Here is a 263,384-nt window from a genome sequence, read left to right as displayed (position 1 = left end):
AACAATAATAGTTAATATACAGCATCATATGGTCAGCAGAAGAAAAGTATGTCATTTCAGTGTCTTTGACCCGGGGTCCTTGACCACTGAACAGCGTGATATCATGTTGATAACAGATCTAAGAATCAAAATCTTCATCATATGGACCATATTGATGTCAAAGTAATTATCTATCCTATCCTGTGTCGTTTTATGGATAAAAATGACTCAAAATGCTATTGATGAAATAGTTGCTATCAAACATCAGTTTTGCCTTTTCAACGGGAAAAATCCGATGCAAAATAAAGTTTTTAGGGCCTAGCTATAATATGGGCATAATTTATGCATGTAGGCCTATAGTATTGAACAATGTACCCATTTGACATGCACTTATAGATAAATAAATTGTCTTACTTTATTAATTTAATAACTTCTATGTTATAAATAAAATGACACATAACGTAAGTGAAGCTACTTTCTATCTTTTTTATTTGATTCATAAACTTACAGTCAAAACACACAAGAGTGAAGATTGCAGTGAGTAATCAGTCCTTTATAAATGTTCTTGCCACCATCTATCATATACAGGGTGTAACAATAAAATTTGTACAATTTTGAAAATAGAATGACACAGGTATGCCGCTTATTTTTTGGTTTGATATTTATATGTCTATCAAGATAAATTCCTTAGCCACCAGATAAGCTTTGTTCTAATAAAATAGATGGTATACAAGTGAAGATATTGCCAATTATGTAACCTAGTCTTAAAAACGCTTGGGCCACTTTTGTCTAAGTGTTACAAAAGCGACTGAATAGAGTTGAACCATGGACCAGTTGGATGGTGCTCTTATGATAGGTAGTTTTAAACAATGGGGTATTCGAAGTGGTAGCAATGATTACATAATAGAATATCTCCTTGAGTTTTTGAAAGTCACAACTAAGCACTGACATAACAGCCTCATTTACTAGAAATCATGGCTGCAGCTCAACAACTTCAACCCCCATTCACGTTGGAAGAGTGTATTTTTATGGTTGTGACATTCGGTAGCACTTGGAGTCAAGCAGAAACCATAAGATTATTTATAGCTCATTTTCCAAACTCACGTTTTCCATCAAGACATACAATTACATATAGCTATAAGAATTTTGTTAACAGAAATGCTGGCAATAGTGGTCGCCCCAGAACAGCTAGAAGCCCAGCTAAACTTAATTTCAAAATTGTATTATTTTGTACTTATGGATGGAAAAACTGTTCTCAGTTTTACCAATGATATCTCAGGGATATGAGAAATTACTTTATTTATAAGATAATTTGAAAGAAATTTCATGACTTCATTTATAGATTTTAAAGAAATATCATATTATAATTAAGTTCATGTTAATTATATGAAGAAACGCCACTTATAAATAATTCTTTTGTGTCAGTTAAGTTGATGTTTAATGCACGATAAGCATATCTACGCGGTTCAAACTTGATATGCGCAAACATGGCAAAAGTGGCCCAACACATTTTCTGGACGATTTAATTAACCGGACATAACTTTTGAAGCCAAGCTAGTAAAGAGACCAACTAAACGTCTTCTTTTAGCCAAGATATTACTGATTGTATTGCATATAACATTTGTGCCATAACTCTTTTAGTTTTTTCCTGAGAAGTCAAAATGCAATTGTATACATTTTATTGTTACACCCTGTAGTAAACTATTGCGAATTAATATCAAATTATTTTAAAATAAAAAATGTACATGTAAGGTGAGTTTATATTATGTTATATGGCGAATTAAAGGAGTATTTCGTGATCCTAGCATCCTCTTTTTATGACATTTTTCAGTAGATATCCACAAAAAAGCTTATTCTAAACAATTTCAGTTGATTCCGATTTTGCCTTTACGAGTTATGCATGGTTATGTGTAGACAATGTGTTGCAATTTTGTTCTGGTATACCAGAACGAAATTCAAATTTCACGATTACTTTGCTAAACGAATTAATCTGCAAGAAATATTTTGTACATAAACATTATGTAGCCAGAGGTTTCCAGTGATATAAAAATCTCAACTTTTTTGAGAAAAGTTGGGGATGATGCTGTGGATCACGAAATGCCCTTTTAACTCAAACCTAAAGTCAGTGCAGTGTAGTATTTGTGACGTGGTATTTCGAAAGCAGACACTTTTGGGCAGGATCGTAAATGGAGAAATAGCCAAAAATCTACCCGGGGTGATTTTTTCACGATTTGGGTTTATGATGTTATTAATATTTAAAATATTGTCTGATCGTTTCAGACCGGAATATAACTGGCATCTTGTATTTTTGAGACATTTTTCAAGGTAATTCCTACTCTCAACATTGTCAATAATATTTTTTAAAGGCAGCTTATCTATTATTAATATTAAAGGCCCATTCAGTGATTTGCTCATCCGGACGATCGTAAAAATCATAAAAATTTTGGTACCGTACCTTTGTTATTACATAGATGTGCTAAGTCTGCGAATGGTTCAGCCGAAAGCCGTGTAGGCCTATTTAAGACAAAATAAGACATTTTACACGAATCTGTATTTTTAGATACTGACAGTATCTAAAATTAGCTACAAGTATTTGAATGGCGGGGCTTGAACTTCGTCAGTACTGCTGTTTTCTTCATTTTTTGCCAAATTTGGCATTTCAAAAATACCAAATGACAATTTGAATGACTTAGGCCTATCCTTCTTTTAAGCAATTTATAAACAATTTTAATTTTTTTACTCTTGCGCTGGGATCACTGAATGGGTCTTTAAGAAATGTGGCGTATCATGTCAAAAACAGACATCTTTTGGACAGCTTATAAATTTGGAGGCTTTCACATAAAGAGCTATTTTGCTCCACAACGCCGTTTTCCCCAATAAAATCGGACATTCCTAAGCGAAGATATTGAGTTCGTAAGTTATGGTATTAAAAAATTGGAAATTGAAATATCGTGGGTAAAAAGCTGAAAAGACAAATAAAACCAGAACAGAACAATTTAGAGAACAATAATGAATTAATAATAATGAACAATAATGAATTAAAGAGTTGACAGGAGATTAGGAGTTAATGTTTTCTGCCGTTTCAGTGTACATCTTCTCACCGTTGATGGTTTGGTGGACTGTCATGTTACATGCATGTAGTAAGCCGTGATCCTAAAAATGCCTTTCACATTGACCAAAACTAATTACAAGACCTCTTCTACATTGAGGCTGGCTTTCCCTTTTAAAGGGAATTTTTATTTTACCTGCTTACGACTGCAAAATTAAGGTCACGTAATTTCTCAATTTTAAAATACTTGTCCGTCATCGTGTGCGTGAACATGCCATGGTGTAATTGAAGCACCAAAATGCTGTGGCATTTCTTCCAATTGCTGCATGTTTTATTTAGAGTTTTTGTTTTGACTGTTTGTTTGTTTATTAATTTTTTACTTTTTCAATGTGTGTTATCTCACATTGCATATAATTATTTCATGTAATTTATTATTCTAACGCATTTTATCTTATTTCATTTCATTTCATTTCATTTCATTTCATTTCATTTCAATTCAGTTCAATTCGTTTCGTTTCATTTCGTTTCATTTCATTTCATTTCATTTCTTTATTTCGTTTTATTTTATTTTATTTTATTTTATTTTATTTTATTTTATTTTATTTTATCATATCCTATCTCATACTATCTCATCTTATCTTATCTCATCTCATCAGATCTTATCGTATCGTATCCTATCCTATCCTAGGCCTATCCTTATCTTACCTCATCTCATCTCATCTCATCCTATCCTCATCTCATCCTATCCTATCATATCCTTAGCTTATCTCATCTCATCTCATATCCTCATCTCATTCTATCCTCATCTCATCCTATCCCATCTTATCTTATCTTATCTTATCTTATCTTATCTTATCTTATCTTATCCTTTCTTATCATCTCATCTCATCTCATCTTAACCTATCTTATCTTGTATTATTATCGTATCTTACCTTAATTACCTCCTCTCATCTCATCTCATTTCTTTGATCATGTTTTTTCCGTCGCTTTATCTTCATCTTATAGGATTATTTAATCTAATTTCCTATTCTACCTCATTTAGTAGTTTAGTTAGTTATTCGCTTCCCTTACAAGTGTGCTTGTGTCCGGTACGCGTTATTTCTTTCTGCAACCATAATGGGCCGCAATGCGATAACACATAGTACATACATGTAATTAATAGGCCTATGAGGCTAGATATAACACGAGTTTATTACCATTATTATTTCCTCTTACTTAATAAAATAAAAAGAAATCGATAGAATTAAAATTCTTTAACGGTTTACCTGGGGTTCGAACCCACAACCTTTGTATCCATAGTCTAATGCCTACACGACTGTGCTATGATTCGTTGTGCCAGAAAGGTGTTTGTTTATGATACTTATTGATTACGGAATAAACTGCATACACACAATATACTATTACTAGTATAATAAATACGAATATAATCCTAACCCTAACCCTAATCCCTAACCCTAACCCTTACCCTAACCCTAAACCCTAAACCCTAACCCTAACCCTAACCCTAACCCTAACCCCTAACCCTAACCCCTAACCCCTAACCCTAACCATAAGACCCTAACCCTAAGACCCTAACCCTGACAATAATGAACCTTGCCTCGGACTATGCGGTTAGTGATATATTGCGGCCCATTATGGTTGCAGAAAGAAATTACGCGTCCGGTACAGTACGGAAAGTTTATTGACACTTTGACAGAAGAAGATCATGTTCAATATACATTTCCCCGGGACATTTCCGTATGTCCAGTCGGGATATTCAGCTCCTGTCAATTTCGTGTTTTGCCTTGAACCTTTATTATTAATCTTTTAACAAAAGGACATTTAACTCGAGCCTACACAAATAAATGCTATATATGGCTTATTTGTGAATCATCGTTTAAAAATAAAATAAAATAAAACATCTTCGATACCACGAACTAGCCTATTGGCCCGGAACTAAAGCGTGAAAGTGAAAGTTTTGAACTTAAATGATTATATATAGGATATGATAAACTTACTCGAGTTCCGAAATCCGAAATATCGTACGATCACTAATCATCATGCACCATAATCACGAAATAAGTATACTCTATTTATTTATTAGGCCTTTAAAAACAGCAAACACTCTGTATGCACATAAATGAATTACGTTGCCAAAATCACGTCTTCTTGGATCTAAAATTGTTTGCAAACACCCGGGGCAAACACGCATTAGGCAAAAAAAACCGTTGATCTCACGGGAGGTTGGTAATGCAACAGAGTAATTAATGCAATGCGATATGCATTTTTTCCGGACTTTTTGATGATTTCGGGCTACCTAAACTAAGAACCTTTATTTTGTTGTAGATATTCATGTGTGTTTTCGTCCTTTTGTTTGTTCACATAATTGTTTATGACAATCCATGCCTAGTATTAATTGTATCTTCCCCTTAAAGATTTTGTCTGGCCCACACGTCTGACAATAGGCCTATCTACAAGTATTACCGAACTTTTTTCCAAAAACCCTGCGGAATTCGCAGCCACAATGAGTTGCCCATTCAGAAAAGTTTGGACATAATATTATCATTATTGATATCTTTTGAACTTTTGGATACATCAATATTATATCCACATGATCCAGGGTTACACGTCTAAATTTCGCCATCTCAAATAGATTTCTAAGAAAATAAAGTTTAATATTATGCACAGCAACAATTGCTAAATAATTACATGGCTATAAACTCGGAACCTTTATTTTGTTGTTGTTGTTGTTGTTCATGTCTGTTTTCGTCTTTTTGTTTGTGACAATCCAATCCATGTCAAGTACCAGGAAAAGTATAGGCCTATCAACATGGGGGTGGTCTCAACTTACATTTTCATAATGGTTTGCAGTAATAGACTCCGGGGGCACTCCAACTTTAGAGGTGACGCGTATGTATGCTGTTAAGACCCCCTTTTTCAGCATCGCTGTCACCCAAAGACCCTATATTTATTTACGGAAACATGCTCTGTCACCCGAAGATTTTGTTACTTATTTTGAAAAACAAAGAAATTTGAAGCCATTTAGAACTAGAAATTCGATTTTCGAGGTTTCTGTGGCGCTGTTTCCATTTAAAAAGGTCATGTTCTCATCCAATGACCTCATATTTTTACATTTTGCTCTCACCGAATGCCAAAAATCATGCTCTCACCCAATTACCCCATATTTCAAATTGAAGTGCCCCCCCCCCCCGAATAGACTAATATGCATTGATCATTGCATACTCATCATTGCATTGTCTATTTCCTAATTGGCAATGCTCTCAAATGAAAAATAATGGTATAGGCCCTACATTGGGCCCATGATCTGAACGATAAGGTGAATGCATTTCGTGCAGGGTTGCAAATAATGGCGGGGCAAATCTTCGAATGATGTTTTATTTTTCTTCAAACGAAATGTATGCTGTCATGGAAGAGCTCTATACCTTTTGACAGGTTATAATTTTCACTATAAATCCTGGTTCAAAGACAAAAACCTTTTTTATAGAGCTTTCTTATATCGGCAATGTTTTTATTTACGAAATAATATATACCATTTCATATTTCTCTTTTCTCCTCGGTGTTCTAGTTGACACTTCCGCAGACTGTCGGTTCCCGAGTGCTGATACTTGGACTTTGATCGGGTCATGTCTGGTTTGCATGTTCATAATTTCCGATTTCGCGATTTGTCTTTTATCTTGTGAACTATTTTGTGTGTAGAATCTTTACAGGTTGAGATTAGGCCCAGGGATTTAATTTTAAGTAAGTGTATCTCCTCTCGCCTCTACTGGTGTCAAAAGAAACGTTTATAGGCCTACTCCACTTTGATGGCTTTTGATTTCGACTTCTTTCTTTCTTAGTAATGTTAAATTGTGGCATTTTTAAAATATGCTTAGGCCTAAATACCAGAATCCCTGAATACATTATACTATCAAGGTGAGCCAGTTTGACATGCACAAACAGTATTATACAAACAGCCAAAGATAAGATGAAAATATTTAGCAGAAATATACGGTGGCTGATATGTGACATATTTAATTTTTTTTTTTTTATTAAAAAAATAAAATAATAATATTAACAAAGTAACGAATTTAATGTTTTATTCGCGAATTAAACTATTTTATTCGCGAATTTAATGTTTAATTCGCGAATTAAATGTTTTATTCGCGAATTAAACTATTTTATTCGCGAATTAAATGTTTTATTCGCGAATTAAATGTTTTATTCGCGAATTAAATGTTTTATTCGCGAATTAAACTATTTTATTCGCGAATTAAATGTTTTATTCGCGAATTAAACTATTTTATTCGCGAATTTAATGTTTTATTCGCGAATTAAATGTTTTATTCGCGAATTAAATGTTTTATTCGCGAATTTAACTATTTTATTCGCGAATTTAATGTTTTATTCGCGAATTAAACTATTTTATTCGCGAATTTAATGTTTAATTCGCGAATTAAATGTTTTATTCGCGAATTAAACTATTTTATTCGCGAATTAAATGTTTTATTCGCGAATTAAATGTTTTATTCGCGAATTAAATGTTTTATTCGCGAATTAAATGTTTTATTCGCGAATTAAACTATTTAATTCGCGAATTAAATTTTTTATTTCCGAATTAAACTATTTTATTCGCGAATTTAATGTTTTATTCGCGAATTAAATGTTTTATTCGCGAATTAAATGTTTTATTCGCGAATTTAACTATTTTATTCGCGAATTTAATGTTTTATTCGCGAATTAAACTATTTTATTCGCGAATTTAATGTTTAATTCGCGAATTAAATGTTTTATTCGCGAATTAAATGTTTTATTCGCGAATTAAATGTTTTATTCGCGAATTAAATTATTTTATTCGCGAATTAAATGTTTTATTCGCGAATTAAATGTTTTATTCGCGAATTAAATTATTTTATTCGCGAATTAAATGTTTTATTCGCGAATTAAACTATTTTATTCGCGAATTAAATGTTTTATTCGCGAATTAAATGTTTTATTCGCGAATTAAACTATTTTATTCGCGAATTAAATGTTTTATTTGCGAATTAAATGTTTTATTCGCGAATTAAACTATTTTATTCGCGAATTAAATGTTTTATTCGCGAATTAAATGTTTTATTCGCGAATTAAACTATTTTATTCGCGAATTTAATGTTTTATTCGCGAATTAAATGTTTTATTCGCGAATTAAATGTTTTATTCGCGAATTAAACTATTTTATTCGCGAATTAAATGTTTTATTCGCGAATTAAACTATTTAATTCGCGAATTAAATGTTTTATTCGCGAATTAAACTATTTTATTCGCGAATTAAATGTTTTATTCGCGAATTAAACTATTTAATTCGCGAATTAAATGTTTTATTCGCGAATTAAATGTTTTATTCGCGAATTAAATGTTTTATTCGCGAATTAAACTATTTTATTCGCGAATTAAATGCTTTATTCGCGAATTAAATGTTTTATTCGCGAATTAAACTATTTTATTCGCGAATTAAATGTTTTATTCGCGAATTAAATGTTTTATTCGCGAATTAAACTATTTTATTCGCGAATTTAATTTTTATTCGCGAATTAAATGTTTTATTCGCGAATTAAATGTTTTATTCGCGAATTAAACTATTTTATTCGCGAATTAAATGTTTTATTCGCGAATTAAATGTTTTATTCGCGAATTAAACTATTTTATTCGCGAATTTAATGTTTTATTCGCGAATTAAATGTTTTATTCGCGAATTAAATGTTTTATTCGCGAATTAAACTATTTTATTCGCGAATTAAATGTTTTATTCATGAATTAAACTATTTAATTCGCGAATTAAATGTTTTATTCGCGAATTAAATGTTTTATTCGCGAATTAAATGTTTTATTCGCGCATTAGACTATTTTATTTGCGAATTAAATGCTTTATTCGCGAATTAAATGTTTTATTCGCGAAATAAACTATTTTATTCGCGAATTAAATGTTTTATTCGCGAATTAAATGTTTTATTCGCGAATTAAACTATTTTATTCGCGAATTTAATTTTTATTCGCGAATTAAATGTTTTATATGCGAATTTAATGTTTTATTTGCGAATTAAAATATTTTATTTCCCAATTTAATGTTTTATTTGTGAATTAAACTATTTTATTCGCGAATTTAATGTTTTATTCGCGAATTAAATGTTTTATTCGCGAATTAAATGTTTTATTCGCGAATTAAACTATTTTATTCGCGAATTAAATGTTTTATTCGCGAATTAAACTATTTAATTCCCGAATTAAATGTTTTATTCGCGAATTAAACTATTTTATTCGCGAATTAAATGTTTTATTCGCGAATTAAACTATTTAATTCGCGAATTTAATGTTTTATTCGCGAATTAAATGTTTTATTCGCGAATTAAATGTTTTATTCGCGAATTAAATGTTTTATTCATGAATTAAATGTTTAATTTCGCGAATTAAATGTTTTATTCGCGAATTAAATGTTTTATTCGCGAATTAAACTATTTTATTCGCGAATTTAATGTTTTATTCGCGAATTAAATATTTTATTCGCGAATTAAATGTTTTATTCGCGAATTAAACTATTTTATTCGCGAATTAAATGTTTTATTCGCGAATTAAATTATTTTATTCGCGAATTAAATGTTTTATTCGCGAATTAAACTATTTTATTCGCGAATTAAATGTTTTATTCACGAATTAAATGTTTTATTTGCGAATTAAATGTTTTATTCGCGAATTAAACTATTTTATTCGCGAATTAAACATTTAATTCGTGAATTTAATATTTAATTCGCGAATTAAATAATTTAATTCGCGAATTTCATTTCCTTTCATTTCATTTCAATTCAGTTCAATTCGTTTCGTTTCATTTCGTTTCATTTCATTTCATTTCATTTCTTTATTTCGTTTTATTTTATTTTATTTTATTTTATTTTTTTTATTTTATTTTATTTTATCATATCCTATCTCATACTATCTCATCTTATCTTATCTCATCTCATCAGATCTTATCGTATCGTATCCTATCCTATCCTAGGCCTATCCTTATCTTACCTCATCTCATCTCATCTCATCCTATCCTCATCTCATCCTATCCTATCATATCCTTAGCTTATCTCATCTCATCTCATATCCTCATCTCATTCTATCCTCATCTCATCCTATCCCATCTTATCTTATCTTATCTTATCTTATCTTATCTTATCTTATCTTATCCTTTCTTATCATCTCATCTCATCTCATCTTAACCTATCTTATCTTGTATTATTATCGTATCTTACCTTAATTACCTCCTCTCATCTCATCTCATTTCTTTGATCAGGTTTTTTCCGTCGCTTTATCTTCATCTTATAGGATTATTTAATCTAATTTCCTATTCTACCTCATTTAGTAGTTTAGTTAGTTATTCGCTTCCCTTACAAGTGTGCTTGTGTCCGGTACGCGTTATTTCTTTCTGCAACCATAATGGGCCGCAATGCGATAACACATAGTACATACATGTAATTAATAGGCCTATGAGGCTAGATATAACACGAGTTTATTACCATTATTATTTCCTCTTACTTAATAAAATAAAAGAAATCGATAGAATTAAAATTCTTTAACGGTTTACCTGGGGTTCGAACCCACAACCTTTGTATCCATAGTCTAATGCCTACACGACTGTGCTATGATTCGTTGTGCCAGAAAGGTGTTTGTTTATGATACTTATTGATTACGGAATAAACTGCATACACACAATATACTATTACTAGTATAATAAATACGAATATAATCCTAACCCTAACCCTAATCCCTAACCCTAACCCTTACCCTAACCCTAAACCCTAAACCCTAACCCTAACCCTAACCCTAACCCTAACCCCTAACCCTAACCCTAACCCCTAACCCCTAACCCTAACCATAAGACCCTAACCCTAAGACCCTAACCCTGACAATAATGAACCTTGCCTCGGACTATGCGGTTAGTGATATATTGCGGCCCATTATGGTTGCAGAAAGAAATTACGCGTCCGGTACAGTACGGAAAGTTTATTGACACTTTGACAGAAGAAGATCATGTTCAATATACATTTCCCCGGGACATTTCCGTATGTCCAGTCGGGATATTCAGCTCCTGTCAATTTCGTGTTTTGCCTTGAACCTTTATTATTAATCTTTTAACAAAAGGACATTTAACTCGAGCCTACACAAATAAATGCTATATATGGCTTATTTGTGAATCATCGTTTAAAAATAAAATAAAATAAAACATCTTCGATACCACGAACTAGCCTATTGGCCCGGAACTAAAGCGTGAAAGTGAAAGTTTTGAACTTAAATGATTATATATAGGATATGATAAACTTACTCGAGTTCCGAAATCCGAAATATCGTACGATCACTAATCATCATGCACCATAATCACGAAATAAGTATACTCTATTTATTTATTAGGCCTTTAAAAACAGCAAACACTCTGTATGCACATAAATGAATTACGTTGCCAAAATCACGTCTTCTTGGATCTAAAATTGTTTGCAAACACCCGGGGCAAACACGCATTAGGCAAAAAACCGTTGATCTCACGGGAGGTTGGTAATGCAACAGAGTAATTAATGCAATGCGATATGCATTTTTTCCGGACTTTTTGATGATTTCGGGCTACCTAAACTAAGAACCTTTATTTTGTTGTAGATATTCATGTGTGTTTTCGTCCTTTTGTTTGTTCACATAATTGTTTATGACAATCCATGCCTAGTATTAATTGTATCTTCCCCTTAAAGATTTTGTCTGGCCCACACGTCTGACAATAGGCCTATCTACAAGTATTACCGAACTTTTTTCCAAAAACCCTGCGGAATTCGCAGCCACAATGAGTTGCCCATTCAGAAAAGTTTGGACATAATATTATCATTATTGATATCTTTTGAACTTTTGGATACATCAATATTATATCCACATGATCCAGGGTTACACGTCTAAATTTCGCCATCTCAAATAGATTTCTAAGAAAATAAAGTTTAATATTATGCACAGCAACAATTGCTAAATAATTACATGGCTATAAACTCGGAACCTTTATTTTGTTGTTGTTGTTGTTGTTCATGTCTGTTTTCGTCTTTTTGTTTGTGACAATCCAATCCATGTCAAGTACCAGGAAAAGTATAGGCCTATCAACATGGGGGTGGTCTCAACTTACATTTTCATAATGGTTTGCAGTAATAGACTCCGGGGGCACTCCAACTTTAGAGGTGACGCGTATGTATGCTGTTAAGACCCCCTTTTTCAGCATCGCTGTCACCCAAAGACCCTATATTTATTTACGGAAACATGCTCTGTCACCCGAAGATTTTGTTACTTATTTTGAAAAACAAAGAAATTTGAAGCCATTTAGAACTAGAAATTCGATTTTCGAGGTTTCTGTGGCGCTGTTTCCATTTAAAAAAGGTCATGTTCTCATCCAATGACCTCATATTTTTTACATTTTGCTCTCACCGAATGCCAAAAATCATGCTCTCACCCAATTACCCCATATTTCAAATTGAAGTGCCCCCCCCCCCCCGAATAGACTAATATGCATTGATCATTGCATACTCATCATTGCATTGTCTATTTCCTAATTGGCAATGCTCTCAAATGAAAAATAATGGTATAGGCCCTACATTGGGCCCATGATCTGAACGATAAGGTGAATGCATTTCGTGCAGGGTTGCAAATAATGGCGGGGCAAATCTTCGAATGATGTTTTATTTTTCTTCAAACGAAATGTATGCTGTCATGGAAGAGCTCTATACCTTTTGACAGGTTATAATTTTCACTATAAATCCTGGTTCAAAGACAAAACCTTTTTTTATAGAGCTTTCTTATATCGGCAATGTTTTTATTTACGAAATAATATATACCATTTAATATTTCTCTTTTCGCCTCGGTGTTCTAGTTGACACTTCCGCAGACTGTCGGTTCCCGAGTGCTGATACTTGGACTTTGATCGGGTCATGTCTGGTTTGCATGTTCATAATTTCCGATTTCGCGATTTGTCTTTTATCTTGTGAACTATTTTGTGTGTAGAATCTTTACAGGTTGAGATTAGGCCCAGGGATTTAATTTTAAGTAAGTGTATCTCCTCTCGCCTCTACTGGTGTCAAAAGAAACGTTTATAGGCCTACTCCACTTTGATGGCTTTTGATTTCGACTTCTTTCTTTCTTAGTAATGTTAAATTGTGGCATTTTTAAAATATGCTTAGGCCTAAATACCAGAATCCCCGAATACATTATACTATCAAGGTGAGCCAGTTTGACATGCACAAACAGTATTATACAAACAGCCAAAGATAAGATGAAAATATTTAGCAGAAATATACGGTGGCTGATATGTGACATATTTAATTTTTTTTAGATTCATCAAAAAAATAAAATAATAATATTAACAAAGTAACGAATTTAATGTTTTATTCGCGAATTAAACTATTTTATTCGCGAATTTAATGTTTAATTCGCGAATTCAATCTTTTTTTCGCGAATTAAACTATTTTATTCGCGAATTAAATGTTTTATTCGCGAATTAAATGTTTTATTCGCGAATTAAATGTTTTATTCGCGAATTAAATGTTTTATTCGCGAATTAAACTATTTAATTCGCGAATTAAATGTTTTATTCGCGAATTAAACTATTTTATTCGCGAATTTAATGTTTTATTCGCGAATTAAATGTTTTATTCGCGAATTAAATGTTTTATTCGCGAATTTAACTATTTTATTCGCGAATTTAATGTTTTATTCGCGAATTAAACTATTTTATTCGCGAATTTAATGTTTAATTCGCGAATTAAATGTTTTATTCGCGAATTAAACTATTTTATTCGCGAATTAAATGTTTTATTCGCGAATTAAATGTTTTATTCGCGAATTAAATGTTTTATTCGCGAATTAAATGTTTTATTCGCGAATTAAACTATTTAATTCGCGAATTAAATGTTTTATTCGCGAATTAAACTATTTTATTCGCGAATTTAATGTTTTATTCGCGAATTAAATGTTTTATTCGCGAATTAAATGTTTTATTCGCGAATTTAACTATTTTATTCGCGAATTTAATGTTTTATGCGCGAATTAAACTATTTTATTCGCGAATTTAATGTTTAATTCGCGAATTAAATGTTTTATTCATGAATTAAATGTTTTATTCGCGAATTAAATGTTTTATTCGCGAATTAAATTATTTTATTCGCGAATTAAATGTTTTATTCGCGAATTAAATGTTTTATTCGCGAATTAAATTATTTTATTCGCGAATTAAATGTTTTATTCGCGAATTAAACTATTTTATTCGCGAATTTAATGTTTTATTCGCGAATTAATTTTACTATTTTATTCGCGAATTAAATGTTTTATTTGCGAATTAAATGTTTTATTCGCGAATTAAACTATTTTATTCGCGAATTAAATGTTTTATTCGCGAATTAAATGTTTTATTCGCGAATTAAACTATTTTATTCGCGAATTTAATGTTTTATTCGCGAATTAAATGTTTTATTCGCGAATTAAATGTTTTATTCGCGAATTAAACTATTTTATTCGCGAATTAAATGTTTTATTCGCGAATTAAACTATTTAATTCGCGAATTAAATGTTTTATTCGCGAATTAAACTATTTTATTCGCGAATTAAATGTTTTATTCATTCTATTTAATTCGCGAATTAAATGTTTTATTCGCGAATTAAATGTTTTATTCGCGAATTAAATGTTTTATTCGCGAATTAAACTATTTTATTCGCGAATTAAATGCTTTATTCGCGAATTAAATGTTTTATTCGCGAATTAAACTATTTTATTCGCGAATTAAATGTTTTATTCGCGAATTAAATGTTTTATTCGCGAATTAAACTATTTTATTCGCGAATTTAATTTTTTATTCGCGAATTAAATGTTTTATTCGCGAATTAAATGTTTTATTCGCGAATTAAACTATTTTATTCGCGAATTAAATGTTTTATTCGCGAATTAAATGTTTTATTCGCGAATTAAACTATTTTATTCGCGAATTTAATGTTTTATTCGCGAATTAAATGTTTTATTCGCGAATTAAATGTTTTATTCGCGAATTAAACTATTTTATTCGCGAATTAAATGTTTTATTGTTTTATTCGCGAATTAAACTATTTTATTCGCGAATTAAATGCTTTATTCGCGAATTTAATGTTTTATTCGAGAATTAAACTATTTTATTTGCGAATTAAATGCTTTATTCGCGAATTAAATGTTTTATTCGCGAATTAAACTATTTTATTCGCGAATTAAATGTTTTATTCGCGAATTAAATGTTTTATTCGCGAATTAAACTATTTTATTCGCGAATTTAATTTTTTATTCGCGAATTAAATGTTTATTCGCGAATTAAATGTTTTATTCGCGAATTAAACTATTTTATTCGCGAATTAAATGTTTTATTCGCGAATTAAACTATTTTATTCGCGAATTTAATGTTTTATTCGCGAATTAAATGTTTTATTCGCGAATTAAATGTTTTATTCGCGAATTAAACTATTTTATTCGCGAATTAAATGTTTTATTCGCGAATTAAACTATTTAATTCCCGAATTAAATGTTTTATTCGCGAATTAAACTATTTTATTCGCGAATTAAATGTTTTATTCGCGAATTAAACTATTTAATTCGCGAATTTAATGTTTTATTCGCGAATTAAATGTTTTATTCGCGAATTAAATGTTTTATTCGCGAATTAAATGTTTTATTCGCGAATTAAATGTTTAATTCGCGAATTAAATGTTTTATTCAAGAATTAAATGTTTTATTCGCGAATTAAACTATTTTATTCGCGAATTTAATGTTTTATTCGCGAATTAAATTATTTTATTCGCGAATTAAATGTTTTATTCGCGAATTAAATGTTTTATTCGCGAATTAAATGTTTTATTCGCGAATTAAATTATTTTATTCGCGAATTAAATGTTTTATTCGCGAATTAAACTATTTTATTCGCGAATTAAATGTTTTATTCACGAATTAAATGTTTTATTCGCGAATTAAATGTTTTATTCGCGAATTAAATGTTTTATTCGCGAATTAAACTATTTTATTCGGGAGTATAATATTTAATTCGCGAATTAAATAATTTAATTCGCGAATTTAATATTTAATTCGCGAATTAAATAATTTAATTCGCGAATTAAATTATTTAATTCGCGAATTTAACATTAAATTCGCGAATTAAACATTTAATTCGTGAAATTAATATTTAATTCGTGAATTAAATAATTTAATTCGCGAATTTAATATTTAATTCGTGAATTAAATAATTTAATTCGCGAATTAAATGTTTTATTCGCGAATTAAATTATTTTATTCGCGAATTAAATGTTTTATTCGCGAATTAAACTATTTTATTCGCGAATTAAATGTTTTATTCACGAATTAAATGTTTTATTCGCGAATTAAATGTTTTATTCGCGAATTAAATGTTTTATTCGCGAATTAAACTATTTTATTCGCGAATTAAACATTTAATTCGTGAATTTAATATTTAATTCGCGAATTAAATAATTTAATTCGCGAATTAAATTATTTAATTCGCGAATTTAACATTAAATTCGCGAATTAAACATTTAATTCGTGAAATTAAAATTTAATTCGTGAATTAAATAATTTAATTCGCGAATTTAATATTTAATTCGTGAATTAAATAATTTAATTCGTGAATTAAATAATTTAATTCGCGAATTAAATGTTTTATTCGCGAATTAAATGTTTTATTCGCGAATTAAATGTTTTATTCATGAATTAAATGTTTTATTCGCGAATTAAACTATTTTATTCGCGAATTAAACATTTAATTCGTGAATTTAATATTTAATTCGCGAATTAAATAATTTAATTCATGAATTTAATATTTAATTCGCGAATTAAATAATTTAATTCGCGAATTAAATTATTTAATTCGCGAATTTAACATTAAATTCGCGAATTAAACATTTAATTCGTGAAATTAATATTTAATTCGTGAATTAAATAATTTAATTTATGAATTTAATATTTAATTCGTGAATTAAATAATTTAATTCGCGAATTAAATGTTTTATTCGCGAATTAAATGTTTGATTCGCGAATCAAACTGTTTTCTTCTCGAATTAACTGTTTTATGGGCGAATTAAATGTTTTATTCACGAATTAAATGTTTTATTCGCGAATTAAATGTTTTATTCGCGAATTAAATGTTTTATTCGCGAATTAAACTATTTTATTCGCGAATTAAACATTTAATGCGTGAATCTAATATTTAATGCGCGAATTAAATAATTTAATTCCCGAATTTAATATTTAATTCGCGAATTAAATTATTTAATTCGCGAATTTAACATTAAATTCGCGAATTAAACATTTAATTCGTGAAATTAAAATTTAATTCGTGAATTAAATAATTTAATTCGCGAATTTAATATTTAATTCGTGAATTAAATAATTTAATTCGCGAATTAAATGTTTTATTCGCGAATTAAATGTTTTATTCGCGAATTAAATGTTTTATTCGCGAATTAAATGTTTTATTCGCGAATTAAACTATTTTATTCGCGAATTAAACATTTAATTCGTGAATTTAATATTTAATTCGCGAATTAAATAATTTAATTCGCGAATTTAATATTTAATTCGCGCATTAAATAATTTAATTCGCGAATTAAATAATTTAATTCGCGAATTAAATGTTTTATTCATGAATTAAATGTTTTATTCGCGAATTAAATGTTTTATTCGCGAATTAAATTATTTAATTCGTGAATTTAATATTTAATTCGCGAATTTAATATTTAATTCGCGAATTAAACATTTAATTCGCGAATTAAACATTTAATTCGTCGTTTTGTTAACATAATATTTCTTTTTTCGTTTCAACGATAAAAAAAATAAATATCAGTCACAAAACGCGAATTAAATACGACGGGCTGCAATAATGCTGAGTTTAAACTCGATCGCTTTTGAAGAGAAGCAAATCGCGCGCATGCTCCGTGTTGAAAATTGAACCTTGTTTTGGCACAATGAACATACATGTAAGCGATTTGCTGAGTGAAAAGCGATTAAGTATAAAACATCAAAACGCGAATTAAATACGACGAGCTGTGACACAAAATGTGACATAATTTAAGGGCGCACATCACTAAATAACCGTCCCGTTGAAATACGTGTAAAAACGCCGCATTTCTTTGCTCATTTTGAGGCGTTTTCGCGATCGGCTCGTTTGAGGTTATTTTATGATAACCAGACTGGGGTTGTAAAGGGGTGGAAAGTCGAGAATTTTGGAAAGTTTCCCGGAAAGTTTCCGGGAATTTTGAAGGGCCGGGAATATTGTGAATTTTGGGAATTTTCAATTATTGGCTTTTATTATGTTTTTAACTTTAAAAAAAAATTTAATCATTCAGAAAGCAAATTGAAAGCAAATTTTATCTTTTCACAACATATATATGATGTTTACATATATATGATGTTTACAATCAGATAAGTGCTATCAATGAAGAATAGGCCTTGTTTATTATGTTCTTTTACTACATATTTTCAGTATTAAAAAATGACAAAGATTTTTTCATGTGGGATTTTCCAAGTCCAGCATCTTGCATATTTTCATCCTAAAATGTTGCATATTTTGTGAATTCCCAATTACCATTTTAATAGCTAATTGCTATTTCTTAACCAAAATGTATGCAGTTGGGATTTTTCAGTAGCTTTGAGTCACTATGACAAACGTCCCTCTTTATTTTGCCTTTAGAATATGGGAGTCATTTTGATTGACGATGTAACTTGCCATGTGATGTCATATAATTGACTTCCTCAATCGAGCTTCAAATTGCTATGAAAATGGAAATTTTCTTATCATTTTCAGAAATCATTTATTAAATACTTTAACAGCACAAGTGATGCTATACTTCTTGAATAATCAGGGTTGGCGATTTTTTTTTTTTTAATAAACGGGATTTATTTGATTTAAATCAGATTTTTTATTTAGATCTATTTTTTTTAAAATCAACTGCTAAACCTCATGATAAAGCCCAAAGAGTTCAGTGGAATGATAGACATATGTACAATCCTATCAGGTATTTACAAAAAATCAAAACGTGTTTTAACATAATTATGAAAATTTCAAACAAAAAATTTGGTAAAATCATGGGGAAAAACCTGTTGAATTCTGCACCTTCAAGTTGAATTTTTTTGCAATAAATATGCTGATATTATAGAAGTATTTAATTGCATCCAAAAGTTCAAGAAGCATTAGGAATGAAGTAAAACAGTCAATTTAAGAATGAAATTAACTTACATTTATCAAAAATTGTAAAATATGAAATACTTGATTTAAATCAGTGATTTAAAAACATCATTTAAGATTTAAATCGCGCCAACCCTGTTGAATATGAATGCTGTAAAATTTATGTTTTGGCATCGAAACATAATTGGTGATTATGAAAATAATTGGTGGTTATTTGTATTTTAATTTTCAAAAGTCCAACCAAACGCAAAAAGTGCGTATGTAGGCCTACATCATGGTGCATTTAACACATGCAAGATCTTTGCAGTGCACATCTTATGAGCTACCGTACATGTAGCACTGAATGAGAGTTTAAATTTTAATATTCAAGATCACTTAGCTGGTAGTTGGTAACAAATGTTGATAGTACTAACGTATTCTATTACTAAAATAATAGAAGTCTTTATGTAATAAGATTTAAGATAATGATTATCAGAGTTTGTGGTTATTGTTTCAAAACTCATGGTACTAGCTAGTGTAAGATCTGGTATGTTGTTTTCTTTGATAAAAATGGTTATTGATCATTCTTGAAGTTCTTTATTATGATTGAATGCTCTTATAAATTACTCCAATACCCTAATCTACACAGTGATTCCCCTGTTTAAACTTTGATTTTTAGATTTGAATGAAAATTCCTGAAAATTTCCAAAATACCCGAAAATTCCCATTAATTCCCGTTCATTCCCAAAATTTCCGGTGGAAACTTTCCACTCTGAAAATTCCCGGGAATTTCTAAAGCCCCTTTTTCAGCGTCGCTGTCACCCAAGGACCCCATATTTTTTTATGAACACATGTTCTATCACCCAAAGACCCCCTATTTTTTCATTTGATCTGTCACCCAAAGACCCTTACTTGTTCAATTTTAGCAGTAACTTTCATTTATCACTTATTTTGAAAAAACAAAGAAATTTGAAGCCATTTAGAACTAGAAATTCTGGAAAAAAAATGTGTTAAAAACATGGAATGGTTGAAGAAAGTAATGTGTTTTCTGAAATTTGGTTAATTAATTAAATGACAAAGAAAATGTAAGTTTTTTGTATGTTTGTATACAACAATTGTAGCACTAGGCAGTGCATCAATGACATGATCATATTTTACAAAAAATGGTGTAGGAATGAGAAACTATCATGTTTTGGTTGAAATCACATTAAACATATCACAAAATTAGGTATGTGATTGAAAATCCTAAACACTTCTTGGCTAAACACATTGTCCTAAACATACCATGTGTTGATTGTGTTCAGTTTGAACAGTCAACACCATGATTGTTTAGAAACTAAACACTATAATGTCCAGGTCAACTAAACATTATATTGTTTAGTTTCTAAACATGGTGTTGATTGGTGTAAAAACTAAATATGTCACAGTGTCTAATAAGTGTTACAGGTAATTAAACATGTCACATTGTTTAGTTTCTAAAAGCTTCTAAATGATGTGACATGTTTAGTTTCTACAGCAGTCAACACCATGTTTAGAAACTAAACACTATAGTGTTTAGTTGAGCTGGACACTATAGTGTTTAGTTTCTAAACACGGTGTTGACTTTTATAGAAACTAAACACTGTGACATGTTTAGAAAATAAATACTGTGACACGTTTCATAAGTGTTACAAAAAGGAATCTAAACACTTGAATTTTGCAGTGTGTACAGTGGGAAACGAGTGAGGAAGAATCTTGAGCTTGCTATGAAACAAATGAACTATGCAGTCACCAGGCATTGATAATGTACCGGTACCGGTATAGGGGAGTGCGGGGAGTGTTCGCCCTAGGGTAGGTTCGCCCACCGTGCGATTCTCAGCACTACGGCCATCGGGGGATTTGGCGATGGCAACATTAGGTGACATAGGTCATTATAAACTTCTCACTTAGCTACGCGACATATAGGGACGTGTTCATCGAACTGCAGCCAAAACAAAATAAATTATACCAAAACGTATTTTTTTCTTGCATTAATAATGTTGTATTATCATTGATACATAAATACAGATGGTTTTAATGGAAATCTGTATTGGGAACATATGGAATTTTGTCAAAGATTTAATGCAGTTATAAACTCCTTATTCGATTTGTAGTTTGCATACCCTGAAGAAAATACAAAAATGTGCACAAGGGCACGTTCGCCCTTTGAGGATGGGGCATGTTCGCCCTATATATCTTCCCGGGCGGACTTACCTAAACTGGAGGGCGAACCTGCCCCATCAGCGTATTATGCAAAATATTGATAATCATACCATTAAACAAGGTAAAACTACTGAAAAGCATGTAAGTTATGTGGTATATCGTATTACTCATACCACCGTTTATGTCCTAATCTATACCCCCCCGAAGTTGTAAACATGATACGTTTAAGCTCACTTTACCCTGATCCGACCCCTGCAACAGATTTAGTGACTCCCCAGAAGAGAATGAACGCCCTGTATACGAACTCTTGATAAATGTTTACATTGAATAGGCCTATGTTATTGTTATGCAATGTTTAAACCTTTTTTTTGTGATTAGGGTGAACTTACCCCACAATATGGGCGAACCTGCCCCAATATGGGGCAAGTTCGCCACTTTGTAAAACGTTTTTGTTAGCTCTATCCTGTTGCTAATTGTAAGGCATATAGTTCTGGGATTGTGGTCGTATATAACTAAGACATATAGGGCTTTCACATGGGTTAATCAGGTCATCCCTAACCTTAAAATTGACATCGCTAGGCTGGTCAGAAAAAATAGGGCGAACACTCCCCGCTCTCCCCTACTGGTTATGAGTTGTGAAAGGCAACTGGGAAAGAAGGGATATACCTAATGTGGCGTCTATGTTGTATGGCTCCGGAACCATGGGGCCTGGGGCCCGACCCCTTCAATAATTTTGGTGAGGGGGCCCAAGTACCCTAGCCCCCCCCCCCCCAATAATCTGAGGTAAAATTTATAATTTTAGGGTAAAATTCAAAAATTTAGGATACAATTCATAATTTTAAGGTAATACCCGGTAGGGCCTATAGTAAAATTCAAAATATAAGGTAGAATTCATGTAAAAATTTATCCATTTCAGAGGCTTCATGAAATACCCTTCCTGCACCCACCCCTTCGGCGTTTCGCGTTCCTCAGTAGGCCCAAAAATTTGCCCCCCCATATTAAAAATCTTCTGGAGCCTCTCTTGTATCATCAGGAAAAAGAATAAATGGCCGAGAGACTGGTGTAATGCAGTATTTATTCCACTGCAGAAGAAGGAAATTTGAAAGAGTGTGCCAATCACCGGACCATCAGCCTGATTTGTCATGCAAGTAAAGTGCTTCTAAAATCTGAAGATCATCATCAAGAGAATAAAGAACAAAATGGTGCAAGCAATATCTGATGAGCAGGCAGGATTTTATGAAGTATGGGGAACTAGGGACATTGTCAATATCAGGAATGTGATTGAGAAATGCAGAGATCAAAGATAGCTTTTATACATCTTCCTATTACTGAGGATAGCTTCATACGTACTTCATGCTATCTACTATAGCTGGTTTGAAATAATATTTATTAATGACTTGCTATCTACTGAAAATAGCTTCTGTGCGTCTTGTTATCTACTGATGATTGCTTCATGGATATGTCTTGCTCTATCCTGAAGACAGCTTCATGTGTGTCGTACATGCTATATATCATCGCAGATTGGTTTGGCAGCCCTGAGGATCTTCGAAAAAATTTTATACGGGGATGTGCCACTTTTGGATTTTTGGATGCTGACTTTCTCTTTATTTACTCTTTGCTGTTGTTGCTAACCATCAGTATACCAATATGTATAACAAAAAGCATCCAAAATTTACCCTAATCGGACGTTTTAAGACGGCAGGGCTCCACTGAAAACCCACCAATCCATAAACCAATGGCGCTCACAGTGAAAACTACCCCTTAAACGAGGCACATCCCCGTATGCCTTCAACCAATGAGACCCCCCGATCTGGAGCAGATATACGGTAGCCTATTTCTAGTTATACCTATTGAGGATAGATTAATGCTTCTCTTACTACCAACACTGAAGATAAGTCAGTGGACCATATTAGGGAGGTAAGGGAGGGGGGCGATCATGATGATGGGGGGGGTGCACTGGGTATGAGGTGGGCACAGGCCGTTTTTTGGAAATTTTCCTATGGAATTTTCTAAATTTTTCAATCTATGACGCTACGACACTGAGATAAGTTAAAATGTATGTCATTCTATTTGTTCAAAATGACTTTGTATATACTTCTTGCTATAGCCCCTACTATTTTAGTTTTTGAATTATCGTCTGGCTATCTGCCTTTTAGATACCCGGTATGTGTTGCTATATCTACTCGAAATAGCTTCTGTATGCATTGCTATCTCCTGATAATCTCTTCTTGGGTATGTCTTGCTATCTGCTGAAGATAGTTCTTGTCGTACCACCTGATAGCTGTAAGTGTACGTTAGATAGACATCTTTAAATTATTATATTTCTTTCTGTCTGCTGAAGATATAATTTTACATGTATGCCATTCTGTCTTTTGATGACAACTTTATATGTACTTCTTGCTTTTTAATAGATGGCTTTATGTAAATCCTTAGGAACATTATTAGATACCAACGAAGATTTAAAAAGGAGAAAATGTTTAGCAATAGCATCATAATCAACTCAAACAATTCCTGCAAAGCAAAAGAGCAAACATTACAACAAAAATGAAAATTTCTAATGCTTATGTAGGTATATATACAACAGTGAATTATGGACACTGACAACAAAACTAGAACACAAAATAGATGTTTTTCAAAGAACCGTTACTTAGAAGAACAATATCCATCATAAAATTGGACAAAATGACAAATGCTGATCTATATAAAAACACAAATACTGAACCATGGAGCAAAACCATCAAAAGAAGACGAGTAAACTCCCGGAGTAAACTGGGTATATGTCAACTTTAAAACTTAACGCCCTGTCGGTCGACCCAAACCAAAAATTGTTTTTGCCAAGCGGTTAAAACCGCGGTTTTTCCATCTGTGGCAAAAACCTGCGAACCATGTGTTGCTATCTATGAGAGTTACAGAAGATACGCGACTCAGCAGATAATATTATTAGTCCAAATGTATTTTATAGAAGAAATAAATAATAGACTGGCTTAGCCTTATAGGGATGCTGTACATTTAGCCTACGGGTAATACATGTATAACTTTCAATCTTGCATTTTCTGACCCCTACAAAAAGACAACGACGTCGACGAAAAAAGGACACGATTTGGGTTGGATTAGACTACGGTATCGGTATGCCATAGTCGATTTTTGATCAATAAAAATATATTATTTAATCATTATGAACTCGAAATTATACTGATATTATTTTATTACACATACTAGTAAATGGTTATGAAAAGGTTTAGGCCTATATAATTATATTAGGGACAGTAACAGTAAAGTATACATAGGCTTATTGAATGCAGCATATTATAATGGCACTTCAATACTGAACACTTCTGATTTTAGAATCTACCAGTTTAATAATCGCGAAAGCCCGAGTTAAAAACACTTGGGAAGCCAACAAACAGAGGGAGTATAGTGACTAAAAAGATCAGATGTGAAAATCCATCAATTGTGCACAAATTAATTAAATCAGAAATGCATATAAATGGGCAAGTGGACTACGGAGAAGTCTAGTGTTGGATATGATAGCTCATATCAACACCTTGATTTATTTCCAAAGTACATTTTGCGGAAGTAGGGACCGACAGTTATAATATTCTTTAAAGTGCTTTTGAAAAAAATGATTTGCCCCAAATGTCAAGTTCGAATAATTTAGGCCTATAGTTACTTTTTATTGCTGGTACGGTGGTGTCTTGTAACCCATACAAGTGCTAGAAGTTTCATTAAAATTCATCGGGAAAAGTGGTTTTCCGGAGTTAATAAGTCCCTAGGAATGAAAACATGGCCACTAAGGGTTAACATTTTGTCTTGCTACTTTTTGAAGAAATCTTTAAATTGATGTATTGCTATTTACTGAAGATATACAATTTATGTATAATAGTCATTATGTCTACTGATGACGATAGCTTTACGTGTACGTACTTCTTGCTATTTAGTGTAGTTAGTTTTAGATTAATGTCTTGCTATCTACTGACGATAGCCTTTTAGGCATGTGTTGCTTTATACTGAAAATAGTTTCTGTATGGTTTGACATCTATTGATGATTGCTTTCTACTGAAGACATACTGTTTGGTATTGTTTGTCTGCTATGTGCACAGTGATTTTCATCACTCCGTGTACTTTTGAACTGTTTTCCTGACACTTCTATAGGCTCTAGAATTGGCCATTTTTGGCCATAGAACTTTGCCTGTTTTTGAGCCTACATTGGTTGTTTGGTTCATTGTGTCTGTTTATGTGCAGTGATTTTCATCACTTGTTCTTTGCTGTTTTTGCCCCCCCCATCTGCTGCATTTTACATGCTCCTTCATGTCAAGTTGGTGTACCTTGCTCTTTTCTTTCCAGTGATATAGCCTTAACGATTTAAATAGACCTATATAGGGACGTGCTAATTAATTAATTAGGGACTCATCACAAAGTTAAGAAAAGTAAAAGTGAAAAGTAGTGTTAACTGTTAACCCTTTTTGATACTAAGAATCATTCTTGGATAAAGAAGCTTTTTTCTGTTCTACTTAAAACCCTTTGAGGGTTCTTTCTTAATGGTTCCTTAAATGTTCTTCAAGCTTAACGTTCTATAAAGAACCATTTTCTTGGCTAGAGAATGTTTTGGTTCTACAAAGAACCCCATGCATTGGTTTTCATTCCTAGGCATCTAACACTTTTCCAATGATTTAAAAAAAAATAAAACTCTACCATTTATGGGTTTACAAGACACATCATACCAGCAAAAATAAATAAATAAATAAAAATAAAAGTAAATTATTCGACCTTGACATTGGGGTAAATAATTGTTTTCAAAAGCCAACTGTCGGTCCCTACCCCAAATGTAGGCCTACTTTAGACAACAGACCGTTTTTGCTATGTGCACAGCGATTTCTGTTTGATTTTGTTTGTCTGCTATATGCACAGTGATTTTCATCACTCCGGTGTCATACGGTACTTTTGTACTGTTTTCCTGACACTTCATGGGCTCTGAAATTGGCCATTTTTGGCCATAGAACTTTGCCTGTTTTTGTGCCTGCATTGGTTGTTTGGTTCATCGTGTCTATTTATGTGCAGTGATTTTCATCACTTGTTCTAGTTTACATTTGTACTCCAATTGATGCTGGTTGTTTTGCAGCTTTTCATGGTTTTAGCACTTCTATCTGTCATCTCTCTGTGGGTCTTGGAACTGGTACATTTTGGCTATCGAACTTTACCTACTTTTAATGCCTGTACATTTGCTGTTCCCCCCCATCTGCATACTGTCTTGTCTGTATTCTGTGATAAGGTTCTATAAAGATGGGCCTAGGGACGTTCTAATTAATTCATTAGGGTGAGGCGCCGCAGTGTTAGCTTTGGATATTTAATGATTTTTGGTGAAAATAAAGATAATAATTAAATATCCAAAGCTAACGCTAAATAGCCTACGGGCGGCGCCTCCGCCTAATGAATTCAGGGACTCTTCAAAAGTTAAGAAAAGTGAAAAGTAGGCCTATAGTGTTAACCCTTTTTGGTACTAAAAAAAAAAATTTTTGTGACCAAGCGTGTCAAACCTTTGAGCTACGGGCACCTGAACAGCGCCCTCACGAATTTCAGCTGACAATAATCGCCTCCTTACCAGATCCGGCCTTGATATTATTCCGACAGCCTGTCACTAATTCACAATCGATTTGAAACATTTTTTGAACAGATTTTTAATGTTGAGGTCCAAGGGTGAAAATAAGAGAGCTTGAACCAGGAGCCACTTTGGCAAAAAAGTGGCCCCTGGTTCACCAAGATTTGGATTTCCAATTACCAAGGGGCCAATAAAAATAAAGATGTGCTGGCAGGGGTGTCTATTCTTCCAGAAAATTGAAATTATTCCCTCACCCTACCGTGCTGTGTCACATCCCCAGATTCTTCCCCAACTGAAACCCCAAAAAATGGACCAAAAAAGGGAACATTTTATAGTTTAGGTTGGTTGCTAGCTCGGGGGGGGGGGGGACACTCCCATATATTGACATACGTCATGAGCCCATGAAAAGACCTCATTATTTTTGGCAAATCCTACACCCAATGACCCTGTTTTTTCAGTAGCCTACACTGAATGACCCCCTTTCTTGAACAATTAGTCCTCAAAATTGAAATTTTGGCGCGCTTCACACACATTTTGAGCAAAATAAATAAGTTTTGTCTATGTTGTACCCCGGTGTTGTACAGTAAAATTGGGTAAAAATCTATTTTGATTGTCAATGATGTGAAATTTAAGGCATTCCTATACAAAATTCACTCCATTTTTGACATTGCCAACACCGAATGACCCCCTTTTTTCTGAAAATTTTCCACACCGATAGACCCCTAGTCTCATACGCTGGTGGGCACAGGTATGTCACTTTCATATTCGAGTGCCTTCCCCGGGTGCTATCTACATGTATGTACTTTTCCTTATTTTCTTGTTCCCTCCCTTCCCTGACTGAACATAGGTGTGTTGTGAATTGTTCTATTCTGTCTTCCCTAAAACCATCAAATTCTTTCTTCATAGATGGTACAGTCTGGACACTGAACCATTGCATCTAATAGGACTAATGGTTCAAAGGGAAGACAGGCTGGTAAACACCTCTAGGCTCTTTATTATTTTCAGAGCTAGCTGTGATTTATTATTTACAGGAGTGTGAGAGTTCAGCTTTTTTGTTTTGATTTTCAGCTTTTTTTTTTGTACCAGTACACTTGCTCTGTATAAAAGTATAGGATCTTCCCAAATTGCAGCTTTTTGCTAGGTGTTTTGAGCTTTTTGCTATCTGGTTTTTGCGTTTCAGCTCTTTTATATATATGTGGTGACTGGCATGCCCCTGGTTTATAAAGCCTTAGAATTAAAATTCTTCTGTTGCAGAGTTCTGAGAATGCCACTTAACTATTGCATCTAGGGAAGAATAATCAAGGATTTGGATCTGAAGCTGAGGTTTAAAAGGAAGATAAACTTGGACAATTTGATGGTTCTTCACTTCTTCCTTAGAATCCCAAATGCTTCCCTAGATAGGCAGATGTCCAAACTAAAAGAAAATGGACTTTGTATGAATGCAAAGCAGCGCTCCCTTAATTTTAGTGTGCAAACTGTGCATTATTACCTAGGCCCCTATAGTATGACCACTAGTCACTATTGCCCAGGCAGGGAAGAATTACTGACCCAACTTTTCCCTGTTTTATTTTTGGGATGGGAATGGGTAAAAGCCAAGGGACCACTACATGTATGCTGTTATGTACCCATTATAATTCTTCCCTAAATGACACTTGATGAATTCACCCACCCTGTAGAGCAGTCACTGCCAGCCAGTGACCATCTATTTCATTCCAAAAATACCATAAAACATAATAGGCCCTAATACATATTCCAGTTATACATTTTCCCCCAAATTAGTTAATTTTATTTTTAATCTTCCTTGAATCCTGTTGACTTTCTTCTGTTTTTCCCTCTTTTTTTTTTTTTTCAAAATGCAAAATTCTTCCCCAAGGGGTACAATTTTTCCCTCCCCTTTGGGGCAATTAACGGAAGAATAAACGCCCCTGTGTGCTGGATGAGTTAAATAAGCAATATTTGCTTGTAATTTGATATTTTAGGTTCACTATCCAGGGGCCAGTTTTGGGCCAGGTTTGGGACCCGTCGCACTCTTGTACAGTACATGGTTACAAATGCAGGAAAGTGTGAATAGAATACTCTCACTTCCCATATGCATGTTAACTCCACTCATGAATCCCACTGTGAGTCCTCTGATCATAAATTCATAATTAAAACAAATAGGTTTATATGTGGTTGGTGGGGAGTAAATGGAAAGCTAGTATCAAGTGCCCTTAAATTTATTTTAGCCTGGTCCAGGGCCCTGAAAAAGATAAATCCAGCTGGCTACACAAAATGAACATGATGAATGCTGCACATCTACAATGTAACAGCCTGTGCACACTGCCAGTCTGCCACCCATGACAATTGACATGTATGCTACATGTCTCATTGTATGCTACATGTCTCATTCACACAATGACTGATCAATATAGAAAAGACCCAGCAAACTGGGAAAACATTTCAAGATTTGTTCTTTTATGGTTAAGTATCATTATTTTAGCTTTTATTAATCATTTTGATATTCCCCATCCAAATACACTCCACTACTTGTATGCTGCACACATGTTGAATTAATGATGTGCTGAGAGGATTTTCTGCCAGCCACATGACATGAGCTCACAGTGTACTTCTTGTGCCAGGCTTGGGCTAGTGCTTCTGAGTCATATGAGTGGAGAGGTCCTTACCATACAGAAATTTGGAATTTTATAAGAGATTTAAAGGATTTTTAAAATATTAATAAAACATGAATATAATTATCCAGATGTGCATGATTAATGATAATAATTATATGATTAAGCTAATGGATAATCTGTTAGATGTGTATTGTGTATGTGCATGAATGTACTTGGAAAATTGACAATTAATTTAATTCCAATTGATATTTTAAGATAAATATTTTTTCCACATAATTTTGTCCATGAATTGATTGGACTGGAATTGGACTGGGGTAGACTTTGAGCCCGAGTTTTTTTGACCAAGCTGGGCTGAGCCTTTTAATGTTCAATTCCGAGTCCGAGTCCAGCAAAAAGTGGACTTGAGTCGAGTCCAGACTCAAAAGCTACATCACTGCTAAATATACTAAAGTATGTTGAAATTAGTATTGCACAGTCTGGGTGTCCATACATAGACATAGTTTTTTCACTTGCATCCCAAAATATGCCACCTTTAGCCTAGATTCACTATGACCACCAATATTTAATCTCTTTTTGTACTTGTTTAATTAATTTGTTTATACTCGTACCCATAACTGGACCCATACAAGTCCCAATTTCCATATCCGTACTCTCTAAATGTAAAAGAGTGAAAACTCACTCCCCAAAAGAATGATTCACTCAAAAATAGTGAAATCTGTTTTTAACTTTAAAACCACTCAAAATAGAGTGAAAACCACTCTAAAAGAGTGAATTTTAACTCGTTCAAGGAGTTAAATGAAGGACAACACATTTTTCGAGTTGTCATTCATTTAACTCCTTGAAAGAGTTAAAATTCACTCTTTAGAGTGAGTTTTCACCGGGGCACTCAACTTTGGAAGTGACGGTATGTGCCTGTCAATAGGCCCCTCTTTTGAAGTCGACTATACCCGATGACCCCCTTTTTTAAAAGCCATACCCGATGACCCCCTTTTTTAGTTGCGGCTACCCAATGACCCCTTTTTTTTGCTTGCGGCTACCCAATGACCCCTTTTTCTAGAATAGCATCATCAAAATGCAACAAAAAATGCGAAACTGTCAAATTTTGCTCCATTTTTTCAAAATTATGCGAAATTTTCAAAATTTTGCTCCATTTTTCAAAATTTTCTACCCGATGACCCTTTTTTAAATCTTATACTCGATGACCCCTTTTTTCAAAATATTGTACCCAATGACCCCCTTTTTTATTTTGTTTGTACCCAATGACCTCCTTTTTTAAAAATAACGCTTTGTACCTGATAGGCCCCTACTTTTCGCGCGACTCCGGTGGCACATACCAGTCACTTCCAAAGTTGAGTGCCCCCCGAAGTTTTCACTCTATTTTGAGTGGTTTTAAAGTTAAAAAAACACATTTCACTCTTTTTTGAGTGGTCTTATAGGTGAATCACTCTTTTGGGGAGTGAGTTTTCACTCTTTACATTTAGAGAGTAGGCCTACGTGCCATGGCCTGCATACCGGTACCGTACATTTCGAGTCCCAATTTCGGTACCCGTACCCGTACTTGTACCCGTGGCTTCGGACCCGCACCCGCCTACTCATGCCCTATTGAATTTGGACCCGTACCTGTACTCATGGGACCCGTACCCATGACCTGGGACTCGTACCCGTACCAATGGCTTGGGACCGGTACGGTACCCGTACCCGTACTCAAGGTCCGGGACCCGTACCCGTACACATGGCGGGTCCCAATACTACAAGTCTGTAATAAAATGAGTACCCTCGAGAGGCTGATACAGTTCGCTATTTTTAACCAGAACTATACAGGTTTAAGTGGTGTGCCCCCATAAAGAACTTGACGAACGTAACCCGGCAGCCAGAAGAAGAAGAACAGGGTTGCCAACAAACTTCAGCCCGAATAGCGGGTCAAATAATCGAAAGTCGCCCAATATTTCTCTTAACCATATTACCATTGGTTTGGGGCAGGAAACAATCATAAGTCATGGGAGCTAATGTTGAAAAATCGCAATTTGTTTTTCTTAAAACCATTGGTTTCTATATGGGACAGTAAATTGTCAAAAGTCGAGGGAATGGGAACTTAAATCTTCACTTGAAAAGTCGCCGAATTGGGCTAATAATCACGGAATCAGTAACTCTGATCCGCGAATTAAATTATGTCACATTTTATGTCACAGCTCGTCGTATTTAATTCGCGTTTTACTGTTTTACACTTAATCGCTTTTACTCTAAGCGAATCGCTGGCATGTTCTTTGCGCAAAAACAAAGCATCATTTTCAACAATAGGCATGCGCACGATTTGCTTCTCTTCAAAAGCGATCGAGTATGAACTCAGCTTAAATTGCAGCCCGTCGTATTTAATTCGCGTTTTGTGATTGATATTTATTTTTTTTATCGTTGAAACGAAAAAGCAATATTATATTAACAAAACGACGAATTAAATGTTTAATTCGCGAATTAAATGTTTAATTCGCGAATTAAATATTAAATTCGCGAATTAAATATTAAATTCACGATTTAAATAATTTAATTCGCGAATAAAACATTTAATTCGCGAATAAAACATTTAATTCGCGAATAAAATAGTTTAATTCGCGAATAAAACATTTAATTCGCGAATTAAATATTAAATTCGCGAATTAAATTATTTAATTCGCGAATTAAATATTAAATTCACGAATTAAATGTTTAATTCGCGAATAAAATAGTTTAATTCGCGAATAAAACATTTAATTCGCGAATAAAACATTTAATTCGCGAATAAAACATTTAATTCGCGAATTAAATTATTTAATGCGCGAATTAAATTATTTAATGCGCGAATTAAATATTAAATTCACGAATTAAAAATTCGCGAATTAAATGTTAAATTCGCGAATAAAATAATTTAATTCGCGAATAAAACATTTAATTCGCGAATAAAACATTAAATTCGCGAATAAAATAGTTTAATTCGCGAATAAAACATTTAATTCGCGAATAAAACATTTAATTCGCGAATAAAACATTAAATTCGCGAATAAAATAGTTTAATTCGCGAATAAAACATTTAATTCGCGAATAAAACATTAAATTCGCGAATAAAACATTTAATTCGCGAATAAAACATTTAATTAAAACATTTAATTCGCGAATAAAATAATTTAATTCGCGAATAAAACATTAAATTCGCGAATAAAATAATTTAATTCGCGAATAAAACATTTAATTCGCGAATAAAACATTTAATTCGCGAATAAAACATTTAATTCGCGAATAAAACATTTAATTCGCGAATAAAATAATTTAATTCGCGAATAAAACATTTAATTCGCGAATAAAACATTTAATTCGCGAATAAAATAGTTTAATTCGCGAATAAAACATTTAATTCGCGAAAAAACATTAAATTCGCGAATAAAATAGTTTAATTCGCGAATAAAACATTTAATTCGCGAATAAAACATTTAATTCGCGAATCAAACATTTAATTCGCGAATAAAATAGTTTAATTCGCGAATAAAACATTTAATTCGCGAATAAAACATTTAATTCGCGAATAAAATAGTTTAATTCGCGAATAAAACATTTAATTCGCGAATAAAATAGTTTAATTCGCGAATAAAACATTTAATTCGCGAAAAAACATTTAATTCGCGAATTAAACATTTAATTCGCGAATTAAACATTTAATTCGCGAATAAAATAATTTAATTCGCGAATAAAACATTAAATTCGCGAATAAAACATTTAAGTTTAATTCGCGAATAAAATAGTTTAATTCGCGAATAAAACATTTAATTCGCGAAAAAAACATTAAATTCGCGAATAAAATAGTTTAATTCGCGAATAAAACATTTAATTCGCGAATAAAACATTTAATTCGCGAATCAAACATTTAATTCGCGAATAAAATAGTTTAATTCGCGAATAAAACATTTAATTCGCGAATAAAACATTTAATTCGCGAATAAAATAGTTTAATTCGCGAATAAAACATTTAATTCGCGAATAAAATAGTTTAATTCGCGAATAAAACATTTAATTCGCGAAAAAAACATTTAATTCGCGAATTAAACATTTAATTCGCGAATTAAACATTTAATTCGCGAATTAAACATTTAATTCGCGAATAAAATAATTTAATTCGCGAATAAAACATTAAATTCGCGAAAAAATAGTTTAATTCGCGAATAAAACATTTAATTCGCGAATAAAATAGTTTAATTCGCGAATAAAACATTTAATTCGCGAATAAAACATTTAATTCGCGAATAAAATAGTTTAATTCGCGAATAAAACATTTAATTCGCGAATAAAACATTTAATTCGCGAATAAAACATTTAATTCGCGAATAAAACATTTAATTCGCGAATAAAATAGTTTAATTCGCGAATAAAATAGTTTAATTCGCGAATAAAACATTTAATTCGCGAATAAAACATTAAATTCGTGAATAAAATAGTTTAATTCGCGAATAAAACATTTAATTCGCGAATAAAACATTTAATTCGCGAATAAAACATTAAATTCGCGAATAAAATAGTTTAATTCGCGAATAAAACATTTAATTCGCGAATAAAACATTTAATTCATGAATAAAACATTTAATTCGCGAATAAAACATTTAATTCGCGAATAAAACATTTAATTCGCGAATAAAACATTTAATTCGCGAATAAAACATTTAATTCGCGAATAAAACATTAAATTCGCGAATAAAATAGTTTAATTCGCGAATAAAACATTTAATTCGCGAATAAAACATTTAATTCGCGAATAAAACATTTAATTCGCGAATAAAACATTAAATTCGCGAATAAAATAGTTTAATTCGCGAATAAAATATTAAATTCGCGAATAAAATAGTTTAATTCGCGAATAAAACATTTAATTCGCGAATAAAACATTTAATTCGCGAATAAAACATTAAATTCGCGAATAAAATAGTTTAATTCGCGAATAAAACATTTAATTCGCGAATAAAACATTTAATTCGCGAATAAAACATTTAATTCGCGAATAAAACATTTAATTCGCGAATAAAACATTAAATTCGCGAATAAAATAGTTTAATTCGCGAATAAAACATTTAATTCGCGAATAAAACATTAAATTCGCGAATAAAATAGTTTAATTCGCGAATAAAACATTTAATTCGCGAATAAAACATTTAATTCGCGAATAAAACATTAAATTCGCGAATAAAATAGTTTAATTCGCGAATAAAACATTTAATTCGCGAATAAAACATTTAATTCGCGAATAAAACATTTAATTCGCGAATAAAACATTAAATTCGCGAATAAAATAGTTTAATTCGCGAATAAAACATTTAATTCGCGAATAAAACATTTAATTCGCGAACAAAATAGTTTAATTCGCGAATAAAACATTAAATTCGTTACTTTGTTAATATTATTATTTTATTTTTTTGATGAATCTAAAAAAAATTAAATATGTCACATATCAGCCACCGTAGAAATAAGAAGATGATTCGTGGAAGTGCGTCGGAAATGAAACGCCTAAACTATACGGGAGCTAAAACGGGAATTTCCCTTACAACATATTAGGGAATGAACACACCCACAGACCCAAGAGGTTTATTATAGATTTATTTGCAGATGCAGGTGATGATCTGACTATGATAATGGCGACGACGTTTAAACATAGTATAGCAAAATATACTTAAGCTTCCGTTTTACACTTTTAATTAAACAAGAGCGAAGGCCTATATACATGCAGCAGATTGAAGTTTAATTTTTGTTGCAGCACTGGTTTGACCCACAACAATATCAATATATCAATATATATTTTATTAACATTCACCAAACAAACTGGTATAGTTAATATTTACAAATACAAATATTTACAATTGAAATTGCAATATTAAAGTTACAAGTACAAATATTTACAATTATAGAAGAAATATAAATTAGTCTTAATAATAATAGACAATATTAATAGTGGCGCTCAAGTCCACGTTACATTGAGCCTATAGAATGAAAATATGACAGGGGGTCGCTGCTCTAAGCCCAAATGGGAACTTTGTTATTATCTATAAGTCCATGTTCGTTCGTGAATCAAAAGCTGATTTGACGAATTTGGTTATTGGAGTAATACTGTCAAAATCACTTGCACTCATTATAAGTTTGAAAATGTCAGTGTCTACCATACACTGTTAAAAATGAACGTTAATTTACAGGGAAAAAATACAATTTTTACCGTTTTAAAACAATTTATATACAAAAATACGGTGAAAAATTAGGAATTTTACATTTTCCTGTATATGTAATGTTTTTATCAAATATCCCATTTTTTTACGATACAATATACAAAAGTAAAAAATAACTGTAATTTTAATGCAATTTACTGTTTATTTACAAATAAAAACATAATTTTGAACGTTTTCTTACAGTTTCTTTTAAAAGTACATTACCGACACTGTTAAAAATCGTCAGAATGTTAATTTGCAGGTAAAAATACGGTTTTTACCATATTTAAACAAAGTTTACACAACATTATGGTCAATAACCGTAAATTTACAATTTCCCGTACCACAATTGAAGTGACAGTTAATTTACATGCAAATTAACAGTTTGTCCCGTTTTTAAAACAATATATACAAAAAAAGACGTTAAAAAATCAGCAATTTTACGTTTTCCTGTAAATGTAATGTTTAGTTTATTTTTTAACGATAACAATATACAAAACTAAACAAATTACTGTAATTTTAATATAATTTTCTGTTTATTTACAAATAAAAACATACGTTTGAACATTTTCTTACAGTTTCTTATAAAAGTACATTACGACACTGTTAAAATCGTTAGAATGTTAATTCACAGGTAAAAAACGGTTTTTACCATATTTAAACAAAGTTTACACAACATATTATGGTCAATAACCGTATATTTACAATTTCCCGTATCACAAATAAGTGAAAGTTAATTTACATGAAAATTAAACAGTTTTTCCCGTTTTTAAAACAATTTACACAAAAAAGACGCTAAAAATCAGCAATTTTACGTTTTCCTGTAAATGTAATGCTTAGTTTATTTTTTAACGATAACAATATACAAAATTAAACAAATGACTGTATATTTAATGTAATTTACTGTTTATTTACAAATAAAAACATGCGTTTGAATGTTTTCTTACAGTTTCTTTTAAAATTTCATTACAGACACTGTTAAAATCGTTAGAATGTTAATTTACAGGTAAAAATACGGCTTATACCATATTTTAACCAATTTTACACAACATCATGGTCAACAACCGTAAATTTACAATTTCCCGTACCACAATTGAAGTTCAACGTTAATTTACATGAAAAATTAAAAGTTTTTCCCGTTTTCAAAACAATTTATATACAAAAAGACGCTAAAAATCAGTATAATTATACGTTTTCCTGTCAATGTAATGTTTCGGTTTTTTTACGATGTAATGTGCAAAATTAAACAAATGACTGTATATTTAATGTAATTTACTGTTTATTTAAATATAAAAACATGCGTTTGAACGTTTTCTTACAGTTTCTTTTAAAAGTGCATTACTAACACTGTTAAAAATTGTTAGAATGTTAATTTACAGGTAAAAATACGGCTTATACTATATTTGAACAAATTTTACACAACATTATGGTAAACAACCGTAAATTTACAATTTCCCGTACCACAATTGAAGTTCAACGTTAATTTACATGAAAAATTAACAGTTTTTACCGTTTTCAAGACGCTAAAGTCATCAATTTAACGTTTTCCTGTCAATCTAAAGTTTAGTTTGTTTTTTAACGATACAATCTGCAAATTTATAATTTAATTTTAATGTAATTTATTGTTTATTTACAAATAAAACATACGTTTAAACCGTTAAAATATTAGTATGAAGTTAATTTACAGGTAAAATATGACTTTCACCATTTTTTTTTTTTTAATTAACACCATCACTGTTAAAAATATCAAATTAAATCATAATATAAATGTGAATTGATCCTACCGCAGGTAAAAACACATAGGACCCTAATTGTTTTTCAACATTATACTTCACTTTTTAAGTGTTTTGAGATATATTTTCATAGTTTTATAGAAGCAAACTATTCCGTTATTTTACGGAACATTCCGGCAGCAGGGTTACGGAACATCCGTAAATTGTAATTTATTCATTCCGTAAAACTTATTCATTAAAAATACAGAATAAAACGAGGTTTCTTACGGAAAATATTCCTTAAAAATACAGAATATTCGTAATATTCCGTAGAGTTTTAACGGTAAATATTCCAAACAACTCGGAATCATTCCGTATTTTTACGGAATTAATGTTATTTTACAGAAAAATATGGATGTTCTGGTAAATCCGTAAATTTACAGAAACAAACAAATAAAAATGTATTTTCTTTTTGAAAACCCGTAAGTTCACAGGTCTCCTGTAATAATACTTTATAGACCGTTTTCCTGGGTAATTATGCATAATTGATTGAACTGAGGATGCGATGTTAGTATCAGAACACCACATTCAGAGGATCAGCCCCCGGGGCGTAGCCGTTGCGCGCTGTAATGAGACGTATATCGGCCGATAGGACTTGAAGAAGACGACCGTGGCGTCGAAGTGTTTTACTTTGATAAGTTTGCTAGATCGCTTCTTTGCTGGTCAACTTTAACAGAGACAGGCAAGTAAACGCTAGTTGTTTTAGTTCACATGGTTTAAGTGCATGGTACGATCTAAATGCCCATGTACCGGTACCATAGATCAATGCTTATCTTTCTGTGGGTCATTTGGGTCAGTTTCTCAAACTTCAATTTCGGGTCAGTTTTTCAGTTGCACAACTTGCAGGAGAATGTGGACCAGACAGTAGGCCTACTAGTGCTAGTAGGCCTAGTGGCAGTACAATAAACATGCCAATTGTTCGACCTACTTGTAGCATTTGTGGTAAACAGTCAAGCACTATTAAAAAGTATGTAAATCATTGTAGAAGTCACATCCATGACAGAAATTCAAGATTTCCTTGTTGTGTTCCCACATGTATATGGACATGTTATACTTACAAAGGGCTAACGTCCCACATTTTATCTTTCTTTACTTTAAATAGGAGATTCACCATTTGACACTAACAAGTTCTCACTGACAATAAATGGGAAGGTAGTCTAGTCATTGATCTCATCACCAACCAGCTGTCAGCATTGGCCCTGTGGTTCTCTACATTCTACGTCTTTAACTTCGAGTACCCTGAGAATATCGGAGCAACATTGGAATTTATTCAGAGGTAAGATTATATATAAGGATGTTTATTTCTCTGCTTCATTTGCTTTGAGGTGTTGTGTGATGTGTTTTTCATTATTAACATTTTGTACCGCCCAACACATTATGGATTGGATGAACTGAGGGTGCAAGAAGCTATTTCACAATTTATTTGAAACTTTTGCAATAATTTTGAAACTTTTATAATAGATTTGAGGAGTTTTATGTAAAATGATCATAGGAATTCAAATAATGTGTCATTCATTACTGGTTTCATTGTACATGTACTATTGTAGCCCTTGTAGCTTTTTAATTATAATAACAATGATGAAAACTAAATAATGTGCATATTTTGATTGCTTCCAATGTCTGATGATATTTTTTTTAATAGTATTTAGTAATGCTGGAAACAAGTTAAATTATTCATTTTATTATTGGCAAATCTGCTGTATAGATTTCAACAACAGTTCAAATGGACAAATTGCTGTACCTGAATCCAACCTTAACATTAAACAGAAACACCTGAATCATGTGATCATCAATCAGTGTCAGTTGATGTGTATGGGCCTGTAACTAGTGGGAAAATCATAATTTGTAGAGTGGTTAGTCCACAGTAGGTCAAAAATGTTAAAATTATACAGTCCTTCAAAATAAACTAATATGAAAAATCCACGTAGTGCATAAGTTTCAACTTAAATACCTTTCGTTGTAATAATTTAGTGCAAAACCCTTTTGATATATGAATGAACCATATTCTTAGATGTTTGTGACTTATGTTAACAGCATTCAATGTCTATGAAAATCTTTTACATAGAATATTATTCAATAATAAAACTACAAATTACAATGTATTGTCACTGATATTGAATGAACTGATATGAATGTATGAATTTGATTTCAGGTGCTTCCTTGGCATCAACCCTAGTCAAGGGTCCAAGGGAAGTAAAAAGAAAGGCAAGAAGACAGCCGTTCATCCACAAGTCCTCCAACTATGTAACAAACTGAAAGACTTTGAAAGTGATTGGCTATAGACTTTGAAATTGAACGGATAAAGGAAGCTATATCTTATCATCTAAATCATCAGATGTCGAATTGATGTTTACTGTTCTGAATTATGTATTCTGTTCAGAGTAGGTTGTTGCATATATCTATATCAACAATTGAGAAATGTGACTGGTTACTAGAGCTATGATTGGGTTCAAACTTCGGCAATCGTGAAACAAAAGTGCTGGTTCAATATTGCGCCACTGTTTATTGTGTAATACACGAACAATACGTGGTCGAACCAGTTGCAACACACCAGTTGCCCAAGTAGCCAATCATAGTGAGACTCACAAATAAGGGAGCTAAAAGTATTACAAATGAACTGATAGTTCACCAGTGAGAGACATGGGCTACTCTATGGCAAAACTCAAGACAGATTGATAATTCCACTCAAAACTAATTGAAAAGTGATCAATGCTTTTTGTCTAGCATTACTGTGATTAGTTCTACAGTACCGTACCATTAATCATGTTAATTGTACAGACTAGTGACCAGGAGATTCTGGGTTCAAATCATACCACCAGCACATTGCTTACTTATGGAGTGAGTTTGGGTTGGGACTTGGCCTCTGTCATCAAGTATTTATTCTAGTCTTTGTAATCTGTTTAAGTCATGGAGTATTATGAAGATACCAAGGAGTATTCAATGAACAAATTCCAAGAGAGGAATTCACAGTGCAGGCCTATACACGATTTTCTATGTTTGAGTTTATATTTTTGGCCTCACAAAAAGTTTGTGAAAGTTTTAAGGGGGAGCCGACCCTTCGTGCACCTAGCGGTACTACTCTAGGCTGTATTGTGAAGAATTGGGAAAGGCTAGAAAATGAAAGTTGCTATGAATATAGCTAAGGTTTTGCCATCCTTCCTATGTAGTTTGATTTTGTTTAGCTTTTATTGATTTTCGCATATAGTGTCAAATGTTCAAAACTTTTGTTTTTCGAACATTTTACACTCTCGAAGAAAATTTGTAAAAGCTAAACAAAATCAAACTTCATAGACATGATGATGGTAATCTTGGCTATAGTCATGGTAACATTGGTTTTTGTAGCACTTCCCAATTCTTCAGAATATAGTCAGGAATACTGTTAGTAATTAGGTGCATGAAAAAAAACCGCGAAGGGTCAGCTCCTCCTTAAGTTGATGAAAATATAAAAGATATCATTAAAAAGATACCAAGGAGTATTCAATGTACAAATTCCAAGAGGGGAATTCACAGTGCAGGCCTATACATGATTTTCTATGTTTGAGTTTATATTTTTGGCCTCACAAATTATATGAATTTAGTGTAAAGTTGATAAAAATATCAAAAATAGCATTAAGAAGATACCAAGAAGTATTCAATGAACAAATTCCAAGAGGGGAATTCACCGTGCAGGCTTATATACATGATTCTCTATGTTTGAGTTTATATTTTTGGCCTCACAAATTATGTGAAAGTGTAAAGTTGATAAAAATATCAAAAATAACATTAAGAAGATATCAAGAAGTATTCAATGAACAAATTCCAAGAAGGGAATTCACAGTGCAGGCCTAGGCCTATACATGATTTTCTATGTTTGAGTTTATATTTTTGGCCTCACAAATTATGTGAAAGTGTAAAGTTGATAAAAATATCAAAAATAACATTAAGAAGATATCAAGAAGTATTCAATGAACAAATTCCAAGAAGGGAATTCACAGTGCAGGCCTATACATGATTTTCTATGTTTGAGTTTATATTTTTGGCCTCAAATTATGTGAAAGTGAAGTTGTTGAAAATATAAAAATAGCACGTTATTTATATTGCTATTGCTATTTGTGTCAATTCATATCAAAACGATGGACTTGGTCTGAGAATAAGAAATCAGATACTCTTAGTTAATCATCAAGGCCTACTTTTACTTATATTTCACTTCCTAAAAATGCTACCAAATTTGTAATAATTAAATGCTTATTTACTTAGTTACACAGGAAATAAGTCAACTTAAGCTGCGTTCTCACATGTATTTAAATCCAGGTTTATCTTTATCACCTATAAATCCGCTGCAATTAAAATAAATCCGATAGAATCTCTGCACGTCCAGACAGTCAGGTTTAGTGCCTAAATCCAATAAGCTTAAACCCGGGTTTAGACTATGTGCTATTTGAGCATATTTCCTTAGAACTTTCGATTATACGAAATGTACAAGTGTGCACATGACAATTTTCGATGTTTTATCTTCAAGTTCAAAGCAATACTTTGGCACGAAAATACCCGTTGTTGAAATTCGAATGATATAGGCCTACAGCATGATGAAAATTTGCCCTTTCCTCTGCTGCCCCGAATAGCTAAAAACGTTGACCGTGACTTTTATATAGTAGGGGCCTAACGCGATCAAAATATGAAACATGAAATTCTAAAATTTATAACTCAACTCGTAATACCTGCTTCCATCATGAAATCGGCACCCTATAGGCATAATACATGTAATAGAGTTCGCTTCTATCTAAACTGCGTAGTTCAATGGGCATTATGTTAGTTTTTACCCTTAAACCCGACAGCTCTACGAACACCGTTCATACACAGCGGATTTAAGCTTAAACCCGCTACTAACCCTGGTCAAAAGCAGGGTTAAATTGGCGGATTTAGGGCTCGATAAATCTGCTAGACTTAAATCCGATGATCGTTCAGACAGCAATTTAAACCCGCCGCTAAATCCATCTGAATTTAAACCTGGGTTTAAATGTCTTAAACCTTACTGTGTGGACACGACTAATCTTTTTAATTTCATTTTCATACTCTGTATTATTGTACCAAAAGTCGTTTTGATATAGACTGACAGATTTACATGTATATTGATACATTGTATTTGTTGCATGTGTAAGTTTCGAGGGTTTAGTTCAACAAAGGGCTCTCTGCATTTTGAGGAAACCAATGTTTATAAGATTTTACTGATCTTGTTCATCTGTTTGTTGTTGTTTATCTCAGCTGTGCTGATTAATAAACAGATTGTGAAAACACCTTCGTGTGATTTGTTGTTTATTCCTTTTCAAATTAGTTTGCTGAGTACTCACAGCATGAATGTGTTACGAAGGCATGATTTATAACAATTAATGATCAGTCAACAACTTTAATTTTCAGATGTTTATTTACGTTACCTGTAGCAACGTCTGCAATTAAACGTAAATAAACTAGTTTGTATTGTAAATTTTGCAGTACAAACCTGTGTTTACGTTACTACCTGGAATATACAAATTGAATGCGAAATAACGGCCTCACGTGGAATATACAAATTGACTGAAATAACCGCCTTCAACGCTATTTTACAGTACAATAGTTTATTTACGTTACTCCCTGAAATAACGTCTTCAATGCTATTTTTTACAGAACAAAAGTTTATTTACGTTGCTACCTAGAATATACAAATTGACTGTGAAATAACGACCTGACGTGGAATATACAAAGTGACTGTAAAATAACCGCCTTCAACGCTATTTTACAGTACAATAGTTTGTTTACGTTACTCCCTGAAATATACAATTTTACTATGGAATAACATTCTGCCACGTTTATTTACAGTAGAACTGAAATTATACACGATCTCAGTAAAATAACATCTATCATGTATGTTCACGCCAACTGTTAAATAACATTAAAACATCGTTTGTTGACATTGTCAAGCGTCATTTTACCTAAAATGTTGTTAATTAAGAGATAGTATAGTGTTATATTACGGCTGAAGATGGCATTTATACTGCCCAGATACTCCAAATAACGGGTCATTTATGTAGAAAGTACCATAAAATAACACTGTTATCGTTAATTAACGTTGTTATTAGAATTTAAGGACCTCTTAAAAAACGTTAAAAGTCGTATTATTGCATTATTCCACTGTTAATTTACCAGTAACGGGCACGAAGGAAAAAACCCGGTTTTTAGGAGAAAACGTACAACCGTTAAAAAATCAAACGAATTGTTCAATTAACGGTCAATTCTTGTTTATGGTTGCTGTATTTTACCGGTAAAATACCGGCGTCCCAGCTGCCAGTATTTTACCGGTAAAATACAGCATCCGTTAAAAAATCAAACGAATTGTTCAATTAACGGTCAATTCTTGTTTACGGTTGCTGTATTTTACCGGTAAAATACTGGCAGCTGGGACGCCGGTATTTTACCGGTAAAATACAGGTTTTTTTCTAACAGTGTACCATCTATCATACATTTCATGTATTGTAGATAATAAATCTTGGCGAGGGTTGGTATAGAAAGGACATATCATTACAAAATGAAATTCATCCTCCACCTTATTTAAATTACAAAGTGTACAAATTCTATTCTCTGGATTAATTTTTGGAGAGAAGTGACGCCCCTTTTCGATCATGAGATTATGTGCGCTTATTCTTAATTTACAGAATACAGCCCTGGAAGATCTTTTAGCGATAATAACATAATTTTCTGTACTGAAAGAATTTTTGAATGTACAATATGTTCTGAGTTTAGGACTAAAATTATTAATATGATTAACCCAAAGATTGTTATAGACGATTTGAAGTTTAGATACAATAATTTCATTAAAATTGGAAGCGGTGATCGTATTTGGTTTATCCCAAATGTCAATCCTATTGATAAGGCTAAATATATTTTTTATACCTGTCGACCATGTGAAATTATTAGTACACACTAACTTTCTGTTATCTACAAGTGCTTGAATTACAAGAGAATCATTACCATTCATACATTTTTCGTTTAGCTTCCACCAGTATTTTACAGATAAAGAAAGCATAGTTGTGAGCAGTGGAAAACTACCTAATTCGCCTCTTACTGCATTGTTAGTGGATTTTTATGAACTCCGAGTATAATTTTGCAAACCTTAATGTGAATAGATTCACTTGGAAGTTTATCACATGTTGTAAGAAAGTTTGAGTCGTTCAGTTTGTTTAACAAATATGGTGCCCAAACCTCACATCCATAGCTAAGGATTGGTTGGATGAGGGTCTGAAATAATGATGATGACATGATGAACATGATGCTGACCAAAACGCGTGCGTTTATTTAACGCGCAATACGCAAACACGCGCGTATCACGCAGACACGATAATGGAACATTATCGCGCCAATCATCGACATCCGAGATCCGTATATTTTTTTCGTTCAAAATTGCACGTAAATTTAACAAAAATATGGTAAGAAACCTATAGAAAAACAGAATATTGCCTCTAAATCATCATGGCAATGGATAATGACGGACCGCGTTCATTTTGGGATGTGGATCAGTATCGGAGAGTTATCAAAAGGATAGAAAATGGATACAGGTAGGCCTACGTTTTTAAAACTTGGTGCCAAATTCGGAAGCCATAGCTTCGAAATACTGTAACGGGTTTGACTTCAAAAGAAGTCGAAGTCAAAACCGTTTCAGCACGACCGGGGGGGGGGGGCAAACTTGCTAAAAATTAACCAAACAAAACACGATTTATACATCTTACTTTGGTTCTGTTTTCTTCTAGTAAACTAAACCCCAATAGCTCCCAATTTGCCTAACTTTGGCATTCAAATTGCACATTTTGGGCGCGGCGCATTTGGTCATGGAAAAATAATTATGGGTGCGAGTTCGCGGGACGATAGCAACTTTCCCCCTTTGAAATATTGCCCGGTACGGCGCACCCATCAATGATTCATGCCGGCCCGTGACCAACAAGAAAAGAAAAAAGTAGACCTACCCAGCAAAATACTATAAACGTTTTGGACATCATTCGAAAAAGGTTATAGAAAAGGTTGGAAGAAAATGTCGGGTTTTATTAAAGGGTATATTAGGCCTAAGTGGCATAAAACGTCTTCATAACATTCCAAAACATGTTTTGAAAACGTACTGCAAAATATTCTAACATGTTATTTTTAGTGTAAGTTGACAAGATAGTTGGCAAAAAAATGTGTGCAAAAATTCTTTTACAATAACATTTTGACAACATTTTTAATTATATGTTGTTGCAGTGTGCATGGTGTGCGTTGATACATTTTGTTAAAGTTTTGCGTTTTGCGTAAAAAGTTTTGCGTTTTTAAAAAGTAATAATCAGGTTTTATAAAAGGTCATGAAAACGTTTTGCAAAACGTTTTCATGACCTTTTATAAGTAATAATCGGGTTTTTATAAGTAATAATCGGGTTTTATAAAAAGGTCATGAAAACGTTTTGCAAAACGTTTTCATGACCTTTTTATAAAACCCGATTATTACTTTTTAAAAAACGCAAAACTTTTTACGCAAAACGCAAAACTTTAACAAAAAGTTTTGCGTTTGCTGATGAAACGTTCCAAACTTTCTAACTATATGAAGTTATAAAGTGCATTGCATTGCCGTACGTTAGGCCTATTTCTAATCTTCAAGATCTATTTCATTGCAATATTTCAAACAATTACACTGCAAAAACATTGTTTAGAAATTAAACACTTTTCTAAACACAATTTTGCCTTTACTTTGTAAACACGTTTAGAAGCTAAACATCATGTGTCAAATTTCTGAACATTGGTCAGTGATGGTGTTCAATTTCTAAATTTCTGACATCCATATTTTAAACACAACGTTTCTAAACACATTCTTGCCTTCACTTTCTAAACACTGTTTTTGCAGTGTATAGTAAATGTTTAAATCCACCTTTTTCAACAGATCTTGTGATAATTTCTTGACTATGGTGCAAGAAAGAGCAGAAATTGAGGTGCGCTATGCAAAGAGTGTTCGAAAATGGACTGAAAAATGGTCCGGGATGCTTGAAAAAGGTACGTTTTATAGTTTACTATAGCGTGTAAAATCAATCAATCAATCAAAAAAAAAAAAAAAAAGAAATGAATTTAAGAAAAGCGCAGTGATTTATAGTGCGCTACGCACATGCACAACGCCTAGACGTTGATCCACAAGCCTCAGCACACTTTACAGGTTGTCGCTGACCACTATGGCCCCACGTCATTCCATAAACCATTAAACAACAATTCAGGGACTTTGCTGCTTCAAGAGCGCACACCCTAGACACACCACAAATAACCATCGCAACCAGGATCAGCTCGCCGAGTTTCGTACGGGTTACAACGAGACAAATTAGCAGTGAGTTCCTTGTCCAGGGGAATTTCAAGCTAATTTTTCCACGAGAGCATACTAGGCACCACCAGGGTTCGAACCCGCAAACTCTCGCACCATAGTAGAACGCCTTATCGATTGAGCTAACTTGACTGCGTTATCAATCAATCAATCAATCAATCAATCAATCAAAAATTAGTTAATTAAGAATCAATTAACTTGATCAATCGAACAATCAATACATTAAATTAAACGACCAATTAATAGATCAATCGATTGATCGATCAACCAATCAAACGATTTAATAGAGACGCCACTTGTTTTTTTTTTTGTTTTTTTTTTTTTGCCTGAATTCCTTTAATTCGAACGGAATTCAAAGTCTAAATTTTCCCACTTTTTACTCTAAATTTATTTCAAGTTTTTTTTACAAGTTTCAAGCTTTTTGAGTGGTATGTTGGCATCTCTGATTTCTTGGGCCATCAATCTCCAATCGAATATTTGGATTTTATCCATCTATGTTTTCGTTCAGGTTCCGAGTTCGGAAGCACATTGGAGGCCTGGCGCGCCTGTTTACAGGAAGGATCCATCGTGGCACAAGTACACGAAGATTGCAAAATGAAAATAATGGGTGAAGATGGACCCTTCTACAACATGTATAAGTGAGTATCCAGGAATATCTAGGCGTATATTCAAACAATTTTCCTCCATTTCACGGACTTGCGCCTCCTTGCTTCAAGAATGAGCGAGATGTATTTGTCTTTTCAATAATCACATGACACCAAGATTGTTCTAGTATTTGGTGTCTTGAAATCATTTTTAAATTTTTTTAAAGAGAATCTTTTACGTGATAATTGCGTAAAGGTGCATGCAAATGGAATGTTATTAAAACAAAATCTTCAAATAATATTTATCTTTCAGATGGAAGAAAGAGCATTACCACAAAGGAGCCTTCGGAAGCCTGCAAGAAGCGCGCGAGGCAAACGACGGATTTTCGGCTGCGCAAAAAGAATATGCACGACTTCTGACCAAGAGTGAGCGAGCAAAGAAGGTGAAATTTATCAATATAATGAAGAGAGATCACAAAATTAATGTCAACCAATATATCACCACCTCAATACAAGACAAATTATTGGACAGAGTACAGAATGAAGGAATGAACAAGTACCGTAATATCTCGAGTTTAAGCCGCTCGAGATATAAGTCATAATAATAACCTCGCAACATCATTACTCTGTTTCATTTGCATGTCGTAAGGTCTAACTCATATAAATGTTACGGTATAAACGATATGAGCAAGGGAGAGTCGTGATTAAAATAGAACCTAAAATGTCAGATAGTATTTTATAATAATTAGTGGGTTTTATCGGGTTCGCCGTCGGACAAGTTTAGAACTGTCAAGGTTTCGTCAGGAGTAGCTCTGACTTCTTCCCGGGACTTCTTCGGGACAATGTACCTATAAGAACGAGTCATGTAGGCCACCCCTTGCCTACTGCCGATGGCTCTGAAAAGAGCCGTTCACTGAAGACTGTCCCTTGTCAACAGAGAACAAGCAGATCTCGACTATCTGCTAATTTAAAGCTTTGGAAGCTCTGAAAAGAGCCGTTCACTAAAAACTGTCCCTTGTCTACAGAAAACGAGCAATTATTTTATAATGTTTTCAGACCTGTATTTTCAGGTTATAAACTCAGCTAAGGGTATATTGCTGGTCCCTTTGGCTCCGATTCGCAATGTGGAACTCGACCTATAAATCGATGTCTTTATTTTGTTGGTAGGCGTATCACTCTGCCTGTGTGTCGGCGCACAAGGCTCGTCTCTTTGCCGAGGAAGAAACCCACGAAGATTCGGTGAGACCGGAATTCAGGCGTAAACTACAACAACGAGCGGCAAAATTAGCCGCCCAACAAGAGAAGATTAAACAACTGTACCTGAAACGTGTCATGAAGTGCAATGGTCCTCCTAAAGATCGATATGTTCAGGTAAGGACAAAATAATTGTAAGAGGTTTGCTTGTAAATTTGTTTGATTGTTTGTTTGTCGGTCGGTCTCTCGCGGTCTGCATTTTTCTCCAGATTTTAAGATATGTCAAGACACACGCTCACGACGCCACAATGATCAGATCATAATGATCTACACGATTCGTTTATGATTAATTGATTGTCTGATTGATTGTCTGATTGATTGACCGATTGATCGCTATATATAGCTCGACATATCGATTGATTCCTTGATTTTATTGATTCATTAAATCCTTGATTGATCGATTCATTCATTCACCGTAGGCCTACTACATATGTTCGTTCCTCGGATTAGTCGTTCGTTCGTCCATTTATCCATTTATTCATTCATTCATTCATTCATTCATTTTTTTCCCATTCTCATTCAGGAAATGACGGGTGAAATCACCAAATGGCAATCTTTGGAGCGAGCAAGACTTGATATCATTCATGCGCAGTTGATACTTTTCGTTCGATCGCTTGATTGCGGTTCACCTTACAAGTAAGAAATACCATACCGCAAAATATATATTACGCCCAGTTAAAAATTTTCTCTACATTTAGCCTATACCTTCTAAAAGCTTTAACTCGATTAATTCTACGCTTCTAAAAGAAAACGATACAAAATCATCATCTCGTGAGACATTGTGGTCTTTGAGGTACTGTCATCTTGTTTAATGAGCTTCATTTATAAAATGCAAAATTACATTTCTTTTCATATAAAATAACATAACAATGTAGTTTTTTAACCAAACCATATTATACTTTATTCTTCAGAGGTTCAGGTTTTGAGCATCTTGAGGATCTGTACCGGCGATTGGAGGAGAGCATCAGTCACGCCGATTCTCTGAGAGACGTACAGGATTGGGATAGTCAATATGGGACGGGATGCGAGCAACATTGGCCATTCTTTCAAGAGATGGTATGGAAACGCATTGGCTCAGTGATGTGTTTTTCTATTGTTTGTTTGTCTCTCTGACTGTTTATTTGTTTGTTTGTACCTGAGAAAAACATGTAGAATGCATATATTATTCCCAGGTTAATCACGTTTGTATCAAAGAATCCTAAAGATGGAACTTTTGTTGAATGGCATAGCATGGTTCAATTTTTACAAGGGGCTACTTAGGCCTACTCCGTTTCACAAAACCAATAATGAATTGTTAATCACAAGAACACTGATGCAAGTTTTCTTATATATAATATCATTTTCTTTCTTTCTGTGTATTCAGGACATCGAAGAATTGGACGCCGCAGCATACGCAGATGTCGAGAGGAAGACCAGCTTCGGCAATGCCATAATGCAGCGTCGTCGACAGAGACCACATCATCGCAGATCTCAGCAAGCTATGTACTCAAGTGCCACGGACTTTGACGATGAGGATGAGTAAGTGAGAGCGTTTGCTTATAAATGCAAACGACATACGATAGCAATAACATTACTTTACTGAACACATTGGGGCTATCTACCATTGTCTACTGAAGATAGCATTATTTGCGGCTGATGTTATCTATGAAGATAGCATGTTACCGGTAATACTGTTTTACTGAATACGGCACATAGCTATCTACTGAAGATAGCATTATTTGCTGCTGACTGTTACCTTATGAAAATAGCTTTGCTGTTTTACTGAACAAGACACATAGCTATCTACTGAAGATAGCATTATTTGCTGCTGACTGTTACCTTATGAAAATAGCATTGCTGTTTTACTGAACAAGACACATTAGCTATCTACTGAAGATAGCATTATTTGCAGCTGCTATCTTATGAAGATAGCATTAATACTGTTTTACTGAACAATGCACTAGCTACCTATCTTCTGAAGATAGCATTATTTGCTGCTAACTGTTATCTTATGAAGATAGCATTAATGCTATTTTACTGAACAAGGAACATAGCTATCTACTGAAGATAGCATTATTATGTTATCTTATGAAGATAGCATATTAATACAGTTTTACTGAACAAGGCACATGGCTATCTACTGAAGATAACAATAGTTGCAGCTGATGTTACCTTACGAACATAGCAGATCTCAGCAATTGAGAACGTTTGCTTAGAAATGCAAACGACATACGATAGCAATAACATTACTTTACTGAACACATTGAGGCTATCTACTGAAGATAGCATTATTTGCAGCTGATGTTATCTATGAAGATAGCATATTAAGATTTACTGAGAACAAGGCACATAGCTATCGACTGAAGACAGCATTATTTTGCAGCCAACTGTTATCTACTATTGAAGATAGCATATTAATACTGTTTTACTGAACAAGGCACATATCTATCGACTGAAGATAGCATTTATTTGCAGCCAACTGTTATCTATGAAGATAGCATATTAATACTGTTTTACTGAACAAGGCACATAGCTATCTACTGAAGATAGCATTATTTGCCACTGACTGTTACCTTATGAAAATAGCATTACTGTTTTACTGAACAAGACACATTATAGCTATCTACTGGAGATAGTATTATTTGCTGCTGACTGTTACCTTATGAAAATAGCATTAATACTCTTTTACTGAATAAGGCACATGGCTATCTATACTAAAGATATCATTATATGTAACTGACTGATATCTTATGAAGATAGCATTAATACTGTTTTATTATGAACAAGGAATATAGCTATCTACTGAAGATAGCATTATTTGTAGCTAACTGATATCTTATGAAGATAGCATTAATACTCTTTAACGAACAAGGAACACAGCTATCTACTGAAGATATCATTATTTGCAGCTGATGTTATGTTATGAAGATAGCATTGTTTTACTGACCAAGGCACATAGCTATCTACTGAAGATAGCATTATTTGCAGCTAGCTGTTATCTACTGAAGATTACATTAATATTGCTTTATTTAACACAACATTACTGTTTTCCTTACAGCTTTTCAAGTGATAGCTTTGATTCGACATCAACAGAAGGCGAATCTGTGATACGCAACCAAGAACCTCTCCGTACTGACCACGCGTACGGTCAAGACACAACGCACAGACCTCAGCATCAAGTAGTACCTAGTCCCTATCCTAGTAGTCACCACCCGACGCAGTACCATCATCAACCGTCGCAGCCTTATGGCCATCACGTGACAGAGCTATCAAAGCAATATAGCACACAGAATCATCCGCAAAGTTACCCCGTAGAGCAAACAAGAAGTCGCCAAAGTAGACATCACATAAGCGAAGCAAACCAGTACTATACTGTTCAGAAGGAAAGATCGGACCATAAATCAGCTGGGCACCGCCGGCGATCGCGTCATTCTCAACCTCATCCACAACATGATCAGCAAAGTTTTGGAAACAAGCAACTCAATAATCCCAATCCAAGGTCAAAGGCACATAATACGACGGCAAAGGCATACAACACAACGCCAAAGGCATTTAATGCAACGGCAAAGGCATACAATACAACGGAATGGCATAGTTCCCAAGCGTGGCAACCTGTACCTTTCGAGCCCAACCGTGGGAGTACCACGCCCCAACCCGTGATGTTGAAATTCCCGCGCAGAATGTGTCCGCACAGACAAAGATACCGGCCGTAGGAAATTACTTACATAAGATCAGCGAGCACGTGTTATCCCCAAGTAACCATTCAGGAGTACCGGCACAAAGTTATCAGCAAGTGCACGTACCGCAGTCTACTCACCAAGTGCACGCTACTCAGCAAGTAAGCGTACCGCAGTCTAATCAGTATCTTGTGGCCCACCAAGAGCCGGGCTCTTATTATAGTACACAACCTGCACAGCAACTTTCTGGCGACAGATCTCAGCAAACAGTGACTCCACAAAGACAAGGTACGTTTATAGACGCGCGGCATACTGATCGAAGATCAGCCCTTTCCTGTTATTCGAGCTTAGTGCACAAATTCTCTCCACCAAAAATAGGGGTACACCACCCCGTCAGTCCGAAACACCGTCAGTCCGAACCACCGTCAGTCCGACTTTTTAGTTAACGTTAACCCTAACGCTAACCTTCAAAAGTCGGACTGACGGTGGATTGGACTGACGGTGTTTTCGACTGACGGGGAGATCACATGGTCCTTTTGTTTAGCAATTTGTTTGACATGGGTTAGGCCTAAGTTTTGGTCCTCTGTGTGTTCTGGTGTTCCTTTAGGATTGGGCCCCGGGGAAAATTACCAGGGACGAACCCAGAAAACTTAGACCCATGGTGCGCAGCGGCAAGAATAGCCCTAATATCAGAGCATAGGCCCCGGGGTACTCGCGCACTCTCTTACGCCCCTGATTACCTCGTTACCACCGCACCCTTTGTCGATAAGTCCATGCCGCTTTCGGCACTTTTCGGCACTTGACTCTCCACATCTGCGACATTGTTTTTAACAATTTCGTCATTTTTCGTCAACAGCGAACTACGTGCCAAGTTACCAACATGCAACCCCAGCAAGCCAACAGGTGACGCCTACGCAGCTATGGAGCCAAGTGCAGTCATCAAATTTCACGGGAGTCAACATCCCAAGTCAACAGTCCCCGTCAACAGCAGCGTGGCAACACCAAGCGACGGCTACACCACAGAGCTCAGGTTCAACGACGACAGCGTGGCAACGCCAAGCGACCGCTACACCACCGAGCGCAGGTTCGACACCGTCGACGACGTCGTCACAACGTCACGAGCGACATACGACTTTAAACCAGGCAAAACAGTTGCTGCATCTGGAAGACGGTGAATTCATGGTCCGAGCGCTGTACGACTTCAAAGCGAGCACACGAGATGAGATTCCACTGAAAAGGGGTAAGATAAGATGGTCAAAACAGAATTTAAAAAAAACGACGTTGCCTTTCTAACAGGGATGTCAGTTTTCAGGCAATTGCCTGATTTCAAGCCTTTTGCTACTCCAAATTTCCGCACTTTTATTTATTTTCAGCCCGTTTTGAGGCTTTATAGCCCAAATTTACGCGCTTTTTCAGGCTTTTCCTGCCAAGTCACTTCAGGACACTTTCATCCCTGTTTCTAAGTAGTCAATTGTCGATATTTTTAGGCCTTGATCATGAACCAAAACTCAGTATACATCTATGCAAAGGCGACTGTTGTGGAATACTGAGTACTGCCCGAAATCCTTACGGGTCCAACGGGCAGTTTGTGTCTCCGACGGTCTGTTACGTCGAAATGGCGGGTTGCCGAATTTTTTAACCTGACACACCTACGCCCGGGTGAGATTCGAAACTTTGATATAGTATGATAGCAGACTTAGAGCAGAGATCTGAACCGACGTTTTTATTACCACTTTCATTCTGTTTTCTTTATTTCTACTTTTTAGGTGAAGTATTGGTACAAAAAGGCAAACATTCCGAGAATGGTTGGGCGTTTGGTAGGAACCTGGAGAAGACCGGTATCTTTCCAGCCAGCTACGTCCAGGTAGTCCGCTGAACATGTTGAATAGTAACACTGTGTACTCAACATGGTCAACGTGTGGCCGACGGCGGATGACCTACACTTTGGCCGGACCTGGTGCTGAACAACATTCTGAAGGCCATTATGATGCACCTTCGACCGGCAAGTTCTTCCTCAAAGAAAGCGGCAAGTGGAATTGCCCGACGACGTATGGCGACTGGCATCATCACCCGATTCCATAGACTATGCATGCACTGATGGCACTCCTTATAATAATAGGCATGCCTCAGTACGAAATTGCGCCCAGAAGGCCAAGGCCTACAGGATACGCCATTTTTTTTGGCTGGTGGGAATATCAACAACGTAATGAAAAGATATATAATACATAATGGAAGGATGACCAAAAAAAGACTTTGGCCACCCTGAAGAGTAATAACAAAAATACAAAACAGTGCAGAGACAAAGACACCATTTATGTGTATAGACAAAGACATGACCTACAAGTGGGACAGACATTTGCTATATATGTTGGCAACAAAGGCAGATCTAAATAAACCACACTCCCAGACAGTTGAGCAAGTCTGGAAGTACGGACTACAGATAGATACTATTATTAAATAACTTGAATAACCATCAGTACATAAAATAATCACCACTTAATGATAATTCGACAGTATAATTAAGTCTGGCAAATGAAGGTGTCGAATGTTCAAGAAAATGTGAATTTGTACATTTTTGGCTGGTATGGTGGGATGGGGTATTTATTATCTCTCTTTTTTTTATGAGGGAAGGCAAAAAAAACCGGTCAATTAATTACATTATACCTTTCCTATCCCTTTCCCCTATTTCTTCCCTGGCACTGATCCAAACCGGGCTTTCTATGTCTAGAAATTGAAAGGGGCGTATTTAACTATCGTTGTTTACCTATTTGTTTATTAGAGAGATTTTTATATCTTGAAAAAGCCATTAAAAGGAGGGTAATTGAAAACAAAATTTCGAGCGTGGTGATTTTCTCCGCAGTGAGTCGCTTGTTTTACCGAAGCCGAAGCGTTTGCCGAAAAAATGACGCTGCCCAAAATCCTAGAAAATCGGTAATTTCAGCAGATTTGACATTGCTAGCATTTCGACCGCAAGCAGAGTAAAGTGTAGGCTATCTGTATTATTTGGTAAAAACTTGCTCTTCAGATATTCACGAGTTATTTCAATAATCCACTAACCATTGGTAACTAGCTGTTTTTTGACAGGTTCTCTTTCGTGTACTTCGGTAGAAACGAGACCACTAGCTATAAAAAACAAAAACAAGAAGATGACCGAAATGTCGCCCGAAAGCATCGCTTGCCATAGGCGTAGTTCCCGAACATAAATCCATCCAATAATAAAAACCCTTTAAAAAGGGATGTACCGGGACAGGAATGATTTCATGTGAAGATTATATAACAAAAAGTAGATCAGTGATTCCTTTACAATGTACCCATTGCCAATAACTCATCCAAGTTTGTGCCATCAATTCACCTACACCTTTTATAACATTCCAGAAATATTTGTTTTATTGTATTTTCTTTTTTAAATATAAATATACAGTAAAAATAATTTTAAGTGTAAAGATTGTGGTTGTTTGAACATTTTGAGCCAAGTTCCATTTGTTGCTATTCTTTCAACATCAGTCTTTACGTTGTTACATAAATTTGAAAAAAGATGGAATAGATTCCAAACATTTGGTACCAAATGTGATCCTTCTACATCCTCAAGAATTTCGGAAGCTAATTCATTGGCGATTTTGCCCAATAGTTTATGTTACACTCTGTTTTGTATTCTCTCTCACACTATACTTACGTCAAAACTGTCTATATATAGTATAATTGTGATTGCACAAATGAAATTTGTAAAAGCAAACAACATTCGCATCTTTTAGTATAGATTAATTCATAACAATCTGGTTTGAAAATTTAAACACGCAGAATGTTAAACACTATATCAAGAATAATTATTTTTGGAATATATAAACAACAAATATATTATAGGCCTACACATACTGAAACCCAATGCTATTGTATTAATTTTGTTTATAGCATGGTTAAAAACTAGTGATATAAACGTAGGAACATAATTCGTTACATCTGCACCAAAGCTACATTTTACTGATTTCTGATTTTTCTGTATATCATCATAATATTATAGACAAAAATATATGAAGTTAATCAACTTATCCAAAAGAAGGTAATTGTTTATCATGTGTGCAAATAGCTTTTGATACCAGACTTTTGATTAAGGGCATAACATACACCCTCTTCTATCCTAACATATTATTATTATCATGTGAAACTCCTAAATGTAGAACCAATTGTCCTGCCAATTATTCTCTATCTCCCACCAACTGCCAATTAATTTTCATGTGTATTAGTTTTCTGGAATAGATGTGTAATGACATCAAAACATTTTCATTAACCTATAGCAAGATCGCTGCTAGATAACCTTGACCCTGCTTGAAAAGCACTATGACATGATGACCACACACTGACACATTTACTGAGTATTTTATTGTCCCCTGCACTTTATACTCTAATAAGGTCAATGTGCATGGTAAGAGGACCAGCGAATTTGCCCAATTTTTAATTTAGAAAGAAAGTTCCTAAAATATATACTGATTTTACCTTAGTCATGCAAAATCAACACAAAACTTCTGCTTTCTTCACACATCAATTTTGGTATTTCTATTTGCTATGACAACTTGATCATTTTTTGACAATATTTTCTGTTTTATTCATAAACTATCAAATAGAAAGTTAGAAACAACAACAAACTTCAACCAATTAATAAGTACCGTGGCCAGCTTTGCTGGCCCCGGTACAAAAAGGGGGGATGGTCTCGTGGATGGTGCGGGTTTCTGACCAAAATAACCTCATATGTGGCCATTTTAGCCTAAAATTACTCCTCACGCACGCGAATTTGTTCAACTTTTGCACCTTAATTATTTCACCATTTTAGCTGCATCATGTCATATGGCAAAAAATTTTCACGAGCTTGCGTGGTATACGCCTACCATAAACTACCATAATTCAATAAATTGTTCAGCCCAACCCCATCCCCGTATCAAAAAGAAATCTACGCCACTCGACGCTTGCCCTTTCCCCTACCTGCCAATGTATCAAGCACGAATCACATGGTTTTATTTAAAACAAACTCATATTAACCATAAAAACGAATGAAAACAGCAATCTCTCAACACGCGATATTCAAAATTCCCGTGCCGAAATTTATAGAGCAATGACGTCATGGTTATTTGTGCTCATTTGTCTTCAGGCTTCTTTGAATTATTGGGACGTCATTGCTCTAGACCATTTTGGCGCGGGAATTTTGAATCATTTAAATAAAACCATGTGATTCGTGCTTGATAATTATTTTTCTAACATATAAGACCACAGACCTGTTGCCGGACACTTCCTTTAACATGGGCTGGGAACATAGGCCTTTTTTCGAAACACTTTCGTATATTTAAAAGGGCATTTCGTGATCCACAGCCTCATCCTCCCCACTTTTTCAAAAAACACGAGATTTTTATACTACTGCAAACCTCTGGCTAAGTGACTGATCGTTATTTACGGGGGTAATGGACGTTTTGGAAAAAATATCGACAAAAAAATTCGCGTTCCCCCCTCGCGTCCGCTCAAAATTTTCGGATTCCCCCCTTGTTGTCTCGAATTTCCCCATTTAAAATATAAAACTTAACACTCCCCTTTTGGTTCAACAAAAATTTCGCGTCCCCCCCTCAAGACCCCCAAATTTTTTGGGCCCCCCCCCCCCCCCACCAAATGCCCATTACCCCCCCCTTTCATAAATAACGATCGCTCCCTACAAATTTCTTGCGGATATTCGTTTAGCAAAAATATCGTTAAATTTGGATTTCGTAGTAGCCTATTCGCTACTTGCACGGTTCCGCCATTATGCACTATGTGCGGGAGAGCCTCGAACTGGCAGCATACATGAATGGGAATTGAACTAGTCATAACGTCCTGTGTAAGGTTACATAATTCTTCCTTTCATGTATGCTGCCAGTTCGAGGCTCTCCCGCACATAGTGCATAATGGCGGAACCGTGCAAAGCGAATGGAGCAGTGTAGGCTAATACACATAAGCCTAATCATGCATAACTCGCAAACGAGTTTTTGCAGTTACTGTCCGTTTTCCTATACACAATACACAGTGCTCTCACCATTGACGCGTGACCTCTACAAATGATGTATGTTGGAAGAATGGGCACTTGCCTAGTTAACATCACTGTGTGAAAAATAACCAGCCAATATTTAACTTATTCTCCAAACTTCTAAGTTCTAGCAAATATATTTCTCTAACATGACCTAAAATTACAGCTATAGGTTAGATGTTCAGAAATAGTCGCACTTTTGTAAAATATGATTGAGGGCAAGGCATAGCTAGCCAACTCCCCGTGTTAATTGAATGGAGATTTGACCGAAAATATTGGTATCGGACCGCTCACTTCTGAAGGATGCCACAAAAAAACGGTACAAGATACATTTAAACTATTCTCTGGCAATCATCATGATGAGTTTCTTATAGGCCTATAGTATGCCGAAATTGGGTACTGTAGGTGATTGACAAAGGGTCGCACCCGGGGATCACACTTTTGTGTTTTAGGAAGGATATGTAAACGACAGATAACACCAAAAATATGAAGAAATTTTTTCCAAACCGTGTTAAGTCAACAATCATTATGTTGCTCATTTTCAAGAATGCTGGTTAACAAAAAGCAGGCCATTGTCTCATTTCGTGAATAAAGGTCCACTATACCATTGTTTCCTTGCGTTTCCTTTGTAATCGGTTACCCAACTGAAGCTGTATTATAGCAGCTCATTGCTATCATGATCGCACATATAAAACAGACACATGTGCACAGCCAGAGAAGATCCGATTTAATCAGTTGAGCTGTTTCAATGAGTGTTATCTTGGTTTAATAGCTTTTAATGGGGTTTAAGTCCTGCAAAGGTCGAGGTGAATTCTACTGTAGACATGACTGCATCATGCATTCTTTTTCCAGTTCTTAACTTCTTCCCTCACCCTCACCGTAAAATATAAAATTCATAAAAGAAAAAAAAAGATACATGTAAAATGTACACCTAGCACCGCCTGGTTCCACAACTTGTAATAAACCCGCCCTCCCTTTTATATCTTGCGACAAAAATTTACAAAACATGAGGTTGACATCCGTCTCATTTACATGATTAAACCACGTTTATAAATGTCAACCTGATACTCCAAGGCGCTCCTAAAGAAAACAAAGCAGCAATTTGGAGGAGGATGGTGTGTGAATGTGTGCAGAATCAAGCAAATAAAGCAACGGTTTTCACGTTTATACGGTTAACTACTTGCCAGTGTACAGGTGTGTCTACAGATCATTGATAGATCTATTTTGATCTGACTGAGGTAAGTGGAATTAATAATGCCATCAACATGATCAATCTTGCCTGGTCTAGAAAACTACACTTACATACATGTATATCTGTTTCTGTATCTGTATCAGCTTGTATCTGTAGCAATACTGCTCAACGCTTCAGGTGAAGCCAGACGAACAGGAAATGGTTGTGCACATGCGGAATGCTATTTATTGTAGTTGCTTTAGGTGGTTGGTTGCTTGATTCTTGAATTCTTTTGAGTCTTGTTTGTATCGTGGTGATGTGGTAGGGTAGTTTGTTCCAGTCTTGTACTGTCCTTGGCCAGAACGAGTACTTGTAGCAGTCCTTATTTGCTGTTATAATTTGATATGAGTTCTGATGAGAGTGCCTAGAAGGACGTTGGACCGGCAGAAGGAGGTTGTCGACCGGTAGGGGCAGGAGACCCTCTCTAGCCTTGTGGAGGATGGTTAACCTATTGGCTGTTCTACGATCTTTAAGAGAACACCAATCCAGCTCCTTCAGCATGTTAGTGACACTACTAGTTCTTTTGTGGTCATTCATAACAAAGTAGTACTGGCTACCCGGGCTGGCTACTGGTACTAGAACATACCATGTATATCATTGGGAATTGTATGCCCGATTGTAGATGTGCATATGTGTATACTGATCATGCTGACAGGACTCTGATGCTGATCTTGTTTTTGCAATAGATATGTCCTTTATTGGGGCTGTGCAATGAGCCCTTGTTGGGAGGGTACGTAAAATTTCAGTTGGTGGGTGGCAAGAATTTTTTTTGGGGGGGCGGGGTGCCGAAAGGGGGAGGGGGCAAGCAATTTTTGGTAAGCCGAGGGAGGAGGGGGGCAAGCAATTTTTGGCACATATTCATGGGGCACCTTTTAAATAAAATCTAAATTAGTATCAATTTATACAAAATGCAATACAAATGAGATACTAAAACTATTATTATACTTCAGTATTACAAACTAATACTATAAATGTGGTGTGTGGGTTGTATGCCACTGAAATGCAAAGCGTGTAAAGATGTGGCACCCATTTACAGAAGAAGTCTATAGCATTAAAAGCAATATACAAGATTTATAAATAAGATTACATGATTATTAAAGTATACTTGATAAGAAAGACATGAATGATGTTTTCAATGAACAAAGGTATCGGGAAGTAAGGCTGCCGGCCGTATAACTAGTTTACTTTGGGGGGGGGGCAGAATTCGGGAACTAGCCTACCATGCTGTGTGTGTTTGTACATAATATTTTTATAATACTGAGAGTATGGTATGTAAAAGCATAGTGAATGGGCATTTACTGACACTTGAATTGAACCTCAGTTTTATAGCAATTTGCTAACTATCCGAAAGTGATGTGGTTTGCATTAAGGGGGTACTACACCCTGCCCAATTTATGCCTATTTTGCATTTTCTCAAAAATTATAGCGCATTGGGGACAAGTAAGATATGTATATTATAGGGGCAAGGACTACAACTACTGCACTGGAAATTTTATTTCAGCACAGACAACAGTTGTGGAGTTACAGTCAAAAATGAGGGAAAACCAATATTTGATCAATAAATCAATAACTACTTGCTTTGAGTTGCTGAATTTTCAGTACAGTACTTATAGTCCTTGCCCTATAATATACATATCTTACTTGTCACCAATGTGCTACAATTTTTTAAGAAAAATGCAAAAATAGGCGCAAAATTGGCCAGGGGTGTAGTACCCCCTTAAAGGAAAAAAACACCCCCTCCCGCTGCACTTTTCAAAACAAATTTTATTTTTATTTGGCCCAAAATGAAAATGTACAAGTTTGTATTCACCAGAAACGTGATGAGGGAATTTTCATTTTTGATTACATGCATGCTCTATCCCCATAATAAAACTACCACTAAACTCATCAGCAGGACATGTCTGACATTTTGAAAGTTTAAATTTTTGATTATTTTCATCTCAATTTCAGAAATTGGCTTTTTCATGAAAATTTATAAGAAAGTTTTGTCTGAAATGAAAAAGTGATGTGGGAGGGTGATGGGAAAACTTGTCAGCTTTCATTAGTCTAATAGGAAACAAACTTGTTTTTTAGCCTTATAGCAAGCTGCACTATTAGGTCCTAACATAGATCTTCAAGATGTTTGCAATACCGGTACCATGTTTCGATTTTTGATTGATTTTGTTTTATGTTCGTTTGGTTAAAGATCTGGCGGATGCATTGATTGCCCAGGATTGATTGATGCCTTGATGAGTTCACATAAAATGACAAGATGTGACCCACACTATCAAGTTGATGTTCTGTTTTGAGTGTTTGGAGTCCGGAATTTGGAGTGCTTCTGGATAAATTCAACAGCTTTAAATCACTGATGAGGTATGTGATAATTTGCAACAAGATCATAATGAAAAGCCATGATGCTTTTGAGATTTTTCAAAACATTATTACAGATATTACAGATGAGTAGTTCTGGGCTTCAATTTTTATATTGCTTCTGATTTTGGTAATATTTTGTATAAGTACCTTTTAGCAATAATGTGTGAACTGATTTGCATAAAGTATAGATTCTTATTTAAATATTTGTTTTCACTGATCACATTATCCCCTTTTAATTTCGAGCCAAACAAATGAGGTATAACAAAGAAAATTGCGATTCATTCCAACGCCTACAGTGCCTGTAGTACGCTCGCCGATCGTATTACATGTAACTGCACGGAGCATCGCGCTCGATGTGTGTACATACAAGCTGACATCCACGGTACATGTTAGCAAGTACTCGATCGTTGAACTCTGAATAAAACCGGGTCGACCCGGTTTTAATACAAAAAGTTAAATTTTACTGTTATTAAAGCACTTCTGGCTTAGTATTTCACGTGGTGTTTTAGTACACCACCGGGCATTATAATTATGCAAAAAGTAGAAATCCGAGTAAAATTGAGGGTGTCGCTGTGAAGCAAATCACACATTATGGCTTTATTGACAAATTTATTTATTATGATGTCTATAAATGAGGTTAAATGATTTTGTTGATGTGCAAATGACAAAAATCAATCCATTTGCCCTTAAATTTTTTCCCAATACAATGCACCCACAGTCCCACATTAATGTACTCCCCCTTCGGGGTTGCACATTGTGTAGCTGAAAAAATAAAAGGGTGCATGCTTTGATTTTTGTCATTTGTTTAACACCAAAATCATATTCATTTATTAATTACTTCTTAATTATTGACAAGTTTCTAAGGGTTAAAGTGCACCCCATGCAGATCAAGATTTTCATGATGAAACCTTCTCTGATTGATCGTATCCTCTATCTTTAAACCCCTGGACACTACTGGTCATCTAACAGTATTTATAATTGGTTGATAACTTGAAATGTATGCTCATGTCAATGGCCAATTATAACTAGACTTTAAACTATTTATGGTCAAACTTGTATTTGCTGATGATTTTATCAATACCCTCCTTGATTGGATCAAAGTTTTGGCCCAAACATGTCTGATTTTACATGATTTTAGCAAAATTAAAAAAAAAATCTCAAAAATGTAAATTCTGGGTCGGTTGAGCCTGTAGAACATTGCTTGATCAATTATTTTGATAACATTCAAAAAAGAAGAAATTTTCATGTCTCTCATGATCTCTGGCAACATTTTTTAAACTGTCAATCTTCTCATGTATATATTTCAGCTGGATCTCTAGACTAGTATTGTCTTTATAGTCCTAGTATAATCACATCATTACCTGGTTGTAAAGGTAATTGATATGGCAAACAAGACAAGACCAAAATGCATTTTCCATCTGTTTTCCATACAGGGTGTCAACAAATTTGTGTGTATATGAAGAGTTCAAGTGCAAAATGCGATACATGCCATGTGCTGCCTAATGTTGTTTTTTATTACCGTAATAGTGATATTATTAATACCATAGTTCTATTATATACTAAAAGAACACAAGGCAGCCATTCAATATATTGCCGCTTTTTGCATTTGAACTCTTCAGATCATATACTGTATTGTCAACAAATCATGAATTAGATTCATTTGGTAGGTTTGTAGAAATACATTGAGTAAAATTATACTTGACAAAAAACAAATTCTACTCGCATCTTAGCTTGTTTGCCTCCTTTGAGAAAAGCAGTGGAGCAGATCATTCTTGTGATCAAGCCTCCATTGAAGGAGGCAAAAGCTTAAGATGTGAGAAGAAAAATGGTTTTGTCAAGCATAGCCATAATATTGCTCAATTGTGAACTTTCAATTCAAACTTACAATTTCCTCATTACAACAAATAGTATAATTCTGTATCTGTGATATTATATTTTATTTTTTTACTTTTCATCTCAGAATTTTACTCATCACCACATGAAGGTTCAACATCGCTGTCAAATTTTTCATCAACTACCAGCTGGACATCTCATGATGAAGATCCTCCTTCCCTACATCCTTCTGTTGTCTGTTCCATGCTGCCACTCTGCTGATCCCACCAGTCAAGATAATACCTTGAACGCTACCAGTAAACCTGGTGGTTTCTCAACAAATTGCAAGCTTGAAGTCCAGATACCAGAGAGTGTGAGGTATGATTTTGTCACGGCTGAGACGCTTCATGTTCTCTACGCTCACTTGGACTTTGCCAACATAGATTTGAATCCTAAAACTGGATACTTGGGTAATAAAACACAGTATATCACCCCTTTAAGATGGGTCTTAGCTGCAAGACATCGAGGTACTCTACTGCTGCAATTTCCAGCCATATTTGGGCCGCTTTCCATCTGGTCGCTAACATTGGACGTGACATCACAGTCAGTGTCTGTCAAAACCGAGTCATGCCCAGATTTTGAGGAAGCATCTGATGAAGAGAAACAGGAAGCTGTTGCGAAGGCATTGATAGAAGAGATGAATTATGCTGTATCAGACGAGGACAAATCAGATTTAAAAGTTTGTCAAGAAGTGACTCATCTGCCGGACACGATGCTCGGTGACGGCACTTGGATAGCGCTTCTGCTGAATGTATACTTTGTTGTGTACAATACACAGTATGAGTGTTGGTCAGCAGCAGGAACAGGGGAAGATCTCAAGTTGACGATCTACTCTGCACCGCTCTGGCTTACTCTGCCTATTATTATCTTAGGTATTCTAGGTGCGGTGGTTTTACCACTTGTAGTTGTACAGTTTATACAGAGAAACAATTCCCCGTATGTTAAGGAAATTGTGGATCAGGACGGTGAGGGTAATGATGTTCCAACAGGTAAAGTTAACAAGTACTATCACAAAATAACAAGTATCCCTATCGGGGCGAAATATATTGTATTTTATCACACATCACCAATTATAGTCGTATTGCGTTTTATCTTAGGGCTCGGTTTAGTTTACGTCATGTTCTGCCCAGAGATCTTTTTCCGATTGGATGATTATTTCCAGTTGCGGTACAATGCGTATCAACGCAATAATTTTATAAAAATTCCACTTTATTGTTACAACATACTCCGCGCTGTAATCCTCCTTCTGCCTCTAGTCTGGTTCTTGCCTTCCATACCTAGCATCATACGCCATATATACAAAACACAACGGTTCAGTTGGTCCGATACCCCGAACACGTTTAGACCTTACCACTCCGAATCAAGTAAGGAGCGATCATGTTACGGATTATTCCCATTCCCAGATCCCAAGCAACATATCCCTCGCTATCCACGTGGGATATCCGGATTTAGCTGCTTGTATTACTACATGATGTATCGTATCCAGACGGCCTTGCGATTGCATCTGTTATACGCCATTTATGTCAAGAATCTTGCACGTATGTGGAACGGAATTGTAAAACTAATGTGGCCATCTCATTTCAAATCGGTATGGAACATCATGGCTGTTATTGCTTCAGTGCTAACAATACCAACATTTATGTTTATTATAGCTACTTTTAACCTGGTCATTCTCTTTTTTTCCACACTGGTCTATATACTTCCTAGTGCCTATATTCTCACATGTGTTACCAACACACACTCTCTCATTATATCTTTTACCTTATGGGCCTACAATGCCAGGATCTGGAAGTGGCTCATGAGGCAATGTGAAGATGAGGACGGAGGCGGTGATGAAGATGAAGATGATGAAGGTGGTCATGGCGATGATGGGATCCCTATGGTGAAAGTTGATCAACCAGATGATGTTGGTAGTAATGAGGATCAGCCTTGCACATCAAAGATGGCTGATGAAAACGATCCCAAGCAAACTGTGGTCCGGTTTAGAAAAGGGTCGACAAGCTCAGCAAATGCCTATGTTGAAGATGTGTACACTCCGACTAAAAGATCCAGTCAAAGATGGCTTCCGTTGCCTTATTTTTATGCAGATTTGTACAAATCCATTGTGCCGGTGGGAGAATCAGGAGGGCGTTGGGTATGTTTGAATATAGCGTATGTATTTGTCGCCGTTGTCTTATCGATACTTATTGCAAGTATTATCGTATTTGTGGTGCTGATTCTAGTGTGTTTGTGTAGTGTCATTATTATCTTGTTGTCGGCAGTATTTGTTCTTTATTTCTTACGGATTCTAGCCTTATGCACCTTGCTTAGCACGTTTATAGTCCTGTGCTTTACAGGGTTGGTGGTCAATGGCGAAAGGGTCATACCATTTTGTCTGTTAGGGCTCTCATTGATAGGCTTTATCATAGCTTCTTTTACCGGATTGTACACTACATACTCCAAATTGCTCAGAATGGTGATAAAAATTGCACAAGATTTACGTCCAAACCTGTGCTTTATCTTAATCGAGCGATTCAAAACGTACAAAATCGAAGAGGAAAATGGCGAGAAAACAGTCTCTAAAGTTAGAAAATCCATCAAAGTTGTTCCGGTGATCTCTCTGCGAACCATCGAGAAGGAGATGGAGTCGGAAGTGATGATAGAGGAAAGTCTTTTCTGGCATGTCGTTGAGAAAACTAATCCTCTAAGAATGACAGTCATGTCACAATTCGTACAGGTAATTGTAGTTATAGTCGCAGTGGTGGTAGCGATTATCATCCTCGTCGACATTGGCGAGTTGAAAGACGTTTCACCATTCATCGTTACATTGACCATATTGGTGATCACGCTAGTCTTCACACACGTGAAGTCGCTGATTGCGGTCAGCCAGGAAGAGGAGGAAGAAGATTTGGAAGGGGCAGTGAAAATGGCGATAGCGAATTTTGAAGATCCGGCAAATATGATGCCACATCCGGATATTTTGAAGCCGGAGAATAAATCTATGTTGTTAGATTGTGAGTATTAATTGTGATGTCAGGTGCAGAGTTAAACTTTTGGTGATTTACAGTATGCCTTTTGAGTTGAGCAAGATTCAGCTAGTATATAATATCTCAGATGGTGACCCAGGGTGTAACCCCTCCCCCCACACACACATATATCTTCAAAGGATAATACCAGGTTTCAGCTATGCTGTTACTCTGGGGCTGTTACCTCTTGATGTCATGCTGGAGATATTAAATAATTATTCCAGTCACTGGCACAGGTTTTGTGGATATGGATGCAGTGGAGCAAATATATAAAACAAAATCAACATGGCACTCATCTCATTACATTAGACTGACTACTTTACAAATGGGCTATTCCTGTTGAAATCCAATACACCCCTATGGAAGACATGACCTTAACCTCGCACACATGAAGCATGAGTTTCAAAATGGGGTTACATGAATATGTGGCTCGGTTTGAAAACTACACGCCCTGTGTGGAAGATTCAGATCATGTCTTCCATATGGGGTGTATAGATTTCAAATGGAATAGCCCAGTACCTCCTCAAAAATGATAGAGGTGGCTACATCATAGCTCAAACAGGTACTGGAGGTTGATACCATTGCTGTTGTGACCCCATGCCCCACTACCACTTTGGACTGTCTCCTATTGAATGTGACTGACTGGCTCTCATTTACACAATAGTAATGGAGGAGAGTAAGCGGCTAAGTCATAAAAGAAGTGCCTAGTCCACATCATTATGCTGCCTACCCCCCCCATCCAGGTGGGTGTTAAATTGCAACATCATCACCATGACCACACTGTCCTGCTGTTAAAATGTCTTGACTAGTACAAGCACAGTTTACACTAATTTGTCCATAATCAAAGATAATTTATGTCTTTAGAATAGAAAGTTTAGAATCAGGGAGAATTTGGACATACCATAAAATACTCACTCCAACATTTTAGTAAGTTTTTAACCGGGTGTTTCTAGCCGAAGGCAAATCACCGCATGGTCAGTACACCACTGGTCCTAATGTTCTTTCTTATCATTTTTCACAAATATGTTTTATAATGTTGTTTGTTATCATTGACGTAAAGTGTGTTGAGGCTTGTGCAGAGTACACTATAAATCACTGTTTTTGTTTATATTTTTAATTGAATGCATGTACTTGTCTTATGATTTAGTTGGTGCTTTTTATGAAAAGTATAGTAGATAGAGTACTTTATATGAGTTTTTACCAAAGATTTTGTTCAACCTTGTACACTTACTAGTGTATGCAAAACATGAAATATTATCCTTGTAGTGCTAGTAGCTTTAATGTATTTAACTTTGTTAACATAAAACTTTATAAAAGTTAACCATTATTTGATAATTCACCACCAAAGTGCTCTGATTTTAGGTGCCTAAAATTGTTGATTTGTTTATTGCATGTTTTCTGGTTTTGTAAGAAAGTACTTTTTAAGTTTTATGCCAAAGATTTGTACTTTTGTATAATGTGTTTGTATGATGTAAGAAAATGTACCATGTAGCTTGTGTTTTAAAGTTGTGCAATCTTGTGTAGTACTGGTAAAACATATCTTTAATTTGATTTTAGTGTTAATTAATATTAGTAAAAAAGCCACTTACACACATCCCACTGATTCCTACATTTTACCCCTCTTAATCCCTATACATGTACTCTGATCAGCTCGTTATAGGCGGGACTCATAACATTGTGGATTGATATAGAATGGCGTATGCACAGCTGGGCGCAGCACTTACGCGAACTGCGCATTGCGTGGACACGCACGCTTTTGTGAATTTACGCGGGCGTAAGGGACTTTATTGACTTGCGCAGTAACAAAAAACAAATAATTAAGAGCTGATCATAGTATATATATGCTCGTAGAGTCTTTAAATGATATATATAAGCCATTTTTAAAGCTCCATGAATCTCTAGTTTTGTCTTCAAATGAAAAAAATTCACAACTTCTTGAATTAGGGATGAAGAAAGTTAACTACAGTGGCAACTTGTTAACACAAACCCTCTTAACATGAAGTTCCTGAAAACAAGAAATATGTTTTACATTCCCAAGCATACATTTCACGTGTTATAAGAACTGGATAACACAAACTCCTGATAACAAGAAGTAAAATTTGAATTCTGCACAACTTTGTGTTAATGAGTGTTTAACAAAATTGCTAGCTCACCATTTGGGCTATTCCAGTTGAAATCCCTACACCCCCTATGGAAGACATGACCTTAATCTTCCACACACGGAGTGTGAATTTCAAATGGGGCTACCTGAATGGGTAGCTCCATTTGAAGTCTACACTTTCTACGTGGGAGATTAAGGTCATGTCTTCCATAGGGGGTGTGTGGATTTCAAATGGAATAGCCCATTCTTAATATTGTAATGAAAAATAACCAAAAACTCATGTGTTGTTCCTGGTGGTTTCGTCAACTAGATACTTATTATTTAAATATCAAGCATGCTTGAACAATGTATAATGTTTATCAGTACTTGTAGTCAGATGTATTTCCATCAAATTCCATGTACTAATTGAAATAACTGTTATTGATGGTCATTATATATCCCTGTTTATCTCATTTAAAATGATCATGTCAAGTCTAGGAAAGATGAGGAAAACATTTTAAAATAACTATTATCAAAAAATGTTAAAACATTGTTGTCTAAATGTTATTGTAGAGTATTTTTTGGTAAGGGATCTGGGATGAGCGTTTCGACAGTATTTTTTGTGGGAAATTATTTGATATCAGAAGGACATTCTTCATATTCAGAATGCAATTCGATATGTCTGATGTGCTCTAATGTCCCACAATAAATACTGTCCAAACATTCATACCCCATCCCTTAATAAAAAATGTTTTTGTCAACTTTCAAATAATTATTATGAACAACATTTTCTGAAACATTTTTGAAAACATTGTATAGATATGCAAACGTTTTATGAACTCTTTAAGTATTTTAACGTTTCCTGGTAACGTTTGTGAGCCTTTTAAAACATTATGTAGAAGAGTATTTTAGGATTTTTTTGTGTTTGCTGGGTACAATGTAATTCCTTAGCAATTTGCAAAATTGCTAAGGTCTGTTTCTGTCAAGTTCTTTGTTTCTTTCTTTCTTTCTTTCTTTCTTTCTGTCAATCTTATAATGAGCCACCGTAGCCATATGCTTTGAGCCATGTTGACCATAGTTGGTCATTAGGACCATTGGGTGGGGGGACAAATGAAACATGATCAAATTCAGGGCAAAGGTCATCCACTTCCGGTCAATGGGCAAAAACGTGATTTCACTCAAAATGCTACTTCTTCCACAAATTCTACAGCACGATGATGGCACTTGGGTACATGCATCAGCTATACCCAGTGTCTAAAAGTTATTGTCCAGAATTGGGGTCAAAGGTCATTAAGGGGATACTTCCGGTATATGACCAAATACCCTAAAATGCTGCTGCTGTCGCAAATATATATGGTACAACAATGTTACTTGGTCATCAGGACCAATAGCTGGTGGCACAAATGTCACGTGACCAACTCAAGGTCAAAGGTTATGGAAAGGTCATTATGGCCGAAAATGTTATTTCCTGTTATTTTTACTAAAACTGCTACTCCTTACACGAATTACACAGCAAGATGATGTCACTTGACACATGCATTAGCCTTGAGGTCAAAGGTCATACGAAGGTCATTATGGCTGATGTGATTTTCTGTTCTGTTACTAAAAATGCTAAGTCATTCCACAAATTATAATATAGCATGATAACATTACACATTGTATTCATCCATTGGGGTCAAAGGTCATTGGGGTCAAAGGTCATGCAGATATTACTTCCGGTATGTAGAAAAATACCTTAGGAAGTCGCACTCTAATAGCGCATGACCAAAGTTGCACAGAAATATTTACATGAATATTGAATAATTTTTGGTTAACAAAATGATTTCACAACTATGGAAAATAATTATGTAATATAATTAATAATTATAAGGCCAAATAAAAATTAAACATGTTTCACGTACCCTCCCGCTTCCTTTTTGAGGTTTCTTCAATTATATATTTATTCAGTTATAACTTTTCAAAAAATATATCTAGGAAGCAGAAATATTTCTATAGCCTTGCTAATATACAAGAAACACTTTTGGAAGGTTTTATGAAAATTAGAGGGGCGGCCTATATCCTCAGAACAAAAATAAAAAGAGGCCTCCTCCTTTTCCAGGCATTATTGTGTATGCTAAAACAGCTCAAATTATGGGTATTCACACCGATTTTGCCATGAAAATATAAAATAAAAAGCCCACTCTTCCTCCTTTTTTACAAAAACCCGGACTTGAAACATGTTTTTTATTTTACTTGGCCTAATTATATGATACTACAAACTTCTGTTCTATAGTTATACATGTATATTCCAATGAATTACACCAAACTGCTGGACCTTTTGAACTCACATATGCTATAGGTGAGCTAACAAATTAACCTTGCTCCCATTGTCCCTATGGTCAATTTCAAATTACAGTGCATTTCAAAAAAGACCTCTCAGTAAAATCAGCATATTATACTACTGCTGGCTGTTTATATGCCTTAATACATGCATGCATGCTAGATAGCTGGGCTAATTAGCCATAGGCCTAGTTAATTAGCTATTGCTAAGGTCGCGTATATGTGTATGCGCAATTAGCTCTAGTGTGTATACTTGTTTCTTCAAAATACCTGTGTATTTTTGTGAAAGGTTGTGTGATGCTCTGAGAATTTGCATTTGCACCTATGTACTAGATACATGTGCAATAAAATTGCCTTGACAATCATTATGATGATTCAGACTCCACATCATGGCACGATGCATTGCTTTTTGTAAAAGCATCACAGCATCACAAGATGAAATTAAAATGTACTGCAAAATAAATTGTGATATCACGGCCGCACCCGCAATGCGGAGCCTGCATCTCCTTTTATGGTCATTCTGCCAAATTTCCAGCAGGCAATCACAAGCGTGTACAGGTGCGATATCGCAGCATGGTGCAAGAAAGTTGAACAATTCCCATCGTCGACAAAATTTCCACCGCACTATGAGAATTTTCACCGCCCAACATGTAAAAACCTGGCTCAGATTTCATTGCAGCTGCGATGTGGAGTTTGAATCAGACTTCAGATCTGCAATTCATTTATTTGTGCAGGGGAGGTTTGTAACCAGTGGTGGTATCAGAATGGAGAGTGGGGGAGTAATGTTTGGGGTCCAAATAAGGCCTAAAATTTTGCATTTCTGAACAAAAAGTGGACATTTCCAAGATTTCTTATTTTGACGGGGAATGTGTGTGCGTGGGTAGGGAAAAGAGATTCCCCTCCTTATTCCCCTCCCTTTGGCACCACTAAGTTGCATGTAACCAGTATGAAACAAATTTTTATCATGTAACATATTATGGTACAGTAATTTTATTACATAAGTTACATATATAATGTCTCTAATTCAGATTTATCATTATCAGATATATCATTTTGTTCTGTGTTAATGTGTGTTTTGCTATTATTCACAATTGTACTTTATATTGAAAACGATGCACTTAGGCGACGAAAAAAAGAAACCCTGTTTCCTGGGGGCGGACGGACCGTTCAAGTAGGGTCGGCTGCTCAGTGATGTAGCCAGGACTTTTGCAGGAGGCGGGGGCAGCAAGGTACATTTCAAGGTGAGGGACAAACTTGCATGAAAATGATAAAAAATGAGCTAAAAGGTACAACAAATTTGTCCAAAATGGGCTAAAAAGTACTGTAGAAACAAATGCATAAAAATCTTAAATATCAGAGCGACCAGCATCCCACAGGGCAAGACATGATCTAATTGCAATTTCAAGCCATTGATTTATATGGAAAAGATACTAAATATTATACTTCTAAAGTTCTAAATGATCATCTCCTCTCATACCATTAATCACATTAAATAAAACATTTACATGTACACAAAATGTACAAAATTTACCAACCGCGAAAGACCCTGACCGCGAAAGACGGGTGACCGCTAGTTATTAGTGGTGATGAATTCCCAAAATGATCTGCCAAAAAAATCTATTTATGGTGTCCAAATCTACAGTACATAACTGAACACATACAATGTGCCAAATTTAGTTACAATGTGTGCTTTTGTTGTAAAGATATAAACCAAAAACAATGTAAGTCAACACATGTTGTTTCAGAGCCTTTTCCTTGCCACAATGTAACAAGCGATCATAAAATACATAAGTTGTTTTTGTGTAAAATTTTGTCATATTTTATTTTTACTTGTTAAAAGAACATTATGTATACATTGTTGCAATATTATTTAGATGGATGTATAATTTATTTTTGTTATATTTTTGGTTGTTGTCTGTGTTTTTTATTGCAAAAGACAAGTATCATTACACCTGCAACTCGTTTTATGATGTAACTATTATACATGTAATCTTCAATAATTTTGAATTTGGTAGAAATAGATATTTACCATGCATATATGATTTGGTTGCATTTTGGGCATACAGGGTATCCCTGAAAGAACTGTATTGTTGGGAACTCATTTTTTTTTGTATTTTAAGGTATAAACCAAACATAACTGGCCAATGTGGTTGAGAAATATATCAGCTATCACATAATTTTATAATTTTGACAATTGAACGCACTGTTTTAAAATAAACAAACTTTCGAAACTATTTCATTTTCAATCCATTCCAAGGAGTAAAATATCTATCAATTACAATTACAATAGACGCCTCATGCACAGTGATTAGCACTCCAAATACAGTATACAGGACATTGATTGATATTTGAATCCGTGGAAATGTTTGAAAATGCGGGAGTTTCTTAAAATTCTTATATTTCAAGAACAGTGTGGTCAATTGTCAAAATTCAAAAAGTATATGATAGCTGATTTTTCCTCAACCACACCAGTTATTTAGTTATGTTTAGTTGTATAGCGTTAAAATACCCAAACAATTAAGTTTCTGATGATACAGTTCTTTCTGGGACACCCTGTCCCTGTACATGTAGTCTTTATCACAATGGTGTTTGCTGCTGTTGATAGAGAGCTATAACAATGGACACATCACATATGCCAGATCATATTTAAACAGTATATTCACTCTTTTTTCCTGTAGAACAAAATACAGTATGTGAGAGATGATGAAGAAATTACTTGTATTTGTACAGAGTGCATTCTGATGTTCATTTGACAATTAAAATTAAGGTTATTTCTCGTTTCTCTTTAATATTAATAAGTAAACGATACATTGAAGTGTAATTTGTCTCTGGCACACATGTTTTTAGCACTGTTCTACACATTCATTGCACTCAAATATTTACATAAAATAAGCAATTGTCAAATGTTCACTCTATATTGCACTCAGATATTGCCAGTGGCATAGTCACATGGGGGTACAAAGGGGTGCGGCTGCCTGTGGGACATCTTGTCCCCATATCTTGCTTGCACCCCCCCCTCTTCAGCCTGGGTGCTGGCCACCATGATCTTTAAGATTTGTAGGCATAATTGTGCACATTACTGAAAATTTTGTAAAATCTTGCCCTTCCTCTTTCTTTAAAATCCTGGCTATGCCACTGGATATTGCATAATCAAGTTTTGCATTCAAAGATAGACTAAATATCAAAAATGTTGGTAACATACATCATGTACATGTATTTCCATTTTTAAACACATGAAAAAAAATATGCGTGTAAATGTAATGAATATTAACAAGTAAATATACCAAAATGAAATGAGTATTCTAGTTTTCTTGAGTGATTTCATTAATGAATTATTGCAAGATATAGTTAGCCCTTTTTTAATAATTAAGTTTCTATTGCTAATTCTTGTTTTTTTTACACAATAGATTATTGAAACTGATCAAATTCGTTCATGTAATGGTGTTAAAAGATACACATGTTTATAAGCCAAACGCTTATCTAAATACCTAAATCAAACAAAAGCACCTATTTACAAAGACCTTTCGCACTGATGAAGTAATGAGGTTGTAATCTACTACTGATATTAGTGTTGTTGAAGTAGCTATCTACTGTTGATATCAGTGTTGATGAAGTTTGACTACTGCTAATATCAAGTTTGATGAAATAGCTTTTTTACTGTTGATAGCAGTATTTAGAAAGGCAGTAAATAGCTACTTAACACTACCAGCAGTAGATAGATACTTCATAAACACTGATATCAGCAGTAGATAGCTACTTTCTCATTCCTATCAGCAGTGGATAGTTACTTCAACTACACTGTATCAGCAGTAAATAGCTATACATATAGCAGCTGTAGATAGCTAATACATCATAACTGTATCAGCAGTGGATATCTACTCAAACAACGTATTATTAGTAGATAGCTTCTTAATCAACACTATCATCAGTAGATAGCTACAATCAATGCTGATATCGGCAGCAGATATACGGCCTACCTACTTCATCAGTACTGTATCAGCAGTAGATAGCTATGTCAGAAACTACTTGATAATAACTACTTGATCAAAAATCAGAAGTAGATCATCAACACTCACATCAGTAGATAGATATACTTCAATCATCAACACTGATACCAGCGATAGGTAGCTACTTCACCAACACTAAATAACAGTTGATTGTTACTTAAGCAACACTTGTATCAGCAATAGATTGCTACTTCGCCAACACTGATATCAGTAGTTGATAGCTACTTCATCAACACTGATATCAGCAAAAGATGGCTACTTCATCAACACGGATATCAGCAGTAGATAGCTACTTCATCAACACTGATATCATCAGTAGATATAGTTGCATCATCAACACTGATATCAGCAGTAGATAGTTGCATCATCAACACTGATATCAGCATTAGATAGCTACTTCATCAACACTAATATCAGCAGTAGATAGCAACTTCTTCATCAACACTAATATCAGCAGTAGATAGCAACTTCTTCATCAACACTAATATCAGCAGTAGATAGCAACTTCTTCATCAACACTAATATCAGCAGTAGATAGCAACTTCTTCATCAACACTCATAAAGCAGTAGATAGCTACTTCATCAACACTGATATCAGCAGTAGATAGCAACTTCTTCATCAACACTAATATCAGCAGTAGATAGCAACTTCTTCATCAACACTAATATCAGCAGTAGATAGCAACTTCTTCATCAACACTAATATCAGCAGTATATAGCTACTTCATCAACACTCATAAAGCAGTAGATAGCTACTTCGTCAACACTCGTATCAGCAGTATATAGCTACTTCATCAACACTCATAAAGCAATAGATAGTTACTTCATCAACACTCATATCAGCAATAAATGGCTACCTCTCCATAAACACTGACATCAGCAGTAGATAACTACTTCACCAACACTAATATCAGCAGTAGATAGCAACTTCTTCATCAACACTAATATCAGCAGTAGATAGCAACTTCTTCATCAACACTAATATCAGCAGTAGATAGCAACTTCTTCATCAACACTAATATCAGCAGTAGATAGCAACTTCTTCATCAACACTAATATCAGCAGTAGATAGCAACTTCTTCATCAACACTAATATCAGCAGTAGATAGCAACTTCTTCATCAACACTAATATCAGCAGTAGATAGCAACTTCTTCATCAACACTAATATCAGCAGTAGATAGCAACTTCTTCATCAACACTAATATCAGCAGTAGATAGCAACTTACTCATCAACACTAATATCAGCAGTATATAGCTACTTCATCAACACTCATAAAGCAGTAGATAGCTACTTCGTCAACACTCATATCAGCAGTATATAGCTACTTCATCAGCACTCATAAAGCAATAGATAGCTACTTCATCAACACTCATATCAGCAATAAATGGCTACCTCTCCATAAACACTGACATCAGCAGTAGATAACTACTTCACCAACACTGATATCAGCAGTAGATAGCTATTTTATCAACACTGATATGGGCAGTAGACAGCTACTTCTTCATCAACACTAATATCAGCAGTAGATAGCAACTTCTTCATCAACACTATAATATCAGTAGTAGATAGCAACTTCTTCATCAACACTAATATCAGCAGTAGATAGCAACTTCTTCATCAACACTAATATCAGCAGTAGATAGCAACTTCTTCATCAACACTAATATCAGCAGTATATGGCTACTTCATCAACACTCATAAAGCAATAGATAGCTACTTCATCAACACTCATATCAGCAATAGATGGCTACCTCTCCATAAACACTGACATCAGCAGTAAATAACTACTTCACCAACACTGATATCAGCAGTAGATAGCTATTTTATCAACACTGATATGGGCAGTAGACAGCTACTTCATCAACACTGATATCAGCAGTAGATAGCTACTTCATCAACACTAATATCAGCAGTAGATAGCAACTTCTTCATCAACACTAATATCAGCAGTAAGCAACTTCTTCATCAACACTAATATCAGCAGTAGATAGCTACTTCGTCAACACTCATATCAGCAGTATATAGCTACTTCATCAACACTCATAAAGCAATAGATAGCTATTTCATCAACACTCATATCAGCAATAGATGTCTACCTCTCCATAAACACTGACATCAGCAGTAGATAACTACTTCACCAACACTGATATCAGCAGTAGATAGCTATTTTATCAACACTGATATTGGCAGTAGACAGCTACTTCATCAACACTGATATCAGCAGTAGATAGCTACTTCATCAACACTAATATCAGCAGTAGATAGCAACTTCTTCATCAACACTAATATCAGCAGTAGATAGCAACTTCTTCATCAACACTAATATCAGCAATCGCTACTTCATCAACACTGATATCAGCAGTAGATAGCTACTTCATCAACACTAATATCAGCAGTAGATAGCAACTTCTTCATCAACACTAATATCAGCAGTAGATAGCAACTTCTTCATCAACACTATAATATCAGTAGTAGATAGCAACTTCTTCATCAACACTAATATCAGCAGTAGATAGCAACTTCTTCATCAACACTAATATCAGCAGTATATGGCTACTTCATCAACACTCATAAAGCAATAGATAGCTACTTCATCAACACTCATATAAGCAATAGATGGCTACCTCTCCATAAACACTGACATCAGCAGTAGATAACTACTTCACCAACACTGATATCAGCAGTAGATAGCTATTTTATCAACACTGATATGGGCAGTAGACAGCTACTTCATCAACACTGATATCAGCAGTAGATAGCTACTTCATCAACACTAATATCAGCAGTAGATAGCAACTTCTTCATCAACACTAATATCAGCAGTAGATAGCAACTTACTCATCAACACTAATATCAGCAGTATATAGCTACTTCATCAACACTAATATCAGCAGTAGATAGCAACTTCATCAACACTAATATCAGCAGTAGATAGCAACTTCTTCATCAACACTAATATCAGCAATAGGTAGTTACTTCGTCAACACTCATATCAGCAGTGTAAGGCCTATAATAGCTACTTCATCAACACGCATAAAGCAATAGATAGCTACTTCATCAACACTCATATCAGCAATAGATGTCTACCTCTCCATAAACACTGACATCAGCAGTAGATAACTACTTCACCAACACTGATATCAGCAGTAGATAGCTATTTTATCAACACTGATATGGGCAGTAGACAGCTACTTCATCAACACTGATATCAGCAGTAGATAGTTACTTCATCAACACTAATATCAGCAGTAGATAGCAACTTCTTCATCAACACTAATATCAGCAATAGATAGCAACTTCTTCATCAACACTAATATCAGCAATAGGTAGTTACTTCGTCAACACTCATATCAGCAGTGTAAGGCCTATAATAGCTACTTCATCAACACTCATAAAGCAATAGATAGCTACTTCATCAACACTCATATCAGCAATAGATGTCTACCTCTCAGCCATAAACACTGACATCAGCAGTAGATAACTACTTCACCAACACTGATATCAGCAGTAGCTATTTTATCAACACTGATATTGGCAGTAGACAGCTACTTCATCAACACTGATATCAGCAGTAGATAGCTACTTCATCAACACTAATATCAGCAGTAGATGGCAACTTCTTCATCAACACTAATCAGCAATAAATAGCTACTTCATCAACACTCATAAAGCAGTAGATAGCTACTTAATTCATCAACACTCATATCAGCAATAGATGGCTACCTCTACATAAACACTGACATCAGCAGTAGATAACTACTTCACCAACACTGATCAGCAGTAGATAGCTCTTTTATCAACACTGATATGAGCAGTAGACAGCTACTTCATCAACAATGATATCAGCAGTAGATAGCTACGTACTTCATCAACACTAATATCAGCAGTAGATAGCAACTTCTTCATCAACACTAATATCAGCAGTAGATAGCACCTTCTTCATCAACACTAATATCAGCAGTATATAGCTACTTCATCAACACTCATAAAGCAATAGATAGCCTCTCCATAAACACTGACATCAGCAGTAGATAACTACTTCACCAGCACTCATATCCGTAGATAGCTACTTCATCGGCACTCATATCAGCAGTTGATAGCTACTTTATATCGGTAGATAGCTACTTCATCAGCACTCATAAGTCATATTCATACCAGCAGTAGATTACTTCATCAACACTCATGATCAGCAGTAGATATTTACTTCATCAACACTCATATCAGCAGTATAGATAGCTACTTCATCAGCACTGATATCAGCGAAAGATAGATGAACACAGAGCAACTAGTTTTCTGTGAGTTTAGCAACACCAATATCAGCTGTATACGCTAGTTCTTTATGTATAAAGGGTTTCACAAGGTCTAACTTAACTTTTTTGAATAACTCGCAGAGTCCTTTACAAACTTGAAAAGCATAAACTAAAGAAAAGTAATTGGTAGCTCATTTAGTTCAACCTAACAAGTGAAACGGTATTGGTAAATCAAGCCAAAACATAATATTATTTTTTAGGTAATTTCCATTTCATTTTCCTATCCAAATCGCGTAGTACCCTTTTAATTTCAATCCTGCATTATGTCCCTATGAGCGCGCCGTACGTAGCCAATCAATTATCTCCGTCAGCCAATTAGCGCGCCGTTCGTCCAATTAATTATCTCCGTATCCAATCAGAGCGCGTTTTGGCTGGGCTCTGTCAGTCTTCCACGCGGTAGCTTTCTTTTGCTCTGCGGATTCTTATTGATAGGCAAGTTTTGAGATTCGCTGTTAGAAATACTTTGATATTTCACATAAATCGCGGTTTGGATGAATTTAAGTGATATTAGACTGTCAGGAATGTGTTAGAGATCCTTCACATGAGTTATTTTGGTTGTGGTCTTGTTGTAAAATATGTAATTTGATGATATTCTTCGTTTAGATTTTTGCCAGAATTGCTTGTTGCAGTTCGCACATGGTTTCGATGTGTGAGTTCGTGATTTCTCAAAATTTCTAAAGATTTTGTCTTCCATTTTTCTCTTTAAAGTCATCCTGTGCACGTAGTATTATCAAACGTTGGGCTCATACGGATCAGCAAATATTCCTGATCAGTTTGATATCATTGTTGCATTTGGGGCGTTCAGACTGGCCAAGGGGAAGGCATTTTTAAATATTTTGGCGATATAAAATTATGAAAATAGTCGCATGTTTGAGTCAAAATCACTACGCGCTGAGTGCATGATTGCGCGTATGCATGTACCATCTAATTAACCTGGGGATGTTTATTTTATATTATTGGAGCGTGATGGTACAAATGTTTATGTTAACATTTTATTGCGGAGATTATTTTCTTCAGGTGGACTTTCCCTTTCGCCATCTTATTAATTGCAATGCGCTGTATTTATTTATGTCATGTCGCCTTGCTCAAGTTTTTTTCCAGATATTTATGTAGACTTTTTGAGATTATATATAGGCAGTTGAACATGTTCGAACGTCCTGCATCTTGGATCTTTTAAATAAATGCATGCATGTCATATGTAAACAAAGAATATTGACGTTCTCTAAAACATGTAAAAACAATATAAATTTAGGGTTATTTTTATCGGTCACACCCATATCAAATATTCTAATTGTCATGTCAGCCACTTTTATATTTATTTCTGCTTTGGAGAAAGATACTAAAAGGTCATATGATTTTATTTATGCATTGGTGAAAGTATACTAAATTGTGATTTGTTTATTTATATATTTTTTTTTATGCATTGTGTATAACTTGAATTGCTATGGTTCATTTACATTCGTGGTAAGTGCTCACGGAAAAATGTGGTAAGTGATGGGCAATATTTTTAGTGTGTTATTATTTATTTTATTGATTCCAACAGGGTTCTGTGCATGTATTTTTGGTTTCAGTAGTTATCATAGGCCTACAGGCCTATGTGGAATCTCAGATCCTGAGACACATCTGGGCAGATTATGGAGTAACTTAAAAGGCGTAACATCATCCTGAGGGAGGGTGTTATACCAAGATTATGGAGTAACTTAAAAGGCGTAACATCATCCTGAGGGAGGGTGTTATACCAAGATTGCGGAGTAACTTGAAAGGCGTAACATCATCCTGAGGGAGGGTGTTATACCAAGATTGCGGAGTAACTTAAAAGGCGTAACATCATCCTGAGGGAGGGTGTTATACCAAGATTGGTGGAGTAACTTAAAAGGCGTAACATCATCCTGAGGGGGGGGTGTTATACCAAGATTGCGGAGTAACTTAAAAGGCGTAACATCATCCTGAGGGAGGTGTTATACCAAGATTGCGGAGTAACTTAAAAGGCGTAACATCATCCTGAGGGGGGGTGTTATACCAAGATTGCGGAGTAACTTAAAAGGCGTAACATCATCCTGAGGGAGGGTGTTATACCAAGATTGTGGAGTAACTTAAAAGGCGTAACATCATCCTGAGGGGGGGTGTTATACCAAGATTGCGGAGTAACTTAAAAGGCGTAACATCATCCTGAGGAGGGTGTTATACCAAGATATGGAGTAACTTAAAAGGCGTAACATCATCCTGAGGGGGGGTGTTATACCAAGATTATGGAGTAACTTAAAAGGCGTAACATCATCCTGAGGGAGGTGTTATACCCAGATTGCGGAGTAACTTAAAAGGCGTAACATCATCCTGAGGGAGGGTGTTATACCAAGTTTGCGGAGTAACTTAAAAGGCGTAACATCATCCTGAGGGAGGGTGTTATACCACGCTTGCGGAGTAACTTGAAAGGCGTAACATCATCCTGAGGGAGGGTGTTATACCAAGATTGCGGAGTAACTTAAAAGGCGTAACATCATCCTGAGGGAGGGTGTTATACCAAGATTGCGGAGTAACTTAAAAGGCGTAACATCATCCTGAGGGGGGTGTTATACCAAGATTATGGAGTAACTTAAAAGGCGTAACATCATCCTGAGGGAGGGTGTTATACCAAGATTGTGGAGTAACTTAAAAGGCGTAACATCATCCTGAGGGGGGTGTTATACCAAGATTATGGAGTAACTTAAAGGCGTGACATCATCCTGAGGGGGGGTGTTATACTAAGATTATGGAGTAACTTAAAAGGGGTAACATCACCCTGAGGGGCGGTGTTATACCAAATAGAGACACATCAGAGGATTGAGGTCTGGGGGCCTATTTACTGAGTACAGTATATTTTGTAAGTCATAAGGTTTTTTTTTAGTGATTATGAGAGGATATTATTATTTGGGGAGTTCACTTTTTGAGTTAGGGAGGAGGCTATTTTGGTGAGTTCATTTTTATGAGTAAGGGAGGAGGCTATATTGGTGAGTTATTTTATGATGGAGGGAGGAGGCTATTTTGGTGCATGAGATATATATTCTTTTATGTTGAGGGAGGAGACAAATTAGTGAGTCAAATTAACTATAGTGGAGGAGACGAGTTTTATTTTATAGTAGAGGGAGGTGAGAATATTTTATATAGTAGAGTTGGATACACAAATTTACCCCCTTTTATTTTCTTAAATTATATTTTTGTACGGAGTTTATTTTTGTGAGTGCAGCAGATGAGATAATTTATTTTTACATGGTAAACATTTTATTATGTTAGGTGATAGGCACAGTCTGTTGGAATCATATTGGTTTATTATGTGCATTATGAAATGGTGATGATACATAGAGATGCATGCCTCTGGTGTGACATTTTTTATGTATTATCGAAAATCTGGTCAGCACCTAGAGGGGAGCTATGCTGACCAAATTTTCATTTCGCAAAAAGTAGTTGTTTTATAGGATTTTCGATAGATTTTATGATGATACTTTACTAATACATGCTTGCATGTGTTCGTAAGTGTCATCTCTATTAGCATGCGCTGAGCGGAGCCATGCTGCCCAAATTTTCATTTTGTGCTAAATTACTTAGGTCTTTTTCGTACGTCTAATATGTGTAATCATATATAACGCTTTTAACGTTCTTATAACTTCTTTCTTTTGCTCTGCGGATTCTTATTGATAGGTGATGGGAAGGTGTGATTCCCCTATGTGACAGAACCTGATTCAGACATGCTCATGCTTGCATAGCGAGCACATGGACAATATGGGCTGTTGTTATGAGGTCATTAATAATAAATAGAAATGAGGACATCAGTTAGTTGGTCAATTGGTTTATCATAGGAATTCAAGTTGAGAAGTTGTTCAGTTGAGGAATTATTTGTGTCAGTGCATGTGATTATTGAGGTGTTTGCTGCTTGTGCAAAAGGTGAGGGAGGGTGCTAACTGAGTAGCATTACAGAAGCCATTGTAGGAGTGGGGTGCATTGAACAGGGGTGTGACTGAATCCTGTATGTTGTAGTCTGGAGTTATATAAATAAAATATTGTTGAAGATAAAGAAGACAAATTGGAACGACCTTCGTGAAGAATTATTTAGATGCACTCCTGTTTGTGAAAATATCGAAGGTGGGGTTTTGCCCCCACGACTTGCCCACGCCTCACCACAAAACTTTTCGTGTTCCTATTAAGGAACTGGTGTCAACCCGGCCACCTGACATTTCATATACCAAGTTACAGTCTAACCAGGTTTTTTTTATTTCATAACCACATTGAGACGTTCGTGCTCTCGTCACGGCAATCGGCCGTCCCGCCACACAAGTCAAATTTACGATGTCGTACATGAGTTTGGTCACAATGGCTCATTATGTAAGAAAATATGCAGTTTGAAAGTTGCACAATAATTGTTATACATTTTTAATTTCGTACAAAAACTTCTCGGGTTATTTTTAATTTCGTACAAAAACTTCTCGGGTTATTTCGTACAAAAACTTCTTGGGTTATTTAAAGGGGCTTGATGAACTGAAATTAGGGCGAAATTATAGTCTGTGGAACTAAAAATTCCAAATTTGAGCTAAAGATCTGTACTAGTCAGAGTTTGAGGCTCAAAGAAATGGAGCAGATCCAATGGAGCAGATACACCACTGGTGTTATCATTATTGCCTATATTTATCTCAGAAATAAATAAACAGCAGTGAGCATAATTATTTTCGGCATTTGGGTTTTCCCCAGCGCTTGATTGTCGCGAATGACGATAAAGCGGCTGGTCTATAAATAACATTGCACCGGTTCACCGTTGGTGTTATCGTAAGCAAGGAGCTTATATAGAAAGGAGAAGAAATAGATTACGTAACGCATTGAAACCTTGTGCCGATTTGAAATCTGACAAGCTATTCATCGAAAGGTACCTTTTGTTTGGGACAAAGGACTTCCGCCATTAAATCGGTAAGCTGACCCGACAGTGTATTAACGCTTTACCTAGCAGGCTACTGTCAATAAGTGATCAAATGCAAGTCGCGTGAAAGCGCTTAATGGAACGAAAAGTACCTATTGTTATACATAAACCCAAGGGTGTGATTGAGTAGCCGTAAGCACAAAAGGCACACATTAGCCGCTAATGCATAGTTCGTTGTCACCCCACTGACATTAGGTGCTTCATTTAAATAAATTGAATGCTGCTGAATGATTACACATCAAGGCTGCCATAGTACAATAATGGTATTAAATAGCTACGTCCCGGGAGCTACGTATGCATGTAACATATAATAAGTATACCGGTATAGGCCTATATAAAAGTTGTTTTACAAATTGAGATTTTATTTTATTTTATTTTAAGAAGGAGAATGTCATAATCAGTGGCGTACTGAAGGGGGGCAGCTCTTCTGTGAGAGGTCTTGGGAGGGGATGAGGTTGGAGGAGGGGATATGAAGAATGAGAGGGGACTGGAGGAAGAGAGAAAGAGGAAGAAATAAAGAGAAATAAATAAATAGACGTAAATAAATAGAAAGGTAAGGAAAATGATAGGAATGAGAGGGGACAAAACGTAAGAGGGGATGGAGAAGGGAAGGGAGATAAGAAGAGGGAGTGATACTTTAGCAAGTACAGAGAAAGGAAAAGAAATGAATGACAAATAAATGTAGGCCTTATAATAATTATTATAGAAACTAAACACAGCCCCCCACACACACACATAGGCCTAACACTAATAGCAGAGAGTTGATATTCTTGAGAGGGCACTCTATTCACGTGGTTTCTTTTCCAACGCTAAAAGATCACGAATTTTGGTGGTTTGCAAATGAAAAGTGTCCGCACTATCGATTGATTACGTAACTGTTATGAATAATTTATTAGGTTTTTCAATGCAATCGCCTCGACCCATTAATACATATTATCTGTATCATCAAAGTACTTGGAATAGCAATCCGGTGAGTTCACTGAACTACGCCCTAATACTGATGGAGTTTTAATGGCGTTTAATGGCGCTAATCCTCTCCATACACAGATGAACAAATACAATAGATGAAGGTCAACACGTATGACCTCCTATGTGACATGTTATATGTGATGTACAAAAACCTGAATATCATAAAGATCAGTATTCGTTTGTGCATATGAACTGCACATTTACGTTGCTAGATATTACTCATTATATATAATGACAAATATTGGTATTATGACAATACGGTACATACATTGTATATAAAATGACTAATAGATCCTACTATCATGGCGTCAGGTCAATGTTCATCATACCCCGTATGTTTCTTAAAATTCATTCATATTTGAGACAAATTGCTGTGCCAATTTTATTGGTGCACAAGTACCAATTTTTTAATTTTCATTTCCTTTTAATGAAAGAATTAAGGTTTTCCACTGCACGGGGGCCACAAGGGTGATACTAATTTTAATGCTATATTTTCAAAACGAATACCGTAAAATGGGGTAACTTCGGTCAGCGGGGTAACTTCGGTCGGTCAAATATATTTTTTTAAATGGTCATATTTTCGTACAGCAATATTGTTTTTAGTCATATTTGGTGTCAATTTGTTAAGAAATATGTTTGAAAGAAATAATAATCGCTCATGTCCAATTTCCTCGAAATTTCTAAAAAAATCGGGATTTTTTGACCAAAAATGAGCATTTTTTTTTACATTTTTTTCAGAAAAAATAAAAATCGATATTTGTGAGCAAGGATGTGTACTTGATTAATTTTGTAGTGCCCAAATGTCACAAAAAACAACAACTTGTCCATATACAGCGAAGATCAATTTTTTGATTTTTTTCTTCTTCATGGAATGTAATACTCTGGCCAAAGTTGCCCCAAATGCGGGGTAACTTTGGTCAGGCTATTTTTAACCCCTAGGGCACCCTTACAAAATTATTTAAAAATCTTTTTCAACTTCAATGTGTAGAGGGGAACCCTAATGTCATAAAAAAGAGATAATTCGAAATACAATTGGTTTTGTTTGGAAGCAGTGGTTTAAAAACTCTGAAAAGTGCCCAAAGTTACCCCATTTTACGGTACGTGCTCCCGGTTGGCTCTATAGCGATTTCACAGAAAAGGTATTTCTAGTGCAATGCAGCGTCGGACTCTAGCTGAGAGCGTAGCCTAAGTCATTCCAGACTCCAAAAAGGGCTCTCCATACACAAATGAACAAACACAAAGGAGGGTAGTCTCCTCCGTGACCAGCTTGATTTCGATGGAGCGGAACCAAATTGGCTGCGGAGGAGACGGGTCATTTTTCCATGCAAATTTTTCAGTGTCAGCCGCCTGCTAATAGCACTATAGGCAGCCATTCGATGATGCCAATGCCTTTCATGCGTTACGTATTTAAAACGCCCAGTCAGATGTATTTTACACCTGCCAAGCACAAGTCACCCAATTTCGAAAATTGGACGTTGAATGTACACTCTCATGAATATTGATTGGCAACATTTTCCAACATGTCAGCGCTCAAATCGGACACAATAGAACAATATACCATTCAGTGCGTTGATCGTAAGTAAATAAACAACAGTAATCATATTTCGACATCGTGGGTTTTCCCCAGTTGTAAAGTTCAATTTACACTCAGTCGCGATAAGCGATTAATGATATTAATATAACGTGCGATCGCTGACATAACTGAAGGAATTCATGTGGATTTCTTACACCGAAATTGATTTGTCATAAGCTTTTTATTTATAGCTGACCACGATGATCGTACTTGGGTCCTGCTGGGACCGTCAGCAGTGGTTGTGCCAGAATTTTCGGGTGGGGGTGGACTGGGGGTTGCCATGGAAGAAACGAATTTCAGGGGAGGAGCGGGAATCAACATCATGATTTTCCACAAACTTGCAGCAAAAAGTGGAAATTGTCGTAATTTTGGGTTTTTACTTGGGGGCAATTTGAAGCCTGAGATCTGAATAGCTGAACGTGCCCCCCTCCGTGCCCCTATGACGCTACGCCACTACTGTTTATTTTGGTTGGTATATTATCACTTTGAACCAACAATCTTATAGGCCTACATCAAAATGAATAGTTTACGTTTTATTTTAACAAGTAGACTAGGCCTAACTATATTCAAATTCACACAGATCTCCGAATTCACAATTAGGGCCTACCCATTTCATTTAATGACACCCCCTCTGACATTTTGGTCATTTTTGATAAGACCCTATTCATTTTGTTAATGACAATACAATCTTATCAAATTTGATAAAGTGTCTTGTCATTTTGATGAGAATAGGCCTATCCGATTCAGTTTGAAGAGAAGTCTGTTCGATGCTCATTTTGAAGAGAAATCTGTTAACCCCATCCGAATAGTTTCCCTTTTCAAATTTGACAAGTTTCTTTTCAAAAATGAGTAGATCATTTGAGAGTGTAGGTCTAAATACATAAATGTCGATTTCGGTTTTAATATAAATAGGAGCAGGCCCTATGTTAGTTTCTTTCTTTATGACAGCGATCGCATGTCATAGTCACATGCACCTGCTATAAATACCTTTTATACGGGACTGACCGAATCGGGAAACGGGTGACTAGATATGAGATGAGAGGGAGCAGCAGGTCTGTTTTAGCGAATATCAACTCTCTGGTTTTAGCTGTGTGGGTCGTCTCTTAGACGGGCTCTTAGACTATAGCATTATATCTGAGTAATCTATCAAAATAATGGTGTAGTGTACTGTAGCATCATTTCCGAAGCACAATCCAGCTCCAATCCATCGTACATTTTAATGTACGACTTAAAAGTCGTAAATCCATGGAAACCGTGATGCCTGATGCAAACGGGTTGCTAGCATAGCGAGAATCAGCAGCAGAGCAGTATCAGTCATACTGTACATACGAAATACATGTACTTGTATGTACACCAGCAGTGAACGACACAAGACACCACATTAATCATGCGTGAGTATACACTAGTGACCTTTTTGTTTATATTCAGGGTTTATCAGGAAAATAAATCAGCCAATTTGTCTAAAACAATACCACTCAAAATTGTTTAAAGGAGTATTTCGTGATCCTAGCATCCTCTTTTTATGACATATCCACGAAAAAGCATAGGCCTATTCCCAAAATTTCAGTTGCATAGGGCCTGCACTTTGGCTCGTTTTTTGCAGGTTTACATGGTCCAATAATCACAAGATGACTGACATGTGGTAACAAAGGCAACAGTCACTGCTATTTGATTACTTCGCCTGTGATTGGCCATCACTGTGATACGATGGTCAAAAAACCAATAGATGACTGACATGTGGTAACAAAGGAACCAGTCACTGCAAGTTGATTAATTCCTGTATGACTGGCCATTCAATACATGCCTGTGATACACTATAGCCTTTTCAAAATGTAATACATGTTTGCTTGACTGCATTGACTATACCTGGGAACAATACACACAGTATATGCATTGGACCAGGGACTGTGTATGAAGGGACTCGAAACGGATTATAGATAGGCCTAGCTATTGTCAAGCTATTGTTATCAGGTTATCTTTTATGGCCTTCGATTACATGTGAGTTGCATCGAGGGCGTGATGTTTGTTTTCTTATTATTTACTCATGTTGCCCTATTCAAATATTTCTAAAGTTATGTCAAATAGAGTGCTTGCACGAATGGTCATTAGTTCAAATCATCCTCCAGACAAGCTCCATAAGATATGCTAATGCATGGAGTACAAAGATTTACTTTGATCTATACCAGTTTACAGGTGATTGGTATTGTACTCCATGCATTTGCATATGTCTTCTGGAGCGTATCTGGAGGATGATTTGAACTTATGATCTTCCGTGCAAGCACCCTATTCAGTACGACAGTAACTTAGCTCACTTCCGGTAATTTTTACCGGCGTGACCTCTGCTGTTACGTAACGCAATGTTGAAAATCAGGTGGCAAATACGGTTTTTCAGAAAACATAAAAAAAATGGAATACACGAGTCGTTTCTCCCTTCATTTCCATATTGAGCCCATAGATAAGATATGAAACATGAGTATAAGGCAAAGAATAACGTGTAAAAGTTGAATTATTGTGGAAAAAATGAATGCTTTTGGTGCGCGAAGTAGCCTAAAAAATGAGAGAAAATGCATGTCACAATAACAAAAATGGTTATATCTACAGCTTTGAGGAAACGCCGGTCTAATGCTTTTCTGTTATGATAAACATTAATTAACCACAGCTTGTATTAAAATTTCAGCGAAAATGAGCGGTGGAATAACCTAGTCGTAGGTTGAAAAGTTGCGTTCTTTGAGTCCTCGTGTCGTAAGCGCACGTTGCAAGTGTCACGATGCTTCACGAAATGGATCCCAGCCGGCGCTGTCTATTATACATGTTATATTGATTAATATAGCAATTAAAACGTCTATTGTTATATATTTTATAAATACAAAATACTCTATTGTGTAACAAAATATTGTAGTCGTCAAAGAAGGTAGTATCATCTCATTTAACTGAAGTACAAGCAGTTTTGAAAAGATTGTTGTTGAGTGAGATCCTTGAACATGTTGAACGAGAAATAAGATAGCAAAAAGAATACCCTTTGCCCGAACAAGTTGCGATGGCTTGTGGACAGAGCGAAGGTGTGCAGTGCGGAAGGTTGTGAGTTCGATTCCCGTGTTATTTTATCGATTATGTGGAATTTTTCAGTTCGTTTTTCTTTTTTTTTTTCCTTCCCTTTTGTCTTTAATAATATAGGCCTAATGAATGTCAGCTTGAAGGCCCACTTTTTTCATGATTTATTTCAGTTCAGTTCAGTTCAGTTTTATTTTCATCTCAACACACATACATATAAATAACATGATATAGAAAAAAACATTTTGTAATAAATTAGTAACAATGCAAAGCCAAATAATTTACAACTGAGATACCAATATTAATATTACAAAATAATATTTTAATAATGTGGTATGAGAGATGTGGATGCCACAGAAACGCATGTTTAAGCCTAATCCTACATTCGAGTTCATATCTTTTTTACAAAAAATGCATTTAAGTTCAGTAGCTTTCAATATGAAATAATCAAATAAAGCATGTCAAACTTAAGTAATTTTTAAAAGTTCAAGAATATATATAGGCCTATCAAATAAAGGAACGTCAACACAGATTTTCACGATTGTTTAATTGGACGAGCCCACTCCCCTATCGGCAACATATTTTATGAGCTTTTATGCATACATATTAAATCATGAGATGCACGAATTTCAAACCTAATATTTTGGCATATTTGTAATTTTTACACAATGTCCAACTTACACCTCGGATTACACCTAATTGGAATCAGCTAAGTTCGTTTTCTAGGTAGAGCAACTAACTTTGATGTGTTATTAAGACTAATCCCCCATAGAACACCACAGTTAAGCGGTCAAGATATTAAGTGTTTTCTTTTCATTTTTATCTCGCTACTTCTGCTTCAAATGTAACGTGAAAACCTTCCTGACAGTTATTTACTAATATTATAAATATTGTTATAATTTTTGGAATAACAAAACTTCAAATTTGCCCGAAATCGTATATTATGGCTTTAATAAAAATATGAAAACTAGGATTTAAAAATATGAGTTAAAATCAAATCGAAAATCAAAGAGAGGTGCTTGCGGGGTTCGAACCAAGATCCAACTTCCAAATACATGTATTTACCACTAAGCCATATCAGAGATATGATTAATTCGGTGACAATAGCAATGTTATTCCCACTCAGTGGCTCACTCGTGTATTCTATTTCTGGAATGAATTAACACTGTCCAAATAATGTAACACAAACCTTTATGCTGACTTTTAAAATTGTTTGAACGTTGGGAGTATTATTTTCAAGTTAAATAACCAACAATGGACAATTGACAATGAAAGTTTCTTTGCAGGAAAAACATCGCCCGTACAATATATGGCGTGACAGTAGTCACGCACAAAGATAAACATTTCAACATGTTCAATATGCGACTAGAAATATAGGCCTACCCCAACCTAAAGTGATGAAATTTTCAGGCAAGCTAACTTTAGTTATTCTATAACATGACACCCATTTTTGATTCCGGCGCTTTTTCTTGCTGGGTGATATGAACATTTTGTGTTCGTTACATGCAATTTTTCTCATTTTCCGAGCTACTTTGGACATGTTGAAGCTTCTTTTTTCCCATTTAATTCAACTTTTACACGTTATTTGTTGCTTTACACAAATGTTTGATATCTTATCTGTGGTCAGGGTACATAAATGGAGCAATATACGACCCGTGTCTTCCATTTCTGGAGCTATTTTGATCAAAAGCGTTTGCCGGCTAAAATTTCAACATTGTGTTACGTAACCCGTGTTCACCAACCCGTATAAATTTTCTGTCGAACAAAAGAGGTCACAAAGTTGCTGTCGTACTGTAGAAAGGTCTGACGCATAACAAACTATACATTTTTGGAATCCTCATGACCATACGAGTATTTTGATATATTACTTGGCATAGTTGGAGCACTCTCAAAATTTGACCCCATGTGACCTTGATTGACCCCTCCCCGGAATGCCCGGAAGTTTCAGGAGGTCAAGTAGAACCATGTGCTTCTTTTGTCCAATTTGCCATCAAGATTTCAAACGGAAACAGTTCAGACCCAGAGCACGATCATGTCAGAAATCATTTATATTTTGTTCTGGGCATTGACGTAGTCATAGGGGCATGGGGGGCACGTGCCCGCACCCCCAATCGATTGCAAAATTTTAAAAATCCCGTAGGAAAATTGCCAAAAATGGCTTGTGCCCCCAATCAGACCCGGTGCGCTCCCCCCCCCCCCAATCATGGTTGGTGCCCCCAATCAGATGACCCACGCTACGCCACTGGTTCTGGGACTGATTATTCGGACTACGATCAACGTATTATTCATGCTTGCTCAACTGAGGATAATTTGTAAACCAACAACCCGCATGGGACAATGGGTGGAAGCCGTTTTCAGTCCCTTCAACACAGTCCCTGGCATACGTATAGGCCTATAGTAAATTTGTCTGCTTTATCTGTTTTGTGCTGTTTAAGCAAATAGTTAAACATAATTTCCATAAAATGTAAGCTTTAACTGTCAGATATGTCCCCCTTTAATTTTTGAGCCGAACAAGTGAGGTAAAGCAAAGAAAATTGGAATTTACTACTAGCGCCAATGAATGTTATACGATTGTAAAACGGTACGATCCCTGGGTGTGTGTGTGTGGGGGGTGCGTATGTGTGTCCTGCACGCGTATTTTTTCTGCAACTATAACGGGACGCAATACGATACCGGTATGTTATAAGAATCAAACTTACAAGAAAGATGGCTCTTGTCAAATCCTACAATTCTGTCAGAGAAAATATGCATATTTGCATTAAATTTTAATTAATTGACATAATTGATTAATTAATAAATATTTTATTTAATGATTTACCATAATTCCAAACATGTCAAACAATATGTCAAATTAAAGCTAATGAAATGCTTTATATATTGGTCAGAGCACATTTTGCAGAATGCATTTAGTATTTTAATTACATGATTCCAAACATTCTATTCCAATTTTTTTTTTGCTATACACGCATAGAAGCTGTACTTTTAAAATCCGCACCTAATCAATAATTTCACTCCATTGTCAAAGTACTGTGCTCTCTGTAGCATTATGGAGTAACCAGGTCCTAGAGTGTGATGGTTTTGTAGCAGATGACAGTGCTCATTCAAGCCTATCAAGGTCAGTTAGTAGCCACTTGCTGAATGGATGGCCATTATCAGCTATCAAAGAGATGCCTTGTGCAGCTGCCAATCACAGTAGAGGTTTGATAACATTTTGTTAAAACCCAAATGTGATATAAGGACAAAGCTGTGCATGTTGGTACTTAATTGTTTGGATTCTTATGTTGAAATTCCCTTGTATTAGTATTTTTATGTGTAGTGTATATTGTTCATAAATTATATAGCTTTTAAATTTTGGGCATTTTTGCTCTGTTGCGCTGTACCATTATGGAATTAGAGCAAATCAATTACCGACACAAGCAGGTATACAGTGTATTATTTTATTTTTATTTCGTATCTCAGGAGCATCTAGCTCACTTGGAAAGGCATCAGAATTTGGTACACGAGCGCTTCGAACTTTATATCGGAAGGTGGTGAGTTCGAGCCTCATCACGGTCACATTAATTTTATCAACCAAATATTGTTCGAACTTTTCATATTTGTTTTTCTTTTATTGTTTCTTTTCTTTGACTTTTTTTTTTTTTTTTATTTAATTTTTTCTTTATTTTTCTTTTATTCATATTGCCAGGGTAAGGAGAGGAGGGTACTAATGGCCCATTCAGTGGTTTTTTCATCCGGACGATCGTAAAAATCATCAAAATTCAGATTTTGTACTAGACTGCGGAACTCAGTCTTCAATGATATAGTCAGTAATAATCTTTTGGTCATTATATGACTATCATCATTTGACGACTGAGTTCTTATGATACATCATCCGAAGAGCAGTTTCAGACAATTGCTTGGGATTGTTGGGGCAGAGGTTATCTTTTGAATTCTTTCATGACCACTGAAGCAGAGTCAAACCTGTCAAGGACACTCGGCGTGAATTGAACTGACCATGTCACTCGCAACAAAAAGAATTTCAAAGGTCATAAAACATCAATTTGGTATCTTCTGCTAGTGGTTCAGCCGAAAGCCGAGTAGGCCTATATTTAAGACAAAAATAATGCATTTACGTGAATCTGTAATTTATATACTGACAGTATATATAAATTAGCTACATGTATTTAAATGGGGCTTCAACTTCGTCGATACTGCCGTTTTCTTGGGTTTTTGCCAATTTTTTTCATTAAAAAAATTTATGAAAGTAACAATTTGATTTTTTTCCCACTTTCGCTGGGATCACTGAATGGGGCTTTGCAACGCGATATATTCAAAACTTGTATTCACCTACTGTTATAGCATTAATCCGATTATTACACAACTTCGCCAGCGTATTCAAGACACCCAATGCAAATAATCGCCTAGATTATGACGTATCATACTGTAAATATGGCGGAGTACTCAAATTCATTCAACAAAACCATGATTACAAGCTATTGCAATCTACCGCGACAGCTCGTCTCACACACATAACAAATGCACTATAGGCCTACGATCAAATAGGTTGACGACAACGTTTGATTGAATGCACTGCATTGCGCCATGATTACGGTGAAGGACACCGGTTCAAATCCTTTGTATGGAGCCAATCAATAATTTCACACACATCCTCTATTATTGCCCAATTATTGCCCGGGATGATTGCACACTGTAAAAGAGCTATTGTTATAATGTTTGATGAAATCGTGTTTAACTATTTGCTTAAGAACGGCACAATGCAGACAAAGCAGACAGATTTACTACATGTGGTACATGTATATACATATAGGGAATGTGTGCGAGAGTACCTAATTATAATAGGGGCGTATCCAAAAATGAATTCACGCCCCTTTCAAATGTCGAGCCAAAGTGCAGGCCCTATGATTCCGATTTTGCGTTTGCGAGTTATGCATGATTATGTCAGGGCACTTCCCTGATTATATTATGTGTATTACACTGCTCCATAGACAATACGTTGTAATTTCGTTCTGGTGCACCAGAACGAAATTCAAATTTTGCGATATCTTTGCTAAACGAATTCATCTGCAAGAAATATTTTGTACATATGTAGCCAGAGTATTCCAGTGATATAAAAATCTCAACTTTTTTTGAGAAAAGTGGGGGGATGAGGCTGTGGATCACGAAATGCCCTTTTAAAAAGGAATTTATAAATTTTACAAAATTAGTTACTAACTATTAAACTTGGGGTTGTGGCAGACAGTGCTAAGGATACATAGGTCTAATGCCCCCTCCCCATTATGCGCGCGAAAATTTGCATGAATAGGGCCTATATAATTAATTTTGAATTGGCCGTTTTAAATTGATCTTTCAAATGACTACATGTGCTGAAATGCGCTTGATGCAGAATTGATGCTGGATTGGTCAACTCAGTGCCCCCCAAAAAAGGTGGCGGCCAGGGCATGTGCCCCCCACCCCGTCACTACGCCTACGCCACTGAAATGCTATGAAGGTATAACCTCCAGTGCCCCCCCGGACAAAAAATGAAAGAGAAAAGTGCCCCTCTGACAGAAAATGAAAGAGAAAATCAGAAGGACAAAGGGAAAGAAAAGGGCCAAAGAGTCAGTGGGGGCAGAAATTACCAAATTTGCATCGATTCAGCACCCCTCCTAGCAATGAAAGTCACAATTTTTGCAATGTGTGCAACTCTGCATTTCACCACAAAATCATTTGAAAGATCAATTTAACCCTAACCGCCTAAGGGCTTTTTGGCGACGGGAAGGGAAAGAAGGAAGGAATAACTAGACTTAGCTGTGGTCTAAGACCACGAACACAGCCGTGTTGTAACCCCCAATGACCTTTTGACCCCAAAATACATGAAAACCCCATAGACATTGGCTAATGTCAATGCATGGGTGCGCGTGGCATCACTTTGCTATGTTATTTGTGGCAGAAGGGGCATTTTGAAGGTTTTTCGTCTCAGGCCGGAAGTAACCCCTTAATGACCTTTGACCCGAAATAAAAAAATAGCACATATGAATTGGGTAACCACAATTCATGTGTGAACATACCGTTACTGTCCTATGTTTTTCTTAGCAAATAAAAAATTTTGAAGGTTTTTCGTTTTATACCGGAAGTGACCCCTTAATGACCTTTGACCCCAAATCTGTGAGGACCCCATAGACACTGGATAATAACAATGCATATGTGCAAGTGGTGTCACTGTCCTACGTAATCTGTGAGAGAAGAAGCATTTTGAGTTGAAATCACGTTTTTGACCCCTATGACCCCTGCGTGACCTTTGACCCCACGAGTTTCATATGACATGTAGGGGCATGGTCAATAATGGTTGTGACCAAGTTAGGTCAAAATCGCTGTAAGCATGTAAGTGCTAGAGCAAATGTAGTGGTCGGCAGAAGAAGAAAGAAGAAAGAAAGAAAGAAGAAAGAACCTGGAAGAAAAAAGACACAGCCGTGACTAACGTCACGGCTGTGTAAAGAGAGAAAAGAAGGAAAGAAGTTGTTTGCTCTGGGTGGGATTCGAACCCGAGACCCCTCGCATGCCAGGCACTGGGTCGGCGACACTTTGCCATGGGTCTTGGGCTTCGCTGGCCAGCGAAACCGTGCCTATATATCACTTAGGGCGATTGCGTCATCATACCACGTGGGATGCATGCACGAACAGCGCATATATCAAGTAGTATTTTGTAGTATACCGTCCTGTTAGGGTTAAGGAAGCCTATATTGAGTTTCGATAGTGGTAACCTAACCCTGACCGCCTAAGGGCTTTTTGGCGACGGGAAGGGAAAGAAGGAAGGAATAAAGAGAGAAAAGAAGGAAAGAAGTTGTTTGCTCTGGGTGGGATTCGAACCCGAGACCCCTCGCATACCGTCCTGTTAGGGTTAAGGGATCTGATATTGACGTTTAGCAATGTTTTCACATATTTTTTATACGTGGGAGCTGAGAGTACACCAGACATATTGAATTGCATTCTGAATATGAGGAATGTCCTTTTTTTATTTTTTTGAAATTAGCGATATAGGCCTAATTAATACAAATTTTGTGACAAATTATTAAAATTTGATATTTTTTAACAGTCCTAGAAGTAAATTTTATAAATTTAATGATATGTATTTAAAGTGTATGTAACTGGGATGAAAAGCTGATGATCAATTGAAAATTTTGACCTCTCATATTGAAGATATATACATTGTTTTCCCCCAAAAGACCTGATTGTTTTGGTGTTTTGGAGAAACAAATCCCAGCTACATACACTTTTAAGTACATATCATTAGATTATCAAAATTATTTGGTATCAGAAGGACATTCTTGATATTCATGCAATTCGATGTGCTCTCATGTCCCACAAAAAAACTGTCCAAACGTTCATACCCCAGCCCTTAAATTGCAGCAAAAAGTGGAAATTTTTCATAATTTTGGGTTTTTACTGGGAGCAACGGGGGGGGGCAAGAGTTCTGACTGGGGAGCATTTTCCCCCATGCCCCCTGTGGCACCACCACTGACAACCACTAGCTATGCCTATGTTTCACCCAGGCTTGTAACCTTTCGGAGTTAGAGGCCCTTCTGGTGACATAGACAAGGTGAAGATAATAAGCACCTCGAAAATAAACTCCGCACTTCTGTAACCCATCCTACACCAAAACGTGATTTTGTTATGACAATGCTTGATTAGACTGTGTCTTGTTAGCTCCAATTTGATTCCAAATTTGCTACCAAACACTTTAAATTGACAAAGATTGATGAAAGTTGGTGCATTTTCAAAAGTTGCAAATCACAACAGTCAAAATTGCTGCATTTCAAATTAACAATTGAATAATTGGTATTCTCTGGTTGACTATGGTAATCCTTAGAATAGGGCCATGTTTCAAAAAAAGCACCCTAAAAGAGTATAATTTAGCCATCTTTTGAGTAAAAATTAGGCTCCACCCTTAGAAATGGGGTAGGGTTTTGAATATCGGGTAACACACCCCATCAAATAATAACTCAAGAAACCCCCGGCAATATGGTTCACTTTCATTGACGACAACATAATTAGCCAATTTCATTGACAACAACATAATTAGCCAATTTACACATTTGCAATGTATAGATTGTATTTTTACAGTGTATGCTCTAACCCATCTGGAAAATTGCTTTATTTCAATTAATTCATTCATTATTATTATTCAAAATTAATTAGTTATATACACTATTTTGTTTTGTTTTTAATGTTAGTAAACCATTTTAAATAATGTAAACACAAAAAAAGGATGAATTCAGCTGAATTGAAATTGCCAAAACTGACCTACAATATGTAAGGAATTTATAATACTGAAATGATGCAATTGTGTGCTAAAGTATTTCATTATGTGTATAAGAATGTAAGTTTTGAGCATTTCAAGTTTATTTTGACCGAGTTTGAGTCGGGAGGAGTGAAAGGAAAAGTGGACAAAACAAAACATATACCGCATTGGATTTGTAAAATCTTCGCTGGACATACTTATTTTTGATTGCGTTATATGTGACATAATAGGGAACTCTGCTAGCTGGTACCATGTATGCCAGAAGAAGATATCTTGAAGTAAGCTTCCCACAATGCAGTTCTTCCCTGTACTGATTTGCTATTCAGTGAACAGGATGCATCCAGATCTTGCAATTGAGGTAAAGCAAATCATTACAGGGAAGAAATGCATTGTGGGGAGTGTAATTATATCTTTTTTGATGTACAACACAGATCTGGAGATAACTAACTTGCAAGTTTCAGTATATAGATAGAAAAGTAACAAAGTCTCTCTCTGAACAAAGTTCAAGTCATACAAAACAAAACAACAAAAAACCCTTTATTGACTTTCGTTTTGTCTAATAATAAAGTTTACCCAATGATGAATTTGCAAATCAACTGATTGAATTTCAATTTAGTTCTGTTTCTTTTTTATTTGTTTCATTGTGATAATGTAAACTTATAATATTTTTTGCTTATTTCAGCTTACAGCTGATGGAAAGCATCAGCAATAATGAATTATGGATGGAGATTTACATGTTGAAACCAAGTCACTACTACTGGTAACCATTTCAGACATAGACATTATCTCCAAACTAACTAAGGGGTCCACTATCTACCGAAGGTTCTTGTAGAACCAATGTCAAAGGAAAATTAACCCTTTCCATGTGAGTGTTGACTGCATAGGACAAGTTTTAAATTTTCTTTAAAAAGTCAACTTTTTCAGAATTGTACATTTACATGACCATATTTGTTATCAGCATGAAAAATGCATTAAAATGAGTACAAACAAGCTTAGTATTGGTTCAGTGATTCAGAGAAAGTTCTATATTCTCATTTTTTCATTTTTTTTTTCATGGTTAATAGGCGTACTCACTAGCAAAAATGTCAAAGAGAAATAATGATCAAAACCTCCCTAGTTCTCTCAAGAGGACTAAAATATGTGAACAAGTTCAGCATGAGCCTGAACAAGTGCTTGAGCCAAGCTCTCCATGGCCAAGAACTTTGGAACCAGACTCTTCTGAACCAGGGTCGTTTATAAAACCATGCACTTCAGAACCAAATACTTCATCAGGACCAAGAACTTCATCGGAGCCAGGAACTTCACCAGAGCCGAGTACTTCATCAACACCTGGAAGGTCATTTCAGCCACCAGAGGAAAATGCTTCATTGGTGCCCAAGCCACTTCCAGGGGATATTTTGACTGAAAGTGTTCCAAATACAGTTTCAGAATTACTCTCTTCACAAGGTAATACAATTTTCATATAAGTTTTGTCTAATTGAGGGCTCAGGAGCATGGTGGCCGAGCGGAACAGGCTCTGACACATAATAGGAAGGTTGCGGGTTCGAGCCCCGGCGACAACATCGTGTTGTGCCCTTGAGTAAGGCACTTTATCTCGATTACTCCTCTCCACCTAGGTGTATAAATGGGTACCAGCATTCTTAAATGCTGGGAAGGTAACAGACTTGCTGTGGAGGAGGTGTAGCGATCCCCTTATAGCAACATTACATGGAGGAGTCTGGCCTAATCGCCATTGAAAGAGAGATGGTCACTCTGATCACTGTTTATACAGTTTGCACTGTCTGCACAGTATTTTTTCTGGGACATGAGAGCACATCAAACATATCAAAATTGCATTCTGAATACGAATGTTGTCCTTCTGATATCAAATAATTTTGATTTTTTTGAAATTTGCAATATTTGCATGTTAACCAAGAAGTACAAAATGACAGTGAAATAACTTAATGTAATCTTTTTGTATTCTCTATGTAGCTGACCAAACAGTTGTGCATGGCAAGCAAAAAATCATCCATGGAGATGTTTACAATGCTCAAACAATCATTTTTCAAAAAAGCAAATCAGATCCAGGACCTGAAACAGGCAATTCAAGGGTAGCAGAAGGTGAGTGATCAAGAAAACAGCTTATACTTTGATCAGCTCGTAATTGGCGGGCCTTATAACATTGCGGTTTATTTCGAGAATTGTCTTTTGACATCTCGCCAGAAGTATCACAAATTATTAATTTAAGTCCTATACTTCTGTCTACTTTATTTAAACATGCACAATATAGACCAGACAACTATATCACTCTAAATGTGGGTCTACTTTTCGGCGTAGTGGTAAAAGCCTAACAATTCCCGCCAAAAAACAAGCTGATCAAACTACAAGCATATGCCATGAGCATCTTTTTAAGGTGGATTATACTGTCACTTTCATAAGTATTATTGATCCCCCACAAAGAATTGGCAAAGGGGTCATAGAAATATAAGCATTTGTTTATTTATTTTCACTGACAAATGTGGACCCACCTATGACACTTCACTCATAAGTTGTGGACCCACATCAATCGTGGATGTCCATGGTCGTACGAGAGGGTGCTAGACACCGTAATAAATGTATATGGGGCAGGGCCTGCAGAAGGTTTTTGAAGGGGGGGGGCACAAAAATTGGCATCTAAGCACCAACAGGCCAACAGGATTTATTTTACATTCTTTTTGTCTCTTTAACAGATGCAATCATTGAGGATATCAGGAAAGATCTTAGAGCTTTCTACATCAAATGCCTCTGTAAGAAGCAGATGTACCCATGGAAACCTGGCACATATGTGGATCTTAATGATATTTTTGTGCCCTTAACCATAGACATCAAAATACCTGGAGCTAGACGACAACATGTCAAAAAACCGTTGATACCCTACACAAAATTTCTTGCTCAAGATCAAAAGGGTGTACGGTTTATTCTATCAGGAGATCCTGGGCAAGGAAAGTCAACGTTCTGTGCCAAATTAGCTCATGACTGGTCTGAAGCGGAAGAGTCTGCTGGTTTGAACCACATACGACTTTTGTTCATTTTGGAACTCGGTAAACTGGACCGCAGCAGTAATATCGAGGATGCAATATGTTCACAAATACTTTCACCCGACTACAACCTTAACCCTGCAATTTTACGAAATGTCCTTCGCAATCCCGAGTTAGGCAAATCAATCGCCGTCGTTTTTGATGGATTAGATGAAGCGCCCTCGGATTTGTTACACAAGCAAAAATCTAATACCGGCAATGTCGTGAAGATTTTGCAGTGTAAAGAAATGCGGCAATGGAAGGTTCTTGTCACTACGAGACCTTGGAGGGAAGCTGAAATTTTGAATAGTCACGCGACTGAATATGCTGGAGTATATGAACGGCTGGAATTACGGAAGATGACTAAATCGGATGGCTTGAAATTGGTAACCAAGTTCTTCAACCAAACCCCAAATGACACAATAGCTGTCGCACTAGGAAAGCGTTTGCAGAAACATATCAAACAGAACAAACATTTTGTAGAGATATCAACCCCATTAGCAGGACAACTTCTTTGCTGGTACTGGGCTGAAACCGATGGCAAGAAAGGAATTCCAGAGAGGCGTCATCAGTTGTACATGGCGATCTTCAATATCATGTTCAAAATGCAACAATATCCTTCTTCAAAACTTTTGGTAAGTATTTGCATGTATTTAAAATAAATATCAGGTCACCTATCATTACAGTGGCATAGCCAGGGGGCAAAGGGGGGGAGCTGCCCCCTGATAAAACTTTTACCTGCAACTTAGTTGCCAAGTGATCTTTAGCGAGGAAATTGAGATGTACATGCATATGCAGTTGAATAAATAATTCTAATTTGTAGGAAACCAGGGGCATATCCAGGGGGTGCAGAGGGGTGTAACACCGAGTCTGTCTTAAACATGCCAAATTGCTCTATTTGGGGCTATTCTTGCTGGTGCGCACCCTGGGTCTTTAAGGTTTCTGGATATGCCAGTGTTGTAGCAGGGGGGGCGGGGTAAATTTCTCCCACAGAAATTTTCTGGGTTGAAAATTGGGAGGGCAAAGAGTAAATTGTCATTTAAATCACTCAAATTGGGACAAAAAATTGACAAATGGGGACGAAAATATGGCTTTGCACCCTCACTAAATAGTGAGATAAGCCACGCTGCTGAGATGCACCCTTAAAACTTCTGGAGAAACCCGCTGACTAATAAATTTATTTTCTCATTCGTTGACAGGACCTGACTGACCATCTAGGAGAAGTAAGTCTTCAAGGCCTAAAACCAACTTCAACACAGATTCTGTTCACAGAGGAGGACATGCTGAAATGTTGTACAGTGAGTGAGATAGGTGATGCTAGGCAAATGGGCATCTTGAGCTACAGAGGACATGAAAGTGAAAAAAACTTACAATTTTTCCACAAGTCCGGACAAGAGTTTTGTTGCGGTAAATATCTTGCCAATGAAGACCGTCCAGAAAGGCTGACAAAATATCTAACGGAAATCCACACTGTCAAAGATGCCTTGAGTGTAGGTTTAGTCCTTATGTTTGCCGCTAGCTCAAAGAATGCTGCAAAGCTCATCATCAGAAAGTTGATGGAGATTTTCAACGACAAAGTTAAACCTTTTATGTCCCAATACTTAGATGAACAATTGCCATTTGATGACGGTGACGAAACCCCGTCAACTTTGTCGATTCAGCAGTTCATTGCATTAATTTTGGAGTGTAACTTTGAAGCTGACGCGAAGAACATGTTCAACGGTGTTTGGAAAGAAGTATTCCAAGATGGAAGAGTTTTGCTCTACGGTATCTCTTCAAAAGTCGCTGTCTCTCTCGCTTATTGCTTTACACACAGTGAGCCTGATACTGTTCGCAATTTAACGCTTCGTCCTATTGCGCACCCAAGTCATCCATTCATTTATTACGGACCAAACCTCAGAGAGTATGTAGATGCTTTACAAAATATGAAAGAATTTACAAATAGCCAACTCGAAGAACTTTTCCGAGCCTTCAAAGAAGACAATGGGCAAGAAGTTCTGCACCCGGAGTGGAGACACTATACTCCAGCGCAGTCTGTTGCAAATATGGCATGTATTGCTTCTGTTCAGAACAAAGGTCTGTCACCTGCGTCGGAAACAAACATCTCTTCACTTATTGAGTCATTCCAACATACAAACTTGGACATGCTTGACTTAAATGCATTCAGGCTTGATGAGATGTTCAAGTTCATTGTACGTGCAGTCGAGAAAGGTCACTTGAAATCCTTATCAACGTTGAAGCTCAGGGGAACTACTTTGATCGCGACACACATGACGAAACTCATGACATCCCTTCCAAAAATGCCAAAGTTATGCAGACTTGACATTTCATTGAACAAAGTAGAGGCTGGAAAAACCATTCCAACACTTGCAGCGAATCTGAACAAGTTATACGAGTCATCCTCATTGCGGTCCCGTTTGTACATGACACAAATGGATGCACCGGCTGAAGATATGGCATTGCTAGTGCAAAATGTGCCGACACATCTGAATAAGTTGACTATTGATGGCAACGGAATGAACGATAATGTTGCAGCACATTTAATGAATAACTTACATGACACTTTAGTGTACTTTGCTCTCAGTGTACATGACCTAAGTCAGGACACCCACACTGAGTTGTTGCGGACATTACGTGTTAAACTGCCCCATCTTGAAGAACTCCGGATCTATGGTAGCAACTATCCTGCTGACTTGCTTAAGGAAGTAGGCCATGCATTGGAAACCTGGAAAGCTCTAGAATGGCTGACGCTGCGCCCTCATGCTGATGATGCTACATGTACTGTTCCTGAAGATTGTGTGCAAGATTTTTTGACTGGAGTCAAATCTGCAAGGGCCATTAAAACATTACGCTTGTATGACATTGATCTTGGGAAGGATGATTTTGAAGAGTTGCTGGCAGTTTGTGAAGATGAAGGTGTCACAGATTTACGGTAAGTTTTATTGATTGCCTTCCTTTTTTTCTTTTCAATTTTAGGATGTAAGTTGTGCCAAGCAATTTACTACTGGCAAGTGATTTACTCTACTACTTATTCTGGTGAACCATCAATTGTTCTTTATCAGATACTGAAATATAAATCAAAATTAATGTTATACAAAGGTTTTTCTGTTTTGAAATTGGAACAAATATGCATAAGAAAATATTATAGTTGTGTTTAGTGTATAATTACTGCAAGCCAGCCACTCAACTGTAAAATTAATGGGGGTGTTCAGTGAGACATGGGGTCCATTTCACTAAACTTTACGAAGCTTCGTAAGTCTCAAAATCATTCGTAACTTACAACAAGTCATAAGTTCCATTTCACTAAACCCTTCAAGTAATGGGGATTTACTACAGGAACCTTTTGTAAAGTTATGTCTAGTATTGGGCATTACTTTACGAATGGTTACCTGAGTTACGAAGGGTTAAAAGTTTAGTTAAATGGACCCCAGCCTATAATAGTGCTAAAATAAAAAAAAATGAGCACCATTCGAGAAACAGTAACAACATTTTTGCCATTTTACTAATTTCAGAGAAAAAGGTGGTCATTAGGTGAGTAAATGTGAAATCTGTTCAGCACTATTAAAAAATACAGTGGTTTGTAACTGCAAACTCCTCTTAGCCTTTGTTTGTACACAAACCTTACCAATTCCACTATGTTTCAAGAAAATGCAATATGTACTTATTTTTAACTGCAGTTTGCCTTGAAATGACTTTCCAAAATCGATTTATATGAAAAAACATGGTCATTTTTACTGGAAGGGTGAAACTCGCTTAGGGGGCAACTTGTTGAAAACATATTGTCATATGTGTACAGTACACTATATCATACTTCAGTCATTCCAGGGTCCCTTTTGATTGCATTAACTTAAATACACATTAAGTTGGTAGAATCTTTTCTTTTTTCAATGTTTCAGATACAGTAAACAGAGACTACCTACAGGAGTGTCATCAGATGACTTGGATATGTGTGACTTCCTCATCCTGGAATGAGATATGAAAACCAGAGGACAAAGAGAAACTGTAAAGAAATTGAGCTAATTGAAGGCAGTTTGATATTCTGGTGGGTTTTTTGTTCCAAAGTTTTTAGTCCAGTGTCATTCACTGATACGATCCATGATAGAAAGTGGGTTTTTTTTTTCATCTTTTGTTAGGAGAATATTTCAGAACAAGACACAAGTACCACTTTAAAATCATTATTGTCAGCTAATTGTGGACCTGTATGTCTGTATGTTTACTGACCTTATATTACGTCAAAATTGGGCTATTCCAGTTGAAATCCATACACCTTCTGGAAGACATGATCTTAATCTCCCACAAAGGGAGGGTGATTTTCAAATGTGGTTACCTGAATGGGTGACTCCTTTTGAAATCTACACTCCCTGTCTTCCATAGGGGGTGTATGGAATTCAATTGGAATAGCCCAATGTGCTAAATCACTGTGCAATGAGTATGAGCATAGATTAAAGAGGTACAGATAGCGCAGCAACAGGCCAAGTCCTTGTGCTTTATATGAAAGAATTCTTGCATATTCATGAAGGAATGATTGACAGTGTCTAACAATAACACTTGTGTGGCATGCATAATCGATATCACATATTATAGGGTAGCAAAAGCAAGTTCAAGAGGGGTATCACATGATTAGGCAAAAAAAATTTGTTGTGTTGCCCTCAACCGCCCGACCCTAAATCCTGGAAAATCAGGGTCGCAATTTTTTTTTTTTTGAATGATGATTTTTACAGATTTGTTCAAAAAATCAATGTTTTTCACTTTGAATTAATATTTTATTGAAAGACTAGCCTTTAATTGATGTCTAACAGGTATCCAAAAGTCAAAATTGATGTCCCCTAATTAAAGCATTATTTAATATTTGAGGGGATTTTTAAAAAAATGAAGGTTAAAAAAAAGAAGAAAAAAAATCTGACCGTCCGACCCAACTTTCACATTTTCCCACTTGAGGGCAACACAACAACTTTTTCTTTAGCCTTATTTTGTTACTCCTTATAACCACATGATACCTTTCTTGATCCCGCTTTCATTATTTTATAATATATAATATTGATGTTCACCCCATCAACGGTAATAAGTTACCAATTACAGGAATGGTCTATAGTGTGGGAAAACTATCTATTCAACCAGATACCACCATAATATCTTAATCTTCATAATTTGGAGATCTCTTCACTTTATACAGTCGGAGGGCCATTCATCTTTGACGCGCTATTATTAAACTTAACGGTATGAATATGCACACAACGAAATTTCAAATTTGCTTTGTTTGGGTTGCAGTTTTAAAAGCTTCCAAATTTCTCTCTACAACTCCTAATAGCTATATGTTTTATAAATAACTACAAGAAAGGCTTTCAACATTCCATATTCACAAAAAATACCGTAACTTTGCAAGGAAAATGATATGGGCACATAAACACAAATTTTTGTCATGAATTGAGATAAAAGGGTAACAAAAACTACTATATTTTGAAACTGGTGAGAGTTCATAAATCAGGAATTTGCATATGATTAGAAATTTGCATATGATTAGAATTTGCATATGATTAGAAACATGGCTTATTATCAGGACCGCGACACTCCGGCACTTGTTGGAAGACATCTAGTACAGCAGACAGTACATGTACAATGTGATTCTCTCATTTATAATTAGGATTACGTCATTGCCAGAGCTTGTTTATTTGTTCATTAGAATGATTGACAGCGGTGGGCGGACTTATACTCTAAAAATGTGATTCTCGGATAAATTATAGGTCACTAGGTCAATTCGGACTGTCTCTTCCTCAGATCTCTATATGTAGGACTCTATGGTATCTTCTCATTACACGATCGTAGTAAGACTTGGCCGGCGACGACGCTTGCGAATTGCATGTCTTCAACTGCTGTATAGCATGGTATAGGCAGTTTGTAGAGAGTGTCCTATCTCTATTATTAAAGGATCTCTGTTATTATCTTCATATTAAAGATTTTTGGTTGGTTAACGTGGCTGTGTACTCTAAACATTGTTTCTTTCGCGAAATTGAGCTTTTTTGAAATGTATTTACTTTGTTATGTTTTTTATAAATACAAGGAAAGAAAATCCAGATTTGTTAACTCTAACTGCTCCATTTTATGGATTTAATTTCACTATTTCACTCGTTTTCGCAATCAAAAAAAGGATAGAAAATCTTTGTTGTACCATCGGGGTACACGTGCGCAACAACGCATCGCGTTTTGTAGTCGCGCAATTTGTCAACGCACAGATACACTACGCATACGCAACGCTTACCTGCATGCGCGGCGCATCTTATGGAAGCACCACGGAAGCACTAATTTCACAAAAACCTAGCGGTCAAATGGCTCCGTTTTAGCTAATAAATGTGAATTTTTTCAAGTTCTTTCCCCGATTTAAACATCAAGATATGAATAGATTTTGCCCAAACTTCTCAAGGGGCTGTGGATTTACCTGATGTTCATGTAATGTAAGGTAGAAAAACGAGAAATGCCGCATTCTCCTGTGAGCTTCGATCAAAGTGCAAAATGTGCCAACTTTAAACTTCAACGGCCATTATTTCAATGTTCATTTTCTCGGTAAAATGACGATTTAGGTACACAATAACTCAATAAATACAGCATCTATAGGTAGGTAAGCAATTATGCTCATCATAAAAAGCATGATCGACTTAAGGGGGTACTACACCCCTGGCCAATTTTGTGCCTATGTTTGCATTTTTCTCAAAAAAATTGTAGCGCATTAGTGACAAGTAAGATATGTATATTATAGGGCAAGGACTACAACTACTGCACTGAAAATTCAGCAACTCAAGGCAAGTAGTTATTGATTTATTGATCAAATATTGGTTTTCCTCATTTTTGACTGTAACTCCACAACTGTTGTCTGTGCTGAAATAAAATTCCGCAGCGGCAGGAAAGTCTGACGGGGCTATAATATCTTATTTGGTGCAAACTGCGATTAATGTTGATTGGGATATTGATGTTCAGTGTGTGAATTTTGTCTTTTGGTAAATCATGTTATGTATGAATTATTCTTAAAATTCAACGAACAAAGGATCAATGCTGTAGCTGTAGAGAAATTATTTATTTTGGTTTATCCATGTGTTAAGAAATTCTGCCAAATCTATTTTCAAATCATGTTCTGAGTCATTTGAGAGTATTTTTATATTGCATTTTATAACCAATATAAGCACACCACAAAAGTATTTATTCCTTTATTATGTGATAATAACTCAAAATGTACTAGCATTCAATTCTAAAACTAACTAGCTCAAAATATTTTGCCATGGTGACCCTTGAATGACATAAGATGCAGATTCAAAAGTTGAACTGAATACTATTCCAGCCAGTGTACTATTAAGTTCTCTATATAACCTGTTAGAGATGACCAGTGGTGACCATCCCCTGGGGACCAGCCACTCTAGCAACAAAAGTACCATTTTCAGTAAATGCAACTTTTCAATCTTTATCTTTTTCATTCAAAGGGACACCATGGCAAGAAAATTTGAGTTATTTTAATAACTCAAATTTTGTTAAAAGGGCTTGGATAGCGACATTTGCACATTATTTTTGTGGGACCTGAGAGCACATCAGACACACCAAATTGCATTCTGAATATGAGGAATATCCTTCTGATATCAAATAATTTTGATTTTTTTAAAATCAAGTTTTAAAAATATTAAACATTTTGTCCAATATTTTAAAACTCATAGCTCGACCAATAAATATGGGGTCAATCGATCCTATTTTATATCAAAATTGAGTCATAGCTGCAATGGTAGATGGTCACATACTGAGGTCAAAGGTCATTTGAGGTCAACTTTTGGTATGGTAATTGTGAAAGTAGATGACACATGTGCTTCGAGAACTGCTTGTTTTTACAGTTAAGTCGTTTTGGCTTAGTCACCACTCGCACTCAGCAAGTTATTTAAAGCATTTCATGTGTGAGATAGGGACGGATTAACGTAAACTGTTATTCGACATTCTATAATATATAGGTTATGCCAGTTGAAATCCACACACGACACCCCCTATGGAAGATATAACTTTAAATCTCCTACACAGGAGCTCATAGGGGGTGTAGACTTCAAATGGAGTCACCCAATCAGGTAACCCCATTTGAAATTCACATTCCCTCTGTGGCAGATTACATGTAAGTAAGGTCATGGAGTGTGTGGATTTCAATTGGAATAGACTAATCAATATGATTATTTTATTTAGTGACCATGAGTACTACTTAAAAGCCATATTATAACATTTGCTGAGGACACCCTCAATATTTTTCAAAATTCTGTTTTTACACGATTATGATGTACTTTATTAAACTAACATACCCTGCAAAATTTAAAACATAAGGTGTTGTAATTATGATAGAAATAATAGTCAATGACTAATATTTCCACTGTAATTATTAAATAGTGGTTCAAATGCATACATGATTTTCATAACACAGTATATGTACGTACTATGTCATACACACATCAAAGGACTGTGCCGTAGCACAACTGACAGAGTGACACGCATTTGAGACATTGGCGCTGGTAGTATATTCATTTTGTTTTTATGTTAGGCTCAAAATTAATAGGGACATATCTGACAGTAAAAGCTAAAGAAATACTAATCTATTTTTTATGGAAATGTTACAATGTGGCTTTAATTGCTTGAAAGACAGTACCACTGCAGTAGTAATCGTACAACAAAGAAATAAACGATTGAATGTTTTATTTGTGCAAATTAGGAAGAAATTTTTTTAAAAAAAAAAAAAATTGTGCTGTATTTTTCTGGAATCTGTAATAGTTACATGTTTTTCTCTGTGTCATGTGTGCATCATATATAAATGTAATAAACATTATAAATAAAATTATAGTGGTCTTGAGTGTTTTCATTAATGAATTATTAGATAGGTTTAAAATGTTGGTATAGAGGTGAACAATAACCAAACATTGGCTTGATTATATTTTAAGCCTACTTAATTGGGTTACCCTTGAAAGTTTGCCTGGTCAACTGGATTCCTCTTTAAGCCCCTTTTTTGACGGCCACCCTTTCAGAGAATTTAAATGTTTCAATCGCTAATGGATTCTTTCAATGTAATGGTGAAGAAGTAAAACACTACCTAAATACATAAATGAAACAAAATGATATAAGACGATTTTTTAACTGTAACCATGGACTGTAGAAATAACTGCTAAAATTTGATGGCTTACCGGGAGCCCTGTCACAGTATACAAATATTGACTGCTATGAGGGGCATGGTTAAAATTATAGGCCCAAGGTGATCTCAAAACCATGACTATGCCCCGAGGCGTAGCCGACGGGTATAGTCATGGTTTTGAGATCACCGCAGGCCTATAATTTTAACCATTCCCCGAATAAAAAACAGTCAATATTTGTCAACTAATATCATTTTACGCTGGGAACAACGCACACGCAGAACTATGCCCGGGGAATAGTTACTTTTGCGGGCATAGTCAAAACTATGCCCGCACTTTTAACCAATCAGATGACGGGAATCTTTAGATGAGGTATATAATACTAACTGCGTCCTCAGCTGGATGAGTTTTTGAAATTAGTTTTTGAAACATCAACAGACGCCAATTGAATTTATCCTACAAATATTTTTGATATCAACCTAACCTTAAAACATTATTTTAATAAGCTGTAAGAACCTGGATGTAATAGTTTTAAAGTAATTATTAGATTTTAGCAGGCTGTCATATTCTTTGGAAAGGGGTCTTGAATATGCTGGTAAGAGAATTTTTATACCAAAAATATGGGGTCATCTTTTTTTACACCAAGGTTATATAAAATAAGGGCTTTTTTGACTAATGTATAAAAATAAAAATGTTCAACCCAAGATGGGGATCATAATTTTTTTTTTCAATCCACGATACGGGGTTATAATAAATTGATTGATCACTGATATATTTCATGATTCCCCTTTCTGAAGAAAATGGCAGTAGGTAGCTACCAGTACTTCACCAATACTGATATTAGCAGTAGATAGCTACTTCATCAACACTGATATTAGCAGTAGATAGCTACTACATCAACACCGATATCAGCAGTAGATAGCTACTTCATCAATACTGATATCATCAGTAGTCTGAAGATTAATATTTCATCAACTCTGATATCAGCAGTAGATAGCTATACTTCAACAACACCGATAAAAACAGTAGATAGCTACTTCATCAACACCGATATGAGCAGTAGATAGCTACTTCATCAACACTGATAGCAGCATTAGATAGCTACTTCATCAATTTTTATATCATCAGCAGCTACTTCATCAATATTGATATCAGCAGTAGATAACTACTTCATCAACACTGATGTCAACAGTATAAACTACTTCATCAACACTGATGTCAACAGTATAAAACTACTTCATCAATACTGATATCGTCCGTAGTTGGCTACTTCATCAATATTGATATCAGCAGTAGATAGCTACTTCACCAGCACCCATAACAGCAGCTACTTCACCAATACTGAGATGCTTCATCAAGAGTAGATATCAACTTCATCAACACCGATATCAGAAGTAGATATCTATATAGTCAGTAGATAGCTACTTCATCAATACCAATATCAGCAGTAGATAATAACTTCATCAAAACCGATATCAGCAGTAGATATCTACCTCATTAATACAGTGATAGCTACTTCATCAACACTGATATCAGCAGCAGATAATTAATTCATCAGCACTGATATCAGCAGTATATATCTGCTTCATCAACACCGATATCAGCAGTAGATTGCGCACTTCACCAATACTGATATTATCAGTAGATAGCTACTTCATCAACACCAATATCAACAGTCGATTGCTACTTTATAAACAATGATAGATACACTCTCAGAACATTGGTTAAAAATTTTAACCAACTTGGTTAAAATTTTAACCAACCATGTATTTACAGGTGAACAGCCCAACAGTTGGTTATATTGTTAACCAACCTGGGTTGGTTAACAATATAACCACAGGTTGGTTAAAAACATTGACCAACTACTGGTTAACATTACGGTAACCAACCAGTTGGGCAAAGCATGTTGGGCAAAATGGGCAAAATATAACCAATAGTTGGTTAAACACTATGAATGGGAAGTTCATTTCATTGTTCATATTTTAACCAATTGGACGGACATTTGAAGGTAGGAAATTATATTATAAACATTTTATCGGGTATAACACTTAGTTTAAGTGTGTGCGAGGCCAGGACTACGAGCAAGACTTACGATGCTTTATCGACGACAGCTACCACCACAACCGGTAAGCTTAAGCTTAAGCTTACCCAGGGCTTCAACTGGCCCTATATTTCCTATATTTCCTATATTTTTGAACTTTTCCTATATTTCCCTATAAAGTTGTAAAATGCCCTATAATTCCTATATTTTTTTTTTTTTTCAAAATGTACGTATGTGTTTTTACGTGCACTGTTTATAATATTGTGTCTCAATGAAGACAACTGAGGGATGCTATAATGTGCTCTTTTGTATAAATTGGGCTTCAAAATAACAGCACTGATCGAATTGGTTTAAATTAACATTCATTATTATTTATGGAATATTTAATTAATATGAAGTTATGAAACACCACATAATAGGTGGAGAAATATTTTTACTGACATTTTGGTTTAAAAATCACTGATATTCACATCAAATTCTTATTCAGTTGCTGTGCCTTATCAAGCACACAATTTGATTTAAAGATTTGGAAAAAAAATAATGATATTTGGTATCTAGGTGGAGAAATATTTTTACTGACATTTTGGTTTAAAAATCACTGATATTCACATCAAATTCTTATTCAGTTGGTGTGCCTTATCAAGAATACACACAATTTGATTGGTTTCAGTTATACATTATGACACAATAGTGGATAGTCACAGTGCACACACTGCCACGCAATGGGGACACGCTTGTAGATCTTCAATGCAAGTCCGCAAACTAAGAGCATGTTTCAGCAGCTTAGATGTGGGCAGATTTGATGAGATAGATCATGTCCACATTGTCCGGATCTGGTGGTGTCAGGAAGCATGTTCCACTCTGGGGTGGTCCAAGGATATAGTAAATGCAAATAGCCATTTTTGTTGGCTCTGATGCAGGTAGATAAGATGATCTGAGGACTGCCTAGTATATGTAGTTTTCTGCGTTTTGGTTTGAATGAGATGTGATATGTTTATACTGGGTATGATGTCATTAGTCTCCTAGTAGATGGACATAGGCGGGGTTTGGTGAGTGTTGATTCCAGTTACTCCCAGTCAAGGTGTCTCAACATGCATATGTCAGAAACACTTGTCTTGGATAGTCATTATGGACAAACCACGCTGCACTGCACACCTCTGGATCTTAATTGTCAAGGGTGTCAATGTTGTTTCTCTGGTGAGGATCCCATATTGTCTGACAATATTCCAACAGTGGGCAGACAGGTGCTTTTTACGCTACCTCCTTTGTATAAAACTTGTCACAAGAGGATAAGTTGCTTCGAAGAAGTCCCAAAATTCTATTTAGTTTTATGGCGATCTGATTTGTGTGTCTGTTCCAGGTAAGGCTGGATGAGAGCTCTACTCCCAGGTAAGGGTAATGATCAACTTTGTCAAGCAGACTGTCTCCCATCGTATACCCAGGGATGTAATGTAAATCTTCAGAAATTTCCTGATATCAGGAAATTTTACTTGGATCTTCATTGTACAAAGTACAGGGAAAATTCTGGAAATGTGAAAGAAGTTTCAGGAAATTATGTCATTGCTTGTTTTCATCCTTGTATACCGGTTGATCCGGTTTACAATTGGCTTATTTTTATGAGTGACTCCCAGTTGGGTTTCCCAGTTGCAGATGGTCGATGGTTTATGTCATTTTGAAGAATTATGGAGTCTTCAGCAGATTTGATTTCTTGATACACAATGCAGTCATCGGCAAATAATTTCTCTCTTGAAGACAGGTTGTCAGGCAGATCATTGATGTAGATTAAAACAGCAAAGGCCACAATTAGTGTAAAAATACTATGTGATAAAACCAAAAGGTCCACCGCATGCACTTCCATTATACATTAAGGTATAGACTGTGCAGTGTGATATTATAACAAATGCATGTATCAATTTAACTGAAGTCATTTTTCTTCTACATTTATTGTCTGTTTTGTTTATACATATTACATGTACAAGTGTAAGATCATACTTACACTTCTAATAAAACAAAATTATTTGTATGTTTTGACAAATGCTATACTGACACTTTTGTGGGAAACAAAATCAATTTTGTCAAAATTTGAGCAACACATTTATCACCAATTAATTGAACATGATCATAGGCTTTCTTGAGTGTTAGATAGGAATCACTATAAGGGGAGATGGAGTAAGCCATTACCTCCTTATGCACACACTAGTAAGAAACTGTTAAATACTGTGAATATTGTACATTTTGTGTAAAATATGTCGATAAAAAATCCTCATTTGCCCTATATTTTAACTATATTTTCCCCAAAATATTCCTATATTATCCCTATATTTTTTCCCAAAATGGTCCTATATTATCCCTATATTTTTGCAAGAGTTGAGTTGAAGCCCTGCTTACCGGTTGTGGTGGTAGTTGTCGTTGATAAAGCATCGTAAGTCTTGCTCACAGTCTCGGCCTCGCACACACTTAAACTAAGTGTTATACCCGATGAAATGATATACTTTATAATATAATTTCCTACCTTCAAATGTCTCCAACAGATCTTGAAGACCCCGATCCACAGCTTTGCAGCAAGCCACTCATATCGGCCATCTTGTTTTCTGAAATGCATTTTGCCCAACACAATGACCAATCACAGTTCGCAAAGGAACACCATGTGACCATGGTTGGGCAAAACCATACTTTGCCCAACTTTATTGGTGGGAAAAGGATGTTTTTTACCAAGGTTGGTTAACTTTTAACCAACATTGTGTAAATACCATATTGACAGGTTTGACCAACCATGTATTAAACTGTATTTTGCCCAACTTCAAGAATCTTAACCATTGTTGGGCATTTTTTAACAAACTGTTTTCTGCCCATTCATTTTTTATCCAATGTTCTGAGAGTGTAGCTATTTCCATTGACACTGGTATCAGTAATGGATAGCTACTTCAGCAAACCTGTTCATCAATACTGATGTTAGCAATAGATAGCTATTATATTAACACTGATCATAGACGTAGATCCGGGGTGGGGGGGGGGCAGGATTTTGTTTTTTTCAGGGGGGAGATGGTCCATACAATCATCCCCCAATGTTGACGCCTGATAATGGGTTTCTGACCATATTAACCTCATACTTGCCCATTTTAGCCCCAAAAATGCAAATTTTTGCGCCCTTCACACGCATTTATTCTACTTTTTACACCATATTTCATCAGTTTAGCTTCAAAATATCAAAAATGTCAAAAAGAAATCTACGCCACTGACACTGATCTCAGCAGTAGATAGCTACTTCATCAACACTGATATATCAGCAGTGGATAGCTACTACATCAATACTGATATCATCAGTAGTTATATACTTCTTCAATACTGATATCAGCAGTAGAAAACTATTTCATTAAGACTGATATCAGCTGTAACTTAAATAATGCTGATATCAGCAGTAGATAGCTACTTCATCAACACTGATATATCAGCAGTAGATAGCTACTACATCAATACTGATATCATCAGTAGTTATATACTTCTTCAATACTGATATCAGCAGTAGATAACTATTTCATTAACACTGATATCAGCTGTAACTTTAACAACACTGATATCAGCAGTAGATAGCTACTTCATCAACACTGATATATCAGCAGTAGATAGCTACTACGTACATCAATACTGATATCATCAGTAGTTATATACTTCTTCAATACTGATATCAGCAGTAGATAACTATTTCATTAACACTGATATCAGCTGTAACTTTAACAAGGCTGATATCAGCAGTAGATAGCTACTTCATATTATGATGTCAGCAGTAGATAGCTACTCTATCAATACCGATATCAGCAGAGATGGTAACAAGTCATTTTTTAAAGTCAAATCCAAGTCACAAGTCCTTATTATATAGTCAGTAGTCAGTAGATGGCTACTTCATCAACACTAATATCAGCAGGTGGCAACAAGTCATATTTTTTTAAGTAAGTAATACACTATCATAATGAAGCTTACTTCCCATTCCAGAAAAATACAGAACTAATTTTTTTGGATTAAAAATATCCTGTTTTGCCAAATGAAACATAGCTAAATCCTAATCCTTTAGTTAGTCCTAACTGGCAATGAAAGTAAAATTTTAATATTTGGTCAATTTTTGGAAATAAGGGCCAAAAACATGCATTTTTAGGGCGTTTTTCGAACTTTTCGTATTCTGTGACAATCAAGCCCAAAGACTTGAACAAAGACTAATTTCAAGTTATGCATTCTAATTTTAGGAAAACACATTTTCCATTCTTCTTCATAACCAATTAGTAAAAATAACATATACTTTTAAAATTATGAGGTAACTCTTACCCTATACTCAATATTTTGAATGCTTAGACTTGTACCAAGTCTTACAATTTTGTGACTACAATTGTAAGAAAACATGCAAAATTCCATGTTTTTGAACCATTTTCTCTCAAATTGCAAAAATATTAAAATTTGACTTTCATTGCCAGTTAGAACTAACTAAAGGATTAGCTATGTTTCATTTGACAAAACAGGATAATATTTTTTTAATCCAAAAAATTTAGTGCTGTATTTTTCTGGAATGTGGAGTAGCTACTTTATCAACACTGATCAGCAGTAGCTCTAGATACTTCAACAACATCGATATCAGCAGAAGATAACTAGGCCTACTTCATCAACACCGGTATCAGCATCAGAAGATGAGCTACTACATCACCTCACTCTGGATCTCCGATCTCGATGTAGATCGATCAACCCAGTCAATGATTTACGATACATTTGATTGTCGGGTTGGTTCCCGGGGTTGGTATTGACTACAAAAAAATGATCTCATGTTAATCATTTTGATTTTGAAGTTATTGATTGATAAATATATTTATTTAGCCCTAGGCTTAAAATAATAACGAAACAGATAACGTGAATAAAGGTCACGCTGCTGGGCCTAGGCCTAATCATGAAAATATCATACTGAACAAACAAGCATTTTTTACACATAATATGCATGAACTTATAAGTAGGACGACTTCTACTGTAGTTTATGGTATGACACACATTGTGTGAATAATAAATCACACATAAAACATATCGTACGTGTTGCATCTTTGTTATCCTCTGACCTTGCGTGACAATTTGAAGTTCAGAGACATGGCATGCATGGGTCCGATGATCTGGGTCATTCACAAAATATTTACACTCAGAGCGATGCGGTTATTTTTTTGATCGATCAGGTAGACGGCTTTTTATGGGAATTGCAAAAGGCTTTTTCATTGGTCAAAATGTCAGTGGCTCGTCACTCAGCGAGTGAGTATGAATCGAACCTAAAACTATAGCGCCCACGCAGAAGCAAAATCATGCAACGACCTACCAGTTTCAGAGAGGAGCTCAGAGGACATGGGCTGCGGTTTTGTCAGCGTTTCGTCATATATATCACGATTCACGATCACGGCGTTGAACTTGAATTTATGATCTTACCGAATCTTTTAGATATAGGGCCTTTTGAATACCACATAGGTCTACTACTAGCCTACTATTATTGGGCAACCTGGGAAGCATCTATGCCGCTGAATAAATGTAATGCTATGTTGCTAACTGACGCGACGCATCTGTACTGCTACTGGTTTTGCACGACTGAGTCATTGGCATTGTTTCAACAGTACTCAATCTTTGGTTTCAACACGTGTGTGTACGTGGTCATGGTGTAGTACTCCGTGTTGCATGTGAGTACGAAGTAATACAATTGACATGATGACTGTTCTTTGTAACTTAAAACGGCATTTCGTGATCCACAGCATCATCCCCCACTTTTCTCAAAAAAGGTTGAGATTTTTATATCACTGGAAACCTCTGGCTACATAATGTTTATGTGCAAAACATTTCTTGCAGATTATTTCGTTACTTTATATCGTGAAATTTGAATTTCGTTCTGGTAGGCCTATACCAGAACGAAATTACAACACATTGTCTATGGAGCAGTGTAATACACATAAGGCTATTGAAACTTGATGTTGAGTTTAGCGTCCCATTTTTTTCAGCTCATAATGAGGCAACTATTTCATTATTCATTATTCATTATTTTCAAGGTTTCATTATCAGCGGCCTTTTACCAATGCTTATGCGCTTTTTTTTTCATTCTAATTGGGTATCACCAGTCGCAATATATTGTCACAAACACACCCCAACATTTATAAAAGTATAATTATCTTGCTTTTTGTTTTTCAAGTTTTAAAACTAAATGTATTCCGAAGTATACCATGCCAGTCATCTTCACTCCAATTTGTACTAACCTCTCCGTATACATTTGAGGATAGGGGGAAATGGGGGCGGGGGTTGACTCATTAAATACAAAAATAAGAATCATGCAGAACATTATGAAATAAATTTTTGGCACCAATTTGTCAAAACTAGGTCTTTCCTAGTTAAATTATTTACAACATCAACAATCTGGTAAAAACATTTTGGCTAGGTTGATTTCTCTAGTCTACCCTGGTATCCCAAAGGTATAATTGAAATAATTGGATAGAGCAAGGGTCAAAAACCTGTATATTTTTAATGCTAAAATATTTAGATGGATTCATCTAATAGTTCTCAAGGCTTTCTATAGTTTTTGAAGGGTTCAAATACAAAAAAAAGGGTTTAAAAATTTTGCAGAACAAATTTTCTTTCTGGGTTAGTAGCAATTTGCAAAATAATGAATTATTTTCAGATTTTACATCTCAAACGCGGCACAAAATTCATAACGCGGGCGGTGGACGCTAAACTCAGAATCAAGTTTCAAGTGCCTAAGGGTGGTGCAATAATTATGTGTACCCCGGGTGGTGAATTATAGGGGGGCAAAGATTTTTGGCAGGCCAAAAGGGGGGCAAGCATTTTGGCAGGTCAAATTTTGAGAATTCACCCCCAGTACACATAATTATTGCACCACCCCTAATCATGCATAACTCGCAAACGCAAAATCGGAATCAACTGAAATTTTTAGAATAAGCTTTTTTCGTTGATATCTACTGAAAAATGTCATAAAAAGAGGATGTTAGGATCACGAAATACTCCTTTAATATTGAAATTCACCAATAAATTGAATTGACTTGGGGACATTTTCAACATTTTAATTTATTTATAAACATCATATTTACCCAGTAGGCCTACGTTCTTTAAATTCATGCCACTTTTATGACACCCTGTTAAAAGCTGTTAAATACTGGATACTTTTTGGTGCAAGTTTTTGTAACCATGGTAACTCCATAGTTTATTGCATACAGTTGCTTAGGTCAATTTTAGAAATTTATCCACAAACTTGACCTGGCCCAATGTTGGTAGAACTTGTCTTGGAGCTTCTAGGCTAGAATCATGAGTTAAAGTGAAAGTTTAGCCCCATCATTCTTTATTAACATTTTAGGCCCTGGCCCTAAAAACAATGTTTGGCTGTCTTGGGCATTTCGTGATCCACAGCTTCATCCCCCCATTTTTCTCAAAAAAGTGGAGATTTTTATACCACTGGAAAGCTCTGGCTGCATAATGTTAAATGCATAACTTGCAAACGCAAAATCGGAATCAACTGAAATTTTGGGAATAAGCTTTTTTCGTGGATGTCTACTGAAAAATATCATTAAAGGGCATTTCGTGATCCACAGCATCACCCCCCCACTTTTCTCAAAAAAAGTTGAGATTTTTATATCACTGGAATACTCTGGCTACATAATGTTTATGTACATTTCTTGCAGATTCATTCGTTTAGCAAAGATATTCGTGAAATTTGAATTTGAAATTACAACACATTGTCTATGGAGCAGTGTAATGCACATAATCATGCACAACTCGCAAACGCAAAATCAAAATCAACTGGAATTTTGGGAGTAAGCGTTTTTCGTGGATATCTACAGAAAAATGTCATAAAAAGAGGATGCTAGGATCACGAAATACTCCTTTATAAGAAGATGCTAGGATCACAAAATCCTCCTTGTTCGCATCATGATGTAATCTTATCACGTGGGATACCCCCCCCCCAGGGTTAGCGGTGACCTGCTGAGTCCAGGGGTCCAAATTGACAAATAAAGGGGTCCAGCAGGGGCGTAGCCAGCTTTCTTGGTCAGAGGGGGCAAAATAAAATTTTGGGGGGCACAGACGAAAAAAATTGCAGTTGCATCATACAATACATAGAGACTGTATGTCTTGAGCTTCCCGAAAAGGGCCTTATTGGGATGATGTGCGCGCGTTGCGCGGAAAATTTTTGTATTTTACACTATTTTGGCCCTGAATTTTGCTAGAAAAGGGGCTCCTTGCCCTTTTTCTTTTCCTTTGCCCTCCTGATTTTCTCTTTCATTTTTTGTCAGAGGGGCACTTTTTCTTTCATTTTTTTGTTAGGGGGGGCACTCTGCCCCCCTGCCCCCCCCCCTGGCTACGCTACTGGGGTCCAGGCATCTAAATCTACACAGACGTACAAAATTAAGGTGTCCAAATCACAGGGACCTGACAAATCAAGGAGTCCTGGACCCCAAGACCTTGCTACCCCTGATACCCCCATGTGCAAGCCTTGAAATAAGCGGAGTATAACCAGGAGAAACTTGTTTTTGAACATTGCTCCTGGTTTATGTTAATTTTACAAGGACCAGGAGAAATTGGTGGCTTTACGGACGAGAGCAAATTTGCTCCTGGCGCCTGCTTATTTCAAGGCATGCCCACATGCAGATGCTATGTGAATAATGGTTTTTTGATGTTTCATCTACATAATTGTCATTCATTAATTTGTCATTTTATAAATTCATTAATTCATCATTAAAAATGTAATCTTACTTTTTATAGGGAAATGTTGTGTGTCAGTGTGTAGGGGGGCAAGTATGTATGTGTATATTATGTCCATTGAAAGGCTCCATCATTTTTATGTTACAAAAAAAGGATGCAAACAAAACGCGTACCATAACTAGCATGACAGTGCATCAGGGGCGGTAAGGGGGGGGGGCAAGTGAAAATAGAGAATCAGAAAATTTGCCTAAAAATGGGCGATTATGGCAAAAAAAATAAAAAATGGATTTTCAGTGAAATTTTTTCATGACTTGGAGGGCAAAAGTTTTCTGAAATAATGGTCTCTTGTCATCCCCTTGTGGTACCACCACTGACTGTCTCCCCTTAACTCATTCCCACCTGTTTGGCATAAAAATTGCTGATATTTTGGTATCAATGGAAAGCACATTGACCCTGTGAAAAATATAAGGTTCAAAGATGTTTTCTTTAGATTAGTGAAAATATAAAGATTATGATGTTGACTTTGTGGTTCAACATGTTCAAGTAAATATTTTTCAGTCTAGTCAACTTGAGACACTGTTCTGATATTCCATGGGTGTGAGGTTCAAGGTCACTACATTCAAGCGGCAATGTGGTTCACTTCCATTGACAAAAGTAGTTAAGAGCTTGTAAAGGTGATTAAAGGTGTACCTCCACCAGGCCCGTGACGCTTGAGGAGGGGGGGGGTCTCACCCCCCCAAAATGGCAAAAGTTTACAAAAAGTCTCAAAAATTGCAATTTGCGAGCGTAGCGATAAAAAAAATCAGGTTTTTACGCTATTTTGGTCAAAAAAAGGTCCAAATTTTGAGAAGAAAGTCCACTTTTCACAAAATCACCCCCCTTGAAAAAAAGTCCACTTTTTAAAAATCAGCACCCGCCCCCCAAAAAATCCTGCGTACGGGCCTGACCTCCACCAATGACATAATATAGAATAGAGCACCCTGCTTGGCAAAACGATGAAGTCCTTTGCTCCAGGTTGCTTGTTATCATTTGTTATTATTAAATCAAACCCTGCATTGCCTGCTATGACAAACAGCACCAAATATTAATAAATCAGCCTTTGAAAAACAAATTATGTACTTTAACATGGGTCATCATATTGGGGGGGGACCATGATTTGGGGGGCACTGGGTCTGATTGGGGACACAGGCCGTTTTTTGGCAATTTTCCTATGGGATTTTCTAAATTTTGCAATCGATTGGGGGTGGGGGGGGTTCAGACAGTTTATTCAAAATCTCAGATTTTGACAAAACTGCAGCACCTACCCACTCTCCAAATTTGTATCTATATGTCATTTACATCCACCATTGGATTCCTGAGTGAGGTAGTTTGAAGAGTTGGTTTGTAAGAGATATAGCATTTAGAAAAGAATGAATTCAGCTTGCATGCAAAAGAAACCCCATAGAAGTTGATACATATTTTACCTTTTGGAAAAAGTAAAACAATTTTGTAATCAATTCAGATTGAGGAGAAGCTGGAAATCGAACCCAGAATCTCTTAGTGGTGAAACGTATGGACCACTTGACTATCATTGTTTATCAACAAAGGCGAGGGACTGGTCTATCGATATGCTTGAACGAACTTCTAAACTGTTCAATGGCGACTTTCTTGTACTGTATGAAATGTGGTGGGCGATTTAAAATGCATGTGTCCAGAGCAAACTACGATGGGTACGCACACAGCAGGGCAAAGAACAATGGAAATTGCTGTAATTTGTGCGCATACTGCCGGGCAATGATGTCAAAAACAGATAAACCAAGAAGCTATGAACTGTGAAAATATAGATTTCGAACTTTTTTTCCAGCCAGATGCACAGTTTTATTTTCAATATTTATGTGCGCTGGCTGCTCTGGGTAAAGATTAAAATTTGTTCAAGCCATATTTTACTTTTATAATATTTACTTATTTAATTTATATTTAAAGGTCCGTAACCTGATCGACAGCATCATCCCCGATTTTTTTTCATTGTTGATGAGGTTTTGGTATCACATAATAGATACTATTTTTCTCATTACTATCCTGAAATTTGACGCTCCAAGTCGATGTATTTCCGGAGAAATCATGCAACACAGCGGTTTTTACAGGTTACCAGTTGTTCGCATTTTACACGACACGGGAGTTTTGGGTAGTCATAGAATGAAATCGGAATAGATTCGGAAGACTTCACCCCAGTACCAATTTGTCCGCAAAAATACAGCAAATAATCCCGCTAATGTCAAACTATAGATGGCGCTATAATGATATAAAACAAAAAACAAAAATAAAGAAATACATAAGAGGCGAAATAAATAAGGAAACATGACCTATATTGTCAAGCATGATACGAGGAATATGAAAAAAATTATGAGAGCACCTCCCCCATTAAAAAATTAGTTAAAAAATAAAACAAAGAAAAATCATAAATATGTGAAAATGTGCATCATATAGCTAAAAATAAAGAAATAATTAAGCGAAGTAAATACAGCATGGGCTATCTTGTCAAGAATGATAATGAGCGCAGTGATATGTAATGTTTTTAAGATTAATCAGTATGAATAGAGGGTATAAAAGTGTACAGGGCGAGCGGTTTTCAGTGCCAAGGCGAACACTTCCTGTTTCCACCGGGACATGTGCTCGGCCGTTGTTTCGGGATGCCTGACCAGAATGCAATTCACGCGTACCAGTGTATTGGCTTGCTAATATGCTAATTATTCACATTTATGCTGAAATTGTTCCCATTTTCTCACATAGATTGATAAAGGGGACAATATTTGACATTGTATGTAAGTTTGAAGAGAATCTATATCCTAAACCGATAGGGTTACCCCCCTTTAATTTGGTCTGCTTAGTAACCTACTATTTTTTGTCTGTTTCAGTTGAAAGCTGATGAAAGTCTAAACAGAAAAGAAGAATCTAGAAAATCACTAAAAATGTCAAAGAGAAATCATCAGTATCAAAAACCCCAGCCTCTCAAAAGGACTAAAATACATGAACAAGTTCAGCATGAGACAGAGCAAGTGCTTAGACTAAGTTCTCAAGAGACAAGCAATTCACCAGAACCTAACTCTTCAGAACCAAGAAGTTTTTCATCAGGGCAAAAAACATCATCAGGTCAAAACACCACAGACTTGAAACCAAATGCACCAGGACCAAGCAATGGTGAACCAAGTATTTCATCAGGACCAAGAACTTCACCAGGGTCAGATACCCATGTGCCATCTATTTCAGGGACAAATATTTTATTGGGACCAAATGCCTCAGGACCAAGAACTCTAGGGATAAACACTTCAGGTATAGCTTCTTCAGGACCAAGTACTGCATCAGGTTCAAATAATGTTTTATCAAAACTACAAAGAAGTTATTCAGAACCTAGTAGGCCTACTTCATCAATGCCAGTTACTTCACCAGGGCCAAATGCTCCAACATGGCTAAATACCAGTACTGCCGAATCAGCACAGCCAAGAATTTTACCAGGGCAGAATTCTTCTCCAGAGGTAGATACTTCATCATCATTAGAGCCAAGTGCTTCCTCAGGTGGGTCATCAGCATCTAGAGGTTCATTGCATCCAACTGATATTTTGACAGAAGGTGTACCAAAGATAGAGTCAGGATCACAGTCTTCACAAGGTAATGTTACTTTCTTTTCTAAATATTAAAGTACTATAAAGATTTAGCAGAGAGTGTGTTGTTTCCAAGAATTTATACATGCATACTTCTTGTATGTTGTACATGCTGTACAACAACATTTACAATTTGTAAAAAACATAAAAATACATGTCACATGTTTGCTGTTCTGATTTTAACTTCTCATAAAGGTAAATCCTTAACATTAACTGCAAGTGGGTTTTGGAAAGGAAATAAGGAACAAAAAAGCTTTAGAGAAGATGAACAAAGAAGTTGCTTGGTACCCCTAGGACCACTCACATGCCAAGCAGTGCTTCGCCGTCTGGTAGCCATGGTGTTTTTGCTGGCCAACAAAACTGCATCGAGTTGATTGGGGGGGGGGGGGATTGTGTCATGGCATCACATGGGATGCATACATGCGCAGTGGTTTTACTTTCTTAGATTTAGCATGGTTAGGGTTAAGCTACAAGTGAGCTCAATTTTTCCAATCAAATTAGTGGTCTACAAGCAAGTTCAAAATCAAATACATAATTATAAATGACCTATTTTAGTTACATTCAGGTAAGCAACATGTACCCTTTTTGAAAGTGTATCTTAAAAATATTTCTTTAAAAAATGAATGAATAAACGATGCCTAACCTAATATGCATTTTTGGTGGTGTGTCCAGATGGTGGGGGAAAAATAGACACATTAAAACTGCCAGCTGATTTTTGGGGCATCGGGGTTAGGGTGGGGAAGGGTTCTGACTGAGGAGAATCAATGATCAAACGTTAGCCCATTTGCATTTATTGGAGGTCACTTAGGTGCACAATTTTTTTTTCTGCAAACCCCCTGATTACCTCATTGTGTGTACTCCTGCATCCTTGCTAGTCCTTAATGTGATTCCCTTTTATTTTGTGTCCATGTCCTTGATTCCCTAGCTGTCATTATGTATCCTTTTGTATCCGTCCTTTATCGATGATTCGGATTGATTCCATATCAATCTATATCCTGCTCTGGTCACCAGCATTTGATCATTAACTTATTTAATACACGACAAAGAATTTCTGCAATTTCTGCTATTTTTATAACAAACAAAATACTAAAAATACCTTAAATAAGTATCAATCCTGCAAGTCACAAATGCACAGCATGTAGTATGCAAAACTGTACATGAGTGCACTTACTCATGTTACTTCCACATATTTTTCTAATGGCTTTTCTGATTGGCTATGTGGTTCTAAGAGTGTACATGAAATAATGACACTATCATATTTTGGTGATATGTCTATATATGTGACGCGATCAAGCAAAATCAGTCGGAACTCGGGAAATATTGATTTTGAGATATCAACCAAACAAAGGAAATATTTCCTTTTGTTTCCTGTTGTTTTGGAAACTCTTTAATTGCTCATATCTTTGGAACTGGTTGTTCAATTTCTACAGGGTTTTCTGCAAAAAACAGCTTTGTAAATGCTTTTTACTCTCCTATAAGAAATTGAAAATTTATTATTTCCGAGTTCCGACTTGATTTTGCTTGATCGCATCACATATATAGGTCCAAACACATGCCAAAATCAAGCATTCTCTTGGTCGGGCTGATGTCACAAAGGGGAAATAACCCCGGAAATAACCTTGTAAAACCAGTGTGCGCATGTGCAGTTCCCTTTCTCGAGCTGTTTGCTATGCGCGCGCTTGTGCAAAGGGGACGAAGGGGACAATGTTTCCGGATGTCCGACCGAGTGAATGCAAAGGTGAAGTGTGTGGAAACATATTATTCAAATACGGTAATGATAAGCATTTTACCATTTTTTTATTTTTTTATTTAGCCATGGTACAGATCGAACCAAGCCAATTTGATGATGTCATAAATCAGCTATTACCAGCTCAGCTAACGAAATTATTCCATCAGTTAGGCCTTAGGGACATAGACATTAAAAAGGCAAAATTAAGCTGTCGAGAGGACGATGTCGATTTACAAGCAAGAGAGGTTTTTATACTTTGGGTGGAAATCAATGGACCCGAGGCAACTTGTGAATCAGTTCTAGAAGCGTTGAAACGGTGTAGATTCATGGACGCCTACCGTAAAATAGAGAAGAAATGGAAATTAAAAAGAAGTAAGTATTTAATCATAACTAAATAGCAGAAAATTACTAACTGGTCTATAAAGGATCAGAAGTTCTAAGCTTCCTCCCTCAAGACTTTTTAAAAAAATTAAAAAGAAATTATGCCACTGTGAATACAAGTAGGCTACTACTACTTGGTGAGAATGTAATTTTATCATAATGTATATAACACATTAGGCTTCTCAGTCTGCCCACTAGGTGAGGATGTAATTATAATGAAAGACAAAGATCCGGGGGGGCACTTCCATGACAGATATGCATCATGTGCCTCAGGATAGACCCCTTTTTCAAACCGGCTTGTACCCAATGACCCCCTTTTTGTGTTATGGTCCTACCTATTAACCAATGACCCCCATTTACAAAAATTAATGTACTCAATGACACCCTTTTTCTATTTCCTGCTATACCCAATGACCCCCTTTTAATTCCCAAATTTAGGTGGTATTTGTGTTCTCCTCCAGAAATAATGAGATTTTTCACATTTCCAAGGTGGCCAAGTTGTTTTTACGCAGTTTGGCACTAAATATGTACTTAATGATACTCTTTTGGCAATCCTGTACTCAATGCCTCCCATTTTACTTTTTGTTAACCCAATGACCATCCTTTTTTCAAAGTTTCATACCGAATGACCCCATTTTTATTCAGGTTGTGTACTGAATGACCCATGTTTTTGTAATTGTACATTTGACTTGAATGCCCCCTACTTTTAACATGGCCAAGGCACATCCCTGCCATTTCAGATAGGGAGTGCCCCCCCCCCGGGACAAAGATAAAAAGACTAGTTTGCGTCTGACGTCATCTGTCAATCAAACTCCGAGCACGGTTTGTTTACAAGTGTCGTGATGATATGAGTTGCTGAACACGCCGGGTGAACACGGCGGTAAAACCGGGCAGCGGTTAAACCGGGCACCTTATTGTTAATTTTGCACCTGGCTCTGGTTTTTTTAACATGTATCAAAAGGCTAAATGACACTTTGGGAGACCCCAGCAGAAACACATGACCTATTTCCGGATAACTTTTTATATTTTTATGTAGTGTAGACCTAGGCTAATCTCCCATAGCTTAACAAAATTTGTCCCAGTTTTCTTTCTTTACTTGTGACAAGACCAAATGTCCAATTGTTAACGGAAATTTGTCAACCGAACAAAAGTGACTAATTTGTTTTGTTTACAAAATAAAACCAGATCAGCTCTGAGTATTCTGTTCAATATTTTATGAATACATGTTAGTACAAGATCCAAGAAATCCAAGATTTACCTAAATAATTTCTAACATGAAAAAATTTTGAGCACTTGAAAATTATATTTCGGACGTTACATTTTCTGTTAACAATCTTGCTCTATTTTTAACATGGTCTAAGTGATTGCTTTATCATGTAAAACATACACAAATACTTTAAATGTTTGCCTCAGGGCAATATAAATAATTGCAAGTGCAAATTTTGTATCGGTTGAATGTTTTCAAATTATGGTGAAGCAATACTTAAATGGGTCTCATTTTCCGTTAACAGTTTTGTAACATCCGAAAGAATACACATTGTCTTATAATTATGTGAAGAACAATACTAGCTTTGAATTTTCATTATTAAGTTGAAGTAGACATGACAACAAGTATCTAAATGAAAAATGATTTCACTTCCTCTTGACTTTATGTAAAATGTTGGCCACACAACATTTCCGTTAACAATGGTAACATCGAATCAAATGTAACATCCGAGACAGAAAGAGTGACATTTTGCTGAAGAAATTTAATTAGAGGGGAAATAAAAGGTCAAATGGATTGGAAATCATGGGAAGGCCATAGTAGAAATATTTTTACCATACCCAGGTTTGTTCTTTGAGTGTGCAAACCGTGCATGTCAAGTTTGTTTCGGATGTTACAAGGCAAAATGTTAACGGAAAGTGAGGCCAATAACAGGGCATTGTAAGAAGATTTTAGAATATACACTTAAATGAATGTGAATTTTAGTAAATATGGTGTACATCCTCATTTTCCTAATATTGCTGACTCCATTTCACCTTTGTAAACCTTGCTAGTGGAAAAAATACAAGTTGTTAGCTCTACAATATCTATTGTCTCTATGCATAACACATAAGATAAAAAGCAACATAATTAATTTGGTTCACTCCTTTCAAATTAATTTCATTACTGACATATACACATGTCCTAAGAAATTTATTTTAAATTTGAAAAGCAACTTACACTGAATATTTCTCCATTACACTAGCAAAATACTTTGATTTAAAATGTGTTTAGGATGTTACCCATTTTTGTTAACAAGTCCAAAATGAAGTTGTAATTTCAATAAACTTTATAATATTTAGCATTAGATGATATCTAAAACTTATTGAAAAAAATTAAGTAGCAATTTTGTCATAATCATTTATTTCAAAATTAAAAAAAGCTGCATTTTCATAAAAAAGTGATCATTTTAACATAAAATATATAAGTATGTACATGTGTTAGGCCTATATTGGAATTACTATGCACATATACCAGAAACGAAGCAGGAGAAATACTTACGATGCTTCATACAGCTTCATTATGTCCGATAAAACAATAAATTATCAATGGAAACAAATTAACCACTAAGAAAAATACTCTTACAACAGAACAAGTTTCATGGGAATTATTTGTTTTAACACAGACTTATAAGCTGTTTTAATAAGATCAGTTTTTGCATATTTTATATGTGTGCAAATGATAAATGATTGTGCCTTGCATTAAAAAAATTCTGAGTGTCCATCATGGCAACATACCTGTTGTGTATGCAATGATCTCATGTTTGTTAATTCAACTTCCAACCATCAAACTTTGTAAAAATGTTAACATCATGTAACATCCGAATCACTGCCTTTAATTATACACGTATTTGTACATATTTTGAATCATTTGAATAATTTCAACAGGTTTTCTGATTCAAAGTGATTGATATTATGCTAAAATAATGAAATGTCCCAAATGTTTCCCTCAATAAGTTAAATTAGATTGCAATTGCATGTTAACGTAATGTAACATCCAAAAGTTGGGAAGACGTAAAAGAAAGCCTGATTATGATTGTAAGAAAGGTGTAGCCCTTTGTATTATCAACTTAATGCTTCAGGGAGCTAATTATTAATTTGGTTTATTATGATGTCCAGTTCACATTTACAATAAGGATGTGGGTAACAATGTATATGAATAAATGCCATATCAGTACATGTATACATTTAAATTAAAAATATTCTTCAGTAAGATGAAAATATCATTTAATGATGATTAGATTTTCAAGTGATAGGTTTAATCATCTGACAGTGATTATCATTTACATTTTTGAACTAATATGTGCTTAGAAATAGGGCCAGATACCTGCAAATAATGCATGTTAACAAAATAATGTAACATCCGAAACCCACGAGTATCTAGAGTTACATTTTTACTATAAAGGCATTATCAAACTTATTTTGATATGTCAGTACTTGGTTATCATTACCTTGTTCACATATGGTTTAGCAATATATGTGGATGAAATTAATTACATTTAGAGCATATTTTTGACTACCAAACCTGCTATTTTGCCCATTTTTCAGTTTCATATGCCTGAAAAGTTACCTAAAAGTGATCGCAGAATGGCCATATTTGGTCAATAATAACTTGGACTCATTATTTTCCTATGACAACTAATTTGGTAACTAATGGGCATTGCAGTAAGCAATATCTAGCTTTGGCAACAAGTTGCTTTTTTATGAAAAAATCTCATTTGGCCAAAGGGTCTACAAAGTTTACAGACCAAATGAACAGAATTAAGCTCCAAGTTTTGTATTTTCATAAAATTCAAGTCATCTGCTTTGAGAAATGACATATTTTTAGTGTCTTCTGTCAATTTCATTTTACCCTCTCAGTTCACACTTTTGATACATGTTAAAAAAACCAGAGCCACCTTTAAACATACAAACCATCTCAAAAGTTAGGTCTTTATAGTAGGAAACTTTTTTAACCGAAGGCACCATGTCCATAATGCCTAGAAAAGCTGCTTTTTGCCTTGTAAGAGTACATAATTTTTCTAATTTTTCGCCATTCACTGCTATTCCTTTTCTCCGATCGGCACCAGTCAGATGAATCGACCTTCCTTATACGCGCTATTAGCCAATCAAGGATCGTAGAGAATTTGATTGACAGTGACGTCAGACGCAATCTATCAGCGTGTTTATACTGAGCGTACGGCTTTTTGACCCGCTATTTTCCGGGCACAAAATACCGATCATAATCCGGCCACCGTTACCCAGCTTGTTTCTACTGAGACCAGAAAGCCGTGTCTCGCACGATGCACAGCATTTTTTTCCTGTAAACCAGAAGTACGGAAAACAGATTTGACGGTTGTATCCTAAATTTAAATGTCCACGCATGGCAGCTCATGGCATATGACCTACAATCACAATTTAGTGTTTTCGTAAAATCCAAATTGCATTAATTTACCAGTGGATCTAGTAATTGGCTATTATGATAATTAATTTACAGCCAAAATATATTAACCAACTCATTAACTATAAAGAAGTAGGCCTAGACTAAGCAAAGTCATATCCATTTTACTTCATCAAGTTCATCCGAGTCACGCATGTGGCCAGTGTATATAATATCAGAAAGAACTACATTATAGGCCTAGGCCCCTACCATGCCTACTGTACAAGTAGAATATAAATCGCGTTATTTTTGCAACACGCATGACCTCGACCCGGCAACTGATCACACAGCTCGTTTCTACTGCGCGGATTACACGCTTTGACCCGGCATGATCCACCTCAAGAGGTGGATCACGAAAGGCGAGCACATGACCCGGCATGACACGGCAACCGATTACCCAGATCGTTTCTACTGGGCTTGTTACCCGCTATGACCCGGCACGGCACGGCATGGCATGGAATTTGGCCCTCAGTAGAAACACGCAGTTTGTCTATCATTATATCACAGTGTATGTAACACAGACTACTCAGTTGTCCACTCAGTGAGGATGCAATTATTGTTTCTTTCTTTATTTCTTTCAAATATTAATCTGTTTTTGTCCCAGGAGCTTACAGTGATAGAAACACAGCAGAAGAAACGGCAGAAGCAGGTAAGCTGAAATTCTCTCTGTGTCAGGTGGCGCTGTGTAGCGCTGCTGTGGTCTTCACAAGAGTTGAAAGCTGAAATTAATTAACAAATATTACCGTAAATGTTGAAAATCATTTCATGATAATACATCTAGATTCAAAGTTATTAAAAGCTCAATACAAAAATGTGACCCGGCAGCACAAATGAGCTGTAAATTCCCTAAATTGTATTCTGAGTTACGGTGTAAAATGTGTACGAAGGTCGTATTCATCGGTAACTTAAGCTGGCCCGACATCGATCTCATTTTGATAGTGAAACACTAATCAATTATCCTATTGTTTTTTGTTGAAGTGGATAATAAGCTTCTACCTTAGATGGCTATAGAACTTTTAATAGCTCTGGTCTTTGTTTGCTTTTGCTAAATCAGGTTCAAGTGGTGGGTTACCAGGCATTGTATTTTGTATAGGTATGCATAACCAACAATTAACAATGAGAGAACTTTCTTAAACCTTGTTGACTTGGGGATGATTTGAAATGACCGCCAATTATGACTGTTTGATATTTATTGCCAGCAATGTGGAAAAAGAGAGACATGTAGAAACGAAAAAAGCTATAATTTTGTTGAAGGGCCAAAGTTTAACAAACCATAACCCCGCTTCTGGATATCGTTTGAAGTCAAATGATATACCATTTTAAGTTTATGATGTTTATTTTTAAACACGAAATAAAACAAAATTGACCGGGGGAGGAATTTATGGCTCATTCGCCGTGAACGGTCACAAATATATGTTAGAAGTATGTGGTACAAGGGTATAATGCAATAACCCCGGGGGACCACTCATATATGAAAGTTGTAAGCATCCACATGAAAGAAAGCGCGGATTAAGGGTGGTTTTGAAAAGCAAAATGAGGATCCGCACGGATCCGCGATTAGGGTCTCAAAACACTCATTTTAGTAAAAGAAAGGGTGTTTTTTTAAAAGGATGATCCTCACTTCGGGTAATTTTTTTTAATTACCCAATTAACGGACATTAGTGGTGACATATTTATCAAATTATTTGGCACAAAAGAGTGGTTTCTGAGCAATTTTACCAACCAGTTTTTAAAAAAATCGGAGCCGACTTCAGTGCCAATTTTAAGCTTACCGATATCACTGTACTGACACATAATGTCTATCCTTGTTTAGGGCAAATTTGAATCAATTCCTCGCTTAGGGTGTTTTTATAATGTCTATTGTTTTAGGGGTAAATTTCAAAAACAATTCCTTGCTAAGGGTGTTTTTATTTCAGTACAATCCTTGTTTAGGGTTAGTTTGACAAATTTTCGACATCCTAGCTTAGGGTCATTTTTGAAAGTCAATTCACGCGGATGCTTACAACTTTTATACATGAGTGATCCCCCCGGGGCAATAACCGATCAACTTCAAACTTGGTATGGTGATAGTATGGTGGCCTAATGTGCTGTATAGTTTTGTGTTATAGTATTTGCATATTTATGAATATTAATGAGCTTATTTGCATCTTATTCTGTATTTACAAACCTTTGTTATTTACACACCTTTGTGTGGGGCCACCTTAATTACGAACAGCGTAATAAGTACCAAGATTTGGCAGAGAGTATGTTGTTTCCAAGAATATAAACATACATGTACTTGTATGTTGTATAGGCTGTAAAAAAAAAAAAATTAAATATATATATGTTATATGTTTGCTGTTCTGAATTTTTTACGGATGTCTGTTTTAGGGTAGTGAGCATGGTGATCGAGTGATACCCTCATAGCCTATTCCCTGATCCCTAGCGTTCGCTAAAAAAAAGCTCTGATCAAGCATTCGGCTTACTCGCTTTGCTTGCACCGTTTCAGGTTTTTTTTCAACAGCTACTTACATCCCTGAAAGAAGGAACAAAAAAGGAGAAAAGATGAATAGTTGATTGGTACCCCCAGGTTCAACCCAAGGACCCCTTGCATGCCAAGCAGTGATTCGCCGACCAGTAGCCATAGGTGTTTTGCTGGCCCGACCCAATGAAACTGTGCACATATATAGGGTGATTGTGTCATGGCATCATGTGGGATGCAGGCATGTGCAGTGGTTTTGCTTTGGAAGATTTTGTAGGCTTAGCACATCAATGGTTAGGGTTAATATACATGTAGGCCTCAATGAAGGGGAAAAAAGGTTAATTAACCTAAAACACTGCAAGTGGTTTTGTCCCTGTTTTTGGCTATCGGAAAGGAAAGAATTAGGAATGAAAAAGCTTGAGAGAAGATGAACAACTATTAAAAAGTTGCTAATTGGTACCCCTAAATTTTGACCCTAGGATCACTTGTGTGCCAAGTAGTGCATCGCCGTCTGGTAACCACGTGTTTCGCTGGCCCGGCTAACAAAACCGTGCGTCTACATGACTTGGGGTGATTGTTTCATGGCATCATGTGATATGCATACATCCCGGGGGGCATACATGCTCAGTGGTTTTGCTTTTTTAGATTTTGTTAGACTTAAGCTACGAAATGAGCTTAATTTTTCCAATCAAATTGGTGGTCTACAAGCAAGTTCAAAATCAAATACATAATTTATGACCTATATAAATTTAAAATACTGCAATTATACAATATTTATGCAATCCACATATTTTTCTAATGGCTTGTTTTCTTATTTTGGTGATATGTCTAGGTCCAACATGCCAAAATGAAGCATGCAAAGGTGAAGTGTACACAGCATGCCACAGGTGTGGGGCATATTTGTGTTATCTACACACAGAAGAAGATCCAGATACCTGTACCTATCATGGACACAATGAAGGTGAGATGATCTATATGCTTTACTTACTGTGATCATTATTAGAGTTTATCAGCAAGAACAGCTGTTTACATAATTATTATAAATATTTTAAAAACAGGAATGACTTCTCTTCTGATAAAGTCAGTTGTTTCTTACATGGGCAGGTTTGACTTGCCTGAAACATTAAGACTATACTCTGGTGACTGTAGTCCATTTGGTAAGGATGTACCGGTAATTACTAATTATCATAATGTGATCAATGTAACACAGACCACTCAGTAGTCCTCTTGATTAGGATGTAATTATCTCTTCTCAGTAGTCCACGAGGATGTAATTAATATAGTGAATGTAAAACAGACTACTCAGTAGTTTATTTGGTGAGGATGTCATTAGCGGTGGTGTGTATGTATACTGGGGAGGGTGTAAACTTTCCTTCTTTCTTAAAAAACATAGTGGAAAGTGATAATAACTGATAAATATAAATTGATGTGTTTTTGTCTCAGGAGCTAACAGTGATGAAAACATGGGGGAAGAGACAAACGGAGGTAAGCTAAAATTAATTAATATACATTGCGGTTTAATTATTATTATAACAAATATTTTTTAAACATGACATTGGGTGCATTACATAGTGACAGGTCTACACTTTATGGTAAAATCCATAGTGACTGATGTTGAGCTCTCAAAATAATTGCACAAGACATAGTGATGGATAACTTATGGCAATCTATTACATATGTGAGATGTATGATTTTACTACATTTTAACGTTTTGAAAATATCTTTCAAGGCTCTACTTTTAATAGACACATGAATTACTGAACATTAATGGTAACTTTATAATCTATGCCCAATACAATTTACCTACTCAACATTTTCAAGATCAACATCCATCACTATGTAATGCACCCTGGGTTTGACATCCGTCACTATGTAATGCACCCGACGATGAGTTACAGACAGGTTTGACTTAAACACATTAGACTACTCTATAATCCACTTGACGAGGATGTAATTATTGTAGTGTATGTAACACAGACTACTCAGAAGTCTACTTGGTGAAGATGTAATTATCTCTACTCGGTAGTCCACTTGGTGATGATGTAATTTATAATATTATTGTAGTGTAAGTAACACAGACTACATGGTAGTCCACTCAGTGACGGTGTAATTATCACAGTATATGTAACTCATTAGATTATGCTTATACTTATTTTATCTGCTTTTGTCTCAGAAGCTAACAGTGATGGAAACACAGGGGAACAGACAAAAGGAGGTAAGCTGAAATTAATTAATATACATAACAGTTTTAATTTTATAACAAATATTTTATTGAATTACAAGTTTTACTTAAACACATTAGACTACTTTGAATCCACTTGATGAGGATGTAATTGATATAAAAACGTGCATATAACGCACACTACTCCCCATTCCAGAAAAATATAGAACTAATTTTTTTGGATTAAAAAATATTATCCTGTTTTGCCAAATGAAACAATAGCTAAATCCTAATCCTTTAGTTAGTCCTAACTGGCAATAAAAGTCTAATTTTAATATTTTTGCAATTTGAGGGAAAATGGTCCAAAAACATGCAATTTTGCCTGTTTTCTCACAATTGTAGTTACAAAATTGTAAGACTTGGCACAAGTCTAAGCATTCAAAATCTTGAGTACAGGGTAAGAGTTAGCTCATAATTTTAATATTATATGTTATTTTTGCTAATTGGTTATGAAAAAGATTGGAAAATGTGTTTTCCAAAAATTTGAATGCATGAAATTAGTCTTTACTTTGTTCAAGTCTTTGGATTTGATTGTCACAGAATACGAAAAAGGTCGAAAAACGCCCTAAAAATGCATGTTTTTGGCCCTTATTTCCAAAAATTTACCAAATATTAAAATTTTACTTTCATTGCCAGGTAGGACTAAGTAAAGGATTAGGATTTAGCTACGTTTCATTTGGCAAAACAGGTTAATATTTTTTTAATCCAAAAAATTAGTTCTGTATTTTTCTGGAATGGGGAGTAGTGACACTACTCAGTAGTCCACTCTGTGAAGATGTAATTGCCGTATTGTACATAACACAGACTACTCAGTAGTCCACTTGGTAAGGATGTAATTATCATTGTGTATAGACTACCGGTACTAAGTCCGTCTACTTACGGATGTACTTTTCATAGTGTATGTAACTACTCAGTAGTCGGTAGTCCATTTGGTGAGGATGTAATTATCGTAGTGTATGTAACACATACGCAGTATCCACTTGGTGAGGATGTAATATAATTATCACAGTGTATAACACAGACTACTCAGTAGTCCACTTGGTGAGGAAGTAATTATTGTTTCTTTCTTTATTTCCTCCATTTCTATAGACTATAACTGAAGTGACAAATATTAATTAATCTGTGTTTGTTTCAGGACCTTACAGTGATAGAAACGCAGGGGAAGAGACAGAAGAAGCAAGTAAGCTGATATTAATGAACAAAATTACATTTAAAAATCAACCTTTTTGTTTGAATGTTTAAAATCATTTCATGAATTCATGATTACACATAGAGTTATGATAATTGTTTAAAGCTGAATACAAAACTATGTTGTCTTTGAAAAAATAAAAGTGTGGTACAATGGTATAATTAATTGTTAAGTTATTAAAATTGTTCAATATTTTAAATGAAATGTTAGGAGGTGAACAATCTTACAATTTGGAATTTTTTATTAGTGATCCAGCCAAAAGTAGTTTCAACAAGGAAACAAATTGCTATAAAGCTGAACAAAAATGATTATGTGTTTCCAGTAACCATGGTAACAGGTCGTCCGGGGATCGCTCGGCCGGTCAGCAAAATATTTAATTTTTATGCCTCCACCCATGAGGCATACTGTTTTTACAATGTCCGTACTTCCGTGCTTCCGTCCGCATGCTGTGTCTCGGGCATGGATGGGCGGATTGACTTCAGATTTTCAGGATAGGTGGGTTATGGTCAAAAACTGTGGATACTTTTTGGGGTCTCATATGAACAGTTTAAATCCTATTGCAACCAAACTTGAGTCATAGCTGCACTTTGTGAACCCTCATATATTGGTGGTGTTGTAAAATACCATTATTTTGAGACTTTTGGTTAAAATTTGGTCTCATATGAACAGTTTAAATCCTAATGCAACCAATCTTGGGTCATAGCTGCACTATGGAAACCCTCATTTATTTATCTGGGGACCTTTTTTATACTTTGTTGCATGTAGTCCTACAGGGGCCCATTTTCCGTGTTACCTCTTTTCTCGGAGGCTAGGGTGCGCACGTGCCTCAAACTTGGTGGGTGGGTGCATCTTGACCACAGGCAGAACAAGTTTGTATTGGTTATTGGGTCAACACAAGGTCACCTGAGGTCATCCAGAGGTCATCTGAGGTCAAATTAGCAAAAACTGTGGTATGGGCATGAAACTTGGTAGGTACAGTCAACATTTAGAGCCAAATTTTTGGAAGGTCATTTTGGGGTCATCCGAGGTCATACAGGGGTCATCTATGGGGGCCCATTTTCCTTATTTACCTCTTTTCTCGGAGGCTAGGGGTCGCACGTTCCTCAAACTTGGTGGGTGGGTGCATCTTGACCACAGGCAGAACAAGTTTGTATTGGTTATTGGGTCAACACAAGGTCACCTGAGGTCATCCAGAGGTCAAATTAGTACAAACTGTCATATGGGCAGGAAACTTGGTGGGCACAGTCAACATAAAGAGCCAAATTTTTGGAAGGTCATTTTGGGGTCACCAGGGGTCATCCAGAGGTCATGTGAGGTTAAATTAGTAAAAACTATCATATGGGCATGAAATTTGGTGGGTACAGTCAACATTCAGAGCCAAATTTTTGGAAGGTCATTTTAGGGTCATCAGGGGTCATATGAGGTCAAATTAGTAAAAACTGTCATGTGGGCATAAAACTTGGTGGGTGCAGTCACCATCAGCCAGGTAATCGCGACAGCCAAGTCATTCAGGGGTCATCTGAGGTCAAATTCAGTCTGCCCTTGAGGCTTGAAACTTTGTATCAACTTATGAGTGCCACATCACTCCCTTTGGTGGAGGCATCATGGTTGACGCTGTGTGTCGAAAACCGCGACATCCGAGAACCGCGGTCCATCTAGTTTAAATATATTTTTGAATCAGCCACATGAATGTGGTCGGTAAGGCCAAATCAATGGTTTCTACAGGTAACAGACTGAACATAAATTGGGACGGAAGGAAGGATATTTTTTAAATATATCATGAAACATTTGAGGCCTAACTGAATTTGAATGGCAATGAATGAATAAATCCCACGCAATTGTGTGGAATAGGGCTTGGTCGATAATTAACATTATGGTCAATAGGGGGAGTGGTTTATGGTTACAATAATCAGGTTTATATTGGTCAAGATAAAAGTTGTGTCAAATTTGCCATGGAGATAACTGCATGATGTTATTATGTACAAGAATGAAAGTGAAATTTGTATATTCTCCTATGTAGATGACCTGACTTTTGTACGTGGCACTCAACAAATCATCCATGGAGATGTTTACAATGCTCAAACAATTACAATTGTCCAAGGCAAAGATCAAGAACCAGGCAATTCAAGGGCAGCAGAAGGTGAGTTATAAGAATTAGCTTTAGGCTGCGATCACATAGAAGTATACTATTCAGGTATGGTGCACGTTTTGCAGGTGCACGCGTATAGCTTAAATCGAGTAAGGTAATTTCGAAAAGGCCGTATACCTGCGTATAGTATAGTATAGTGGGAATCGTGCGTGTTCGATTTTAGTGCAGCGTATACCATCCTAATTTTTAAACTAAACCATATGTGGGTAAATTTATTGCTTTAATAGATGTACTATCTAATTCTGCACATTATGACACCTCATTGAATGCATTTGATTAAACGAAGGTTCAGCTTTAAAATTGGCAAACTGACCTATACTCGCCTGATGGAATAGCTTATAGCATATAGCAAATACCGTATACAGTATACTTCTATGTGACCGCAGCCTTATGCATAGTGGTAGAACAAATTTAAAAGTGGGGGAGGGCATATTTGAGACCATTCAAGCATTGCAGTGGGTGTGTGCATGACTCACAGGTCGTAGGGGACGGGTCACCCACCTCCACCCACACTCACCACCACAAAAAATCATATCACCAAAAGATATTTAAAAAATGCTAGCTTTTTTACATCAAGTACATGTAGGTAATATCATGATGTTCACAAAATTTGTCTGTTTATATATATAGACCACTTGACATGTGACGTCATTGCCCGGCAGTATGCGCACGCATTATGGTATTTTCCATTGTTCTTTGCCCTGCAGTGTGCGTGCGCATCGTAGTCTGCTCAGGGCATGTGTATTTTAAATCTCCCACCACATTTCATATAGTACAAGAAAGCCATTGAACAGTGAAGCGGTTCGTTCGGGCATATCGACAGACCAATCCCTCGCCTTTGTTGATAAACACTAATGTAAAGTGGTCTATATTAAAAGCTAGGAATTAACACAAATTGCCAATAATGTCAAAGGCTACATCAAGTTGTACAAAAAAGGTACAAAAAGTTGCACAAATTTGTGAAATTTTGTTGAATGTTTATGAGCTTTGTCCATCCTACAGTAAATCATTTTTTGCCACCTTTAACTTATTTTTCAGGTATACCTATAGACCAAGACAAGGCTGACAAAGATTTACGTGATGTGGCAATGAATGCAGGACTATCCCATGCTGATCTCCAAAATCTTTTCATAGAACTTGGTATAGCACAGCCAGATATTGAAAGAGGTGAAAGGAATGCAAATTCATTAGATTTCCAAATCCGTTCTTATCATGTCTTGCTATTGTGGAAATCATCTAATGGAAGGAAAGATAAAAGAAAGAAGATCCTTGATGCTTTAGTGGAATGTGAATTGGGTGAAGCAAAAGAGCTACTTGAAGAAAAATGGAGCCGCACTCCTGAAGGTAAATAGATCATCTTTGCCATTAAAAAGTTTGATGATTATGCAAAGGTTCAAAAGTTGACCCATGGCTGGGGCATACCCAGAACTGTAAGTGGAGGAGGTGCAAAATTGCCAGTGACTGATAGAGCATAGCAAGGGGAGGGTCTCATAGCATGGGGTCCAGTTAGGGTCCCTCGCTCCGGGAGCTCTGGGGATTTACAGAATTTCAGATGCAAAAATGGCTTAAGTTGGTATGATACAGAATATACTTATACCCTGGTGAAATGTCATATAACCATAGTAATTGACCAAGGTTACTGAGACCATGGTTGATCAATGGCATATAGCCAGGTTTCCAGAACCAGAGGGAAGGGGGCACAAACTTATGAATGTATCAAGAAAGTTCCTTTTTGCGAACAGAAATTGTGAATTGTTGACCCCGTTTGTCCCCAGGGCACTGGAGAATCTTGGAAGGGTAGTGGGGGACAGAAATGTTTTAGTGCACATTCAATATTAATATGTACCAATATCAATGTGACAAATTTGGTTAATTTTGAATGTAAACAGGCAAAAGGGAAGAATCAATTCACAGATTGTTGACCCCAATTTTTTTTCACCAATGACCGTCCTGTCCCAAAGACCTGTGTTGTACTGACATCAGTCCATTATTAGGAGGGAGAGGGGCACTGGCTCCCTCCACTGGCTATGCTGCTGTGGTTGATCACACCATGGTCATTGGTCAATCATGCATGAGCAATTCAAAATTCAGACTGAAAATTTTGTCACACCAAAATGGTCATTTTTGACAAAACATTTGTCATCTATTAAATATCTTTTTTTTCAAAAAAAGCTACATTAGAAGAGGACAGTTTTCAGTATAATATCAAAAGTGCAGGCGATATATATATATATATAACCCCAGATGTACTACATTACATACATCCAGACCAGTACGGTGTTATCACAAAATACCAAGAGGATTGTTAAAGTTTAGATTCTCCATTTTTCTTCCTCCTCTTTTACAAGATTCAAAAATTATAATCTGAAAAAAAATTGAAATTTGCCAATTGAGACAGATTTAAGCCAGCTAATACCATCTTGATGTGGGGATAAAGACAAAGAAAGATACGTACAAACTAATGCAGTATGCAAACCATGGAATGAATGTACATTAACACTGCACTAGTAAATATATATATAAAACCACATGGATAAGTAGACAAAAGTTAACAAAAATACAACCAAACTTTCAAGCAGATAAATTGCCCTTCCTCAGGGACAAACAACAAAAATATATTAAAGCAAATGATTGAAGCTAGGTACATGTTGATAGCAAGCATCAAAAATTAACTAAATTACAGCAAATAATAGAACTTGGGTAGCGAGCAAAATATCAAACCACAGAGCCAAAAAAAGTGGCATCTCTACAGAAAGAGAGCTGGCTTGCTACACAATTTACTTTACTTAGAGGCTGGTTTTGAGGTGTTTTATCTTCATGATTTTTAATGAAAATCTGTGATTACTCTGTTCACAAAAGGAATGAATCTTCCTTAGCCATAGGAAATAATATATTTTGTGTAATTGGCCATAATCTGATATAAACTAATTATTTACCAATACATTTTTTTTGTTGTAGTTAAAGTGACAAATAAAATAATTGAGGATATCAGGAAAGATCTTCGAGCCTTCTACATCAGATGCCTCTGTAAGAAACAGATGTACCCATGGAAACCTGGCACATATGTGGATCTCAATGACATATTTGTGCCCTTAACCATAGACATCAAAATACCTGGAGCTAGACGACAACATGTCAAGAAGCCGCTGATACCCTACACAAAATTTCTTGCTCAAGATCAAAAGGATGTACGGTTTATTCTGTCAGGAGATCCAGGACAAGGAAAGTCAACGTTCTGCGCCAAATTAGCTCATGATTGGTCTGAAAAGAAAGCTGGTTTGAACCACATACGACTTTTGTTCATTTTAGAGCTGGGTAAACTGGATCGCAGCAGTAATATTGAGGATGCAATATGTTCGCAATTACTTTCAACTGATTATGACCTCAACCCCAGTATTCTACGAAAGGTACTTCGAGATCCCAAGCTACGCAAAGCAATCGCTGTTGTTTTTGATGGATTAGATGAAGCTGCCACAGATCTGTTACATGAGCAAACATCAAATACCGGCAATGTCGTGAAGATTTTGCAATATAAAGAAATGCGAGAATGGAAAGTGCTTGTCACAATGAGACCTTGGAGAGAATCTGAAATTTTGAATCGCCACTCTGAATACGAACGTTTGGAATTACGGAAGTTGACCAAATCCGATGCCTTGACGTTAGTAACAAAGTTCTTCAACCAAAACCCAAATGACACAACAGCTATTGCACTAGGAAAGCGTTTGCAGACACATATAAAACAGAACAAACATTTTGTAGATACGTCAACCCCGCTAGCAGTGTTGTTACTGTGTTGGTACTTTGCTGAAACTGATGGGAAGAAAGGGATTCCAGAGAGGCGTCATCAGTTGTACACGGCGATCTTCAATACCATGTTCAGAATGCAACAGCATCCTTTATCTTCTCAACTTTTGGTAAGTATTATAAGTGTGTTTGAAATAGATATCGGATCACCTTTGACTGCATGCAAGTATGTTGAGTGATTCAGAATCGAAAATGAATTTCACCTAGAAGTAGGTAAATTCCTCAAATCAAATAAAAAATTATATTAAAAATTTACAAAAACCACAATTGCTCCCTCAATCATGTTAGGCAAGGTGCACACCCAATCAGATGGCAAATTTGATGTAATTCCTTTGCAGTTGGTTTTTCATACCCAGTATAGTGTGAACCACAGGGGTTGAATTTCTAATATCATGGTCTGCCAAATAAAGCTTTTCCCTCTCTCTTGACTTTTCAAAGCTTCTCTGAAAAGACTACCATTGGCATGTTAATGTTTGTGGGAACCAAAATTTCAAACCCTGAAGAAACTCAATAAGCAAGCACAGGAAATAGAAATTTTCTGTGTTAACACTTTTGTACCAATTTAGATGCCTGTACCATGGTGCATAATATGTATTAAAAGGTGTTCCAAAATGTTGTGCTGCAATTTGACATTATCATAGGTGTAGATCCCGGGGATGGGGCCAATTTTTTGCCAGGGGGATGGTCCATACAATCATCTCCCCAATGTTGACGCCTCTACATGGGTTTCTGACTAAATAAACCTCATATTTGGCCATTTTAGCTACAAAAGTGCTAATTTTTTCACGCTTCGCGCGAATTTATGAATCTTTTGCACTTTATTTCATCAATTTTGTTTCATTATGGCAAAATTTTTCGCGTGCATTTGTACCATTAACTTATTCTGTGGCAAAGAGATGCTTGATTCACTATACTTCAACAATTTTTTCCAACGTCATCCCCCCCAATGTCAAAAAGAAATCTACGCCACTGGACATTATGACAAAGATTGCTTTAATTGTGCCACCCCTTTCATTTGCCAAAAGTTTACACTCTCAAAAAACAAATGATTAATGTACCTCCCCTAATACCTCCTGCTAATACATACCTTTATTTTCCTGGGGAGAGATGGTTCATTTTGCTAAATCTGTGTGCCTCCTTCCATCTATGTGCAATGGAGATTAAGATTACCTGTATCTCAGTTACCAAGTTACCTTTTTGCATGGAAGTTGTGATATATCTTAGTAGAATCATAGATTATCAATTAGATAATCTATGGTTGAATACATTAAAAAGAAATTTAGGAACCTTCTTGAGAAACCCAGCTAATCATCATAAATCTATTTTCTTGTTAACAGGACCTGATTGACCATCTAGGAGAAGTAAGTGTTCAAGGCTTGACACCAACTTCAACACAGATTCTGTTCACAGAGGAGGACATGCTGAAATGTTGTACAGAGAGTGATATAGATGATGCATTGAAAATGGGCATCCTGAGCTACAGAGGACATGAAAGTGAAAAAAACTTACAATTTTTCCACAAATCAGGGCAAGAGTTTTGTTGCGGTAAATACCTCGCCAATGAAGACCATCCAGAAAGGCTGTCAAAATATCTAACGGAAATCCACACAGTCAAAGAGGCCTTAAGCGTAGGTTTAGTCCTTATGTTTACTGCTGGCTCAAAGAATGCAGCAAAGCTCATCATCAGCAAGTTGATGGATATTTTCAAGGACAAAGTTAAACCTTTGATGTCCCAATACTTAGATGAACAATTGCCATTTGACGACAGTGATGAAACCCTGTCGACTTTGTCGATTCAGCAGTTCATTGCATTGATTTTGGAGTGTAACTTTGAAGCTGATGCAAAGAACATGTTCAATGATATCTGGAAAGAAGTATTCCAAGATGGAAGAGTTTTACTCTACGGTATTTCTTCAAAAGTCGCTGTCTCTCTCGCCTATTGCTTTAAGCACAGTGAGCCTGATGCTGTTCGCAATTTAACGCTTCGTCCTATTGCGCACCCAAGTCATCCATTCATTTTTCGTGGACCAAACCTGAAAGAGTATACAGATGCTTTACAAAATATGAAAGGGTTTGAAAATAGCCAAATAGATGACATCTTTCGCGCATTTAAAAAAGCCAATAGGGAAGATTTGCATCCAGAGTGGGACCGCTATACTCCAGCACAGTCAGTTGCAAATATGGCATGCATAGCAGCGGTTCAACACAAAGGTCTGTCATCTGCATCAGAAACAAACATTTCATCAGTTATAGAGTCATTTCAGCACATTAACTTAGAAATGCTAGACTTGAATACGTTCAGACTTAATGACACATTCAAGTATATTGTACGGGCTGCTGAGAAGGGTCACTTGAAATCCTTATCAACATTGTTAGTCAGAGCAACTACCTCAGTAAATAACCACATGACAAGACTCATGACATCCCTTCCAAAAATGCCAAAGTTATGCAGACTTGATACCTCATTGAACAAAGTAGAGGCAGGAAAAACCATTCCAAAACTTGCAGAGAATCTCAACAAGCTGTACGAGTCATCCTCATTACGGCCCCGGTTGTACATGACACAAATGGATGTACCGGCTGACGATATGGCATTGCTAGTGCAAAATGTGCCGGCACATCTGAAGAAGTTGACTATTGATGGCAACGGAATGAACGATAATGTTGCAGCACATCTAATGAACAACTTACAAGAAACTTTAGTGTACTTTGCTCTCAGTGTACATAACCTCAGTCAGGACACCCACACTGAGTTGTTGCGGACATTATGGGTTAAACTACCCCATCTTGAAGAACTTCGGATCTATGGTAGCAACTACCCAGCTGACTTGCTTAAGGAAATAGGCCATGCATTGGAAACCTGGAAAGCTCTAGAATGGCTGACGCTTCACCCTAGTGCTGATGATGCTACAATTCCTGAAAATTGCATGAGAGACTTCCTAGCTGGAGTCAAGTCTGCAAGTGCCATTAAAACATTACGCTTGTACGGCATCGATCTTGGGAAGGATGATTTTGAGGAGTTGCTGACAGTTTGTGAAGACGAAGGTGTCACAGATTTACGGTAAGTTTCATTTGTGCTTTCTTTTTTCTTTTCAATTTTTGTGTGTAAGTTGTGCCAAGCAATTAGGCGGTGATTTGAAAACAAATTGTCTTGCATGTTTACACTAATAATATGTCACCTACTTCCACAAAATGAGTGTAAAGTCGCAAGTTGGGAGTTTCAAGACTTTCCTACTGTTGTGGAGTTGTTTTTTTTGTTTGAAGACATCTGTATAGTCAATTGTGAATTGAATACAGAGTATAGCATATTATGCTCCCATTCACAAAGGACATACCTTTGAATATACAGGTGTCTTCAAACAAAGAACAGCAACTCGACAATTGTAAGGTCTCGAAACCACCAACTTAGGAATTGACTTTACGCTCATTTTGTGGGAACATGTCACATATCATACTTGAGTGGTTCCAGGGTCAATTCTTCCTATGATTCAAACTGTTGAATTGACCCAAAGATCTTTTTGTACTTTCACGCTGATTTAATAAATACACATATATTGAGTTGTTGGAATCTTTCATATTTTGATGTTTCAGATACAGTAAACAGAGACTACCTGAAGGAGTGTCATCAGACGACTTGGATATGTACGACTTCCTTATCCTGGAATGAGATGTGAACAGAGACTACCTGAAGGAGTGTCATCAGAAGACTTGGAAATGTACGACTTCCTCATCCTGGAATGAGATGTAAACAGAGACTACCTGAAAGAGTGTCATCAGACGACTTGGATATGTACGACTTCCTCATCCTGGAATGAGATGTGAAAACCAGAGGACAAAGAGAAACTATACAGAAATTGAGCTAATTGATGTGTCATTTCACTGAAAGGTTTTTTCATTTGTTGAGAGAAATCTTTCAGAACAAGTACCACTTTACAATAATCATTGCCAGCTAAATTATGGACAGGTAGGTATATGTGACACGATCAAGGGAAATGAGTTGGATCACTAATATTGATTTTGAGATATTGGCAAAGAAAGAGTTCAACTTCTTTTGTTTTATATTGTTTTCAATGGTTGATAAATTGATGTAACTTTGTAAAGAAAAGTCATATCAACTGAGGGTTTTCAGTTTCTGAAAACTCTAAATGTCCTCTATAGAAAAATATGTAAAACTCATTTTTGACCAGGGTCATGTCATGATCATGTCACATATGTGCCCATCCACCACAAACTGGTCGTAAAGTTGGCATTTTCCATTTTGAGATACAATCAAAAACATTATTGGATTTCTATGTAACATACATTAGGAATTTGACCTTTGATGCACCATAACTTCACTTTCAGATGTCTGATGAAGCTGGTTGAGGTGTCATTTTAAAGTGGATTCTTTCAAAATCTGCAATAAACAGAAAATGATCTAGAGCCGGCTTTACTACCACTTCATGGTGGATGGTCACATATGTTCCCAGCTACAAAACATAGGAACAACTATGGACAAAAGACCCACAAGAAAACTGACCTTACTATCATAAGCAGTATATATGTCAATTGTGCTGATTCACTGTGAAATAAGTTAAAGGGCATTTCGTGATCCACAGCCTCATCCCCCACTTTTCTCAAAAAAAAGTTGAGATTTTTATATCACTGGAAACCTCTGGCTACATAATGTTTATGTACAAAATATTTCTTGCAGATTAATTAGTTTAGCAAAGATATCGTGAAATTTGAATTTCGTTCTTGTGCACCAGAACGAAATTACAACGCATTGTCTATGGCGCAGTGTAATACACATAATCATGCATAACTTCATGAACGCAAAAATCGGAATCAACTGAAATTTTGGGAATAGGTTTTTTCGTGGATATCTAATGAAACATTACATAAATAGAGGATGCTAGGATCACGAAATACTCCTTTAAGTGATGCAATCATCATAGATAGTGGTACATAGCGCACCAACAGACAAAGTCCCCATGCTTTACTTTGTATGCAAGAATTCTCCAATATTCTTCACATTCTGCATTTATTAACCCCATGAGAACTACCTTCCGATTGGCTAAAAAGAAGTTTTCATTATCAATTGGACCAATCAGCAATATTGTTAAACTAATTTCACCACACAAAAAAGTTGGGGTGAATTATTTGCAAAAAACTATTCTGATTGGTGATTAAAGTGAAGATATCATGTATATAATTGACCAATCAGAGGCAATGTTAGATCGGCAGGTAGTTCTCGGGGGTTAAACAGATACTCGCATTTCCATTGCGCATGGGAGATAACATGCACTGCAGTGAAATGGATACAACAAGACAGGTTTACATTCAGTCAATGCTGCAAATATTATAAAGCAGGTAGGTAAATGCTAATTGGAATAATGGCATTTATCACATTTTGCATCTGACCATTTAGCTTACCATAAAATAAGGGAATATTTCCTGTTGGGTAATATTGTATAGACCACTTGACATCATTGTCAACAAAGGCGAGGGACTGGTCTATTGATATGCTTGAACGAACTGCTACACTGTTCAATAGCTTTCTTGTACTATATGAATTGTGGTTGGTGATTTAATATGCACGTGCCCAGGACCGGATTCACCTTTTGGGGGCCCTGGGCCAGGCCACAATTCGGAGGCCCCAAACGAACCGTGAGGGAGGCACATGCATTCAAGTGGACACACAACATTAGCGCACGAAAAAATTTCAATTTTAGACTATTTTAGCCCGAATTGAAGCTGATTTTGCTATAAAACAGGCCAGTGCGCACAGAATTTTGCAATTTTTGTAGGCTATTTTGGCCCAATACATGGGGCCCCAAAAATGTGGGGGCCCTGGGCCCGAGCCCATCTGGCCCTATGGTAATCCGGCCCTGCACGTGCCCTGAGCAAACTACACAATGCGTATGCACACTGAAGGGCAAAGAACAACAGAAATTGCCATTGTTCATGTGCATACAGCTGGGCAATGATGTCACATGTCAAGTGGTCTATACTCTGATCAAGTTCAATACAGGCAGAAATTTATTTGGGTTTATATCGATATGTTTAGAAATTTTGCAAAATCTATTTTCCAAATCATGTTCAGAGTCATTTCAGAGTATTTTTTATATTGCAGAACCAATATAGTTTTAACCAATATAGTTTTTTATTGCATAACCCATGTATAATACTTTGTTTCACTTGGTGTTTGTAAATATTAAAAAACAATATTGTTGTGATTATGACATACTGCCTAACAGCACCCAACTAAACTTATTGTAATGTATTGTGTCAATAGAGGGGGACAAAGCTGTTTTTGCTTGGTCTTTTGGGCACCACCTCAGCAAATTAAATTATGTAAAGCATTGGGCTATTCCTGTTGAAATCTGTACATCTTGTATGGAAGACATGACCTTAATCACCCACAAAGGGGGTGTAGATTTCAAATGGAGTCGGCCATTCAGGTAACCCCATCTGAAAGTCACACTCCCTGTGTGGGAGATTATGGTCATGTGTTCCATAGGGGGTGTATGGATTTCAACTGGAAAAACCCATTTCACATGTTAGATAGGGATGGTTTATAGAGGCCTTGCATGTGACGTATCATCCCATAAATATGGCGGACTACTCAAATGCATTCAACAAAAGCATGATTGCAATCTACCGTGACAGTTAGTCTCACACACATAACCCTGCACTACGATCAAATAGGTTGATGACAACATTTGATTGAATGGACTGCACTCCGCCATAACTACGGTGAAGGACACCGGTTCAAATCCTTTGTTTGGAGCCAATCGATAAAAGAATGCAGGGCCTCTATAGTAAACTAACACTTGAAATTCTGAAAAGTCACAACAATAGTTAATGGGCTATATTGCAGTTGAAATCCATACACCCCCTATGGAACACATGACCTTAATCTCCCACACATTGTGTAGGTTTCAAATGTAGGCACCCATTCAGGTAATCCCATTTGAAATTTGCTTTGCCCTGTGTGGGAGACCCGGTGGGGCCACTTACATTACGTGATGGACATCATGCTCATGTATGGAGTCTCGAAACGCACCCTAAACGAGTATTACTCAGCGCGTGCAAAACATACCCTAAACAAGTATTTTGCCATTTTTTTAACACTAAGAAGTAAAAAATTCAGGTTCAGGTTCTTGTTTAATATAAGTAGTTTGATGTTACTTAATGTTTTACCCTACGATTTGTTCTGATAGAAGCCAAACATAGCCTATTTCACCCTTTTTTATTTTGCCATTAAACTTTGGTACCCTAAGAAAGTATTTTGCTTGGAAAAGTATACCCTTTTTCCTGATTTTTGGCATTTTTGACACCCTAAACAGGTACAGCGCTGTACTTGCCCAATGCTGAAAAACAACCCTTTTTACTTGTTTTTTTAAACAAGCATGGTGTCCACCTTGAAATACCACTGCCCCCCCGGTGGGAAATTAAGGTCATGTCTTTAACACGGGTGTATGGATTTCAATTGGAATAGCCCAATGGGATGTGATGCTTTACATCAAAAGGTACTTCATTATTCAAAATTCAGATTTGTATCATGATGACAAAACAAAATAAGCTTTTAAATCAAATGTGAAACGATCTGGTCCATGGGGGCCAAAGGAGGCATTTTTGGGAACTGAGTTACTGTCATTATTACATTATACATACAATAGGCTATCATTTACTGAAAACACCAAAGGTCTAGCATACTTGGTTCTAAAGTTATGACATTTTTTGGTGTCTATTTTCTGATGTATTTTATTGTTTTTTACTCCATATTTTTACCTTGATCTCAGTTTCAAATTTGCCGCCTTTGGCCCCCATGGACCAGATCGTGTCACAAATGATACATTGCTTTAAAAGAAGTAACATTTACTTGATATGATGCAAAATGTTTTTTTATTATTTTCTTTATTATTTGTTACTTTACTCATTATCTTGGAACTATTGTGGCCAACATGAGGTACCTTTTGACATAAGAGTGTCACATTGTGTTGCTGACCATGGGTACTTAATTGGGCTATTCCAGTTGAATTTCATACAGCAAGTGTGAATTTGAAATGAGGATACCTGAATGGGCAACTCCATTTATAATCTACACCCTGTGTGTGGGAGATTGAGGCCATTTCTTTCATGGGGAGTGTATGGATTTCAACTGAGATAGCCCATTGGTCACTGTAGTAATAAACATCGCTTGGCGGGAAAAACCTCTGATATGCAAAAAAAACCCAAAAACTGTTCATTTTCGGTAACCGTAACAAAACTGCATACGTATGGTATTTTTAAATCAAGTTGGGAGAAATGATCTAATCATGATGATGTGTATTATAGAAGTTTATAAAAGATATAGAATTCTTGTGGTACCTTGCAAAATGACAATGTTTAGGATTTCAAAATAAGAACCTGCATGTGCAACCATGACGGTTTCAAAATAGCCTGCCAAAGTCATGCAGGTTGGATTGGTCTGAATGAGGAATACTACAGGAACCAGCACCTTTTGCTAGAAGTCACACATGAGTAAATGGATAACCTCTGTGGTACACAAGTCATTTTGTCACTGTTACAGAAAATGTACAAATAACAATGTCAAATAACTCAAATTACATGAGGTTTTCCTGCCAGCAATTAAATAATCTTTCAACAAAGAAAGAAACAGTACCTCAAATGTCAATTAAATCACAGAAGAGAATAACACTTGTATATCAGTTTTATAACAAAACAGTTGAAAGAAATTTATTTCTTAGAATCTTGGTCATTAGCATACATATTACTTTTTGTTTAATCTTTGTATACAACATTCACATCACAGACATATATTTTTTTTTCACAAATTATGTATTTCACTAGTCGTTGTATATACAGGACATTTTAAAATCAGAAAAACTTTCCTCAAACTATTGTCAAGTCAAATTTTGCCTGCCCCCTCCCCTTTTGAAAAAATCCTGGCTACACCCCTGAGTTAAACCCCTGCATACTCATTCAGATGGAAATGTTTGTCATGCCATTTTATATGTGACACGGTTTGCTCCATGTGGGCCATAGTAAGCAGTTTTGAAAATTGAGTTACTATAATTATTAAATATTAGGCTATATAATACTGAAAACACCAAAGGTCTAGCATACTTGGTTCTAAAGTTCTGGGGTGGACCCTTTAAGCGTGTTGATGAATAATGGATTTCTTATCTTAAATATTATTTGTATTCATTCCATTAACCGCCCATGCCCCTATAATTGCCCACCCAGTTACTTCAAGCAAACTGATTTAAGGCAATAGAAGCACATTTGTTCGATTTTTCAATCGACCATTGATGCTTGGTCGATCCTTATTATTTATGAAATCAACTAATTGACCATTGTTAATTGTGATAACATATGAATCCTTGTCTGTGTTGATATTGACCAATATAAATTTACCATTAATTCTGATTAATTACTTGTCAGTTCATTAATAACAAGCATCGAAGCAACATCGACGGTCGATCCAAAGATCAAATAAATTTGTTTCTGGTGCCTAACTGCCCATGCAAATCTGAAACATATGGCACACTGACGATGATGGGTGAATATTGCATGCAATTAGGCCAAATAAAAAAATAAACATGTTTCACGTCCCCTCCCGCTTCCTTTTTCGAGGTTTCTTCAATTATATTTGTATTTTTTGAAATTCAGTTATAACTTTTCAAAAAATATGTCTAGGAATAGAGATGCTTTCTATAGCCTTGCTAATATACAAGAAACGCTTTTGGAAGGTTTTGTGATAATTAGAGGGGGCTACCTCTCATAACAACAAATAAAAAGAAGCCTCCCTTTTCCAGGCATTATTGTATACCGCTAAAACAGCTCTAATTATGGGTATTTACACCGATTTTGCGATAAAAAATAGAAAATAAAAAGCCCCCTCTTCCTCCTTTTTTTTCAAAAACCCGGACGTTAAACATGTTTTTTATTTTACTTGGCCTTATGTAAACAATGTAAAAAATAAACCCCCACCCCCGAATGACTTTGTTAAGCGCTCTAGGTGGTTAATGGAATGAATAGGGTAATATAATTTATGTATGAGTGATATAAAACAAAAATTAACTGGTCTTAAATTTCTGTAATGATCGAAACAAATATGATCACTCTGTGAAAGATGTATTTTTCCATTCCATTTCATTCCACTCACCCTTTCTGACTCATAGACGTTAATATTTGTTTACTCTCACAGCATACAACCATTTAACCCCCTGGACAATACTAGTCTTCTAACAGCATTTCTGATTGGTTGTTAACTTGAAATGCTCATTTCGATTGCCATTATGACTAGGCTTTAAATAAACTATTTATGGTCAAACTTGCATTTACAGATGATCTGATTAATACCCTCCTTGATTGGTTCAAAATTAGACAGAATATTCATTTTGGCCAATCAGCAGGTAGTTCTCATGGGGTTAAGTTTTAGACAGAGTAAGACAACCATTTTACTCCATCTTTCACAGGGTGTATGAAGACAACAAACATTTTTTTGGGCCTCACATTTTTTGAGGCAAAACATTTGCATCCATGATTCCAAACATGAATCCAGTCTAAAGAGTGTCTGATGATCAAAAGAGCTTGCATACTATTTGAACCCCTGCGGATCTAATTGCCTCTGATTGGTTAATTACATGATATCTTCATTTTAATCCCCAATCAGAATGGAGTTTTGCAAATAATTCACCCCATTTTTTGGTGTGGTGAAATTATTCTAACAATTGGTCCAATTGATAATGAAAACTTCTTTTTGACCAATAGGCAGGTAGTTCTCATGGGGTTAATGTTTTCTCCAAGTCAACTTCACCAACATCCAACTTATTTGCATCACAAATAAAAGCTTGCAAAAGAAATGGTGCTGCCAGCAGCTATAACATAAATAATTTACCCTACATACTTTACTGTTTATACATATATTTGAGCTGTACCTTGCAACCATAATGTACAATCTTATGAAATTGGTTGAAGTTTTCCAACCCCAATATTTGTAATGATTGGCAGGAAAAACCTCACATGTCATTGGTCCTGAACATGCTTGAAACAAAACCTCCTATGTAAGTGGTTGGCAATTTTGTTTTACACATATTCAGAGGCCACAAACACAGGTTTTTCCCGCCCAATGACTTAACTTACGGAATTGGTTTAATTTGTTGCTTGTCAGTCAAAAGAGCAATTTTGACATGTCGTTTTCAGACATTAAGTCCTCCATAGAACTCCATGTTAAACTTCCAAAATAACCAGTGGGGTTTCTTTCAGACTACAGAAATTACCAACCTGGCAATTGAATTGCTCAAAACTGATCCAACTTTTACTTGCATGATGGGCAGTTCAATTTGAAATTTCACTTTATCAGACAATTTTGTTTGAAATTCCAAAATCTTCCACACCTTTTACGCATGACGTTGATCCACAAGCCTCAGCACACTACAGGTTGTCGCTGACCACTACGGCCTCATATCATTCCATAAACCATTTGGATGGACTAATTTAAACTGTTGAATTTGGTTGGAATTCAAAAATCTTCCTCAGTGGGGGTGTGGATTACAAAAGGAATAACCCAATGCATGCAAAATCTTGACCTACATATGTACTGGCCCTTAATGTAACTTGTTTTTGTTTTAGTGCATAATAAAAACCAATAATGATTGATATATAGTTTGATGGATACAGATCACTATCTCTAAGTAGGCTGTTCTATTTGAAATCCATACACCCCCTATGGAAGATATGATCTTAATCTCCCGCACAGGGGGTATAGACATCAATTGGACTCATCCATTCAGGTAACTCAATTTGAAATACATACTCCCTGTGTGAAAGATTAAGGTCATGTCTCCCATATGGGGTGTATAGATTTCAACTGGGACAGCCCATTTATTACTGTATAGCGGGATATTTGAGCTGTATTAATATTTTGCAATTTGTTCTGAAGAGTGTGTTTCTCAATTAAGTAGTTTGAAACAGCTGCATATTAAAGTTATGGGTAAAGATATTAAATTTGCCATTCTGAAATTTTTCTGAAAAAATTCATTAAAATTTAGTATTAAAGATTTTTTCCAAAAACACCAAAAAATTGGTATTTTTTTTCAATATGAAAGGTCAAAATTTTCAATTGATCGTCGGCTTTTCATCCCAGCTACATACACTTAAAGTACATATCATTAGATTTAGAAAGTTTACTTCAAGGACTGTTAAATATCTAAAATTCAAATTTTAATAATTTGTCATAAAATTTGTATTATATCTCAAATTTCAAAAATCAAAATTATTTGATATCAGAATTCATTCTTTACGTCTGATGTAGTGACAGATGTACTCTCATGTCCCAAGAAAATACTGTCCAAACGTTCATACCCAACCCCATAATTTCAGAATGGCAACTTTAATATCTTTACCCATAATATGCTGTCGAAACGTTCATACCAGAGCCTTTAACTGTGAACAAAGCGAAAATGAAAACGACATAAAAATATCCCACTATCCATAAACAGGTTAATACAAAATAAATAATGGCTCAAAACTGGTATTGATAATAAAAGTATAGTGGTACTTTAACAATACAAAAACAAAAGCAGCACCACTGACAAAATAAAAAACATGTTTACAGATTCATACATTCGATTTTTTCCAATCTGAATCTTTTGACAAAAGTTGTGAAATTACAAAACAATAGCAAAAGCAAATTATATATTGATTTAAAAAATTCAATATTCAATAACATTGATTTCTCGTTACATACCTTACATATCTAATCTGACAGTCATTAATTTTTAAAACAATCAATGATCAGTATATTGATAAAAGTTAATGTATGCATACACATAATTACTTCATTGTCAAGACTTCATTGAGGGATTAGACAACTTTATTCCGTAAGTTCTATAGACGAATCCAATTTCACGCATTCCTACACCTCAATGGCAGCCATAGCTGGGTCCCCGTTGGCTCAATCTCACCTAAAATGTGAAATGATGCGGCCTTGGAGGGTATTTTAAACTGCATTCTATCACCTGTGTTACATGTACACAAAAGAATGATGACAGTTTACAACACAAAAGAATCTAACATCGATTTAAGCGGCTTTAATCCACCCAATTGGGTACTTGCTACACCAAACTGGGGACCCAGTAATGGCCGACCAAATCCTGACCATGACTTGGCTTGTTGGATTCGTCTATAATCCCTGTCTTGATACTGGGCGAACTCATGAAGGGTATTCACAAAATGATGTCATCATACTCACATTAACACGGCTTCTTGTACTCACAGGGCAATTATGTACTGAAATAATGATAACTGCATGACAGAGACTGTCATTCACCAATCATTGTATATATACTATACAACCACTTATGCGAGGTCTATTTAAAAGCGGGCTAGTCCAGTTGAAATCCATACACCCCTGTAGAAAACAAAACCTTAATCTTCAACACAGGAGTGTGAATTTCAAATGGGGTTACCTGAATGGCAACTCCAATTCAAATCTACACTTCCTGTGTGGGAGATTTAGGTCATATCTGCCATAGAGGGTGTATGGGTTTCATCTGGAATTGCCCAATCACAACTTAAGTATTATATACGTTCACAGACACACACCTCTGTAGAAATTTAAGGTACTTAAAAAAGAAAAAATGATACTACAAAAAAATTGTAACATTGACATGTTATAAATAAGCTCTGCATATTCATTTATATACAACAAAGAGTCATCTTCATATTTGGTGTGTATACACAAGATTGGTGAGGTTTACTTACCATGCTTACTACAGAAAAAGACAAAAGGTGTTCTAGTTTTTCAGATATACATCGGAGTCAATGGGCTATTCCATTGAAAATCCACACTACCCCTGTGAAAGATTTAGCTGAAGTCTTCCACAGAGGGAGTATGAGTTTCGATTAGAATAGACAAATTGGGTAACTTCCATTTGAAATACTCGCTCCAGTTGTAGAAGATATATATGTAGATAGCCATAATACAGGGGTAGTATGGGTTTCAAAATGATTAACTCTGACCAATTACATTTGAAAAACATACTCCCCCTGTGGAAGATATTTCCAAAATCTTCCACAGGGGTAGTGTGGATTTCTACTGGAATAGCCCAATCCACCATCACTCATTTACCAAGTGCAGTCGGTGGCTTTTGAGTCAATTTTGTCATGCGCAGCTACTCCTTGTCATACTGACACATGCATGGATGCCTCAAGGCGAAGATGTCGGGCATAAAACAATAATTACACCAAACTCACCACAGAAGAAACATCGCTATGGCAAAGTTCTTGGAACCAAAATTAAAATGCGTTTAACAGTGTTATATATGTAAGCGTCGCACTTTTTTGCCATCATGTTATTTGCAAATTTTGCATTTTTTTTATGTCCATTGCACTTTTCAAGAAAATCTGAGGTAAGCTTAAAATTGGCCGAAAATTGTGAGAAAAATATCTCACTTCCAGGCTCAAATTCCGTATATCAGATTGCTATTTAAAGAACTAAGTTAATCATAGTCTTGCATCAAAATGTACTCACAGATGCACTTTTGTCCCATATTTAACAATAAATCATGACAACACGCTGTGTGATGGGCTCAGCAATTTTGAACTTTTACCCGAAAATTGAACTTGTGCCTTTTTTGCCGTCATATAAATTGCGCAAAAGTCTGAAAACTTACATCCCTATTTTTGCTCAACTCTCCTCATGATAATTATATAAATCTTATTTATCTTTGTTCTGTACATTTACATCTTTGCATTACATTTTTGGTCATATACAATGGTTCGCCTCAAGTTCGGTAGTGACGTAGGTGCGCATTTCACTAGGCGTAGTATCAAATCAAGCACGTAAAGTTAACCTCGCAGAGCATACAAGGGCGGTTTCTCAGCACGCTTGCAGCGCAACCACGAAAAGGCATTGACGTCACTACCGAACTTGAGATGAACCAAAGAATAGATACTAATTAGAACATACTTTTTGATGATATTCCTATAATCCATTTAGCTTCCTTGAGACAGTCAGTACTTTATCAGTTACTTTGAGCGTGTACAGATGCATCGCCTTTGATTGTACGTGTGAACATGGCAATTCTTTGAGTCAACATGCACTATTTAATACTGTGCTCATTGGAGCATGCACTGCCGTAAGTGTGTTGGTGAAACCAAACATTTCTATACAAGACATGTCTTATTTGGATATCAATGAACCCATGGGCTCTACTGCCTTTCTTACAATGCCCCTGATTGGTTAATTACATGACAAAATCATCTGAGTAACCAATCAAAAGAGAGCTTTTTGATCTCCCATCAATAATCACCTTCAGCCCTAGTGACTATTTCTTACCATATCTCTGATTGGCTCCATGCATGATATACCCATCTTTGTAACCAATTAAAAAAGTTCTACCTTCATACACATGATTATTGAAATAATTCATCAAGTCTGTTCATCCCACATTGGGCTATTCCAGTTGAAACTCATACACCCCCTATGAAAGACATGACCTTAATCTCCAATACAGGTGTAGATTTCAAATAGGAGTCATCCATTCAGGTAATCCCACTTGAAATTCACACTCCCTGTGTTGAAGATTAAGGTCACATATTCCAACAGGGTGTATGGATTCTGACTGGAATAGCTGCAGGGTAACATTGCACTAGGAACTTTTTTTATTTGTTTGCTAAAGTGGACGCAAACCAAAGTAAAATCAGAAAACATTAACAAACATGATTTTCGGTGACAAGAGAAAATGATTTAAAGCCCAACATCATCTGTTTCAATTCCTATTCACCCTTTTGCACAGATCCGCCATCTTGCTATCAAAATGAGGTCCTCCCTGCAAACGCATGTGCAAAATGTGCACTTTCGTTTCTCACACTTTTCTAGCAATGTGCCAGAAGGCTTTTGCAAAGCATGCGTTTGACAGGTGTATGCACACGCAACACACACTTTTATGGGTAAAATCTCGTTTTGAGATGACTGCTAATCGGCGAATAACATGGTGCCATTCACATACTCTCAGACATTATACATAAATAATATATAAAGATTTATATTTACTGCCATGATTCTGGTATTTGAATATAACTAAACCACCATTTGTGCTTTCTTTACAAGCTAGGTAGTTTAACTTTGGAATCAAAATATTTAAATCGCTATTATTGAGTTTAGCAAGGAACATGTTTGCATCAACAACATTTTGGTCACCAATACCATCAAATTATATTTTACCGTTATTATTTATTTAGCTTTTTCAGAGTCTTGATTAGCAGTGACGTAGCTTGCGACACAATCATGTCGTCTTCATTCATTGTAGTGATGTTTACAATCCTTCAGTCATGTTACTGCTAATCAAGACTCTGAAAAAGGTAACTTTTTAAGCAAATGTCAAAAAATGACAATAGTCCAATATCAGTAGTCACGCTGCTACCATCAAGTTAGTAACAGTGAAAGGACATTTTGGTGAGGCAAAATGCAACCTTTTTATCAAACAAACATTGCATCGTTGTAACTATTCTATGGCACTTAATTTGTTTTTAAATTATATATTTATTCATGATAATAGATGTGATCCGCTAATTGGTGCCGCGTAATCAAAACATGCCACTTGCTAATCAACCTGGTCTTGCATTTAGTGTATTAGGTCTTACATTCAGTCTATTGGGTCATTCCAAAAAAAAATAGTCCACCCTCTCCTGGAATGACCCATCATAAGGTTTTTCTTGGGTTATAGCCAATAACCGTATTCAAGTTCCTTTATATTTTGTCATTCTGAGTAACACCAACATTACCATACCTTTGGAACTCTAGTACAATTGTGATGGAGGTGTTATCAAAATAATAAAACTCTGAAAGTCGCACATCCAAAGACTTGAAAACTGAATTTTGCTTGACAAACGGCTCATTGTGCTTGATAACATCGCATGTTTGCTTCTAGAATACAAACCACTGCTGCAATTTAACTCAAAACTTGTAATAAGAATGTTTGTGTGATGGGCCTCTTTTGTACATAGAAAACACCACACGTTACAATTGGACCACCCACTTTGCTAACAATAATTTATTTTTATCATGTGAAAAACAAGCTAGGAAATACTGATACTAAAATGTCCATCTATTTTTCTCAGACAGAATGGCAGGCCAAAACGCCTTTCGTTGACAGGTATTTGGAGCTAGACTCTTCAGTATAACATACTCTTTGGTTGCACTACTCCTCCAATAAAAGCAAGTCTGTTTTCCGTTCATAACATATTCCAGTATTCATGCATGCACATGGATGGAGACAGGCTATATTGTGTCCATAAATCTGGACCACTGTGCATTCGTGCAGACTGTTTTAATGGATAACATTTTTAATCTCAAAGACAGAGATTAACAAAAAAAACTCATGTCACAGCTGACATCACCTTTCAATCAAACTCCTCAGTGACACAGCATGTAGGGGCATGTGCCTCCCATATCAGACAAAATTTGACAGGTTCCATAGAAAAAATACCAAAAAATGGCCAGTACCTTCTGTTCCCCCTTAATCAGTCCTAGTTCCCTATCAATGCCAATGGGAGGGAACCAGGACTGATTAAGGGATTGATTCCAATGATTGGATGACTTACACTGTGCCACTGAAACTCCCTACAGCTCATGATTGCTTTGCATATCATACCCAGGGAAAGTGACATTGGGCTATGTCATTTGAAATACATACACCCAATGGAAGATATGAACTTAACCTTCCACACAGGGAGTGTGAATTTCAAATGGGGTTACCTGAATGGATGACTTCATTTGAAATCTACACCCCCTGTGTGGTAGATTGAGGTCATGTCTTCTAAAGGGGATGTATGGAATTCAACTGCAATAGCCCAATGCGTAAGTTCACATGATCACCAATAAAAGTGTCCATGGGGAGTTTGATGGCAGGTGATGGCAGACACTGTGATTTTTAAAAATCTCTGTCTCCGAGTTTAAGATTTTTTTACACAATGCATTATATGCCGATTTTTTCCAATGAAAATCTATCTGGAGCCAATTTCTAGAAGCATGGGTAGTGGTCAGGTTTCCTAAGCCACCATGCTTAAGCTCACTTAGTACTATATCCTAGTGCTTACAATTTCACATTGTACATCACCTAGAAAGATGAATCAATAATATGGATCCACTTAGTAGGGCTAGCCTGCTGGCTTAGGAAGCCTGAAGACTAGCCAAGCTTTGAGAAATCGGACCAATATGGCTAGAACAAGCAGCAAAATAGCAGTCCCATGACACTGACATTATCACACATCGCACATCCATACATCATCAGAACTACACACACATCTTTTAACTCTTGCCCGGTTTCCCGTTTCCTTAACATTAATCTTATCGTTAACATCGCTGTCATCATCGTCATCTTCTTCACTCTCTTCCTCTAACGCTTGTCTCCATTGGTTACGAGTTGCTGCAATGTATTCATCCATTGGTACTAGTTTGCCGTCTGGAGACACTGACATTGGTTTGATAACTCCCTCTCTGCAAATGGAAAACAAATAAATGCACAGCTATTACATGGCAGTATTAAATGCTTACTTACGTGTAGTTTTCAAGGGGGTATTAAAAAAATAAAGAAGTTATGTCTATAATTTTTGCCCCTTATGTGACCTGCTGCCACAAAATGAGCGTAAAGTCGCAAGTTCAGAGTTTTGAGATGCTTTAACTATTCAGTTGATGTGCTTTGTTTTAAGACACCTGTATTGTCAGTGGTATATTCTTTGTGAATAGCGACAGAATTTAATACAGAGTAAAGCATATTAGGTCCCCATTCACAAAGGACATACCACTGCCAATACAGGTGTCTTCAAACAAAGAACATCAACAGTTGGAATGTCTCGAAACTACCAACTTGCGACTTTATGCTCATTTCGTGGTAGCAGGTCACATATGCTCAATGGCACATTATAAGCACACCAGGTGAATTTGTTTATTTTAGGACTGCCGAGTCTTTCTGCTGACATGCTACAGGATTAATGGGACTTAAAACCCATGAAAATTTTACACCATTTTGTAGACAGTGCATCTGAGGTTACTTTTCCAAACCCAGGTTACTTTTCCAAACCCAGGCTACTTTTCGTACATTATAATGCATAATGTATGGCCCTATATAACAATACTGTACGGAATAAAGTGTAGTATCAACACGTCTGTCAATAGCCTCAGTTTGAGCAAGTTAAGTCATTTTGGCCCACAATCAATGTAAATTTTGGTGTTGAATGAGCTTAAAAGCAGATGCACAATGGCAGTTTTTGTCACATCACATTTCTCGCTTGTAGATCAAGTAGGCCATTCAGGTAAGGGCCATCAGGAAGCTAATCTCCCCCAATATGTCACTGCTTCTATAACTAACACTTGAATACTAGTCAACCATATATTTAAGGTTTTATAACAGGTACATTAAATACTATTTTCGCTATGAGCAATATGTTAGTAATATACATCAACATTACACAACACAATCAGCTGACGATCTTTGACAGTGATAGTGTCAAGGGGCTTGAAGCACTCAGGGACTGTCTTTTGAGGAGACTGAGAGCAATCGTTCTCTCTCCTTAAAATCTGATATAGGAGAGAGATTTTTAGCTCTGCTTAGTTGACCATTCTCTCCCTACATTCTATTGTAAATGCTCGAAATAGCTCTCCTTGAAGGCTCCAGAAAAGCTATTTAATGTTCTCCTGCAAATTCCAAAAGACAGTCCCTGAGCACTATCCTTGAAACCTTGAGTCCAATTTTGAGTCCATACACTCATTACTACACTTGGTTCACCTCAAGTTCGGTAGTGACATCAAAGCCTTTTCACATTTGCGCTGCAAGTGGGTCAACAAACTGCCCTTGTACAATGTATGTGTGTGTGTACTGTGTGATTAACTTTATGCATGCGGCTCGATACTGCGACCAGCAAAATGTGTCCCAACCGAACTTCAAGTGAACCAAAATATACAAAAGAAGAAAAGATTTGTGGGTAAAAGGTTGCCAAGAGTTAGTGCATACCTTGGATATGTTACAGTACTTGTCAGTAAATAACACTGTGTATTGGGTGTTCCATTTAAAATCCACACTACCCCTGTGGAAGATTTAGCTAAAGTCTTCTACAGAGGGAGTATAAGTTTTGAATCAAATAGACAATTTGGTAACTTCCATTTGAAATACTCACTCCAGTTGTGGAAGATGTAGGTAAAGCCATAATACAGGGGGAGTATGAGTTACAAAATGATAAACTCTGACCAATTACATTTGAAACACTTACTCCCCATGTGGAACATATTTCCAAAATCTTCCACAGGGGGAGTGTGGATTTTAAATGGAATAGCCTAATTAAAGACTCCTTACCTTGTTATTCTATCAATCATTTCTGCTAGTTCAGCTGCATGGAATTCTTTCTGTTCTTCTGTCATACCCTCCATGGGATTCCGTCTTTCTTCCTCTACTCGACCTGTGACAGGATTTACTCTAAAAAGTAAAGGAAACAAAATCAATTTCAGTTCATTTTATAAATTCAGATGTCGAAATCATGGTTCGGGAGATGAAAATCCGTCAAGTTTGTGTGTGAATCCAATGTAGTTTAAGATCTGTGTATACATTTTCAAATGATCAGTTTTGGTGCAAAATGTGTACATCAAAATTCATCACTTTCATCTACATCACTACATCGCCGATAAAATATGTTTCTAACTTGAAGATAATCTTGTGTGGCAAATGTAGCCTTCTCTGAGCTGCAATCTACTTTGCAACAACTCCATCGCTACAACAACTCCATCGCTACCACTGCTCGCCCAAACTCAATTTCTTGTGAGCGATTTTTCACTTGCCATAGACACACTATGAACCATACGCGCCACACTTATTTAAATAAAATGCTTAAAAGCTCCTTTTATTGAACAAATAGCATGCAATGCTGTTAAAAATAATTGATTAAATCCCCAGGATTCTATGGCAGTGACATTAATTTACAGTTCTTATTTCTAGTACTGATATTCACAACATTATTTTCTATGAAAACTGTCCATTTTGACTTTTAAAAGAAGAATAAAACATAAACATCTCTTCAAATGACTTTGTTAGCATGGTTAGGCCTATATGCTATTACCCAGAGTGGCAATTAGACCAATATACCCTTTGTTAGGTGTTTATCCTACTTACTTATTTCTAACTTCCAGATAATCTTCTGTGTCACTATCTCCTTCATCTGAGCTGTAATCTGTATTGCCTTGTCCACCAGCAAGAAGACCCCTCCTGGCTAACATACCAGCTGCATTACCATAACCTGTATACTTCACCAGTCTAGTTACTATGGAAGAGGAACAAACAAACAAACATATATCAGCACCTAGGTCTGAGGCAGACATTTTATAAATGAATTTAGAAGAGCAGCGGTGACATCACTTGCATTACATTGTTAAATCTACATCATATGCAAAATGTGTGCAAAAAAGAATCAGGCATTTTAATTTTAGGGCTATTTTGGCTATTTTTCTATAACTGGTATTTACATATAGGGTCTGTTGAGGGTGCTATTACCTACATTTTTGGTACTTAATATAAAGGCTAATTTCTTTAAAATGACCAATGGAATTTTCTGAATTTTTCAAAGTAAACAGTATGAGCATGTAGAAATACAATCAAATGTTGTCTTGTCTGCTCTTTTCCAAAAAAATAAAGTCTTTTACCTCAATGAGAATAAAATCTAGAGATATGGATTTTAAAGAAAGCTTCAGTGCCATACTGTGCTGATAAAATGGCAATATTTTTCATTTTTGCAGATGATCCTTTCACTGCATGTTAAGAACTTGATCTGAAATGCTGTGTAGTGTATAAAATCTGATATTTGGCATTGTGTACTACTGACATTTTGGCTTGCATGCTAATAGAGCAAAACAAACTAGATGGACCATGGTTCTCGGATGTCATGCAGTTTTCGGCTTCACGCAGCGTCGACCGTGATCACCTCCACTAAAGGGAGTGATGTGGAATTCACAAGTTGATACAAAGCTTCAAGCCTAAAAGAGGAGACTGAATTTGACCTTAGATGACACCTGGATGACCCCAAAACAACCTTTCAATGACTCCTGGGTGACCCCTGATGACCCCAAAAAATTTAGCTCTAAATGTTGACTGTACCCACCAAGTTTCATGCCCATATAGTAGTTTATACTAATTTGACCTCAGATGACCCCTGGTGACCCCAAAATGACCTTCCAAAAATTGGGCTCTAAATGTTAACTGTACCCACCAAGTTTCATGCCCATACGATAGTGTTTACTAATTTGACCTCAGATGACCCCTGGGTGACCCCAAAATGACCTTCCAAAAATTTGGCTCTAAATCTTGACTGTACCTACCAAGTTTCATGGCCATATGACTATTTTTGCTAATTTGACCTCAGATGACCCCTGCATGACCTCAGGAGACCTTGACCCACTAACCAATATAAACTTGTTCTGTCTGGGGTCAAGATGCACCCACCCACCAAGTTTGAGGAACATGCGACCCCCAGTCTCCGAGAAAAGAGGTAAATAAGGAAAATGGGCCCTCTGACCTCAAATGACCTTTTACCTCAGTATATGACCTTGAACCTCACCCAAAAAAAAAGTAGCCAGAGTTTTTGACCATGACCCACCTATCCTGAAAATCTGAAGTCAATCCGCCCATCCATGCCGAGATATCGCATCCGGACGGAAGGGACGGAAGCTTAACGGAAGGACGGACATTGCAAAAACAGTATGCCTCGCGGTGGAGGCATAAAAACATTCAGCTCCTGAACCACACCTACAAACTTTGTAATATATTTCCATGTAAATTCTAAGACAGAAATCTGAACAGCACAAATGAAATTTGAATCAGTCAATTTTGCATTACTTATCGGCAGTATGGGTAACAATCATTTTTGATACAACTTGAACACTTCCTCTAATTACGACTTCATTGGTATATAACTGTGCATATTTCATTTCAAAAGGATACACTTGTGTTGCTACAAGTGTTTCTTTTGAAACTAGGAATAAATACCAGACTCCTCTCAAATGGTCACTTCAAATTATTCCAAAGTCACATGGTTTAGTAATGTTCTCTGTATTCCTATATGAGGTGACTTAGGAGAGAGACAGACGTAGCAGCAGACAAAAGCATCCTTTTGACATGGACATACACATATGTGTACATCCATATCAAAACAATGCACTTGTTGGCTTCTTCATGTTTCTCTTTTTACATAATAGCTAGGAATAAATACCAGACTTCTGACAAGGGGAGGTCACTTCAAAACATCCCCATGTCACACAGTTTAGGTATATTCTCTGTATACTCCTAAACCATGGGACTTTGGGGATGATTTGAAGTGACCTCCACTAGAGATGAGTCCGGTATCTATTCCTAGCTATTATGTATACACGTAGCAGCAGACAAATGCATCCTTTTGATATGGATGCAGAGGATGTTTAAAGACATTCCCACAACCCAATGGGGTTTCTGACCTTGTATGTCTGGCTTTTGTACACATGTGGTACAGTTGATCATGGCTTGCATTGGAATTGTGTGCAAATATCTGGTGTTTTCATCCTATTATTTAACATTCATAACATCGAGACTTAGGAATAAAATTAATGCAGTGGGACAATATGAATGTTTCCTGTAAGAAAATCAAATATCAGTCATAAGTCTCAACTATTAGCTTGTTGGCTGCAGTTTTAAAATTACCATTTTTTGTGTGTGGCAATGGGGACTTTGCCTTTAAAATTAGGTTATATTGATCAAATTTCCCAATCATAGTGCATTGTAGGAATGCCTTTAAGCCTCCTCTGATATGGATGTACACATATATCTTCTGCAAAAAAATGATTCCCCTACCTGATTCTTTACAAAGAATAAATAAGAAATCTGCTACAACTTCTTTGACATCTGTCGACGGGTTGGTCATGAGTCGTACAAGTCTGTAAATAGAAAACAGTGGGATAACTCTCAATACATCATTAGACATCTTCTTAGTAATAGGTTAATAACTGGGCATCAGTTGTTTGGTGGTGTTGCTGTACAGCCCGGAGTGATATTCTGGGGTAGAGAGCCAAGCCCTTATGTAGGATTTTTTTTGGGGGGTGCTGATTTTGAAAAAGTGGACTTTTTTCCCAAGGGTGGGGGGCAATTTTGTGAAAAGTGGACTTGCTTTCCAAAATTTGGACCTTTTTGACCAAAAACACGTAGAAACCTGCTTTTTTTTTGCTCGCTATGCTCTCAAATTCTGAAATTGTGGGACTTTTTGTACACTTTGGTAAATTTTGGGGTGGGGGGGGGACAGACAGTTACAACAGATGCAAACTTATCACCTTAATTCATAGCGATCATGGTTTAATTCCTTACTTTACAAAAACAATTTCAAAGCTCCCATCAAAGAGATTAACATACTGTGAGTTAATGTCAATTATTTTTGGGCTAAATTACTTGGGGAGGCAAATCCTGTGGGTATTTCCCACATGTATTACTTTGTAAACATCACAATTTCAAAGCTCCCATCAAAGAGAGTAGTATACTGTGAGTTAATTTCAATTATTTTTTGTGCTAAATTACTTGGGGGGAGCAAATCCTGTAGGTATTCCACATATGTATTACTTTGTCAACATTGCAAACAATCCATAGATATGGACATTTTTGGTAAAAATTGGGTGAAAGTCACACCAAAAATGAAATGAATTTTCAACTGAAATATCTGAACTCATATTAAAACATTTCACTTTGTCCCACATGCCGAAATTATTCATCATATCAAACTCTACATTTGTGCCAAAGTTGGTGCATTTGAGGCAGCAGCTACAGCCGGATTGCCCCAGGGTTAAATCATCCATGCATTGTAAGTTTTTTCCATTGTAAATAAAACTAAACCAATTTTCATTGGTTTTTAATAATTCATAAACACAATATATTTTCAGGGCCCCTACAATATATGCATATCATGTGCTTTGTGCCAGTTGGGCCCTGGCAAAACATGACTTAGGGAGTATTTGTGACATGATCAAGGGGAATGAGTCACATGTTGGCAATTTTCAATAAGAGGTTTTTTACATCATTTTCTGACAGTTTACGGATGACAAATCCTGACATCAAAATCGGACATCTGGTTACCAAGTTATGAGCAATTTATCAATGGCTGAAAGCAATATAAAACAAAAGAATTTGAACACAAATTGCCAATATCTCAAAAACATTTGTGACATCCGACTCATTCCCCTTGATCATGTCACATTTTGTGATCCTAGCATCATCTTTTTATGACATTTTCAGCAGATATCCACATACAAGCTTATTCCCAAAATTTCAGTTGATTCCGATTTTGTGTTTGAGATTTATGCTTGATTATATGTATTACACTGCTCCATAGGTCAAAGTGGTCTGTTAACCAGAACGTAATACAAATTTGCGATATTAATCTGCAAGAAATTTTGTGTACATAAACATTATGTAGCCAGGTTTCCAGTGGTATAAAAATCTCAACTTGTTTTGAGAAAAGTGGGGGCTGTGAAATACATAATACAACTTCATACATTGTATCAGACAATGCTGGCATATTTCACATAAAACTTTTATTAAAAGGCATACAACCAGGATTTCAAAGCTGAATGGCAATTCCAGGTGAAACCTGTTTTGCCATTGTGTATTTTGGCCTCAGCCTCAGAATTATTGTATGTGGGTATTGGACCTTGCAAACTTGATCTGATGCTCGATATTATACAGAATAAATATGGATTCTCAATCATTGGGGTATTCCAATTGAAATCTATACACCCCCTACGGAGCACATGACCATAATCTCCCACTCAGGGGGTGTAGATTTCAAATGGAGTCACCCATTTAGGTAAACCCATTTGAAATTCACACACCCTGTGTGGAAGATTAAAGTCATGTCTTCCATAAGGGGTGTATGGGTTTTAAAGGGAATAGCCCATTGCATATGATTACTGAAGCAAGTAGACACTTGTTCTGCATGAAACAAGTTTTCAGTCATATTCTACATTTATATGCCTGATTTAGGTAAGATTTGATTCTGGGACTGAAAGCATTTAGAAGGACGATACCATAGCATCTATAATTTAAAATTGTACCAAATTTTCAATGTTGGACAGCAAACTTTTGCTCCATAACAACTGATGCACATAGACACTTGATCTGTAGGGATGACGGATATAAGGCATAAGAAGGAAGAAGAATGACTGTCATGACTCTATAGCTCTACATACAACACATGTCGAACCAAGTTTCCAACATTGAAAAGCAAACCCCTGCTTCAGAAAACTGTTTTTGCCATACAAAAAGTGAAATGAAGGCTCCAAAGATGACAGCGCTGGTGATATACCAATGACTTAATCCTTTCTTGCTGTCATAGTGACAAGTGTATGGGGAATACAGCTAAGGATTATAGTGTTCCGAGACTGAAACATAGGCAGACTCTTGTATGTGTGAACCAAGATTTCATTCAATTTGTACTTCTTGTTGGAGAACTGACTGCATACTTTAGGCACTGGAACACATTGCAATATTATGCTGTGAAGTGAAAATGCTAACTTTATTTAAGGCGGAGGTAATGTAATTGAGTCACAGATTTGGAACTTGATACAATACACCCAATCAAATAAATCACCCAGAACGGCATAACAATTGAAATGGCAGCTATGTTGGTGGACAATCTAACATGACAGCGGGACAGGTCTCTAGTTTGATTCCACAACCATTCATACCTATCACCTGTTTTATTGTAGTATCATGCAAATTGCCTCCTGGAGGCCTCCTGGTGGACAACATTTTATTTCAATGAGAATGAGTAACGCTGTATTCAATAGGATCTATATATCTCAACTTATTCTCTCACGTGTACATGTAAGCATGTAGATTTCTGTGATAGTGATCACATATGGACCTGTGTGCATGTCGACTCTACCCGATATTTGACACTATTGCCAGCCTAGACTATTGTGAGATATAAGAAACTGAATGAAAATTGAGCGCATACAGGCATGTACTGGGACTCTTACAAATTAATGAACTTAAAAGGTACATGTGAATTTTCTACAATCACAACCATAAATGGACTTGTAGGTGTGTGACCTGATATGAACACAATTACCAGTCTATGCGAGATGAAATGGCTCAGATGAAAAGTTGAAAGAACATTCCTGTGCAGTACCAATTTGCCATTCACTATAATCTGGCAGACCTTGAAAATTGTATTTGCCTGCAGGACATGAATGTAAAGAATAGTAATACTTAGGTTGTACTACTTCAAGCAGGTTGAACAGACACATAAGGCATATCCACATGGAGGGCTTTTGGCTTACGGTATGCAGTTCTTGAGCAGAAACTCGGGGAAATCCACCGTGTGAACTGTCTTGCAGATTCCAAACCCTAAGTTTGTCCCCAAATTTATCCCAAAGATATTTGGGGATTTTACGATAATAATATTACCAAGTGATCCTCAAGTGGTCCTTGATTGCTACTGCAATGTGAACAAGCCATTTTGCAATTCTCGGGTGCTGCGCGTTAACTATGACCTTGGTATAATTATATTTGGTTTAATTTGACACGCCACTAGAGAGGTCAGGTCAGGGTAAGCTTTCAGTTGTAATTCCAAAGCCATTGCAAAACTCAAGGTTTCCAGTCTCCAATGGAGTCGTGTCGAGGATCAATTTAGGAATCGCAATTCTCAAATACGCCAATTTTCAAGAATTCTTTGACCCTCTGAACACGCCAATAGTTATTGTGACAAATATAATGCAGTATCAAGATGTCACATCTGCAGAAATATATCAACCAAATGCACCTAGACACTTTAATCACAGAATAATTATTAGGTGTAAGTATTCAACATTGCTTACTGAGGGTATGGAATTAATTATATAACTTGTCTGACAAACACTTGCATTGGAGTAAACATCTCTCAAAACCTGAGTACACATACCCAAGAAAAAAAAACTCGATATCTCCTTGCAACTTTCATGATGGCATACAGGCGTTATTTTCACCTTCTCTTGTCTGTACTTGTGACAATCTCCATAGATGTAGCATCGTCTGAAGTCCCTGAAACCAGCGATACCATAAGATGTCAAAATCAACACTTCAATCTCCCTCATAATGATACGCTTACAATTCAGACAAATGAGAACCAGACCTGTGACTTTGTGGTGTCCTCCTCTAATGACCAAGGAATTATTGTGAATGTACTTTGGTTGCCCTCGTGGTCTATTTTTGACTATTTTGTCCTGCAAGAAACAGGATCGGAATGCCTCAATCAAACTTTTGGTTGGATTGGATCTTCAGCAGCAGAGCCATGCGCAATAGTTCTTAATTGTAGCAACATTCAAATCAACATGACTGCTTCTTCAATTTTGGAAATACAGGATAGCAGTGTAATCGCATCAGCAAATGACTTCAAACCTGGAAGCTGGCTTCATACTGATAACCTACATGCATTAGAGAACTACTCACTCCCTCAGTGTAAAAATGTTAATCCCGTTGATGAGATATATGTCGTTCCATATATGGAAGTTACCTATAAGGCACTCACAGACTCCCAGCCATCTCTCAAGATAACATTCGGTGATTCAAACCTCACACCAGACGAACTACCTGGATTTAACCTTGGTCTTCCAGATGATATCATTGTTGCTGAATTCCCAGAATGTCCTGATACCTGCTTCTGTACCTTACATTTCCAGTTGTTCCTTGCAGACTGTCCAGGTGTACAGGTTAAAAGAGAGTCCTTTTGCTGAGTGGACCACCTACTGTAATCCTCGCCAATCGATCAAACGCAATCAACCTCTCTGATAGACGACTTACTCACATAGAACCCCACAGCTTCGCTAATCGATCAGATGTTATCATTCTACTGGTAAGCCAGAATACGATAAGTACCATTGCACCAGGTATATTCAAAGGTTTAGAAAACATTCATACGTTGGATTTCTCTTTTAACCAAATCTCAAGTATAGAAACCGGCTCTTTCTCACATTTGTATGCTTTAAAACGGTTATTGTTAAATGTAAATAAGTTAAGTTCAATCTCGAATAGTTGGTTGCATAGTTTAGTTACTGTTCAAGTACTGTATTTAGGTACAAATGTTATTCAAGAAGTAGAACCAGATATATTTTCTGGCATGCAAAGCTTAAAGGTCTTGTCTTTACCAAATTGTCATTTATCTGAAATACCAAACCTTCCTGATGAACTGCTTTTGTTGGATCTCGCATCAAATATTTTTCCAAGCTTTCATGTGGATTTGCCAAAGAATTTGACCCATTTATCACTCGCTAACAATCAACTCTCTTTTCTCAGCCAAGCTATATTTGCCATAAAGCCTACATTGACATCACTAATTCTCTCACATAACCATCTATCAGTCATGCCAAACAACCTGTTTACTGACCTTCGTAGCTTAAAACAGCTGTTTTTAAATTCTAATGCATTGAAGAAGATAAGCATTGACCATTTCAATGAATTGACACAGTTAGAGATACTAAATCTAAGAAACAATAACATTGAATCATTGCCATCAGGTGTATTCAAATATCTTCAACAATTGCAAAGTCTTTTTCTGGATGAAAACAAACTTGCGGTGATTCAAAGTGACTTATTCAATGGGTTGACAAAGTTAAAGATATTAAACCTGGGTAACAATAGCATTGAATCATTACAATCGGGTGTATTCAAAGATCTTTATCAATTGCAAGGCCTTGGGCTATATGGCAACAAACTTACTGTGATTCAAATGGACCTTTTTAATGGGTTAACAAAGTTAGAGATTTTAACTCTGACATACAATAAAATTGAATCACTACAGTCAGGTGTATTCAATGATCTTCATCAATTGAGCACTCTTTTTCTTTACGGCAACACGTTTAAGGTAATTCAAAGTGACCTTTTCCATGGGTTAACAAAGTTAAAGATATTAAATCTGGGTAACAATAGCATTGAATCATTACCATCAGGTGTATTCAGAGATCTCTATCAATTGCAGCAGCTTGCACTGACTGACAATAGACTGAATGTGATTCCAATGGACCTCTTCAATGGGTTGACCAAGTTAGAGATACTGTCTCTGGACAACAATGAAATTGAATCGTTAGCTTCAGTTTTATTTAAAGACCTCACAAGCTTAAGATCACTAGACCTATTTCACAACAAGTTGACTGAGATACCAAAAGATATTTTCCACCAATTTACTGGAGTGCCAATACAGTTCCTAAATATGCATGGAAACAAAATTAGCAGACTTTATCCATATCAGTTTGCAAATTTGACAGATTTAAAACTTCTAGACCTTCACAATAATAAATTGAATCAAATCCACAGTAAATCATTGTCCGGTTTAAGCACATTGGTATTGTTAGACCTCGAATACAATAATCTTACAAAAGTAACAACAAACTCTTTCCTAGAATTGACTCTACAAAACAATAGTTATGTTTTTTTAGACAACCCAGCAACATGTTGTTTTTTCGAAATGTCAAGCCAGTCTCAATGTATTCCGAAATATGAGAAATCGCCTTACTTGACATGTAAGCAGCTTCTGCCTTCTACTGCAGTTAAATGCTGTACATGGATTTTTGGCCTTTGTGCTTTTTTTGCAAACATCGTAGTTTTTGTTTGGGGATTTGAAAAGATAAGGTCTAAATCATCAGATGAAAAGCAAGTGAAACAAGTTGTTTTTATCACCAACTTAGCAGTAGCAGATTCACTGATGGGTCTGTATTTGTTAGTTATTGCATCTGTTGATCAATACTATATTGAGTATTTTCCTTCATATGCTGAACATTGGCGAAACAGTACGCTTTGCAAATTTGCAGGATTTCTATCAGTCTTATCAAGTGAAGCATCGCTCTTCTTTCTAACTCTCATTGCTGTAGATAGACTTTGGGCATTTCGCAAAATCTTTATAACACAAAAACTATTTGGCAAAAGGACACAGGTAATTATGACGACATTTGCATGGGTTGCTGCTTTTGCATTAAGTACTGTTACTGTTTTCTTTCAAAATGATAATTTGTACCAGTTTTCTGATGTGTGCATTGGGTTACCATTGGCCAGAAGTAAAATATACGAGGCAAACAGTACCAATGTTACCATATCGACACCCTTTTACAAGGTAGAGGATATCAAGCTACAACACTTTACTAAAATTGGCTCAAAACTTGGGAACTATTTTTCAATAGGGCTTTTTCTTGGCCTTAACTTTCTGCTATGTTTCATAGTTGCAATATGTTATATACTCTTATTCATAAACATTTGTAAATCGGGATTCTCCTTGCTCAAAACTGATTTGAAAATGGCTATAAAGATGGGTGCCATTGCGTTGACTGACCTCATGTGTTGGTTTCCAATAGTTACATTGGGTATTCTAGCACAGACTGGAGTAAAGGAACTCCCTCCTGAATGGTTTGCATGGGTCATAGTATTTGCTTTACCAATCAATTCTGTACTGAATCCAATGCTCTATGCTACTGTAAGTCGAGTATCAAATCATTTTGTAGATCGGTTTAGCCAGAATTCTTACAATGAAATGGAGACAATGTTGTAGTCTATTTTACCTCATGTATTTGATGCATCAATTATGACTTTTTCAACAAATTTCAGCTTTTTTAAAGAATAATATATTCAGTGTTCGATTTACCATAAAAGAGTTACTTGCATTTGTGCAGGTAACATAGAAAATCTACCTGCACAAAGTGAAAGTAACTTGCACACAATTTAACCATATAAAATAAGAAGTTTGTGCCATGAAACTAATCATCTTTTTTACAGATGAAAAGTAAAACCAGTGTCATTTCGTAAGGGATATTTATATTACTTCTTTGATTTAAATGTACATTATACATGTATGTTTCTGATTCCAACTGTAATTTACTACTAAAATTCTACATGCACTTGTGCAGGTACATTTGAAAAATTGCCTGCACCACAAAGTCACCTGCATATGTGCAGGCGTGCAGGTGGTAAATCGAACACTGACTAAATTATACAAAAAGATGTAAATTTTAATATATGAAATTGGAGAAAATATATTGTATGGCAGTTGACAACAGAATATATGTAAAGCACTTTGATACACGTAAAACATGTGAAAGGCGCCGTATAAATGCAAATCATTTATTGTTTTAATAGAACAAATCCATTATGTACATTGTTCTATGATACTAATTAGAGTAAGTATGTAGCACTGTAATTGAACTTTTTCAAATGTATTGTTGTGTTGCCTTCGGTCAGTGTAAAATTGTAAATAATATACTTTTCTGCACATATTTTTTGTATTATTGTTTCTTGTGTTCAGCTTTGTTTTTATTGTTTTGACATTTTGTAAGATGCTGTGTGCCCTGTAGAGTGCCCTATAAATATTGTGTAATAATTAAAAAAAAACTAATAATACAAAAAAAAGCGTGCAGTAATTTATATTGTACTAAGCACAGGCATAAGACATGTATCCTAATGGATACTTTCTGAGAGTTTCAAATATGACATTAATAATTCAGAAGCTTTTACTGTTCCTGTGCAAAATGCATATGGTCGAATCCAACCAAAAGTGTCCACGGGCCAAAAATAAAAGTCCGTAATAAAAATGTCTCCACAATTTTTTCCTTTTGCCCATTGATTGATGACATATTGGCCTTATAGGAACCAAAAGTGCCATTACTAATCTTGAAAAATAAATCCAGGACGTGTGATAGTAAATGTGATGTCAAAACCCAATGTTACCTACGAATACCACTAGGATGCTTTCACTATCGCAATACTAATCAACCTAAAACAAATGGAATATTCCCATTAACGCTTTTTTCGTGTAATGTAGACCACAGGGTGTCAGGTAAATGCTAGCTCAACCAGAAAATATTTGTTTTTATTTTTATAACGCGATCATTATAATCTTAGTCAATTTATGCTAGTTTATTTTTGAAAATGAAGTTTAGGTAAGTTTCTGTATTTTATTTATCAAATGAGTATGAATCAATTTACACATTGTATAAAACGAGTAGGATATATGTTTTCAAGAATATTAGGAATTATACGCATACACCTAACGCTTTATACAATGAAAAGGTGAAGAAACCCGGTATTAAGTAGGTAACATGAGCGATTTAACAATATCTATATTGAGTTTAGAGGTTTAAATTTTGCTATTATGGTAATGAATTAATAAAATGGTAGTTTTAGATGTCTTTCAGATGGTGCGTCCAAATGAATAAATGCAATTACCTTAGATCAAAAAAATTTTGATGCTTTTAGCAAGATTTTGACCACTTCATTTTGATATACAAGTAGTTAATCAGCCATTTTACATAATAAATAATTGTTGAATGAATCCGTATATGGGTAATAATAGTGTCCTGGGGTACCGCTTAAAGTTTTTGACAATTAATTTCTATTGGTAAGGACACTTCATTACACATGTCATGTATTATGTTGTATTCGTAAGTAACATTTCGGTATTTGTAGGTAAGAATTAGACTTTTGGTTGATATCGCAATCAAAACTTCATTTTATAAAGCACTTTGAATGTATTATTTTCTTTTATGCGTTTATTGATACTTTAGACCCTATCATGTATTAATAATGTCGGTTCACAGCGGTTGAAAGAGGATTGAAGTAAGAAACAAAGGCACTAAAGTGACTTTAATTTGTAATTGCACACAAATTGCTTAAAACCGTTATTGCAGACTTGTGAAGTCCATCTTGGAATCAGTTACGTCTTGTGGCCTTTCGTTTGAGGGCAACTACAATTAGCTTTATACCAGGGTCCATCACTGTGTTGTCTAGATCATGAGACAATGAGAACAGTCGTTTTTTCCATGGTATTCGTAGGTAACCTTAGCGAAAACGTCAAAAGTTACCTTAGAATAAATCAATTTAAAATGAAGCACACATGACAGTTGACAAATCCAAGTATTTATCCCCTTCTAATCTTCTTGAATCTGATTTTTCTTTCAAATGAGCAGACCGTCGCCTATTTCAGTACATATTTTTCAACAATTAAGCCGTATTCAGTTTTGTATGGTGGGCATGTATGTGAATTCGCAACTTTCATTGACATATGATTTGATAGCAAACATACAGGCCTTCGTTATGTACCAATATGGGCATTGGCATGAATGGCGGTGTTTCACAATACTGTCATGATGTCAAATTGTATTAAGTAGGTAACATTCGGTTACCGAAATTTACCTCTGAATACTTGCTTTTATTGTTGACATCTCAGAAATATTTAAGCATGAGCTATTGAAACTTGGTAGAAATAAAGAGTGTATTACCCTGCACCTATTGCTTAACTATTGTTTACTATTCTCTCAGTTTGTGGAAATGACACAGCTTTTAACATGTATTCGGAGGTAATGCATATTTTTTACCAAACCTACCTTTGTGCCATTTAGAATTTCTGGCAGCTAAACAAAATAATAAAGATGTCCGAATGCAATGCATTTCAGTATTGGACATATCAAAGCTTGTATAAATTTGCATTTATTAGTGATTTCCATTTTTAAAGATATATCTACTGCTATGAAAAATTGTATTAGTAGGTAATGTAAAAAATACCACTCAAAAAATTATCACAAAAATTCATAATTATGTACAAATATGTGAAAAATTGAACAGGCAATCTTTGAATACACACCTTTCAGGAAATCAATTTAGATTCAATCCAATGACTTCTTTTCATAACTGATTTAGATGTTTTTAAAAATACTTTAAGAAATATTTTGAAAAAATGGGTAAAAATAGCATGTTTTGGGGTCTCTGTGTCTACGTTTTTCACAGAAGGGGTATTATTATATATGGCGTGAAGCGTATGATCAAGGGAATAAACACAATACAAAAAGCGAATGCCAATTGATTAACACTTTTAAGTTATAGCCCTGAACATGCCGTGTACACTTTTGGTTGGATTCGACCATATATTCACCCAATAAGCCTAATTGATATTTTGGCAAATCAAACTGGTGTAGGAAACAATTAAAACAGGGATGTTGAATACACCAATATCTGCTCTCTTAAAAAAAAACACCTGTAAATACAACAAGTAAATCTTGCAAATCCCCCTGGCAAGTTTTAAACCGAATGTCACAGTTCGTAAAACAAATTGAATAAATAATACCGTATTCGTCCGAGTATAGTCCTACGTTCGAGCATAGTCCCCCCATTTTTTCGAAAAATTCCAGAAATTGGAAAAAAAATAATTTTGAAATTCGAGTATAATCCCACGCCCCAATTTTGACAAATTTTCACCTAAAAAACGGGTGGGACTACACTCGGACTGCTAATCAACTGGTACAAAATATCCAGCTGGTTTGACAATGATCATAAGGTACAACTTCAGATAGTGGTGTAATCTTCCACAGGGGGTACAGATTTCCAATGTAATAGCCTACTTGTTACGCAAGGTGTTTCCTTCTTCTGGGAGGGACGCTGCTTCTTTGGCATCTAATGGTGGTAAAACCTGCAATAAAATAGAAGAAAATATATTGGTATAAATAAATATAGGAGGCTACTGAACAAAATGTTGTGAAACTATAGTGATATTGACAAATGCAAGAGGCGATATGCACTATTTTCAAACTTTTTGCATCACGGTCACCAAAATATGCCCTATTCGCCAGCGAAGTTACATAATGTTACCATGTCAACTGGATCACGCGCCTAAGTATTGAACCATGATCGAAACAATCACCACGCAAAGTATATGGTGTGATCCGGTATCCAAGAGAATTACGTAACCACTTCAATGGCGAATAAAGCTAGTTTTTCATTGCACCCTTCTTTAAATAATCCAATGTATATTTTGTTGAACCTATGATAAAAAATAGAACAAATTTTCTTATGTTCTTTATAATTGACAAATTATATTATCTGAACTCTTCATTTACACAAGGGGATAGCTGCGATGGCTTATGAAATAAGCATAAACTATCATGATCAAACTTCCCTTTTATACCAATTAATCAGTTTGTGGAATATTGAGACAAAATATTTTTTAAATCACCGAGTGGATCTTTCACATTACCTGTTCTTTAAGAAACCTTCGTATGATTGGTTCTGTCCGTGACAAGACACACAGTGCACTAATAACTGGACTGAGTTGTTCTGCTAACCTTCTCTGCTTATTGGCTGCTGCCTGCAATCAAAAACATATTTGAATATATGGTAATCTTAATGATCTTTTAGAAACCTTCAATTGATAGGCTCTGTCAGTATGTTTCTAAAATCAGTAATTTATGTGATTTTCAATTTCGAATAAAAATATGTGATACGATCAAGGGAAATGAGTCAGATGTCGCTAATATTGATTTTGAGATATTGGCAAAGAAAGTGTTAACATTTTTATATTTTATATTGTTTTCAGCGATTGATAAATTGACGTAACTTCACAAAGAAAAGCTGTATCAACACGGGGTTTTCAGTTTCTGAAAGCTCTTAATGTCCTCTTTAGAAACAAATGGAAAACTCATTTTCGACCAGGGTCAACATGTGACTCATTCCCCTTGATCATGTCACATATGAAGACAAACAAAATTAAAAATCTGAGTCCTTCAATTAATGTCAGGTTCCTAATGAAGTGCTTAGGGCCAGTTCCATTTTCTTTAAAATATGCAGAGATAAAATACAAAACAAGAATGCAATAAAGTTTTTATAAACCCAACATTCAATTTGGCTCCTGACTATATCTTATCTCAGCTCTACCTCTCCCATCAGCATCACCAATGAGATATTCCAATTAAAATCCATACACCCCAATGGAAGACATGACCTTAATTTTCCATACAGGGAGTGCGAGTTTCAAATGGGGTAACCTGAATGGATGACTCCATTTGAAATCTACACTCCCTGTGTGGGAGATTAAGATCATGTCTTCCACAGGGGGTGTATAGATTTCATCTGGAATAGCGCAACCTTACCCTGTCTAATCTTTTCTCCAGGAAGTTCAAGATGACGACCATGGTGTCCATGTTTCTTCCATTGTATATTGCAGCGCCCCCTACGGCACCCCCGTCTGGTTCGGGGATCATTTCTGAGATGATTTGTTGTGGCAGATGGCAAGTTAACAGGTTTATAGTTTGACTGAAATAGAAAGGGGAAAAATATTTTATTCAGATCAGTATTTAGTTGACAACCTTGTTGAAAAGGTGTGCCAGTTTGAAGAGCTTATTAGGTACAACAAAGAGGTGGGTCCAAGGGCCTGTCCTAAGTTGGGTCCAGGGACAATGACTAGGCACGGAAGTGCTCGGGTCAGTTTTGCAATTCTACAGTTTTCAAGCTCTTTTTGAGCACAAAGCCAACACTGTGCCAGTAGAGATGGAAGCCAAGCTTTGCTACAAATATTTGGATCTTCTCACCCTTCTTAGTGACGGATGGAAAAATCATATGCTTATTCTTATATTTAAATGTTAAAGAAATCTTAGTCCTACATCGTTATCATCTCAGTTTGAATTTGTTCACAATACTCATTCTCATATAACCAGAAATCATTCGTCTAATACATTGATTGTTCCAAAATTCAACACTAATTCTGGATTACGTACATTTCATGTCAGAGCTGCTCATATTTGGAACAGTTTCTCACCAATGATTCAAACTGATATGGAAAATATGCCTTTGAGACAATTCAAAGCAAATGTTCTGACTTCATGTTAAAGTATAGATGTTTATAAATTCCTAATTTTCATTGCATTTTTTCATATATTTTATATTGCATCACTTGTGTGTACTTATACTGTATATACTATTTATAAATATTATGTTTTGTATTTACTGAGGGCCTGCTTGGAAAGCAGTGCTGGTCACTGAGTTGTTACCCTCAATAAAGAAAGATTAACTAACTTTATAGAGACCATACAGTGCTACTCTATTCAAATGATTGATCTTACTAAGGACTTGTAGGCCTGTTGATTTACACTGGTATCTTTGATGTTGATACTATAGCCAAGAAAATTTGACCAACTGTTGTGTGTTGGTAGGTACTTAACTTAGGTAGGTATGTAGGTAGGTACAAAAAGATGAATTGTGAAAAGCCGAGAAACAACTTACTTGTGATATTCTTCTGTTTTGGTGTCTGTGCCTGCTACTGTTAACAGCAAGTATTTCAAAACACGACCAGAACCTTCCAATACTTTATTTTCTACCTATTCAGACAAAAATATCAGTAGACAAAACACAATTGGTGAGTGATTACATGTATGTACGAGCAATAATGTGTGTATGGGCTGTGGAAAACCATGATGCAGAATCAGGGGGAGGGGGGAATCTAAGTGGAAATGAGGGCACTGGGATGTGCGGCAGATTAGGGGTGCATTTTCAGCCATTTTGGTTATCGATGGTCCTCCATTTCATGAAAATGTTTAAGAAAGTGTTATTTTTCACAATTTTCTTGAAAAATTTGCACATCACATCATATTGATGTCACTACCAAACTTGAAGTGAACCAAGCAGGGATGAAAACAAGCACTGACATACTTTCCTGAAACTGCTTTAACATTTTCTGAAAATGTGTATTTCTCTATACTTTGTACCGGGAAGATCCAAGCAAAATTTCCTGAAGATTTACATCCCTGACCAAGGAATATGTGAATGGTGGGGTCCAACTGTTTCATAATCTATCTAGCACTTTCCCAATGATCACCAATATTACTATGTACACAATCGACAGTTACAAATAAGTCAATTTTGTTACTATTCTGCATGATGGTATTGGAGTATCCTCAGTAATTCTCACAAACATACTCTTACTTGTTTTGACTGGCAAACAAGGACTTCAGATTTTTCAACCGAGCACTGTTAACTTGGACCTATCTAAACATGGACTTTATGTTTCAACTAAACCTTATAACTATCTAATATGCTTATCTGATTTTTATTATTGAAGGTTGGATCATATTCAAATATCACAAGATGGGAAAAGAGATTCATTTGGTAGGATTGTGACATCATAAACTGGTTAATTTTGTTAGCCAAATCCAAAATTCATTACTTACGGAACTGAGCTTTCACCATCTTGTCTGATGGCTTGATCACAGATGAACTGGTCCACTGCTTTTCCCGTGAAACTTGGTTGCTAGTGACACATTCTTGTTACCCAGAAGTGATGTTGATTTTAGCAGTGGGTCATGACCAAGTTTCGTGGGAAAAGCAGTGAACCAGTTCATCTGTGATCCAGCCATCAGATAAGATGGCGAAAGCTCGGTTCCACGAGTAATACATTTTGGATTTGGCTAACAAAATTAACCAGTTAATCACGAAGATGGATTCCGACAGTCAAATGCTATAATGAAAGACAAAGATAAAGACAATTTATCGCGTCTGACGTCACCTGTCAATCAAACTCGAGCACGGTTTGTTTACAAGTGTCGTGATGATGACTTGCTGAACGCGGATTTATAACCGGGCGCCTTATTGTTGATTTTGCACCTTTCGACATGCAAACCATCTCAAAAGTTAGGGCTTTATAGTAAGAAACTTTCTTTGGTGAAGGCACCATGTCCACAATCCCTAGAAAAGCTGCTTTTTGTCTTGTAAAAGTACTGAACTTTTTTCGCCATTTGCTGCTATTCCTTTTCTCCGATCAGCACCAGATAGATCGGTCTTCCTCTTCTGGCGCTGATTAACCTGTGTAAACCAATCAAGGATCGTAATTGACAGTGACATCAGACGCGATAAATTGCATTTATCTCTGTCTTTAATTATAACCCCCTATTCTTTTAAAAACTGACGAAACATGAACCATAAGAGCATTGCATCCTTTGTTGCTCGTTCCGTGTACACAGAGAAAAGAACTGTATATGAGCATTGCAGTCAGTTTCAAAAAGTGTAGGGTGTAAGACAATGATATATCTACTTACCCCTTCTAAATCTGATAAGTTTGCGTGTATAATTGTGTTAAAAAGAGCTTTAAGGACTTCACAGGCAAGATTGGCTTGGTCATCGGTGAGTGTTTCCAAATCCTCTGACGCTCCAACTGAAGCAGCACACTGACTCTTAAACACGCTAGCTAATGTATCTGTTTCTAAGACCTGCACTAGCAAAGGTATGCCGTTGAGATCTTTCCTTACTTTTTCTCTGGATAGAAGAAAGCAATATGGAGAAAAAATGAGATTGGTCTATTTCATTTGAAATCCATACACCCCATATGGTAGACATGCCTTTAATCTCCCACACAGGGGGTGTTGATTTCAAATGGAGTCACCCATTCAGGTAATCCCATTTGAAATTCAAACTCCTGTGTGGAAGATTAAGGTCATGTCTTCCATCACATTAACAGATTATATCATCAGAAGGATGCAAAAACTTTGAAATTGCATAAAATAAATAAATACTGGGATTTATAAAGTATGATTTAACATCCAACAAATCGTTGCTGTTTTGACATACTGTCGTATGACGATTTTGGGCAAAATGAGTTATATAAACTTTCAAAATCTGTGAATGAAACTCTATATATTCACAAAGTTTTGAGACCTAAATGTAATTAGTTAATGAGATATGGCACTAATTAGTGTGATACGACATGGTTTTTATGTACCCCCCCCCCCCCGAAAACGTCATTCTGTATTTTGACATACAGGCGTATCATGATACGTTGCCATAGGCCACCGTGTAACTGTAGTTGCCTATTGTTTTGACTTAATGTCGTATCACAATGTTGTATCATTATTAATACATAGGTTTTCAAATTGTGCATATTTTGGCATACTGTCGTATGAGTTTGCAGATTATTTACTACTAATTAGTGAATGAATAAACAGTTTGTATTAGGCCAAAAAAAAAAAAAAAAGGTTCGTCTCAAAACTTGCGCGCGCGTTTGTAAAATCCCACAATTTGACAAAAAACAAATGCGGACATTTCTAAAAAAAAAAAAAAAAAAAATTTTTAAGTTTTTTCCAGAAAAAAATCGGCGAAAATCAGACTTTTTTCTCAAAATACCATGAAAAAAAGTCGGGAATAAAAAATAAAAAATAAATCGCATTTCGCATTTGTTTTTAAATTTCTTGTGAGCTTTGAGACAAACCTTTTTTTTTTGGCCTTATGTTGAGAACAAAGACAGATATATTATTGATTATATTTTTTGATAATAATAAATGTATTTTACTTTGGTGATCTCCAGTGGGTCTTGAAAAATTGGAAAAAATGTGATTTTCTCAAAACTGCATTTTTCGTCATACGACAGTATGTCAAAACAGCGACGAAATAAACCCCAAGGTGATGTTGCGGAATGCAATTGAGGACCCTAGATCTAAAAGGGTGTCAAATCGCAAAATTGTGAATAATGAGTTAGGGTCAGTTTCAGCTACAAGGGGATCTGTACACCATCTATTAATTATGCAAGTTGTATGATGTGGTAAAGCATGTGTAAAAGACACTCGGTGGTACAACTTCTAGGAGTCAAGTCCACACACATGGACATAACCACCTTCTTGAATTGAAACAACATGGACAAAACCACCTTCTTACATTGGAACTTTTAATATTTTTAAATAAAGATAGTGTTATTGGACTTGACCTCCTAATCATGCATCCACATGTCATTTCATCATGACAAACTTTCTTTTTAGGGCATGAAGGGGGATAAAAAAAAAAGTTAGCCCATAAAAAGGGGGATCAAAAAGAAATACACCTTTTTTAGCAGAGATCTAAAAAATGTTGATGTCGGAGGTTTCAACTTTTCCCCACCCAAGTATTTCTGAACACTCCTTTCAGCACGAATATCCATGTTACAGTATCTATTTACCTTAATTCTGGGCACAAGGCTGTCAAAAGAAACAATAACCTCATATCGAAGAACTGAAAAGAAAAGAAAACAACAAGATCAGACTTCAAAGAAGGAAGTATCATGTTTTTAGCAATGTCATTAATCGGATATGTTTTTTCTATCACTACTACCCCTTTTTTTTCAATAATCAAAATGTATTACCCCTTCTAGAAACAGATTTATGGCATATCGTCGCCATGCTTGGATGATAATAACTCATTTTCAGCGAAATTGAACTTTCTGCCTAAATCATGTCTCTATTAGCATGTGCACCTGCTGTAATAATGCCATTGACATTGACCAATCATAAAGGAGATTTTTGGGTGACTTAGGCAATTTTTAGAAAAAACACATAGCACATAGCTTATTAGCAAAATGGATTTTTGGGCCTAATAAATATACAGCTGTCGTGCAAATGATCCAGTTTACATTGTCTCAAGTTGATTGAATTACTTATACATGTACTATAACAGTTGTTATGCCAAATTACTATAGTGTTTTTTTGTGGTATTAATATTTTTACAATTTCAAGCAAAAAACGCTGCTGTAAAAGTGGAATTTCATGCCATCAATTTTTATCTTTCAGTGATTTTAAACTGTTTGCATTGTTTTTACATTAGTGACAAATTAAGCTTCCTTACATACACCTACACACAAAAGAAACATTCACAAACCACTATTTTTCCAGTAGCATGAAAATGTCAACCTTTACAGTTTTATTTAAGGGATCTAAAATGAGCGTTTATTGCGTTTCGACAGTATTTTTTGTGGCACATGAGAGCACCTCAGACCTATCGAATTGTATTCTGAATACGAAGCATGTCTTTCTGATATCAAATAATTTTCATTTTTGAAAATCACAATATAATACAAATTTTATGACAAATTATAAAAATTTGATATTTTTGAATTTTTGATATATATAACAGTCCTCAAAGTAAATTATATAAATCTAATGATATATTCTTAATGTGTATGTAGCAGGGAGGAAAAGCCGACGGTCAATTGAAAATTTTGACCTTTCATATTGAAGATATGGATTTTTTTACCAAAAAGACCCAATTTTTTTTGGTGTTTTGGGAAAAAAATCCATATCTTCAATACGAAAGGTCAAAATTTTCAATTGATCGTCGGCTTTTCAACCCACCTACATACACTTTAAGTATAAATCATCAGATTTATAAAGTTTACTTCAAGTACTGTTAAATATCAAAATATCAATTTTAATGATTTGCCATAAAATGTGTATTAAATTGCTAATTTCAAAAATTCAAAATTATGTGATATCAGAATGACATTCTTCGTATTCAGAATACAATTCGATATGTCTGATGTGCTCTAATGTCCCAAAATAAATACTGTCCAAACGTTCATACCCCAGCCCTTAAGTAATCTATTCCGATATTAAAACCTCACAAACATTTCCTGCTCGTTGCTAAGTATATTATTTATTGAAGGTCTCTGCAGATTAATATCCTCTCAGTGGTTAATGACTAACTACTATTTATAACCAATTAAACCTACCTTTATATCATATGTTATATTTGGTTCTGAGTATAGCTTCACCCTGTTCATGATGTGTGCTACATAATTACTTTCACTGAAATGAGTAGAGACATTAATTAATTACATTTATGGAAAACAACAGAATTTTTTTAGTTGATGAATAATTTGCTGCTGAAATCAATTTTGACATACGTGACGTGTCATGTCAAAAGGAGACACTTTTGGGCAGGATCATAAATGGAGAAATAGCCAAAAATCTGCCCGGGATGATTTTTTCACAATTTGGGTTTGTTGCGAATTTGTGATGTTATTAATGTTAAAAATATTGTCTGATAGTTTCAGACCGGAATATAACTAGCATCTTGTATTTTTTGAGACATTTTTCAAGGTAATCCTACTCTCAACATTGTCAATAATATTTTTAAAGGCCGATATCTCAATTTCCAATTTTATAATACCATAACTTACGAACTCAATATCTTCGCTTAGGAATGTTCGATTCAATTGGGGAAAACGGCGTTGTGAAGAAAAATATCTCTTATATTTAAGATATGTAATAACCTCAAAATTGATAACCTGCCCAAAAGTGTCTCCTTTTGACATGACACGTCACATATTTCCAGTTTTCCAGTATCATTTGATATGTAATTATATATTTCAGTTAATGAAACTGAAAGTCCAAATTTGATACATTTGCTAGCAAATTGTAAAATTGATCAAGCAACAAAATGTGCTATTCCAGTTGAAATCCATATACCCCAACATGAAAGATATGACCTTAATATCCCATGCAGGGGGTGTAGATTTCAGAGGGAATCACACAGGTAATCCCATTTGAAATTCATACTCCCTGTTTGAGAGATTACGGTTATGTCTTCCATAGTGTGTAATTGGATTGTAGGCTATGCAAAACTTTTCATAACAATGATCACAACAATCAACAGTTTTTTCCCCTTATTCTCAGCATTTCTATTCAACAAAATCAACTTGTTTTGTAACTATACTCTGATCAGCTCATAATCGACAGGACTCATAACATCGCGGATTGATACAGAATAGTGTTCAAACAGCACCTATGCAAACCGTGTTTGACTGACGAGCCCTTTTGTGAATTTATGCAAGCTTAAGTTTGGAGTTGATTGACACGCGCAGTAACAAAAATCGATAAGTCTCGCCTATTATGAGCTGATCATAGTATTTATACTTTAGTTTAAACTTCATAACCAGTCAAGGAATATGAATGAGGTATTTTGTAGTTGAGATAAAAAGGTACAACTTCAAATTGAAAAAAACTAGCTCTGTCTAAATCTGGAAATATTGTTAATTTACTCTTTGAAGGGACTTACCTGCATATTCTCTGAGCATCTTCACTGTTAAATACAAGATTGCACAAACACTTCTGGGCCTCTATGATAACTGAAATATCAGTAGACAGATAACGGAATATTAGAAATTGGTTGGATCCTGCCTGAATATACTTTTCTATTGCACTACTCAATGAAACAATATTAACATATCTGAAATACTCTTTCCTCCAGACAAGCAGTCAACATAGATTTCCGGCATTTCCATCGCAGCCGAACTGACGCTTTCCATAATTCCCTCTTTGTCGCATTTCCCAGGTTATGGTCCACCTTACCAAATGATGTCTCCAGTGAAATTGTTTTTAGTTTGTTTTCTTTTTCGCGCAAAACGCGTAGTTGTATGTACCTTTATCAGTAATGTCTTTTTTATATATAATATCTTTCGTCAACGGGGTTATCGGAGACCCACTACAAAGTGATTTAGTTCGCTATTAGGGAATCCGCCAGGGACCCCGTTGACTATTGTATTTGTGTTTATTGTTTTAAGGCTTTTTTCTGCTATTGTATGTTTGTTTGCCTGGATTATCAATAAATCAAATCAAATCAAATCAATCAAATCAAATTTACAAAGTTTATATTGTTTTTGCAAAATGCTAATAAATAAGTCCAATCCTTTTTTTTAGTAGTGGGCATATAAGAAGCTGGCATACACAACAACAAAAGCTTACTACTTTTAAGGTCAAGATTTGTAATTGTCTAAACAGTTGCCAAACAGTCTATGGTGTTTTTTGCTTCAAGTCAATGGCACACACTATGAGCCACATGTTCTCATTCTATTCTGAAAGTTACTTGTCCAATTTTTGTAATTATAATAAGTTATACATCAATGGGACTCCTTTTGCAAACCTTTCTAAATGCCTTTGTACCAAATTGGAAAAACAAAAGAGGGTCCGTGATTTCAGTATGGAATGCCTTTGGAGTGACATTTCTTGTACATCATAATTCACGGCAGAATCATGGCAGAAATTTCCAAAGAAGTGATGATACACAAGATGGCGCAGGATATAACTTATGCTGGTTTCATACTTTCCTGCCGCTTTGCCGCTCTGAAGATGATTTTACTTCACTGCGCAGTCGCACCAGAAATGCTAGCGGTGACCAGCGGGAGTTTTTTGACGTATGAGAACAAAATATGATTTTGGAGCAGTGCCACGCGGAAAGAGTGCCTTTCAGATTCATGCCGCTGCTGCAGCTCAGCGGTGTGCCGCTCCGCTTGTGTCACACCGCTCAGCGGCAAGCGGCAGAAAGTATGAAACCAGCATTATTGTCCCACCCAGTAACCTACTTTGATTGCCCACTTCTGGTGCATCATCACTGAGTCGTGCCAACTTGAGCAGCAGGTGCACTCCATCTTTCTCTTTGAGTTGATGCATGCGGTGTTTCTCGCGACTCAAGATGCGCAGCGCCTCCAGGCACAGGATGTGACACTCATCGCTAGGTCTAGTCTCCAAGGTGTGTAATAGGTCACTCATAAATTTCTGTAAGGACATAGAACACAATCAATTACTATAAAGTGTGATATTTTCGTGGTATTAAATTTTCATGATTTGAATTGATCGGAGCCAGGGCTCCCGCTAGCCTTTAAAAGCTCTGAGTCCGATCGGACGCACAACTGTAGAACCTGGTTGTGAAATGCGCGTCCCACAAATGTGTTGGGCAACAGGCAATGCAATTTTACAGGGCTCCTGATCGCCTGGAATTGCTTTGTATTACATCTCAGTTTTATGCAAATATTTAACTATTTCCTTCCTTCCATGTCCAATACAATGGACATGTTACGCGATGCCATAGTTATTATTTTATTTTAAATAATAGTCTATTCATGCATGACATACGACTTTTTCGCCCATATTATTTGAAACAGAGCTTATCCTCCCTACTTGAGATATGTCACTGAAAATTGATAAAATGTTAAATTTTTAATGCAAGTTTTTCTTGGATATATTCAAAAGCATCACAGAAAGCTGTAGTTTAAAATCATTGACTAATTTTGTTAAAATTATGGCATGTATTTGAGCTCCTCCAGGATTACCTAGGCTTAGAGAGAAAACGCAATCTCGCTTTTCTTGCCGTGAATCTCGCTTTTTAGTGCTTTTCTCGCTTTTAAAAGATTCATTTCTACCACGAAAATCTATTTCTGTGGCGAATCCATTGCAACTAAAAAAGCTTAAGTCTGACCTGATTTTCCAGCCTGAATGTACAAAAACGGTCCATTTTCTGGCACATCCAAGCAAGTAATATTCTTTATTTACTACTCAAACCTTGCAGTATATTAACCTTTTAAGCTGATTTATGAGGACAAAATTTGTGTATTTTTGATGACAGTCTGGTCGGCAATTTCCATGCTTTGTTTTGGTATCACTCAGGGGTATAGAGTCAATGAAATACTGCCCTCAATAGTCAATTTTATTTTTTTTTTTTTTTCGCCAATTTTGGGCATAAATCTCGCTTTTTTCTCGCATTTTGAAATTGCCATCTCGCATTTTTGGTCAAAAAATTGTGTTTTTTTCTCTAAGCCTAGGATTACCCCATCATCATGTACCCCTTCCATCTCCCCTATCTGACTCCATTACATAGGGACCATCAATCATCTCTGGAATGCTTGCCCTTACAATACTCATTCACATGTTAGAAACTCTAGCAATTCATTTAGAGTTATGCCCAATTTGGTGACATTAGACTCAAATTGGATCCTATGTCTCACTGATATGATACTAGTCCTTGTTCACCAAGAAAATATATACTTATAGATGAAACAGACAGGCCAATAACAAAGACAATGAACAAACAGGCTTAGTCTTACCTTTTTAGTTTCTGTTCCTAGTTCTGGAAAGCCAAATGTTTGGGCATTCTGAAGGGAAAAAACCAAGAATTCAATTGTATATAAAAATACATCAAAATCATTAAAAAACTACTTTGTGAGATAACCATGTTTTTTTTTTTATCCCTGTAAAACATTTTAAACTATATTTTGTACGCACAATTTTCCAGATTTCAATGTGTTCACAAACTGCAAAAACTGTCCCAATATGCATTGCAAATTTAAATGCCAATTTGGCTTATTCCCAAACCGTTTTTATTTTAATTTAGATGAATGCACAATATGTGTATGCACTGTGCAGGCCTCGAAATAAGAAGAAAAATCCAAGGGTCCTCTGGATCCCTGCCTTTGAAATTTCAAGGGTCCTCACCAATTTTCAAGCGGACCCATGCCTTTGAAATTTCAAGACAGAGAATTAGCTACGGCCCGCCGCGGCGGTCACGGTATGTAGACTGTAGAAATTTGAAAACCTGTGTTGAAAACTTGATGGGAAACTAAAATGAAAGTGTACTCAGGGAGCTGGACCTATTATATGAACCAGATTTTCCAGTGGAACAACAAAACTAGGATTTTCTGCTCTTTGGTTCAACTTTTACGGGTCACACGGACTCGCATCCGTAGGAAATTTATGGGTCCGCGCCTACTTTGTGGTCTTTGACGCAAGGACACGCTTTATTTCGAGCGCTGTGTGTATGCTTGATCACATTTTTTATAAACAGTAACAATTTTCCTCATGACTAACCTATAATTTGAATTCTCTCCCCATTCCAGAAAAATACAGCACTAATTTTTGGGATCTAAACAATACTATCCTGTTTTGCCAAATGAAATATAGCTAATCCTAATCCTTTATTCAGTTCTAACTAGCAATGAAAGTCAGATTTTAATATTTGGTTTTTAGGGCATTTTACGTATGCTGTGACAATCACGCCCGAAGACTTGGACGGAGACTAATTTCAAGTTATGCATCTTATTTTTGATAAACATATTTTTTAATATTTTTCATTTCATAACCAACTATCAACAATAACATAAGATATTGAAATTATGAGCCAACTCTTAGCCTATTACACTCAAGATTTTGATTGCTTAGACTTGTACTAAGTCTTAGAATGTTGTGACTACAATGGTAAGAACTAAGAAGAGATGCAAAATTGCATGTTTTTAGCCCATTTTCCCTCAAATTGCAAAAACAAAAATATTAAATTTGACTTTTATTGCCAGTTAGAACTAATATAACTAAAGGATTAGGATTTTCATTTAGCTAAACAAAATAATATTTATTTTTTTTGTCTAGAAATATTAGTGCTGTATTTTTCTGGAATTGGGAGTAGCTACCTACCTCTTTATTGAATTCTTGCAGTTTGTTGCAAATATCAGTCTCATTTCCAGACTCAAAAGCAGATGCAGTGGACAGTATTAGAGCTTCCATGTTCACCTGCACTAGATGTTGAGTGACTAAATCTGAAAGTTAATATTAAAATAATGATCATGAATATTTATTATTAAATTTACTTGATTATTTTTTCACATTTCAATGCACTGACAGCTGGCACTGTTCTTCATTTGTTGGAAGAAAAATTGTGTGGATGCTTTATTCTGGAATGAGCATTTTGAGCGTTTCAACAGTATTTTTGTGGGACATGAGAGCACATCAGACATATCGAATTGCATTCTGAATACTGAAGAATGTCTTTCTGATATCAAATAATTTTCATTTTTGAAATTCACGATAAAATGCAAATTTTATGACAAATTATCAATATTTGATATTTTTCACATTTTTGATAATATAACAGTCCTCAAAGTAAATTTTATAAATCTACCGTATTTTTCGTCGAATAGTCCCCCCCCTCAAATAAACGCCCCCACCACTTTTTTTCAACCAAGATGTTTCAAAAATTCGATATTTCCATGCTATCTTGTGTAGTAAGCTTACCAAGTTGCTCACATGGTCGCAGTAGCAGCAATAAATGGCGAATCTGTGAACCAAAAGTCAGTGTCAAAAGGTCATAGTTCGTCATTTTAGCGTGACTTTTAAGCTTACCTAATGATTTTAACGGGAATTTTCGTGCTAAAAATTACCTCTAATAAACGCCCCCCCTTGGGAAAATGTAACGCCCCCGGGGGCGTTTATTCGACGAAATACGGTAATGATATATTCTTAAAGTGTATGTAGCTGGGAGGAAAATCAGACGATCAATTGAAAATTTTGACCTTTCATATTGAAGATATGGATTTTTTCCCAAAAAGACCTAATTTCTTTTGGTGTTTTGGGAAAAAAATCCATATCTTCAATATCTGAAAAGGTCAAAATTTTCAATTGATCGTCGGCTTTTCATCCCACCTACATACACTTTAAGTATAAACCATCAGATTAATAAAGTTTACTTCGAGTACCGGTACTGTTAAATATCAAAAATATCAATTTTTAAAGGAAGTGTCCGGCAATCACAAGATTATGTCTTATTTGTTAGAAAAATAATTATCAAGCACGAATCACATGGTTTTATTTAAAACAAACTCATATTAACCATAAAAACGAATAAAAGCAGCCATCTCTCAACACGCGATATTCAAAATTCCCGCGCCGAAATTGTCTAGAGCAATGACGTCCTAATAATTCAATGAAGCCTGACGACAAATGAGCACAAATAACAATGACGTCACTGCTCTAGAAAATTGCGGCGCGGGAATTTTGAATATCGCGTGTTGAGAGATGGCTGTTTTTATTCGTTTTTATGATTAATATGACATTGTTTTAAATAAAACCATATGATTCGTGCTTGATAATTATTTTTCTAACATATAAGACATAATGTTGTGATTGCCGGACACTTCCTTTAATCATTTGCCATAAAATGTGTATTACATTGCGAATTTCAAAAAATCAAAATTATTTGATATCAGAAGCACATTCTTTGTATTCAGAATGCAATTCGATATGTCTGATGTGCTCTAATGTCCCACAATAAATCCTGTCCAAACGTTCATACCCCATCCCTTAAATGTGAGCACTATTACTCTATTTATTGCCCCTTCAGCTTTCCAGCTCAATTACTGATACATTCCACCATACACAGTAGCAAATAATTTTCTGTCTACATATGATTCGACCTAGATGTAATTTATTAAATTTTTCCAACAGGTCTTAGAGAGTGACCAGCTCTATTTACTCGATTTATTGCCCCTTCAGCTTTCCAGCTCACACCAACTCAATTACCAGGGTTATAGCTACGGTGGCCGGCCCCGCCCGGGACTGGCGCTGTCCGCATCACCATAAAAAATCATATATTTGGGTCAAGTGAAGTATAGACAACATATTTATGTAGGTTTCCTTTACCTACCTGTTCTTTTTAATTTCTGTGTAAATATGTATTGTGTTCTAGGCGAATTTGGCTGACCAGCAAATGTGTTTTATTAAGGTTTGCCTGGCATACCTATATTGGGCGAACTTCGCTATTCGAAGGTTCGCTATTCCGAAGGTTTGCTATTCCGAAGGTTCACTATTCTGAAAACAGAAAAGGTTCTTTATTCGAATATGAAAAATGGGTTCTTTAATCCGAAAGCGAAAGAAGGTTCTTTATTCGATAGAAGCCACCATGTTCTCTACTCGAAAATGAAAAAGGTTCTCTATTCGAATATGAAAAAGGGTTCTCCATTCCGAAATCTGGGGCCCGTGACCTTTGGGGTCAAGATGGGCAAAGGATAAATATACGGGGTAGGGCCCATTAGTGACCACATATGGGCGGGGGGGGGGGGCCTTTGTAGTTTTAGCGCTAGCCTTGACAGAATGATGTTTTTGATGACGGAGGAAAAGGCCCTAACTAAAAGAAACCAAGTAAAGTTTTTCGGTTAGCCATGATGTTACAAATTCCAGTGCATCTAACATGTGGTCGAATCCAACGAAAAGTGTACACGGCATGTTCAGAAAGTATTAATCAATTGGCATTCGTTTTTGTATTGTGTTTATTCACCTTGATCATACGCCGCCATATATAATAAGACCCCTTCTGTGAAAAACTTAGACACAGAGACCCCAAAACATGCTATTTTTACCCATTTTTTCAAAATATTTCTTAAAGTATTTTTAAAAACATCTAAATCAGTTATGAAAAGAAGTCATTGGATTGAATCTAAATTGATTTCCTGAAAGGTGTGTATTCAAAGATTGCCTGTTCAATTTTCACATATTTGTACATAATTATGAATTTTTGTGATAATTTTTTGAGTGGTATTTTTTACATTACCTACGAATTAAGGCTGGCATTTTCGGTCGGGTAAACGGGTACCCGCCTGAGATTACATTACCAGGTAGGAAATACCCTCCCGGGTACCTGAAATTCAAAAAAAAAAAAAAAAAAAAAAAAAATTTTTTTTTTTTTTTTTTTATTTTTTCGGTTTTGTAGTGTCCCTGGACCTAGACCTAAATGCTAGGATCATTCATGGTTGACCTAAAAAAAAAAAAAAAAAAAAAATTCAAGATATTTTGTTATTTTTAATATGAAAATTGATAATTTGTATTCATGTCATAGTCTATTAATGATTTCAAAATGCATTCAAATTCAATACATTTTGAAATCATTAATAGACTATGACATGAATACAAATTATCAATTTTCATATAAAAATAACAAAATATCTTGAAATTTTTTTTTTTTTTTTTTTTTTTTTTTTAGGTCAACCATGAATGATCCTGGCATTTAGGTCTAGGTCCAGAGACACTACAAAACCGAAAAATAAAACTTAAAAAAAAAAAAAAATTTTTTTTTTTTTTTTTTTGTAGTGTACCTGCAATTTCTGGTCCTACCCGCCCGAAAAATGCGGCGGGTACCCGGGTACAAAATTACCCGAAAATGCCAGGCCTACTACGAATACAATTTTTCATAGCACTAGATATATCTTTTAAAAATGGAAATCACTAATACATGCGTAATTGATACAAGCTTTGATATGTCCAATACTGACATGCATTGCATTCGGACATCATTATTATTGTGTTTAGCTGCCAGAAATTCTAAATGGCACAAAGGTAGGTTTGGTAACAAATATGCATTACCTCCGAATAGTCCGAATACATGTTAAAAGCTGTGTCATTTCCACAAACTGAGAGAATAGTAAACAATAGTTAAGCAATAGGTGCAGGGTAATACACTCTTTATTTCTACCAAGTTTCAATAGCCTGCGTTTAAATATTTCTGAGATGTCAACAATAAAACCAAGTATTCGTAGGTAAATTTCGGTAACCGAATGTTACCTACGAATACAATTTGACATCATGACAGTATTGTGAAACACCGCCTTTCATGCCAATGCCCATATTGGTACATAACGAAGGCCTGTATGTTTGCTATCAAATCATATGTCAATGAAAGTTGCGAATTCACATACATGCCCACCAGCCCTCGAATTAAGGATCTGAAGGGGCACGGCAACTTTTTTAGGGCAAGTTGACAATTGCCTTGGATTTCCATTGAAAAGGCAAGGCAGCACGGCAATTTGTAATATTTCAAAAGGGCATCACGGCAACTGTTTAAAATTTGAGAAGGGTACCAAGGCAATTTCTCAAAAGTAAAGAAAACTCATGTTAGCAATCATGATAGATGATTTTAGTGCTTATCGAACATTGGTCTTCAAATATTGAAGTTCGCAAGTATAATGCAAAAAGAATTGGGGAATTCCCTTTTATTTCAGTCTGTAGCTATATCGATTTGGATTAGGTTTATACTTGTGTGCAGGGTATACCAGAATTATTCTGTCCTTTCTAACACCAAAGGTTAAGATATTTTCCTTAAAAAATTGCAAAATATAAATATGCAAATTAGCTCATTATAATATATGTAAATGCTACATCAGCATCCCCTGGACATCATCAGCTATCACCACAAGCATTAAGCATAAAGTCATTATAGTCTACTCTACTGATGAGCTTAATCATGTTCGCAAATATTTTGATATGCACGTAGGCCTATACTACAAAACAGGTTTCCTTATTTGGTAAAATATGCAAATTAGCTCATTGAAATATTTAGTGACTATGACTGAATGCACTAAAAATATGTTTTTAATTCAATGATATAACACAATAGATTTGAAGTTGTTTTACTCCACCAGACAATGATTTTGGGCAAAAAAACAATTTAACACCATGGAATTTATAATCATGTCAAAGTGAGGGTATATGAATCCAACAGATATAAGAATTAATTCGAAAATGTCCAGAAATCAAAATAATAAATTATCTTAATTAGGCATAGTGTCCTTTCAAAAAGGTCATGGAAGGGAAAATAATAAATGTAAACAGTTAGAAAGTCGGCAAAAGTGACCTTGAGCTTAGCATAGGTGTCCCTTCAAAAGGTCATAGAAGGGGAAATAAATGTAAATACAAGTGGGCAAGACTCATCACAAAGGAGTGCACAAAGGGGTTGTCGGCAAAACTGTCTTCTGTGGTCAGCTTTGAGTTTAGCATAGGTGTCCCTTCAAAAGGTCACATAAAAGGGGAAATAAATGTAAATACAAGTGGGCAAGACTCATCACAAAGGAGTGCACAAAGGGGTTGTCGGCAAAACTGTCTTCTGTGGTCAGCTTTGAGTTTAGCATAGGTGTCCCTTCAAAAGGTCACATAGAAGGGGAAATAAATGTAAATACAAGTGGGCAAGACTCATCACAAAGGAGTGCACAAAGGGGCTGTCGTCAAAACTGTCTTCTGAGGTCAGCTTTGAGTTTAGCATAGGTGTCCCTTCAAAAGGTCATAGAAGGGGAAATCAATGTAAATAAAAGTCGGCAAGGACCTTAGAACTTGTCACAAAGGAGTTCACAATGGAGTGGTCGGCAAGTCCTTTGAGGTGCAGGGCACCGACGGCAACTTCTTTAGAGGGCACGGCAAGTGACTGCCGTCGGTAAAGGACATATTTTGAGGGCATTGCGGCAGTGGGGTTGGGCACCCACGGCAATATGCCGTCGGTGCCGTGGGTTAATTCGAGGGCTGATGCCCACCATGTAAAACTGAACACGGCCTAATTGTTGAAAAATATGTACTGAAATAGACGACGGTCTGCTCATTTGAAAGAAAAATCAGATTCGAAGGGGATAAATACTTGGATTGGTCAGCTGTCATGTGTGTTTCATTTTAAACGTTTACCGACCTTCTGGTTTCTGAGTAATTTGTGTCCAAATTGGTTTATTCGAAGGTAACTTTTGGCGTTTTCGCTAAGTTTACCTACTGAATACCATGTACAAAAACAACTTTTCTTATTGTCTCATGATCTAGACTAGTGGTGGACCCTAGTATAAAGCTAATTATGTGGTTGTAAACTACATCTGTAAACTACAAACTGTGATTTATCACATGTATACATGGCCAGTTATTGGTTTATGCCTGTAACAGATGCAATAATGAAATGGTACAAAATAATGAATAATGAAATGGTCACCTACACAGTCATGAAAAATTATGTAACGGGAAACTGGGAATTGACTTTCATTAGCCTAATATTTAATAAACCCCTGCCCCCCCCAAGCCTTGAAATAAGCAAACTGGAACCAGGAGCAATTTGTTTTGAACGTTGCTCCTGGTTCACTGGGATTTTACAAGAACCAGGAGCAATTTCGAAAGAAACAGGAGCAATTTTGAAATAGTAAATCCTTTTCTGCATATACAATACAGCACTATTGCATGAAGTGCAAAATTAGAACCAGGAGCAATTTGTTTCAGAAAATTGCTCCTGGTTCATGTTAATTTAACAAGGACCAGGAGCAATTGGTGGCTTTAGGCCCCTAAGAGTCAATTTTGAGTTTCCCGTCACATAATTTCTGAAAACAAGTGAGGCAACTTTTTCATTATTCATTATTCATTATTTTTCTGCCTTTCATTATAATGACCAACACGCATGTATACATTGTTATTTGCCGCTCACTCACTTGAAGATGGATGTTTAGCCCAAATGAGATTTTAAAGTATATTAAAAAGAGTAGGTATACTAGGTGAATTCAAATTTGACATCAAATTGCATCGTTTTATATATCAAATTAAAGCCCTTGAGTAAACTAAGCCAAAACTAAAAACCTTTTTTTCATAGCACTTTCCGTAGCAAAGTTACATCTTGTCAAAGATTGACTTTCATCAAAAAGATTCAGCTAGCAAAATTCCCCAAAGCGGCATTTCGGGGTGTTTCTAGATCTTAGTCTCATGGCGATAGCAGCTTTTTTTAATGGAACTGCTATCAAAATCCTCTAAAATTCCATGTGCGACTTGATTATCACCATAAAAATCATATATTTGGGTCAAGTGAAGTATAGAAAACATATTTATGTAGGTTTCCTTCACCCACCTATTCTCGAAAAAAATTCAAATTTCTATGTAAATATGCATTGTGTTGGGGCCCCGGTCTCGGCGAATTCGCTGACTAGTAAATGTGTTAACTAAGGTTTGCCTAGGTTACCTAAAAAGAGTCTGCAAGGTTGACAGCAAAATGCATGTTTTGATTTTGATTTTTCCACAAAAAATAAACAGATATTCATAATTTTTTCTGTAAATATAACCAATTTTTATCGGTATTTTTTGGAAAATCACAATAATGAATTCAAGTGAGGGTCAGAAAATGAAGTGAGGGCGGGTGACGGGAAACTCAAAATCGACTTTCCTTGGCCTTACGAGAGCAAATTTGCTCCCCGCGCCCACTTATTTCAAGGCTTGCCCCTAGTCTTGCCAGCAAGACTTCAGTCTTTATCATAAACATAATGACATCAGTATGCTGAGTTATAGTTACTAGAACTAGGCTTGCCCCAAAAAAAAAAAAAAAAAAAAAATAGTATGGTATCACACAAATAGATTGAATTGGCTAGACAATAGTTGGGACCCCCAATATTTCTTTAGGGACCCCCCATTTTTGCATATTTGAGCTTTTGGACCTAGCGCTACCCGTGCCACAGTACCGTACTATTACGCTGACTTTCAGATTCGGCGAGGAGGGCGATTTCGACCTCCTGGTTTGTTTACAAACAGAGAGGTAGACAAAAAACTGTTCCGCTTGTCCAAACACTCAGGTATCAGAAGGATGGTCCACAATAGCGTGATTCACGTAACCTGAATAGGGATTAAAAAGCTGTCAAGTAGAACCATGTGCTTCTATTGTCCAATTTGCCATCAAGATTTCATATGGACACAGTTCAGACCCAGTACACGATTAGGTATGTTCATAAAATTTTGAAGTTCAATATTTTTAGCTGAAAGTTCTTTCACTTGAAAGAGAATCAAATTACCTAAACAATAAGGGGTCAATCATGTTTCTAGTGCATATACTTTTCAAGTTACAGACAAAAATAGTGTCACCAAATTGTCCAAAATTGTGTGTGTGAAATTGTGACAGCAGGCACATGTACAATGTACACTACTGTATGTGACCCCAGATGACCTCCTATTCTTTACTGTAAGAAAGCTGTTTTGGATGGTCTTGATTTGCACACAAATTGCTTTTTTTGCGCTTTAACGAAAGCGCCCACTTGGTGGAACATAGATTGCACTATGTGATAGCTTATGAATCCATTATTATGCCAGTACCAACATCAGTCAACATCACTTAGGTTTTGGTTGTCAAAATGAATTTTTAGTAATTTTCTCCATTGAGCCCCACAGTAAAGCCATTTTTGGACTGTACAGGCACATTCCACTTCCCTATGGACGAATAGCGCCACCTATAGTGTGTGATGTGAGCCTGACTAACACGATCATGTCAGAAAAAACTCAGAAATTAATATTTTGTTCTGGGTCTGATTATTTATATTCGGACTACCCAGTGCAGTGGCAGTGCACACCAAGTACCATGCCCGGTATAAAGGTTCATGCGGTTGACTCCATCAGCACTAGACAAGATGGAAACATGGAAAGCAAAACATGCATGCCCGGGGATCATGGATGCATACATCAATAACAGACATTTTACAAACCAACAACATGATGAACATGTTGAATGAATGACATGATTGAATTTGAAAGGTGCAAAGTCATGAATTGTTTTTTACTCTAAAAAATACTTTATTGTTATATTGCAAAACTGAAGTTACATAAGCGAACTAAAAAATATCTTACCTTTACACAGATTTTCTATTTATTTTGATCAATCACCGAGTTCAAGTCTAAAATGCTATGTAAAAAGGCAACGCCAAAACCTACTTCCAGCAGAAAAATTACCAATTTTACATGTGACCTTTGACCTCCTTGTTTACAACCCTCATTATGCGCGAAACTTATCGTACTTTCTCTATGATTGGTTTATCGAGACTTCCTCTGAGATTTTTATCCAATCCTGTACGTCGATATAAGTACATTCTTGGCATTACTAGAGCTGAAACGTCATTTGTCGTAGCCTATAATTGGTCAAAATTGCTCCAATTGCACAACATGGACCAATAAGAATCATTGTTACAACAAATTTGGAGACGCAATAAGCACTTCCCAAATTACCAGATTAGCGATGTTTCCGACGTGTTTCTTCAACGTCGATTGAACGAAATTTTGACCACTTTTCGATTCGATTATTTTCTTCGATTCTATTGACTTCGATACTCTGATATAAATACAGTGAATATTGAGTAAGAAAAGTTTAGGATGTACAAAATCAGATAACGATATTATCTTTTATCAATCATGTAAAATGTAAGCTTATCAAAAAAACAAATGAAAAGTCAAAAATCACCATGTTTTGCATTGTTCCAACAATTGATATTCAGAAATTGGACCGATTGAAGTGAAACCTTCCCCTCTTTGAGTGCTTTTATATTGTAATTTATTTTAGTGTTGACATAGCTGAAGTCGATTTGCAGCCACACAGGTTACAGGTAAATATACATGTAAGTTGTAAATTGGTTTTAAAAATTATTAATTTTATGTCAATGATCTTTTCATGAATCATGTTTTCTTTAAAAATTTTGGGATCGATCGGCGATGTGAAAATGGGGACCGGAAATGTGGAACAAAACCAGCGAAAAATAACAGTCTTTTGGATTCCGGAACGTTTGATCTGAATGAATCTAGCATTTTGAAGTAAAAAATATCAAACATGTTTTGCAAAATGCAATTGAATGAGAATTTTTTTTAACAAAAATATTTCATAAAATTGTTTGCCAAAATGTTTCACAATATTTTTTACAACATTTTAAAAAAATGATATCCCCAACCTTTTGTCTATTGTACCGGTACCATACTAATTCAAAGTCTCTGTGTTGTGTCGGAAAATTCCCGGTACAGTATTTGGTGTTTTGGTGTTTTTTACCAGTCTTGACTTTTAATATCTTTTTTCTGTGGAAATAAGTTTTTTAAGCTAAAGGGCTATGGCATGGTGTTATGGATTTTGTATGTGGTCACGTGGTTAAAATAAATGTAGGATACACTCTAAAGAAAATATCTTCAAAAATGTAATCAACATTTTGTGCGTGAAGTTACGTATATTTTCACACCCTGTATCACCACTTTGGTCAATCATAACATGGCAAAAGTATACATTTTATTTAAGCTCATAGTGTTGCCTGCCACAAAATTATATTACATTTGAGGTATTCCATATCAGTAGCAAATGCAATAAATTATGAATTTACTAGTAAAATTAATTTTTTTCATGATATCACCCTATATATTTTCTTACGCACCCTGTATACCAACCTCATTTTTGCCTAGTTGGATTCCTTGGAACATGAGCTTTCCAAAAATGTATAGTTTTGTTGATGTGAGATGTATAGTTTTAGAGATGTAACAATTTAAGTGAAAAGGAGGACAAAAATCAAAATCAGTGCTTGTAACGCAAATGTGCCCCACCATATGACACATGACCATGTAAAAAATTGCATGTTTATGATAAGTATTTTACCTGTAATATAATGTTTGTAATGTGTATCCATTTTAACATGCTGAATAAAATAAAATATGTCGTTTGACCTATGACCTGATAAACAACACAAACTACTCCACGTGGAAGTTGTTGACATTGTTTGTGACTTTTGTTGAACAAATTCCTATTTTGTAACAACATGTGACACACCAAAACATAAAGATCGACTATCTAATGACTTCATAGTGTACAATGATTCTAAATTTACCATTATCTGCGGATTCCTAAGTTCTGTTCAAACATGAATTTGTAGTTTCATATTCTTGCCGTGATCGCAGTGTTACGGCGAAGCTGCCAAACAATTCAACACTGATGGCCACGTCACGGGGTTGACAGTGATTCGCCGATTCTCCAAATTTGGCCAAATTTGCACGCTACGGTATGCTGTACAGAAGCTGCCGCGAACCACTAATTTGACTTCCCATATTGCATTGCGTGAAAAACATGGACGCCTACTGCGAGTAAGAACTTCGGCGTGTTCTCGCCGATTTCATCTTAATGTGTAACAAATAATCATCTGATTTCAATATGGAATAAAGAAGAAGAAACTGTAATCACCTCATATACGACTAGAGACAATTTCAGTAGAATAGTAAGTGTGCGTAATTGCTAACGAAGATGAATTAATTACCGTAAATAACAGGTAACCAACACGATAAAGGGTGCACCTCCGTGTATGTACCCTAACCACTCAGTCTCTCCCTGATAGTCATAACGACCAAATGATAAATGACGACTATCATAGAAGACTGAGTTCCGCAGTCTAAGTGCCTAGGTGCTCTGACGATAACACTCCGATCGCCATGCAATCTACGTTTATAGTGTAGTAGGCCAGTGGGACAACGGAAGCGCTACGTGAACGAGCTATTCTGTTCCCTGCAGGCCGGGACAAAATTTTTATATCAAGTTCCCGACGATGTCCCAGCCAGCCCCCCTACCCCGGTGAAATAGTAGGTTTGCCAGGTGAATTCAAATTTGCCATCAAACTGCATCATTTTATATATCAAATTAAAGCCCTTGAGTAAAGAAAGCCAAAACTGAAAACCTTTTTTTCATAGCACTTTCCATAGCAAAGTTACATCTTGTCAAACAAAGATTGACTTTCATCAAAAAGATTCAGCTAGCAAAATTCCCAAAAAAAGCATTTCGGTGGTGTTTCTAGATTTTAATCTCATGTTGATAGCAGCTTTTTAATGGAACTGCTATCCTCTAAAATTCCAGGTGCGAGTGACTAATCACCATAAAAAAATCATATATTTGGGTTAAGGGGTACTACACCCTCGAAAATTTGTGTCTATTTTTGCATTTTTCTCAAAACTAATAACACAGTGGTAACAAAAGTTATGTATATTATAGGGCAAGGAATTCAATTACTACACTGGAATTTCAGTGACCCAAGACAAGCGGTTCGTTATTTATGATAAGAAATAAGGTACCGCTAGGATGTACCTCATTTCCTATCATTATACTGAACCGCTTGTCTTGAGTCACTGAAATTGCAGTGTAGTAATTGGATTCCTTGCCCCAATAATATACATAACCTTTGTTACCAGTGTGTTATTAGTTTTTGAGAAAAATGCAAAAATAGTCACTAATTTGCCACAGGGGTGTAGTACCCCCTTAAGTGAAGTATCTAGACAACATACATGTATTTATGTAGGTTTCCTTGACCGGCCAGTTCTTTTATATTTCTATGTATTGTGTTTATCTAGGCAAATTTGGCTGACTGGCAAATGTGTTAATTAAGGTTTGCCTGGCATACCTGCAAATAGTGCATGTGTGCAAGTTCCGGCCAATCTCCTGTCGAACTCAGCTCCACACAATATCCCAGCTCATTTGTTTTTCATTACTGGTATAAGGTCAGTGTAGATTGTCTCTAAAAGTTTTGCAATGTTTAAAACTCACCGTTTGGCGCACCGCATATCATGCACATCGGTATTTTTATATACTTATAATATAGCGTCCTACGTATGACATTCAGACATTAATATAATACATTGTAGGTCCTGTTTTGCTTGATGTGTGCCGATTCCGTACTTGAAATAGAACCTTCAACATGATATATTTTTCATATGACAATCGACAAACGTCCCTGCTTTTGCACAATAAAAATTATTGTTAATCATCAAGAACGGACATCGGGACAGAAATGTGAATGCCCAGCAAAATTGCAAAATTTGTCAACATCCTTAAAAATATTTACATCAATGCCTCAGGGCTTATGCTGCCAGCCCTGTAGGGAGTGTTTTACACACACAGCCAGTTTTTGCCCACATGGCCTATACTTTGATACACAAATCTTTAACATACATGTACCGTATTCATTCCATTTACCGCCCAGGGCGCTTAACAAAGTCATTTTGGGTGAGCACTTATTTTTTACATTGTTTACATAATTACATATGTAAAAAATGGCCCAGAATATGGACCTATGTTTGATACACGAGTAGTTGCATGCATGGATTCTGTGTATAAATGATGTGTAGTAAAGTCGCTGCGTGGGCGCTTATAGGGGCATGGGCGGTTAATGGAACGAATACGGTACCAGGTTTTTGAATTTACACACCCAAACCTTCAAATCCTAGACCTTGTACAAAGCACAGTGTTGTTCATGTTCGATTTGTTTCCTTATTCATTTAATATTGTTTTTATATAAAATGTTATCTGCACATTCTGCAGGTAAATTAATATCCTACATATGATTCTTTTCACCTGAGCTTGGTTTTAAATAACCAACCCACAATCCCACATGCCTGCTGCTCTGACCCATACATTGTATTACACATGTTATTATATTAATTGTTTGGACTCAAACCAATAGAGGCTGTCAGCCTTTCGCCATCTTGTGGGTACAAATGATACGCGGGTTCATGCGCGCCAGACACTACGCGCAGGGCGCAGCTTGCCACGCAGCTGTTTTCACGCATCGACGCAGTGATTTTGCTGATCACGCATGGAGATCGAACGACCATCGCAGCGTGTACCCACAAGATGGCGGCATATGACGTCACGCTGACGGCCTCTATACATGAATATAATGCTTAATTAAAAAAATTACGTTTGGTGGGTTGAAATTGAATCATGTCAAGCTAATCGGGCCTTTAAATCTGTACCTCATTCGTTGAACTAGCCTCGTAGTGACTGTCAGGTGACTATGGTCTGGCATGGTTCTTTGAATCTTTCATGTTAAAAGTAAAATATATATAGGCCCCCCTACATAACATACATGGTTTAAAAACTTATTTATGCCATTTTGAACCTTATGAAATGATTTTTATGCTATATAGCCTATGTTTGTTAACCACTTTTTTTATCCAAATCACAGTTAGCAACATGGGTCGTAAACGAGACAAGGGATTTGACAGCGGGCCCAAGAGGAGGACCATTCTGCAAATAAATAAGTCAACTGTCAATAACTCAGCACATACAGATTCACCAAGTAAGTTGAAATGCATCCAGTACATCAGGTCTACAACTGTAATGTCTCTGTCATCAAACAGTATGTGCTCTTTAGAACTAGATAAATCTCTGAGCAAAAAGATATGTGTGAAATAAGGTTCCAGGTTCTAATTGTTTTTCTGACGCGGTTTCTACAGCTTCGGGGTTTGAAATTCCGAAAAAGGGTGGGGGTTAGAGTTTTGCGGCTTCTAAAAAGCGCGGGAGCGATATATGTATTGCAATCGATTCAGGATGTCAGCCCACTGACAAATTGTCACACCCATTTGCCAAATCTTTCACTCTACGTGCTACTGCTTTACGATACACAGTCCAATGGCAAAGATCGTATATTTTTCTTTAGATGATTGTAGTGATAATTGTGCCAATGATGTCACAAATGTTTCAGATGAAGAAGAAAGTTATGAGTGTTTGTAAAATGAGGATATTAAAGTAGCGGCGTTCTATGCTATATAAATGCTCTTACAAGTAACCCTCCCCCACACACACTTGTCACTGATTTTGCAAGTTTTCCTGAAATTACAAGAGAATGTAAAATGCCCTGACCCACTATCTACAGTGACCTGGGTCAGTGATTCCCCTTCCCCAGGTCACTTGGCCAGCTCAAAGTTTTATGTGTGTTATCTCCTTGATTTCAACTGTTAGTGTTATGCCTATGCTTGACATTTAAAACTTTGTTGACTTTCAATATTTCGCTTGAACATTTTTCAATGATTATTCTATTCATTCTGCAGGTCATGTTGGAGCAGGAAATGCACCAAAAGGTATGTAAATAGTTTTTCTTGGTTTTAAGGGCTTCTAAGAATACAGTAACAGTTGTCCGAATTTTAATTTTTCTGATTTTCCCCCTTCTTTTTAATAAATGAAGTTTTAAAAACACATTCAATGACTCAATCAATGTCATAATCAATGACTAACATTGGTTTTGTTTCTGCTGCTTGTTTTTATATCATAAAAAACCAGCCCCCTATTTTTATGGGGTGCTATCCTGTAGCCTATTCCATTTCTCTTACGCTCACTAAAAGTAATTATAACAAGATGTCCCTCAAGCAAGCACTCGGCATACCCCTTATAGTCCATATATCTACCTCGAGTCACCGGCACTACTAGCTTTGAAGTTCAGCTTGCTCTGCGTTGACCTAGCGTTACTTGGTACCTGTGTATACTTTTACGCGCGTTATCAACGTGTCGGATATTGACACGCAAGAAATCATGTTAAGCCAACTCAGCACACGCTGAACTTCAAAGCTAGTGCCAGTGACTCAAGGTAAATATATAGACTATAGCTTGCACCTTTTCAGGGTTTTTCCCCAACAGCTAATTTACACCTTGCTATAATAAGTAACACATTTCATATAATCATGTTCATGTAATTTTTTTCTTGTACTCATCATTCAGCACACAACCCTCTTGGTCTCTTGGCGCATTATGGGGATAGTGATGACGATGATGTAGATGGAGACTCACCTATTCAACCAAGGCAAACCACCAAAGGTAAGAGACAACCAGAAACTTTGCATCTAGACAAGTTTGTAACTAAGATGATTTAAACTAGACTACCCATGTTAATAGAAGAAATCAGGCCCTTCCCAGAAGCGATTGTGACAGGTGTCATGCAAGGGTGAAAATAAACGGGATACAGGCCTTGTATCAGGCTCATTGATAATAAAAATCAGAATACCAGGCTACACATTTAGTCCATCACCATACAGCGTGCATGGGAAATAGGAAATGGTGAAACAAAATGGGGTTTCTCTGCAATGTGAGGTCAGAATTTGAGGTATTATTGTTGGATATTTGACCAATTTGGTTTAAAGGGGGTAACCCTATTGGTTTTGGATATGGATTGTCTTTAAAATTACATAATAATATCAAATATCGCCCCCTTTATGCTGCTTTGTGAAAAAACGAGAGCATTTTCGGCGTAAATGTGAATAAATAGCCAAATTTGCAATCCAATACCTTGGTATACGTGAATTGCATTCTGGGTAGGCAAGCAACAACAACCATTTCCGTTCAGATGACTTAATTTAATGCTGACATGCTGTACAATCAATGCCCGGCCCGTATTGAACGAAAAATATTTGTTTTTTCGTAAAAAAAAAAAAAAAAAGGAAACAAAATATATTTCCCCTTGCAATATGTACATTTCAAATGAATATAAAAAAGTTTGGGTTAAAAATGGAGAGGGAAAAAACATTCCGACACCTGATTTTGAACCGATTACCTCTCGGTAGAAACATGAAGCGGCGCTAACCGACTGAGCTAATCGCCCGCTGCCTCCATCGTGGAAATTTTATAATTAAATACGGCACACACCGTCTAGACGCGTCTCCTCAGCAGTTAGTGTGGTTCGCTTTTTCACAGAATGTGTATGACGCGAAACCAAAGTAGCTGTTGAGGCGACTGATATTACGAAGCTATTTCGTTCATAATTCCCGCCCAGAAATCAAAGTATTTACCATTGTTTACAAACTGGTATACCTGTAAAAGCCGCTGTGTTTCATGATTTCTCGGAAATACATCGACTTGGAGCGTCAAATTTCAGGATAGTAATGAGAAAAATAGTATCTATTATGTGATACTAAAACCTCATCAACAATGAAAAAAATCGGGGGGATGATGCTGTCGATCGGGTTACGGACCTTTAAATACTTCTTATTAACAAGCTGGATAGAATCTCGCATGCTGAGGGCCATTGATGAAAGGCAAAAAAAAAAGATTTGTCTCAAAGCTCATGAGCGGTTTGAAAACAAATGCGAAATGCGATTTATTTTCACTGAATTTTTCCGGAAAAACCTTATTTTTTTAAAATAAAAAACATTTCTGCATTTCTTTTTCTTCAAATTGCGCCATTTTACAAATGCGCGCGCAAGCTTTGAGACAAACCTTTTTTTTTTTGCCTTATCATGACAAATTCCTTGGGTTGACGTACAGGTACTTATATATAAATGCTATTTCTGCCAAAAACTTGTCATTTATGGCTATTTGTTATTGTATCATTACAGGTGGATTCATTGGTGTAGACGGGACCAAACCCAAAAATGAAATGGATGAAAAAGTGGCAGACTTCCTGGCTGTAAGTATACTTACATTTGTTAAGCTTGTCCTTGTAACTAATTTTTGAAAGATACCGGGTGTCCCAAAAAAAGGTTACATGTAGATTTTTGAAAATAATCTAAGTTAATGTTAACAAATATAAATATCCTTTTCATGACATAATCTATGTACCCTCTACTAGTACCCCTGTGAATGTCAAGTTCACAACCTATGTACTTAATCCGTATTCCACGCATTCCTGAGCAAGCTCTTTACGCGACATAATGCAACACAAGGTTCATTATACCACCGTCACAGCAGCCTTGTATTTGGCGGGGCACTTGAGTAGGCCCAGCCATAGCATGGCAGATGCAGTATTTTATTCTGATAAATAAAGAATAGAACTGGTTCAGTTTTGTTTCAAGAGTTCAGTCAGAAATGTTTATTTATTTATTTAAAACAAACAGCAGCGATTTCAAGTCAACAATGTTCAAACAAGGCCTAAATGTAAAAGATTGTTATTCATTTCACTATGTTGATAACATGAGATACAGCGTCCAGAACTGCTTTCACCAAAAACGTGTTCTTCTCTAATGTCCACCTTCCTTTATTTGTAACCACTAAGAGTTAAGAAGTTCTAAAACTGATTTTTGTCAGTGTACAATATTTTATTTTTCAATATGTTTCTTTTGTTCAATAAGTTCAACAATGAAAAATAAGAGAAACATAAAAGGTAATAAAGAAAAATCTGAAAACAAAGGTGTGCACATGTTCAACTTTCGTTGTGCGATATTTTGATGGTTAGCCACTCTTGACACCCCTGTCATCTTGCGCTCATAAGTTAAGTTGCTTTTAAGATACGGAATTGAAACTTGGCTAACAGTTACAAGAAGGATCAATAAATAATATCCGAAAAAATGACATTGTTTTCTTGTACCATCACAAAATGCGGTTCATTATCGACATGTAACCTTTTTATGGGACACCTTGTATTTTTTTTATTACTGAGTTTATTTCTGATACAGCGGCATCTGCCCAAACATGAATGGTTACAAAACCATAGACACGCCAGAGAGTCCCAGCAAACTCTCCTATAACAAATATTATTTTGATTTCAGGAACTGGAAGTCTGCAGTATATTACCGCCAAAATTGCCAATGACTGTCCTGGTTTGTTTTCTTTCCAACAAGGAGAAAAACATTTCCCACACTGGGAAGAAAGAAAACAGTCCCTGTTGGGATCTCAATGTCTCTTGACAAGGCTGGGCCTGGTGTCCAGATATTTGACTTTGCAATGTTGGCAACTTGGCATAGATACTACAACATCAAAGTACTTGTGATCAAAAGTGTTAATATGTTATAAAGTTTTGGTTATTTCCTTGTGTCTTTTGTAGGAGATAGATGCTTTAGACCCAGAACCTGATGAGGAGCATCCATCTGAGCTGCCAGCTTCTTCAGGAGGAGGAGATACCAACAATACCACCCAAGAAGCTGAGGCACCTGCTCCAGTTGACAATGGTAAGCTCATTCTGCCAGGGTAACATGTAATGGGCTATTAAAAATTCCCCTTGACTTGCAATTGTACGCACTACAGGACACTTGGCATAGATGTTATGCCTAACTATTTTATGTAATGCTCTGTCAAATAGCCACCCATACAAGGACAAAATTGTCACACTCGCATTGTAATTTAGTAAAAGGTCTACAGAGTCACAATAGCGCTTGTTAGCAGAGGTAGCGCTAAGATTTGGATCCCAAAAGAATAGAAATAAAGGGTTCAAATGACCATTTAGCAGCCTCTAAATGATAAATTTGTGCGCTAAAAGACTGCACCTATGACCCCATGGCGCAAGTTAGCGCTACCCCTGCTTGTTAGATATGTTTGAAGTTTACTGACCATCTGGATTATATATGATCAAACATTATACTATCAGACAGAGAAGAGAATAAATTATCCTTTTTTAAAACTGAAATTTGCATAAAAAGCCTATTTTATGAATATGCACCAAGCAAAATATATCTGTCCATTATTTACAGGATGGCAAGAACTCCTGGATGAGAACACAAACTGCATCTACTACTGGAACACCATCACCAACGAAGTCACATGGGATATGCCGGCTGATTTCCAAGCCCCCGCCCCAACAGAACCAGTCGCCTCGGAGCCTTCTGCAGAAACTACACCCCCGCAAGCCAATGAGCCAGCAAAAGTTGAACCAGTAGAGGAGAAACCAAAGCCTGTGCGTGAAGAACCAAAAGTAACTGTTGAACCAAAGAAAGTTGTGAAAGAGGAGAGTGTCGTTAAGGAAGAGACAGTTAAGAAGGTCCCAGCCATTGTGCCAGCAGTGGTGTCGGCAGTCGTACCAGTGGTTGTGCCAGCGGCAAAAGTGGCACCCAAGGCGCCTGTTGTTGATATGTTTGCTGATGAAGTAGAAGAGAAAAATGAAGATGTTGCTAAAATGGCAAGTAAAAAGATGCCTGTTTACGGCACATTGAAAGTTGAGTATGATATTGACAGCCAGGAGGAGGAGGAGTCAGAGGACGAGGAACCAGTAATTGAGCCTCCGAAACCACAAAAGCCTGGCGCGTACTCTATGTTTGTGAAAGGAGATGTTTTGCCAGCCTCAATGGATAAGGAACCTGATAGCGATGCCAAAGATCTTGCTCATTATGATTTGACTTTAGATGATGATACGCAGGAGAGCCAACTGAGTCACACCAATGGTGATGCGGGGGAGGAGGAGGAGGATGATGATGTGGTAGAGATGGATGCTGGGGATGATATCGATATTGATCAGCAGCTGGAATTAGCATTGGAAAGGAAGAAGGTATGTATTTGTTTATGTTTAGTGAAAGTTCCACCGAAATTATAGAATATATCTGGTGTGTGGTTGCATACATTACTGGATTATTATTGACAGCCGTTACATACAGCTGTAGGCAACTGCCCTCTTACACTACTTTTGGGCTCTGTTGCTTTAAATACTATCCAGACAGGTTGCGTCAGCTCGGCTTTGCCTCGGCTGGTCGCACTACGCTAAGTCTGTGAGGGCCACAGACTGCAGTTAATGCCCTCTAGATCACTTGGATACAAAGTAATACTAAAAAAGAACAACCTGAGAGGTTAGATTGTCATAACAAAATCTGAGGAGGGCTGTGGAAACCGTTGCTATCCAAGATGGTGAAAGAATTATTGTGAGGGACAGAAAAGATTTGTCATGAAAAATCAGAATTTGTTATTGTCCTGCACAATCAATTTTGCCAGAAACTTGATTTAATTTTTTGTTTCTTTCTGTAGGCTGAACTTGCCCAGCTGGAAGAAATAGAGAAAGGTTCATCAAGTCCAAGGCAGAAGAGAAAAATTAGCTCCCCACTGAACATCTATGGTAAGTACAGCTTCTTCATAAATGTCATCATCAATGTATAGTGTTGCAATACTGAAATATTCCTTAAGGGGGGGGGGGGGGAGCAGAGTATCAAATGCATTTTAAAGTTATCTGCAGTCCATTACAAATGTCAAATTTACAGCTATTAAAAATGAGAGAGAACAGGCTCACATTTATGTCAATGACAAACAGGTCTGTGTAGTTTGGGAGCAAACACTTATGCTGGTTTCATACTTTCTGCCACTTGCCGCTGCTTCATCATGTCGTTTGCACTTTTCTGCAAGCGGAGTGGCACGCTGCTGAGCGGCAGCAGCATGGTTCTGAAAGCCAGTGTTGCCACTTAGCACCGCTCTGTGCTCATTGGCCAAAAATCATATCCTATTCTCATATTTCACAGTGGCACCGCTCCGGAGTTGATGTTAATTCAATACCTACCAATCTGCCGCTTTGAGCAAAGCGGTGAATTGATCAATATATCGGCTTGCCGCTGGTCACTGCTAGCGTTTCAGGTGTGAGTGCCCAGTGAAGCAAAATCGTCGTCAGAGCGGCAAGGGGCAGGAAAGTATGAAACTAGCATTATGTACACCTGTATGTATGCACACATACTGTGTAAACTCGCACATGCTACAATTAATAAACTAGGAAGTGTCTGTCGATGCTACACTTTACAAGTGAAAGTATCTATTGTAAACATTAGAAATGTTTCCACTTGTCAAATTAAAATTGCTCAATTTATTACACAGATGAAAAAGGTGAGGTCAACTTGCTTTCCTTCAAGAAAAAGCGACTGGAGAACCTGAAGGGACAAAAACAGGTGCAGACGTCTGACCAGGGAACCCAGTGTGATAAGGAACTTGACAAAGTTGCAGCTGAAGATGAGAAATATCAAACTGTCAAGAAACTCAAGGAAGAAGCAAATTTAAAAGTAAGTTAAACAAATTTATGCACTTTGCTTCATTTTTTCAGATTTATGATTTTGAAAATTTATGATTTCGAAATTACTCTGTATAGAATTTTCAGTTCTTTGTTTTCTGTAAAATTCATCACTTCGCATTAAAAAGCCATTAGAGAATATAACTTGGAATGTATAATACTTTGATGTAACAAACTTACTAAAATAGCTCATTTGACTAGAGTGTTGAGTCTAAAGACCACAAGGTCCCAGGTTCAAATCATATTCTAGGATTATTACATTCCTTTACCAATTTTAGCAAAAGATAAATTTTAGGCATTACTCAGTGATGATACATCAATAGCATATTGTATGACTATGTTGCGAGTCAATATATTGCACATGTGTAGTACCGTAGTTATTCCATAAAAATATTATTACTGAAGTGCATTGTCATACACTGCAGAGGGAGAAGGGTTTATTATCTTCTTCAACTTTTATGCTTTCTCCAAGTAAGCTGACCTTTCATTTTGTAAAGATTCGCCTAATGGCACTATGGGCTGTCTTGTCCTTGACCTAACTGGAATTTTAGGCACAATCTAAAAATGCCCTCACATAGAAAATTCCACCGGCAAATAAAGGTATGTACCCTTAATTCTTGTTGGGATTTTCAGAGGAGGGGCTCTCTATTTGTACATGAAATTTACTCCAAGACAAAGGAACCCATGTGCGCCATTAGGCAAACCTTTACGGTATGAGTTTGAATGAATGAAGGCATATAAACCACCAATCAGCTGATCTTCTTTTATCACATTGGTTGTCTTGCAGAAAGAGTTGTCTGAGCTAGGATCAACACTAACCAGTAAATTAGAATTCCTAGGACAAACCAGAAAGGGTCTCTCCAAACTACAAATACTACTTATAGAAATTGAGGTAAGTGGCAAATTATTGCAATTAATACCCTAAACCCAGTCTTAGAAAATTCTCACATATTTTAATGTTGTGAGATTTTGTGGAAGAAAACAAACTATATTTTGTGAGATTATAGTTGCATACTATTTTAGCCATATATGTGAGGTATTTGTAATTTACATTTTGAGATATTTTTGAGATTCAGGCAGTATTTGGTTTCCCTCAGAATACGCTCGAGACATTTGTTTTCATGCAAGCGCGACATGGATGATGGGCGCATTTGAGAGACTCACAAGAGGCTGCAGATGAGATGCAGAATTGTTTTTGTTTGTCCCCACGCACCGTCGGCAAGGACTGGAATACCCCCAATTTTCTCCCCAAAGCTGACGGCGCGATTGTACGTGGCGGTACAGGGAGTCTCGGTTCTCTTCCTCTAATTCTGTGGTCTTCTGCACAACGAAATACATTGAACAGTGGGGATAATGAATGTAGTAATGTAGCATATATTCATATTTCTCATTTCATTTCTCTTTTGTACAGACCCGTATTTTAGATTGGAGAGAAGGGGCACTAGATGGCAAACACTTGCTGCGCAAGCTACAGGTAGCCGACTGGGAGTTGCAGGTCAAGGAGAGCGAAGCAGTGCCCCTGGGTTGGACATGCACATGGAACAGGTACGATAAGCCTGTTTATGTACTTTACCCCTCTAGAGGGCGCCCTGAGAAGGGCTGAATTATTAACGGTACTGTTATTAAACGCTCGTGAATACTGATGTATGTGCTGAAGAAACGTTTGCGTCTTGAGATGACGAGAAGAGGAGAGATGTTAATAATGTTTTTCCACCCCTCAGCAGGTCATAAATACTGTACACACATGATAGTATCAGATATTTAGTTTGCACACATACACACATTTTGACACAATTCTAGAGAGAAACATCATTCAGAGGAACTATTCAGAAATCCTGGTTTTTTTATTCCAAGTCTTGAGAAATTTGTAGACTTAGCTGTGTTTTGAAAGCTTTGAAATTCTCTTTTGCAATTTAAAATCCAGAAGTTCCTTTTTTTTTGTTCCAAATCTTGAGAAATGTGCAGACTTAGCTCTGTTTTGAAAGTTTTGAAATTCTCTTTTGCAGTTTAAAAAGAAAAACTGTTCAATTTTGCTGAGAAAGAACAGATTTTGATAAAAAAACCTCTAATAACTTATAAATTATAAAACCAAAATATCACTTTCTCGTAATGTTAAAATACATTAGTAATTACTGGATGCCAAACTTGGTACATAGCAAGGCAGTATGATCAACCGTTCAACCAATTAATTTAACACTTTGATTTTACCTGCAAAGTCCATCATCATTAACAAAACGCTCAAAATGAATCAGAAATTAGCATTGTTTTTGCAAAAACACACTTAGATTTAATCATGCTGTAGGGTGAAACGTGCATATTGTGTACTTTTTGAGACCATGTACAATTTAAGTAGCTACATCAGTGGAACAGCGTGCTAGCTACGTCCACTGCATGTGTGACGTGGATGATCGTATAAACCCTCGCCGATGTACGATGGAACCGAGAGCCGTACAGAGAGCCCGTACTACAAGGAGACATCAAGACATAAGCGAAGAGCCGGTGTGGTCAGTCAAAACTTTCTTTGTATCTCTTTCATATTTTTGTGAAATGAAATTTTGTTGTTATTTATTTATGGTACTGGGTGTGGTATTTTGTAAAGTGTTGAGTTAACACCATGTTTTTGATAGAACCTCAATTGACAAAAGTGGTGCACTATGAGGAGAGCAAGAGCAATCACTCTCTACTGCTCTCCTTAAATCTGATATAGGATAGTGGTTTTAGCTCACCTTAGTTGACCATTCTCTCCTTACATTCTATTGTAAATGCTCTAAACAGCTCTCCTGAAAGACTCCAAAAGAGCTATTGAATGCTCTCCCGCAAATTCCAAAAGGCAGTCCTTGATGAATGTACAAGCAAATTTGGGTTAAGAACTGTATTGATGGATGAGCATGTTTCAGTTTCTTCTGTTTTAGGAAATGCCAGGTTTAATTATTGATCGTTGCTTAACAGGTGGAATCAACTACTCATAAAATAACTTGAAATTGGCAACCAAACTGTTAATTGTTTCTCTCAAAACCATGGTAAAAAAGTTAGTGGACAGACGCAATTTTGGGTGCTAGTTGGTTAGATCTATGAAGCCATCAGCTAGCTGGAAGTTTTATTATCTGTCCATTGAAGATTTATATGGTGCAGTTTAAGTTGTTATGGGAGAACTGCAAAGCAAAATGAACACCCTCATAACAGAGAACTGCAAAATCATAAGGCTATGTCTCCTAGGTTTGATTTTATCATGCTCTAGGTAAACGTTATAACATTCACCTTTCGATTTCAAATGAGGAATATCTAAGATCCACAGATTCTAAAATGGATTAGGGACTTTCTGCACAAGAAGTAAGTTTAGTTTTTTGTGGGTAATGTTGCACACATGCATAAAATTAGAAGTAGGGGTGTCACCATGAGTCCGCAGACCAGATTAGCTGAAGTCACTAGGTCAGATACCTTTTGCCTGAACCACAGACCAAATTGACCCAACACATATTTAAATATTCAAAAGAGACATAGCGGACGACACAGTTCTGTATTATGAGGTGTGGAAACCATTAGACACCCAGTTGAAAGAAGGTTGTGCTTTGATGTGAAACTCTCAAAGATGACTATTCCAGTTATATTGTGAAATTGTGCCACAAACAATCTCTTTGTAGTCTAAAAATTATGACCAATTAAATATTCAGTTACGATCTTTGTGGATTTAAAAGTTGCCATATGTTGTGGAAACCGTGGGCAGTTGTGGAAGCATTTTTGGTGAAAGTCACATCTCACAGATCATTGCCATTTCTGAAATTAAAAAGTCTAGTGGGAGTGCATATTCGCTATCATTTAAAAATGAATCCATAATTTTTCACTTGGCACTAATTAACAAGGTGTAACTGAAATGGATCATCCCAGAACAGAGCACGCACCAAAAGTTTTTGAGGGAAGCGCCAAGCATGGCAAATTCCTTCAGTCATCATCACCGATGATTTGATAGGAGTTCTATACCAGTGTGTTTTTTCTTTGTAGAGTATGTAAATGATGACATCAACTCTACATCTCGGTTGAGTATTCAAGAAAGAGTGTTGCACTTTGGAATTTATTGATTGTTTTCAATACTCATATTGCGTTATAACTTTAACAGTGAATCTGTTTTGCTGTTGCACAAATGTTCATCAAAGCACCTTGCAACACTATGGACCACAATGACCTCATCCCAATGGCATAGTTCAATAACCTCAATTAAACAATCATAGCGCAAAGTTTGACCTCAAGTTTCAGAGTATGAGTTTTTGTACCCACATTTTCAAAGGTCATTCAATGAATGTACACATGTATTGGGGTTAAAGAACTGTGCCCTGATAGATGAGCATGACGTGGATGCTAGTGCAAGTACATTTATAAATATACTGCTTCATATCGCCAATTGTTGAATGCAGTTTAATACTACAAAATACTGGAAAGATACTTGCATACGGTGTTGACATATCTCTGAACAACTTAATTCCAAGGTGCTTTGGTATATCATGATTTGTAATATTTCTTACCAAGTTGTGCTTCATATTCCCCACAAGGTGATAATTGTCGACATTTGTGGTGAATATGCCACTATATGTATTGTTGTATTACAACCAGCCCAGAAGGAGCAAAAAGGATCAACCGCATCAGTCATTAACACTGTCGGTGTTCTTTTCCGGCTTTTCTGCTTCCCCCCACAGAACACACAAACAGTATTACTATACCAACTCCACCACGGGAGAGTCTCAGTGGGATTATCCAGCTGATGCGGCGACAGCAACGACAGCGCAACAGGAGAGGTTGGAAGGGAACACAGATGGCAAGGACAGTCAGGTGATGTTTAACAGAGCGTCCTCGCAAGATGATAGCGAAGCGCGGGCCAGAGGGAGTACAGCAATGTTGCATGGGAATGTAACGAGTAAACAGCTAACTGCACTAAGTACGTATAATATTCAGAGCTTCAAGCAACCCTATATTTCCTATCTTGCTACCAGCCCTCGAATTACGGATCTGAAGGGGCACGGCAACTTTTTTAGGGCAAGTTGAAAATTGCCTTGGATTTTCACTGAAAAGGCAAGGCAGCACGGCAGTTTGTAATATTTCAAGAGGGCATCATGGCAACTGTTGAAAATTTGAGAAGGGCACCAAGGCAATTTCTCAAAAGTGAAGAAAACACACACAAACATATATAGATGATTTTATAATGATGGGGCAGGGCTGGGGCACCGACGGCAACTTCATTAGAGGGCACGGCATGTGACTGCAGGCTTGGGTAAAGAACATATTTTGAGGGCATTACGGCAGTGGGGATGGGCACCCACGGCAAAATGCCATGGGTGCCGTGGGTTAATTCGAGGGCTGCTTGCTACAAAATATACTATAATTCCTATATTTTTCCCAAATTTAGGAAATTGTTTTTTCCCCTTTTGCTTGTGAATTTTATGTCAAATTGAATATTTCTGTGAGCTTCACATGCAGTAATTGTAAATGTACATCAGTGGGTAGATTTACTTGCCTCTATTTTTTTGCCCAGTATATTATTCATACCAGTCCGAAATAATGCATACATCATGCAAAAATTAAAATATTACAGGGATTTTCACCCCTTGACAATAGTTGCTGGTCTCTTATGCTCACTGTATTTGACTTCCACTGTCCTATATTTGTCCTATATTTTGCAAGAGCTGGCTTGAAGCCATGTAATATATCTAATATATCAGTATACACGCTGCTATATCTAACATTGTCAGCAGAGTCGTAACTTTCAGATGAGCTTAGGTTTATCTCCTTGTTACATGGCAGAGAATCTAAAGAGTCGTTTAAAAATATTTTGCCACATTCCAAATGGAGTCTTACTATATGTTATAGAAAATTTAGTCATGAAGTTATTCAAAAGCATTCATCTTTTATATGTATTATGTCATTATTATTTGTGACTAAAAGTGGATTGTTTATTTCTTTTCATTGATCTTCCAGGTATAGCTGAACCACATGTATCCATAATAGCCACGCCGCCACCACCACCACCTTCAGCCCCCTCCCCTGAACCACCAGGACCACCGCCTCTTCCAGATGATGCCCCTCCTCTGCCAAGTGACCCTCCACCACCTGGCACAGGACCAGATCTTCCTCCACTCCCTCCAAGTCCTCCCCCAATGCCTCCAAGTCCACCAACTCCAGAAGATTCGGAAGACGGCGACGAATCGGAAGGTCCGTCTTCGCGACCTTTGACCCCACCTCCACTGCCACCATTCACAACAGCAGCTACCTTTGGTGCTCCGCCAGCACCACCAGACATGGATGGTGCAGTGATAGGAAAACCTCAGGTTTTGTACACCAATGCACCGACAGCATCAGGGGTCACAATTGGAAAACCGCCAGAGATTGTTGGAGGTATAGATGGCATGCCAGTTGGAGATTTTGGGGGTGCCCCTATAGCATATGGGGCTCCACCAGCGCCGCCATCAGAACCAAGTGGAGGAGGTCCCCCTGCATCACAACCAGTTAAAAAGAAGTCCAAGAAGGTAATGCGGTAATTTCCTTAATCTCTAATGGTTTTTGTTGAGATTTCTCATATAAAATCATAAGGCTAAAATTTGCATTCAGGTTAAAATGTTTTTTTTAAGTTGATTGTAACTCTTGAGATAAAGCTCAGGGTCACTTAGATCACAAACACACTCTAAAACCATGACTGCCTTTCTTACAGTCTCCCGATTGGTTAATTACATGATATAACCATCTGAGTAACCAATCAAAATAGAGCTTTTAGAGCCCCTCATCTTGTGTGTATTTCAATGGTCTAAACTTAATATTTTTACCTGTTTATTAAATTGCAGATAAAGAAGAGCAGTGCTGTGAAGAAGAAGATGCCCTTATCCTTGGTAGAGAAATGGAAACAAATTCAAGAGGCACAGGCCAGAGAAGAGGAAGAAAAAAGGAGGAGAGAAGAGGAGGAAGATATGGTGATTGACCCATCTGTCATCGCTCAGAAGAGGATAGCAGAGTGGAAGAAGCAGCAACTGCAAGCGTAAGTTGGGTTTGTCTGTCTGTTTCCTGGCTGTTTGGAGGATGTTGTGGGCAGTGGCATAAGTCAGGGTTTTTTTTTGGGGGGGGCAACTTTATTGGGGAGATTTGATAAAAATGGAGTACAAAAATGGCCTAAAATCTTAAATACCAGAGCAGCCAGCATCCCACAGGGGTAGCAAGATTTCAAGCACAGCTGAAGCTGTCGCCATTTCCCCTTCTCCGCTTTTGCTATGCAGCTTGTTGTGTGTGATCAGTGTTGGAAATAAGGTGGGCTCTTTGGGGGGGGCATGTCAGGGTTACAACAAATTTCCCAGGTTTCTGCAATGTAAAGTTACCGAGATAGAGGGTCACACAAAGGTCAAACACCATAACTCACAATTTGATCCTATTGGGCTATTCCCATTGAAATCCATACAGAATTAATCTTCCACACAGGGAGTGTGAATTTTAAATGGGAATTCCTATGTGGGTGACTCCATTTGAAATCTACACCTCCTGTATGGAAGATAAAGGTCATGTCTTCCATAGGGGGTGTATGGATTTCAACTGAAATAGCCCATTGAGATCATTGACTTATCTTGGGTTCTAATCTCTTTGAATCAGATAGGTAGATTTTCCCCCATAAGGTGACAAAAAAACCCTGTTCTACAGGGGGACAGACCTATCAAGTAGGGTCGGTCGGTCAGACGCTTTTTGTTTTTGTTTTGTTTGTTTGTTGTTGTTTTGCACCAAAATTTGAAAAAAAATCGTGAGGATTTTTTGCAAACACATTTTTAAAAAAATTGTACAGCCAAAATTAATTAATTTTCGCCCCAAAATGGCTGATTTTACATGATTTAAAAATATCTCCGAAATGCAAATTCTGAACAGGTAGAACAGGGGTGTTTTTTTTCGTCGGCTAACTTAAATTTTATTTATGAACTTTGGTAATGTTATTTGTCTTTTCTACTCTTCTCTATTACAGGGGGAAAGCAGCACACAATCCTAACTTTGAGACTATCAGAGGCGATTGGCGTGAGAGACTAAAACGAAAGTGATCAAACCCATGATGTAATCTTTGTGTAATATCTTGTATAGTGCTGATTACCAAAATGACAGACAAATGCGTAGTGTCACTGAATTCCTTCTGGAAAGGAATCTGTGATAAGTCGGATGAAATTTGCCTTGATTCTTTCATCAATTTATTTTTCTCGGACTAGGATCCAATCCTGATCCATGCTACTCTTATTCCAGTAGAGATCAAGATAGCTATAATTGAAGACCAAATTAAAAAGACTAGTTTGCGCCTGACGTCAGGGCAAAAGCGCGGCATGATTGGTTGCTGACCTGTGCAGCACAGCATTTTTGGGCTGGTTGACAGGACGTTATACACAAGCTAGTCTTTTTAATTTGGTCTTCAATTATAGCGCTCATTCTGTGCATTATGATGTTGCTCATATATACATTGTGTAATATTGTGCTTACAATTCAGTTGTACTTAATCCCAGGACAATGGTTGGGACCATTGTCAATTGTGTCACTATCTCATCCAATTAGACCAAAGTCAGTAATAATGACATATCATATCATGTTGTAATACAGGAGCGTTAATACCGGTCCCGAGTTGACTTGAATTGAACTCCTAGCGATGCTGTCGCTTTGGCAAAACGGTGGAGTGATCGATATATCGGCTTGCCGCTGGTCACCGCCAGTGTTTCTGATGCGACTGCGTAGTGAAGTAAAATCATCAGCAAGCGGTAGGAAAGTATGAAACCAGCGCGAGAACATAACTAGACATATATAAAGTTCATAACTTTGCAACCAAGTATACCACAGACTTAGGAATTTAGTAATCTTGGGTACTGAGCAAGTTTGTGATGGTAATAATAAATTTCAAAATGTCTGAGTGGATCAGATTGTGTCACAGTGTGGTATTCCAGTCAAAATCCATACACCTGCTATGGAAGGTATGCCCTTAATCTTCCACACAGGGAGTGTGAATATCAAATGGGTTACCTGACAGTGACTCCGTTTAAGGTCTATGCCCTATGTGTGGGGGATTAAGGTACTCTTTCCATTGGGGGTGTATGGATTCCAACTGAAATAGCCCAGTAAAGAAACTTGGAGCTACTGTCACTAGTTGCAGCATAAAAATGAACAATGCAGCCAGAGCTGGAAGGAGTTGAGTGACTGCTTGGTCAAAGGTTATAATAATAATAATAATAAATAAAATTTATAAAGCGCCTTATAATGTAAAACAAACTCAAAGCGCTGAACAAGCTTAAAAACCATTAAAATATATCATAAATTTACATGAGAACAACATAATAAAAGTAAACTACAAGATTAAAATACACTTAATTTACACTTAAATAGATTTACCAATGAAACATGTTGAGAATCAAAAAATGATCATAGTAACAGACCTTGTGGATGATTCTTGACAAACTTTAGACAATTCTGCTATGGTGAAATACCATGAAAAGAATATAGTCAGTAAATGTTATGATCAATGGAATCAGATTTGACAGAAGTCAGAAAGCTGTGTAAATCAGGGCATAAAAATTTCTAAATGTAGAGTTTGATCTGTGCATATACTTCGGTCAACATATAAATGGCAAGACTGATAACGTCATCAATGGATATAGAATGGCGTTCACACAGTTGGGTGCAGCACTTGGGATAAGTGCATCTTACAAAATGTTTGACTGGCACACATAATGTGAATTTATGCCAGGGTAAATAGAGCCTATATTTGCTGTATAAGGTTGAACAAAGTGTCAAATGACTCATGGTTGACTAACATTCAGTGATGCATCCATTATCAGTACGAAGTTACAATATGTGACCTGTTCGCAAGTTGGGGGTTTCGAGACTTTCCAATTGTTAAGTGCAGTTCTCAGTGGTATGTCGTTTTTGAATAGGGACATAATATGCGGTACTCTATTCAATTCTGACCACTAACTAGCAAAGGACATACCACTGCTAATACAGGTGTATATAAAGAAAGAGCATCAACTCAACAGTTGGAAAGTCTCGAAACTTGCGACTAACTTCATACTCATTTCGTGGGAGCAGATCACATATATAAAATAAGCACTGTAGATACCTCAAGCTTAAACTTAATCCATGACCAATACAAAGTTCAACTATTCTGCTATGCCAGACATTAGGGAGCTGAAGTTTTATTGCTGCAGTGGTATTTGCAATACACATGCTTTATGCTTAAAACAAAAATATTAGTTAATTACATATGTGATGAAGAGTTCAAAATTGAAGTGGATTTTCTAAACATGCTGTCTATAAGTAATGCAATTCATATAAATATAAAAAAATCAATTTAAAATAAAGCTTGACATTTCGCACCCACTTTGTGTACATCTATGAAGAAATTCTGCATCTTGAATATTAAGTTGGCACAGCAACTTTTGTTCCCCCTTTTCTTTTCTTTCTTAGACTGCAAAATGAAAACTACATGCATGGGACTGATTTTGGAAGACTCCCATTCATCAAAAATAGTGTAAATCCATCACAAATCCCATGATATGTATTCAAAAGCTGAATATTTACTGCTTATACCAATATTGCTTTTACAGACATTACTCCATGCAGCCCTATGGGTGTTCTTCCATGTTAAATTGGCGACCAAAAACATATGTATCATTTGCATTTATCAGGAAAGGCCCGGAATCAAGTGAATCTTCATTTGATCTTAGTTAAGCAAGATCTATCAATGGCATTAAACCCGTCCCGCCACCGTGTTGCGCCCTTGGGCAAGGCGCTTTGTCTCGCTTGCCTCACCCCACCCAGGTGCAATGGGAAGCTGTTAGGGGTAGTCACAGTCGTTGTACTGATGAACCCTGCGCCATTTGTAGGCAGCAAACGTGGTTCCGACATATTCTAATAACGGCGGAATAAATGTAAAGCGCTTTGAGGCTGTTTACGGCATAAAGCGCTATATAAATATCTACATTTTATTTTTTATTAGCTTATGTGAACGGGGTCGAAGTCCTCTATGTTTTTTATGTTTTATTTCGATTTTTTTCAGAAAGAATCAAACATTTAATTTCAGATGTAGACAGTTCTGTTTTAAGTCGTTGGTTGTTAACAATATTTTTGTGTAATTGATGCTTGCAGTATTTTGGTCATATCTTGGCCATAATAACCTAAATAATTGTGGTATTTACTTTTTTCTTGCACTGAAAATATGTGAACAGTAAAATGTATTTGTACAAAATCAAATTTGGATGATTAGGGTGATGTCCTATTTAAATTTTAGTCAGAAGGTCAACAACTTCAAAATAAAATTGCCAATAACTTTAAAATTTTACATAATGACCATATTAAAATGTGCAAGTAAACCTAGATAAGTGCATAATAAAATTGTGCCGTAATCTTACAATTTGTATCAAAGTACTTGCCCAGCAAACAAAACATTTAAATGTCTGGTTAGTGTATTTCCTTGATTAGTCACCCCTTTTATTAAATGCCCCCACCCTTTTTTTCAACCATGATATTTAAAAAATGGTGACATTTGCATGCCATCTTGTGTAGTAAGCTTACCATGGTGCACACACGATCGCTAATGGCATCGGTAGTTGACGAAAGTCTGATCGTAAACCTGGAAGTGAAGCAGAAGTCATTGATCCTAAGTTCATAGTTTGTCATTTCGGTGCGAGTTTTAAGCTTACCTAATGATTTTAACAGGAATTATTGATATAAAAATGACCTCTAATAAATTCCCCCGTTTGAAAAATGCAACACCCCCTAGGCGTTTAATCAAGGAAATATGTATATAAAGAGTGTTTAAAGGATATGGAACATTTTACATTCAAAAACATTTCTATAAACTTGCTGCAAAGTATTTTAACATGTTATTTAAGTGTTTATAAAATATTTTGAAAAAAAAAATTTACAACAATTTGCCAGGTTTTAAAATGTTGTTATATTGGTTTTTTTTTTTTTTTCATTAAAACGTTTTCATGACCTGTGTATAACCAGACATTTAAATGTTATTCAAACATTTTGACTGAAACCAAAACATTTTTGTGTTTGCTGGGTGGGTAATAAGCGAGTTTATTATTACAAGAGTGTGTTGCATTGTGGAAAATATGAGCTATATCAAAGTTATTGCTGTCCATTGCAAACACATGCAAAGAAAATAACTCATTTAATGATTACATTTTAAGTGTCCTGACCAAAATATTTTCACTTTTTTCTCTATTTTTTAAAATCATTATAATATAAAAATAAAAAAATCAAGAATAATGGAATTTGGTGAGTTTCTTGAAGGATCTTTTTTTGTGTACAAATGAATAAAAATATTTCGATATGGTCTACTCTATACATGTAAGTGGTAATTTTCGCTAAGGTTTTGGGGAATGGAGTTCCAGCTGCGAAATTAACACCTCACAAATATATGTAATAATATGCATTGCATTGCAAGTATAGAGCAAAACTGGACAATCGCAAAACTAACAATCACAAAAGTTTTTCTCGCACTCCAAATCATAAAAATAACCACGCGGAAATTACCACTTATACAGTATTTTGAAACACTTGACCTATGATCTAAACAGGAAGTGTGTAATATCAAACTTACTTGATTGGCTGTTTATATACTTGATTGGTAACAGTAAAGTTTCTGTCAAAATTCTCCAGTATACAACTTGTGACATCTGATGAGGGGCATAGATCCGAGTCAGAAGTGGTATAACCACAATGGTAACCAGAGATCAAAAGAGCCTTTGTTCAAATCCCTTCCAGTTTTGATTGATGCTATTCCTGTTGAAATCCATACACCCCCCTATGAAAGACGTGACCTTAATCTCCCACATAGGGGTGTGAATTTCAAACATGGGTTACCTGAATGGGCGACTCTCATTTGAAATCTACTAATACCCCCTGTTTGGGAGATAAAGGTCATATCTTCCATAGAGGGTGTATGGATTTCAACTGAATAAAATTTTCTCTAGATTTTCTGTAATTTGGTAGCTTGGGCATTTTGTACTTGCGTATAGGGTTAGGGCATCAAGCCGTATTGCAGCTATAACCCAGAGATGTGTCAAATTATGTCATGCGTCTTATTTGATATTTCAGTTTCAAATAATGTGCAACTTGTAAAATTCACAATTTACACAAAAAGGTGGCTCAATTGTACTGATGTGTGTAGTGTGCCTAATGTAATAACACTAGTGTATAGTATCTTTTCCATTCTTAAATATTAACATTGATCAGTTTTGATCATATCAAGCAAAAATCTCAGAAAAAGAGTTGTTTGTGGCTAAAATGATTTTCAGGTATGGCTAGCTGTATGAAATAGTCATATTTGGGGAACTGTAGTTCCAATTTTGATGGGATCTAGCACATTGCAGCTTATTAAATGAGCAAACATATTCGGTGACAACAAAAACAAACAAAAAACAATGACTCATGTAATTTTGCTTATGATCCTGTAAGTTTTTGCTAGAATTCTGAAACATTTGTGTCTTGTATTATCTAGAACAAGGGTTCCTCGGCTATATTTTGCTCGCAGGCCACAGTGTTATATTTGATCAAAGTCATTTCAAAGAGCTGTGCTTGAGGGCTAAATATTGCTATATTTACTGTACATTTCAGAGTTGTTCAGGGGCCAACAGCAATTGGTCGGTGGGCCACGAGCTACCTATTGAGAACCCGTGATCTAGAGTCAGTCATATTTTTGGTAGCTGTGACTGATATCTTCACAAGTAAATTATTATTTGTGCAAATAATTCAGTAGATTTTTTAGGTATCACAAAAAAGTGGACTTTCTTTTAGAATGATTGTAGCAACATAGCTTGTGATGTCATTCTGTTCGTGCAGCATCTTGTTGACTTGTGTGGCATGACCATCCCTTACACAAAGATATTGGGATGCTGCAAGCTTCCGTACTCTTAAAAAATTTTTACAGTAAATTGAAGATGATAGTCTACATGCTGCTATTAGCTGTTTACTCACTACACCAACCAAAGTTCCACTTGAGTAAGAGGCGTGTTGAGGAATCAACATGCAATGGGCTATTCCAGATGAAATCTATACACCCCCTATGGAAAACATGTCCTAAATATCTCACAAAGGGGGTGTAGATTTCAAATGGAGTCGCCCATTCAGGTAACCCCCATTTGAAATTCACACACCCTGTGTGGAAGATTAACCAACTGGACACTACTGGTCATCTAACAGCATTGGTCGATAGCTTGAAATGCTCATTTCAATTTTTTAAGGTCATGTCTTCCATAAGGGGTGTGGATTTCAACTGGAACAGCCCAATGTCTATAGAGTGAAACCTAACATCCCTCTCATGTAAGTGGAATTGATAACATATCCAGTAAATATGTTACAGTAATACAGTGGAAGTCCCAAGCATACACCAAAATTAAAATTAAAATGAGCTAATAACACAAAGTAAAACCGAGGACCTGACAATGTTAACAAGGTTCCACTGTAGGTAATTTTTGTCAAGTATGCTGTTTCTGTTAAACAATTATACACTACACTCAAAAAATTTAAGGATCAGAATCTGATAATCTTGATTTTACCTTCTTTTTTTTTTGTTCTTATTACTAACCAAGCTGTTTTCAGTGTCATGGGATATCAGTACTCAATAGTGTAAGTGTTCTGTTGCCTACACATTACTGAATGAAATGACACTCATCTGATAGATAAAGTTAATACTGTTTTTGCACAATGCTAATAAATAGGTCTGATCATTAAATTTCTTTGAGTAGTGTATGTGTCTTTTGCATTGCATATCATCCGCTGTGCATTATTGTACAATGATAGTGTTTCATTAACATGTTATAAATCATGACTTGGTTTTTTTGTGCCAAGGGCCATATTGTTTTCATCATGTACAGGAATTTGTAAAAAAATAAAATGTAAAACAGAAATGTTTGCCTGGATGGTATTATTTTTTTGTGGATGTCTCCCTCTCGACCCTCCACCAGGAATGTTCCAGTCTGTGAAATGCAAGTAATAAAATTAATAGGCTATTCCAATTGAAATCCATCAGCCCTATGGAAGACGATGACCGTAATGTATTGGTGATTCCATTTGAATTCTACACCCGTTGTGTGGAAGATAACAGTCATTATCTTTCATAGGGGTGTATGGATTTCAACTGGAATAGCCCAAGATAGACATGTGCACTGATCTCAAAAGTACTAAAAAGCAAGGTAAGAAAAAAAAATAACCCAGAATTTTATTTGAAGAGCATTTATGTCTTCAATGTTATATTATACTTGCACTGGCAGGAGCCAGTTTGGCCCACTTCATACTTTTTTACCTGACATCAAATATTTGATGCAACAATTATTTGTTATTCTATCAATTTCAAGTTATTTTTTTTTTGTCTTCTAGCAAATGTTTGACGTCGTTTGTTGACTCAAAAAATGAATGTTTCACATCGTTTGTTGACTTGGCAAACAATGTCAAACATTTGTTAGAAGACAAAAATTAATTGAAATTGATCGAATAATGTATACTTCGAGGGTTCAAAACCAGAAAGCCGTAACTCAATATATGACCAGCACTCACAAAATGAACATAAAGTTGGCTCCTTGCTTTGGACTTCAAAAATGAATATTTCCTCCACAATGTCTTTTATTTTCTATTGAATTCTCATTTTGTGGGAGCAGGTGATTGTGAATTGAGGCTTTCTGGCTCGCAACCCTCGACATGTTGCTTTGAATATTTGATATCAAATCAAAAAGCATTTGAATCAGGCCCAAGTCCCAATAAGCCTTTTTTGACATATGGCAGGCACAAAAGGAGAGGGCGTACTTTGAAGTGAGTAATCTTTTGTATGCTTCTCAGCAGGTGGTGGCCGCATTGCATTCTCTAAATTCAGTAAATTTTCATTGTCAACCGTGTAATTGAATGGGATTATTTTGAAATTTTAAAACGCTTGAAATATCACAAGCAAATAGGCCTATGTTGATTAATAATATAAATACAAGCTAAAACCGTTGGGGTTCGATAATGAACCCCACAAAACTAACCAAGTATATTGGAAAATATCATACGGCCGGGCGGTTTCACAAGTTGCCGGCTCGATCATGTCATCCGCCGCCTGCTTCTCAGCTGACAAAAAGTTACTCACTTCAAAGTACGCCCTCTCCTTTTGTGCCTGCCATATTTCAAAAAAGGCTTATCACAAGAGAAGCAATTTAGGCAGAAGTGTTGGTTTTTTTTTTTCAAAAAAACTTTCTGTGTGATGTGACTGATGTCACAGATGTTACCGACCTATATTTGATGCGCAATTTGAAATATCTGTTATAGCAGGTATGACATGCCATTAACAATTCAATTTATATCAAACATTCTTATAATGCCAAAGTTGATGCTGTTATTTTGGTATTCGTCACCTTATTAAATTTGGCCAATTTGAGATTTTTTGGCCCAAATCGGCTCTTCATCATTGAGAGACACCTGTAAAAATACCTAATTCACACACTCACTCTAAGTAGCCAAATCATGCAAATAATTACCCAAGTTAAGCAAGTGACTTAGGCAGAGCAAAATTGGGTCTTTTTTCTCTCTCTCTCAAAACTAGTAATGACTTAGGCAATTATTAATAAGATGACTATTTTCAACCTTGAACCACATTTGTCCAATTCCCACACAGTTAAACAGTTAATTCATTTATATTAGGCCAAAAAAAAAGGTTTCTCTCAAAGCTTGTGTACGCATTTGTAAATTGTGCGATTTGAAAAAAAAAGAAATGCAGAAATTTTTTGTATTTTAAATTTTTTTTTAAATTTTTTCCGGAAAAATTTGGTGAAAATCAGATTTTTTTTCTCAATATACCCTATAAATACCAAGTCGGGAATAAAACAAACAAACTTGCATTTCGTGATTTGTTTTCAAACCACTCGTAAGCTTTGAGACAAGCCTTTATTTTTTTTGGCCTTATTTGCTCAATAACTTTTTACATATAATCTTCACAAACGTAAACTTTTTACATGCACCTGTAACCCATGACTTCTAAACGCATGGCAGGATGCCGGATATAATCTTTCACTATGATTCGTAAATAACGAGCCACAAGCCGATGGGGAAATTTAAGATGCTTAGTCCCCTCAGAGTTAAAGTTGGCTGGAAAATTCTGAAAAAAAGAAGAAATAAAATAACATGACAAGTAATAAGATAAGAATAAAAGAGTATCGTTATACCAGTGTATAGCTTTAGGGTGTGTATCTGTGATGGTGATCAAAATTCGGCATACTAACTGAGTTTAGGTTGAGAAAGTCACAATGTTTCTTTGTTTGTTTGTCAGTGCCTGCAGGGAAGGGGAAAATCAAATTTTTGCACAAAATTGCCACAAAAAGTGGACATTTTGTGTATAGTTTATATTGGGAGACAGTCTGGGGAAAGAGTTCTGCATTCCGCTGCTGATGCTCTTCATTAACTATATGTTGAAAGAGAGACAAAGGGGCCTACATAATTTTGTGTTCATGGTAAAATCCCTAGTACAGACCTATGTGAAATGCACAAGACGGGCTAGCCTAATGAGCAAGAATCAGAGAATGCACTCCCAGCAGCCAAGTTTTGCTTTTAGTCATTGGGTTCATGCTATTATTTTACCAATTAGTGGCATTATGTTTTCTAAAGTGGATGAAGAAAAAGAATAGAGAGCAAAAGGAACTTACGGGGAACAATGAGATCAGCTTGTCATGTAATACACTTCAACTCAAATAAATACATTAATCATAAGAATACCAAATTTTAATCAAATAAAATCCTACATTTTACAAGGAATTACCTATAGGGCTCAGAATCGATCAGTCCCGTTGTTGCTATGCGCTTCTGATTGGTTCAAATAGCGCGTACGAGTACACACACACGCTAAAGTGTGTGATATCGTGTCATATCACACGGGTAAGAACCAATAAGATTGCAAGAACATTCTCAAGTGTTTAAGAATGTTATGTATAAATGTGTTATCAATTCATCATCACATACATACCAAGATGACACCTGATTCTTCAATTGGGGTCAATGCACTTTCCTCAGTTCCGAATTCAACTTGTATATCAGTAACCCATTGTTCTATGCGACCTGCACCTTGGATTTGGATCCCCATAATGATAACCGTAGTTTCAAAATCAACTTGTAGCCATGGGTTCGATTCCCCAACTCGAGCAGCCCAGTAATCCGCATCGTTGAGGCGTCCTGCAAACGGTGTCAATGTACTACTATAGAAACTAGATGCAGTTATTTGGTGGTCTGTAATAGATCTGTCTTCAAGTCCAAGAGGGGAAGGAGCAGGGCTAAGCGATCCATCTGTATAGGGCAAAATAGCAAAAGAGACTTCGTCAATTGGGAGTGTTATCTACCTAAGATGACTTCATCAATGAGTGCTACCTACCTGAGATGACTTCATCAATGAGTGATATCTACCTAAAATGACTTCATTAACGAGTGCTATCTACCTAAAATTACTTCATCGATGAGCGCTGTGACTTCATCAATAAGTGCTATCTGACTTATCAATGAGTGATATCTACCCAAGATGACTTCATCAATTAATGCTATCTACCTAAGATGAATTCATCAAGAAGTGTTATCTACCTTCAGATGACTTCATCAATGAGTGTTATCTATCTAAGATGACTTCATCAATTAATGCTATCTCCTAAGATGATTTCATCAATGAGTGATATCTACATAAGATGACTTCATCAACGAGTGTTATCTACCTAAGATGACTTCATCAACGAGTGTTATCTACCTAAGATGACTTCATCAACGAGCGATATCTACCTAAGATGACTTCATCAACGAGTGTTATCTACCTAAGATGACTTTGTCAAGGAGTGCTATCTACCTAAGATGACTTCATCAATGAGTGCTATCTACCTAAGATGATTTCATCAATGAGTGCTATCTACCTAAGATGACTTCATCAATGAGTGCTATCTACCTAAGATGACTTCATTCATCAATGAGTGCTATCTACCTAAAATGACTTCATCTATAAGTGCTATTTACCAAAGATGATTTCATCAATTAATGCTATCTACCTAAGATGATATCATCAATGAGTGCTATCTATCTAAGATGACTTCATCAATTAATGCTATCTCCTAAGATGATTTCATCAATGAGTGATATCTACATAAGATGACTTCATCAACGAGTGTTATCTACCTAAGATGACTTCATCAACGAAAGTGTTATCTACCTAAGATGACTTCATCAACGAGCGATATCTACCTAAGATGACTTCATCAACGAGTGTTATCTACCTAAGATGACTTTGTCAAGGAGTGCTATCTACCTAAGATGACTTCATCAATGAGTGCTATCTACCTAAGATGACTTCATCAATGAGTGCTATCTACCTAAGATGACTTCATCAATGAGTGCTATCTACCTAAGATGACTTCATTCATCAATGAGTGCTATCTACCTAAAATGACTTCATCTATAAGTGCTATTTACCAAAGATGATTTCATCAATTAATGCTATCTACCTAAGATGATATCATCAATGAGTGCTATCTACCTAAGATGACTTTGTCAAGGAGTGCTACCGTATCTACCTAAGATGATATCATCAATGAGTGCTATCTACCTAAGATGACTTCATCAATTAATGCTATCTACCTAAGATGACTTCATCAATAAGTGTTATCTACCTTCAGATGACTTCATCAATGAGTGTTATCTATCTAAGATGACTTCATCAATTAATGCTATCTCCTAAGATGATTTCATCAATGAGTGATATCTACATAAGATGACTTCATCAACGAGTGTTATCTACCTAAGATGACTTCATCAACGAGTGTTATCTACCTAAGATGACTTCATCAACGAGCGATATCTACCTAAGATGACTTCATCAACGAGTGTTATCTACCTGAGATGACTTTGTCAAGGAGTGCTATCTACCTAAGATGACTTCATCAATGAGTGCTATCTACCTAAGATGACTTTGTCAAGGAGTGCTATCTACCTAAGATGACTTCATCAATGAGTGCTATCTACCTAAGATGACTTCATCAATGAGTGCTATCTACCTAAGATGACTTCATCAATGAGTGCTATCTACCTAAAATGACTTCATCTATAAGTGTTATTTACCTAAGATGATTTCATCAATTAATGCTATCTACCTAAGATGATATCATCAATGAGTGCTATCTACCTAAGATGACTTTGTCAAGGAGTGCTACCGTATCTACCTAAGATGAAATCATCAATGAGTGCTATCTACCTAAGATGACTTCATCAATGAGTGCTATCTACCTAAGATGACTTCATCAATGAGTGCTATCTACCTAAGACAAAGATCTTTTAGTATAATTCTGTGACCTAAGATGACTTCATCAATGAGTGCTATCTACCTAAGATGACTTCATCAATGAGTGCTATCTACCTAAAATGACTTCATCTATAAGTGTTATTTACCTAAGATGATTTCATCAATTAATGCTATCTACCTAAGATGATATCATCAATGAGTGCTATCTACCTAAGATGACTTTGTCAAGGAGTGCTACCGTATCTACCTAAGATGAAATCATCAATGAGTGCTATCTACCTAAGATGACTTCATCAATTAATGCTATCTACCTAAGATGACTTCATCAATGAGTGCTATCTACCTAAGATGACTTCATCAATGAGTGCTATCTACCTAAGATGACTTCATCAATGAGTGCTATCTACCTAAGACAAAGATCTTTTAGTATAATTCTGTGACCTAAGATGACTTCATCAATGAGTGCTATCTACCTAAGATGACTTCATTCATCAATGAGTGCTATCTACCTAAAATGACTTCATCTATAAGTGCTATTTACCAAAGATGATTTCATCAATTAATGCTATCTACCTAAGATGATATCATCAATGAGTGCTATCTACCTAAGATGACTTTGTCAAGGAGTGCTACCGTATCTACCTAAGATGATATCATCAATGAGTGCTATCTACCTAAGATGACTTCATCAATTAATGCTATCTACCTAAGATGACTTCCTCAATTAGTGCTATCTACCGAAGATGACTTCAGCAACGAGTACTATATCTTATATGACTTTGTCACCAATGGGTTTTTTTTACCTGATGGCTTCATCAGCGAGTGCTATGTACCTAAATGATGACTTTATAAATGGGTGTTATATCGAAGATCTCATCAATGGGTGCTATCTATGACTTCATCAATAAGTCAGTGCTATTTACCTAAGATGACTTTATCAGTGGATGCTATAATGACAATTTCCTCTAATTGGCTATTGAATATTTACACCAGGGAGTGTGTGTTTTAAGGAATTGAGGGTGTGATCTCCATGAATTTTTTACTTGAACCATGAGGGGGAATATTAAGTTTTAAATGGATAAAAATGGGACTCAAGTGGGGAATCCGAATAGTGATTTTGAGCGGACGCGAGGAGCAACGCGACATTTTTTGTTGATTTTTTTGTCAAAACTCCCACCTTTTTCATGTCTAAAGAGACACAAATATTGATTCTATACAGGCCCGTAACCAGGAGGGGTGCTGGGGGTGGAAGGACGCCCCCTCCCCCATCCCAAAATGTCCAAAAAGTCCCCTTTTTTGACCCCAAAATGTCCCATTTGCGAGTGTAGCGAGCGAAAAAATAGGGTTTTTCAGGCTTTTTTGGTCAAAAAAGGTCTAAATTTTTTTTGGGGAAAAGTCCACCTTTTCAACATCTGCCCCGTCCAAAAAGGTCCAAATTTTGAAAAACGTCCACTTTTTCAAAATCAGCCCCCCCCCCATGAGGGGTCAATGAGGCAAAAATGTTTCCATCCACTGCGTCAACATCAGGGTCAACAACATATTTTAAAAGTAGGCCTACCTGAAAGCAGATACAGAACTGTTGCTCCAAAATATTGTTTTCCCGTCATGGTACATCGGTTTATTCTGTCGAAGAAAAAAGAAAGAAATGATATAATTAATAAATAAAGACAATATCGCGTATTGTTAAAATATTTACTTATATTTTATTAATATTTAAATTTTATAATAACTGGTCATCTTCAAAATCAAAACAAATAGATAATAAGCAATATTTTAAATATATATTTACCTACCTTAGCACTAATCCTGCAGACAGGCAGTACAACAAATATGTTTCTACTATGTCATGTCCACAACATTAAAGTAACTGTTAAACAAATGATACATTTTCTACCCGCGTTGAAATTATATTAAAATTGAAATTGTTTCCACGGTTTTCAGTTTCAGACGCGTCTAATGCAGTCATCCATATTAAGATTCCTATAGAAACGACATGTTTTCGTTCATACTAATCACTAATGGACAAAATAGCAATGTGGTTGCCATAGAAATGAAAGAGAACCACTCTATTTTCTTTAATATATTTGATTCCTCAGGTTTAGCAATGATAAGGGATGTTACGATATTGTATTCCTTTTATGTATGTTTGTGTTACACTGTCAGAACACTGGGTAAGTTACCGGTTGGGTAAGGTTTTTTACCCAACATTGGGCTATTTTCAATAATTACCCCAATGTTGGGTAAAACACCTTATCCAACCGGTTTCTTACCCAGTGTTCTAACAGTATGTAGGTTGGATGTGTGTGCCCCCTTAAAAATGGGTTGTATGAGTTCTACTTAGGCCTACATGAGAAACGGGTTCTAGGAAAATGCAAAAACCCAAAATGGTTCTTTGGCCTTTAGGCCCACATAATGTTTGTTCATGTCTAAAATGGTTCTTTTTGGCCTTTGTAGAACCATTCTTCTTCATAAAAATATTTTAGGTTCAACATATTAAAGGACAGCTTAATTAAGAAATTTTTTAGGATATACACGGAACCCTTTGTTCTAAGAGGTTTTTTCCTATCTCGCCAATGTTGACACTCTTTCTATACATGCACATCCGCACTAATATTAACAGTATACCGTATATAGCTATAATTAATTAACATTGAAATCAGCAGTACATTTACATTTACATTTAACATTGAAATCAGCAGTAGATAACTACTTGATCAACACTATTATCAGCAGTGGGTATCTTTATTGACACTAATATATATAGATTTATCAACACTAGATAACAACTTTATCAACACTACTATCAACAATGTATAGCTACTTTATCATCACCACTAATTATTCGAATTAGATAGCTACTTCATCAACATTGATATCAGCAGTAGATAGATACTTCATCAACATTGATATCTGCAGTAGATAGCTACTGCATCAACACTGATATCAGCAGTAGATAGCTACCATACTTCATCAACACTATTATCAGCAGTGGGTATATTAATGACACTAATATAGATTTATCAACACTAGATAACAACTTTATCAACACTACTACCAACAATGTATAGCTACTTTATCATCACCACTAATTATTCGAATTAGATAGCTACTTCATCAACATTGATATCAGCAGTAGATAGATACTTCATCAACATTGATATCAGCAGTAGATAGATACTTCATCAACATTGATATCTGCAGTATATAGCTACTGCATCAACACTGATATCAGCAGTAGATAGTTCATCAACACTGATATCAGCAGTAGATAGCTACTTCATCAACACTATTATCAGCAGTGGGTATCTTTATTGACACTGATAATATAGATAGCAATTTATCAACACTAGATAACAACTTTATCAACACTACTATCAACAATGTATAGCTACTTTATCATCACCACTAATTATTCGAATTAGATAGCTACTTCATCAACATTGATATCAGATTTAGATAGTTACTTCATCAACACTGATATCAGTAGTAGATACTTCATTAACACTGATATCAGCAGTAGATAGTTACTTCATCAACATTAATATCAGCAGTATGTCCTAGATAGCTACTTCATCAACAATGATATCAGCAGTAGTCTAGATAGCTATATACAACACTGATATCAGTAGTAGATAGTTACTTCATCAACACTAATATCAGCAGTAGATATCTACTTAATCAACATTGATATCAGATTTATAGATAGTTACTTCATCAACACTGATATCAGTAGTAGATACTTCATCAACACTGATATCAGTAATAGATAGTTACTTCATTAACATTGATATCAGCAGTAGATAGCTACTTCATCAACACTGATATCAGCAGTAGTCTAGATAGCTACTACAACACTGATATCAGTAGCAGAGAGTTACTTCATCAGCACTGATACCAGCAGTAGATAGCTACCGTACATCATCAGCACTGATATCAGCAGTAGATAGCTACCTTAACCTTAATATCAGTAGTAGATAGCTACCGGTACTTCATTAACACTAATATCAGCAGTAGATAGCTACTTCATTAACACTAATATCAGCATTAGATAGTTACTTCATCAACACTATAATATCTGCATTAAATAGCTCTACTTTATCAACACTAATATCAGCAGTAGATAGTTAATTCGGCAACACTAGTATCAGCTTCATCAACACTGATACCAACAGTAGATGGCTACGGTACTTCATCAACACTAATATTAAAATGTTGTTGTGATTTTTCAATAAAAATCGTTTAAACACATGTTCATATAACAGCTACTCTCCCTTTTTTCCCTGGCTACACCACTGAATGTTATCAACACGTTTTGATCAACACTACCAAAATATATTTATTACCTCTTTATAACGTTTTAAAACATTTTTCTGTTTACTGAATGGGTATCTGCTCCCAGCAAATACAAAAACGTTTTAAAAACGTTTTAAATAAGTTATATTTTGGGTTTTGGTTTAGGTAAAAACGTTTTAATAACATTAAAATGTCGGGTTATATAAAGGTCATGAAAACGTTTTAAAACATTTTGTATGAAAACACACAACAATATTTTCAAAATGTTTTCAAAATGTTATTGTTAACTATTATTTGCAAACATTTTAATGTTATGAACACGTTTTCGTTTATACCCTTTATATAACCCGACATTCAAACGTCTTCTGACAACCTTTTATAAGCTTTTACGAGCGAAGGCAAAAACGTTTTGTGTTTACTGGGCTGCTACTTCATCAAGCTAGTATTTTGAGCAGTAAGAGTATGTCACAGTGGGTCTTTCTGAAAAGGACTTCACCTTTTCATTTTCATTTTTGGCTCATGTTCACCTTTCATTTGTTCATTTTTTCTTCTTACAAAATGATGTCTCCCATGATGGAAGGTTTCGCAAAGGGAAATTCCCATTTGAAACCCGTTACATTATAATAGGTTCATAATTGTATTGTTATACCTTTGCATGGGGCTTAACAAAGTTTTGTTAAGCATGTTTTGTTTTTTCTCTACATATGACAGGAGTTCCCAAACACGTTCCAACATCGATAATGACGCTCCATTATATTGGTGTCTTGCGTTGATCTCCATTAGTTTTAAAAAAGTACTTGACATTGTCGTAAAATTGACTGGCGAGCTTTTAAACATTTTCATGCCTCCTCTGTAACATGCTTATATATCAAATGAAAAGAAGAAAACACATTGGAAACAATAATAACAATCGGTATGTGTTCAATAAAATGAGACACACATTGTTGATTGTTTATTATATTTGAAAGCGTGATCATGTTTTTGATATATTGTGAGAGGAAAGTCTTTTCATGTTGCTGAATCTAAACGGTTCTGCTGCTAAAGAAGTCCTAAAATGCCACTTTTCAAATATAAGCTCCACAATTTCGAAGCTGTGATTTAGGTCGCTCTGAAAGAAACACGCTTTTTAGGCTAAAATGTGGTAAAATTGAGAAGAGGTGGCATTAAGAAATTGGTTTTATGTTATAGGTCAGAGGATACAAAAACATCTTTCTTTTTAGTTTTCAAAAAATTATTAAAACCTTGTCTCAAAGTTAATTGAATTCATAAGCTAATAAGGGGCTGTGCAATAATCATGAGCCAAAATATTGCTTCCCCCCCCCCCTCGGCCTGTTAAAATCCTTGCTTCCGCCCCCCCCCCCCGGGGACACTCCCACTTTGGAGGTGACGCGTATGTAGGGCTGTTAAAACCCCCCTTTTCAGCGTCGCTGTCACCCAAAGACCCCATATTTTTTACGAACACATGCTCTGTCACCCGAAGACCCCCTATTTTTCCATATGATCTGTCACCCAAAGACCCTTATTTTCGATTTGAACAGCAACTTTCATTTATCACTGATTTTGTTACTTATTTTGAAAAAACAAAGAAATTTGAAGTCATTTAGAACTAGAAATTCGATGTTCGAGGTTTCTGTGGCGCTGTTTCGGCTCTCACCCAAAGGTTCCATTTAAAAAAAGGTCATGCTCTCACCCAATGACCACATATTTTTACATTTTGCTCTTACCGAATGCCCCTTAGTGCGAAAGTGCCAGCCCTACACCTATATCCATTTCATATTGAAGTGCCCCCCCCCCCCCGGCGAAATATATGGTGCATTTAGTAGCATTGAAGCACCTTTTCATATTTACCACTGTTAAAACATGCGTGGTCATTTGTGGCCCGAGGGCGTCACTGTCATATGCACCGCATTACACCCTTTTGACGCCCCGTTTTAGTCGGTGCATTGGTGCACATCCAAACCATTTTTTGTTTGTCTGCCGCATGTAAAAAAGTGTTGTTTTTATAATTCTATAGACTTTTTTTAGAAACTAGTATACTATTATAATACTGATTAAATGTTGCTCATGTTTTCCAGCAAACGATGGCTCTATAATATACCGTCTAATATAGAAAATTGATCGGCATTCCACAATATTATGTGGTAAAATAAGACTATGTACACAAAATGGTATAATTTCAAATCTGGAACTAACATCAAATCACGTTGTTTATATAATTCCACTTAAGTTATCTGAACTAATAATCTTTATCATCATTTAAAATTTACATAAAGCGGAGCAATCAATAAATTATTGTAATGGAATTTTTCTTTTGATTATCGCACCAAACTGCCACCGCGATTATACCCAGCAGCAACAAAACCCCGAATATGCCTCCCAAGATAGAACCAGTTTCATTTGCAGTGTTGTCGTGATTGCAAACTTCATCACTACTGCAAGTATCCCACAGAAAACAAGATGATGTTTTCCCATTTCTTCCATAAATGCCCTTGGAACGAAGAGAGGAGCATGTCCAGGTGTCGTCCTGCTCTTGAGTAGCCTTCTGGTAAATGCAGAGTGAATAGCCGGTGTCGTGTGCCAGACCCCTCTCATGATGAAATCGTAGTAGTATATATGAATATTAATGAACTCTACGTCATCCGCGTCATACATTTTTTTAATAATCGACTCGTACAGATCGTGAATGATGTTAATTAAATAGATCTAGCTCGTCACCACAGTGAAATTAATTAACACACACACGGCGGTTGAATTTTAAACCACAGTATTATAGAAAAGTGTACTTTTGTTCCAGTTTCTAACCAGTAATTTCGGAATTCAAGCATTTTAAACAACAGTAAGTGTACATTTCGTCCAGTTTCTTACCAGTTGCAATGAATTATGGTAGTGTAAGCTTACCAATATTAATACCAAAAGCTGTGATAGTTTCTGCACTGTACATACTGTACAGTGTGAGTATGTACGCGAGTATAACAACTTGAGCAAGTCACAATATTTTCTCAAGTTGATTTATCCTTTCTATAAATAGCGACGTATACAGAAAAAATATACACAACCACGTTCTCCGAGTACTGTACATACTACATATTATAATTTAAAACTCTAGTCCGGGACTCTAGCGGGGTACACCCATCGTATGTGTACATGGACCTAATCCATGGGTTCCTACAAGGCCGATGACTGGACCGATGACACACATTCGATAGGTGTATCGTATAATATGTGTGAGTTACGGCTTTTGACAATTGGCTCCCTAGTCCTAGCCCGAGGTACTCACACGTCCGTCACTACGATTTCCACCAGGGGTAGCGGGGTGAATGACCCCTAAATTTAAAAAATATTAATTTTTCACCCTCTATTGGGAATATGTGCAAGCTCGGGGTGAAAACTGACCCTCTAGCTACTTGTGGACCGTACTCCTACCCCTGACTACACTGCAAAATATTTTTCACCCCCAAGATTTAATTTTCACCCCATGTATTTGGATTTTCTGCAAGCTCTGGAGTGAAAAACACAGGAAAACAACCCCCGACTTTTGGGCCTTAATGCTGTAGGCCTACCCCTGATTTCCACTGTCCTTCTCCGTACGAAGGTCTGAGACTACCATTCCTCACGTGAAGATGAGACTTAAACAAAACATATTTGGTGCATGTTCGGAAATTTTGCGCACATTTGAGGATGGAAAATGTTTTGAAACCTTTCTATAAATAGATGCCGTCAGTGTGACGTCATCACATGACGTGAGTTCACGGTGCCCCGCTTTTTACGTGACGTAGGGCATTCATGGCCCTAGTGAGGAAGGAACAGGGCCATGATGTTTGAACTACCCTAGTCCATACATTCGACATATAGCGGGGACTCTAGTCGTCTCTACAAATATGTCAATGACAGCAAGAACATGATGAAGTCTAACTTGGAATTTGCACATCATCTTGATCTTGATACTGCCCAACAGTCCTAGAGGAGTAAAAGCGGTTAGGTTGATATGCGCATGCATGCAAATTTTAGTCTATAGATTTCTTGTAGATGTTGGGTTATGTTGGTTTTAAATTGTGTGGGATCTATTATGTTTAAGGGGTACTACACCCTAGCCAATTTTTTTGCTTATTTTTGTGTTTTCTCAAAAATCATAGTGCATTGGTGACAAGTAAGATATAGGGCCTAGATATGTATATTATAGAGACAAGGACTATAACTACTGCACTGAAAATTCAGCAACTCAAGGCAAGTAGTTATTGATTTATTGATCAAATATTGGTTTTCCCTAAGTTTTGACTGTAACTCCACAACTGCTGTCTGTGCTGAAATAAAATTTCCAGTGTACTCTAGTCGTCTCTACAAATATGTCAATGACAGCAAGAACATGATGAAGTCTAACTTGGAATTTGCACATCATCTTGATCTTGATACTGCCCAACAGTCCTAGAGGAGTAAAAGCGGTTAGGTTGATATGCGATGCATGCAAATTTTAGTCTATAGATTTCTTGTAGATGTTGGGTTATGTTGGTTTTAAATTGTGTGGGATCTATTATGTTTAAGGGGTACTACACCCTAGCCAATTTTTTGCTTATTTTTGTGTTTTTTTCTCAAAAATCATAGTGCATTGGTGACAAGTAAGATATAGGGCCTAGATATGTATATTATAGAGACAAGGACTATAACTACTGCACTGAAAATTCAGCAACTCAAGGCAAGTAGTTATTGATTTATTGATCAAATATTGGTTTTCCCTAATTTTTGACTGTAACTCCACAACTGCTGTCTGTGCTGAAATAAAATTTCCAGTGTAGCAGTTGTAGTCCTTGCCCCTATAATATACAAATCTTACTTGTCACCAATGCTCTATAATTTTTGAGAAAAATGTAAAAATAGGCACAAAATTGGGCAGGGGTGTAGTACCCCGTTATCCAAATGATTTGATCGAGTAATTTATCAACTACCATGTATCCACGACAACACAATACTATAGGGACTGTGCAATAATTATGTCTACACCCAGGGTGATGTCTACACCCTGGGCCCTTAATTACTTAGTAACTCAGGGTCTGAAACAGTAACTTGGACCCGAGATAGTAACTTCGACTTTAAGTAACTTTCGGGCCCCGACTTAGTAACTCTGGGTCTGAGATAGTAACTTGGGGCCTCGACTTAGTAACTTCGGGGTCCGAGATAGTAACTTCGGGGCCTCGTCTTATTAACTTCGGGGTCCAAGATTGTAACTCGGGCCTCGACTTAGTAACTTCGGGTCTGAGATAGTAACACGGACCTCGAGATAGTAACTCGGGTCTGAGATAGTAACTTGGGGCCTCAACTTAGTAACTTGGTATCTGAAATAGTAACACGGACCCCAAGATAGTAACTCGGGGTCGAGATAGTAATCAGGCCCCGACTTTATAACTCGGGGTCCGGGATAGTAACTCAGGGTCCGAGATAGTAAGTCGGGGGCCCGACTTAGTAACGCGGAGTCCGAGATGGTAATTCGGGGCCCGAGATACTACTTTGGGATCCGAGATAGTAGCTCAAGGTCCCGAGATACTAATTCAGGGTCTGATATAGTAACTCGGGCCCGACTTAATAACACGGGCCCTTAGATAGTAACTCAGGGTTCCGACTTAATATCTTGGGGTCAGAGATATAATAACTCGGGGTCCGAGATAGTAACTCGGGGCCTCAACTTAGTAACTCGGGGTCTGAGATAGTAACACGGACAACGAGATAGGGTCAGTCCATGTCAAAACAGACTGAGTGTACACCCACCCTCTTGGATTATGCTCTCCTTTGGCTCAGGGGTACCTTTCATGGACCCCTAGGTGAGGATCAAGAAAAAATTCAAATTCAATTTCGTTTCGAATGGCGGGCCATCTAAGTTTGGCGACCTTGACCAAAATTAGAATTTAAGGTGTCCAAATGACAAAGCGCTCTCTTTGAGAGGCATTTTCTTCTTAATTAAATCAGCGACCCTCTTTTTGAATGTGGTCACTCACTGGCTGTGTCTGAAATGCCTAATGCCAAAAAGATTGATTTGAATTTCGTTTGGGATTTCAGAGGGGTCAAAATCAGCACTTCATACTGTTCAATCAAATTATCTTTGATTTTGAAGGACCCATGATAATGCCACAGTGCACTTATAGGTCCTAATTATGTTCAGAATGGATTAACCATGTGCCAATGTCTATGAGCAATTCAAAAAAAGAGAAATTTCTAGACCCCCTACAGAATTTTAGGCCCCCATAAAGTGGTTCAGCCACAAATGGCGCTTAAAATCGGCAAGTTTTGACACCTAATAACTTTAGGTGTACACCAGATATGAATTTCTAGTCTTTTGCATCTGAAAGAATGTAGTCTAATGTTACTAGGAACATAAGATTTGTTTTGTATTTTTTGTGTTTTGATACTTTCAAAAGGTCGTTGACCTATGAACATTTTTTCGTCATAGCGCCCTCCTGAAAGGTCTGACACATAACAAACTATACATTTTGGAATCCTCATGACCATACGAGTAATTTGATATATTACTTGACATAATTGGGAGCATTCTGAAAATTTGACCCCCATAACCTGTACTTTGCATGTGCATCGTTGCCAGGAAGTGCATTTTTGACCCCTTAAAAATCCATACAGAGGATTAGAAAGTAGTTTTTCTTATTACTTGACTCAAGAGCAACTTGAAATATCAGGATAAATAATACAAATGGCTATAAAGCATGTAAAGTGATCAAAAATATAAAAAAATATCATACTAAAATTGGCATTTTGTACCGTATCCTGTATGCGTGGTATGTTAGGCAAAAATGACTATTTTTGAAAGCGTCAACTTAATACTAAAACACAAAAATACAAAACAAATCTTATGTTCCTAGTAACATTAAACTACATTCTTTCAGATGCAAAAGACTAGAAATTCATATCTGGTGTACACCTAAAGTTATTAGGGGTCAAAATGTGCCGACTTTAAGTGCCATTTGTGGCTGAACCACTTTAGGGGTGGCCTAAAATTATGTAGGGTCTAGAAATCTCTTTTTTTAATTGCTCATAGACATTGGCATATGGTTAATCCATTCTGAACATAATTAGGACTTATAAGTGCACTGTGACATTATCATGGGTCCTTCAAAATCAAGATAATTTGATTGAACAATACGAAGTGCTGATTTTAACCCCCTCTGAAATCCCAACGAAATCAAATCTATCTTTTTGGCATTAGGTATTTCAGACACAGCCAGTGAGTGACCACATTCAAAAAGAGGATCACAACTGATTCAATTAAGAAGAAAGTGCCCTCAAAGAGAGCACTTTGTCATTTGGACCCCTTAAATTCACAATTTTGGTCGAGGTCGTCAAACTTTGATTGCCCGCCATTCGCAAACGAAATGGAATTTGAATTTCTTTCTGGTGTCCTCACCTAGGGATCCATAAAAGGTACCCCTGAGCCAAAGGAGAGCAAAATCCAAGAGGGTGGGTGTACACTCAATCTGTTTCGACATGGAATGACCCGATAGTAACTCGGGTCTGAGTTGGGGCCCTAACTTAGTAACTTGGGGCCCCAACTTAGTAACTCGGGTACCGGTAGATAGTAACTCAGGCTTCAACTTAGTAACTCGGGGTCTGAGATAGTAACACGGACAAGCGAGATAGTAACTTCGGGTCTGAGTTACTAGCAGGAACTAACTTAGTAACTTAGGGCCCCAACTTAGTAACTTCGGGGTCGAAATAGTAACTTCGGCCCCGACTTAGTAACTCGGGTCTGAGATAGTAAACCGGGGCCTCGACTTAGTAACTCGGGGTCCGAGATAGTAACTTCGGGGCCTCGACTTATTACTCGGGTCTGAGATAGTAACACGCACCCGAGATTGTAACTTCGGGTCCGAGATAGTAACTTCGGGCCCCGACTTAGTAATTGGGGGTTAGAGATAGTAACTCGGGGCCTCAACTTAGTAACAGGGTCTGAGATAGTAACACGGACCCGAGATAGTAACAGGGGTCGAGATAGTAACTTCGAGGCGTCGACTTAGTAACTTCGGGTCTGAGATAATAACACGGACCCGGAGATTGTAACTTCGGGGTCCAAGATAGTAACTTCGGGGCCCCGGCGTAGTAACTGGCGGTCAGAGATAGTAACTCGGGGCCTCGACTTAGTAACTCGGGGTCTGAGATAGTAACTTGGGGCTTCGACTTAGTAACTCGGGTCTGAGATAGTAACACTGACCCCGAGATAGTAACTCGGGGTCTGAGATAGTAACTCGGGCCCTGACTTATTAACTTCGGGGTCCGAGATAGTAACTTCGGGGCCCGACTTATTAACTTCGGGTCCGAGATAGTAACTCGGGCCTCGTCTTATTAACTTCGGGGTCCAAGATTGTAACTCGGGCCTCGACTTAGTAACTCGGGTCTGAGATAGTAACACGGACCTCGACCTAGTAACTCGGGTCTGAGATAGTAACTTGGGGCCTCAACTTAGTAACTTGGTATCTGAAATAGTAACACGGACCCCAAGATAGTAACTCGGGGTCCGAGATAGTAATCAGGCCCCGACTTTATAACTCGGGGTCCGGGATAGTAACTCAGGGTCGAGATAGTAAGTCGGGGCCCGACTTAGTAACTTCGAGTCCGAGATAGTAATTCGGGGCCCCGAGATACTACTTTGGGATCCGAGATAGTAGCTCAAGGTCCCGAGATACTAATTCAGGGTCTGATATAGTAACTCGGGCCCCGACTTAATAACACGGGGCCCTTAGATAGTAACTCAGGGTTCCGACTTAATATCTTGGGGTCAGAGATATAATAACTCGGGGTCCGAGATAGTAACTCGGGGCCTCAACTTAGTAACTCGGGGTCTGAGATAGTAACACGGACAACAAGATAGTAACTCGGGGTCTGAGTTAGTAACTTGGGGCCCTAACTTAGTAACTTGGGGCCCTAACTTAGTAACTCGGGTACCGAGATAGTAACTCGGGCTTCAACTTAGTAACTCGGGGTCTGAGATAGTAACACGGACAACGAGATAGTAACTTCGGGTCTGAGTTACTAACTTGGGGCTAACTTAGTAACTTAGGGCCCCAACTTAGTAACTCGGGGTCCGAAATAGTAACTTCGGGCCCCGACTTAGTAACTTCGGGGTCTGAGATAGTAAACCGGGGCCTCGACTTAGTAACTCGGGGTCCGAGATAGTAACTCGGGGCCTCGACTTATTAACTCGGGGCTGAGATAGTAACACGCACCCCGAGATTGTAACTCGGGGTCCGAGATAGTAACTCGGGGCCCCGACTTAGTAATTGGGGGTTAGAGATAGTAACTCGGGGCCTCAACTTAGTAACAGGGTCTGAGATAGTAACACGGACCCGAGATAGTAACTCCGGGTCGAGATAGTAACTCGAGGCGTCGACTTAATAACTCGGGTCTGAGATAATAACACGGACCCGGAGATTGTAACTTCGGGGTCCAAGATAGTAACTTCGGGGCCCGGCGTAGTAACTGGCGGTCAGAGATAGTAACTCGGGGCCTCGACTTAGTAACTTCGGGGTCCGAGATAGTAACTAACAGGGCTTCGACTTAGTAACTTCGGGTCTGAGATAGTAACACTGACCCGAGATAGTAACTCGGGGTCTGAGATAGTAACTCGGGCCCTGACTTATTAACTCGGGGTCGAGATAGTAACTCGGGCCCGACTTATTAACTTCGGGGTCCGAGATAGTAACCCAGGGCCTCGACTTAATAACTCGGGGTCTGAAACAGTAACACAGACCGAGATAGTAACTCGGGGTCTGAGATAGTAATTCAGGACCCCCAATTAGTATCTCGGGCCCCAAGTTACTATCTCGGACTCCGAGTTACTAAGTCGGGGCCCGAATTACTATCTCGGCCCCCGAGTTCCTATCTTGGGTCTGTGTTACTATCTCAGATACCAAGTTACTAAGTTGAGGCCCCAAGTTACTATCTCAGACCCGAGGTACTAAGTCGAGGCCCCGAGTTACTATCTCTGACCCCCAGTTACTACGCCGGGGCCCGAGTTACTATCTTGGACCCAAGTTACAATATCAGGGTCCGTGTTATTATTTCAGACCCGAAGTTACTAAGTCGAGGCCTGAGTTACTATCTCGGACCCCGGGTTACTATCTTGGGGTCTGTGTTACTATCTCATACCCCAAGTTACTAAGTTGAGGCCCCGAGTTACTATCTCTAACCCCTAATTACTAAGTCGGGGCCCGAGTTACTATCTCAGACCCGAGTTACAATCTCTGAGTGCGTGTTACTATCTCAGACCCGAGTTAATAAGTCGAGGCCCAGAGTTACTATCACGGACCCCGAGTTACTAAGTCGAGGCCCCGAGTTACTATCACGGACCCGAGTTACTAAGTCGAGGCCCCGAGTTACTATCTCAGACCCCGAGTTACTAAGTCGGGGTCGAGTTACTATCTCAGACCCCAAGTTACTATCTCGGGGTCCGTGTTACTGTTTCTGACCCCAAGTTATTAAGTCGAGGCCCAAGTTACTATCTCGGACCCGAGTTACTATCTCGGGTCAGTGTTACTATCTCAGACCCAGTTACTAAGTCGAGGCCCCGACTTACTATCTCTGACCCCGAGTTACTATCCCGGACCCTGAGTTATAAAGTCCGGGGCCCGAATTACTATCTCGGTTACTATATAGGGTCCGTGTTACTATCTCGGATACCAAGTTACTAAGTTGAGGCCCCAAGTTACTATCTCGGACCTCGAGTTACTAAGTCAAGGTACCACTCCCATGTATACTACAACTTTGTCACAGGTGGACGGAGCATTATAGATGATTTCCATTGTGATATACAACACTCCCATGTATACTACAACTTTATCACCGTGGAATTGAACACTATAGATGATTTCCATTGTGTTAGACAACACTCCCATGTATACTACAACTTTATTACAGGTGGAACAGAGTACTATTGATGATTTCCACTGTGCTATACAACATTCCCATGTATACTAGGCTGCAACTTTATCACAGGTGGAACAGAGCACAAAGATGATTTCCATTGAGCTATACAACACTCCCATGTATACTACAACTTTATCATGGGTGGAACAGTGTACTATAGATGATTTCCATTCAGCTATACAACACTCCCATGTATACTACAACTTTATCATGGATGGAACAGAGCACAAAGATGATTTCCATTGAGCTATACAACACTCCCATGTATACTACAACTTTATCATACAACCCTCCCATGTATACTACAACTTTATCATACAACCCTCCCATGTATACTACAACTTTATCATGGGTGGAACAGAGCACAAAGATGATTTCCATTGAGCTATACAACACTCCCATGTATACTACAACTTTATCATGGGTGGAACAGAGTACTATAGATGATTTCCATTGAGCTATACAACACTCCCATGTATGCTACAACTTTATCATGGGTGGAACAGAGTACTATAGATGATTTCCATTGTGCTATACAACACTCCCATGTATACTACAACTTTATCATGGGTGGAACAGAGCACAAAGATGATTTCCATTGAGCTATTCAACACTCCCATGTATACTACAACTTTATCATGGGTGGAACAGAGTACAAAGATGATTTCCATTGAGCTATACAACACTCCCATGTATACTACAACTTTATCATGGGTGGAACAGAGTACAAAGATGATTTCCATTGAGCTATACAACACTCCCATGTATACTACAACTTTATCATGGGTGGAACAGAGTACTGTAGATGATTTCCATTGAGCTATACAACACTCCCATGTATACTACAACTTTATCATGGGTGGAACAGAGTAAGTCCCTGTAGATGATTTCCATTGAGCTATACAACACTCCCATGTATACTACAACTTTATCATGGGTGGAACAGAGCACAAAGATGATTTCCATTGAGCTATTCAACACTCCCATGTATACTACAACTTTATCATGGGTGGAACAGAGTACTATAGATGATTTCCATTGAGCTATACAACACTCCCATGTATACTACAACTTTATCATGGGTGGAACAGAGCACAAAGATGATTTCCATTGAGCTATACAACACTCCCATGTATACTACAACTTTATCATGGGTGGAACAGAGTACAAAGATGATTTCCATTGAGCTATACAACACTCCCATGTATACTACAACTTTATCATGGGTGGAACAGAGTACTGTAGATGATTTCCATTGAGCTATACAACACTCCCATGTATACTACAACTTTATCATGGGTGGAACAGAGTACTGTAGATGATTTCCATTGAGCTATACAACACTCCCATGTATACTACAACTTTATCATGGGTGGAACAGAGCACAAAGATGATTTCCATTGAGCTATACAACACTCCCATGTATACTACAACTCTATCATGGGTGGAACAGAGTACAAAGATGATTTCCATTGAGCTATACAACACTCCCATGTATACTACAACTTTATCATGGGTGGAACAGAGTACTGTAGATGATTTCCATTGAGCTATACAACACTCCCATGTATACTACAACTTTATCATGGGTGGAACAGAGTACTGTAGATGATTTCCATTGAGCTATACAACACTCCCATGTATACTACAACTTTATCATGGGTGGAACAGAGCACAAAGATGATTTCCATTGAGCTATACAACACTCCCATGTATACTACAACTTTATCATGGGTGGAACAGAGTACTATAGATGATTTCCATTGAGCTATACAACACTCCCATGTATACTACAACTTTATCATGGGTGGAACAGAGTACTATAGATGATTTCCATTGAGCTATACAACACTCCCATGTATACTACAACTTTATCATGGGTGGAACAGGACAGTATCTATTGTGCTATAATGTAAATTATTTCTAGTGTCCTGTCCCTCCTGTGACAAAGTTGTGGTATACAAGGGAATGTTGTATTGTTTAAATCAAATCATCTTTACTATCCTATCCCACCTGTGACAAAGTTGCGGTGTTCATGGGTATCTTGTAAAGCACAATTTTAATCTTCTATATTTTACCCACATGTAACATTTATGTTTTTGTGTTTTATATTTTAAAGAATGGTGCAAACTTCATGAAGTAAATGAACATGTGAAGCCATTGGCTGCGAGTTCGGGTGTCAGGGCATCTGATGTTTTGCAATTGATCTTCCTAGAGGTGAGTTAAGGTTTACACTATATGTTTTGGGCAGAATTTTCGGCCGAATGTTAAATAAGTTTAGCTTAGATTTGCAAGTTTCATAAATGAAAATTTGCAATTATTTCTTGATATTTCTTGATTTATTTTTTAATATATCTAAGCAATAGTTTTGCCATTTTAACCCTCCCAAAAAACATCATGCAAATGGGGTGGAAATGACACTACTTATATCAATCATTGGGATTTCCTTAATAAAACCAATACCATTCCTCATGTGTGTCAGCTTTACTTGTCTCAATATTCGAATGCAAATGCTGCTAGTTCATGCTACTATCTAGCTCGCCTTATGAAAGGCGTACATAGAACATATTGACCATTTTAGGTGGCATTTTGTCTATATGTATTTTCAGATAGCTAACTCAAATACTACACCTTACAGATACAATAGCTAGCTATGTCAAATCCATTATGTTCATTTAACTTAAATCAGCAAAGAAAAGTGTTTAAATGGGATTTTGTGAATTTGCATAAGTCAAGAAGCTGTTTTGAAAAATCACATCCTGTACGATACTTTTAAAGCAATTCTGTGCACAACACCATAGTTAATTTTGTCACCTTAAATATCTACCGTATATAATTTTTAAAAATTCTGTGACTTATTTATAATTCTATTACTCTTACGACCCATTATTCAAAATCGCAAGCACTGTGATTTGTTAAAACACGTCACATGAGAGCCCATTATTCTGCAATAATGCGTCAAGCGCCGTAACACACTCTACGCACAGCATTACGCTGTGCAATATTTCCGCGATACACGCTCCACCTTGAAGTAAACAACTGAAAATAAAAGAAAAAAAAAATGATATTTTCTCTTTAAATCGCACTATTTTCTGGTAATAGAATAGAAATAAAGGGTGCAGCATTATCCTTTACACGCAAATAATGTGTCCTTGGCAGTAAAAGCGTCTAAATAATGGGTGAGGACACATTATTTGGGTGTAAAGGATAATGCATTACCCTTTATTTCTTAAATAAAAGGAAGGTCTGAAAATGTTGTGTTAATTATTATTAATATTCATGTTATTCTCATTAATAACTTTTCTGCAGGCACTAGCACTGTCTAAGGAGTAAGGATTCCTTCAATAGTTTGCAGATTGAAGCAGCCTTTTAACAGGCAACAACACAAAGAACAAGAGAGTATAGAGAATCAAGAATGCAGCAAATAAGAACTGCCCTGAAGTCTTTGGATGTCATTATTGGAACTTAATAACAATCCATTGCCATAGTCCATTTGGGACAAGATCAAGGCACAAACCACCAGATAGTAGATGCCATGGTCCTTGAAACCAATTGATATTTTATGTAGTTGCTAATTTATAATAGATTACAGGGATACAATGTATATGATATGTGCAGCCACTGTCATCTGTGTATCAAATATAACACAGAGGTTGCATACTGGATTGCAGAGCTGGATTGATGGAATCATCGCCAACTGTTAGCATAGCAGGAGATAAGCTATGTGTATGATAATTTGATGCGCCAATAGAAAACTCTATCTCCTCATCATTTAGCTTCCAGAGATTTTATGGTCATCCAGTGTTTTATTCAGTGATGCTAGATGAGGCTGTTTTCATGGAGTTTGGATAAGATACATTAAAATATCTGTATAACTGAATGTCATCACCGTAACATATAGAGAGGTTTCTTGATTGACAAGTGTATAATATTATGGTGAATGACATACATGTAACAGGGCCAATCATGGATCCTTGTGACAGGCTTTGTCGTCTAGATTTTAAAGGGGAGTGGTTACTCACTCTCTAGTATGATGCTAGGCGAGTGGTCAAATCATTCTCTAGCATGATTGCTAGGAGAGCTGTTAACATTGTATTTGAACACAGATATTGGAACATCTGTGATTTGAAGTGATGATTTTATGTGAGCTGGCTATCTGGTGAATATAAATGGTATTACAATATAGTCACATAACAGTAAAAAAAATAATTCTTAAGGTTGGTCTTAACCCTCAGGGAATTATGGGCCTCATAACTGCTAAATTTTTGGTCTTTTAAAATGACAAAGACTTGATGAATTCATATGCGAGGTCAAATTTGGGCAAAAATGCTCAGTTATGGAGAAAATTAAAAACAATTTTACCCAAATTTTCATGGGCATTGTACCAAGAAAATTCTTTACAAAATTAATTTTTAAAAAACAATTTTTTATTCATTTTTTTAAATTTTGACCAACTTTGAGAAATTTTCACCAAAACTGGTTGAAAAATGCTCAATTTTGCGAAAAAAAAAACATGAAAAAAAGCCTGATTTTTCGCTCAATTTTCATTTTTTTTTTGGTGAAGTTGATCAAAATTTTAAAAAGTAAATGGTCCTAGATATCTATACGCTGGCGAAGTTACGTAATAATCGGATTAACTACCATAGCAATAGGTACAAACAATTTTTGATTATATCGCTGCACTACTACGTTCATGCGGTACCTCTGCATTGAACCATAGATGTCAAAGAAATGCTAATCACTTGCACCTGTAAGATTAGTCTCTTTGAAAAGAGCGGTATTGTATTCAATCTACTATATGATTGACGACAGGTGATGAGTGCAACCTGCTTGTAGTGCAGCGGTATATTCAAAATTGTTTGCACCTATTGCTATGGTAGTTAATCCGATTAATCTACGTAACTCATCAGCGCATATATCTAGTTTTTTAAAATAAAAATTTTTACTGAAGAATGTTTTTTTTGTTTTTAAAAATAATTTGGGTAAAAAATTGGTTTGAATGTAAAGGTTTCTTGATCAATTTTCATTAACACAGCAATGAAATTCAGACATGGAACTTTCATAACTTTCAGCTAACTCCAATTAGGCTGGAATTAGCAAAGTCAAACACTGAAAGGGATGCAAATTATTATAATTATATTCTCACAGTACAGGGTGTCCCAGAAAACATCTCCAGAAATAGACAATATCATCAAAATATTTTAAAAGCAGTGGGTAGCTCATTGTGCACATTATACACAAATTTTATTTTAATTCGGTTGGCTGGATGCAAAGAAATGAGTGATTGATCACACAATGCACACATCAACAACTCATTCCAAGTTTGATTAACAGGCACTTTTGTCACACTTGCTCACCCCTTCGTAAAGTTTGTGTATCTCATTCAATTCAGTCCTCTGATCTATTTTATACGATGGTATTATGTTACTCATGCTTGCACTGAAGGTGAAAAGCGTGAGTGAATATAACATTTGATCTGCCTTTACTTTGATACACAGTGCCTGAATTGTAAGAAACTTAACATGGATTGCAGAAATTGGATAGCTATACAATTAACAGATTTAATTCTTTACATAATATGTTAAACTTGCAAAACCCAAGAAATACATGATTAAGCTTAGAGCTTCTAATTTTTATACTGTGCTATATTATGTTTAATGTTTTAATTTTTAAGTTAAAACTTTGCATTCATGGCAATATTTGAAGCAACATTTTGTCCAAGAAAACTTTGATTTTTGTAAGCTTTCCAGCTTTAATTCTTTGTGTTGTGCAATATGTTATATTGCAACTTTCCAAAGAACATGTGAGCCAAGAATGACAATGATCAAGTGCTTGTACATCTTTACGTGTAATTTTGATACCATGCAACATTATGTTCAAATTTTAAAAGATTTACATTTTACATAGCCATTTCTTGGAAAATTCCAAAACATTAATTATTGTGTGAGAAAACTTTTTTTGTCAGATGGAATTCTTTATACAATAATTCTTTATGCAATAATTATATTAATATTAACGAAAAAATATATTTACTAGTACCAAGCACCATTTTAGATTCAAGCTTTAATATCACATAGTATTTTCACATTTTAACAAAAGTTTATTACATGTTTAGCAAAACACAGATTGTGTAAGAAGAATAAAAGAATTTCACCAAACAAAACACAAAGTCAATTGATAAGCATTAGTGTGCATTGTGTTGAATGATCTTTCTTTCAAACTTAATGAAATGAATTGAGATGTATGTTATGTAATCGCTCATATCTTTGCAATCAGTCAACCGATTCAAGTGTGTAAGATGCAGAATAAGAGGGGCTACATGCTGTTTTTTATGTTTTGGATTTGGATGCTTATTTGTCAGCTTATGTCAAAATTCATTCACCTTGTAATCTTTTTCTGGAACACCCTGTATATTAATTTAATTTGCTAGGTAACAGTAAGAAACTTCTTTAAAAGTTTTGCAAATTTCAATCTGCATAATTAATTAGAGCTAATTTTGACTTGTCCAAAAAATTAGTCATAATTGAAAATTATGCAGATTGAAATTAGCAAAAAGTTAAATGTAATGTGTTTCTAGATAGCCCTTACAGCTACCCACATTGCAACATTATAACATTTCCATTAGAGATAGAATTTAACTTCTTTTCCACAAAATGGTAGTTTTCACTGTCAGATATGTCCTCTTTTAAATTTGGCCTGAGCAAATGATGCAATAAAAAGAAAATCACTGTATAATACCAGCACATAAGCCGCCAATGTGAGCCACTCCTTCAAATGTGACTGGTGTCGGTCCCATGACGCCTTGTATGGAGAGTATTGTGAACATTGTGTGTTAAGTTTTGAAAAACATGAGGTTGTTCTCCTCAGCAAATGTTACAATATGACCTGATTTAAAAAAATTGTCAAATCAGCAGTTTTAGGTAAAAAAATCCCTTAAGATGGGTAGGGGTTTCAGATTGCCATCAGCACACCCCTGTTAAAATTTAATTTGAGCCCCCTCCCCCCAACATTTTTTGTTTCAAATGAATGAGCATCAAGTCAGAGTGAGAATCTTGGATAAATCTGCCATATATGATTAAAAGTAAGTTTTATTCAAAGTGTCATATTAAGGGGACTGTGTATTCTCAGAAATGCATTAATTAAAAGTGCTGTAACTTTAAATTAAACAAAATTTAATGCAAGTATATATTTTTGTTATGCAAAAGTTTTTTTTTTTTGAAGAAACTTCAAAAAAGCACATTGTTTTGCCTTAAATTATTTGGAACACACTGTACCCAAATTTGGATTTCATGGTTTTTTTTGTAATTAGACACTCCATTCATGGAGCGGTTTTTCATGATTTGGATATTAGTCTTATTTTTGAATTTTTGAATTTTCGTCTTATTTGGTCAATAATTCAAAATAAGGCCTAAGCCTTGAGTCTAGGTTACAAAAAAACACAAAATCCAAATTTTGGATTTTCCTTCCTATAGTGTGTTCCAAACAATTTTAGGCAAAATCATGAGGTTTTTTCTTATTTTCTTCAAAATTGTTCTTTTCACCCCAAATTTGTATTTATATTTAGATAATTTCCTTTCCAAAAATGTATACTTTTATCTTGGATTAGTAACTTTTGGGCCATTCCATTTAAAATCCACACCACCCCTGTGGAAGATTTAGCTAAAAGTCTTTCAAAGAGGGAGTATGAGTTTTGAATAGAATAAACCATTGGGTAACTTCATTTGAAATACTCACTCCAGCTGTGGAAGATATAGGTAAAGCCATAATACAGAGGGGAGTATGGGTTTCAAAATGATAAACCCTGACCAGTTAGGCAGTTACATTTGAAAAATATACTCCCCTGTGGATTTCAACTGGAATACTAGCCCATTATGCATATCTGAGAATGCACAGTCCCTTTAAGGGGGTACTTTTTGCCTATTTTTGTGTTTTTCTCGAAAATTATAGCGCATTGGTGACAAGTAAGATATGTATATTATAGGGGCAAGGACTACAACTACTGCACTGAAAATTCAGCAACTCAAGGCAAGTAGTTATTGATTTATTGATAAAATATTGGTTTTCCCTCATTTGTGACTGTAACTCCACAACTGTTGTCTGTGCTGAAATAAAATTTCCAGTGTAGCAGTTGTAGTCCTTGCCCTATAATATACATATCTTACTTGTCACCAATGCTCTATAATTTTTGAGAAAAATGCAAAAATAGGCACAAAATTGGGCAGGGTGTAGTACCCCCTTAAATATAATAAATTAAATGAAAATATAAATCATAGTCAATTGAAAACATACCAGTTACATTAAATATCATTTATAGAAAAATAAAGTTATCTATTACTTGACTGAGTTTGTGTACCAAACCAAATTTGTTTGATGGGAACAAAGAAAAATATTGTTAGTAAATTGCATGTGTATGTATATTGTGACATGCATAAAACAGATGGTTGAGTGGTTCTAATAATTGCACAAGTACATGATTGCTATTATTGTATGTAAACGAGAAATTATGTAACTTTTAGTATTTCAATTTTAAGTGTTCTATTATGATGCTATAATAATAAACAGTTCAAGAGAGAAATTAAACAATAGCCAGTGTAATTATTGCATGTTTTACTGTCTCTTACCAGGTATCATGACTATCATCAGGGTTATAAATATATTCACCAGTGTTGCAATATGTCGGCAAAATTCATGACATATTTTTTTTTTTTGAAAAAGGCACAAAAATCATGGAAAAGTTCAGGAGGAGACTGGATGTGATATGTCTATTTTTGACATCACTATTGGGTCACTATCATGAAATCTTCACAAATAATTAATTCTAAATCATAAAATGTGTTATGTGTTTGCTAAATCAAAAATAATTATGTTATTCCAAAACCACTTTCAGCATTGTATTTTCGTAAGGCTTGTGCTTTCATAATGCGTGTCCTGTACTGCCTTGAAAAGTCATGAATTTTGGTTTAAATTACAAACATTTCATAAATAAATGTGGAATGTATTGTTAATTGAAATTCAAAGAGAAAGTGACCATCCAAACTTGTTAAAGACAGGCATTCAAGAAGGAAGCAATATATCAGATCAATAATGGGTGTTTGGAGGCCAATGGAAGTACTATGACTACCACAAACAAAATTGATGGATACAAATGAAAACCCAGCCCATCCCCAACATGCCATTAAACCTAGAATCCGTACCCTAAAAACCCAACCTGAATTACCTTAAACCCCAAACAGTACCCTTAAACCCAACAAACACGTACCCTTAAAGCCTAACTACTTGTACCCTTAAACCCTAACACGTACCCTTAACCTCCAAAACGCAGGACTAACCTTAAACCCCAACACTTACCCTTAAACCCAAACATGTACCTTTAAAATTCCCAACAAGTTAGCCCTAACCTTTAAACCCAAACCCAACCTACCTGTACCCTTCCTTAACCCCCAACATGTAGGCCCTGGTCCCCAAACTATATGTACCTATATGTCCAACAAGTCAGACCTACCCTTTAAACCCAAACCCAACCTGTAGGCCTACCCTTAAACCCCAACACGTAGGTACCATTATTCCCCAAACTGCACCTTTAAACCCCAACACGTAGGCCAAGGCCTATCCTTAAACCCAACCTGAACTGCCTTGAACCCCAACCAGTCCCTGAAACCCAACATACAAACATGTACCCTTAAAGCCCAACCGCATGTACCCTTAAACCCCGACACGTACCCTTAACCCCCAAACGTAGGCATACCCTTAGAGCCCAACATTTACCCTTAAACCCCAACATGTACGTGTACCTTAAAAACTCCCACAAGTCAGACCTGCCCTTTAAACCCAAACCCAACCTGTAGGCCTACCCTTCCCTAAACCCCAACATGTAGGCCCTTGTCCCCAAACTGTAGACCTATACGTAGGCCTAACCCCAACATATGTACCTTTAAAACTCTAACCTAAAAGTCAGGCTTGCCTTTAAAACCCAAACCCAACCTGTAGGCCTACCCTTAAACCCCAATATGAAGGCCCTGCCCTAAATCCCCAACCTGTACCTGTAGCTGTAAACCACAACACATGCCCTTAAACCCCATGACATCTACGAAACTCCAACATGTACCCTTTAAACTCCAAACCAACCCCTGAAACCCATGTAGGGCCGCGTACCTTTAAAATGCCCCCATCCATTACCTGACACACAATGACAGGCCAGATCATTTTGGAATTTGGAAACCGCATAGGCTTAATTCTGTGGCATAGTTTAAAAAACACCGAAATATTGTCTAAAAACGTGACAACAGCGAGCAGGAAATTGTGCATACTATTTGCCACCGTTTTCCTATTGTTTTTCTGTGCCTTTTATGAAGTATAATATTGCAAGATGCCCAAAACACACGTGCCTCCTATTTTTCTGTAGGCCAATGCTCTTTAGCCTGGCTTCAACATTTTGTTTGAGCTTGGTCATATCAAGACCCAAGCGTGTCTCGCACGGAACGACCATTTAAACAAACAAACGAAAGTAGGCCTAAATATTATACCACCTATGGTTAGAATTTTCTTTGGATGTGGGGATCCAAATTTACAAAAAGTGAGCGTCAATGAAATTGCGACCCCCCCTCACCGATACACCTACTTACCCCTACGCTAAAATTTTATTGAAATCAGTCTTTTTGAATAAATTAAACACACTATCTGTGGTCATTTGTGACTCTCTATATTTTGGTCATCAATTTGTTTTTCTTTAAAACCTCCCCCCCCCCCTCCGTATAATTGGGACCCACCCCTTTCCGAAGAAAATGAGAGCCCCTAAGCCCTAAACACAGATCCCATGCAAGTATCAATCCGGAGCAGACGCCAGTACCAATCTGTTAAATACAGCCTTGGATACCTTCATCAAATGAACGGGTTATTTTCTCCTAACATTATGCAAATACGAAAATACCAACATGCAAATTAACCTCAATGCACACCGAGTGTATATAAGTACTATCACCATGATATCATAGTATACTACGACTCTGTCACGGTCAAAACGTGATGAACCACTGGTTTTTCATGGCAACGGGATCATCGCGCAGCACCGGCGATGACACAGTAGAAGACGCGAGAATTCTTGGTTATCTTGACCTTCGTGGCTGTGTTGCTATCAAGTGAAAACATATCACGAGCTTGGGTTTTCACACGATCCACAACTGGGTCAACTATAATAGGAGAACGTGAAATGATAAAAGAATGTAATAGATAAGTTGATTAAAGGAGTATTTCGTGATCCTAGCATCCTCTATTTATGTCATTTTTCTTTAGATATCCACGAAAAAAATCTATTCCCAAAATTTCAGTTGCTTCCGATTTTGCGTTCGCGAGTTATGCATGATTATGTGTATTACACTGCTCCATAGACAATGCGTTGTAATTTCGTTCTGTTACCAGAACGAAATTCAAATTTCACGATATCTTTGCTAAACGAATTAATCTGCAAGGAATATTTTGTACATAAACATTATGTAGCCAGAGGTTTCCAGTGATATAAAAATCTCAACTTTTTTTTTGAGAAAAGTGGGGGGATGAGGCTGTGGATCACGAAATGCCCCTTTAATACAATCTTAGATAAAATGTTCCAAAGGTTCTAAAATGTCCTCTGGGAGAACCCTTACACTTATAACTTGAACCCCAGGTTCCTGACAATCCCCTTTTTAGTTACAGGTTCTGTAGCCTCTTTAGAGAACCAAAACAGTTAGGAGTGACCAAAAATCCTTTTATCGTTCTTTTTAAGAACCATTAACGGTTCTCTTCTTCTTCTTCTTCCTAAGTGTGTACTTCAGGTACTGAAGATTTCACACTGCAGATAGGATGATAGGAAATTAATCGTAAGATCGCAAATTGGTGCGATTCGTCATTCGTCGGGGAATTATATTTTCCATTAATTTTTTGGTGGAAATGAAATATCACCTAAAACATAATCCGAAGCATGCTCCATAGGCGTAGATCCCGGGGAATGGGGGATAAATCCCCCCACGTTTTGATAGAGGGACGGTCCATACAATCAATCCCCATGTAGACGCCTAAATGTGACATTCTGACCAAATTAACCTCATATTCGGTCATTTTAGCCTAATAAGTGCCATTTTTTGCGCTTCGCGCGAATTTACTCCGCTTTTGCATCACATTTCACCAGGTTAGCTTCAATATGCCAAATATTTTCGCCGCATTTATATAATACACTTATTTTGTCGCCAAAAGGTGCTATTTCAAGATTTTTTCCACCCCCCCCCCTGACAAAAAGAGAAATCTTCCACAGTGGCTTGCTCATTCGTCACTCTGCCAGTGGCGTAGATTTCCGGCGTGACATTGGGGACTGAGACTAGTATACCTGAGGTATACTAGTCTCAGATTGGGTGGGGAGAGGGATTGTAAACAATTCCTTGAAGTATAGTGAACCTGGCACCTTTTGCGACCAAATAAGTTTATGGTACAATGCACGCAAAGCGCGCGAAAAATGTTGCCATATTGAAGTTAAAATATGAAATATGGTGCAGAAGTGGAACATATTCATGACCAAATATGAGGTTAATTTGGTCAAAAACCCATATACAGGCGTCAACATGGGGGGGGGGGAGGGGGGGGTGTGATTGTATGGATCATCCCCCTAAAAATATGGAGGGAATTTACATCCCCCGGGATCTACACGCCTATATGCACTCTGTCAATGTTCTTGCCCCGAGGTCCTTCCTAAAAAGATATAGGCCTAATAAGATAATATAGCATACCTCCATTACCCGGCACAGATTTGAAAGTGTCATCACTCTTCTTTTCCCAACAACATGGCTCTGGAGAATATTTGGAACAATAATCGGAGAATGTATCAATGCCGCAGGTTTGGGCTTCTGCTATGTTGGCATTCCAAAGTAAAACGAATGCGATGAAGAGCATCATGTTTGCTTCAAAAGCTCGGAGTCGTGCAATGAAGAATAGTCAAAAGATACAAGTTCTTGTTGTGTAAAGTAGTTCGTCGCTAGTAACTTGTAAAGTTCGGATGGTCTTCAGCTCAAGAAGTTTTGCTCTGGTGTCGTTAAGCGTGTATAAATTAAGGGCAATAACTTTTTGTTTGCATGTGTCAGATTGATTTAAACTTGAAGTACATAATGAGTATGCGCGGTGACGCCCACATTTTTTATGATAGCAAATCACAATACAAAGTCATTGTTATATGAATCTTTTATTTTAATTCCTGCACACCATTGCATCATAGACCCCAAGATCGATCGCTCAGTCAGATTAAAAAGTTTGGGGGAGGTTCGGGGAAATCCCATAAGGTGTTTTTTTTTCAACCTTTTCAATTCAAAGAGATGATTTTATGCTTTCTGTTTTCATTATTCTTGCATGGTAAAGTGATCGATTTAACCAAACACCATGCTCATCTCGCCATCACATAATGAGTCAATGCGAATAAACAAGGCCAATGTCGGGAACGGTAGAAAATAGATATTTTATGAACTATCAAAACCGTATTTCTTGCTTATGTCTACTGTAGATCTGTGTATTGATGAAGACATGAAATTGAGCATTGTTTACAGCTTCTGTAGATCTGTGTATTGATGAAGCATAGTACATTGCTTTATAATACGTCTACTGTAGATATGTGCATTGATGAAGTAGTGCATTGCTTACGTCTACCGTATATCTGTGTATTGATGAAGTACTACATTGCTAACGTCTACTGTAGATATGTGCATTGATGAAGTAGTGCACTGCTTACGTCTACTGTAGATCTGTGTATTGATGAAGTAGTGCATTGCTTACATCTACTGTAGATCTGTGTATTGATGAAGTAGTATATCATGATGCAGTCATGTCTACAGTAGAATTCATCTCGACCTTTGCAGGACTTAAACCCCATTAAAAGCTATTAAACCAAGATAACACTCATTGAAGCAGCTCAACTGAATAAATCAGATCTTCTATGGTTGTGCACAAGTGTCTGTTTTCAATGTGCGACATCGCAATAAAGCTGGTATTATAGCTTCAGTTGGTTAACCGATTATAAAGGAAACGAAAGGAAACAATGGTATGTGTAGTTTTGTTCACGAAATGAGACAAAGACCTGCTTTTTGTTAACAAGCATTCTTCAAAATGAGCAACATAATGATTGTTGACTTAAGGGATCTAAAATGAGCGTTTATTGCGTTTCGATAGTATTTTTTGTGGCACATGAGAGGAGCACCTCAGACCTATCGAATTGCATTCTGAATACGAAGCATGTCTTTCTGATATCAAATAATTTTCATTTTTGAAAATCACAATATAATACAAATTTTATGACAAATTATAAAAATTTGATATTTTTCGAATTTTTGATAT

The 263,384-nt window shown here is 36.3% G+C and overlaps 7 protein-coding genes and 2 long non-coding RNA genes across 16 annotated transcripts; 7 read left to right on the top strand and 2 right to left on the bottom strand.

The window, feature by feature from the left end:
- Nucleotides 1–38,153: 38,153 nt before the first annotated feature.
- LOC140168156 (uncharacterized) lies at nt 38,154–42,390 on the top strand. Its single transcript, XR_011861153.1, has 3 exons — nt 38,154–38,279; nt 38,700–38,873; nt 39,750–42,390. It is a non-coding gene; the product is annotated as an uncharacterized lncRNA (long non-coding RNA).
- Nucleotides 42,391–45,076: 2,686 nt separating this feature from the next.
- LOC140167525 (uncharacterized) lies at nt 45,077–54,934 on the top strand. The gene is made up of 12 exons (XM_072190830.1): nt 45,077–45,162; nt 46,509–46,618; nt 47,443–47,572; nt 47,832–47,961; nt 48,686–48,889; nt 49,296–49,408; nt 49,684–49,828; nt 50,136–50,290; nt 51,810–51,930; nt 52,347–52,716; nt 53,285–53,668; nt 54,195–54,934. The coding sequence occupies exons 1-12, from the start codon at nt 45,077–45,079 to the stop codon at nt 54,302–54,304; spliced, it is 2,058 nt and encodes a 685-aa protein (XP_072046931.1). The 3' UTR covers nt 54,305–54,934.
- A 33,526-nt stretch (nt 54,935–88,460) lies between these two features.
- On the top strand, nt 88,461–147,409 carry LOC140168155 (uncharacterized). Its single transcript, XM_072191478.1, has 6 exons — nt 88,461–88,522; nt 99,143–99,906; nt 100,432–100,560; nt 101,169–102,130; nt 144,727–146,450; nt 146,981–147,409. The coding sequence occupies exons 2-6, from the start codon at nt 99,543–99,545 to the stop codon at nt 147,054–147,056; spliced, it is 3,255 nt and encodes a 1,084-aa protein (XP_072047579.1). The 5' UTR covers nt 88,461–88,522; nt 99,143–99,542; the 3' UTR covers nt 147,057–147,409.
- On the top strand, nt 124,288–136,095 carry LOC140168708 (uncharacterized). Its single transcript, XM_072192119.1, has 6 exons — nt 124,288–125,021; nt 126,828–127,115; nt 132,170–132,214; nt 134,859–134,987; nt 135,470–135,511; nt 136,091–136,095. Exons 1-6 carry the CDS (start codon nt 124,325–124,327, stop codon nt 136,093–136,095), a joined length of 1,206 nt encoding a protein of 401 aa, XP_072048220.1. The 5' UTR covers nt 124,288–124,324.
- On the top strand, nt 136,166–143,568 carry LOC140168707 (uncharacterized). Its single transcript, XM_072192118.1, has 5 exons — nt 136,166–136,241; nt 137,383–137,427; nt 139,457–139,576; nt 140,624–140,929; nt 142,544–143,568. Exons 1-5 carry the CDS (start codon nt 136,166–136,168, stop codon nt 143,566–143,568), a joined length of 1,572 nt encoding a protein of 523 aa, XP_072048219.1.
- A 4,673-nt stretch (nt 147,410–152,082) lies between the features above and the next one.
- Nucleotides 152,083–201,044, bottom strand: LOC140168154 (chaperone Ric-8A-like). The gene is made up of 16 exons (XM_072191477.1): nt 200,940–201,044; nt 192,195–192,316; nt 190,835–190,882; nt 189,317–189,509; nt 188,014–188,083; nt 186,686–186,761; nt 185,141–185,193; nt 183,255–183,471; nt 181,447–181,541; nt 180,318–180,480; nt 179,426–179,536; nt 178,794–178,861; nt 167,251–167,333; nt 164,548–164,695; nt 163,738–163,857; nt 152,083–161,885 (listed from the first exon to the last, which is right to left on the bottom strand). Exons 2-16 carry the CDS (start codon nt 192,282–192,284, stop codon nt 161,651–161,653), a joined length of 1,770 nt encoding a protein of 589 aa, XP_072047578.1. The 5' UTR covers nt 192,285–192,316; nt 200,940–201,044; the 3' UTR covers nt 152,083–161,650.
- Nucleotides 201,045–201,295: 251 nt separating this feature from the next.
- Nucleotides 201,296–224,537, top strand: LOC140168152 (formin-binding protein 4-like). 8 transcript variants are annotated; one of them, XM_072191472.1, is made up of 16 exons: nt 201,299–201,442; nt 201,646–201,678; nt 206,059–206,173; nt 206,925–206,954; nt 207,586–207,684; nt 209,199–209,269; nt 210,623–210,746; nt 211,266–212,056; nt 212,527–212,614; nt 213,358–213,539; nt 214,335–214,439; nt 214,959–215,092; nt 218,236–218,474; nt 219,512–220,059; nt 220,372–220,562; nt 221,526–224,537. In XM_072191472.1, exons 3-16 carry the CDS (start codon nt 206,068–206,070, stop codon nt 221,596–221,598), a joined length of 2,781 nt encoding a protein of 926 aa, XP_072047573.1. In that variant the 5' UTR covers nt 201,299–201,442; nt 201,646–201,678; nt 206,059–206,067; the 3' UTR covers nt 221,599–224,537. The 8 variants fall into 8 exon arrangements, with proteins under 8 accessions (XP_072047569.1, XP_072047572.1, XP_072047570.1 ...); XM_072191474.1 differs by having other exon boundaries at nt 201,646–201,681; nt 206,060–206,173; XM_072191473.1 differs by having other exon boundaries at nt 201,646–201,700; nt 206,060–206,173.
- Nucleotides 224,538–230,333: 5,796 nt separating this feature from the next.
- Nucleotides 230,334–235,728, bottom strand: LOC140167235 (lactadherin-like). The gene is made up of 4 exons (XM_072190580.1): nt 235,625–235,728; nt 235,390–235,454; nt 231,528–231,844; nt 230,334–230,666 (listed from the first exon to the last, which is right to left on the bottom strand). The coding sequence occupies exons 2-4, from the start codon at nt 235,436–235,438 to the stop codon at nt 230,520–230,522; spliced, it is 513 nt and encodes a 170-aa protein (XP_072046681.1). The 5' UTR covers nt 235,439–235,454; nt 235,625–235,728; the 3' UTR covers nt 230,334–230,519.
- Nucleotides 235,729–240,822: 5,094 nt separating this feature from the next.
- On the top strand, nt 240,823–252,921 carry LOC140168151 (uncharacterized). Its single transcript, XR_011861152.1, has 3 exons — nt 240,823–240,960; nt 251,161–251,258; nt 252,351–252,921. It is a non-coding gene; the product is annotated as an uncharacterized lncRNA (long non-coding RNA).
- The last annotated feature ends 10,463 nt before the right edge of the window (nt 252,922–263,384 follow it).

This window comes from Amphiura filiformis, chromosome 13 (genome assembly GCF_039555335.1).
Source record: "Amphiura filiformis chromosome 13, Afil_fr2py, whole genome shotgun sequence".
Classification (NCBI taxonomy): domain Eukaryota; kingdom Metazoa; phylum Echinodermata; class Ophiuroidea; order Amphilepidida; family Amphiuridae; genus Amphiura; species Amphiura filiformis.
The sequence above is the reverse complement of the archived record's forward strand: the minus strand, read 5'-3'. Positions and strand labels throughout refer to the sequence as shown.

Coding starts and splice junctions, on each gene's coding strand:
- LOC140167525 (XM_072190830.1), top strand. CDS start 45,077: ATGGCAATGGATAATGACGGACCGCGTTCATTTTGGGATGTGGATCAG. Junction 45,163..46,508: donor AGGATAGAAAATGGATACAG/GTAGGCCTACGT, acceptor CTTTTTCAACAG/ATCTTGTGATAATTTCTTGA. Junction 48,890..49,295: donor CTAAAGATCGATATGTTCAG/GTAAGGACAAAA, acceptor ATTCTCATTCAG/GAAATGACGGGTGAAATCAC.
- LOC140168155 (XM_072191478.1), top strand. CDS start 99,543: ATGTCAAAGAGAAATAATGATCAAAACCTCCCTAGTTCTCTCAAGAGG. Junction 99,907..100,431: donor AGAATTACTCTCTTCACAAG/GTAATACAATTT, acceptor TTCTCTATGTAG/CTGACCAAACAGTTGTGCAT. Junction 102,131..144,726: donor ATCCTTCTTCAAAACTTTTG/GTAAGTATTTGC, acceptor TCTTGTTAACAG/GACCTGATTGACCATCTAGG.
- LOC140168708 (XM_072192119.1), top strand. CDS start 124,325: ATGTCAAAGAGAAATCATCAGTATCAAAAACCCCAGCCTCTCAAAAGG. Junction 127,116..132,169: donor GAAATGGAAATTAAAAAGAA/GTAAGTATTTAA, acceptor TTTTTGTCCCAG/GAGCTTACAGTGATAGAAAC. Junction 134,988..135,469: donor CTATCATGGACACAATGAAG/GTGAGATGATCT, acceptor TTTTTGTCTCAG/GAGCTAACAGTGATGAAAAC.
- LOC140168707 (XM_072192118.1), top strand. CDS start 136,166: ATGCTTATACTTATTTTATCTGCTTTTGTCTCAGAAGCTAACAGTGAT. Junction 136,242..137,382: donor AGGGGAACAGACAAAAGGAG/GTAAGCTGAAAT, acceptor TGTTTGTTTCAG/GACCTTACAGTGATAGAAAC. Junction 139,577..140,623: donor CAATTCAAGGGCAGCAGAAG/GTGAGTTATAAG, acceptor CTTATTTTTCAG/GTATACCTATAGACCAAGAC.
- LOC140168154 (XM_072191477.1), bottom strand. CDS start 192,284: ATGGAAGCTCTAATACTGTCCACTGCATCTGCTTTTGAGTCTGGAAAT. Junction 183,472..185,140: donor GCCTTGTGCCCAGAATTAAG/GTAAATAGATAC, acceptor TCTTCTATCCAG/AGAAAAAGTAAGGAAAGATC. Junction 179,537..180,317: donor TGGAGAAAAGATTAGACAGG/GTAAGGTTGCGC, acceptor TTTTGATTGCAG/GCAGCAGCCAATAAGCAGAG.
- LOC140168152 (XM_072191468.1), top strand. CDS start 206,068: ATGGGTCGTAAACGAGACAAGGGATTTGACAGCGGGCCCAAGAGGAGG. Junction 215,093..218,235: donor TGGACATGCACATGGAACAG/GTACGATAAGCC, acceptor TTCCCCCCACAG/AACACACAAACAGTATTACT. Junction 218,475..219,511: donor TAAACAGCTAACTGCACTAA/GTACGTATAATA, acceptor TTGATCTTCCAG/GTATAGCTGAACCACATGTA.
- LOC140167235 (XM_072190580.1), bottom strand. CDS start 235,438: ATGACGGGAAAACAATATTTTGGAGCAACAGTTCTGTATCTGCTTTCA. Junction 231,845..235,389: donor AGTTCTGTATCTGCTTTCAG/GTAGGCCTACTT, acceptor TGCCCTATACAG/ATGGATCGCTTAGCCCTGCT. Junction 230,667..231,527: donor AAGAATCAGGTGTCATCTTG/GTATGTATGTGA, acceptor TCTTTTTTTCAG/AATTTTCCAGCCAACTTTAA.